Consider the following 276,588-nt stretch of genomic DNA (forward strand, 5'->3'; position numbering starts at 1 on the left):
CTCTCGCTTAGACTACTGTAATGTGCTCTACGTTGGGTTACCCTTGAAAACGGTCCGGAAATTACAGCTGGTACAGAACGCGGCAGCACGTTTGATTAAGAATAGCCGTCGCCGTGATCACGTCACTCCGGTGTTAGAAGATCTACACTGGTTACCAGTTGTTTACCGGGCCCAATTCAAGGTGTTGGTATTAACCTTTAAAGCCCTAAACGGTCTCGGCCCAGTTTATCTGAAGGAACACCTCCAGCATCAACAAATATGCCGCCTGACGAGATCAGCCACTCAAGACCTTCTCTCGGTCCCACCAGTGAAAACAGCCAGGCTGGTGCGGACCAGAGAGAGGGCATTTTCAATTGTGGCCCCCACCCTCTGGAACTCTCTCCCTTATGATCTTCGCCATGCCCCCTCCCTGCCAAGTTTTCGCCAAGCCTTGAAAACCTGGCTATTCAGGCAGGCCTACAAGATCCCTGGGGTAGCCTAATTTCATTGGCTATAGCTGTAGGTGGTTTTAGTTTAATTTTATATCAAGGTTCTTGGGTAATATGTGTATTTTATATGTTGTATTTTACTTGATTTTGTACGCCGCCTAGAGTGGCCGTTGACACGGCCAGATAGGCGGCCTAGAAATAAAATTTATTATTTATTATTATTATTATTCTTTCACTCTGATTGGCTCCAATCAGCAGGAAAGGTTGCTGGAGACATAGAGACCCTGCTGGGACGCTGCTCCCCAAAACGTAAGGGATCTAAGCCACCCCTCAGGATCCTGGATAACTACACCCATGATCACATGTTATGATAAATGCATGGAGGTGATTGCTCGAGCCCTACCATTTGAACGGTAGTCCCACAGCAAAAGCCATGTACCAAGTGTCATACAAACCTAATTTGTGGGCTCATGGTCCAATAGGATTTTGTGTATTGATTCAGGCCATGCTTTTCTGTTTTGGATAGAAAATGTCTTCTAGGTTGTGCTCCTGAGCTAGAGTTTAAAAGCAGATCTGCTTCTGACCAGGTTCCTAGACTGAACATCACTTGATGGTTCTTTTATTTTAAAAATATGCCTCAGCATAAAAGTGCCTCAGCAAGCACTTTCTCATGATTGTTAAGCCAGAGCTCAGAGTCTAGTTAGCATGAATTTGCATTATTTTGATACCTAGTTCTATGCTATATAGGGATAGGGCTGTAGCTCAGTGGTAGAGCATCCTTCTTGCATGTAGAAGGTCCCAATTCAATACCCAGCATCCTCAGGTAGAGCTGGGGATGTCCCTTGACTGAAACCCTAGAGAGCCACTGCCAGTCAGTGTAAACAATATTGAGCTTTGTGGACAAATGGGCTGACATATAAGGCAGTTTCCTATGTTCCTAAACCTGTTGTTCTGCTGTCTTCCTGTTTGCTGGATAAGATGTCCAGAGGTATAGCCCCAAGTAGTTCTAATCTAAATATTCTCTATCCCTCCTTTAAATCTTAAAATATTGCTGACATATGCTTTTATGTGTCATAAGTTATTTAAGGCGTACGGTTACCAACCGTACTCTTTTAAGATTACATGTACTCTTTTTTGAGATGGTGCAACAGCATACTCTTACTGTGCACTTATCGAAGCCAAATGTACTCTTTTTTAAATGACAAAATGATGGTAAACCTATGTAAGGGTAGACTGAGAAACACTCAGGAATGAAGGCACAAGGGAGGCACAAACTTCTCTATCCAGAGTAATTACTCATGGGATAATTGCCGTTTTTGCTTGCCTTCTTTTTATTAACCAAAGACAATATTTGGATACATTGACATACAGAGGGACCATATCTCAGCAGTAGACCAAAAGCTTTGCTTGCAAAAGAGCTCATACTCATTCTCTGGCCTTCCCACTTTAAAAGATCTTGGGTAGAATACTTACCTCTGCCTGCCACCTTGGAGAGCTGCTACCAGGATTCATGGGTTCTGTTTTAAGGACTGCTGAGAGACTTCATTTCTTCTCTTCCTATCCTATGCAAGTTAATAATAATGGCCCCCAAGGGCTGAAACAGTTGCACTTAAAGTTTGCAGTGGTGAGTGGGCTTGCGTGTTCCAATGAACCCTGTGAGCGATGCCGTCGGGAGTCATGTACTCCCAGCAGGGTCACCCATGGTGGTAAAAGGACAGTACATTAGCTTGAACAGGGGTGGTAGATCAGGATCTCTCCATAGATCTCTGAGTGATTTTAAAGTAGATTGGCAAGGATTTCTGACTCCTAATTGTTTAACAATGACTCTCCCTGAATTATATCACTGAGATGAAGAAGGGGGCATAATAGAGTGGATTTTTGAGTAGAAGGACTGTAAACTCAATTCAGTTCTGGTGCTCAAAACAAATTCTGGACTCAGAATTCTTTTAATCAATATATGTATGTGTTAGGTCCAAACCCAACACGCGAGCCGTCACTGTCTTTCTCAGCTCGCAAACACCCGGGAAGGTGCGGAGTTGAGAGCAATTATCCACTGCCAGAGGCTATAATAATAATACACACACACAATATTTACATTTGTAAAGGGGACCCAGTACCTTCAAGCAAGATGCTTTTCAGAAGTGGGAACCCCGTTTATTGAAAGAGCAGAGAGTTATATAGGTTCCCCAAAGATAATAAAACTGGGGAGTTTATGCGTCACTACATTCAAGAAAACTGCTAGTCATCGTAATATCAAAACATTAGAAATGGGGTGCTTGAGATAAGAAAGCTCTCAGACATTCAGTTTTCTACTAGACACAGTAACAGTATAGATAGCAGGAAAAGGGGTACTTGGAATAACAAAGAAAGGCACATCTTGGTTTCTTTTCAGCTAGGGGCTTACATAGGTATGCGGCCTTGAGATAAGCAGGCAGTTGGAAGAGAACACAGAGACAGATAATATGGGAGGAATAACTACAGGCAGAGCCATTAAATCAGAAAGATCACTCAAGTTACAACTTTACACTTGTAGGGATATGCGTGTCAAGGCCTATAAGCATATGAATCAAGTACAAGAATGCTTTTGTGATACAACATGGCAACTTTATATGGGCCACTTTACTACTATGCATATAGATACAGGAAGGGAAATGAAATCCAGCTGAAATAGGCTTTTATTAATCAAGAGCCACTGGGAGGTCACAAGTCAGGTCACAGGGAAATAAACCGATATTAAAATCATATCAAGTCCAAATACATTTCCATCCTAACAATCCCTCCTCTCAGCGCTGAGTGAAACCATATTCACTCAGCAAGCTGCACACCCTAGTTTGGTTCCCACAAGGGTCTTAACGCTATTTCCATCAGTGTTGGTTTTGGTCCCTTAAAAACTAAACTCAGAGACCTATTCATGCATATAGACATTAACTGAATAACATTAGGAATACATTGCAAATAACAACATCCAGCAATAAAAAAGACTATTACTATAATCACATAAAACAATATCTCATGCCAGCTAGACCAAATTTCACAAAGCCACCAAGGGCCAGCAGGCATTTGGCGACCCATTAAGCCCAGTAGGAAAAGAGCAAGTCAGTGATCAAAGGAAAATCAAATGCAACAAATGCTACCATCTCAAAAAGTCATGTTACCTTACCCACTGTTTATGTCCCATTCTTCAAAGTTCAATTGCCATTTCCAAGTGGGAATATCACATTTATTAGTCGCACAGACCTCACCCCTTACTAAACCGCTTATCACCAAGCCCCCCTCTACCTCCTTCAAGCTGTAGCAGGAAGCAAAGGAGACGTACTCCTTAAGTAACAAAGGGAATTCCCGCTTATCCATGTGGTGAAGTGTGTGTTCCTTGCTTTGGTTGCCCCTGTCTCCTGTAAAGTCCAGGCCAACGGGGGGTCTCAATATAAGAAGACCCCCTACATATGTATATATATTCCTGCATGCGTGCTTCTAATTGACACTAAAAAAAACTAATGCTATTTCTAACAAACAATGGGATTCCCTGTGGGTGGGGGCATATCCGCCAAGGAATAAGATGACATTTATGCAACAGCGTTTAACTCTGCCCTTGTTTTTCTGTGCACAAAACCTTTGGAACGCATCACCAGCCATGCCATCAGGTGGGGGTATGTGAGAGTTGGGGTGGGAGTTATAGCTCTTGGCCTTGCACTTCCTAGAGTAACATGGGGTTAGCCAAGCCGTACCACTCCCCCCTTTTATGTGAAAGGCAGATGTACACAGATGACCTTTCACATATTAGCAAGCACAGTTCTACCCCCTGGCTCCAATGCTGACTTCCAATAGGTGTAATCGTGCTTTTTAAGATGAATACACACTACAAGGGCCAGTTAGACAAAGGTCAGAAATTTCTGAAAACCCAAAACCACCACAACAGGGTGCAGTATGACATTGAAACCTGCCTTGGCGTTCTTACCCCAACCAAACAGGGAATTTCATCATCTATATGTGAGGGCCTATCCATGATGTGAGTGACTACATGATGATCATGTGTTATCTGAAGTGTAGCTGATACTCCCAAACATGTGCTATTCCACTCCTTATTATGACAGATTGGGGAAATAAACAGATGGGTGCGAAAATAATAATAATGCCATGGGCCAAAATTCCACACTTCACATCTGAAATAGCCAAATTCTGTAAAAAAAAAAAAAAACCTGTTACAAAATCGCTCAGAGGGATTTGAAAAGCAAAAACATCCTAGAAGTAAAACAACCATTACATGTAAATTATGAAAGGAAAATAACAACACCAACGGTCAACACATCCTTAGGACAATGCATAAATAATCACATTCAACATTACAATGGAAATAAAACAAGTATCATGGTCTTGAAATATACTGCAGGCTTGCTCAAAGTTCATCCTCAGAAAACTGGCTGGTCATTTTCAGTAGGAGCTGACATTGAACTGTGTATGATTCGCCAATGCTAGGCAGAAAAACTGGAATCATAATCATTCCCCTCCCCCCGAGTGACTGTGATACAGGTTGTCAGCTTGCACAACCTGGGACATCTAGCCAGAAGAAATATTGGTGGCCACTGCAGGATGATGGCCAAAGTAGACTTGTCACTCTCTGTATTTGGGGAAGAATGAAGCAGGCCTCTTCACTGTTATTGCAGAAATGCTGAAAAATGGCAAAACTAAAAAAGAAAAACTAAAAATAAAACATTCCTGGGGGAAAACGCTTCCTTAGAAAGAAAGACACAAAAAAATAAAATATTTTCATGATCATAGGTGAGACTTCCGAGACAAAAACCAAAGTATTATGTTGCAACTAACAATTTAGCTGCTGTGCACTTTGAACTGAGTGTTCCCATTATTAGTGGAGAGAGAGAGAAAAAAATATAATCAAAGGGATTCAGACAAAGAAAAACACATAACAATACAACACATTCTTAAAATTTTGAGTTTCCTAAGCCTCAGGCCAGGTACAGTTCACTGGAGAGACATGGGAATACTGGAAAAACAAAACAAAAAGAGAGAGAGAGAGAGAGAGAGAGAGCCCTAGAGAGGAAAAATTAAGTTTCTCCTTGCAAGATGCAAATCCATCTGTAGAAGAAAGTTTACAGATATAGGAAAGGAGAAAAGCCGGCAATTGTGATAAGAACGTTTTGTAGCTACCAGACATAAACATTAATAAGGCCTTTGTACAATTCCCAAATTCTTCCCGTTGGTCATGACTTGGCTGAAAAGAATTAACACAGTTAATGAATTCAAATATCACTGGAAGAAATTTTAAACTGAAAGGATTGAGCTAGCTCAAATCATAAAAAAAGTGTTTTTCAGTTGTATACTTAAATATACTTCAGAATCAATTGAAATTAAACTATAACCATTGTTTCAAAAGGACTAGAGAAAGGAGGGGTTGCATTTACTCTCAGCCTTGAATTTCAGAGAGTTGGCATTAACTCATTCGTTTGCTGTCTCTTCTTCAGTTAACATTTGTCAATAAAACATTACTTAAAACCTTTCAAACCTTTGCTTTCTGCAAAAATAAGATAAGCAGGAAAACAGTCACTTTTTCCAGTCCCTCAACTCAGCTCTCCAGCCTCTTCTACGCACCTTCTTCACAGCATACTATATTCCAACACACTTAGTAACCTTACCGTCCCCTTCCCTGTAATGGGCACATGGGGCTTTCTTTAGGAAATACCTAGCTTTTGCACTTTTTATTCTTCATAATTCCCTGGTCTTTAATTCTATCCATCTTTTATGCATGCTCTTGCCTTCAACTACCTTACCTAAATCACCTTGGCAAACCTATGCCCATGCATCAGACCGCAAAAATCAACACAAAGCAATCATTTTTAATTCCAAGCTACTGTAGAATAAAAAATCAGCCCACTGTGTAAACAGAGTGGAGAAAACAACTTTAAGAAACTTGAAAAAGAAGGGAGCTCCCAAGGAAATAAAATATTAGGTGAAAACGTTCCTCTGTTACACGGTAGTTGTGGTCAACTGGCAAGGACTGAGATAAGAAGGATATAAAACATTACATCAGGAAGGAAGATACACACAAGTAATTTGTAGCAGCAAATTGAATCCTAAAACCATACACCCAAACGGGTAAGGTGTGGGATAAGTAAAATAAAGGAAAAATTCTCAGCATGAATCAAAATAACAAAGCCATCTGCCTCAGCTGTACTGACAAGGACATAGGATCTCTCAATAGATAACCTTCTTCCCCTCAGGTGATGCTCCAAAGTGAGACCCCAACCCCAAGATCTAAGCCTCCTCTTATGGAGGAAAATTCCCTCCCAACCGGAGACAACTATTAAATATAATCAAATCTTGCACAGAAAAATACAGAGAGAGAGAGAGAGACAATTTAAAGTTGCATTCATAAATTACCAAAACATACTTATGCTCTAAATTAGACAGTAGAAAACTTCTTAATTTCTTAACACTATACCAGAATAACAAAAAGGAGCTCCAAAAGATTTTTTTAAAAAATTAAAAGATAAACAAAAACAAATGAGCAAAAACTAAATATTTCAAAACTATACCTCCTTTTCAAAGTGCCAAAAGGAGAACAGAGGAAATTCCCCTCTATTCCCATGCAAAAACAAAACAAGCATTGTTAATGTATAAACATTTAGCAAACAAGACAGACAAATAAAAAACCCTTAATAATCTAGATTCATATCAAGTAAGGAGGAAGGGAAGAAGGGGTTATAATTTTTTTTTTTGACACACACATACACGGAAAACAGACTGCAGCCTTGAAAACAAACCCAGTACAGGAACAAAAAGAAAAGAAACCCTGACATTCTAAAAAGAATCGCTTAGTTCAAATCCTATACTCTCTTTAAAAAAAAATGCTAAGAACTACTAAAAGAACAGATGGGCAGCGCAGCTGATCCAAGCAGCTAAAAGAGGAAAAAATAAAATCAACATGATTTAAAAACGACAGTAATGGAAGGAAAGTTCCCTTGAAAACAAACCCACAGAAAAACTTTCATACATAAACTCAAAAAAAAGCTACACACATACAACCTCACACTTGGGTACCCAACTCATACACATTTCATTTATGCAAATCATTCCTAATACCGTTCTTACATTCTTACTTCCCGGGAAAACACAAGCCTTACACACCTGGGAGCCTGACAGCCGACTCCGTTCCTTCGGATTCCATTCCGCCCACATCCTGTGCTCAAACACCATCTTCCTTCTCTTTTCTTTCTATTTTTCTCTTTTTCTCGCAAGCGCATGACCATTTCCCCTGAGGCCCCCTCCTTTCCTTCCTTCCCTCCAGACTCATCTTCTGAATCTGAGGAAAAATCCCTCTGCCGCGGCTGAGGAGCTCCACCTCTGGGGTTGCTAGGTGGAGCCGGGGCAGAAGGAATAATGGAACGCCTTTAAATCATTCCTTTCCCTGATTTTCATCAGTAAAATAACTAGGAGGGGGGTTCCTCACTGGTCGAAGATCTCATTATCATTACAGTAAATCCCTTCCATTTCTGTTCTCCGGTTTTCCACAGGAGCCAGAAATCCATTTAATCTGGGTGGTTAACCTTAACCCGCCTCCTAACTCCCCGTAACGGAGCGAGTTCAAAGGAACCACCTCTCGGCCACCTCTCACCCGGGGCCGAAACTGCAGTTGTCCGCAGCCATATTTCCACGCAGAGCTCAATCATCTGTTTCATCTTTTCATTCCTTCCAGTAATGGCAACTCCTTCTCTTCCCAGAGTTTGCACATTACTCCCAAGGGGCCATCCTTTACCGGTACGCTCCCTTTTTTACCCATAGCATCTGGCAGAGATCTCCTCAACTGTGCTTTATCCCTGCACTGCCAATCAACCCGCTTTCCTCGACAACCGAGAAAACTCTCTCGTGGCGCCTGTTGTCAAAATAAAGGGGTGCAATGGCAATACAGGGGTCCACACAAGGGATCCCGGACAAGCCCCCAATTTGTTAGGTCCAAACCCAACACACGAGCCGTCACTGTCTTTCTCAGCTTGCAAACATCCGGGAAGGTGCAGAGTTGAGAGCAATTATCCACTGCCAGAGGCTATAATAATAATACACACACACAATATTTACATTTGTAAAGGGGACCCAGTACCTTCAAGCAAGATGCTTTTCAGAAGTGGGCACCCCGTTTATTGAAAGAGCAGAGAGTTATATAGGTTCCCCAAAGATAATAAAACTGGGGAGTTTATGCGTCACTACGTTCAAGAAAACTGCTAGTCATCGTAATATCAAAACATTAGAAATGGGGTGCTTGAGATAAGAAAGCTCTCAGACATTCAGTTTTCTACTAGACACAGTAACAGTATAGATAGCAGGAAAAGGGGTACTTGGAATAACAAAGAAAGGCACATCTTGGTTTCTTTTCAGCTAGGGGCTTACATAGGTATGCGGCCTTGAGATAAGCAGACAGTTGGAAGAGAACACAGAGACAGATAATATGGGAGGAATAACTACAGGCAGAGCCATTAAATCAGAAAGATCACTCAAGTTACAACTTTACACTTGTAGGGATATGCGTGTCAAGGCCTATAAGCATATGAATCAAGTACAAGAATGCTTTTGTGATACAACATGGCAACTTTATATGGGCCACTTTACTACTATGCATATAGATACAGGAAGGGAAATGAAATCCAGCTGAAATAGGCTTTTATTAATCAAGAGCCACTGGGAGGTCACAAGTCAGGTCACAGGGAAATAAACCGATATTAAAATCATATCAAGTCCAAATACATTTCCATCCTAACATATGTCTTTTGCATCTGGCTCTTGGTGGATCTCTGATTCTAGTATAAAACAAAGTAGAACCTGCAGCCCTGAAGGCTGCCCACCTGTATTAGAAAATTTGCTTGGCATTTCACTGCTTTTGGTGTCTTGTATGAATCTAGATATGATACTGGCCATCAAGTCCATTTTCAACCTCTGTCAGCACAATCCTATGCATGTCTACTCAGAAGTAACTGCCATTCAGTTTCAAGGGGCTTACTCCCATATAAGAGTCTATCTATCTATTTCCCACCCTTCCTCCAATATAGAATTGCAACCTCAGAAATGCATCTCTTGTTTTATTTACTGAGAACAAAGTACATTGGTACATGTAATCTGCATTCCACTAAAAGTATGCATGTCTATATCCATTCCTAAAGACTGCAAAGAGAACTAAGGCAGTAGCAAATACAGTGGCTGATGCTGTTGCTTCCTGTTGTAAAAATCCAATCACACCGCAATCCAATCACACCGCAATCCAATCACACTGTCACCTAGCAGGAAATTGAGGTTGAAACAAAAGAAACAAAAATTAATCTCAAATGACTGGTATGCAAAAGGAATGTGGGCGGTTTAGCCAGTGGGCGGTTCACGGCTAGAGGCGTTTTTTTAATATACTCTTGTAGTTTTGCATTTTAAACTGTATAAAAAGTCTTTGTTCTTTCTCCCCTGGGCTGACTGAACTCAGCCCTTTGTTGCTGATATATCTGATTGTGCTGCTATGCAATAGCTTAGATAAATAAAATCTTTTGAACTTGTTACTGTATCAGGTCATTCTTTCTTGCATTCATTCCCGCCTGGAAAGAACCTCCTTGGTTCAAGGTATTTTTGCAACATTTCCTATTTCTCTTTTAAAGGCTAAAGATTCCCATTACAATTTGATAAAATCTAAATGTCTAAACCAGCAAACAATAATAATAATAATAATAAATTTAATTTTTGAGTCGCCTATCTGGCCGAAACCACTCTAGGCGACGTACAACATTAAATTCAACAATACATAATAATATAATACATAATAAAATACAGCGCAGTCAACAATAACCATTTTAAAAAGCGGCAGTACAGGGCCATCAATAGACAATTTTAAAACAATATAAAGAAATTAGCCCACCCCGGGGACCCCAAAGGCCTGTCCAAAGAGCCATGTTTTTAAGGCTCGGCGAAATGTATCTAGGGAAGGGGCATGGCGAAGATCGAATGGGAGGGAGTTCCAGAGAGTGGGGGCCGCCACTGAGAATGCCCTCTCTCTAGTCCCCACCAACCTAGCTGTTTTCATTGGTGGGACGGAGAGAAGGCCCTGTGTGGCTGATCTGGTTGGGCGGCTTAGTTGGTGGTACTGGAGGTGCTCCTTCAGGTAAACTGGGCCGAGACTGTATAGGGATTTAAAGGTTAAGACCAACACCTTGAATTGGGCCCGGAAAACAACTGGAAGCCAATGTAGATGAAATAACACCGGCGTGATGTGATCACGGCGGCAGCTGTTTGTAAGCAGGCGTGCCGCCGCATTCTGCACCAGTTGTAGTTTCCGGACCGTTTTCAAGGGTAACCCCACGTAGAGCGCATTGCAGTAGTCTAAACGAGAGGTAACGACATCTCTATGATGCTTGACTGATCAGAGATGAGGAGATGGCACTTGGAATGATCCAAGAAAGCACTCATGAAAACTATTCTGCCTTTAGCAGGATTTCATGCAAACATAGTTGCTTCCTCCACCCCTGAAACAAGCTGTACTTGGACACAGTCCGTGTTGGACAGCCCACTACCCCTTTAGGTAATTGGTTCCATTGTCTTATGGCTCTAACAGTTAGGAAGTACTATTAATTCAAGCTCCAAATATTGATGCTGTGGACATCCAACAGTGAAGACATGCTGGTTATCAGGACAATAATCCTAATTAAAATGAAAGTTTTACAAAGCTGCTGGTTTTTATTTGCTTGTTAGAATTAAAAGTGTGGAACATTTAAAGTTCATAGTCACATACAGACACCATTAAATGTTTACGGTGCTGTTCCAGCTAAAAGTAAGCTTATATAAGCAATCAGTTCCAGAGTTTCAGTGTACTTTACTCTCTCCTGCTGAAATCAATTGGACTGGAAAGCATTTAAGTTTGATTGGATCATGCCCTTAACTTTACTTTAAAGTGAGAAAAACATATTTGCTTAGCCGGTATGGTCCTGTATCCATTTCAAAGCATTCTAGGGCCTCATTGGAACCAATTCATTGAGCTCATCCAAATAAGCCCGATGTCTCTTTATTGAAAGTGTTAGAACTGATACCTTTTGTTACTCACTAGTGAATATGTCAGATGTACAAAAGTAACAGTCTGACATCAGGAATCCAACTTGTAGAATAACCAACTTTTATATAGACAGGCAGAGCAGGGGCAGCCTGTCCATATAGGTGAACTAGGTGTTTACAGAGGGTGCCAAGTTAAGGGGGGGTGTGCCAAATTCAAAGGAAAAAAATACAAATTTTAAAAAAGACACATAAAATAACAAATATGTCATTATCTCAATCCTGTGTAGCACTAAAGAGATTACTCTGTCTTCGCAAACATTTCTACTTGCCTGACGGAGCAGTCTCCCCTCTCCTCCTTCCTTGTGTGTTGTGGGGCTGATTTGGGGGTCACAAGGGGGGAGCCATGTTCCACTAGTGGGAATCCTTGCAATGTCTCCTGCTAGTGGGGAAGTTAGTTGACTCTGTCATTATTTCAAGTCCCATGCACTTACAGAAGGAATATGAATCATAATTAAATAAAAAAGGTGATCCATAAAATATAAGTAACCAGGGGCTTTGGGGGAGCAGGACTCACATATGCAAGGGGCCTCGCACATGAAGGGAGCCACATGATTGTTGGCATTGCTGCATTGTTGCCAACTGTTTTCTTTCAGATTCCTACTAACCTGAGCACCATAAACCTACTGGAAAAAAACACAAAACAAACTCTACTGGTGGTAGTGTCCTTTTGTTATGACAGCATGGTTATGACAGCAGGATGGTTGTAGCCACAGACAGGGCCAATAGTAGCAACCCAGCCCAATCATAGTCAGATTTTTAAAAATTATTATATTTATATCTTGCCTTTTTTCCTCCAAGGAAACCAAGGCAGCTTACAAAATCCTCCTCCTCTCCATTTTATCTTCATAACAACCTGTGAGGTAGGTTAGGCTGAGAGTCAGTGACTGGCCCAAAGTCAGCCAGAGAGCTTCATGGCCAAGCAGGGACTAGAACCTGGATTTCCCCAGTCCAACGCTCTAAACACTACACATACTGACCCCATTTACACTACAGGCCCAGAGTCCTCAATGCAGAGCCTAAAGGCACCAGTATGCTCACAGAGACCTACCAGAGTGCCCTCCGGGGTCTCTGTTCCCTTCATTGCATAATTATAAATTATCATAGAATCATAGAATAGTAGAGTTGGAAGGGGCCTATAAGGCCTTCAAGTTCAACCCTCTGCTCAATGCTGGAATCCAAATCAAAGCATTCCTGACAGATGGCTGTCCAGCTGCCTCTTGAATGCCTCCAGTGTCGGACAGCCCACTACCTCTTTAGGTAATTGGTTCCATTGTCTTATGGCTCTAACAGTTAGGAAGTTTTTCCTGATGTCCAGTCGAAATCTGGCTTCCTATAATGGCCACCAAGTTTTCTTCTCACTGACAGTTTTCTTAGGCCCTCATATGCCTCATCTCAGCCTTTTAATAGGAGTCTTCGGCAAGTTACTTGTCTTTAGGAGTTCTGTAAAATGAATGTTTTGTTTGCAGTATTGCAATTGTTTTGTTTGCAGTATTGGGATTGTTCACACCACCATGGCAGCCATTTTGTGACTGGCCCTACCATGCCTATGGCAGCCCTTTTGTCTCAGTGTCCATGGCACTTTCTCAAAATACATAGGTATCCAATTTTTGCTTTTACTATTTTTAAGGCATATATAGAATTCAACTATCCACCCACCCTGAGAGTAAGTCACTCTCTCTGTAAATGTATGCCTTTAAGATAAAAGGTTGATTAATACTGAAGTGGTAAAGAAGTTTGTTTGGAAAAGAAACTCACAGTTTTCCAAAAACATTTATAGCTCTATAGATTCTTTTAACTTTGCCAGCTTTTGCAGGTAATGGGGAAAGTAGCTTCCCAACATTAAAATTGATAAAAACATATCTGTATTCCACAGTGGTATAAGAGAGACTTGTTGGACTTGCCACAGTGTCAGTAGAACATGAAATACTGTAGCTGGAAAACTGGATCTAAAAAAAAATGACTGAATTTTCAAAACTTAAAGCAAAAAAAGACTTATTTTAAGAGCATAGAGTGTTTTTGATTTGGAGTATTTTGTAATTACAAGTTAAAGGTCATTGAAGAGTTTTCTTAGTTCTTTCTATATTGGATGTGGTAGCAATGGCAGTTAAAGCAGATTAGCATAATGGATGATTTTGGATTTGTAATAATAAAAATTATAATTAACATTTTAATGCATTTTTATTTGTAATCAGTGAAATATAATCTAGCTGTTGTGTACAAATCTATTCTGAAAATTTAGTCTCTCCATTTTATCTGATCTCAGAAACATTGGTTGGACAAACGGATGGATGAACAAACCAAATAATTATGCTTCTGTTTAAATAAACACACTTAAAAACTATTAAACAGAATATAGGGGCAAAATGTCTCCCAGTTTACCCTCAACCTAGATCTGCCCTTGGGGTTTGGGAAAGGGGGGTACCAATTGCATGGTTTGCCTAGGGAACCAGTTGCTGACAGCTAGTCCAGGGCCGCCCCTGGGGCAGAGCAATTCTAAACCAACACCCCAGCCATCATATCAGGAAAGGTAGGATTGCATTCTTAGATCCTGTCATATTCCTTTTAATTTGTACCAAAAAATTATCTGTCAAGATACACAAGGTGTTGTGCTACATTATCACATCAGTTAGATCTTGTATGTGAAATATTAGAGGCTGGTGGAAAACCTAAATATGTCTGAATGGGGGCAGGGAGTGCATGAATATACTGTTTTATCAACATTAATTCACCATGTAAAACCGGAGTAGGAAGATCATGCTGTAATACTTTTTAAAGAAACTGGAAACTTTTTATTTTTAACTGGAGAACAAGTGTATTGTTACGTGCACCCCGATCTCTGAGCAGTGTGAGACTTCCAGGGGTTCCAGCACTTTCCCAGCACATATCCTTGGAATGAATGTCAGTGGAGACTGTCGCATCTTTCTGATATATGGTTTTACTTACATATATATACAACCTGAGAATAAGATGGAGGGGTTCACAACATTAACAGTCCAACAGAACTTGCTTCTCCATCAGGCTTCTAGGGAGGCACCTGAAAGCCATGGCCAAGGTAATCAGGAGTTTTGGAGTGCGTTTTCAGCAATATGCTGATGATACGCAACTCTACTTCTCCTTTTCATCTTCCTCAGGTGAGGCTGTCAATGTACTGAACCGCTGCCTGGCCGCGATAATGGACTGGATGAGAGCTAATAAACTGAAACTCAATCCTGACAAGACTGAGATGCTGTTGGTGGGGGGGCACTCTGCCCAGATGGTTGATGTCAGACCTGCCCTGGATGGGGTTACACTCCCCCTAAAGGAGCAGGTACGTAGTTTGGGGGACTTCTTAGATCCGCTCCTGTCACTTGAGGGTCAAGTAGCCTTGGTGGCACGGAATGCGTTCTACCAGCTTCGGCTGGTAGCCCAACTACGACCCTATCTGGACAGGGAAAACCTCGCCTCAGTTATTCACGCTCTGGTAACCTCTAGATTGGATTACTGTAATGCACTCTACGTAGGGTTACCTTTGAAGACGATTCAGAAACTTCAGCTAGTGCAGAATGTTGCGGCCAGAGTTCTTACTGGGACGAAGAAATTCGACCATATAACACCTATTCTGGCCCAACTGCACTGGCTACCAATATGTTTCCGGGCCAGATTCAAAGTGTTGGTTCTTACCTATAAAGCCCTTAATGGCATCGGACCACAATATCTGATGGAACGCCTCTCTCGCTATGTACCTACCCGTTCACTGCGCTCGCCGTCTAAGGCCCTTCTCCGGGTCCCAACTCATAGGGAGGCCCGGAGAACAGCAACTAGATCTAGGGCCTTTTCGGTGGTGGCCCCCGAATTATGGAATGCCCTCCCAGATGAGATACGCCTGGCGCCTTCTTTGTTATCTTTTCAGCGCCAGGTAAAAACCAACCTCTTTGCCCAGGCATTTTAAGCTTAAATTTAATTTTAATTTTAAACTTAATTGTAATTGTAATTTTTATTTTAATTTTGTATTCTAATTCTGTTCTTAAATATGTTTTATAATCCACACTTGTTCGTATTTTAATTGTGGTTTTATCATGTGTACACCGCCCTGAGAGCTTGTTGCTATAGGGCAGTTTAGAAATGCAATTAATAAATAAATAAAATTCAGACACAGAGAGCAAGCAAACGTCTCTGTTTGTCTTCAGTTTCCCAGCTTTTCCTCGGATTGACTCTATATACACACAGAAACTACTGGCTAGAACAGCAGGTTTCTCTGTTACAACTGCATCTTTTACAGGCACAGGATTATAGACTGGGAGGGGACTCACAGTTATTATGCAGACCAGCCACACAATCCTATAACAGTATAATTATCTGTAAATTCTGAATGTATATTTGATTTATTATGAACTTTTCTAATATTTTAGTATTTATGTTCATGTGTATTAACTATTTTTGTTTTAGTATTTTGTATATTTGTAAAGTGATAAATATAAGTAAAATGAAATTAAATAATGAACTTTGTGAACCTCTAACAAAAAAAATAAAATAATATTTTTTAAAAAAATCACCCTGGTATTAGTGCTCTTGAAATTTGTAAGGTGTTGATTATATAATCCAATGGCCCTCCAGTCATCTGGATGCTCCCCTGGGCTGTTGCAAAAAATAACCTTGTCAGAAGTAGCAACAGAGACTTCTTCAGATGCCAAGTGAGCCTGAATGACTGTACCTGCTAATTCCCCTCCACAAAGAGAAATGAAAGGGCCAGTAGCTCCCATTAGCAGGGTAAAGACTACTAAGAATGATGATTATTGACTGCCTCTCGCAGTTTGTCTGCAGTGTACACACACCGCAGTGCCAAGATCAATAGAAGTAAGAGACAGACTATTTCATTGCATGTAATTAAAAAAAACCTCACTGCCCCACCTGACAGCTCAGCATCAGCTCAGTCCCATGGGATGATGGGTACCCTGATCTGGAGAGGTATTTTAGCACTTGCTGAAGTTCCATACACTGACGGCTGTCTGCTAGGGTTGCTGTCTAGCCAGGAATGGAGTGGGATGCCACTGGCTGTGTGGGCAGGCTGTACCTCTACCATCCTGCTCTACTAGCTGTAATGACTCCTTCTCCCTCTGCCTGTGTGTATCTCAAAACCCTTTCAAGATAAATATACAAAATATGCTAGCCATTTAGTTCAGCATCCTGTTTTCAACAGCAGCCAGCCAGATGTTCTGGAGCTGTATGAGCAAAGTAAGGGAGTTCCCTTTGTTGCTTATTTCTAGGCAGCATCTGGTACTCAAGGCACAGTGTCTCTGGGATCTGGGGGATAGGGGACCTGGTGCCCTCCAGATGTTGTTGGACTACAACACCCATCATCCCTGACCATTGGCTGTGCTGGCTGGGGCTGATGGGATTTGGAGTCCAGCCACATCCAAAAGGCCACAGGTTCCCCATATCTGACGCAGAGATTCCATTTAGCTAGCTATCATGGCTAATGCCCGCTGATGAGCTATCTTCCAGGTCTATTTTGAATCTCTTTATCTCTCTCATACACACAATCACACACACTCACACACATGCATGAGTAAAGGAAGCTTGGGCTCTGCAAGCATCAGCTGCTCCTAGCAATCCAACACCTCACAATTTTGCCCTGAGAAGCCTGCAGAAGAAAGAAACAGCTTGGTGACAGCTCACCATCCGGTTCCAGTGGTGGCCCCTCCCTCCCTCCCTCCTCTCATAGTCATTACAGGGGCTTCTGTATTTTATCCTGAAGGGAGAGTGAGAAGAAGCAGTTAGGTTACTTCTTGTAAACCAGGCAGTGGGAACCTTTGGCCCTCCAGAGGTTGTTGGGCTACTACTCCCATCAGCCCCAGCCGGCATGGCCACTGGTCAGGGATGATGGCAGTTGCAGTACAACCACCCCTGGAGGACCACGGGTTCCCCATCCCTGTTCTAAACAAACACTTGTCTTTTCCATTGTACTGTAATATTTTTTTAAAGAAAACCAGAGCTTATTGTTGTAATAATCTTATGTAAACCACTTTGTGAGATCTCTTTGAAAAGTGGTATACAAATCCCTTAAATCAGCCTTCTCCAACTTGGTGCCCTCCAGATGTTTTGGTCTACCACTCCCATCCTCCCCAGGCAGAATGAGCTGACTGGGGTGAATGGGAGTTGTAGCCCAAAACATCTGGAGGGCACCAGGTTGGAGAAGGCTGCCTTAAATAAAGACATTAACTGATTCAAATGCATAAAGGAGTAAGCAATCTCCAACAGCCCAACATTCTGCCAGTTAAGGGTTAGTGTTTGCCCTGTGCTGCAGCCTTGCCAAGTTCATGTCCTCAGTTTTAACTGTTAGGTATTTTAAAAGCCCCATTTACCAGACCATTCTCATAATCAGAGTACCAGTAGCGTAGTGGCAAATTCAGAAATGCAGGGTTCCTTCATGATAGTCACAGCCACCACCACCCATCCTTTTTTTTCCTTCTGGGTTGAGAATGAGACCCTTGTTAACGTTGTCTACCACCACAACAGACACCCCTACGAGTCAATAAGCATGAAATGGGGTGTTAGCTACTGAGGAGAGTCTTCTCAGTGGCTGAGTTGCCTCCTTTCGCTCTGATTGGCTCCAATCAGTAGGAAAGGACAAGGAAGCACATTAGAAGACTCTTCTCAGTGGCCATCAGTGCTGATTGGCTCGTAGGATGCTAGAGACCCTGCTGGGACCCTGCTCCCCAAAACTCCCCAAAACATAAAGGGTCTAAGACCCCCCCAAGACCCCAGATGACTACATCCCTGTAGAAAACTAGGGCAAGAGGAGCTTAACTATTCCAGGGTGCAATTCATCCCTCAGAGAGAGAAAGAGAGAGAGAGATCTCAACTCAAACTTATCATTGTGGTGCTTTGGGCTAGGTTTCTAGCAAATTTCACTTTTCTAGCTAGTGTGAGAATAGTTTAAGTATCCTTAAAATTGTTACTCATGGCTTTGAAGAAGACATAAGATTTTCCTTTTCCTATTTCCCTTCTGCATAGTTCCCCAGCCAGCCAGTCTTCTTGTCCATTCAGTTTTTTCTACACAGGCAGGAGCTGACCGCAGAATATGAAAGATTACACAAAATTTGGGTCATTAATCAGCAGAGATTGTATGAGCTAATCATGAATTTTAAAGTGCAGTATTTCAAGGTTAGGAAACTAGCAACAGGAGCTAGAGATGGCAGCAAGCATTTAGGAAATGGCTGGTACCCAAAAGATGTAAATGACTTTGGATGCAACCAAACAAAGACCACAGTAGCTGGTCTGGGTTCTGAGTGAATTTGGCTGGGGTGGAAGTTTAGAGAATTTGACCAGAGGTCAAAGCCACTTAGATGCTGGTAACAGTGCCTCTTGAGTTCTTGGAAACTGTCATCAAGTACTTGTAAGACCCATATGCAAATATCAGTATTCTCTTGTGTACAAAATATCCTTGTAACAAACATACATAGTAAATAGATTTTTCTGTCTCCAGTGTTGGTATCAATTTAATGCCTAAACCTACTATATATACCAAGCTACTAGGAGATGCTGAAAGCATTCTGAGGTAGCCGTGGGAAAGGAACTCTGAGTTAGTGGGGAGTTCCATGAGTCCTAAAATATAAGAATTAAAGAAGGACAAATGTCTAAATGTGTGTTTATACAAAGTGAGATTGAAGGAACTGTTTCCCCAGAGTTGGTAACGGTGAAGGAAACCATTTCTCTATAGTGTCTTCAATGAGATTAAGTTCTTTCTTTTGCATCTCCCTTTGATTTAGGGCTCTTTTTGCACAGTGTACACCCCCAAAGCCATTCCACATCCATAGCACCCTTAGCAATTCTTCAATGAGCTGCTCTGTTTTCCCATTGGTTTACAACTAGAATTGCTAGATGTGTCACCCCTGGCCACTGGAGGCTTGGGAACCATTTTCATATTTATGATCATATGACGACTTCAGCAGCAAGCTATGATTTGCACATCTGAATGGTCCATCACAGATGTAATGCCACCAATATAACAAATCAAATGCAAAGTTGTTCAATTGATCAAGCATTACTTATTTATTTACTGCTTACCCACTAGAGTGGCTTCTAAGTGGTATTCATTCATTGGTGATCACTTGTGACCAAGTAAGATTATCTTCCAAGATAAGGTCTTTAACGGTGAGTCTGTGACTGTGGAGGCCAATCCTAGATCCACAAAGCCTCCCACAGTGAGGACATAGGTTTCCAGATGGAAGACAATCGCGATGAGGATTTGCTTGATGTGCCTTCTGCTTTGCTCGTTTGTCTCTTTCACCCTGTACTCCTGCTTCAAAGTACATAGCACCTTTGATAATAGCCGACCTCCTCATGGGCCAAAACTTCCCAGTTCTCGATGCTCATGTTACATTTTTTTAGATTACCTTTAGGAACATCTTTAAACCTCTTTTGCTGTCCACCGATATTCTGTTTTCCATCCTTAAGTCGGGAGTAAAGTAGCTGCTTTGGAAGACGTTGATCAGGCATTCAAACAACATGGCCAGTCCAGTGAAGTTGATGTTGAAGGATCATTGTTTCAACAGTGGTGGTCTTTGCTTCTTCCAAAATGCTAACATTAGTCTGTCTATCTTCCCAAGTAATTTGCAGAATTTTCCAGAAGCAGGGTTGGTGGAATCTTTCAAGAAATTGGGAGTGACATTTATAAATGGTCCATGTTTCACAGGCATACAGTAAGCTCGTAGTACAATGGCTTTGTAAATAAGCATTTTGGTCTTCCTGCAATTATCCTGATCCTCGAACACTCTATGCTGGATTCGGGAGAATGTGGCACTCGCAGAGCTCAGACAATGTTGCATTTTTACAGGCATGTAGCAAGCATGACATCAATTATAAAATCCATACATAATTAAAATACACAATAAAACAATTCCATCAAAACATTAATAACACCCATATTTGAAACATACAATAAAACATGCCAATTAAAAGCAGGAACAAGTTCAGGGAATGCTTGCCTAAATAGGTGTGACTTCAAGAGCAGACGGAATTCCAATATGTATAGGAGTTCTTGTATTTAGCAGGGAGACCATTCGACAACACTAGTACCACCAGCGAAAAAGCCTGTCTCCATGTTACCACAAGCTGATAATGATCAGACCCTGGAAAAAATATTCAGGTTCCATTTTCTGATCGTAATGTCCTTACTAAGCACTGGAGGGAAAGATTGCTTTTCGGGTAACCTGGTCCAAAGCTATTTAGGGTTTTATATGTAAATAGCAGGACCTATCTTTAAACTTTAAAGTTGACAATGAGGACATTGAACTTGTCAAGGATTATCAATACCTTGGCACAGTCAATAACCAAAATGGAGACAATAGTCAAGAAATCAAAAGAAGGCTGGGACTGGGGAGAGCAGCTATGAGAGAACTAGAAAAGGTCCTCAAATGCAAAGATGTATCACTGAACACTAAAGTCTGGATCATTCAGACCATGGCATTCCTGATCTCTATGTATGGATGTGAAAGTTGGACAGTGAAAAAAGTGGATAAGAGCAAAATCAACTCATTTGAAATGTGGTGTAGGAGGACAGTCAGAACAAATTAAACCAGAACTGTCACTAGAAGCTAAAATGATGAAACTGAGGTTATCATACTTTGGGCACATAACGAGAAGACATGATTCACTAGAAAAGACAATACTGCTGGGAAAAACAGAAGGGAGTAGAAAAAGAGGAAGGCCAAACAAGAGATGGATTGATTCCATAAAGGAAGCCACAGACCTGGACTTGCAAGATCTGAACAGGGCGGTTCATGACAGATGCTCTTGGAGGCCACTGATTCATAGGGTCGCCATAAGTCGTAATCGACTTGAAGTCACATAACAACAACAAAAAAGCAGGACTTTAAAACTGGTTTGGTAGCTAACATGCAGCTAGTGCAGATCCCTTAGTACTGATGTGATAGCCCAATATCACTCACCACTTGGGCTGCAGCGTTCTGCATCCATGGCAGCCTCTGCACCAGTTACAAGGGAAGACCCACATATGCAGCAATCAAGTGTACAGCAATCAAATATACGCGTGCAGGTGTCAACCAGCCCTTGGAATTAAATTTCTGCTGGATGTGTACTGGAGTGGACTACATTGTTGTTGAAGTTGATCTGGAAGGACACAAAATGCTAACACAGCCATTACCTGCTCCCTGAAGGGTTTTGTTTTTTGGGGGGGCTATCGCTCAATGTTAGAGCACATCATTTGCATGCAAAAATTCCCAAGTTGAATCACTGGCATCTCCAGGTAGGAGTGGAAAAGACTGCTATCTGAAACCCTGGAGAACTGCTGCCAGTCAGTGCAGACAATATGGACCTCGATGGACGAATGGGCTGCCTCAATATAGAATAGTTTTCTATATTTCTGTGAATGGGCTGAAATTCATGCTGCCATACCTAAGATGGCAATGTGGGAGCCACTCACAGACTCATGAGCCCATGTCTCCTCTCATGAGAAATTTCAGAGAGAATCATTCTATGTCAAGGAAGAGCGTATTGTGTGGTGGATCTTAGGGAGCCTGAATAATAATAATAATAATAAAATTTTATTTTTAGGCTGCCTATCTGGCTGAGTGAACAGCCACTCTAGGCGGCATACATAATTAATTTTAAAATACAGTTATAAAATACACATATAAATACAATTATAACATATTCAGTTTACCCCCATCTGTACACTATAAAACTAAAATTAACTAGGGGTTCTATATGCCCGCTGAAATAGCCATGTTTTTAGTCCTTTACGGAAACCTACCAAGGAAGGGACATGGCGTAGATCGTATGGCAGAGAGTTCCAGAGGGTGGGGGCCACAACCGAGAATGCCCTCTCTCTGGTCCGCACCAGTCTAGCTGTTTTAACTGGTGGGACCGAGAGAAGGTCTTGGGAGGCTGATCTCGTCAGGTGGCATACTTGGTGATGCTGGAGGTGCTCCTTTAGATACACTGGACCGAAACCGTGTAGGGCTTTAAAGGTTAGTACCAACACCTTGAATTGGGTTCGGTAAACAACTGGTAACCAGTGTAGATCTTCAAGTACCGGGGTGATGTGATCCCTCCGGCAGCTATTCGTAATCAACCGTGCCGCCGCGTTCTGTACCAGCTGTAATTTCCGGACCGTCTTCAAGGGTAGCCCCACGTAGAGCGCATTACAGTAGTCTAAGCAAGAGGAGACCAGTGCATGCACTACCCGCGGGAGCAGATGAGCCGGAAGATAGGGTCGCAACCTCTGTATCAGATGCAATTGATACCAAGCTGCCCGGCTCACTGCTGATACCTGAGCCTCCATGGACAGCTGGGAGTCAAGAATGACCCCGAGGCTGCGAACCTGGTCCTTCAGGGGCAAACTAACCCCATTCAGCACCAGGTCAATATCTCCTAATCTTCTCTTGTCTCCCACAAGCAGTACCTCGGTCTTGTCGGGGTTCAGTTTCAGCCTGTTGCCTCCCATCCATTCACTTACGGACTTCAGGCACTTGGAAATGGTCTCCACAGCCAACTCCGGTGAGGACTTAAATGAGAGATAGAGCTGAGTGTCATCCGCATATTGGTGGCACTGCAACCCAAATCTCCTGATGATGGCCCCCAGCGGCTTTACATAGATATTAAATAGCATGGGAGAGAGGATAGAGCCCTGTGGCACACCACAATTAAGAGGCCAAGGGTCTGAAACCTCCTCCCCCACTGCTACTCGTTGGTGCCTATCAGAGAGATAGGATCGAAACCACTGTAGCACAGTGCCCCCAATTCCCAATCTCTCCAGGCGATCCAAAAGGATACCGTGGTCGACAGTATCAAAAGCCGCAGAGATCCAGGAGGACGAGGAATGAGTATTCACCCCTATCCAACGCCCTCCTCAAATCATCCACCAGGGCAACCAAGGCTGTTTCAGTTCCATGTCCAGTCCTGAAGCCTGAAAAGATGTGTTTTAAAATGTCTGCTTTAACGTAATATGCAAAATAAAACTCTGTTTATTATAGCCCAGCTAAGAGATACTGACTGCATTGCTCAAGTTATGAAACAGAGCTGACATCTCTGAATCCCTGGTGTTATTATTTGTAGTCACAATTGTGCTATTTAATGAAGTACTCTTCAGCATTGGCTAATAGCATTATACAAATACTTCGTATTTATGTTTTTGATTATGATAATGAAAACTCTGTTTCATTACAGTAGTGCAGGGCAAGAACATACTGCCTTAAGATTACAGTCACACTGTAATTATATTACGCTGCCATTTGAGAATTGATCCTTGTCCTTCTGTTTCTACAAAGTATCAATGGACTTACACCCTCTTCGTATGATATATGGAGAACGTGATTGCAGTCAAAAATGGATGCCATGCTTTGGAGGGGGCCAGGCGCCACATGGCTGCTGCAACACATATAACTGGTTAACTGCATATATTGGATAAACCCTTAGTATCAGTAGATATGAACAGTGCCTTTTCACTACTTTAAGGCCTGTAATGGGACAGCCCAGATAATGGCTTAAAATATGCATATAATGTGCTGAAATCATTTACCTAAGCTTATAATGGTTTAGCTTGTAGTTTAGTATGGCATAATAGAGCATAGAGGGAAATGTTCTCTTTTGAAAATGGGCTTCTCCAACCCTCCCTTCTGGACAAAGCATTGTTTTCGTATAAAGCAGAGTACGGTACAAGATAAAATGTCTGGGCAGATAGCCAATGTGTTATATTAAATATCAACATAAAGTTAGAGGAAGCTCATTATATGGAGTGGCTGGTACTTGCAGATAGGGCAAAGCAGACTTTCCAGGGAGTTGAGAATGGAAGTCCCACCAGGAGCATCTGGTTAATGACCTGATGGACTGCCTGATGAGATTGCATAGAGGGAAAATAGAAAGCAACAAAGCAAGGAGGCAGCTAGTGCCACTTCTAACAGGCAGTAGCTGATAAGGCCATGGGAACATGCCTTCCCTTAGATAAAAAAGTGTATAAAAAGCCAGATTGTATAGCACTCATTACCCCTCAGCTTTGATGGAGTGTGGGGTCCAAGAAAGCAGGAGAACCATCCATCTATTCCATCCATGACATCTGGTGGGTGATGTATCATGACATGTATTTCCATGTAGTTTGTAACTTTGGCTCTGTGATATGACTTAGAGTTTAACTCAGTCCTTCATCTATTGTAACTTGTTTTAACTAAGATGTGCATTCAGAGTCTTATATTTTGATATTAAATGGAGATCCAGCAACTTTTTTCATGCTGATATATATTTCTGTTTTTCTGCTTCTGCAATGATGGCTTAAGGCCACCTAGAATGCATTTTATTAGTTGTAGTGTACAAGATATGAATAAATAGCATATATTATAAAGACCGTTCTGCTGTCTGAAGTTTGATTCCCAAACAGAAAATTTCTGGTACTTCCCAAGACTCAAGAATTCTTGAGTAGGGTCTCCTCTATTCTCCACCTACACAAGATGACTACTGTTTATAACCTGCGAGCTTAGGTGAACTAATATTCAATGTACAAGGACTGTATGTAGATACAGAGGATGGGAGAAAGCAAGAACCCTAGACCCTGTGCATTCACTGGCAAGGGGTCTGGCCTTGTCAAAATCAGGCCCTTATATCATGCTTTCCCTAAAAAATAGTCTTCTGGTAGTTCACTGCAGTAATGCACAGTATAAATCCAACCAAATTATAATAACAATAAACCACACTAATAAGAGCAGGCTAAAATCAGCAGCTAAAACAAAAAATGTAAAGGGCCCCAGACATTAATTAAAAGTACAAGAGAACAGGAAAGAGGATACCTGGCGCCTAAAATATAGCAAAGGCTGTGTCAGGCCAACCTGTCTTGGAAAAGAGTTCCATAATTTGGACAACGCCAAAGAAAAGTTCCTCTCCCCAGCCCAAAGCTGGCCACTTAAGCATCACCAAAAAAAAGAGGAAATGCATCACCAACCAATAAGATCTCAATTTGCATAAAATTTGCATATACTAAGTTAATTTATAAATATTATCATTTAAATACAAATCAATCTCACTATAGTAGGAAAGACTATGACCAAGTGATCTATGTGCCTGCTCGGTCTGCTGTCCAGGCACTAAATGTTGATAGGCAACCTCAAGGCCCCTGCTCTCATTTCATATGCTGCTTTATCAAACTGGACTTGGATGGGACAGCCCTTCAAAAAGAGGACTTCTTCAAATAGAAGATTGTCCTCTGGGAAACCTTCAAACAGAGGACTGTACTCTGAAATGTACAGCACATGGCCACCATACCCAACTCACCCACCTAACCTCCAAAGGCAGGAGAAGGACCTCTCAATAAGATCTTAATTGGCAGGCAATTCCATGTGAGATAAAATGGTCCATCAGATATCCCTGGTCCTTTGGGGCTTTGAATTTAGATTTAGAGATATAGTAATGGGACACGTTTCTACAACCAGAGAACAGCACATCAGATAAGCTTATTTAACCATTAAGAGGAGAGCTGTTATTTACTTCCCATAGAAATAGCTCTGCCATTTTTTGGACTTCCCGGAAGGATTGCTCCGCATGTGGCTGCCTCTGAGATGAGCTCTGTCTCAGAGGAAGCTTTTTTCAGTTTAAAATCAGTCAAAAGGGAACTTTGACTGGTATAAATATTCTCCCAGGCAAGGGTGAACCGAAGATTATCCACAGAAACTTCGTTGGGCTGTCGGTGGCTGGAATTGATCAGGAATTCCCTGGGAAAAGAAGGCATACCTAGCAGCCGAGGACGGAGTTAGGACTTCCAGCAAGCTGGGCTGAAAAAAAAGTGAGACGTTTTTTCTTTTAAACAATCCACAACGGGCGAGCTTTCTTCTGTCTAATCTTATCATTTGGCTTAAATTACTACAGTAAAAGAGATTTGTTTAAGAATCAGCAATCAAGATACCTGGGTGAGTTACACTTCTCTCTTTTATACAAGGAATTAAGGAGGAGGAAAGAAAATTTAAAAAGCTTATCTTATTTTTTATGGCAAAAAGCTGGCCTGAATTTGGAAACTATAAAGATTAAAACGGATGAGGGGCAACTTACCCGAAGAGAAAATCTGATTTAGATGATTATTTGATTGATATATGTCTGGGACTACTTTTTCTTGGACTACTTTCTTTAGACGAATCTGCTGTTCGTGTATGTTACTAATTGTTCAGCGCTGTGAACCAAATTTGTTTTGCATTCTTGGACGTGCGGGAGATAAGAACTGTGCTGGCCAGATGATGTCAACAGGTCTGGAATATTAACTCCCTTATTGCTGGAAAAAGAAGCAAATTACTCTTTGCTTGGGAATTGTGGCTATATTGGAAATTTGAAAGGTTTTTTCTTCGGCGTTAAGAATGACAATCAAAGAAGTGGCAGAGACCCTGGATGTACCCCTGGAAGGGTTTTCCCCTCTGGATATGTTTCAGAAGATAATGGATGAGATTAAGATAACGAAACAAGAACTGGGACAGAGTAGACAAGAGATAGCAACTGAATTTGGTAAAGTGAAACAGGAGCTGAAAGAAATAAAGGATTATATGAGAAAAGAAGCAGATGGACAAGCAATAGAAGATGAAAAAGAAATTAAAGGGAAGGAGCAAATTCTGGAGATTGGATCAGATATATCAAATGTGGAATTGGAAAAAGATTTGGACTTTATGGCAAAAATTAAAGGGAGGATGCAAGTCCTGGAGATTGGAACAGATATATCATGTGTGGAACTGGAAAAATATTTGGAGTTTGTGGATCCTGGAGATAAAGATTACTGTTTGGAATTCGGCGTTGTCCCTGGAGAAATTGATGAAGATATCAGAGATAAAGCTATCAATGTTTCGATGGAATTTCTGGACTGGAATGATTTGATGGAACTTGAAAAAGAGAAAATTTATAGAATTAATTCCAGATATGTGACAATGGAAAAACTCTCAAGAGATGTGCTAGTGCATTTCGTAAAAAAGAGGAACAGAGATATGACTTTACAACAATATTTCAGCAACACATTCAGAATTGATGGCAAGGAAATATTTGTGATGAAGGAAATTCCCATCAGACTCTTACTATATGACTATGACAGCAAGATTATTATGGGTGCAAGGATGGAAGTTGGAAGATGGAATTAACACAGATAATGGAAAAATGGCTATTGAAATTACTGGACCTAGCAGACTTGATGAGATGGATTAATTTGACATGTTTATTTGGAGAAAAATCGATGGATATATTTCTCAAGGAGTGGAAACCTCTCTTTGACTTTTTGCGGAAAGAATAAAGTGATGTTAATGAGATTTGATGATTAATTAAGATAACTACTGGAGGAAAGTGATTATTAGACCTATAACTGATCTGCGACAAATCGGAAGTCAACATTTTATTTTATTGTTTAATTTGTTTCTTTTTTGTTTTGTTTTGTGTTTGAAAATTTGAATAAAATTAATGGAAAAAAAAGAAATAGCTCTGCCATTTTTTACATGATCAGCAGGACTCAAATGAGCACATATTTACCAGTGGCGGCATTTTGCTGGACATGGGGCTTCTATGAGCAGGAAAAAGAAAGGGAAGAGAAGAGAGGTGGGGAAAAGAAAGAGGTCCTTCAGATTAAAAAAAAGGGCAAGCAATTCAGTAACAATAGAGGGAAATGCTGGATCGTCTCCTGCCACGTCTCCTGCACGTCCTTTGGAACCTATTCAGCCATGGCTAAATGGCTAAATAATAATTATAACTGAAAAGGCTAAAAGGAAGCACAGCTGCCCTATCTTGCCATGCTAGAATAGCTTGTCTCCCATTTTTGCACAGCTAAGGGAGCCGTTTGGAGAAATTTACATTCGCTTTGGGTTCCACATTTATTTATTTAGAACATCCGCCGGCTCATTCACAGCATGCATGGAGTAATTCAAAATAAATTTTTGAAAATGCTGGAATGTTTCATGTTCAGAGCAGGGTTGAGCAGACAGTGGCTAGAAGAGCCAACCAAAAAAAGATGCACTGCCATTCTTTGCAGCATGCCACTGAGGAGGAAGACAAGTGGCTTTGCCAATGTTTTAGGGCCAAGGCCTATGGGAGTGGCAAGTGGAGAGTGAAAGCTCAGGCATTGCAGTGAGGAATAGGAAGGAAGAAGGAGCATGTGGCCCTTGGAGAGAGACAGAAAGAGGAACGTGCGTGCTTTTTATTATTACCATCTGGAAAAGGCCATAAAGTAAACCCTGTTTTCACCACTCTCTGCAATCACCTTGTTTTCATTTCCAGTGAACAGGAAAAGCTGGGAAATACTTTCCAAATATAAAGCCCTTGCAAGCATCAAGGCTATTTATTTGTATACAAAATCCATATTGCATTATTAGATAAAGCCACTGAATTCATTTAGCTGCATTCAGCTGAGGCAACAGGAGCCAAGATGGAACAACCTGCTGTGAAATCAACCTGGGCACTCTCAGGGCATTTATCAGAGTAATTGTTCCCATTGCTGGCAAGTGAATCAGTAACACAACCAGGAAGCTGTGACATTTCATTTGCACATTGGGAGTTTTAATAAACAAAACCTGTGGCTTTAAAGAAACCTGCATTGACCAAATTTGTTCTTGATTCAAACACCACATCTACACTGGAGAATTTTATAAGCCACATTTTATTTTATATTTATTTTATAAGCAACATTTCTGTCGATTCTAATATGAAGTCTAGAACAAAGCTGACTCAGATTAGTTCTAAGCTTTGTGCATTTCTATTCAGGTCTTTGCTGCTTTAATACCAACAGGAAGTGGGTAATGCAAGTGTCTGCACTTACTGCAGCATCACAGATGATTTTGATAGGCCATCTGTTTCTAGTTTGCCTGGCCTCCTTATTCTGATTCTATACATTTCAGTTTGACTCGGAGAAAGAGAATACTGCAAACTCTCTGATTTTCCCCTCCATCCCCACATTTGACATATCTAATTGCCTGTATGATATTTTAACTGGGGCTGTCTCATTATCACCATATCAGGTTTGTGCTGTGGTCACTTTTCTGTGACCACCATAGCAGATCTTTTGTCACTGGTCATTCCTTGTCATACTTCAGTCCTTTCTCCAAACTCCACTACGAAAACCATTCATCTCTCTTTCACTCTCTCATATCCCCTAGACCAGCCTTTCTCAATCTGGTGCCCTCCAGATGTTTTGGATGACAACTCGTAACAGCCTCAGCCATCACAGTGCTGGCTAAAGGGGATAGTCCAAAACATCTGGAGCATACTAGGTTGGGGAAGGCTGCCCCAAATCCATATAATGTCCCATCTCAAATCCCTCCATGGGCTTGGATCCTAAGATATGTTAACTTAATAAAATTCATGGAAGGGAAGTTTCCCATCCACTCCTTCTCTTGGGTCTCCCAAAGAGCCTCTCTGGAGGATGAGAGCACCCTGGGATTGGGCATGGGGAGCTGCTGCTCCAGCCTGCCAGAGAGGCTTTTTCAGGGGACACAGAATCAAGCCCCACATGTGGCCTCTCAAGAGATCACTGGTGGTCGACTTGCGTATCCTCCAGATGTTTTTGGACTCCACCTTGTGGCCAGTGGTCAAGGACTGCGGGAGGTGCAATCCAGCAACATCTGCAGGGTACCACGTTGGCTACTTCCGAGATAGTAACTTAGGAGGGAGTGCTCCATGGACTACCTAATTGTCACACAATCCAGGTTGCCCTGTGCAATCAGCCACACCTCTCCCCATGCTTATTTGCTTAATGGCCTAAGCCTGCTAACTATTGCCCCAGCAGACCTTATTATCCAGCCCCTGGCCACCATCATCACTCTATGTCTGATGAATGTTTGGCTCATTCATCAAGGCAGCAGTTACCAGGCTGCCCGTGAGCTCTGAGGGGCCTGTCTCTTATTCTGGGTCAGGCCCAAGAGTACAGAAAGTGGACACTTTGCAGACCCTCGCCTGAGCACTGAAAACAGTGAAATTCCATTGCTGTCCTCCCCGTCAGAGTTCTACCCTAAGGCCAGCTGAGATGAGTGAAGAACTGGGAGATGGGGGTGGAAGTTACACGGCAATACAGCAGAAGCTTTCCTTGAACAGCATCAGAGCTGAAGCAGGTTCTGAAACAAAAGACACATGAATGGCATTGTCAGCAATCATGCCTCAGCAGGACATCTGGGCTTGTGGGAATTGCACATATCAGACAGAAGAGTAGCAGGTGTTCACCCCCTTGCTGGGCATCCCCATGTTGGGCATGGCTTCACCTATTACATGGCTGTCTAGCTGCTTGCAAAGACACCAGGGCCCATGGGGACAAAAAAGCTGACAACCCCACAGCGGAGAACTGGAATCACACTGCTGGTCTTGCTAAACTCCTCATTTTGTGGTCTGCATGATGCTGAGAGTGGGGGGCACTTGTCCTGTCCACCTATTGGAGCACTGCTTGTAGAAAGGCAAGGAGAATAATGATGATTGGTCAGCAGCTATAGCATGTGGTCTTTGGACCCAGGAGGATAACAACTGTTTGTAAGCAAGTGACTGAGTGAGAGTTCAGTTAAGATAATCTAAAGGAGCCATTACAATCCAAAGTACCAAACCAAATTAGATATACACAAGAAGATTGCACGCAAATCCAGTTGTATAGTCTAATTTTCATTAATTGCACAATTTATTTCAATAAAGGATGTTGTGGTTGCAATATCTGTGTTTATAGTACGAGATTCTATTCTGAAATTATGAGGTTATAGGTCATGTGTGGGGAACCTTTGGCCTCCAGGGCTCCTGCTGGGAGGAAGGGTGGGATATAAATCAAATAATAAATAAATAAATAAATAAATAAAACTCCCATCAGCCCCAACAAGCATGGCCAATGGCCATGAATGATAGTTGTAGTTCAGCAAACCTCTGGTGGGCCAAAGGATGCCCACACTTGCTATAGAAATTATCCTTAATGGGTCACTATGTAGTCTCTAGGAAGCAAGACTTACACTCAGTACCACCCAACAAGGAGCATCACCAGTTAAAAACCCTCCCCTCATATGATGTATAGTACTAATTTCTATGTTTACATTTTATTTTCATATATTTATATCCCACCTTTCTTCTGTCATGGAACCCATGGCAGCATACATGTGGTTCCCAGAAAATCTCCCCCTACGGCACAGACCAGACCTAGATCTACTTAGCTCCAGCAAGGCGATGGCATCATGTGCTTTTTCGGCATACATATTTGATAGATCTAAGTCTAAATGATTTGATCTTAACAGCCTCTCATAATTTTTACACTGACTCAGACTGAACTTCATTAGCAAAATTATTGCTTTAAAGTACATAGCAAGAGCACAGAGTGACCTCGTAAAGACTAGTGTTATTGCCATTTGTGAGGCACTATTTCTAACATGTAACAACCAACAGGTCAGAGAGATGAGGAGGGAATCTTTCTATAGCATCAAGTGAATAATGTTTCTGATAGTCTTGGAAGTTGATAGCAACCACAGTAGTATTATGCTATGAAGAAGACTTTAACTGTGACCCAAAATTTTAAAAAGCCAAGGTGACCCTGTTTGATACCTCAAGCCCTTTCACAAAACTACAAGTCTCAAACTTTCTGGTACGCTGTGAAATGGAAATCAGTTTCAAACTGGGATACAGTACCCGTTTCTGGAGCTGCATGTGCAGACCCATGTGACTGCAAACTCTACATGACTAACAGCATGGTAAACAAGAAGGTCACAAAGAAGCAAGAAAGCTTTTCAGTTTGCATAAGTTCTTCATTCGATTGAATAGACCTACATAGCTCACAGCAATTTTTGTCTGGAAGACTCTTTCGGTGCTTTCCTCTAGGTTGCTAGTGATGGCAGTGATAAGGGGATGTGGCTATACAAGAAGCTGCTGTATTTAGTCTGACCAATGGTCTATCCAACTGCTAGCCTAATACTCTTTCCTTCTACTGAGAGCAATTCTGCAGCACCTCTCAGGCTTTCCAACCCCAATTGGCTGAGATTATGTAAATGAAAAAGCCGAAGATTTAAACCTGGAACCTTCTACTTGCACACAGGAGTTCTGCCACTGCAGTGACTTTGGGCTCATCCACGTAGGCTGTATTGGGGTCTACTCACACATACAAGTAGCCTTTTCCTCGTGTGTTCATGTAGAGAGATACATGTGACCCTATGGGGAAATGCTTGTGAGAGCTAGAGGGCTATATGGAGAGAGCTGCAGCCCTGCCTATGATTGCAGCTGCACTCTTCTAGTCACTATAATTATTCACTACATTTATGAGTCGCTCTATAACATATACTCTGTGGGCGGTGAACAAATTAGTTATCCAATGTTGTGGGGTAAAAACCTACCCCAGAAGCAGTTTTCATTGTGTAATTTACACATAAGTAGACCCCTTGCTGGATCGTCACCTTGCAGTGGTGAGTGGGCTTGCGTGTTCCAATGAACCCTGTCAGCGATGCCATCGGGAGTCATGTACTCCCAGCAGGGTCACCCTTGGCAGTAAGGTCAAGGGAGAGGAACCAGACAAAGAACGATCCAAGAAAGTCCTCAATGGCAGAACAGGCGGAGGATAACAATGTGTACGTTACAACGGCTGTGAAGGTAGATGAAGGCTGCAGCACATAAAAGACTTGCAATTGTCATGGTATCCATGCCATTGGATCAAAGCCTTTTTCTGTCAAGATTGTGTGTTGATCGTCATGCACCAATCTCCCCACATAAAACAATTTCACGCACAGGCGTCATCCAACCAAACCAAACCAAACCAAAAGTCCCATGGCGATTGGCGAATGGCAACAGGGCAGGACTGTGAAACCCGGAACCCCTAGTCATGGACCGGCACATAGGTGGTGGATACAGACTCAGTCGTCCTGGATCAAGGACCGAGGCAGTTGAGTAGTTCGGCAGCTGTATCCACAACTGAGCAGTCCTATTCAGGATCCACTCTGCTCACCCCATATGGGGAGGGGGCTAGAAAAGGTGCCCTAAACATAGTCTGCCTCATCTCTCTCCCTGACTGGATCACCGCATCCAGTGGGGTCACCACTTAGCGGTCGCAAAAGACAAATGAACTTTGGAACGTGGAATATATGGACATTGCTGGACAATACAGATAGCAGGACTGCCATCATCGCGAGGGAGTTGAGATGTTTTAATATTGACATAGTAGCACTCCAAGAAACTCGAAGAGCAGGAGAGGGACAATTGAAGGAAGAAAAAGGAGGTTACACCTTCTTCTGGAAAGGACTGCCTGAACAAGAACGATGAATACATGGAGTAGGCTTTGCTATTAAAAATGATCTTGTGAAGCTCTTGTCAGAAGTTCCTAATGACATTAATGAACGACTTTCAAGTCTCTGATTAAAACTCAACAAAAACCAGCAGGCAACTATTCTAAGCGCTTATGCACCAACATTAGATGCTGATGAAGACATCAAGGAAAATTTTTATACCCAGCTGGACACCATCTTATCAGAGATACCTAAGGAGGATAAAATTATCCTCCTGGGTGATTTCAATGCAAGAGTTGGGCGTGATTTTGATTTATGGCCAGAAACCATTGGGACAAAAGGAGTTGGCAATAGCAACCTGAATGGAATTCTACTTCTGACTAAATGTGCAGAGCATAGTCTTGTTATCACAAACACACTCTTTCGCCAGAAAGATAAATTTAAAACATCATGGAAGCACCCTCGGTCGAAGCACTAGCATCTCCTGGATTACGTAATTGTCCGTGCCAGAGATCGTCGTGATGTACTCCTCACCAGAGCCATGACGAGTGCCGATGACTGCTGGACAGATCACCGATTAATTCAATCCACTATGGCCATTAATATTGTTCCTCAACGTAGGCTCCAAGGAAGAAAACCAAGCCTTAAAATGAACATCCATGCCCTTCAAGATCCTATTAAACGAGCTTGCTTTCAAACAACTCTCAAGAAACATCCACCTACAGAACTTCCTGAAAATGTTGAGGAACACTGGATTAAACTGAAGACTTCCATTACTGCAGCATGTGAACAAACTATTGGATGCCAAACTAAGAAACATCAGGACTGGTTTGATGAGAATGATAGTGAGATGGAACATATCATTGACAAGAAAAGGAAAGCCTTCCGGATATAGCAAAAAGATATTAACTGTGCAGCTAAGAAAGAAATCTATGCCAGTGCAAAGGCTGAGGTCCAAAGAAGAACTAGAGAACTTAAGAATACCTGGTGGATAAAGAAAGCTCAAGAAATCCAGCATTTTGCAGATGCTCATGATGCACAGGACTTTTTTAATGCCACAAAGGCCATTTACGGTCCAACAAATTATGGTACAAATCCCTTACGTTCAATAGATGGTACCAAACTCCTAAAGGACAAAGAGTCTATTGAACTGCGTTGGAAAGAGCATTACCACGACCTCCTTAATCGTAACTCTATTGTGGCTGATGAGGTCTTCTCACAAATCCCACAACAACAAATTAGAGATGAGCTTGCAGTATCCCATAATTTGGATGAAGTCAGTAAAGCCATTAATCAAATGAAGAATAACAAAAGCTAGTGGACCTGATGGGATTCCTGCTGAAGTCTTTAAAGAAGGTGGGCCTGAACTTACACATCAACTCCATAAGCTCATCGAAAAAATCTGGATGAGGGAGGAGATCCCGGAAGACTTTAGGGATGCCATAATTATCACTCTTTTCAAGAAGGGTGATAGAACAGATTGTGGGAACTACCGAGACATCTCTCTTCTAGCTACCACAGGTAAAATCCTTGCAAGCATCCTCACAAATCGCCTCTTACCTATCTCAGAAGACACTGAATCCCAAAATGGTTTTCGCCCTTCCAGGGGGACAGTGGACATGATCTTCACTGCACAACAGCTTCAAGAAAAATGCAGGGAGCAAAACCGACCTCTGTATATGGTGTTTATTGATCTGACTAAGGCCTTTGATACTGTAAATTGAACTGCTCTCTGGACCATCCTTCTGAAAATTGGATGCCCTGATAAATTTGTGAATATTTTGCGACTCCTCCATGACAACACGACGGCAACAATTTTGGATAACAATGGCTCTGAGAGTGATCCATTCAAAGTGGGATCAGGCATCAAACAGAGATGTGTCATTGCTCCAACCTTATTTGCTATTTTCATCACCATGATTCTACACCTTGTTGAGGGGAAACTTCCCACTGGCGTGGAAATCACATATCGAACAGCTGGAAAGCTTTTTAATCTCAGTAGGCTGAAAGCAAAAAGTAAGGTAATTACAACCCGTCATAGAACTTCAATATGCCAATGATAATGTAGTCCCTGCACATTCAGAGGAAGATCTTCAAACTATCCAAAATGTCTTTGCAGAAGCATATGAAAAGCTTGGCCTCTCGCTTAACATCAAAAAACCCAAAGTGCTTCATCAGCAAGTGCGAACCAATCCCTCTGTAGCACCATCAATCCAGCTTAATGGTGCGACGCTGGAGAATATCGATCACTTTTCTTATATTGGCAGCCATCTCTCTGTAAAAGCTGACATCGACACTGAAATTCAGCATCGTCTGAGCTCTGCAAGTGCCGCATTCTCCCGAATGAAGCGTAGAGTGTTCAAGGATCGGGATATTCACAGGGAGACCAAAATGCTTATTTACAAAGCCGTTGTACTACCGACCTTACTGTACGCCTGTGAAACATGGATCATCTATAAACACCACTCCCAACTTCTTGACAGATTCCACCAACACTGCCTCTGGAAAATTCTGCAAATTACTTGGGAAAATAGGCGGACTAATGTTAGCATATTGGAAGAAGCAAAGACCACCAGTGTTGAAACAATGATCCTCCAGCATCAACTTCGCTGGACTGGCCATGTTGTTCGAATGCCTGATCACCGTCTTCCAAAGCAGCTACTTTACTCCCAACTTAAGGATAGAAAACGGAATATCGGTGGACAGCAAAAGAGGTTTAAAGATGTTCTCAAAGCTAATCTTAAAAAAGGTAACATAAGCATCAAGAACTGGGAAGCCTTGGCCCATGAGCATCCCAATTGGAGGTCGGCCATTAAGGTGCTATGGACTTTGAAGAAGCACGAGTACAGGACGAAAGGGACAAACAAGCTAAGCAGAAGGCATGTCAAGCAAATGCTCATCGTGACCATCTTCCATCTGGAAACCTATGTCCTCACTCTGGGAGGCTGTGTGGATCCAGAATTGGTCTCCACAGTCACTTACAGACCCACCATTAAAGACCTTATCTTGGAACACAATCTTACTCTGTCACAACTGATCGCCAATGAGTCCTACTGGGTAGTCTTTCTAGGACCTTGTCAGAAATTATCACCTGTACAACACAGGGAGGAGGAGAACATGCCACCCTGAGCAACTTGGAGGAAAGGTGGCATATAAATGTAATAAAAAATAAATAACCATGGCTATCTCTGTGTCCACACACAGGGATCACACAGACAGAATGTGTGGTTTCACATTCATGTTACTTTAGGAATGTGTCTGAATATAGGACCTGATGTGGAGATGCCAGCCACTTGCATTTATGAATATGGGACACATAGATCCTTAGAATATAGTTCAGATGCACATTTTCTTCCCACAATGTACTTAATGTTTGAGGCATCCTATCCTAACAGTTTTCTCCTCCTAGAATCATGCCTAACCAAAAAGCCAGCAACAGCAGAATTGGGTCCTGCAGAAACAAGCACCAATGTAATGTTCAATATGTAGCCCATCACAATTAGTAACCTAGCAGCTGCATACTGAATCACCTGAAATTTCTGACCAGGCTTCAAAAGCAGCACCACAAACATTGCAATAACAATCACCAGGATAGTACCAGGATCACTGCAACCAGATTAGCCCAGTATGACTACTGTGGCTAGTATTGACTCTCCAGGGTCTAATCCTTTTAACTGGAGATTCTGGGGATGTTGAGCTTGGACCCTCAGCATGTGAGCAATAGGTTCTACCACTGACCTAATCAGAGCTTGGAAAAGTTACTTTTTGGAACTACAACTCCCATCAGCCCAATCCAGTGGCCATGCTGGCTGGGGCTGATGGGAGTAGTAGTTCAAAAAAGTAACTTTTCCAAGCTCTGGACCTAATGCCCCTCCCTTATGGTCCCTACTAGCCTGTCTGGTCATGACTGACATGAAAAGAATCGCTGGAATGCCAACAACATGGGCATCTACAGGGAGGTGAGGGGGCAATTGTCCTACCCCAGATCAGTTGCTGCCCTGGGCTCCTGCTGGTAGGAAGGGCAGGATATAAATCAAATAATAAATAAATAAATTCCCATCTTTCTTTACTTTTTAAAAGGAAAGTCTCTAGCCCTTGTAGAACCCAGGATATGAGGCAAAATGTGCAGGTACTAATTTACTCATTAATCTTGTGAGAAACTAGACTGTTCCCACCTTTCACCATTTTCCACCAATGAATGAAATCATAGCAATGGCTGAAACATAGGAAAACAGATCTAACCAATTAAAGCAAAGAAAAGCTTAGAGTAACACTTTGAATGAACGTTATTTTAAGCCTTCCATTCTGCTCTTCTCTCATAAAGCAATCTGTCCCATACAAAACAATATACGATTCACTAATAAGCAAAAAAACCTTGCGGTTTAAGAATGTACTTATAGCCAACAGATATTTCTATCAGACTCTAAAAAGCAGGGAAATTGGGCAGCTATAGTGAATGCACCAGGGGACCAGGGGACCTGACCTCCTCTCTGAGATATTGGACTGCCCTACAAATTGGTCAAAATGCAAAGACAATTTGGGTTGGTCTTTCACAGTCCAATCCACTTGCTGTGTAGCTTGGAAGAATTTGGTAACTTACCACAGGGGATGGGGAGGGGAGCAGGCAGGAGGTGAGGAGGGTAGGTTTGATCATTTGCATGTTTATTGAGTTCAGTGAGATTTACTCCCGTACAATCATGCTTAGGATAGGTAAAACTGACAATGGGGAGGGAGTCCTGGAGTGGGCAGGGGAGGAGGAAGAAGGAAGGGGGGAGGAAAGGAAGAAGGCAGGAGGGAGAGGGGAAAGGCAGGTCTGATCATTTGCATGCTTATTGAGTTCAGTGGGATTTATTCCTGTGCAATCATGGCTAGGATAGGTAAAACTGACCATGGGGGAGGAGGTGGGGGAGGAGAGAGTAGAGGGAAGAAGGGAGGGAGAGGGCAGCAGGAGTGGGAGGTGGAAGGGATTGGAAGGGGAGTGGTGAAGGAAGGAGGAGGGAAGGAGCAAAAGGGAGGTGATGGGAGGGAGGAGGAGGAGGGGGAGGTTCGATCATTTACATGTTTATTGAGTTCAATCAATTTACTCCCATGCAATCATGCTTAGGATAGATAAAACTGACCATGGGGAAGGAAGAGAGGGAGGACAGAGGGGAGGTGAAGGAGGGAATTGGAAGGGGATGGGGAAGGCAGGGGCAGGAAGGAGGGGATAGGGAGGAGGGCAGGGCAGGTTTGCTCATTTGCATGCTTTTTGAGTTCAGTGGGATTTACTCCTGTGCAATCATGCTTAGGATAGGCGAAACTGACCTGGGGGAGGGGCAGGGAGGGGAGGAAGATGGCAGGAAGAGGAGGGGGAGGGAGGAAGGGGAGGGGATTGGATGGGTGAGCACTGGACAGAGGGGAAGCCCCTTTCCTTTCCAAAAGAACATTGTGAACAGTATTATTCTTTTTCAGCATTCCTCCCACCTTTTTATTCTACAGCAGGCACATGTAGCCTCCCACACAAATTTAAATCAAAGCTGTCCCTGGCCACATCCACACCAGACTGTTATTTCACTTTAGGCAGTTATAGCCTCTCCCAAAGAATCCTGGGAAGTGTAATTAGTGAAGGATGCTGAAAGTTGCTAGATGTCCTGTTCCACACACAAAACCTCAATCAGAGCAGCTGTTAAACCACTCTAGCCATGGAGCTCTGCCAGAGGAATAGGAGTCTCCTCTCAGCACCCTTCACAAAGTACACTTCCCAGGATTTTAGGGGGGAAGTCATGACTATCTAAAGTGAAATAAATGTCTGGTGTGGGTGTGGCCCTGATTAGGCAAGCCCAGCAGCTGTGAGTCTGGCTTTTAGAACACTGATAGTTGGTTCTTACTGAGCATGCCCAGCCTTATCACTGAGTTCAATGATAAATTTCTTAAATTAATTAAAAATCAGCCAGGCATTTTTTAAACTTTTAAACTGCAGAAGATGAAGCTCAGAGTATAGGGCAAGGTCAGTAATAGGATTACAGGTACTCTGTGAACATGGCTGATTTTTAATGAATTTCAACCAATTATGAGAACTCTGACAGAAGTCCAAAAAGGGTGGTTTTTTTCTTTTTACACTTTGAACTCTCCATTCTCTCTGCCCGTTTTGTGTATCATCATGAAAACTTAGAGGGTTGGTTAAGCAAGCGTTTCTGAGTTCAGGACTCTGTTTTGTAAGGTTTTGTTTTGAAATGAGCTTATGGGAAGGATCAGAATGGCATGGGGGAGTATTTTCAATTTAGCATTGTGGAATGCAAAAAATCCATGCTGACTATACTATACAGCCACTCTTGTGGCTGTATAATAACATTTTCAATTCCCTGTGTAGGTTCTTAGTTCAATATTGACAGCCAACAAATGCACATTTTTTTCTTCTGAATCTGTAGTCTTTCTCAATCCCTTGGTAACAAATAGACCTAAGAGAACATAGCAAGAGCCAATATTATGTGTAAACTGCCTACATACAATGGCATTGTACTTTCTAATCTCTCATGGGCAAAGTAAAAGAGCTGTTTTGGCTTCCTGCATTCAAGTTCACTGTGAAATTTGTTATGATTTCCTTGGAATCTAAAAGTGCTCAGGGAGCAGTACTAATGTACTACCTATATTAATAAGCAGCAACATAAAAGGGGGTTAGTGGCTGAGCTCCCTAAACTCAGTATATATCTGTGTACATTTTGTTTTTGAATATATTTGTACACATGAGCTGTCAGCATATATTCTGTTACGGACAGATTCTCACATTGATCTGTGCTTTCACCCCCACTGATCTCACTTGGTGACTAAGGTGTTACCCATCACACAAGTATAGATGGAGGAACATAGTCTTTAATGATCTGAGCTTTGAAACATTTTATCTTTTGAAGGAAATTTTCTCTTTCAACTCAAGCCTGCAGAAAGCTACAAAATTCCTAATAAATGTTTTAAGTCAGGTTTTCTCCCCTCCCCTCCCCACCCACCCAATTTAGAGGCAGGAGCCTTTGAAATGCAGGAAAGAGAACCTTGCCTGTTTGCTGGTTATTTTGTAATCTTGCTTTAAAGCTGTTTGCAGATAAGGAATTTTCTAAGAGTATACTTTGAATTACCTCCAAGTTGGAGCCTATATTAGCCACATTGTACATTACAAAAATAAAGCATGGATCAGTAACTGGTTTAACTTTATGGATCAGTAACTGGTCAAACAGTAAGACAAGGAATAAATGCACAGTTCATTGTTTTACAGTGTACCCTGACACAGAATGACTACATATATGTTCCAGTCATGACAAAGAAGCAGAATTTCTACATACCCTAAATGCCTGTGCCTAGAACAGCTGGTCATGGAACTGACTAGTGGGATGGCGACCCTGGACTTAACATTAAGTGGCAACCAAGGACCTGGTGCAAAATGTGTGGTCAAACTGATTGGAAGCAGTGACTATAATGCTATTAAATTTAACATATATGTAAATTGCCAATTGCCAAGAAAATCCAACATGGTCTCATTTTACTTCAAAAGAAGAAATGTCCCAAAAATGTGCGGATTGGTAAAAAGAAAGTTGAAAAACAAAGAGGGTGAAATCACTCCAAAATGCTTGAGAGTTGTTTAAAAACATAATAACAGAAGCTCAACTGGAGTGTATGTCACAGATCAGGAAATGTACTGACATGGCCAAAAGGATGCCAGCGTGGTTAACAAGCACAGTCAAAGAAGCTATCAGAGGCAAGAAGGCTTCCTTCTGAAAACAAGTCTTGTCCAAATGAGGAAAATAAAATGGAACACAAGCTCTGGAAAATAAATGCAAGAAGACAATAAGGGATGCTAAAAAAGAATTTAAGGAGCACATTCTTAAAAACATAAAAACCAACAACAAAAAATTATTTAAACACATTCAAAGCAGGAGATCGTCTAGGGAGGTGACTGGACCCTTGGATGACAAGAGAATCAAAGGTGTGCTAAAGCAGGATAATGAGACTGCAGAGAAGCTAAATTTATTCATTCAATTTGTATGCTGCTTTTCCACACAAATGTGCCCAAAGTGGCTCACAACACAAAAGAAAAAAATGTGTATCAATATAACATTACAATAACAGTCCCAACGACTATTCAAACACAATATAACAATCCAAACAAAGAATTCATTTTGATAACCTAAATGTTATAACATTTAAAATACATTATAAACTACACTATCAGAACATATGAAACAAAGTCAGACGTGAAAAACATCTCAGGTACAGTGAAATATCAATAAAAATATAAGCAGCAGACAGTTCTTCAAAAATGCCAAACGCTGGACACAGCTACCAGATTTCTTCAAGCTTGAAGTAAAATGTTTTCTCTCCTCCCTTGGTGTAAAGGCTGGTGTTATCGGGCAGAGAGGGAGGGTTCCAGGAGATATTTCTTGGGGAGGTGGTATACCAGCACATCTCTTCTGTTTCCTTCTGGTTCATAGCACACTTGGGCCATTCTATTTCCAGGTGGAGCCATTGCAAGTTGTCTAATTCCTTTCACTTTGGAGCAATGGCCGAGGAGTCTCGTGGCAGCAACAAGAGACTCCTTGATATATTGGGGGGGGGGAAGGATAAAAAAATCAGGAGCAAGCTTCACAGTAGCCACAGAAATATTATTTTGAGCATATTGCTTGGGACATGTCTGCATGGGGGCACAACATGGCTCCATCCAGTTACCTGTAGCTTAAAAAACATTCTTAGTAATGGAGCAGGTCTTCCACAACACTGAAAAGCCAACCCTATCCAATTTCAATGCTGCTATTTTATTATCTGCTTTGCTATGAAAAAAAATTCAGGTGCAGGTGTGTCACACACACCATAGGTGCTGTAGGACCTATTATACTCAGCGTTAAATTTGGAGTCCCAGGTTTCTGCAGTGGCCAGGAGTGCTTTTGCACAATTAAGATTAGTGCGCCAACTGCACCCGTTCCTTGAGCCGTCTGACCTGGCCACGGTGACACATGCCTTAGTTACATCTCGTTTAGATTACTGTAACGCGCTCTATGTGGGGCTGCCTCTGAAGACTGTTCGGAAACTTCAGTTGGTACAACGTGCTGCAGCCAGAATGCTAACTGGGGCTGGTTACAGGGACCATACTACCCCCCTGTTAAAAAAGCTCCACTGGTTGCCAGTCTGTTTCCGGACACAATTCAAAGTGCTGGTGTTGACCTATAAAGCCCTATACGGCTTAGGTCCAGGCTATTTATCAGACCGTATCTCCCTGTATGAGCCTGCCCGGGCCCTGAGATCCTCAGCAGAGGCCCTTCTCTCAATACCCACATCTTCTCAAGTACGACTAGTGGGGACGCGTGAGAGGGCCTTCTCGGTGGCTGCCCCTAGGCTTTGGAATTCCCTTCCTAGGGAGGTAAGAATGACCCCCTCCTTGGAGTCCTTCCGCCAACAAGCAAAGACCTTCCTATTCCAACAAGCCTTTGGAATTAAAGGCTAAGGATAGGGCGTGAAGGGTGCTGCATTGCTAATGTCTATTATATTATTTTTAAACTAGTTTGAACTCTTTTAGCTATACGTGTGTATGGTTTTAATACTGGAAATAGTTTAATCTTATTTTAATGTAGACTTTGTATGTTTTTAATTATATGTATTTTTTATCTGGAAGCCGCCATAAGTTCCAGTTTTGGGAAAATGGCGGGGTATAAATAAAGATAATAATAATAATAATAATAATAATAATAATAATAATAATAATAATAATAATAATAATAATAATAATACTGCTGATAAATCCTGCTCCACTGTTAGGAGGAGGAGGATTCTAGTGCAGCTGTCACACACATCCCACAGCTACCACAGAACGTATAAATGTGGGTAAGCAGTGGCAGCTGCCCAATGATGCACTGTGGTTGCACAATCCCACCATTCCTGCTTTGTGATTTGTGTGCATGCTCACTGAAGTGAACCAGACAGCAGGGTGGGTAATATAGAAAAAAGAACAAATACAAAATAAGCACATTTAGTCCTGCTCTGCCCACTTGTGTGGACAGGATACTTGTGGGCCAAGGAAGTGATAAGTGTCTCTTTGCGAGAGGGAGTGGTCCCTGGCTGTCTGAAAGAAGCAGCGGTGAGACCACTCCTGAAAAAACCTTCCTTGGACCCAGAGGACTTTAACAGCTATAGACCAGTGGCAAATGTTCCATTCTTGGGCAAGATCTTGGAACGAGTGGTTGCTGACCAGCTATTGGATGAAACCGATTATCTAGATCCATTTCAATCGGGCTTCAGGCCTGGTTTTGGCACTGAGACTGCCTTGGTCGCCCTGTTTGATGACCTATGTCGGGAGAGAGACAGAGGGAGTGTAACTCTGTTGATCCTCCTTGATCTCTCAGCGGCTTTTGATACCATCGACCATGGTATCCTTCTGGAGAGGCTTGCGGAGTTGGGTGTTGGAGGCACTGCTTGGCAGTGGTTCCGCTCCTACTTGGCGGGCCGTCTCCAGAAGATAATACTTGGGGAACATTGTTCGACACCGTGGGCTCTCCAATATGGGGTCCCGCAGGGTTCGGTTTTGTCTCCCATGCTTTTTAACATCTATATGAAGCTGTTGGGTGCGGTCATGCGGAGTTTTGGAGTGTGTTGTCATCAGTACGCTGATGACACGCAGCTCTACTTCTCCTTTTCATCTTCTTCAGGTGAGGCGGTCGATGTGCTGAACCGTTGCCTGGACGCGACAATGGACTGGATGAGAACTAACAAGCTGAGACTCAATCCTGATAAGACTGAGATGCTGCTGGTGCATGGTTTCTCTGGTCAGACGGTGGATACATAACCTGTCCTGGACGGGGTTACACTCCCCCTGAAGGAGCAGGTTCGTAGTCTGGGAGTCGTTTTAGACTCTTCCCTGTCACTTGAGGCTCATGTAGCCTCGGTGGCACGGAATGCGTTCTACCAACTTCGGTTGGTAGCCCAGCTACGTCCCTATCTGAGTAAGGAGGACCTTACATCAGTGGTACATGCTCTGGTAACCTCACGTTTGGATTACTGTAACGCACTCTACGTAGGGCTACCTCTGAAGACGGTTCGGAAGCTACAGCTAGTGCAAAATGCGGCGGCCAGACTGCTAACAAGAACCAAGCGGTCTGAGCATATAACACCTGTTCTGGCCCGCCTGCACTGGCTTCCAATATGCTTCCGGGCTAGATTCAAAGTGTTGGTACTAACCTATAAAGCCTTATACAGCACAGGACCATGATATCTGCTGGAACGCCTCTCCCGATACGAACCGGCTCGTACACTACGGTCTACTACGAAGGACCTCCTCCGGGTCCCGACCCACAGGGAGGCCCGGAGGGTAGTAACAAGATCAAGGGCCTTCTCAGTGGTGGCCCCCGAATTGTGGAACAGTCTCCCCGAGGAGGTACGCTTGGCGCCAACACTATTATCCTTTCGGCACCAAGTTAAGACCTTTCTCTTCTCTGAGGCATTTTAATTTAAGTTAATTAAGTAAATGTTGTAATTTCATTTTAGATGGTTTTAATGTTTTTGTTATATCAGATCCTGTAATTTTATTGTATATGTTTTTATGTTCACCGCCCAGAGAGCTGCTTGCTAGTCGGGCGGTATATAAGTTTAATAATAAAAAATAAATGTAAATACATAAAATTCAGAAAGGTGTGGAAGGAGCTGTGCTATCCTGGATTCCGATTAAAGTGGAATGAGAAGGAAACCAGCAGGCTTCCTGTGAAAAGTGCCCTAGGTTGCTTGCACATGCCCTCTGCTCTTGGCATGCCACACTTGGGGTTATGTATGTTATAATGGGAAAATGTGTGAATGATCCTGCCATGGGGTGGGGGTGCTGGAGCTGCTGATTGTCAGTTTGGCTCCTGACAGCCCTATGCTTCAAAGCAAGGCCAACATACGATACTTTGTGTCAGAGGCAAGCAGGAAAGGGTGCCTCCACTATCCCACCCTCCAGCCCCCAGGAAAGGTTCATAGCACCTGCGGACCAGTTATTTTGGCACCTGAAGCAGAAAATCTCCCAAGCACCTTTCCTTCTTCCTTGCAATAAAAATACAGTAATACTAGCCAACAATTTGCTGCCTTCCCATGACACCAAAACTCAGCTGCCTAAGGAGCCCCTGCCTCATTCTGCCTAATGGTAGGGCCATATTACACCCTATTACCACCATTCTCAGTTTTCACACTTATGTCCATCTTGGATTGCAATCACCCATGAATTAAAAGGGTAGTAATGGAACCCCATCCTTTAACAGACACGGGGATTCACCTCGGTTATGTGTGAGATCTATCAGAGGTCTACTCTGAATGTATTTCAGTAATTAAGTCTTGAATACACCTTTACATGCGTTCAACCTTTGTCATGTTGACACCCCAAATCGGGGGTGGGGAATCTTTGTCGCTCTTAATGTTGCTAAACTACATCTGCCATCAACGCCAGCCACTAGTGAGGGCTGATGGGAGTTTCAGTCTAACATCTGGAGCGCAAAAAGTTCCCCACCCCAACCTAAATAAATCACCTCATCTTAACACTTTTCCCCACTTTTCTATGAATCAGCTATTCTTAAGAAGGAAACAGAAAATCTATTACAACTATCCAACGAAAACCAAAGCAGGCTGCCAAAGCGATTTGTCTTCCTTTCTGCTCAAAGCCAGCTCTTAGCGCCTTAGGGCTTGACTCCAGACTTGCCTTTTTACTAATGCCTGCATCAAAACTCAGCGGAAAAACCTATTCATTATTTATTCCTTCATTTCGCTTCTTAGTGAACCCAACTTTCTCCTAAGCGACTGGAACCTAAAGATGTCGATGACAAACGTCCTGTCTCGAGAGTGCAAACGAATGACCCACGGTGAGACGGAGAGTGCCTTTGATGAGCCATCCCTCCAGGCTCCAGAGGCAAAAGGCGCTTGGCTCAAAGAGCCTTCACCCTCTCCCTCTGGAAAAACGTCAGCATTTTCGGACGGTCAAGAGTGCCAAGCTGGGCTCACGAGCACCTTTGCTTTTTTGGGGGGTGGGGGAGATCTCCCTTTAAAGTGATCTGAGCTCTTGCATATACAGCTTGGCTTGGCGGGGCCTTTCAGCGTTGATCCTTCCCCAGGAGGGAAAATGCCCCGTTGATCTCCCTTCCCACTCGAATCAGCGGCTCCGCTCTTCCCTTCCCACCCTATTAAAGTTGCCTATTCCACTCCACCCCCTTCCCAATCCCGTCGCTCAGCCTCGGGATTTCCCAGGCAGCCGGCAGCAACGAAAAGGCTGGTGCGAGACGAAAGTGTGGCTCTCGTCTCCGACGCCCTGTCCCTCCACACTCTACCCCGCGTCCTCCCCCTGTATCTTCCCGATACATCTGCTTATTCACCAAGGGATGGCTCGTCCGGCGCACCGGTCTGCGTGAGCGAGCGAGCGAGCAGCGCGCTTTCGCAATTCGCCGCCTTGCTCTTCCTCAGCGGCTGGAAGAAAACAATGGTCTGGAGCCCGCCGCCGCTACTACCAACGTATAGATAATGCGCTAGCCTCCCTGCCGGGCGCCAGGCGACTATTTTTAGAATCCCCGGCAATCCCCCCCCCATCTTCCCTCCCTTTGCAAAGCTTGGAGTGGCAGCGCCGTGTCGGGAAAGGGAGCCAAGGAGGCACTGCTGCGATCCCGCTCCCCGCCCTTTTCCTCCTCCCGTGGCGGAGCGACCCGTGTGGCCGGCACAGCAGAAGCCCTTCCACGCTACTAAGCTCCCAGGTTGGTACGGCTCTTTGTGTTGTTGTTGTCGTCTTCTTGCTCGTCCCTTCTCCTCCTCCGCTCTCCCTCTGGCCCGCTCAGGCCCAACAGCTCTGCCCAGGAAAGAGCGGGCGAGCGAGAGAAAAGCGTGCCTCTTTAACCCCCTCGGGGCTGGGCGTGTCCCCCGCCGCTGCCGCTTCCTTCCTTTCAGCCGCCGCTGCAGTTTCCCGATCGCCGACTCTGGCTGGGGATCAGAAATGGTGGGCAAGCGGGGAGAAAAGGTTGGGATGCGGGTGCAAAGGGTGACTGTCCCAGCCAACCAGGCGCCCGCCCGCGTCCCCCAGGCTGCTTTTCCTAGCTGTGCTCTCCGGCAATCGCAGGAAAGGGCCTAGTAGCCTCGTCGGGGTAGCCCGATCTCTTTCTCTCTCACTCACTCTTTCGCTTCTTCCTTGCCACGAGCCAGCCATCCCCTTCTGTTCTTGCCTGTGATGTGTGCAATGGGGAAAGAGCTCCGGGCTGCTTTCCCCGTTTAGGTTGAACCAGGCACGCCAACCTCGAGTCATGGAGGCTTCTACAAGCCTCCCATTTCCTCTCTCTTCCCCTCCCAGCTCCTATTAATAGCGGGAGTGCTTTTGTCTCTTCTCTTGCATCCGTTAATTATTCCCGTGACTGGGATGTGGTAGGGAGCCGAGAAGGAGAGCTAAAAAAGAAGAAAAAGAAGCGCGCGGCGGGGAGAGGGGGAAGCAGCTACCCAATCTCTTCTTATATAATCAGGGTAATAAAGGAAGAACCCCAGGGCGGGCTAGCAGCAGCTTAGTGGGTGTGGGGGGGGATGATGCGGGATTCCTTCCTCACACAGACACGCGCACTGTTTCCCCCAGTTCCAGCCGGCTCTATGGTGGGCCTCTTGTGGCAAATCCAAAGTCAACGTTTGGGGCCTTTCAGGAAAATCTTAAGGGATGCTTTCTGCACCCTCACACCCCAGAATCAAATTAGGAAAGTCTGTAAAAGGGAAATAGGGGTTTGAATACATATAGAGGCCTCTGGGGTTGAATGTTGGAGGGGATCTGGGGGCCCAAGCCCCCTGGAAACATTAAAATTGCACAGGAATTCTGTTTTGGTTATCAAATATGTGCATCGGGGCTATGCATGTGCTGCAACAGATGGCTTGTATCTGAACAGGACTGGTGCTATGCACAGTACTGCTGTGGTTAGTGCTCCAAATTTAGTTGTGTCATGCAATCCATCCCTGTCTAGTGTACAATTTGTGTTGGACTGGTGTATATTGGATGCACACAGGACCTGAGCAAAGCCACAGCTACAAACAGCTCTGGGTGTCTCAAATCTCATTTGTGAGGCAGAAACTTTCTTTTGCGTGTGTGTAACATGTTTTTTTTAAAATGTTATAATTATGTTGTATTTTAATACTGTATCTTGATGTATTTTTTGTTTTGCATATGATTCACTTTTGTTTTTTGTTTTACTTTTGCACATTGTTTTGAAAGATTTATTATGTTAAGATGTGGAAACATTATTTTTAGCAATAATGTACTGAACTTGTATTTTTATATAATATATATATATTAAGATATGTAAACTGCTTAGAGATTTTTTGAAATATAAACAGTATACAAGGTAAATAAAGGATGACCCATAGGCAAGAGATGGGATTGGGCCAATTTCACTTTTTCACCATACCAGTGTCAAAACAATGGTACATGTGTAAAGCAAAGATTAAAATACTGTTCTTTTTTTGGTTAATGACAATAAAATGGGAAGTAATCTGGTGAGGGGAAACTGAAGAACAGCAGCAATTTTCTCCTTTTCCCCCAAAGAGGTTTGGAAGGATGGAGTGGTTAGTTCAACCTAGTATAGAGGGATTGTGATCATTCTCTATTTGTTAATCCATAATAAATTAAACCAATTTATTTAGGATTGCAAAAATCTATGTAAAAAACATGCACCGAAGGGGGGGATCTTCTTTCCCCCCGTGTTTGAATCACCCTGGTTTGTGAACAGAATGCACCTTTAGCCAGGTCGGATGTGGCACAGCTGTGTGTTGGGTTTCAGATATGACCTTGTGGCAAAGGATCACTTTTTCCATTTCCAGAGTGTGATTACCCACTTATCATAGTAGTTGTTGAGGCTTGTTTTCAATAGTGCTTCGCATCATTTGTTGCACATTCAGCATTTTGCATATAGGATTGGAGGGAGGAGGAAATCCTATGGTGATGAAGCTTATAATTCTAGAATACTTCCAAATAGTTCAGATTCCTCTATTCTCTGCTATTGTCCATAAGGATAAAAGGCCTTTGGCTTGACCTGACTTTCTCTACTTGCTTTTTCCAACACTATGGCCAACTTCTGCTCATCCATTTGGGTGAGAAGGCAGCAACAAAGGGAGGAAGAAGAAAGGAAGGAAAGCTGCAGTTGATGACGTGAGAAGAGCAAACTATATTCTTAGAGTGGTTTAACAATCAATCCCTCTTTTAATAGAAGTTGTTACAAATACATTAAAAACTGCAGATGACAAGTACAGCCTTTAAGGAGACTTTCTCCTTTTCTTTCACATTGGAGGCAATGCCTCTTCTAAAACTCTACAACACATCTCTGCATTGAAAAACAAAGAAAGTATGTTTCTTGCTTCAGAGCTATTGTTCTACCTACTTGCAAATTTAATCTGAGCTAAGATTTTTTTTTTAATTGCGTGATAACCTTACTTGATAAGCTTCCAAAGAATCCTAGCATTTCTTGGAACAAAGTTTTAAAAGCCAGTGCTTTTGTTCTTAAACGAACAATGACATTTCCCCAAGGTTTGTAGGATATGATAAAGCTTCTGCTTAGAGAAAAGGGGGGCGTCAGAAAAATGTTTCCTGAAATCACTGTCCGCTAGCCCTTCTTCAGGTGTTAGAGCAGGGTCTATACCCTCCACATGTTATTGGGCCCCAGCTCCCATCATCCCCAGCCAACATGACCAATGATCAGGGATGATGAGAGTTAAGAGTCCAGTAGCATCCCTGTGCTGGAGAGCTTGCTTCATGACCATTGTGCCATTTCTGGGATACTAGTGGCACCAGTATTAATTGTTCAGAAGAAGCCAGAGACATCATAGTGCGTACATAGTGCATGTAAAAATGGAACTTTGAAACTTCTTTGAATGCAGCTGGGTGTTTGTTTCTTTGATTGCTGTGTGCACCAGCATTAGTACTGAAATCATCAAAGCCAGACATAGCTATTAACACCTTGGAGAGGTAGATGAGAAATTGAGTTCACACTTTCACTCTTCCTAATGTTTATTTGGAGCAGTTTGCACTCAACCTAACTAAACAGGCCCAACAGGATTTCACAGATTTTTTTTTACATGAGAAAAGAAGACAGATTGTCAGATCTTTATTGTTTTGGTTGCATTACAGTAGCACATAGAATCCCCTGTGAGCTGAGCAGTGAACCTGCATAGCAAGAGAGGCAAGTGCATCTTGCCCTGAACAGCCCTGAGAGCTGAATATAAGCAAGACTCTGATCATTGTTTGGAGAGACACAGCATATCAGTGATAGAAAAATGCAGATCTCTTGATTCTCTGATCAATGTTCTCTATTCACTGACTAGCCTATGTATATTTTAATTTTTTAGTAAGAAACATTGAACCATATGCAATAAAATCTTAGGACAGAATCCAGCTAAAGGTAAGCATTTTTATGTACAGTGATCTCAATGAGAGAGAATTATGTGTGTGCTTACCTTCTCCCATTGCCATCAGTGAAACTTCGACTTACTTGAGAGTAATTCTTAGTGAATTCAGTGGGATTTGCTTCTGAGTTTACATGTATAAGTTTTCACTGTTAACTACTTATCGTTGGCTGGATCAGAGATGGGCAGAAGGTAGATTTGGTTCTTTTGGTAGCTCTGGATAATTTCCAGCAGATCTTTCTGACTCTTGATTTCTTAACAACAGCAACAACAAAATAACCCTGCCCACAAATTGTATTGCTGATGTTATGAAAGCTGGGGTGGGGGAGGGTAACTTACAGTGGGGTTTTGTGTGGAAGGACTAAATTCAATTCAGTTCTGGTACTCAAAACAAATTCCTGGGCTCAGAATTCTTTAATTCTATCTGCACATCTTTTGCACAAACTCTGATTGGTGGGTCTTGGGGCTCCACTAAGAAACAAAGTAGTTCCTACAGACTTGAAGTCTGTCCATCTCTGAGCTGGATCATGCCCTTATTTATGCATTTCCCTCAGCTGTATTATCACAGTAAAAATACTGAATTGCAAAAATGTAATTTATGATAGTTTTTGTACTAAATATTCCAAAATTCAATGACCGTTACCCATACCAATTCCTTCCCTTATGCTGATTAAAAATGTACTCTCTCTTCAGCAGTACAAAAATGACTCCAAAATTAAGGGAGATTGGACAGACTTAATAGGGTTTGGTGTTTTTATTTGTTTCTACCCAGAATTATTTTGGTTGTAACTAACACATTTTCAAGGATAATTTGCCTTAGATTTTGACTGAATCCCTCAGAAAATTCAACAAAATAACAGATTCCAGCATAGTTTATATTCAGCTTTTCTATGGAATAAAGGGAATTTGCATTTGGAAGGGAAAATTTCCAACATACAAAAAGAATGTAAAATAGTAATACAGTTATGATACATTCCTTCCTAATTGATTTTTCCTCCTGTATACTTTTTAGAGCTTTTAGACGCTGAGAATTCTTGCAAAACATTTAGCTCTAATTTGCTACACAAGCTCATTCAGTCCTTCAGGTTACTTTTTATAACTAAAATTCCTCTGTTGTCTTTGGCTGAAATCTTCTAGCTTTAATCTGTGGAGCAGTCAACTAAAATTTTACTTGAGTAATCAGTGAGTGCCAGTTTTAGTTGATGAGCAAAAGTGCTTAAACTTGCTTCAAGGCTGAGAAGCAAGTTGAAACTATTGTTTATCATTTGAGGCAATTTTGATTTTGGTATGTTACTGAAGTAAGACAGTGAGAGGGGAAATATCAAGATGGCCTATCCTAACAGTGAACAGAAGTTTTATCCATTAAATTCTGTTAGTATTATACTCTTCTTTTAGGCTCTAATCCAAGGTCCTCTTACCTCTTGGAGTAAGCTGAACTGAACTCAGTCAGATATGCTTTCTTCTGAGTGGGCATGTATAGGATTGCACTGTTACTTATCTCAAAGAGGCATCTATACTGAAGTTTGGGTAATAAGCTAATTTATTTTATATTTAACTACTTAAGAATGTAGGTGATTAATCAAAATCTTTAATTGATTTTCAGCTGGGGGGATTTAAAACATGGAGTTGTGTCTGGGCTTTTTTATGTGTGTCCAGTTTTTCCAATGTACAGCAGTTTCTGGGAGGCTCAAGGAGCTTGCAATGTTTAATCCCTTGTGGACAACCGAGTGTCGTTCCTGGCAAAGAGGCTTGGGAGACAGGTCGCATCTTTCTGTTGCTGCTAACTACACAGTCTCTCTGGCCTTCTGCAGGAAAAAGTGGAGAAAGTAGCAATGAAGGCTTATTTAGCTGCTAAACCTATCGCCCTGACTGGCACTGTAATGTCGTCTCTTGCCTGTGGGACTTGCAGCAACTCTTTCTGATGTTTTTTAAAAATCCCACCTCCTGTCCGTTAAAACAACAGATGCTCCAAATAAGCTTTTTGTGTGTGTGTCTCCCTCTAATCCCTTGAGCTGTTTGTCTGTCTTCAGTTTGCTGAACCTTCCCTCCATCTCCCTTTCAGAGAAGATGGCTTGTTTCTGTATGAAGAATGAACTTGCAAGGAAAAGCCTGTTCAACCTTATTGTAGTGCCAGCCTACTTTGGTTATAGAGAAGGTCCAGTTTCCTTCTGGCAAGTGCTATTTATATTAAACTACACATTTTACACTTGGAGAGTTTGTGTTGTGAAGAGCAGTGATCAGGGAGCCATGACATCATACCTAAGCAGTGAAGACAAGGAGAATCCAAGTTGGTCCCACAACTTTCCCATTTATTAGGGTTGGGGCTGATTCATTCATATGTATGTTGCTCACTTGAGGGCTGCAGCCTAGATGGAGTGATGAGTTACTAGATATGAATGAATAATCACAGATGAAACCTTACAGACAACTCCAACATCTCACTTGAGCCAGTTCAGACATTCAACTGTGGGCTGTTCCCATGCATGTGCAGGGCTTCTCCTGTGCTCACAACCTGGCTGGAATCATGTAAATATTCCAGTTATATGAACTGGTGCCTTTACATTGGGGCCAGACATGCATCCGCTACGATTAGCGCGATTGTGACCATTTTTTTTTCTTAGAAGGTTCTGTGTCTGTCCAGCAGATAAAATCCCACAGTTACACAATGGAACCTGACCCATGAGGTATAGGTGGATTTGGAGTTTCTGCCTAGTTGTGTTTCTGTGTAGATGGTTTGCTGAATCCAGTGCTTGGCACCTGGCTAAAATAGTCTCCAATAATTGTCTTTCAAGGTCAAAACAATGGTACAGGTAGCCAAAATAGCTGCAGATAGTGGCTAGAATGAGGCGCATGAGAAGAAATGTATAAGTCACTGGAGTCATTGAATGATCCATTTTCTGTCATTCACTCACAGCTTCTGCCAAGAAGAGGAACATCTTGATAATGAGATCGTATTCCCTGACCAATTTGGCTTGATGCCATTACTGGATTGACTCTCTCTCTTAAAAGAAAAAAGAAAAATCTAATACACTGTGAAAGCCAGTTTTATTCTTTACTGCCACAACACCCCAAAGCAAATAATTCCACAGATTAAACTCTGTCAAAAAGCTATCCTCCAAAAAGATGTAGCAACAAAGAAGATGGTATAGCTCCTTGCAGCTCCATAGTCTTGCAGAATCATGAGGTTGAATAGCATGGGAAAGTCTGCCCAACTAAGATAGGGCCACTTTCACATCTTGTCCCTTTGGGGGCTTTTCTTTTTCGCTGTCGGTTGTTCTGATTTTTCTCTGGCAAATTGTTGTTGCATATGTTTGCAATCTCAAGGCGCTGGCTCATTTAAAGTGGGCCTTATCAACACCTAAAAATGCTCCTGTCCTTAGGTAGGTATTGATGCAGTGATTTGAATTAATGGACCTGAGCCAGCCAGAGTGGAGCACTTTTAGGTCCCAGATTTTAAACTTGATGACACAACAAGGATTCATTTTGGCTAGATCATATCCTAAATGTTTCCTGGAATGGTCTGGGTCTCAAATCTGACCTGACAGTATCTCTTTTCCAGATATATCCAGATGCTCCTCATGTCCATGAATGGCCTGTAAATAATATTCACTAATAGGCAAAAAACCTTGTGGTTTAAGAAAGTACCTATAGCCCACAGATATTTCTATCAAACTTTAAAAAGCAGGGAAAATTGGGCAGCTATAGTGAATGCACCAGGGGAGCAGGAGACCTGACCTCCTCTCTGAGATATTGTACTGTCCTACAAATTTGTCAAAATGCAAACACAATTTGGGTTGGTACCTGCCATCTCCAAAGATGGAGAATTATTTTTTGGTATGTTTGTTGGTGTTCTTCTTAGTTTGTTTCTTTCCTGTGTTACTACTGTTTCTACAGAGAATCTACTTAGAAAATTATGTTTCTATCATTATTCATCCTAGAAATCTGTGTCAAATTTATTTTTATTAATTTCAAAGCCTTTTGATTGGTCAATATCATATGATGGTGAAGACAACCTTTTGTGTTTCAAACTGGAAGTTATGTTCTATTTCTATTTTGGGTGCATTAACAGTTGAATCTGAAACTGCAGTTTGATGTAAAATCAGACTGATTACAATATGTTGCTACTTCAGTAATGACTCTAGCTGTTGGAAAAAACAAACTTGGCCTGCCCAAGATGCATGTTTTCAGCCTGCTATGCTTAAACCACTCCACTTAAGGAAAGGTGGGCATGGTCAATTAAAAACATAGAGCACACCTAACATTTTGTTAGAATATATTTCACCTCCCACTGTTTTATCTTGTGCAAATTGAGACACTCCTGATGTCCACTGGAGACTATTCTGCGGAATAGTCAGTGTCATTATTCCACAATTATTTTTGGAAGGGGGAGGGGAGGGCAGGTTTGATGATTTGCATGCTTATAGAGTTCAGTGGTGTTTACTCCCATGCAATCATGCTTAAGATAGGTAAAACTGACCATGGGGAGGAGGAAGGGGAGGGGGATTCCTGCATTGTGCAGGGGGTTGGATTTAATGGCCTTGTAGGCCCCTTCCAACTCTACTATTATATGATTCTATGAGTAGGGGGAAGGGGAAGGAGGGGATGGGGAGGGAGGGTCAAGAAGTATGGGATAGGAGGGAGAAGGGGTGGTTTGATCATTTGCATACGTTTTATTTATTTATTAATTTATTGTTTGATTTATATCCCGCCCTTCCTCCCAGCAGGAGCCCACTACTTGAACTACTTTTTGAGTTCAGTGGGATTTATTTCTGTGCAGTCATGTTTGAAAATGGAAATGGACTGCCTTCAAGTTGATCCCGACTTATGGCGACTCTATGAATAGTGAGCTTCATGGCTGTATGTGGATTCGAACCCTGCTCTCCCAGGTCATAGTCCAACACTGACCTGGGGGAGGGGCAGGGAGGGTAGGAGGAGAGGGAGGAGATTGGGTGGGTGGGCACTGAGCAGAGGGGAAGCCCCTTTCCTTTCCAAAAGGAAAACATTGTGAACATTATAATTGCTTTTCAGGTTCCCCCCACCGTTTTATTCTACAGCAGGCACATGTAGCCTCCCACACAAATTTAAACCAAAGCTGTCCCTGGCCACATCCACACCAGGCCTTTATGTCACTTTGGACAGTCATGGCTTCTCTCAAAGAATCCTGGGAAGTGTAGTTAGTGAAGGGTGCTAAGAGTTGCTAGGAGACGCCCTGTTTCCCTCACAGACCTTCAGTCAGAGTGGCTGACTGTTAAACCAGTCTGGCCACTGGAGCTCTGTCAGTGGAATAGGAGTCTCCTCTCAGCACTCTTCACAAACTACACTTCCCAGGATACTCTGGGGGAAGCCATGACTGTCTAAAGTGAAATCAAAGTCTGGCGTGGGTGTGGCCCCCTGATTAGGCAAGCCCAGCAGCTGCGAGTCTGGTTATTAGAACACTGACAGTTGGTTCTTACTGAGCATGCCTGGCACTATCATTGAGTTCAAGCCAAAATTAATTAAATTAATTAAAAATCAGCCAGGCATTTTTAAAAATCTTTTAAACTGCAAAAGATGAAGGTCAGAGTATGGGGCAAGGTCAGTAATAGGATTATAGGTACTCTGTGAACATGGCTGATTTTTAATGAATTTGAACAGATTATGAGAACTCTGACAGAAAAAAAGTCCAAAAGGGATCTGGGTTTTTCCCTCTCTTTTTAGAATTTGAACTCTCCATTCTCTCTGACTGTTTTGTGTATCACCATGAAAGTTTACAGGGTTGTTAAGCAAGCGTTTCTGAGTTCAGGACTATAAGTTTTGTAAGGTTTTGTTTTGAAATGAGTTTATGGGAAGCATCAGAATGGCATGGGGGGTATTTTCAATTTAACATTGCGGAATGTGAAAAATCCACGCTGGCTATAGTATACAGCCACTCTCATGGCTGTATAATATTGATATATTGTGGATTATTTTTGTTGTTGACGATATTTGTAATAGGATGAAGGGGACAGTGGTCCATGAAAGCTTACACCGTAATAAATGTGTTAGTTTCTTAGGCAGCACCAGACTGTCATGATGTACACAACTGATACTGATATCCGTAGGACTTGCACCATGTTATGGTGTTGGTGTTTTCCAACTGTGCATGCATCAGAGATCAGCATTTTTGTAACTCAGTGGTCGATTTAGAGTATTTATGAGCACTACACTGAACCATATAGTGGGACCCCACTAACGATTCATATGAAACAATTCTCATCAGACACTCAGAAAGGTAGCCCAACATCACCCAATGAGTTTCATGGCTGATTGGGTATTTGATACTGCGTCTTTTAACCTACTAACCCACCCTTTCTTCCCCACTTACCATCTTAACTCTCATCTTAATCCCAGAGACAGGCAATTTGGCAGAGTATCTCTTCTAGGCAGAGTTCATCAGCAGGGTTGGAAGAGCAGTGCAGGAATTCGGACAAGGAACAGGACCTTGGACAGCTCCAAGGGGAACCAGACAGAATGCAAGCTGATACAAGCATCCAATCAGAGCAGGTTCAGCAAAAATCTGGAGCTCACTGAAGGTGGATAAAGATGGGCACGCAGTTCACATGGTGAGCACCACACACATCTGGGGAAGCTTCCTGTGGAGGTGGGAAGAGCAATCTGGATTAGGACCAGGGGGGGGCAAAAAATTAAATCTCTCCTCCTTCCCCACCCCCCCAGTGGTTGCTATTTAGCAAACAAAAACAAAGCAATGCAAGGGCTAGTCGTGTGCGTAGCACCACATCTGGTTTGGCCCATAGGTGATACTGAATACAGAACAAGATCCTGTGAGTAGATCAGTAGCACACAGCTAAGTACATCATGCTGTTTGGTAAAAGTTGGTTTGAACTGAGGACTGATTTGAACTACTGGCAAAGATTTGAACTACTGACATAATACATCAGCGTTGGGAGTGGTAAGCACCATAAAGCAGGAAGCAGAAATACATGTTTGTAAACATGCGGTATGGAACTTCTGCTTCACACTTTATTATGCTTTGATTTTTATACATGTTAGAATGCATTTGCATATGCAAATGAAATATCTACTTCTTTCTCCCCCTTTAGAGGCATGACAAAACCACTTCATGATGCAAAGGGGCAAGGTCAAATCCTCCCTCTGTCTTTACACAACGAAAAAAAATCATCTGACAGACTTCCCTTTGCTGTAAGACTGAAGCTGTGGTGGGCTCCTGAATACTGCTGGCAACGTTGCTGCTTTTTTTGTATGGAATTTATGTTGGCTTGTTTTAATATCATGCTTTTAAACTGATTTTAATTTTTTGTATTTGTGCCCTGGGACCTGTGGATGAAGGGCAGTCTATAAATATGGCACGTAAATAAATGTTTTACTGGAACAATGAAGTGGCTTCCCCCCCCCCAAATTGAAGTTAACTGTAGTCTTTTTTTTTTTTTTTTTTTCAATAATTTTTATTCAGATTTTCATAAAACATACAAGACAAAATCATAAAACATTCAAAGACAAAAAACAAAATCAAAAATAGTTAAACAAAAAGAAAAAAAAAAACAAAAATAAAAAATAAAGAGTAAAATATTGACTTCCCATTTGTCAAAGATCAAATCAGTTATAAGTCTATAATATATAACAATCCTGTCTCTTAAGTCATATTATAAAATCACTTTCCTCCAGTAGTTATCTTACTTAATCATCAAATCTCATAAACATTACTTTATTCTTTCCACAAAAAGTCAAAGAGAGGTTTCAATTCTTTAAGAAATATATCTATCAATTTTTTTTTTCCAGATAAGCATATCGATTAATCCATCTCATTACTAATTATGATAATCTTATTGTCATAACCATAGTCAAAATAAACATTTCAATTAATCCATCACATCAGAATCTGTTAGGTTCAATAATTTCAGTAGCCATTGTTCTATTATCTCTATTAGTTCCATTTTCCATCTTCCATCTTCAGTAATCTTGTTAAGTCCAGTAATTTCAATATCCAATCTTCCATTATCAGTATTCCATAATAATCTTGCTGTCAAAGCCATAGTCATATAGTAAGAGTCTGATGGGGATTACCTCTATCCCAAATATTTTCTTGCCATCCATTCTGAATAGGTTGCTGAAATACTGCTGTAAAATCATATCTCTGTTCTTTTTTTCAAAATACACTGGGTCATCTCTTAAAAGTTTTTCCATTGTCACATGGCTGCAGATAATTCCATAGATTTTCTCTATATTGGGCTCCATCACATCATTCCAGTCCAGAAGATTATCCATGCCATTGATAACTTTATCTCTAGAATCTTCATTCATTTCTTCAGAGATAACATTGAGTTCCAAACAATAGATTTTATTTCTAAAGTCCATAGACTCCAAATCTTGTTCCTGTTCCACGTTGGTTCCAATCTCCGGGATCTCCTCTCTCACAGGGACCCCTATTCCAGTCTCCAGGGTCGCCTCTCTCACAGGGACCCCTGTTCCAATCTCCGGGGTCTCCTCTCTCACAGGGACCCCTTCCAGGGTCACCTCTCTCACAGGGACCCTTATATCTTTAATCTCCTGCTTCATTTTACTCAATTCAATTTTCATTATCTCAATCTCATCCATTATTTTCTGAAACATAGTTATTTCCAGATTTTCAGCCACTTTCTTAATTGCCATTTTAAAAGAAAAATATAGGAAAACCACTTCTTATTTCAGCAACAATTGGGTTAATACTCCAAACTTGGTGACATCACAGTATAAACAGAGCAGACAGCCTTATCTCTCCAATAGTTAAGTAAACAAAATGCAGTTCCCAGGATCGAAACAATTAATGGCAATCGTCAAGAAACAGATTCGTCAAAATAAAATAGACCAAAAAGAGAGTAGTCTCAAAACAGTATAATATTTTTCAAAATAAAAATCTGGAATAGAAATCCCTCTTCTGTGTATATCTTTAGAATGCAAATCCAGGACAGCTTTTTGCAACAAAAACAGAGATAAGCTATTAATTAGTGCGTAGCAGAGAGAAGTTATGGCTCCCCAGTGAGATGTCAAAAACTGATCAATCTGGCAAATCTCTTTTAAACAGCAACAATTTAAGTCAAGTAAAAGAAAAATATAGAAAGAAGGGTGCTTGCCTGTTAGTGCGTTCTCTCTTAGAAGATAAGGTGAACGTTCGCTTTATCAGATAGAGCTTGCTGTTAAAAATCCATCCCACCTTCGTCGGCTGGACCTCGTCCCATAAATTAATGAGATCTGGTCGTCCCAACAAAAATAGGCTTTGAGGTTAATCTCTTCGTTTCTCCCTACCCGGGAGAAGTTTAATCAGTCAAAAAAAAAAGAAAAAACTGACTGATATATCTGAATAAGCTTCTTTTGAGGCAGGAGCCCGTCTCAAAAGCAGGCACAGGCTAAGTCACCCTTCCCGGAAGTCGTTAACTGTAGTCTTTTTAAAGCACTTAAAAAAAAAAGCCCCAGGATAACATGACTCACAAAATTGTTGTTGTTGTTGTCATATGCCTTCAAGTCGATTACGGCATGGCAACCCTATGAATCTTTTTTGGATATATTCATAGGGTTTTCATGGTAAGAGGTATTCAGAGGTGGTATACCATTGTCTTCCTCTAAACACAGAGAGGTGCTGCTGTTAGCACAGGGGTAGAGTTTTGAGTTAGATGCCTTTTCTGACTTTCAGATGTTTCCAGTTTTTCAGAGGATAATTAGGCGTCTGCATTCTAGTAGCTGTTTTTGGTGTGTACTGCTGTACATAATGTGAGTGAGAGGCCACTATGGAAGCACATACGTACAATTGTCTCTCCAGGGTCAAGCACAGTGCTAAATCTCTGGACACAGTGCTAAGTCTCTCACCCTTACAATGTCACAAACCAGCTCCCCAGAATAGTTTTTTCAGCATTTTTCTATGAGTTAAATATTTATTTATTTATTTTTTAAAAACTCCAAAATAGGTGGCTAGTACACCTGAAACCAACCACTGGATCAGTGTTGAAACTGTTGGTATAAATGTGCTTCCTAGGCATCTTAGTTGGCCACTGTGGGACAGCATGTTGGACTAGATAGCCCTTTGGTCTGAACCATCAAGGCTCTTCTTATGGTATCTTCAGCTGTTGTTTCATAGCAAAGGCAGGTGAAAGCCAGGCTGTACATGGGAGCGGGAAAATCATGGAAACCCTTTTTTGAGAGATAGCTGTGCGCATCCTTAAGGAACTTCAGTATCTTAGTGATAGTACTCCCTGGAAAAGCTTCAGAATATAGGGTGCAGTTTAATTTTTCTGCTGGAGGTTAATTTTTACCATTTTTGCTCAGAAAAAAATAATTATGAAACATCTGGATTTCCCCCCATGTGTTTTTTTAATTGGTTGGATGTGTTTGCTTCAAGATACACTGCTTTGCTAAACACGAATACAACATCAGCTTCCCTAAGCTGCTACTATGGTTTATACTTGGGGTTGTCTAGATAAGAGTTCAGCAACAGCTGAAGACATCCTTGTTTGCCTAGGCATTTATACGAGAATTGCTGTGTCATTGTTTAATTTCTTTGTTGTGAATAATTTTTCTTCCTCTTCTGTTTTAACGTGGATTAAGCATTTTATTTTAACGTAACCAACTGTGTGATTGCTTTGGCAATGAAGAGTGGATAAGGAATATTATAAAATATAAATATAATAAAATCTTAGTCCTGTGTCCACCAATGGAAATAGAATGGCAACTCTGGATCCAGCCCAGTGTATACACTATACACTTGACATCCTAAGAATTATACCTTTAATTTAAAAAGAAAGTATGACTAGGTCTCATCACATAGGGAATTTCCTTATAGCAGCTCAAACCAGTCAGCCATCACTTCCAGTGTTGTCTACTCTGACTGGCAAAGCTCTCCAGAATTTCAGGCAGGGATATTTCTGTCATCATTTTAATTGGTCGCCCTGATGGATGACCTTTATCGGGAGAAAGACAGGGGGAGTGCGACACTTTTATTCTTACTTGATCTCTTGGCGGCTTTCTATACCATTGACCATGGTATACTTCTGGGCCACCTTGGTGAGATGGGTATGGGAGGCACTGTTTTACAGTGGTTCTGATCCTATCTCCAGAGTTGTTTTCAGACAATAGCATTGGGTGATTGTCTTTAGCCCCCTGGCAGTTGTGTTGTGGGGTGCCACAGGGTACCATCTTGTACTCCATGCTGTTTAACATCTATATGAAGCCCTTGGGAGCAGTTATCAGGAGATTTGGGCGAGGTGTCAGCAGTATGCTGACAATGCCCAGCTCTATTTCTCTGTAATATCTGAATCAGGAGAGGTCATGCAAGCCCTGGACCGGTGCCTGGACTTGGTGGTGGGCTGGATGAGGGCCAATAAACTGACTCCGAATCCTAGCAAAATGGAGATGCTGTGGGTTGGTGGTTCCCAACATCAGATAATAGGTCAGTTGCTTGCTTTGGATAGAGTCGTACTCCCTCTGAAAGAGCAGGTCCGTAGTCTGGGGGTGCTCTGGATCCATCTTTGTTGCTAGAGGCCTAGGTGACCTCAGTGGCTAGGAGTGCCTTTTACCAGCTTTGGCTGGTAAGACAGCTGCAACCGTTTCTGGACCAAGATAGCCTGACCTCTGTTGTCCATGCACTGGTAACCTCCAAGGCTGGCTTACTGTAATGTGCTGTATGTGGGTCTACCCTTGAGGTTGATCCGGAAGCTGCAGCTGGTGCAAAATGCGGTGGCGAGATTGCTCACTGGGGCATGGTATTGCCAACATGTCACCCTGCTGCTGAAAGAATTGCACTGGCTACCTATTAGCTACTGGGCTAAGTTCAGGGTTTTAGTTTTGGTGTTCAAAGCCCTGTACAGCTTGGGATCAGGATACCTGAAAGACCGTCTTAGCCCTTATATACCCAGTCGATCACTGCGCTCTGCAGGTGAGGGCCTCCTGTAGATACCATCTTATAAGGAAGTCCATTCCGCACAACATAGGAAACAGACTTTTAATGTAGTGGCACTTACGCTTTGGAATTCCCTTCCCTTAAATAATAGACAGGCGCCATCTCTGTTATCTCTTCGGCGCCTGCTGAAGTCCTTCCTCTTTCAACAAACTTTTTAAGTAGAGCTCTTATCCCAGTCTGCGTCTGTGTTGGAATTGCTTTTTAATATGCTTTTAATACTTCTTTTTTAAAAAATAGATGTTTTTAAAGCTTTTAAAATGTTTTTAAAGATGTTTTGTTTTAATACATTTTTAATGGTTGGTTTGTTTTAATGTATTTTAAAGTCTGTTTTTCTGATGTTAAAGTATTTTTAGTGCTTTTGTTTGCTGCCCTGGGGTCCTACTGGGAGAAAGGGTGGGATATACATGTAATAGATAAATAATAATAAAATAAATAAATTGGAAATATCAGGGATTTATCCTTAGAGCTTCTGTTTACAAAGCTTGAACTCTACCACTCCACCAACTGTAGAAAAAAACATGGGCAATGTTTCCCACTAAGGGCTCATAAAACAGGTGCCTAGACAAGCTTTCTATAATATTCAGAACATTTGTATTATGTTTAGCTCAGATTTTTTAAATCAAATTCCCTTTACGCTCCCAAGTTTTGTAGCTAGAATAAATTAGAGAAAGTTAATACATTCATGCAAAGGAATAGGCTGTTATGAACAAGAGCCATAAGGGTCTCACACTCAGGGTTCTACCAGTTTTATAAATGCTGGTTTCTTTCAGAGTAATGGGACCAGTTCTAGTCATTTTCCTCTGGCCCTTTTCCCTCTCCTACGTGTGTGTTCAGTGCTATCAAAGCAACAACACTGATCATTAGTTTGGGGGTGGAGGAGATCCTTGCCTGCAGCATCTCGAGGGCAGTGTCCAGTGTGCAACATCTTTCACTTTTGAGAACAGGGCTCTCATGTTGACTCGGGAGAGATGGAATCTTGCCAGACAAGAGTTTGTGGGGTAGGAATGGAGCCAGTATGATGTCGCCACTGCTCCCATGAAGTGTTGGGGCAGCTCAACTTTCATGTTGAAGGCAAAATCAATACTGAACGCATTTGGACATTCCAAGAATTCTGAAAATTGTTGTTCAATGAGACAGAAAATGTGTGGGTTTTTTTTAACCAAAAATGGAGATCTCAAACAAAAATAGAAATAACTATTAAAACTAATCAGGAATGAACTTGATTTACCTTTCCATGACCCATAAGCATACCCATCTGTGTGAGTAATCTGTTAGAGTGGCTGGGACAGGAGTCTAGGGATGATCCATCTGACAGGAGGAAATTGGAATGTAGCTTGCTTATAATGAGATGCCGATTAACCCTTAGGGGGAAAGCTTGGAACCAGAAACAAAAGGCACAAACAAACCCTGGACTGTAAAAACGAGGAGGAAAAAAGAGATGATTGTCTGGAGAGCAAAGTACACATGTTTAGATCACCTAGATGGTTTTGTTCTTCATTTCAAATTAGCCAGGATAGGAGGAGTCCAAATTGGGTCAGAGTAGTAGTGATGGAGGAGGGAAGGTGTATCTGTGTTTTCCCTTGCAAGGCAAACAAGCAGATGCAGGGAGCATATTAGACTAGGAAAATGGCATGAGGGGAAAGGGCTAAATATCCCCACCCAGCCAGCACTGCTGGTCCAATCAAATGTGGAATTTGCCACAGCTGCTGGGTTAAAATAAAAACGTGTGTCCAGAGATTGAATTGTGGATCTCTCGCATAATGTGCCATTTAGCCCTTAAGAGATGCTGAGCCAAAAATGCTGGAGAGGGAAGAGCATTTGGAGAATAATGACCTGCTGTCCTAAGGGAGTCATTGCTAATCAGGAGTGCATACAGTGTGGTTCCTGATCTTCTGCTGTGCCTGGTGCCTCTTTCCTCACAGTGGAAGTTATGGCTCCTAGATTTAAGCTACAGCCTGTTGTGACTGCTGCTGTAGTATAGAGGATGGTTCTGCCACCTTAGATGCACTGAGGAAGGCCAGGAGTGACCCCCAAAAGAAGAGGAGTGCAAGTCGGAGCTCTCCTTATCTTGTCCTCTTCATCTATATGCCTTTCTAGGGTGTGTGCTGCCTTTGACATGCAGTGTCTGGCTGAGGAACACTTGCGTTAGTTACCTGAAGGAGCACCTGTCTGGAGAGAGAGAAAAAGGTGGGTACATTTCTCTTCTGCTCCCATGTTGATGGTGATGATGATGATTTAAGTTATGAATCGCCTTTTACATGTGTCTCAAGGTGATTTACAAATATACCATAAACACAGCCAAAATGGTTTCTTAAATAGTGCAAAACCAACTAAAGATAGGTTTAAAAACAACACAGAATGAACACCTAAGGCAGATCATGTCAATCCTCTGCTATTATGGCTTTTGGTATGGAAGAGAGAGCATTTTCACCAGCGCTTTCATTGTCCTGTAGAGGGGGTATACTGTCCAGATGCTTAAGCAGCAGATATTGCCTGCAAACAAATACCAGGTGTGAAGATTGCATGTCACCACTCCTGCCAAGTTGGGACAGCATGTAACACACCTTTTGTCTTAAGCTTTGGCACTACCCTTCTGTTTGGTTTAGCTCTTCTGGGAAAGGGAATCCCAAAAGCTGCAAGTTTTATATCTGCATTTGAAATACTGTATTTGGAATTATTCTTGTTATATTTTAGTGGTCCTCTGTTTTTTCCCCACTTTGTAACTTACATGTTTTCAAGTTGGTGCCATGATACTATTCTACTGAATGCTGGCAGTGACTGACCAGGAATGAGACCTTAAGGGTCATAGTGGAAGCTCAGTGAAGAACCAGTGTGCGGCAGCTGTGAAAAAGGTGAATTTCATGTTGGGGATCATTAGTAGTTAGTAAGATTGAAAATATAACTACCAATACAATAATGGCAATATAAAAATCTATGATGCTGCCAATATCATAAGGCTGTTGTTTGTATCTATGGTGTAACTGCACTTTGTAATACTGTGTACAATTCTGGTTATCTCACCGCAAAAAGGATAATGTAGAGCTGGAAACAGTTCAGAGAAGGGCAACCATAACGATCAGGGGCTGGAGCAACTGCCTTATGAGGAAAGTGGAAACATTTGGGGCTTTTTAGTTCCACTTGCTTGGAAAAATATTAAAAGAATGATAAAGAATTGAAACATCCAAAGTTTTTTCAGCAAATAAGTCATCTTATTTGCTGACATTAGTGGCTAGCTTAAGTGGGCCTTTTAAAAAAAAGCATGTTTAATGTAATGTGTAGATTGACCCAAAGTTGCATACACTCGCCCTCTGGGGATGGACTGCATCACTTCTGCACAGTTTCTATTCTGGCACACTGTTGCTGCCAAATTAATATTAAACAGCAGTACAGAGAGTGCTTGTCTGCTTGTTAGCTGAGAACTGTCACCATATCATTAGCTTACATATTCCAAGGAAGAGGTACATGAAAGATAATGCTTCAGTCTGTCACAGTAAGCCAGGGGTGGGGAACCTTTTTGGCTCCACCCCATGGGCCAGCTTTGACAGCTTATGGTGTCATGATCACTGGGTCCCCAAATCCTGAGAACCAGCTCTTGCAGGCAAACAGCAGTTGCCAACGTATTAGGGTGAGAAACCAACCCTGCAAGGTGGAACATTTCCACCACTCCTTATGTCCAACAGTTTGAACCAGGGACTCCCAAACCATAAAATAAATGAAAATCTCTGAGATTCCAAAGAAAGCAAGAGCTAAAGACCAGACTCTCTGCTGCCTGGAGCCCCAAGCACACAGGTTATCAGTAGCAATTAGCCAAGTTTGGCCAGGTGCTGGATTTAGTACCAGGGCTTAATTTGAAAGAACACACACCAGTAAATAGGAAGTGGCTTTATTAAAAAATAATTAAGAACAGCAGCATAAAAAGAACCAGAACACAAATAAAACATGCAGTTAGAAAACACCATTGAGAGTAATACAGTTGGGAATTAGAAAACAAGAAAGACAACTGTTCCTAACTCTAATACGTAGTAGCAGAATATAGGAGCATTGACCCCACCAGAGAGAAAGGAGCTCATCTCCCAAGGTGCTGCAAAGTGTGAGGAAGTATGTGGGGCATCAGGACAGAGAAAAAGGCTAGTTTTATAGTAAAACGGGATAGCAACCAAGGTGAAGCCTGAGAGTCAGTTAGAAAGCTTCTAGGGAAGAACAGTCCAGTTCTTTTCCTCTGCCATAGCCTATGTGTGTTCCCACAGTTGCTAGCCATCCCAGTTAGTAGCCCCAGCTTTGGCTTTGAAGCACCATGTTGTCTAGATAATGCAGATGCCTCCAGCGTGAGATAATTTGTCTTCTAATGTCAGTCAGTCAGTCAGTCAGTCAAACTTTATTGCCTAGCCGTAGGCCTTAGCAATTACAATTTTAAAAAACAGAAACAGTCTGCATTAGCACAGCATTAAAACAACTTTAAAACAGGAACCATATGTCCCTTAGCCATATACAGTGGATGTAGTACACCGATAAATAACCATAATCCCCCTAAGATTTGTTTAGTACTTCTGAGACAAACTTAGCCTGTAACTTTTGTGCTGCAAGGGCAAAGAGGGCCACCCTGTGTGTAACAGAGTAGTCCTGGTCTGATAAAAGATAAATGATATTATCTTGCGGTGAGCTCAACCGTACCAGCAAGGTATCAAGAAATTTGGCTCTGGGATGAGAGTATAGAGGGCACTCTAGCAGATAGTGAGATAGATCTTCAATCACGTCTGCACCACAAATACACACACGTTAATCCCAGGGAATCTGGCTATATCGGCCTGATAAGACAGCATTGTTTGGAATCTTAGGGCAGTGAATGCATACCTAAGGTTAGGTGGAATATAATAGGCCAAATAATTTGCTCTCAGATGATCCATTTTTATTACAACAAACCACCTTGAGAATTTGGAGTTGTTGATAGCCAATCGATCAGTCCAGTTGCTGTGTTGAAAGATTGCTTCCTTTAATTTACCTCGGTTCGATACAATTGCGTTTGAGGATGTTATGTGGTAAAGGTGATATAAGCTTGATATTCTGGCACTCCAGCCAGTATCCCTTGCAGCCATATCATGGCATAGTTTAGTAGGAGTGTTCTTTATAGATTCCCAAAAATTAAACAGGGCATAGTGGACACGAGCACTGAGTTGAGGGAGACCAAGCTCTGCTCGAAGAAAGGCCGCCGGAGTTCTCCGGGGCAGGCGCAAAAGTTTTCTCATGAAACTATTTTGAATTGCCTCTAGACTGGGCATATTGGAGCTTTCCCAACCCCATACTGGTGCCCCATATAAAATCTGGGAGAGAACTTTATTTATGTAAATTTTTAAGGCAGGGAGGACTAGATTGCCTCCAGCTGTTCTATAAAAACTCAAAATAGCCCCACAAGATCTTAGTGCTGAGAGTTTAATATAATTTATATGTGTTTTCCAGGAAAGATTGTCCTGGAAATAGATACCCAGGTACTTAAAAGCGCGGCATTGCTCAATTGGGTGGCCGTCCATGGACCAAGGGAAGTTCTTGGGCCTCTTACCAAAGACCATGACTTTGGTTTTAGAATAGTTAATCATGAGGTTTTCTTTTGCGCAGTATTTACTGCAGTTCTTAAGTAGTCTCCTCAAACCAATTTGCGTAATGGATAATAGAATCATGTCGTCAGCATACAAAAGTATCGACACTTTCCTATTTCCAAAGGCAGGGGGGAAGTATTCAGGGCCCGCCAGTTCGGAAGTTATTTCGTTAAGATAGAAATTGAAAAGAAAAGGGGCCAATAGACAGCCCTGCTTTACTCCCTTACTGATGGCTATGGGATCTGTAAGTGAGCCAGTGGGCCCCACCCTAACTCTAGCAGTGTTGTCAGAATATAGTTCTCTGATAAGAAAGAGAAGCCGCTTATCTATATTGGTTTTGGCTAACTTGGCCCACAGCCTTGCTCTATCTATAGAGTCAAAAGCCGCAGCCAGATCCACGAAAGCAGCATAAAGATGTTTCGTGGGGCCGTGGATACTTTTCCTTGCAATGTCATAAAGAGTCAGGCAGTGGTCCATAGTGCTCTGGCCTTTACGGAAACCAGCTTGTTCCGGGGAGATAACCTGGTTAGTGGTTTCCCACTCTTGAACTTTAGTTAGCAGGTATTTGTCTTCTAATGAGAACAGGCTTCTTCCCAGCAACAAGACAAGATCTTTACCCACAAGTCTGCAGGACAGAGCCATTTTCTTAGGTCAAGAAACCTGTTTTCTTGATAGATGGGGCAACCCACTTGCCAGTCACATGATGTCAGTCATGATGTCCTGCCGTCCTGTCATAATCCCTTGTGTGGGGTTCCACAGTGGAAGGGGTGTTGGCAGCCCTGTGCTTTGCAAGCCATCCCGTGCTAAACCTTTCACCTCCAACACTGGAAATTGAAAGGGAGAGTGCAAAAAGACTTGCAAAGTTTGCCCTGCATTGATCCTTTCATCTCCGACATACTGGGTCAGGGCCAGGGCCAGGCATGCCGGGGCCCTTGGGCACCAGCCTGCTCCGGGTCCTGGTATCCGCGCGCATGTCTAACCTACCTACCTTTCCCTTGAAGTGAATGCTGCCCGTGCTGTGTGCGCATGCCTGCCATCAACCAAGATGGCGGCTGAGGTTTCCCTAAGGGGCTGATGCCTCCACTGCTATCTTGGTTGATGGCATGTATGTGTGCCTCTGGCGCCGGCCCTGTACTGAGTAGGTGATACTGGGATACATGGACCAGGGGTCTGACTCTGTATAATGTAGCCTCATGTTTGTATTCCAGTGCTTAAGTGGTGGGGTTCAGAGCCCTGCATGGTTCCTTGCCTCTCCGCAGGATTAACCAATGCAGAACAAACAATAGCCACATTCACACCATACATTTATTCCTCTATTTTCCACTTTAAATAGCCATGGCTTCCCCCAAAGAATCCTGGGAAGTGTTTATGAAGGGTGCTGAGGGTGATTAGGAGACTCATATTCCCCTGACAGAGCTCCAATGGCTTTTCCAATAGTTTAATAGTCAGCCCTTCTTCCCAGAGAACTCAGGGAATTGTAGCTCTTTGAGGGGGAAGGGGTCTCCTGACAACTCTCAGCACCCTTCACAAACTACTCTCAGTCTAACCTACCTCACAGGGTTGTTGTGAGGAGAAAATGGAGGAGAATCACGTATGCCACCTTGAGCTCTTTGGGGAAAAATGTGGAATATAAATGTAACAAATAAATAAATAAACTCTCAGCACCTTTCACAAACTACACTTCCCAGGATTCTTTGGGGGAAGCCATGACTGTTTAAAGTGGAATAATAGTGGAAGAAATGTATGGTGTGAACGTGGTCGATGCAAGTCAATATTTACCAATAGGCAAAAAAACTTACCTGTAGCCAACAGCTATTTCTATCAAACTTTAAAAAGCAGGGAAATTGGGCAGCTATAGTGAATGCACCAGGGGAGCAGGAGATCTCCTCTCTGAGATATTGGACTGCCCTACAAATTTGTAAAAATGCAAACATAATTTGGGTTGATCTTTCAGAGTCCAATCCACTTGCTGTGTAGCTTGGAAGAATTTGGTAACGTGCCTCTGAGCATATGGTGAGTGGTGGCAACACTCACAAAATAGTCTCCAATAATTCTCTTTCAAGGTCAAAACAATGGTACAGGTAGCCAAAATAGCTGCAGACAGTGGCTAGAACGAGGCACATGAGAAGAAATGTATAAGTCACTGGAGTCATTATTGAATGATCCATTTTCTGTCATTCACTCACAGCTTCTGCCAAGAAGAGGAACATCTTGATAATGAGATCGTATTCCCTGACCAATTTGGCTTGATGCCATTACTGGATTGACTCTCTCTCTTTAAAAAAAAAAAGAAAAATCTAATACACTGTGAAAGCCAGTTTTATTCTTTACAACACCCCAAAGCAAATAATTCCACAGATTAAACTCTGTCAAAAAGCTATCCTCCAAAAAGATGTAGCAACAAAGAAGATGGTATAGCTCCTTGCAGCTCCATAGTCTTGCAGAATCATGAGGTTGAATAGCATGGGAAAGTCTGCCCAACTAAGATAGGGCCACTTTCACATCTTGTCCCTTTGGGGGCTTTTCTTTTTCGCTGTCGGTTCTGATTTTTCTCTGGCAAATTGTTGTTGCATATGTTTGTGGGCAATCTCAAGACGCTGGCTCATTTAAAGTGGGCCTTAGCAACACCTAAAAATGCTCCTGTCCTTAGGTTAGGTATTGATGCAGTGATTTGAATTAATGGACCTGAGCCAGCCAGAGTGGAGCACTTTTAGGTCCCAGATTTTAAACTTGATGACACAACAAGGATTCATTTTGGCTAGATCATATCCTAAATGTTTCCTGGAATGGTCTGGGTCTCAAATCTGACCTGACAGTATCTCTTTTCCAGATATATCCAGATGCTCCTCATGTCCATGAATGGCCTGTAATAATATTCACTAATAGGCAAAAAACCTTGTGGTTTAAGAAAGTACCTATAGCCCACAGATATTTCTATCAAACTTTAAAAAGCAGGGAAAATTGGGCAGCTATAGTGAATGCACCAGGGGAGCAGGAGACCTGACCTCCTCTCTGAGATATTGTACTGTCCTACAAATTTGTCAAAATGCAAACACAATTTGGGTTGGTACCTGCCATCTCCAAAGATGGAGAATTATTTTTTGGTATGTTTGTTGGTGTTCTTCTTAGTTTGTTTCTTTCCTGTGTTACTAATGTTTCTACAGAGAATTTAATCTAGAAAATATTATTTCCCTCATTATTCATCCTAGAAATCTGTGTCAAATTTATTTTTATTAATTTCAAAGCCTTTTGATTGGTCAATATCATATGATGGTGAAGATTGCCTTTTATGTTTCAAACTGGAAGTTATGTTCTATTTCTATTTTGGGTGCATTAACAGTTGAATCTGAAACTGCAGTTTGATGTAAAATTTGACTGATTACAATATGTTGCTACTTCAGTAATGACTCTAGCTGTTGGAAAAAACAAACTTGGCCTGCCCAAGATGCATGTTTTCAGCCTGCTATGCTTAAACCACTCCACTTAAGGAAAGGTGGGCATGGTCAATTAAAAACATAGAGCATACCTAGAATTTTGCTAAAATATATTTTACCTCCCACTGTTTTATCTTGTGCAAACTGAGATACTACTCATGTCCATTGGAAACTTATTCTGTAGAATAGTCAGTGCCATAATTCCACAATTATTTTGCTTATTTTTTAGTGTTGCATAGTGTTGCTGTACTTCACATATTCACAGAAGCAAAAGAAAATGATTTACTATCAGAAACTTCACTAAAATTGCAAAGTAAATCAAGCATTTAAAGTGACTATCTGAACTATATCAACTGTCTTAATATTGTTGCTTCCTCCCTGCTAAAACAAGATCAACACAGCACATGCCTTGCTTGTGTTGCTTGCACTAATTGCAGGTGTTGCCACCACTCACCATATGCTCAGAGGCACATGTTACCAAACTCTTCCAAGCTACACAGGAAGTAAACCGCAAGGTTCTTTGCCTGCTAGTGAATTTCTCTTTGGGATCCTGTGCAAGTTTCCTGGGAATGGATTGATCATTTGTATGCTTATTGAGTTCAGTGGGATTTACTCCCCTACAGTCATGCTTAGGATAGGTGAAACTGACCACAGGGGATAGGGGAGGAGGAAGGGCAGAGGGGAAGAGGGGGATGGGAACAGGCAGGAGGGGGAGGGATAAGGAGGGCAGGTTTGATCATTTGCATGCTTATTGAGTTCAGTGGGATTTACTCCTGTGAAATCATGCTTAGGATAGGTAAAACTGAGCATTGGACGAGAGGGAGGGCAGGCTGAAGAAGGGAGGGGAGGAGGAAGAGAGAGGAGAGGAGAAAGGCAAGTCTGATCATTTGCATGCTTATTGAGTTCAATGGGATTTACAGTTGGTTCTTACTGAGCATGCCTAGCCTTATCATGAGCTCCAATGCTAAATTTCTTAAATTAATTAAAAAACAGCCAGGCATTTTTTAAACTTTTAAACAGCAGAAGATAAAGGTCAGAGTATGAGGCAAGGTCGGTAACAGGATTATAGGTACTCTGTGAACATGTCTGGTTTTTAATTAATTTCAACAAATTATGAGAACTCTGACAGAAAAAAATCCAATAGGGGTCTGTTTTTTTCTCTCTCTTTGTACAACTTGAATTCTCAGTTCTCTCTGACTGTATGTGCATCACCATGAAAATTGAGAGGGTTGTTAAGCAAGCGTTTCTGGGTTCAGGACTATAGGTTTTGTTTTGAAATGAGCTTATGGGAAGCATCAGAATGGATATGGGGGGGGTATTTTCAATTTAGCATTGCGGAATGCGAGAAATCCTTGCTGGCTATAGTATACAGCCACTCTTGTATCTGCATAATACCCAAACGTGTAATTTGCAGAGACTACAACATTCAGTTTATCGTGTGTGGAATTTGCATCCTTGGCCATGCCAGGGAATTTGTCACTTCTGTCTCTGACCAGAGATGCTACAGATTTAACACAAGACGTTCTATATTGAAACCATATGCGCTGTCAATGCATCAATGCAGAAATACTGAAACACGGAAAAATTAAAATGGTGCCATTTATTGGTTCTGTACTTTCTCCCATAGGATAGTGTGGCAGAGTTGGTTGGTTTTCTTCAAAGCCTGTTACTGGCACTCTTTGTGCTTAATTCAGTAGGTCTTTGAAGCCTCTCTAGATTGCTGCAGGGGAAAGATTGCTTGCTTTAGTTTGGGGTCTCCTGAGTGTTTCCTTCGTATGCCAGGGATAGGGAACTAAGTGGCACCTGGTGTTCTCCTCACAGTTCCTTTTAACCAACTCCTCCTCCACAGTGGATTGTGCATTGCATTTCCTTGCCATAAATATTTATGGGCTGGGCTCACCATAAGTGTGCATTTATATACGATATTAGGGATGTAAATCTTTATAAAGGCCTCTGTGCAAGGATAGGCCAAAGGCAGCTATGGCACTGGTGATAACATTGAGGCAGAATAGGGCTGTTTAGTGGAAAATGGAATTTAGGTCCATTTGCAGGGAGTGGGAAGAGAGAACACAGACGAATAGTGAGAGAAGTCTTAAATCTTCTAAAAGAAGCTACCCTCCCCGCTGCAAATGGAAACCTTCAGTGTTGATTTGGGGGGGGGAAGAGGCGTTCAGAGACTCCCATCTCCAGTGCAGCAAAAACTCAGCCAGGAGGGGTGTGGTATGCATGTTTAATTATGCACGGCACTGAGAGCTGGGGCTTTGTTCGCTCTGTATGAGCGATAAGAGGAAAGAGTTTCCCCTTTCGGTAATTAGAACTGGTGAGCAGCGTGCCATTCCGGTCTCCTTGGAAGGATTCACAGGTCACTGGACATATGTCTGACTAAAACAGGTTTTGGTTATAAGTAGCTTCCAATGGTGTAACAAATAGCAAAGAGGAGTGAAGCCTTTCACCCAAACCCCATGGTCTGCTACTCCAGAAGCTTGTGTTTTCCTTCCTGCTGGGCCTCCATCACACTTCCTTTTACTCTTGCCCTTCTTGTGTCAAGTACTGACACTATTGTTGGGGTTGTGCTTCCCACACTCTGGTTGGAAATACTCCTCCCCCATTGCTGCTAACCGCAGGGGCCCCTTGCCTCCCCTTTGAGGAAAGAGGCCTAGAAATTGATGCATGTGGGACAGTCTTCCCTCTCCCTCACTGTGAAAGTTGCCGTGGGAGAGAATCTTCCCCTTTCTTCTTCTTCTTCATGGTCTCTGTGCAAACACACACGTGGGATTTTATGCATGTACAGAGTATTCTTTCAGTAAAGACTGTAGCTCAGTGGTTGTTGAAGCAGCAAATATAGCAAGTCAAGCAGTTATGCTCTACTCGAAGCAACACCAAAACAAGTGGGCTGGCACAGGAGAGTGCCAAACCTATAGATAAGAATCTGTGAGACAGATTTGACCCACAGGCTTCTAGATCCTGGCCATGCTTCTGTGCCTCTATGCCAGGGGTGGGGAAGCTCTGGCTCTCCCAATGTTCCTGCACTCCAGCTCCCATCAGCTCCAGCCAGCATAGCCAGTGGTCAGGTATGATGGGAGTTGGAGTCCAGCAACATCTGGGAGGCCACAGGCTTCCCATCCCTGCTCTATATTCTCATGTAAATAGTTGCCTTACACCAGGTGTGGCTATTTGTCCATGTAGCCCAATATTTGTTTTAACCTGCCTCACCTCCCTGGGGACATGCATGCCTTGACTCAAGCATGTTTTTTTAGTGCTGTGACCCCAGTTATCTGGGATTCTCTTCCCTTGGATGTCAAACACTGTTATGTTTTCAGCCAGTAGGGGGTCAGTGGGGTGGGGAAGGTGGGGGCAGTGTTGCATGCCTGCCTTCTGGATGCCAAGGAGAGTTACTGCTGTTTATCAAGCAGCGTGAGAAGCGAGGCAGAACCATTCTGACGATCCTGCCACTGCATGCCCATGCCCATGCCCATACCACACCTCGCTCCCTAAGCCTCACCTCTCTCCCTCTCAGTAAGCAGCAGTGACCCTCTGCGTCCGGAAGCCAGGTATGCAAGGCTGCCCTTCTTTTTTGGCCTTTGTTGAAATCTTTTCTTTCCTCCCAAGCCTTCCCAAATTTGTCTCTTGTGTTTCTGCAGCTTTCATTCTTGTCGGTTTCTACGTTGAGTACTTGCTTTATTATCTGTATTACGTATTTTATATTCTGTTTCTGTGCTTTTTACATTTTTATATTTCATTGTCGGGTGGAGTTTGTTTTCATTGAGGATTGTAACCTGCTTTGTAGAGGAAGTTCCTCAAAACTTGGAGTGCAATTTTGAAAATAAAATAAACAGACAGCAGCTCTCTGGAGTCTTCATCAAGGATCTTTCTCATGACAAACCGCTTTAGATCCTTTTAACTGGAGATGGCAGGGATTGAGCTTCAAGCCTTCGGCATGGAAAGCATGTATTCCATCACTGAGTTGCCACTTACAGAGCTCCTGAGGCTCCTCTGTCCTTCTGACACTTTCTGCATGATGTACCTTTCTCAGATTTACTTTATTTATAATAGGATTTGTGTGCCCCTTTTCACATGGCATGCCAAAGCAGCACGTAGCATGCAACGTGAATATTCAGCCCTCCAAACACTGTACTTGAGAGTAAGAAGATATACTGATAACTTAATTGCCATGACCCAGCAGACATGCCCATTTAAGCCATTGATTTCAGAGTTTTTAAACATGCCTAATTCTATCTGTGCTGGATTGTGGACACTGTTTCAATTCATGTTTCCCAGCAGTACAGGAGTAAGATCTTAGGTGGGGAATGTTGGCTATTTGAAGGTTCCTGCTCAACTGGTTTTCTTACCATTGACTTATGAAAACAAAGGTTGCAATCCTAAACCTGCTTACCAGAAAATAACTCCCATTGATCTTAATAATGGGATTTACCCCTGAGAAAACATGTAAGTTTCCAGTGATTACAGGTTTGCACTGTGAGTAACCAGTTATAATACTAGATAGATAGATATTAAAGGTAGCAGGTTATCTTGACTATGCACACATTCACTTCAGTGAAGGAAGGTACCTTTGTGTATGCAGCGAAGCTTTTATATGTTCAGAGCTATCCCCTTCATCAAGTGAATGGAGAAGTCCTTATAGGTGAAGGAATTCTATATGTCCATCAGATTATTTATGTCAGGGCCATTAGCAAAGATATAGACCACCTTTCTTTCAGGAGATAGCTCCAAATTAAATTCCATGTTTTTAAAATATTGACGGAAATAACTAATTGCATTGATTTTAAGATGTTTAGCTGAGCTGGATGTAATGCATGCATCTCATTATGCAAGCACTGTTTTTATGGTACCTCTATGTGCCCCAAGTGCATTATAGCTTCTGCATAATAGTCCTGCAACAGTCTCATAATACAATATGGTGGGATGTACAATGTACAGTTCTGCTACTGTACATCCCTGTGCAGCCTTAAGAGAAGGGAATATTTACTTATTTTTGACAGCAAAATTGTTTAAGCTTTTACAACTGGAGAAAAATAAAAGGGAGAGGTTCTCTGAGTCAGTTCTGAGGAGATGTCAGTGACAACTGAAGTGACAGCACCACCACAGCTCTCTGCAAATTGTCATTTTTATTTGCACAGAAGAGATAGAATCTTGCATTAATTTATGGCTTCCATGTTAAACTGTACATACGGAGCAATTTTTGTGTATGTGCAAGTTGGCTGATGGCATGCCGTTGACTAATAGCACAGTCCTATGCATGTCTACTCAGATATAAGTCCCACTGTGTTCAATTAGCCTTGTAGGTAAGTTTGCATAGAATTACAGTCTCAGGCTGTAAGCTTATGTGCACTTATCTGGGAATCATCTCCATTGAACTCAGTGGGACTTACATCTGAGCAGGCATGCATAGGATTGTGCTTTATGTTGCCAAAGTAACTATTTCTTCACACCATAAGTTAGGCCACCAACCTAAGAAAGCTTTAAAATGAGATTTGATAGATTCACGGAAGACAAGGCTTTCAGTGGCTACAATTTATTATTTCAAATTTATAGCCTTCCCTTCCATCATGAAGGGAGCCCAGGTCAGGTCACAATAATAAAATTACATAAAAACAATTTAAAACAACACTCTTAACATATCGCAGACAGCAATTCAGCAGTTTAAAAGCTTCATAAAAGTATTAGGTGATATTCAATGAAATAATTGTGCTAGTGCAAGAATTAGCAGTACCACAATGGGGCTTTCTCTTCTTCCTTCCCCCCATGCATGCCCCATACCTTCCCCAAATCTGCTCCAGAGATTTGGGGGACAACCCAGAACAAATACGGGGGGCACGGGAGGGGAGGTGGAGAACCAGTGACTTAGTGGTACATTGAATACAACTCATTGTCCAAAAGCCTGGACAAATTAAAAAAAAGTTTGATGTGTTTCCTGAATGTGGGTAAAGAGGGCAACTGCCTGATTTCCCTTGACAGGAAGTTCAACAGCTGGGGTGCCACCATGGAGATGCCCTGTCTCAGGTCCCTATTTTATAGCCTGCATCTTACTGATTGGACCATGAGCGGAATCTCCCCCCCCCTGCAGATTTCAGGTTGAACATACTAATCTGAGGGCTGTATGTTATCTCCCATATCAGAGACAGCATGCCTCTGAATACTGGTTGCTGGAGAACAACAGTAACGGAGCACTTTGTTGGGCTTCCCATCTGCAGTCTAGTTGGCCATTGTGAGAAACAGGATGCTGGACTAGGTAGATCTTTGGTTTGATCCCACATGGCTCTTCTTAATTCTTTTGTTCAAGTAGTCATAACATCTGATTTAAAGCAGGGATGGGAAACCTAAGGGCCAAAGGCGACCCTCCAGCCCTCTGGTCCTTGTAACTCTCCCTAGGCTGTACCCTTGCCCAGCCACACACCCTCTCTGCAGGCCACATCCCTTACCAGCCCTGCTTTGCACCTTTCTCAAGTGTTTTTGCCTGGCTGGAATGTGTCCTTGAACACTGACAAGTCTTCTTTGGCTAGATGGCGGATAGAGAGGGATATTTGAGTGTGTGTAGAAACTAACCTACAGTACAAAAGTAAAATTCACATTTGTTGCTCTTCCCACTTTTGCCTCTGGCCCTGCCCACCACTGGCATGTAGTCCTCAGAAGGCTGCCCAAGAAGGAATGTGGCCCTTGGGCTGAAAAAGGTCCCCCACCCCAGATGTAATGCTTAATCAGGTTTACAGTTTCACCTCAGGAACAGTGAATTTAAACTGACTTAACAGTGATGTAGTGGCAAATTGCAGGTACTCTTTATGACAACCCAGTAGCCACACCTCTGCTGAGACGATTCAACAAAAATGGACTGTTGACCAATGCACATATTATGAGCTAAATAGGGTAAATGGACCCACTAATGCAAGGATCTTTGACTGCGCAAAAGAACTTCCTTTCCCCCGGCTCTCCTGAGGGTTTGCCCAGTCCTCTGGAGCAGATTTGAAGGGGTGTGAGGGGAGAGTAGAGGGAGGGCAAGTTCTTCCGCTAGCGGATCACTGTAGGTGAATACTGCCTTTTGGCTTCAATATCAAGCTAGCCACGCACGCATACACACACACACACACACGCTCGCCCGTCCGTCCATCTCCTCCTCGCTGAACATCCAATTTGAGGAAGAGTTCTGAGCTTTGAAATTTTGTTTGGTCATAATAACACAATTTTGGGATTTTTCAAAATGAAAGTGGGAGCTTAACCTTCAGCCACGCATGCTAATGTAATGTACCTCTGCTCTGCTTAGCTTATTTGGTGAGTTTCTCTCTGAGAAAAGCATATTTATTTGGCATCCAGGGGACTGGCAAACAGCGCCCCAGGAGATGATGTCATCAGTGCCCACACTTTGTACCTGCTGCTAGATAAGCAGGAGCCAGCCTTCCATCATGTCCCCAATGTCTAAAAGCAGCCGCTTCTATCTGAACAAGTCTGTGATCTCTTGGAGAGACACTAAAGGATGGGGGTCTCTTTGCTGCTGATCAGCATCTTTTTTGGGGGGAAAGGTTAGCTATCTACTGGAACTGTCGTGCAGAACAGCACGTAGTTCTGAAATACTTTTTAATTTAGAAGGTCAAAAATATGGTCATATCAGGGAAAGTTGTGGAGCTTATCACTAGCCAAGTTGAAAGCAGTATTCATTAGGGGCCTGTGACAGTTTCACAACCACATACTGTACAGCAGCTGTAAGAGAAATGGATGTACGCTATCTGCAGGTAGAAGAAATTCATTTTTCCAAGTGACGAAATATTGGTTTGAGTGCTGGGGAAGCATATTTGCTTCACAATAAAAGGACAGCCTTGAGGGAAGACAAGCAGACACTGTGATATAAATGAGAAACAACCATAATTTATATATATATAATGAATGTACATGGCAGCCCTTGGCCGAGTAAAAGAAGCACAAATGGCAGATCCCTGCCCTGAGGAGCTTACACTGTAAATGTATATGTTGCAGGTGTTAGGTGGGGAGACAGCAAATGGAAGGGGAGGGTGAAGCACAGGTAAGAGGGATAGATATGTACAGATGCAGCTCTGTGTATTTTTAGGTTTCTTTTCAGGTGGAGATCCTAGCTACATATTTATTGCACAAAAAAATAAGAGATTGATCATGCTGACAGACCTATAGAGGGCTAAGGGTTTCTTAAAATGAAATTTCTGTTCTTGGGGAAAAATGGCTAAGGGCAGAAGACTGCTTAGTTTTCATTGTTCAGGTCTTCAGGCGAACGCTGAAGTGAAGGCCCAAGTAGGAGTGATTGGTTGGAAGGATTGTCTGGTGACAGCCGCACACAGGCAGAGCAGGCAGTAGAGCAGGGATGGAGAAACCTGTGAAGAAATTTGTGTAGCAAATTAACATGCCCACTTTTTTCATTTTTTGTCTGTTGAAGAGGGCAACCAGGCAAAGACTTTAAAATTTTGCCCCATGGGTACTACAACACCTAAGGCCATTCTAGGGCTCTGTCAGATGACCTGATTACTTAGCATTCATCTTGATATTTTTGTGGGGAGGTAAGATGTTATATCAAAGTAAACGTTATCCCACACTTTGTACTGCGTTTCCCCATCACTTTCCTTAGCACAAAAAAGTCAGATCTTTTGGGGAAGTGGGTTTGTTTCGCAACCTGAATTTCATGGTTTGTCACTGAATCCCACCCCAAAATAATGACAGTCTAGAAGCACCCCTACTATTGCGGAGGGTCATTTGTTTTTAAACTACTGCATCTTCATTCTCCCAAATATGACATTCCCAAGCTGTTGCTCCACAGGGTGAACGTTCTGCACCAGTTTAGCCCCTGTCAATTTGGCACCAACACAAAATTCGTGGAGTTTAAAAATTAAACAGAGACAAAGGACTGTGCTTTGCTAGCTTAATATTTAAACCTGCAGTCGCCAGGCCTGATTCTGCTCCCATCTGCCTTTGGCATCAGCAGCACTCTTTTGGAAGCACCACCAGGATCCACTCCCATCCCGAATGTGTTGATCCCTGCACAGCTTGCCCTGAAGTTATACTGCATAGACTGCTACTCAGATAAAATTCCTGTTCAGCCGTGTTTCCCAACAGCCTCATTCCCCAGCTGTGCACTGCCCTTGGAGGCTTTAAAAGTACAATTTCACCAATCACTAAGTGATTTTCCAGAGGTGATTGTTATTTTTTACACCACTTCTAACTTTTTTTAAGCAATCCAGAGATGTGGAACAGTAAGACTGAAGCCTTTTAGAACTGCAGCCATTAGAATGTTCCCACCATACGAGCAATTCATCAGAGAACTAACTTAGCAACGGAGGCTGTGGTTTTTCTATCAGTGGAAGTTTTTAATAATAGATCATAGGATTTCTGGGGGGGGGGGAAATGGATATAATTAATCCAGTCTTAATGTTCAAGGGGGCTGCCCACTGAATGGCCTTGTAGGATTCTAACCATCTTGTTTATTTGCATATTTATGAGTTTTCAGCATACTTGGTAGAGGAGTTCTTTTAAAAAAACAAGTAAATTATTGCCATAGGGTGCTACTGTGTACCATTTAGCCATCTAGCCTAGTATTAATCATTCAGTTGATATGGCCTGATAACATGGACAAAATGCTTGTGACAATGCTACCAGGAACATGTCCTCTTAACCCATGTCTATCTTGGTGTCGGTCTCTGCTGACCGAGTTGAAATAGTTTATAGCTACATTAAGGTAATTAGACAATAACAGCCAGCGACTGGGCTGTAAATCTCTCAGGCTTCATTTGAGGAGAAGAGGCCAGTAACTACAGCAAGTTTAAATACCAGATGGGAAGAGCTGAGAGAGTGTAGAACAGACGAGTCCTTGGGAGTCCAAAGTCAAGGTACCAGAGATCCAATCATAAGAACATAAGAAGAGCCTGCTGGATCAGGCCAGTGGCCCATCTAGTCCAGCATCCTGTTCTCACAGTGGCCAACCAGGTGCCTGGGGGAAGCCCACAAGCAGGACCCGAGTACAAGAACACTCTCCCCTCCTGAGGCTTCCGGCAACTGGTTTTCAGAAGCATGCTGCCTCTGACTAGGATGGCAGAGCACAGCCATCATGGCTAGTAGCCATTGATAGCTCTGTCCTCCATGAATTTGTCTAATCTTCTTTTAAAGCCATCCAAGCTGGTGGCCATTACTGCATCTTGTGGGAGCAAATTCCGTAGTTTAACTATGCGCTGAGTAAAGAAGTACTTCCTTTTGTCTGTCCTGAATCTTCCAACATTCAGCTTCTTTGAATGTCCACGAGTTCTAGTATTATGAGAGAGGGAGAAGAACTTTTCTCTATCCACTTTCTCAATGCCATGCATAATTTTATACACTTCTATCATGTCTCCTCTGACCCGCCTTTTCTCTCAACTAAAAAGCCCCAAATGCTGCAACCTTTCCTCGTAAGGGAGTCGCTCCATCCCCTTGATCATTCTGGTTGCCCTCTTCTGCCTTGGACAATCAGGTGGGGCAAGGTCGAAGGCACGGGATCACAAGCGGGGCTGGTGACAATCTGACATGAAGGTCCGAAGTTGTTTCCAGCAAGAGCCCAAGCCACTCATGGCCTTTCAGCTTAGCGTCTGAGGCCAGGTGTTTGCAATCAGCCTTCCCTCTTTTGAATGTTTGTTGTTCTTTCCGGGAAGGGTGACTTAGCCTGTGCCTGCTTTTGAGACGGGCTCCTGCCTCAAAAGAAGCTTATTCAGATATATCAGTCAGGTTTTTTTTTTTTTTGACTGATTAAACTTCTCCCGGGTAGGGAGAAACGAAGAGATTAACCTCAAAGCCTATTTTTGTTGGGACGACCAGATCTCATTAATTTATGGGACGAGGTCCAGCCGACGAAGGTGGGACGGATTTTCAACAACAAGCTCTATCTGATAAAGCGAACGTTCATCTTATCTTCTAAGAGAGAACGCACTAACAGGCAAGCACCCTTCTTTCTATATTTTTCTTTTACTTGACTTAAATTGTTGCTGTTTAAAAGAGATTTGCCAGATTGATCGGTTTTTGACATCTCACTGGGGAGCCATAACTTCTCTCTGCTACTCACTAATTAATAGCTTATCTCTGTTTTTGTTGCAAAAAGCTGTCCTGGATTTGCATTCTAAAGATATACACAGAAGAGGGATTTCTATTCCAGATTTTTATTTTGAAGAATATTATATTGTCTGAGACTACTCTCTTTTTGGTCTATTTTATTTTGACGAATCTGTTTCCTGACGACCGCCATTAATTGTTTCGATCCTGGGAACTGCATTTTGTTTACTTAAGCATGGAGAGATAAGGCTGTCTGCTCTGTTTATACTGTGATGTCACCAAGTTTGGAGTATTAACCCAATTGTTGCTGAAATAAGAAGTGGTTTTCCTATATTTTTCTTTTAAAATGGCAATTAAGAAAGTGGCTGAGAATCTGGAAATAACTATGTTTCAGAAAATAATGGATGAGATTGAGATAACGAAACAAAACCTGCGACAGGGTTGTAAGGAGCTGAAAATTGAATTGAGTAAAATGAAGCAGGAGATTAAAGATATAGGGGTCCCTGTGAGAGAGGTGACCCTGGAAGGGGTCCCTGTGAGAGAGGAGACCCCGGAGATTGGAACAAACGTGGAACAGGAAAAAGATTTGGAGTCTATGGAATTTAGAAACAAAATCTATTGTTTGGAGACACAGGAGATTAAAGACATAGGGGTCCTTGTGAGAGAGGAGACCCTGGAGACTGGAACAGGGGTCCCTGTGAGAGAGGAGACCCTGGAGACTGGAACAGGGGTCCCTGTGAGAGAGGAGATCCCGGAGATTGGAACAAACGTGGAACAGGAACAAGATTTGGAGTCTATGGACTTTAGAAATAAAATCTATTGTTTGGAACTCAATGTTATCTCTGAAGAAATTAATGAAGATTCTAGAGATAAAGTTATCAATGGCATGGATAATCTTCTGGACTGGAATGATGTGATGGAGCCCAATATAGAGAAAATCTATGGAATTAACTGCAGCCATGTGACAATGGAAAAACTTTTAAGAGATGACCCAGTGTATTTTGAAAAAAAGAACAGAGATATGATTTTACAGCAGTATTTCAGCAACCTATTCAGAATGGATGGCAAGAAAATATTTGGGATAGAGGTAATTCCCATCAGACTCTTACTATATGACTATGGCTTTGACAGCAAGATTATTATGGAATACTGATAATGGAAGATTGGATATTGAAATTACTGGACTTAACAAGACTACTGAAGATGGAAGATGGAAAATGGAACTAATAGGGATAATAGAACAATGGCTACTGAAATTACTGAACCTAACAGATTCTGATGTGATGGATTAATTGAAATGTTTATTTTGACTATGGTTATGACAATAAGATTATCATAATTAGTAATGAGATGGATTAATCGATATGCTTATCTGGAAAAAAAAATTGATAGATATATTTCTTAAAGAATTGAAACCTCTCTTTGACTTTTTGTGGAAAGAATAAAGTAATGTTTATGAGATTTGATGATTAAGTAAGATAACTATTGGAGGAAAGTGATTTCATAATATGACTTAAGAGACAGGATTGTTATATATTATAGACTTATAACTGATTTGATCTTTGACAAATGGGAAGTCAATATTTTACTCTTTATTTTTATTTTTGTTTTTTTTTTCTTTTTTTTTTTTTGTTTAACTATTTTTGATTTTGTTTTTTGTCTTTGAATGTTTTATGATTTCGTCTTGTATGTTTTATGAAAATCTGAATAAAAATTATTGAAAAAAAAAAAAAAAAGAATGTTTGTTGTTCTTAAATCGGCCGACTGCCTCCATTGTTCCCACACCCATTGGCGTCTCCTCTCTGCTGGGGTTAGAGTAGTTTCCTAGTCACTTTCTGAATCTGACAGGAATGGCTCCAGCAGAGTCCTACTCCTTGTCTGAGACCGAAGGGTCTTGAGCTGCTTCTCTGCTCGTCCCCCTGAGTCTGAGGTCTCCCATTCCCCTCTGTTGAGTCCTCTTGAGAGGGGCATGACACTTGGCTTATGAAAGCTTGCCGAATGGGGTATGACCAAGTGGATCCAGGGTGTGGTCAATGTGTCTTTGTGGGAGGGAGTGGTCCCAGCCACCCTGAAAGAGGCAGTGATACAACCACTCCAGAAAAAGCCCACCCTGGACCCATTGGTTTGTGATAACTACCGCCCTGTCGCAAATACCTCCTTTTTAGGGAAGATGATCAAGAGGGTTTTGGCGCAGCAATTGCAAGTACTCTTGGATGAGATGGATTATCTTGACCCATTCCCATCCGGTTACTGGCCTGGTTATGGGACTGAATCAGCCTTGTTCTCCCTGATGGATGACCTTTATCAGAACAAGGACAGGAGGAGTGCGACCTTGTTATTCATACTTGATCCCTTTGCGGCTTTTTTGTTTGTTTGTTTGTTTGTTAGTTTTATAAATTTTATATGTATATAAAAACATAAACAAGGCCGTTCCAGGGTGTTACATTACCATGGCCAAAGGAGAAGGAAAATGCATTGTGCCATCCATATGTCTCGTACAGAAGCAGGTAATGATGTACAGATCTCAGTATCAGTAGAATATGAGATAAATTCCCACCATGTTGTTTAGAAGTACCCTAATTCCTCGGTTCCTCTAGATACCCGTAATCATTTCTCCATGATTGCCAGATTCCATAGATTTTTATACCAGAAAGGTAAGTGGAGGTTTTCCATCTTTGTGCAATGGAGAGCTGAGCTGCAGCCAACATCCATGTAAGCAGTTCTTTTGCATGAAACTTTGTCATCTGGGGGTCCCATTGGTTCAACAGAGTCAGTTGTGAGGTAATTGAGCTATTTGTTTGGAATATTTTGGAAATTTCTTGATATACTTCCATCCAGAAATAGTGTACAGGAGGACACTCCCACCAAAGGTGTAAGAATGTTCCCCAGACACGTGCATAGGCGCATGATGCAATCTGTGTATCATCTTCCTCTTTGTGGCTTTTGATACTATTGACCATGGTATCCTGAGCTGCCTTGCTGAGATGGTATGGGAGGCACTCTTTTACAGTGGTTCAGATTCTACCTCCAGGGTTGTTTTCAGAGAATAGCATTGGGAGATTGTCTTTTGGCCCCCTGCCACAGACGACCACCTTGTCCTCAGTGCTGTTTAACATCTTGGGAGTGGTTATCAGGAGATTTGGGGCAAGGTGTCACCAGTACATGGATGATGCCAAGCTCTATTTTTCTGTAACATCTGAACTGGGAGAAGCCATGCAAGCCCTGGAATGGTGCCTGGACTCAATGGTGGGCTGGATGAGGGTCAGTAAACTGACTCTGAATCCTAGCAAGACAGAAGTGCTATGGGTTGGTGGCTCTCGAGTTCAGATAATTGGTCAGTTGCTTGCTTTGGATGGGGTCGTACTCCCTCTGAAAGAGCAGGTCTGTAGTCTGGGGGTGCTCCTGGATCCATGTTTGTCACTAGAGGCCCAGGTGACCTCAGTGGCTAGGAGTGTCTTTTACCAGCTTCGAATGGAAAGACAGCTGTGGCCGTTTCTGGGCTGGGATAGCCTGACCAGTGTTGTCCATGCACTGGTAACCTCCAGGCTGGATTACTGTAATGCGCTCTTTGTGGGGCTGCCCTTGAGGTTGATCTGGAACCTACAGCTGGTGCAAAATGTGGTGACGCGACTGCTGACTGGGGCAGAGTATTGCCGGCATGTCACCCCACTGCTGAAAGAATTGCACTGGCTGCCCATTAGCTATCAGGCCAAGTTCAGGGTTCTGGTTTTGGTGTTCAAAGTTCTATACAGCTGGGACCAGGATTCCTCAAAGATTGTCTTATATACCCAGTCACTCACTGCTTTCTGCAGGTAGGGGCCTCCTGCAGATACCATCATATCAGGAAGTCCGTTCCACACAACATAGGAAGCGGACTTTTAGTGTTGTGGCACCTATTCTTTGGAATTCCCTCCCCTTATATGTTAAACAGGCACCATCTCTGTTATCTTTCAGTGCCTACTGAAGACCTTCTTCTTTCAACAAGCCTTTTAAGTAGAGACCTTATCCTAGTCTGCATTTGGATGTTTTTAAAGTTTTTTGAAAGATGGTTTTTATTTTGTTTCAATATATTTTAAAGACTGATTTTAAGATGTTTTAGAGTGTTTTTAGTGTTTGCTGCCCTGGGCTCCTTCTGGGAGGAAGGGCAGAATATAAATCTAACAGTCAATCAATCAATCAATCAATCAATCAATCACTACTCTAACTGGCAGGTGCTCTCTGGCAGAGGGCTATCCCATCACCTGAACATTCTAACTGTAGACACCAGGGTTGAACCTAACCCCCCAATTCTTCTCCTAAGCTATGACTGCTTCTCAGCGCTCTGATCCTTTGAGCATAGAAAAGGAAAATATGGGAGATTAGGATGGTATTTCAATAGTCATGTTAGTGCAAGGATTTGTGCTTGCACAACAGAACTTCCCATCTCTCCTCTCCCTAAGTGCACCCTCCCCAAATCTGTTCCAGGTGGTTGGGGGAACCAACAACAGATTTAGGGGGTGCACAGGGGGAGGAGAGAGGGGGAAAGTTCCATTGTGCAAGTGTAAGTCCTTGCACTAATGGAATGAGTGACTTAGCGCTACTTTGGATCCAAGCTGTAAATTGCACCCAAGTGTTCTTAGGATCATGCAGGCCATTTTGAAAATTATTTGCAGGCACATAGGCTGCAGTGAACACATCAGCTGCCCTGCCTGTCAGGGTTTCACCACTCCTAGAATTGCAGAGTTGAAAGGGACTTCAAAGGTCATCTAGTTCAACTGCTGGCAATTCACAAAACCCAGTCCTACAGCATTCCTGATAGGCAGCCATCCAGACTCTGCTTAGAAACCTCTAATGGAGAACCCACCACCTTCCGAGGAAGTCTGTTCCACCATCCTTAAAAGTCCATTCACTTCAGATCAGTGTACACAAGGAATTGTGTTCCAGAGGCATGGATTTCTAAGAACAAAAGAGCACTGTGAACTTTAGACTGCAGTCCTGTGCACACGTACTGGGGGACTTGCCATTAAGCACAGTGGGACTGACCTCTCAGTAGGCAGGCATGCGATCATAAACTTCATGGGGTTTTCAGTTTCAGGCAAACCCCATGGTTTTACCAATTGCCTACTACCCACACAATTGTGGCCAGGTTGAATGAGAAATGTTAAGATTTGCCTGAGGAAAGGAGGGCAGGATAGGGCACAGGATTTCCATGAGAATCAGTGTACATAGTGAAGGTTCTCTTGCAAGAGTAGGTTTGTAGCTTTGCAGCATCATGCACATATAATCTTTTCTGATCAGCTACTTTAGACAGGTTGTTACATTTCAGCCTGTTGCCTTATGCTTTGTGGCCTAGGATCATCTGCATTTATATTTAGTCTAGGATTAAAAAAAAAACCCGCTTCAGTTTCAGAGAAGAGTTGAGGCACTTACAAATTCACCCATGCACCAAAAAGCATGAACATGGAAAGTTAGGGCACTCGCCTTAACTTCTGTATCTTGTAAACAGTAAGCACATTCTGCAGTCTCACATATTATGCTCCCTCTTTTATTATTATTTGTATATTTTGCCCAGTAATTCAAATAGTGCAGTAGGGTGGCCTCATATGATGCATGCCATTGCTGTTATAGCTCTTGGGGATTTGGGAGGGGCGGTGACTAAAGCTGCAAAAGAGTGCCTTACAACAACCCTGAAAGGTAGGTCACACCATTCCATTAACTGGGGAACCGTTTGGTTATGTGGAAGAGTTGCCTGTGCAGTTTTGATGCCATCCAAAACAGCCCGTGTGAAGGCATTTCTGCTGCAAAGGGTATGATTTTTTTTTAGAAAAACCTCTCAGCTGCTTTGGATGATATTAGATGAAAAGCTGCTGACTGTTTTTCATTGTAACAGACACTGTCGTCACTGATTCTGTGCAGGTGATGTGTCTTGGAAGCAAGATTAAGATACAACCCCCCCTCGCCATGTATTATTTTTGTGGCCTCTTAGACTTTTCGATTGAGCTTTTCTTGCTGGTCAGTTTTGCACATAAACACACCCTCCAGAAAGAGGCAGTTCTGGCCCCATCTTTTTTCCAGCCCAGTCCAGCATTCCTTTGCCAGTCGCAGCAGCTGGAAGAAAGTGTTTACCCAAGAAAAATGACCCATGCACCTCTCAGCTGCCACAGAGCTTCCAAAATACCCAGGGACAGGCAACTATGACTAATGGGCTCCACAGGCATCTGGCAGGCACTGTGTCTTCTCCAAACATACCTCAGGCCTGGCTCTAGCTGTGAAGTCACTCCAGAAAATCTCTGTTAGAGTCAATTATGCTGCCACTGCTGCTTCCCCACTCCGTTTCTCTCCGTGTGCTTCTCATGAATCACCTGCTAAGACTGAAACAGCTGCTGGAAGAATCTTGATCAGTACCCTAATCTGGAATCAAACTGGCAGTTGTGCCTAACATTCTAGTCTTGGTTGTGCAGCCTCAGTCCAATAGCTTCCTCAGGAACGGGAAAACATCCTCTTCCCCACTTCCTTTTTCTGAGCATGAATCAGCCAAACATTGTCGAGACTCTGTCTAAAGCAACAATTGACAAACAATGTCTGCATGTGAATGGCACTTTGGGGAACACGTACATCGGTAACGGGAGTCTGGCATTGGAAGCCAGCTCAAAATGCTGCCATCTGTTGCTGCTCTTTTCCAGAAAGACTGCTTTGTCCAGGCTGCACAGTCCTGTCAACAATTTACAGCACGCTAGACTTACTCTAGATAGGAAGTGGGTTGAACGATCATAATGTGCACATCTAGAAACTGCTATCAGACACAGAATTTAGCAACCTGAGAGCCAATTCACACTTTACCCCAAAGTGGTGAAAGAGAGAGCACAAATGCTTTGGACATCCTCTATCCCTCTTCTGAGTCTCTTGTGAAGGAGATGCTCATGCATCATACCCCACAACTGGCCAAATGCTCCTGTATAAGTATTTTCCCAAGGATATTTTCTGCTTTGATGAGACCGGAAGTGTGTGTAGAGGATATATGCAAGTCACAAGACACATTTTCTATACATGCCTCTTAGTAATGTGAAACGCCTTTTTTCTTTTCTTTTTTTTAAATCATCTTTCCAGAGAAAATTGCTATGGGGTGGCTTTTAACACTTGAATACCAATAGTCTATCCCAGGGGTCACCACGCTGGTGCCTTCCAGATGTTGTTGGATGCCAACCATTCTCCCTGACCATTGACCATGCCGGTTGGGGCTGATGGGAATTGTAGTCCAACAACAATTGGAGGTACTTAACATTTGGTTTTACAAGATTTCATCTTGCTGCCACAATTTATCTGCTATCAACCAAAGCATTAGACCCAGGAGAAGGGCATTTCTGGAATTCCACCACTGTCAAAAAGGTTGAGCTGCTATAGTTATTGATACATATTTCATTTAGCTCGTCCTATCCTTTGTATTAAATCAAGAGTACTATCTTATGGAGGGGTTGAAAGGAAGGCTAGATTTTCTGAACATCAAGAGCAAATTAAACGATTAAACATACTATTTTGGAAAATAGAGCACACTTCCAAGTATATAAAATGCACAGAAAATAGACACACACTTTACCCATTTCATTCTGGAGGAGTTTAAATGCTCCTATCTTCTTTGAAAAGAGCAGGGTATAGGATGGGGAGGCAGATGACTACTCTGCCCCAGATATATTAAGGTCTCGTTAAGAATAGCTGCTGTAGGTTTCCCACAAGGGCAGCCATTACAGCAGAGGTTGCCAGCCTTTTTGGACCAGAGGGCACATTTCAAATATTGAGAGAATACTGGGGGCACCAGTCACAAAATGGCTGCCATGGGGGCATGCCATAATGCAAAAGTAGAGAGTAGTCATGGTGAAGCTCTTCCCATAGTTGTATTTCCATACTAGAAAAAGTTTGACCTGTTGAATTTCTGCCTACCATATAGACAGGCAGAAATACCAGCATACAGCTGTTAAAGTTGCAAGAACTCTGTTTTCCCCCCAGTGCCAACCTTAAACCAAAGCCTAGGCTGCCATCCTGAAAGTAAGCCCCATTAAGCATAAAGAGATGATGAGTCCCCGGTCTTTAGTTCCTGCAAAGCAGGACCAGAGCTTGGAAGATTACTTTTAAAAAGTAATCAGTTACAGTTACATGGCCCCAAAAGTAGTAATTAGTGTTACAATTACAATTGCTCTGAGAGTAACTGATACTTTTTCCCAAAGGTAATCACTACAGTTACATTTCAGTTGCTTTTTTAAAAAACGCCTACAAGGTGCTGGCCTTGGCTGCTGCACATCTAAGTAGCCTAAAACAACATTAAAAACAAATGAACACATACAGAGGTAGTAGAATAATTCTTTTTATCCATGATAGCAATGGTGGTCTCTCCGCTGGTAAGAGAGGTGGAGAGGGAGGCAGAGGCCACTACTCAGATCTTTGCACGTCAAACCAAGTGCAACCCCACCCTGCACTCAGCCAGCAAGCATAATCTCTCTCACTTAACCACCTCCCAGACCCTGCCCTGCCACCAACTAAGGGACACTCACCCAAGCAAACATTTTCCCCTGAGATGCAAAAAAGTTAAAATACTGCAAATGCAGCACAGTAGCCAGAGACACTTTGTGTGCCAAGTGCAAACACAGTATTCACACACACACACACACACATATGTTGTTATCTTTCACCTCCACAGTTCTTTATCTCCATTCTGCTGCTGCCTCCTTCTCCTCCTTTATCCATGTTCTTGATCTCTGGCTCCTTTTCCCCTCCACTCCATTTTTTAAAACAATTCTTTTCTCCACTCCACCCCATCTCACTCTCCATTTCCTCCTTTGTCGCCTCTTACCCACCCACAGACTATTATGATAATGAAAGTTAAAGAGGAAAGCACAAAAGCAGGACTACAGCTGAACGTCAAGAAGACTAAAATAATAACAACAAAAGATTTATGTAACTTAAAGTTGACAATGAGGACATTGAACTTGTCAAGGATTATCAATACCTCGGCACAGTCCTTAACCAAAAGGGAGACAATAGTTAAGAAATTAGAAGAAGGCTAGGATGGGGGTGGGCAGCTATAAGAGAACTACAAGAGGTCCTCAAATGCAAAGATGTATCACTAAACACTAAAGTCAGGATCATTCAGACCATGGTATTCCCGATCTCTGTGTATGGATGTGAAAGTTGGACAGCGAAAAAGGCGGATAAGAGAAAAATCAACTCATTTGAAATGTGGTGTTGGAGGAGAGCTTTGCAGGTACCATGGACTGCGAAAAAGACAAATAATTGGGTGTTAGAATAAATTAAACCAGAGCCATCATTCTGCTGGGAGGAAGGGTGGGATGTAGATAAAAAAATAAAATCATTAGAAGCTAAAATGATGAAACTGAAGTTATCATACTTTGAACACATAATGAGAAGACATGATTCACTAGAAAAGACAATAATGCTGGGAAAAACAGAAGGGAGTAGAAAAAGAAGACCAAAGAGATGGATTGATTCCATAAAGGAAGCCACAGACCTGAACTTACAAGATCTGAACAGGGTGATTTATAACAGATGTTATTGGAAGTCACTGATTCATAGGGTCACCATGTCGTAGTTGACTTGAAGGCACATAACAACAACAACATATGTGCTGTTGTTCATGCATAGGCACTCCTTCCTATCCTAGTCCATTCCATTCTGTCTCATAGTTTGAAAACTTTCAAAAGCAAAATGCCACATTAAAATTCAAAAATAAAAACTATCAAATACAGATTTTAAATAGGGATGGGAGATAAATTCGTGCAGTTTGCATTTTAAAGCAAACCTACCTAATCTGCACTCCTCGAATCAATAAGCAAACAGAAACACAGCTATTCTTCAGAAATTAGTATTTCTCTAAATTTTGTGATGCGGTTCTCCAACCAAAAAGTGTGCACAAATATGCATAGATTAGCAAAGATAATGAGCAAAACTACATTATATTAAAGGAAAATGATTGTAAAAATGTGTGTAAGGAGAAAAGTGCACAAAAATGTATATGCATTCACAAATTAATGTGGAAATGGAGTGGACTGAAGGCTGGAAAATGAGAGAAGCTGAAACATTCATTCTTCCCTAGGTCCAAGTGCTGACTTTCCATTTCAAAATCACACGCACACATACAGAGGTAACAGCTACTCCAAGTGACTAAAAGCCTGGTGGCTGTTTGTGTGGATATTCCAAATGTGGCCACAAGTGCCCCTGAGAGTGAGGATATGCCATCCTCCCAGGAACTGATATGCCATCTTTTTGAAAGACTCAGCCCCTCTTTTCTCTAGAAATAAAGCCCTGCTTAAATGATCATCATTTTTTAAGGAGTAAATATTTTGGTATTCAATGCTGAAAAAAGCATCCTTATAAGCATGGCAGTTTTTTAGAAAGAGTTAAAATCTGATAGAAAAAGTAAATACCATTCTGCCTGACATAGATGGTACAGTCTTCAAAGACTGGCAAACATCTACAATGAAGTTATGAACCTATGTTATGTTATGAAGTTATGTTACTTCTTGAGGGGGTGATAGCTGGTAATGTACTGGGGTTCTTAAAAGTTATTGGGTTGTCTCAAATGCTGTTCATCAACATGTCAAGCAGCAACCAAAGCCTGGTGTAAAGCTGTGCATCTGCATTCTAAAGGCAGAATTTCCAAAAAGGAGCTATACCACCAGAGCACATGCATGCCAGCTATTCACTGAATACTTGGCAATCCAAGCTGCATCAAAGAGACTAACTGATCTCAAGCCAATATTTGGCATATATTTTGGAAAGAAATGCATACATTAAGATAAATAATGGTGCCATATAATGGCTCAAATGGACAAAAAGAAGTGAACAACTTCATACAAAGCATAATTCACTTGCAGGGCATTGCCATAAAATTTGATGAAGGCCACTAGCTTATTTGCCTTTTTTGAAAGGATTAGATAAATGCATGAAGTCTGTTGGCCATGATAGCTAAGTACATAAAGTGTCAAACACCATGTGCACTTGGAATACCTCATGTACATTAATATTTCATTTAACTGTGGTGTCCTGGGAAATATTCAATAGATTTGGGTTGTTGCAGGGGCCAAAACAGACATGATGCAGGAGATCTGCAAGTAGTTTTCCCCCACTTAAAAGCAACTACGTTTGTACAATTTGTATTGGAGCAGCAACCAGTGGTGTAGTAGTAAATTTTGAAGTACAGGAGTTCATCACAACAGCCCCTATAGTTGCGCCTGCAAGGAGAATCCAAAAATACAGGCAACTGTGTTATACATGCACACACAACAGCAGGAGGAGGAGGAAGGAAGTGTGGTTTAACCCTTTGCCCCATACCATTAAATCACCCCTGAAGCTCCAGTGAGCATCTCAGTGAAACAAAATACAGGCATGATAGCAGTACTTTTTTTTTTTTTTTTTGCACAGGTTGGGTTTATAGCGATTTCAGGGGCAACAGCTCTGGAAAACAGCAAATAGGGGAACTGCTATCTCCCCTCTCCAACACCATTGCTCCAGTCAACCTTACAACTCCTTCCTCCCCCCTGGCTACTTTGAAGTATTTCTGAGGTCTATTTCAGCCTTAAGAATTATTATGAGACAAATATCACACTGATCTAGAACACCATGAAGTGTTGTAAAGAATTTTTAGACAATTGGAGCACTGTTTTACATGCTTGTGTAATGCTGCTGGTGAACACACATTTCAAATCTGGATGTGCAATTCTGAACTTTATGTGTATGGCTAATTTCAGCCATGAAGGAGGAGCAAATGTGCACTATTGCACCTATGCAATTTGCTTCAGGTTTTGGTCTGGCTTGATATCTAGCATAGCATATTGCTTAGTGATAGAAGTCAGAACTCCACCAAGGTTAGCTGGAAGTTGCTGTGACTACATTTACCTCCACGATTAGAGTAAGAGGGCACCTCCAGGCATGAAGGGGAGGGGTGACAGTTTAGTTTTAATTTAGTTTATAGTTTATTTATATACCACTTTTTGGCTAAAAGGCCCCCAAAGTGGTGAACAACATATTAAAACAGATTACCAAAAAAAAAAAACTACATAAGAAATAACCAGTAAAAAATATACAGTAAAAATACAATGCATCAAAAATAGTGCAAATACAAGAACAATGCAACAAGAACAAAGTAAAACAAAATTGCAACAAAAATGTTTTCAAAAGATCCACACAGTGGGGCATTTGCTTTACTGACAATACAGCCCCAGGTATTTTATGTGCTTAACATAAATTATTTTTGTAAACTCATAAAAGGACACTTATTAGCAAATCACACAGACCTGCGGTAATGGGATGAAATCCTCTTGTTCCAAATAGTTACAGTTTGGTTTTGCTAAAAGGCAAATGAATTTTGATGCATCATCATTTTGATGCAGACAGGCATGAGGGGGGAGGGGGCAGCAGGCGTGAGGGGGTGACAGGCGGCAGGAGGGAGGAGTCGGGAGGGGGGGCCGTGGCAGGACGAGCAGAGGGCACACACACACCCCATGTCACTCACCTCAGCTCTTCACCTCCATTCTACTGCTGCCTTCTCCTACTTCATCCTTGCCCTCCGTCACAGTCTGGCTCTCCACTTCCTCGTGCCCCCTAACACAGAGCACAAGGGAAGACTGAAGACCTTCTTCTTTCAACAAGCCTTTTAAGTTGAGACCTTATCCCAGTCTGCGTCTGTGTTAGAATTGCTTTTTAAGATGTTTTTAAAGCTTTTTTAAAAAAATATTTTTAACGATGTTTTGTTTTAATATGTTTTTAACAATGTTTTGTTTTACTATATTTTAAAGTGTTTTATGATGTTTTAAAACATTTTAGTGCTTTTGTTTGCTGCCCTGGGCTCCTGCTGGGAGGAAGGGTGGGATATAAATCTAATAAATAAATAAAGTCCAAACAACTCACTTATCAATCACAGCTCGACTTCACTCATTGGCTAATAACACTGACAGGCAAGAGCAGTCAGGCTGGCTCGTTTCACATAAATTGCTTAGAAGGGTACCTACACATTTTGCTCCATAGCTTTCTTTCTAGGGGGCTACAGACTTACTTTAAAAAAAAAAAAAGCAAGCTCATACTCTGGGCTACCTGCTCAGGGCACCACTGAAGGCCTTCACAGGTGCCATGGCACTCATGGGCAGTGAGCGAGTGACTCCTGCATTACATGTTTGCAGTCAGTAAAAAAGGAATAACTTAATCTTCCCTAGTGTTTTGTGAGGAATTGGTTTGAAAATTGCAGATATGAGAGAAGTGACTGTGTGTGACAATCTTGTCAAATTGCAGTCTGATAGATCAAAGTACTTTTGTGCTAGGCACCTTTAAAGTTGTTTTGTGGGGGCTGGGGACTAAAAGGGACTTGATTTCCAGGTAAATATTCCTTCTCTTACAAACTTTGCCTCTGACAAGCCACAGTCATGATGGAATGCTCCTTCTGCTGTCTTCCCACTCCATGTTTGCTCTCCCTTCACCAGTCTGCCCACTTTGAAATTGTTCCTTATATGCTTTTAGCAGACACCTGTCTGCAGCATTTTTTTTAAATGTCGATCAACAAGGCACCAAAAAGGGCTTCAAAGGGTCCCTGCTTCACATTGTACCACCTTGTACAGATCTCATTTTGTCACTGACAGTTTCCAAATCCCTCTGAGGCACCCCACTTCAATTTGGGACTAGTCACTTAGTAGCCGTGGGGTTAAGATGCTGAAGGGGTACTTTGCTAGAAATACAGTAAGCTGCCTATTAACCTCTGTGTGTGGAGCTGCAGACTTCCTGCTCTTCTCATAGATTTTGCAGAGCAGGTTGTTTTCCTCTGGGCAGTGCACACATTAGCAGCTGTCTCTGCTGAACAAGGTGTTTGCCTGAGCAAACAGGAACACTGTGAGCAGGTGGTTAAACATTTCTATACCACTTTGTAAAATGTGTCTTTCTTTTGTTTGACTGGTTTTACCACATAAACAGACGCTATCCGTTTCTTTCATTACAAATAAACATGTTACTTAAAATCAAATTAAGCAAGAAAATAAGTCAGTGAGCAGTTAATGAAAGCAATAGGGTGATATCCATTTGCGCCCGTCCACTAGCAGAATAGACTTCCACTCATAGAATGGGACTTTTCCTTCATTTTCTGTCCCGTGCAGACACTCACACACCCAACAGATTGCTTCAGAGGTTTGTGGAATCCTCTGGAGCAGATTTTCGGGGGGTGGCAAGTGGGGCTGCAGGGGGTGAGGAGATGGAAGGGAAAGTCTGCTTGCACAATCACCCAGAGACTGTAAAATTACCCTATCAATATGCATGAGATTTGTTGCTTTGTCCAAAGCATCTAGAGAGACCTACTGGGGCTATTGAGAAACAAAAAGAAGACACTGGCATCTTCGGGGAACCCCAAAGTTTTGCAGAAGTAGAAAAAAACTTTAGAGGGCAAAAGCCTAAGGAAGCAACCCCCCCCCCAAAAAAAAACAGCCCAGTGAGCTGAGCATGCTCAGTGGTCACAAAAAGCTGAGTGTTATCTGTGGGGAAGAAAATGGAAATCTGGGGACAAAAAGGGTAATGATACAGAGTATCCTGAAAGAAGGTATGACTGGCTGGAACACTGAACAGGTGCATGCCATGCTTGTTTGCACATCCCACTTATAATTAATAGACTAAGCATTTAAAGTCCAGACAATCTGCTTAATATATTATTCATACTATAGCTCCAGTCTGAAGCAATGTCATAGGTTACAAATGATATGGAAGAAGTGAATGAAAAACTACTCCTGGTAGTAGTAGTGGTGGTAGTAGTAGTAGTAGTAGTAGCAGCAGATGTTTATAGTTCAGGGGTGGGAAATCTTGGCTCCCCTCACCCTGCTGTCCAGCTGTGGCAGGTGGGCAGGGCCATCCACCTGTCAATCATCTGATGTTTTGATGATATCAGATGACTGGTGGCGGTTACACTCAGTTGTCATGGGGAGGGGTCTGCTTCACCCGCACATGCCCTGCAGGAAATGCACTGGCAAAACAGCACCTAGAAGCATCAGCTGATTTACCAGCGTGCGTGGGTTTGGAGAGGTGGCCTCATGGGCCAAATTAAACCTCCCTGGTGGTCCAGATTGGCCTGTAGGCTAGAAGTTCCCCACCCCTGGTACAGTTGCTACATCATCAGTGATGTACTTTACAGAATAAGGAGGGGGGGAAGCTTCTGCACTGATGTGTTTAAAATATACATTTCAACATTCCAAAGGGGGAGGGTGGAAGAGAGAGGCGAAGGTGTCAGGGAGATGAATATTCACAGAGGCAATTGCCCATATTTAAGTTGCAACTTTGTTAGCTGTGAGTCTCTGGGAATACTGCTTTTTTGGGCAACTACCCATCTCTGCCTGGGCTGGAGAGGTGGAGAACTGCCAACTAAACAAGACCGCAGTCTAAGATAGTTGCTGAAGGTCCGTGCCAAAAGCATCACCCATTTGGTGCCTGCTTGGGAGATCTCTGAGATGTTGGAATATTGGAGTTTAAGTATAACTGCAGATAGCTGCAAGAAAGTGAATTTTATTTATTGTATTTGTATACTGCCCCATAGCCAAAGCTCTCTGGGCAGTTTACAGTAACTAAAAACATTAAAAACAAATATACAAATTTAAAACAAATCTTTTAAATGTTTTAAATTGAATTTTGAAAGAGAGTTTTTTTAATGGTAGCTGAAATATTTGAGGAGTGGTGCTTCCTTTAGTGATGTATTTGGTTTTTAGTTTTATGCTTTACACATTTGACTTCACAGAAATATGTACACACAACTCTAATGTGGAGCCAGCTTTTTAAAAGTAAGACTGGGCAAAAGGGATTCTCTCTTCTCCTGGATGAGGGACAAAAGAAGTGTATTGATTGCAAACTCTGTTGTTGGATCTCTGCTTTTCTCTCTTTTATGCTGCACATTGTGTTTTGTATTTTCATTGCCGTGCACATTGTGCATTTTTGTGTATTTGCTGTATTTTGAAAATTGCAAAGTTGAGGCCACCTAGTAGATGAAATGCAGTGGCTTTTAAAAACAAAAGAAAATACTTTGCATGCAATATGTAATTAGTCCTTGGATTTCATTGCCCTGAAGGCCAGGTCCCAGAGGAAAGATCCCCTCAAGACCTACTTCTTTCTTGCATAATTCATGTACAGCAACTGTTGCTAGTCACCACTAGAAGCAAGGTATTGGCACTGATCTAGTTCTACCCCAAGAGTTCTTAGATTTTGCTGATGTCTGACTTCTCATTTGTCAATGTCAATGTAACGTGGATGAGACAATTCAGTAACCTGATATGTCTGTCGTGTTTAAAATTATAAGGGTCTGGTGATGCCTAGTGAGTAATGGACAAAGGGCTTGGAGACACTATCTGTTTCTCCAGCATTTATCCTAAAGTAATTAGCTTTACCATATTGTTGGAGGTATCTGTTCTACTGTTATCCTAGAACAGGGACAGCCGTGTGTTTGTGTGTTTCTATCTGTCTTTTAAGGGTTTCACTGTTTTCCAGAAGACCAGGGCCCAGATGTATACAGACACCTTCCCCACCCCGTGACAAGCTGGATTTTATTATAAAGTTGGTGCCACCTGACAGTAGGGAGTTATAGAGCACATGCATTCAAGTATACTATTACATGCCCATAAGTGCATGTTCATATTATAGACATGTTTCATACAAAACAGAAAAGAAAAACATATTTTTTAAAAAATAAAGTCTGCTTCTTGTTATCTAAAACACATGTTCTTTTTCTTAAACATAAAAATATGGGCTCACTTTTCACTGTACCTTGATTAAAATTTAGTAGAGCTATCCCAGGTCAGATGATATTGCCTTGGAAGCTGGATTGAGTCAACAGGCTGCTTGTTGGCCATCCCTGTTATCAGCGATGTACTTGTCCAGGGTCTTGGGGGGTCTTAGTCCCCCTACTTTTGGGGGGAGCAGGATCCCAGCAGGGTCCTTATGTCTCCAGCATCCTACAAACTAATCAGCATGAAAAGGGAGTGTGTTAGTCAGTGAGAAGAGTCTTCTAACATGCTTCCTTGTCCTTTCCTCCTGGCTAGAGCGGATCAGAGTGAAAGGAGGGGAGTCAGCCATTTAGAAGACTCTTTTCAGTAGCTAACACTCCCCCCTTTCATGCTGATTGGCTCCTAGAGACGTCTGTTGTTGTGGGAGAAGGCATTAGCAAGGATCTCATTCTCAACCCAGGAGCAAAAAAGGATGTGTGTGGCTGTGATTATCACGAAGGGACCCTGTACTTCTGAATTTGCCACTATACTACTGCCTGTTGTAGAGGTAGGCTGAATTTCTGCATATCTTAGTGGTCATGTTTGTGCTCCAAAATAAGTTTTTGAATACAGTTCTGAGCACAGGTTATGTCAGCATGCTAGCATAATACTTTTAGCAGAGATTCAGAAGAAAAGATTCTCGGATCTATAATCCCTGTTCCAGAGTAACATCTAATTAGGCTGTCGATGACACATGAAGGGGTGATGCTACCCTCTCTTTTCTGTAAAACACTCTCTGAGCTACATAGATATAAATGCTTAAGGTCATTACTGGATTTCATTTCTGCAGTACCATTCTGCTAATGCAATTGTTCTGGGTATTTTCTCCCCTGGATTGATATTTGAAGCAGCTCCAATTTGGGTGCACAAATAGAAGCAATTGGGTTTCTTTGTTCCCTATGTCTGTCTCCTCTTACTGTATTGGTTAATCTGAAATACTGTAGCTGTGTAGAAGGCAGTTTGCTGTTTGTGCTACTAGTAGGCAACAAAACGTTAACAAAAAATAGGGAGCCAGAGAAATTTAAGGAATGCAGTGGCGATTCTTAGCGCAGCTCCTAATTGCTGGTTCGGCTTTCCTTTTCTTGTCGAGAAGGCAAGATTGCAGATTGCATTGATGGGGTTTTAAACTGTGTGTGTGGGGAGGTGCTGTTTGCTCAAGTGAAGGGAGGAATTGAGGCTAATCGGTTGCTTGTACATGCACTGGGGAGAGAGTGTTGAGCCTTCCATCCCCAGCTCTTGTGAAACACTGGTTTTGAAAAGTATACAAAAAGGATGGAGTGATTCTTTTTGGAGTTAGTATGGAGGGAAGTTAATCTGGAGGATGCAGATCTGTAGAAATGGGGTTGTTTCCATGCTATTCTGTTCCCCAAACGTGACCAATTCCAAATTCTCATATTCCGCAGAGAGCAAAACGCCTTCCCGTTCACTTGGCTTACCAATAAATCAGTATTGTTGTTTTGTGACCCTTTTGCCAGTATTGCCCAAGGAGCATATTAAGATCATATAGCCCTTTCCATCCAAACATCAGGCTGTGCAAAAGCCCACAGGCCTCATCTCAATGCAGTCCTCACAATTCAGGAGCTTGCTTTAGATGACAGCCCAGTAATTAGCATCAGAAAAGCGCCTGTCTTCTCAAGGATTCCCATCAGGGGAGTTACTACCCTCCTGGGCCTCTTTGCCTAGTGGAGTGCTTTGTTGTTCCAAAATAAGTCTCACTATTGATGTGTCATCCATGCGAATGAGTGCCAGGTGTAAGGCAGGGCACATGAGAATGCTTATTTAAAGATGTGCACACCTGCAGGTGATATCTGGGCCTCTGTGCGGTGTCAGAAGGTAGAGAGGAAAGAGGAGTTGGAGTGCTTGTATATCCTCACAAACCCATACTTTCGAAAAAGGGGGAATTTTCTCTGCTTGGGCTTTCCAGTGAATGGACCCATCTGCCATGTGCTCCATTTTTCAGCACAGGTGATATACAGGAATAGACATGTTGTGCAAAACCAAAGCATAAAATGACACAGCTTCCCCCTCAAGTCTTGATGACAGGCCTAGGAGACAATCCCTACAGGAGCCTTCATTTCCTCCCCTGGTTTGAAGGAGCAGCTCCTTCTCTCATTTCCGTATACACTTTTGAGCCTGGCCCTGAGAAGAACTATTTTGAAACCCATCTCAGCCACCTGGGGCTTGATACCATCCACTGTAAACTCAGTGCTTCTGGGTGAAGGGATTCCCATAGGGCAAAACATTGACCTCTGCTCTTCCTCTTCCCCTTGGTGCACAAGCAAGCAGGCATGTAGCACGCCAGTCCATTACAGGGAACAGGAAGCTGGTGTTTGCTTCTCCTATCCCTGGCCTGCCTCTGCTGCTCATCCAAAGATCCTGTGCTCAGAGTTTGCACCCCTTGACGAAGCAGAAGAGGGAAAGCTGGTCGAGGATATGGGAAGTATGTCCAAGCCTCCCATTCCCCATAACAGTTCTGTGGTCAGAGACACGCACATCAAGTGGGTGTCAGGAGCTTGTGGGATCTGTGTGCAGCTGCCCTATGTGGTGAGCCACTGAATGGCAGGTGGAAACTTTATTATTATTATTTATTAGATTTATTCATCACTTGTTACCTGAAGGTCTCCAAGCAACTTACAACAATGTTAAAAAGAAATATATGATAGTATCAAACAAAACAATAAAACAACCACAGGAAACTTGGGCTAATAATGAATAGCATCATTTCAGTCTATCAGATGCCTGGCGAAAAAAGTCAATCTTTACCTGGCGCCAAAAAGATGTCAATAAAGGCACCAGGAAGACCTCACTGAGGAACGTATTCCACAGATGGGGAGCCACAACCAAAAAGGCCCTCTCCCTTGTCACCACCCTCCAAGCTTCCCTCAGTGAACTACTCAGTGAAGTACTACATTCAGGCCCTGGATTGACTCCACCCACTCAGGCTGGCCATTGCATCCTCCTAGACAGAAGTATAAGGCCGCACCCACACCATACATTTAAAGTTCATGGCTTCCCCAGAAGAATCCTTGGAACTGTAATTTGCCCCTTATAGAGTTGCAATTCTCAGTATCCTTAACAAATTACAGCTTCTACGATGCTTTGGGGTGGGGGTGCTTTAAATGTATGGTGTGTTCACAGTCCTAAAATTCATTAAACTTGATAACTGCTGATGTGGACTGTAACAAGTAGAGGAAAGAGCATGAAACAATAAAAAAATATTATGCCTTCATAATAAAAATTCTGGAACAGCTTCCATAAGATGCTTTGGGGCTGTCAGTCAATTAAAGCTTTCTTAGTCAATTATTTTTCCTGCTTCTAATCACTTAATCAGTAAATTAAGCAACTAAATATCAGTCTTACTGCATCTCAGTGCCAGTGACATTTTGAGGATACTTAATGCAGATAGTATTGGGCCCTCTTGGCTAATAGAGAAAAGACAAATCAGTTCTTTCTCAGAAAATCATTGTAATCATAGGACGCAATCTGCTAGAAACTTCTCTTTTGTGTACCTGACCAGAAATTACTCAAAAGCAGGGGTCCACAAATTGGGCTGACCTTGACAACCAGTCTAAAATGGTTTGCTGCCAAGAGCCTGAACCCTTCCCTTTGGTGCAATCCTACGTATGTCTGTTCAGAAGTAAGTCCAATAGTGTTCAATGAGCCTTACTCCAAGGCAGAGCTTGGAAAAGTTACTTTTTTGAACTACAACTCCCATCAGCCCCAGCCAGCATGGCCACTGGATTGGGCTGATGGGAGTTGTAGTTCAAAAAAAGTAACTTTTCGAAGCTCTGCTCAAAGGTAACTGCAATTCTATGTACATCATGAAGCACCTCTGCCAACCACCAGCAAAAAAACCAGCTGCAGTTTTCTTTACAGCTTGGAGCTGGAGGTGTGAGCATGGATCTCTACCCCACCCCTCTCTAAACTCCCAAATTAGGAAAAAGTGTGGGGCTCCCTTATCAGCTGCAGTAGGAGGCAATGAAAGACTTACCGTGACTTACCTGAGGGAGCACCTGGAGATGTTAGTGATTTAGTTATTTAAAACAATATTGTTAAAAAAAACACCAAGGCAGTGAACAACATAAAATAATCAATAAAATTACATCATTAAAAACAAATTGTGATAACAAACAAGTGAATCAAATTAATCATCAACGTAACTGGATCACCTTTCAAGGAAAACTTGGGTGAACAAATGTGTTTTAAGCAGGTGGCTAAGCTGCAGGCAGCTGCCTGATATTTTCTGGGATTGAGCCTGATGCTCTGCCTAAACTATGCCCCTACCCATGGATTGAGCAAGATTCTGGAAGGCTCCTAAGGGGTATAATTATGCACAGCTTTCATACTATGTTCTCGTTCCTGTTCTGATATATTGTGCTTATGTACTGAATCGCAGGATGCATGTAGACTGTTGGATGCAACTTTCAGAGGAAGTAGGTTCAATTCAAACTTCACATGCTCAATCTGTAATGGGAGATTACAATCCTAAACCAGTTTACTAGGGAGAAAGCCACACTGAATTCAGTGGAACTTGCTGCTGAGGAAAAAATGCATCGGTCTATACTGTAAAATACTTGGTAGATTACTGTGTTGAATAATATGTCTTTGGCGTACTTTTAAGACACTTGAAATGAGACTGCAGGAAACCACACAAGCCTTGCTACTTAGGTTGAAAAGTGATGTAAAATTCTGAACATCAATTACAGCAGGTTCTTCACAGTGGTGCGAATCCAGCTTCCCAACTTGATTTGCACACGTATATGCCTTGTGCTTCAGGCTGTCTTTTTTTTTTATGATATCATATATGTATACACATACATGTTCATCCTTCCAATTATCAAAAAGAAAGAAAATAGCAAACACACACAAACACACAAATTGTAAATCTCTTTGGTACTGAGGAGGAGGTAACTGTAGCTCAGTGGTAGTATATCTGCCTTGCATGCAGAAAGTCCCAGGTTCAATCCCTGATGTTGTCCTATTAGGACTAGAAATGCCCCCTGCCTGAAAACCTGAAGAGGCATTGCCAGTCAGAGTAGATGATACTATGCTAGATGGACCAATGAATGGTCTGACTTGGTATAAGGCAGCCTCCTACATAATCATATGGGCTTTAACCAGCAGGTGCCTGCCATTCCCAGATTTTCTCTGACAAGCTGGAAACTTACAGAGCCATTTGTTTTCACCAAGGCTTGCTGCAACCAAAATAAAGTCCCATCTGTTCAAAGTATAGCATATGTCTTCATCCTGGGCCTTCTAACATTTTACACAGGCTCCTACATGTTTAAATATTTTCCTGTGTACAAGGCTTGGTTTGTGCTGCTGGCAGTAACAATGATAGTATCCTTTCGTAAGTGTAAGGAATATGATTCGTCATTCTGAAACTTTTTAGACTAAAGATGGATGAATCAGTTGATTTCTGCTCCATGTCACTTTCACAATTGTTTTCTCATAAGTCCTCTATATGCACAAAATGTCACATTTCAAATATGTCTTCTCAAAATATACATTCCTAAACATATTTTCTCACAAAATGCCTTTTGATAAATAACTTGAGCCAAAAACTGTCAGAACATTTGGGAAGTCCAAAAGCCAGTGGATAACAAATGGTACAGTCATATATATATCTGCTCCAAGATAAGTCCCATGGAGTTCAGTGAGGATCACTCCCAGGTAGTTGTGCACAGGACAACAGCCTAAATTTAGATGATCCATACATTTGTCCAAGAGGTGTGGATGTCAGTTAATATAAGAATTCACAAAGATAGAGCTCCTCAAACATCCCTATATGAGACAAGCCTCTCTTTAAATTATTCTTTTTTCCAGTGAGTCATTTCTCCTTTAAAGATTGTCTCTGCTCCAAGTTTAATTTCACAGTATACCATTCACACAGGTCCTGCCCACACACACTTAAAATGTTCACCTGTTTGCCCTAAACACCACCAGAAACAAATTCATCCACCAGCTTCCAATTGGCCAAGTGTGCTGGCTTTTTCTGTAGGAGATACACTGATTTCTTGCCAGTTTCAGGACTAAACCAGCAGGAAATGCCTGCACATTGCCTTCTAGGGCTACTGTAAAAAAAAATTCAGTATCTCAGCATGCCTACCATTTTCATGCTGCAGTCAAACACCTTCCAAGGAGCTGTTTCCTCATTTAGCTGTTGCTTGCTATGTGCCATTGTAACTGCCTGCCCAACAGAGCAAGGCAAGGGAGATCTTAGCACTTCCAGCTATATAACATATCTATGCACAAGACTTACTGGGCATCTGTTAGTCATGAGTATGGATGTTCAATCTCCTAAAACATCTATGATTAGCATGACTGAAGCCGACAACTGGCCATACATTTAGCAGTTGTTGATATACCGTTCAAGAATATATAAGAGTGAAGAAATGGTGACTGTTCCCAATAAAAAGGAAGCATTTAGGCTGATATAATTGTTAAGCAAAATAATGTGGTAGTGCCATTCTGGGACTGTTTTCATTTCAGATGATAGGTGAAGAGGGATCATGTTTTGTGAATACACCCTTTTATTAGATTTCTTCTATGTCCAATATGTATCCTTTCTTTTCTTCTGCAACACACTTCCTCCCCACATACTGTCATCTCCATCTGAAGATCCACCTTTTCATCCCTGATCATTTCCTCCTTCACTCCCACCCCTTTTGTGTCACACGCTGCTTGGAATTTTTTCCCCTTTTTTCCTTAAAGATGATATTGTTGGAATATGCTACTAGGGACATTTCTACTTTCCTGGAATCCATATAACATTTCAAGTTGCACACACACACCCCTCCACACACACACAAAGGATTGAATGGGGGAGATGATTGTTCAGCATGGCAAGTCTAGCCATTTCTCCATGATCACGTGGAAGGAAGTTAAGATGTACAAAGCTGTCTATGATTTCCTTGGGGCAGAAGATTCACACATATTTCCTAACATAATGTAAAAAAGAAGCAGAATGGTATAGTCCTGCACTCCACCATTTCCCAACCACTACGATTACCAACGCCAAAGAAAAGATGTTGTTGCCTGATAGTACTCTTAAAAATATTCATGTGCCTCTCAGTCTGTCATTCCAAGCACACACTTTCTACATGCCTTTGTCAATATAGGATCTCATTTGTATGCTCAAAGCCTCAAACCCCAGGTAGCCTTAATCAAACCAAGACTTAATTGCTTGCACAAATTCCCAATAGGGAAAACTGGAGGAAGCAAATCAACCACACATGATGACAGATGTTAGTCACAAAGCTTAATGCGCTGTGAAAAGCACTCAGACGATGCAGGGGTGAGGAGAGAATGATGGCAAATATAGAACAGAGCACCATCCACTAAAGATCACTTAACTGTGCCTTAGTGCAATCTGGGAGCTAGGCTTTGTATGGCTAATAGGAACGCTGTTTGAGCTAGGAAAGTCCTGTTAGGTCACAACCCAGGGAGCCCTCTTATCTCCTTAACATGCAGCCAAAACCAGGAGTGCAGTCTCAGTTTCTTCCACCTCACTCCAACTTCAGACCCATTTTCCACCACCCACTTCCCCTTCCCATGAAACAAAATAAGACCTCTACTTGCCTCAGCAGGCAAAAGACACAAGAACAAGTGAGAAGACCAGGCAGCAGCAAGACGGGAAACCACAGCTGCCTCCTCTTTAGCAGCTGTGGGCTGTTAAAGAAACAGGAGGGTTCTGCTCTGTTGGTGTTTGTACCAATTTGGCTGAAGCCCTGTGCCCATTCGGAGTAAATAAAACCAGTAACTCCTGCTGCTGTGAGCCAAAATAGGCAGCAGCCCAGTGTAAGGAAGAGAGTTTTGATAAAATAGAAAACATCCTATGATGGGCCTGTATATTCTTTCCCCATCGTTGAGGCAAGAGAGGAGCTCTGGGCATTTGAAGCTGTTGATGGTAAATGAGAGACTGCCGTGTTCCCAGAATTCACACTGTAAATCCAGCAGAACTACTGGAGTAGAGTAGTTATTCCCATGCTTAAATATTTAAAGTGATGCTGCCCAAATTATCATTTTTTCTTTTCCTTTTAATTTTTTATATTAAACATTTTCAGCATATATACAATAAACTAAACCTCAAGAACTTGCTATTCTTGAGCTTCTTTCACTCGCTCGCCTTCTTGTTAGAGTGAAAAAGTGGGCAGGGTTCCTGCACCTTTAATAATTGAATAGAAGAGGGAATTTCAGCAGGAGGAGGTTGTTATGCTGAAATTCCTTCTCCTGCACAGTTATTAAAGATGACGTAGCCCTGTCTTCTTTCTTTCTTCCACTTATTTTGACAATTTATCGCTTAAATCTAAACAGATCTCTAAGCAGTTTACAACATAGGTTAAAGCATCTTTAAGAAAAGACAAACAAAAAATATACCCCCCCAAAATCCGCATAAAACCATACAGCATTGCCTTTGGCATCAAAAGAAGCATTACACATGAAAATCAGCCACAAAAGTACAAGGAAAATCCCACATTATAAAACATAGTAAACAGCTAAACAAATTATCCTCTGAACATCAGGAAATTAAATATTACAAATGAAAATCAACCAAAAAGTATAAATTCTACATTTATAAGCAACATGACTGACAACTAGGCAAAAGAAAATTAATGGACACACAAGGCGGTTATATTGCAGATTAAACGAAGGTATGGATGGGCTCTGTGTCAAATAAAAGTGGTAGAATGTTATCAGTGAGGGCCCTGTGGGAAAATTACACAGATACGAGACAGACAGACAGACACATAGATAAATAAATAGAGGCAGATAGAAAATAGTGAGTGCAAGAAGTAGGGTAGCCAAGAGTTTGAGTATATTGGTTTAGAGTGAGTATATGGTCACATCTACACCATATGCTTAAAGCACTCTTATACCACTTTAATGGTCATGGCTTCCCCCAAAGAATCCTGGATCTGCTGACCTCACAGACCTACCATTGTCAGCGCCCCTAACAAACTACAGCTCCCAGAATTCTCCATGACTTTTAAAGTAGTATAAGAGTGCTTTAAATGTATGGTGTGACCACATTGACGTGAGTGTGTTGATCATGCAAGGGAACTGAATGGAATGTATTTTTAGCTGTAGTTAATGTAAATGTACTGCCTTCAAGTTGATTCCAACTTATGGCGACCCTATGAATAGGGTTTTCGTGGTCGTAGTGACTCATCCCTGACAGCTCAGTGATGCTGGGAATTTAATTGGATTGGTTTGTTCAACTATATGGTTCATTGGGCATATGGTGATTGGGAAGAGTGAGTTGATTTTTCTTTTGCCTAGTTGTCAGTCATGTTGCTTGTAAATGTAGAATTTATACTTTTTGGTTGATTTTCATTTGTAATATTAGTAATATTTAATTTCCTGATGTTATTTTCTTTCTTGCAACGTTGTAATGGGAAAAACCACAAGGTGAAATTCTCCCTTCCCCCTGCACAACTTTTAAAGATACAGAAGACCTCTTGGTGGCAACAGAATCTTAGTGGATACAGAATCATTCTCAGGCCCTGAGCCTGGCAACCCTAATACGACGTTCCCCGCCCTTTCGGTCTTTCTCTTAGTTAAATCCGCACTTCCCCTACCCTACTATAAACTGATTATTTTTTCTCTCCTGATTATTAACCACTCCAGCCTCTGCAGTGAGGACATCTTTCCACACTTTTTTGTATTACAGGCGGATGATACTAGATCCCATCCTCTGTCCACGCATCCCTCTTCTTTCCTACAGTTCATTCTTGCTTCTGGTACTGAACCAGGGCACTTCCTCTTTCCGGCTTCTGTAGCTGTATCACATTGCTTTTTTTTTTTTAAACTATTTTGTAATCAAACATAATATCAAATGTTTAATGAATACTATTTCCACTTAAAACCTATTTTGTGATATTACACAAACAATTCATTAAAAACACAGAGTTTAAAGGAGGAGGTTTTTAACTGAGTTTCCTTGGGCTGATAGGGGGAATAGGTGGAGAATAGCAAGCTCTAGTACTGTAATGTGGCATTGATCTTGCAGCCAATCCAGCAGCGGGCAATGCCTCTCTTTCCCTGCTCAACAGCTGATGGGGATGGGAGGGGGAGCCAGACAGACTAAAGAGCCAAAAATCAGGAAACCAGAAGGGGAAATCAGCTTCTCTCCCTCCAGGCAGATCTCTCTCTCTCTGTCTCTCTCTGTCTCTCTCTCTCTCTCTCTCTCTCCCTCTGTGTGTATGTGCGCGTGCACACGCACACCTACACACACCCTGTAAGCAGGGCCAGATTATCCATTAGGCTTAGCAGGCTGAAGCCTTGGGGGCCTGTGCATAAACTAAAAAAAATTATCGCAGGACAAGAGCTTCCGAACCGCCTGCCATCCCCCCGCTTCACTTACCTTTTTCTCCGTTGTTTTTTGCGGGTTGCCATCATCAAGATGGCAGCTGAGGTTTCCCTAAGGGGCTGAAGCCTCTGCCACCATCTTGGTTGATGGCACGCATGCGTTTAGCACGCATGCGTTCTACACGCGCAGAAAGGTAGGGAGAAGGGGCCCCCAAACACCAATCAGCCTAGGGGCCCTCCTCAGCTTAATCTGGCCCTGGCTGTAAATTGTGTTATTTTCCTCCAAGCCTGAAACTGACTAATCTGGATCCTCCTTTTGCTAATTTGAAACTGAATGAGAGATGATCTCTTGCTTTCTCCCATGGCAATTAGTGGAGGATCTAATAAGATTTGGAAGAAGAGGAGTTTTGGTGGTGCCTGGGGCAGAAGGAAAGCCCTTTCAAAACAGTAACAGCAGGAGTGGGAAACAACAGAACATGGAAAGGAATTTGCCTCCCAGTTTGACAAATGCAATGGAATCCAGAGTAACCAGTGGCTCCCATCCTTAGTATGCACTGTGTTATATGTAACAGCCCAGACATTTATTTTGTTTGCACTTGGGGGCCTTTAACTTTGCCCTTGTGCATATCCACAAACCTGCACATGCATGGGAATTTTAAAATATTGCTGCTTTATTTGCCGCCCTGGGCTCCTGCTGGGAGAAAGGGTGGGATACAAATTAAATAAATAAATAAATAAAAAAGATGCACATTTCTGTGCTCTTCTGAAAAAGCACACAAAAAGCAAATGACTGTTATGGAGCAATCACTGAAAAGGAGTGAACTTAGGGACGTGACCAATGCTAAAGCGATTTAGACCAAAAAAAAGCGCCAACACATATGGATGTTTGAAAATTGGGTTTTCACAATATAAATCTGACCACAAACAGGATACATATGGATCTTGACACCACCAACTGAAAATGAAAAATGTGGATTTTGTAGTTAGGTATGGATGGGCCCATAGAATCTTCCATTCTTTACTCTGCTCATGTTGAGTCATCCATTATGCCTGGAGTGCCTTCCCAGAAAACTTCCAATTTCTTCTCAGGATCCAGCCTTTTCACCTTGCTTTTCTCTAACTTTATTCGCAGGGATTAAGCCTTAATGCTGGTTTGAGTTTTGTGGCCTTGGCAGAGCTTCCAGGCCCCAGTCCAGATGAGTTTCTGGTAGAAGCAGTGAGGCAACAGAAAAACAATTTTTCAAAATGGTTGGAATTGGTGATCTATGCAAAATTGTATCCTTTGGATGCAATTCTGATTCCTTCCTCATCCCTGTATACTTTTCAGTGGCTCCTCTAAATTCAAAGGCTGCCACAGTGTGCTCTGGATTTATTTGCAAGGCTTGCCTGTCCAGCAGATCGTTTATTAGAATCACCATCTTTCCCAGAAGAAAGAAAAAATTGCAACTGCTGATTTGCCAGTTGCATGTACTGGTATATTTAAATTCACTAATGGGCAAAAGAAAACCCTTGTGGTTTAAGAACATACCTAAAGCCAACAGATATTTCTATCAAACTTTAAAAAGCAGGGAAATTGGGCAGCTATAGTGAATGCACCAGGGGAGCAGGAGACCGGACCTCCTCTCTGAGATATTGTACTGCCCTACAAATTTGTAAAAATGCAAACACAATTTCCGTGCTTTTTAAAGTTTGACAGAAATATCTGTTGCTATAGGTACATTCTTAAACTGCAAGGTTTTTTGCCTTTAGTGAATTTCTGTGCTTTTTAATTCATAAGGTAAGGAATGGGATCCTGTGCTGAGAATGGTTTGCTGAGAATGGATTAATCATTTGCATGCTTATTGAGTTCAGTGGGATTTACTCCCCTGCAATAATGCTTAGGATAGGGGAAACTGACCACAGGGGGATGGGGAGGGGAGGAGGAGGAAGGACAGAGGGGAGGAGGGGGATGGAAGCAGGCAGGAGGGGAAGGGGAGAGGGAGGGCAGGTTTTATCATTCACATCTTTATTGAGTTCAGTGGGATTTACTCCTGAGCAATCATGCTTAGGATAGGTAAAACTGACCAGGGGGGAAGGAGGAGAAGAGGGAGGGACGGAGGGAGGGAGGGAGGGAAGGAGGGAGGGAGGGAAGGCTGGAGTGGGCAGGGGAGGAGGAAGAAGGGAGGAGGAAGGGAGAGGAGAGGGGAAGTAGCAGGTCTGATCATTTGCATGCTTATTGAGTTCAATGGGATTTACCCTTGTGCAATCATGCTGAAGATAGGTAAAACTGATCATGGGGAGGGATGGGGAAGGAGCGGGAGGGGAAGGAGGGGATTGGAAGGGAATAGGGGAGGTGGAGGGAGGGGCAAAGGAAGGGGAGGGAAGGAGCAAGGGGGAGGAGGGGAGGGCAGATTTGATCATTTGCATGCTTTTTGAGTTCAATGGGATTTACTCCTGTGCAGTCATGCTTAGGATAGATGAAACCGATCTGGGGGAGGGGCAGGGAGGGGGGAGGAGGGCAGGAAGGGAGAGGAGAGGGGGGAAGAGATTGGATGGGTGAGCACTGGGGAGAGGGGAAGCCTCTATCCAAAAGGAAAATATTGTGAACAGTATCATTGTTTTTCAACTTTTCCCCCACCTTTTTATTCTACAGCAGGCAGATGTAGTCTCCCACCCAAATTTAAACCAAAGTTGTCACTGATCACATTCACATCAGACCTTTATTCCACTTTAGACAGCCATGGCTTCTCCCAAAGAATCTTGGGAAGTGTAGTTAGTGAAGGGTGCTGAAAGTTGCTAGGAGATGCTCTGTTCCCCTCACAGAGCTACAATCAGAGCAGCTGACTGTTAAACCATCCTGGCCACTGGAGCTCTGTCAGGGGAATAGGAGTCTTCTCTCAGCTTCCTTTACAAACTACGCTTCCCAGGATTCTTTGGGGGAAGCCCTGACTGTCTCATGTGAAATAAAGGTATGATGTGGGTGTGGGCCCCCTGATTAGCCAAGCCAAGCAGATGTGCGTCTGGCTTTTAAAATGGTTCTTACTGAGCATGCCTAACGTTACGATAGACTTCAATGCTAAATTTTTAAAATTAATTAAAAATCAGCCAGGCATTTTTTTTAACTTTTACACTGCAGAATATGAAGCTCAGAATATGGGGCAACGTCAGTAATAGTATTACAGGTACTCTATGAGCATGGCTGATTTTTAATTAATTTCAACAAATTCTGAGAACTCTGACAGAAAGAAGTCCAAAAGGGCTCTGTTTTTTTTCTCTCTTTTTACACTTTGAACTGTCGATTCTCTCTTACTGTTTTGTGTATCACCATGAAAATGTAGAGGGTTGTTAAGCAAGTGTTTCTGAGTTCAGGACTATAAGTTCTGTAAGGTTTTGTTTTGAAATGAGCTTATGAGAAGCATCAGAATGGCATGGGGGTATTTTCAATTTAACATTGCAGAATGTGAAAAATCCATGCTGGCTATAGTATACAGTCACTCTACTGGCTGTATAATTGTGTATAAGTAAATTAAATATAAATAAATCAAGGGATAGAATTCCAGAAATGTGGTGCCACCACACATTTCTAGTGTCTGCTTTTGGACACATATTGAGAAGATTCACTAGAAGAGACAATAATCCATGCTGACTCTTGTGGCTGTATAATATATACACGCTTAATTACTCATTGTTTAGCATGTAGGCTGACCCAACAGAAGTAAGTAAGTTTGAGACTCACCTATGCATGACCATCCTTAGAGACAACTTTTGTGTTAGCTGCGGCAATAGCAATGGATTGTATTGCACAATTAACTTTTGCTTGTGCAATGGAATTGCCCCTTTCTCTCCCCTGCAGTCCCCCCATGCACCTTCTAAATGTGGTCCAGAGGGTTGGGGGACGCACCGGAGAAGATGTTGAGGGCACACAGTAGATGAGAAGTAGGGAAAGTCCCGTTGTTTGAACAGAATTCCACTCACACTGTGTTGAATGCAACCCAATTATTGTAAAACTGCATATAAAAAACCACACAAGAGTCTGCAGGATTTCTGCCTCTAAACAAACTTGGAAAATGGCAATTGAAAAAGCATGTGGTGTCTGTTCACTGAACCAAAAATCAATTTTAGGGTGTGTTCAGTGAAGTGCTGGTGGCGAATGATCCAACTCCATATGACTCATTAAACTGCCACTTTTACTTTGAAAAAATCCCAGGAACCTTTGTTATAACCAAACAAAACGCCAAAATAGCATGCTTTTGAGTTCACTAAGACTGTTCTATCAAGACAACCAGTATGGTGTGGTAGTTAGAATGTTGGACTGGGACCTGGTTGACCAGGGTCCAAATCCCTACCCTGCCATGAAGCTCACTGGGTGAGCTTAAGCCAGTCGCTGTCTCTGTGCCTAACCTCCCTCATAGGATTGTTGTAAGGATAAAATTGGGAGGGGGAGAACAATGTTTGTGTGCCACTTTGAGCTGCTTGGGCTGGTATAACACAGTGGGGAGGAGAGCCTGGCAGGGAGTCCAGAGTCTGTGAGTTCAAGTCCCCGCTCGTGTCTCTTGGGTGTCAAGGGCCAGCTAAAGATCACCCCCACAGTGAGTGGCTCAGGGGTTACATGCCCTGCCACCTGTGCAGCCGTGGGCAAGCTGCATAGTCCCAAGGAGCCCAGTTGCCCCCCAGCTGGCAGTTGCGGACAAGGAAGGGGCTGGCTTGTGCAGCTGTGGCAAGCTGAGCAGGCCCTAGCCAGCTGGGGAGGACTAGCCTCAGAGGGAGGCAATGGTAAACCCCCTCTGAATACCGCTTACCATGAAATCCCTATTCATAGGGTAGCCATAAGTTGGGATTGACTTGAAGGCAGTCCATTTCCATTTGAGCTCCTTGTAGCAGCCTTTCCCAACCTTTGGGTCCCCAGATGTTGCTGAACTATAACTCCCATCAGCCCCAGCCAGCATGGCCAATAGTCAAAAATTATGGGAGCTGTTGTCCAGCAACATCTGTAGACTCAAAAGTTGGGAAAGGCTTCCTTGGATTAAAGGTGGGATATGAATGCAATAACAAATAAAATCAGGCTGGATGGTTAAGCAGTGCAGGAGGGGGTGAGAAAAACCTGGCTTGGTAATGAAGTCATAACATCTGAATTGGTAAAAAGCACATTTTGATACTCTTAAGAGGCTATGGGGATTGTCATGAACAACACCTGCACTTGAGAATTTACCGCTACCCCGCTTGACGTAACTGAACCAGGAATAAATTAACCAAGGATGTGATTTATCCAGCTGAGCACCTGATGTGATTCAATTCATTTGGAGCAACTGAAATCGCATGTATTTGGTCCACTATCAGCTTTACCACCACTACAATCAAAGTTCCACAACCTCTTTAAAATCAACAGTAAATTTCCAAAGAGCTACATACAACATTATGTTAGGTTATTATCTCCACTCAATAAGTAGGTAGCATGAAGTACGTGATCAGAGCAATCCTATAGTCCTGCCACACCAGTGGCCAGCTTCCAGCAGCTTAATATTAGTGTAGCGCAGTCAGGATCTTACACACTGCAAGTGGAAATACAAGAAGAGAATGACAGCAATGCAAACACCATTGCCCTTGGCAGAGATGGTTAATAGTTCCAAGACTTCAATTTGCAGTGAAGGCGGTGCAGCCTTGAATACTCACAGGAATACCAACACTCACTGAACAGATCACACTATGAAAGGTAGAGCCTGAATTGGATAGACCCTGGCATTGTTTGAGTAAAAGGACAGAGAGGAGACTCCATTGTAGCCTGCTTTTGTGATGGAGATTATGTAAACAAAAGACAGTGAAAGATGAAAGTCAGTGATTGCTTCACAAGAGGGAGAGGGGGAAGAGAGGCGCAGGCCTCGTGCATGGCTAGGTACTGAGATTAGCTTCCTGTAATGATTCCCTCCTACAGTAAGCAATGTATGCATACAGAGCACAAAGGTTATTTGAAGAGCAAGGGCACTGCTGTCACACCGTTCATTTTTCAAGCATTTATGCAAACTGAAGGATCAAGTGGCACAGACTTCCATTTACTAATCTTTGGCAACCAGAATGATACTTCATAAAAGGACCTCAGGATGCCTATCGGTGTGCAAACAGAAAATGGTGTGCCCCCTTGCTAAATGTACACTCTTCTTCAGGGCCCTCTTTTTCTAAAAACTTGCAGTTGATATATAACTCCCCCCGGAAATTGCATTGCCCTTTCTAGTGCCACTTCTGAGAGTAGCATTCACACATTGCAAATTACAGGGGAGGGGAGAGAGAGAGAGAGAGTACAAATGACTCTCCGTTTCTGTTTCTGTCCTTTCTTTTCTGGTGTGCAAAGTGGAATGTGCATATGTTCTGCCCCATCCCCCCAAATATGGTGGGTTGCATAAGCTTCCAGATATGGAGACACCACAGTGGGAACCTGAGGACTGTGTGCACTTCAGACATGCAATGAAGGTATGAGAAGAGTCTTTTCACTTTTCCATAATGTACAAAACTGGCTGGAGCCTAAGCTCTTGTGTAGACTATTTATTTATCTGGCAGGGGTTCAGAATCTGAATCTGAGTTTATGAATTTCAAGCATGGTTCTTCTTGATGAGTTTTAAAGCAATAAAGTTAAGTGCTTACTTTCCAGATTCAACATTTTTACCCATTTGAAAGTAAGGGAGAAAAAACCCAAATCCCAAAGTACAATCAACTGGAAATGTTAGGAGGGGAAATCAAATTATAATATACATTAAACATTTGCAAGTAAGTTTGAATTAAAAGAATTGACTTGAGATACTTTCCCTCAAATTGGTGTTGACTCTACTTAATGCACTAGTTAAAAGCAACGCAATTAATGAAAACTTTTTAATGAATGTGCCTTTAATCATTCTGTCTTTTTGTTCCTCAGTTTTTGACATCCCCAATTCCCAACAGAGTGTAGAGTATAAATAGATGAGACACTTAACTACCATTGCAGTGTGGACTGTGTGACACCTTAGGCAAATGCAGTCAGAGATTTCCCCCCCGCCCAGCTCTCTTAAAATGCTATGTGAATTCTAGTTCTTCTCTAACTGCCATATCATGCACTAAGTGCCTAGCATGCACACAGTGCCTTCCTACCACTGTGTTTTGTGCAACACAGATACTTCCAAAACTAGGATTGTGGTAAATTCTGAACTGCAGGAGCTACTAGCCATGATGGTTATGCTTGGTCTCCATAGTCAGAGGCGGTATGCTTCCGAATACCAGTTCCTGGAAACGGCAGGAGGGGAGAGTGCTCTTGTGCTCAGGTCATACTTGCGGGCATTCCATGGGCATCTGGTTGGCCACTGTGAGAACAGGATGCTAGACCAGATGGGCCATTGGCCTGATCCAGCAGGCTCTTCTTATGTTCTTAAGTTCTTTGTGACAAGCTCCATAGTCACGCCCCTATAGCCTTCTAAGACTGTACTACAAAAATGATTTTTTCCACCAGTGCAAACACTTTGGCTTCAATACCAATACAGCTTTTTTCCCCTCACTTCGCCTCTCCCATTTTGCTTAACATCCAGTCTGATAAAGAGTTCTGGTCAACTCAAAAGCTTGCTTGCTATTTTGTGCCATTTTGGTTGGCCATAAGAAAGGGACTTTGGAATGTTCCAAAACAAAAGTGACAGGTTTTAGCCATGCACACTAATCTAACTTATCTCTGCTTATTTCATTTTATGGGTTTCTCAGGAGGGGAGTTCATTTATTTGGCATGCAGAGGATTGGCAATTAGTGTCCCAAGAGATGACAACATCATCCCTGCTGTGAAATAAGTGGCAGCACTTCATCCCTGCCTCTCCCTGCTCTACTATATCACTTTTCAAAACAGATATTTGCACCCTTGGCAAACAAAACATGTGGGGAAAGCATACTTGATCTGCTGCTACTTACACCAGCGAGGTAAGCTAGATGTTTGAAAGAAAGGAAGCAGCTGCAGTTCACTCAGGCCAGAGAAGGAGTACTTTGAGAAAGCCATCCCATAAATATCACATATGTCAAACCCTCAGTAAAATGGGTCTCGGATTTAGAAATGAAACGTCCCTTACCTTTCATCACATGGAGAATGAGAAACATCTGGAGGGAAGAGAACAGAACTGAAGGATGATTTCAGATAAGAGCAGAATTTTTGTAATTCTCTGGGGCTGCCTTGCATTTTAAGTTTGCCTGTCCAGAGGGAATTTGTGGTACAGCCGCACGCAACATATAATACAATCTTGATGCCCCATCCACATCTACTGTAGTCCCCAGTGAGGTGTCCAGTGCAGTGTCTGCTGCAACTTCTTGGGATCAGTTTCAGTTAATGCACACCGATGATGTGGACAAGGTGCTTGCGACGATGTGGCCAGCAATGTGTCCTGTCAACCCTTGCCCTTCTTGGCTTATTAAAGCTTACTGAGGATGTTTGACCAAGTGGATCCAGGGTGTGGTCAACATGTCATTGCAGGAGGGAGTGGTTCCAGTTATCCTGAAAGAAGTGGTGATCTGATCGCTCCTGAAAAATCCCACCCTGGACCCTTTGGTTTGTGACAACTACCACTTGGTCGCAAATACCCCCTTAGGGAAGGTGATTGAGAGAGTTGTAGCTCAGCAATTGCAAGTACTCTTGGATGAAACAGATTATCTTGACCCATTCCAGTCTAGGTTCAGGCCTGGTTATGGGATTGATTTGGCCTTGGTTGCCCAGATGGATGACTTTTATCGGGAGAAGGACAGGGGGAGTGCGACCCTGTTATTCTTACTTGGCAGCTTTTACTCTCGGCAGCTTTTGATACCATTGACCATGGTATCCTTCTGGGCCGACTTGGTGAGATGGGTATCGGAGGCACTGTTTTACATTGGTTCCGATCCTATCTCCAGGGTTACTTTCAGAGAATAGCATTGGGTGATCATCTTTCGGCCCCCTGGCAGTTGTGCTGTGAGGTGCTGCAGGGTACCATCTTGTCTCCCATGCTGTTTAACATCTATATGAAGCCCTTGGGACCAGTCATCAGGAGATTTGGGGCAGGGTGTCAGCAGTACTCTGATGATACCCAGCTCTATTTAACATTTGAATTGGAGAGCCATGCAAGCCCTGGACCGGTGCCTGGACTCAGTGGTAGGCTAGATGAGGGCCAATAAACTGAGTCTGAATCCCAGCAAGACGGAGGTGCTATGGTTCCTGAGCTTGGTGGTTGGTGGTTCCCGAGCTCAGATAATTGGTCATTTACCTGCTTTGGATGGAGTCATACTCGCTCTGAAAGATCAGGTTCATAGTCTTGGGGTGCTCCTGGATCCATCTTTGTCACTAGAGACCCAGGTAACCTCAGTGGCTAGGAGTGCCTTTTACCAGCTTCAGCTGCTAAGACAGCTACAGCCATTTCTGGTCCGGGATAGCCTGACCACTGTTATCCATGCACTGGTAACCTCCAGGCTGGATTACTACAATGCGCTGTATGTGGGGCTACACTTGAGGTTGGTCCAGAAGCTGTAGCTGGTGCAAAATGCGGTGGCGAGACTGCTCACTAGGGCAGGATATCAACGCATGTCACCCTGATGCTGAAAGAATTGCACTGGCTGCCTATTAGCTACCAGGCTAAGGTCAAGGTTCTGGTTTTGGTGTTCAAAGCCCTATACAACTTGGGACCAGGATACCTGAAAGTTTGTCTTACAACTTATATACCCAGCCGATCACTGCGCTCTGCATGTGAGGACCTCCTGCAGATAACATCTTATTAGGAGGTCCGTTCCACACAATATAGGAAGTGGATCTTTAGTGTTGTGGCACTGACTCTTTGAAATTCCCTTCCCTTAAATGTTAGACAGGCTTCATCTCTGTTATCTTTATGGCGCCTACTGAAGTCCTTCCTCTTTCAAGAACCTTTTAAATAGAGACCTTATCCCAGTCTGCATCTGTGTTGGGATTGATTTTTAAGATGTTTTAAAGCTGTTTTTTTAAATATGTTTTGTTTTAATATATTTTAAAGTCTGTTGTTATGATATTTTAGAGTGTTTTTAGTGTTTTTGTTTGCCGCCCTGGGCTCCTAGTGCGAGGAAGGGCAGAATATAAATTTAATAAATAAATAAATAATAAAATGTTCTATTTTTCTTCTGTCCTCATTAGTGTTCTTGCTTCTGATGTGCTTGGGTGGTTTTGTGGTGGTGGTTGTTTATGTAGAAATTACAATTGTAGAAAGTAATAGCCAAACATTTTCTGGCCTTGTTCTATGCAATCACAGGCCATAAGAAATGTAGATTTGTATTTGCTGTCAACCTTCCTTTTATCAAGTAAATGAACTCAGAGGACAATCACCCATCACTGACCCATCAGTTTCTTGGAAGTGTAGAAATTAGACTTTGAGGTCGACATAGTAATTTAATTTTTCGTTCATTTTTCTACTTCTCTGACCATGGGAAATGGTCAGCATTGGCTCAGGAATCTATGTGGTTTGGGAGGTTATCTTCTTTTTCCAACCATAGGCCATATTTATAAGTCAATGATAGGGAAAAACCAGGAGAAAGGAATCGGATTGAAATTTGAGTTTTGCTCTTGGAATTGTCTTTTAGCTATCTTAGTCATGGCAGAGACTGTTGTTGGGCTTCATAATGTAACTTGCAGATGCACAATTCAGAGCTGCTATCTAACCCAAATCTTGGAAACCAGAGAACAGAGACAGTTGCCAAAAAGATAGTCCACTGGGATTTTGCAAAAGATTCAGGATATAATATGGATCTTTGCCTGATCCAGCAAGATGCATCTGATGTTCTTAAGCTAAAAGTGCATACTCAGGACTAACACTGATTGAAAAATGGAAATGGACTGCCTTCAAGTCGATTCCAACTTATGGCGACCCTATAAATAGGGTTTTCATGGTAAGCGGTATTCAGAGGGGGTTTACCATTGCCTTCCTCTGAGGCCCAAGGTCACCCAGGGAGCTTCATGGCTGTGTGGGGATTCGAACCCTGGTCTCCTAGGTCATAGTCCAACACCTTAACCACTACACCACACTGGCACAGATTAGTTATGCCTTAACTGTTAAAAGAGTTCTTTGGTATGCATTCTTGATTTAAAATGCAAAACGCAGTGGTGGGCCAGAGGGATTCTAGTTAAAAATATATATAACTACATATGACTGAAGTTAGGCCATATTGCTACAGAATATAGAATTTCTGGAAACAAAGTCAGACTATTCTCTTATGGCCCACATGTTTCCTTTATAATTTTTGCCCTAATTAAACATCTGCAAATCTCTGGTTTTTGTTTTTTATTATTATTTTTTTTTTAAAAAAAAACTTTCTCTGCCAGTGCAATCCTATGTAGTTTTCCTCAGAAGCAAGTCCCACTTAGTCTAATAAGAATTACCCCCACATTCTTGTGCATAGAATTGCAAACCTGAAAGACCAGTTGTGTGTATATTTTAAATGGGTTTCCTAGTGTGCTTTATATGCATGATGCTTTAATGTATCCCTAGATACACTATGAGAGGTAATGCTCAGCTAACATTAGTGCTAATATATCACTTAACTAGTTAAGTTGGGAGGGAAAACTCATTCCAGGGAGGTTATGATCAATCCTGCAGCCCACTTCCAGTTAAGAGATTTTACATCTGTGATTAAGAGGATTTACATCTGCATCAACCCTTAGCATTCACATTTCCAGTCTGATGCACACAAAAAACTGAGTAAATCTGAAAAGCCACTGCAATCTTCTGTAACTTAACTTTTCTTTCTACCATTTTATCTTCCAATAGGTTAACTGGCTGACAAGTAAATTCCCTCCCAAGAGAAAGTCATGGCATACTTGAACCGCAGTTTGCACGGCATGCAGGGAACCTTTATTGTGCTTTCCCAGTTCCAGCATTTCTGGCAAATACAAAGATCTGGGATTAGTGTAGCAGCCTGAGCTTGTTAGTGCCAATGGAGGCTTCCATTACAAATAGCAGCTTCAGGGCAAGGGTGGCCACTTATGCATCAAGGAAAGAGGAAATCCATCAACCAAAAAGGGGATATAGATTAACACAACATTTGTATATACTAATGTATATGTATAGATGTAAATTTCCAATCTGATGCACAAAAAATGCAAATAATGGGTTCTGTTCCACTAGGTCCTACTCAGAGTAGACCCATCTAAATTAATGAACCTAAGTTAGTCATGCCTATTAACTTCAGTGGATCTACTGTGAGTAGAGCTAGTTTTTAATACCACCCAAAAACTATAATTTAAACAGACATGAAGGCTGTGACCAGGTGACCTATGTGCCTGCTCAGTTTGCTATCCAGCTGCTAACTGTTGACGGGCAACTTCAAGGCCCCTCCTGCTCTCCTATCTTATGGTTCTCTGACTTCGACCAGAGACCTTAAAACAGTGGTACATTTTGACAGCCCATCAAATAGAGGATTGTACTTTGTAACGTAGGATACATGACTACCCTACTGACGGCAGCGATTTTCATTGGGACTGTGGTCCGTGGCAGGGGGATGACTCACCCTCCCAGTCTCCTGCAGTCCTGACCCACAGCTGTTTCTTTACATTTTTAAAAATGTGCAAGTCATGTCTAGCATGTCCCCAAGAGAAGCATGTCCCCGAAAGAAACATTGACTTACATGTCTGCACAAAGAACCACTCTTAAGCCTGTTGTTTTTCCTTTTGAGTAGTTCCTCAGCTACCCTCCACCACACGCTAGCAATACCCAGTCAGCTGTCATGCTCTCTAATCAGTGCTATAAGGGTTTGGCTTAAGCAACAGCACTTGAGATGCAGGCCAACAAGATCATCTAGACGCTGATGGCTGTTGTGTTTATTCTGCTCTGCCTTTTTGCCAGTTTGTTTTTTGTTTAAGAGGCTGAATTACACATTTTAAGCAAGTGTCTCCCTGAAACCCAATTACCTCCAGAAGGCAACCTGATAAAAAGCAGCATAAGTGACTGTGTGAAAATCTCCTTGCGTAGCAACCTAAGGGAAACTAACACAACGAAAGCTTCTTAAAATTGAGTTAACCAACTTTAATCCTTTTGAAAGATGAGGAGCTTTGATAATTATTTTCTGCAGAGGTTGGCAATGGAGGGGCATAAATAAATACATGCCCTGCACTAATGGGTTTGGACTGACCTATAAGGTTACCAATTCCTCAGGCTTTAATTATTTTCTGTTATGCTCCACTTCCTACTTTACCCATCTACCCCAGGGGAAAACCAGCTGGAGAAGTATGCTGCGAACCCAAAAGATTGTACACAGTCATGAAGAACACCTTGTGGGATTTGGGAAAGGCAAAAGAACATTGATGAAACCAAGTGCTTCTTGAGAGCAGCAGCTATGAACCAACCGGTCATGACAGCCATAGGAGAGAGCCAGGAGATTACTGGTTCTGTTATCTGAATGACACAGTGGGCAAGTAGCATTGTCTAGTATTTTATTTGACTGGGGAGAATTAAAATGGAATGGCTCCTTCAAAATAAAAAAAATGCTGGAAAGCATTCTGCTACAGTATTTAATTCTCTTGCTCAATTTAGTTTGTCATTTTTATTAGTAGTGATCTCAGTGGTGCAATCAGGCAAGACTGGGGCAGATATCCAGAGCCCCACTCAGCAGGAGGGGTCCCAAATGCAGCAGGGCTGGCTTACCACGTTGTGAAGTAGGTGAAGTGATACACAATGACCATCTAAAGAGGGGGCACCTGTCAATCCAGAATCTATAATTACCTACACACATCACTGTTCCACCTACCTACAGCATATTCTTAAGAATATAAGATGAGCCTGCTGGATCTGGCCAAAGTCTAGGACTAGAGACTTACTTTTCTCTGTTTTTCAAATGAAAGGACCTGGCACAGCAGTTATCTCCTCACCCATCCCTTGGCAACCCTGACTGTGAAGAAATATGTGAACAAATACACACCATTCTAATCTATATCATTTTTTAGAAAGCTGCACTCCCAATAAGTTAGCAATCCAGCAACTGGAAGAAAGGGTATTCCACCCTTCTTCTTCACACAGTACTCCATATGTATGGTGTGAATAATACTAAACTATGGAATGTGCTCCAGCAAGAGGTATTGATGGCCACCAATTCGGATGGCTTTAAAAGAGGATTAGACAAATTCATGGAGGAGGCTACCAGCGGCTATTATGCTTTGCCTCCATGGTTGGACACAGTATGCTTCTGAACCACAGCAGGGGACAGTGCTCTGCTTGTGGGCTTCCCATGGGCATCTGGTTGCCCACTGTGAGAACAGGATGCTGGAGTAGATGGGCCACTGGCCTGATCCTGCAGGGCTCTTGTTATGCTCTTATGGAGGAAGACTTGAGGCTTCTCAGCTTGGCCTTGCAACTACAAGGGGTTATGAACACGTCATAAAAATTATAAGATCCAGCAGTTCATCTTCAGTTTAAATCTGCAATTGCACTGAGCTTCCAATGTGCTCTTAAGCTCATTGAAATTGTGGGGACATTTCTCACCCCAGCTTGAACCCTGGATCTGAAGACAGTGAGCAGGAAATTCTGTCTGACCTTGCACTACATTTCACAGAATAGTGGGAGGTCAGGAATAAGACCCTTCTCCTTTGCAGACAGTGAGGGCCCTGGTGCCTACAAATGTTTGGTTGGCCAACCAAAATTTGTTGATTGCTGCTTATTCCATTGCCTCTGGATTTTGAAATCTCAGCAGGAATTGTCCATATACTTTCAAGCACATCTTCATGCCATAAAGGCTAGAAACTTGCTTTAAAAGGAATGAAAATCTACATCCAATAGCACACCCTATTCATCCATACATATACATATCCCTGACTATCATCCCCAATACTGGGGTGAGGTGAACATGCCCACTCCCTTGCCAGCAATGTAACACAGTTGAAAGAGAGAGTAATTACAAGGATTTCTATAAAGAGATGAGAAGGTGAAAGAAACTTTAGTACAGGGCATCCACATGACAAAAAAGGAAAGTGGAGAAGGAAGATTGGTGAAAGGGCCAACAGCTCAGGCCTACTGCTTAGGAACAGAAAGAATAGGTGACTTACTCTGCAGATGGCAAGAAATGAGAAATAGAAAGATATGGTTGGCATAGTGGCTAATTAAACTCCGAGCATGGCAGAGGTGGGTCTGGATTGTGACTGCAAGCAGAGCCCCAAGGCTGCGGGAGCAGAGACTGACGCAACATACAGCCAAACAGCATACAAGTCATGCATTCCTATAGAATGAAACTATCATGGCAGCTGGCCAAAGGGATTGCACTGTTGATAATTTTTGCTATTATGCTAGGCAGCTTTGAACTGGCTGTCATGTATCAGTGGTGGTGTTTCCTGTGAGGGCCTGTCCATACAAAGTATTTTAAAGGCCTTGCTCTGTAAATGGCAAATCCTTCCATTGTCACACAACTTGGCTTTCTTTCTTCCTCTCCAGGGATAGCTAAGCTGTGTCTCACTAGATGTTGCTGGACTTCAGCTCTCATCGTCCCTGGCTATTGACTATGCTGATGGGGGATGATGGGAGTTTGGATCCAGCAACATCTGGAGGGCCAGGGGCTCCCCTACCCTACACATGGCATACTGTGCTCTAATGAACCCAAACTCTGTGGCACAGCCCAGAACTATGGTAGCAAGAAGAAGCAATGTTTGCTAAACTGGATTTTAAATACAGAGTGTTTCTCAAGAAGCGCAGACATTGTCTGCGAGAAAAAGCTTCCTGATCTCTTTGCAACCCAGCCTGAAAGGAGCTGTCCAATTATTTTTAAAGACAGCAAAGAAGGCAATGAGCTTTCCACTTCCAGCACAGCATATTCGCTGGTGTTTTCCCTAAACAGGCCAATGCAGCCAAATGCAATAAATGGAGCTGAGAGTAGGAAGGAAGAACTTTGCACCGCCTAGGATTCCCCTCCCCAATAGCTGGCAGGGCTCCTGGTCTCCTCCAGCTCCACGCCCAGCACTGAACAAGTACTCCTTTTATCATGATATCAATTGTACGCTTGTTCCAGGAACATGTAGGCTGTGCTGTACTATATCTCAGCATGAAGGGTCAGTGGATGGAGAGATGTCTAATTATCCATCCTGCAAACATCACTGTGTTCCCCTCAGATTAGGAGAAAAATGATCTATCATTGCTGGCTAACCACACTTGCCAAGGGCCTGGGAGTAAGGCAGCCTTTCCCTTAAATATCATTTGGGTACTGTCAAGGAAGCAGAATCTGGCACTTGAGAGCCTGTACTGTAGCTTTTCTCATGAATCTAACGGCAATTTTGCAATTCAAACAGTGTTTAAATTCTGTTAAAAGAAATATCCAAAATCTGTAATTGGTATTGATTATGCAGCTCAATCAAGTTGATTTCAGTTCATTTATTCCAATCTGAATGAATCAGGTTTATTGCAGACCCCTGCTTACACTATAGTCAATATCTTGAGCAGAGACTAGATACAAGACCCCCTCACTGCTCATCCTGAGAAAAGCCTTCCTACACTCTCACCCCAAACAAATACTTCTGTCTTTGTAATGTTACCAATAGCCAGGTATGAAATTGAAATGCAGGTCGAAGAGATCCTGGAAGCTGGCACACCAAATGTACAGTGTATATCTCAGACTCGCATCTAACTGCTTCACTCTATCTTGAATTGCACTTGTGATACCTAATGGTTAAGTTGAGTGTTGTTGAAGTGATGTTATGGAATGTTCATAAACATTCAGATGACTGAGGGAATAACACTATCAACAACAAAAAATGTATAGTCTACCTTCTGTGAGTAGGGATAGTTCCTAGTTTCTCTGTGCTAATAACTTCATACAAGCTCTGAGGAAAGAGGAGCTGTGTGGGGCAGGCTAAAGACTGAAAAGTCTACTGAGAGAAGGTCCCAGAAGCTAAGGAACCTAAGGGGGACAGAGCTCAGAAGCAGTGTGTCCAAGGGGAAAGGGCACAGTTAGGAGTGAAGTGAAACTAAGAGTTAAACGTGAAAAAGAGACGTGAGGAAAAGGATTTGGGATTGTGGACTAGACAGTCAAAGATGCATGGTCTGCCAGACGTAGACTCAGAGAGCTTCTGTGCCTTTTAAGAACCACATGTTGAGAAAAGCTGGCCGCTATTTTGTTGTTGTTGTTGTTGTTATTACCTGCCCTTCACCAGCAGGTCCCAGGGTGGGTTACAACAGTTTAAAATGCAATGTTAAAAGCAATTAAAACAGATTGCAATTACAAGAATAAGGAGGGTCCTGAAAACATACACCTCAAGTGCCAAAGGCAGAAAACTGCACCGGGAAGATGCCAGACACATCTCTGTGGGGAGAGAATTCCACAACTTGCAGCTGCCGCAGAGAAAGCTCTCTCCTGGCCCGCCATCCCCCAAACTTCTGAGGGCAGCAGAACTACCAAGAAGGCCCCTCTGCTGATTTTAACACCTGAGAGAGTCTGTAGGAAAGGAGGCAGTCTCTCAGAAATTTGGGGCCTAAGTCATTTAGGGCTTTAAACATTAGCTTGAGCACCTTAGACTGGGTCTGGAAATAAACTGACAACCAATGCAACGGTTTTAGAACAGGGATTATATGAATTCTAAAAGCAACCCCAGGCAGTAATTTTGGACCAGCTGAAGTTTCTGAATGATCTTCAAGGGCAGCCCCATATAGAGGACATTGCAACAATCAGTCTGGAAGTTACCACAGCATGGACTACTGTGGCCAAGTCATCTCTATCCAGAAGGGGCCATAGCTGGCAAACCAGCTGGAACTGGAAATAGGCACTCCTAGCCACCAAAGCCACCTGGGCCTCAAGTGACAACACTGGATCCAGGAGTCCTCCCAGGCTACAAACCTGCTCCTTCCAGGAGAGTGCAACCCCATCTATGACAGGCCATTTTCCCACCTCCTGGACTCGAGAACTTGGAACACATAACACGGCTCTTCTTTCAGGATTCAGTTTCACTGTGGCGTTGTGACCTGGCAATTCTATGGATGAAGAACAGTGCAGTCGGGTACATAATTTCACATACTGATTGCCAGTTCATGGACTTCAGGCTTCTAGTATTACAAAATTGCATCTTCTGTCCTAGACTTCAACTTAATTGACCTTTTGATATGCTGGAGCAACTTGGTTACAGTAGCATCCAGCTGTCCAGAGGTACCATATTGCTACACGTCTAAAATATTCAGTCTGGGGAGTTGTTTTCTTGGGGGAAGGAATAACCAGAGCTAGTTATTTTGGAGTTATGAGCATAATCCACTTCTAGGTGCTCATAGGTGAGGTTCTTAGAACATAAGAAGAGCTCTGATGAATCTGACCAAGGGGCTATCTAGTCCAGCAATGTGTTCTCACAGTGGCCAACCAGATGCCCGTGGGAAGCCTGCAAGCAAGACATGAGTGTAATGCCCTCCCTTGCTTGTGATCCCCAGAAACTGGTATTCAGAAGTATACTGCTTCTGACACTGAAGACAGTACATAGCCTTCATGACTAGTAGCCATTGATCCCTGTCATCCATGAATTTGTATAATCCCCTTTTAAAGCCAAAGAACCTATTCACCACCACAAGTTGTTCACACACACATACTTCTGAAATCGTTGTTGCTGCTGGTGGTGGTGGTAACAACTGTTTTAAAGGCGAGTGCTCCCTGCTGTCTGATTCGCCACAGGAGCACTCAAGCAGCCTATTACAATTTGCTTCAATCCCCCCCCCAAAAAAACCCTGGCAAACACCAGCATAGTTATCCCCTCCCATTCAGCAATGCCCCATCATTTTGTAATGCTTCTTTTTAAATTTTGTTTTGAGCCATGCACTCCCCCTTCCCAGCCCTAGACCATTCATCTGCTCTGCTTGAAAAACAACAGAGCAATGGCCAAGTGACCCTCCGTGACATTGCTATTCCTCTCCCCCTGGAGCAAGACTGTTCCCACCCCCAGTTGTTTAGGAGGCAATTCCCTCTTGCATGGAACACAAGAGTGAAAAATGCCCCTGTGTTTCAGTCTCTGGTTTGTGCTCTCAGATATGTATTTTTAATTTATCCGTTATTTGTTTATTTGATTCATTTATAGACTGCTTTTCATTCAATTAGGTGGTTAGGTACAATAACAAAGCAATACAAACACTGTCCGTAGAGCCATTAACCACTAACCATTAGGCAAAACCAGATGTTTACGACTGCTTATGTCAACACAGGTGACAAAAAAAAAAATACAGGTGGCCCATCCAAACCATCAATGTTGCCCCTAGACGTGGGTGAATAGGTGCACCTTGAGTTGGTGATAAAAATTCAACAATGAGTCAGAGCAGTTTTTCCTGGCCTTCCACAGAGTGCTTCAAAACATCCTCACACAGAGCATAGAGAATGCTCTGTGGCTCCCCTTTTTACCTTTTATTTTAAAGTCACTGCTTCTCAATATCTGTGGCAAGATTACCTTCTTGCAGGGGAATTATTTTCAAGATTTTGTAGCTCTTCAGCCTGTGCTGCACTGCCTAATGCATGGCACTCTAAAAAAGGTATGTAGCCAGCCTGCCTTCATGATACTAGGTTACTGGTGTGAAGGACCACGCAGTGACTGGGGTCAGATGCCTAAGAAAACTCCTGCTGGATCAGACCAGAGGCCTAGCTAGTCCAGCATCCTGTTTCCTATGGTGACCAGCTATATATCTAGAAAACCCACAAGCAGGACAGGAGGGCAATAGTCCTCTCTGCTCTTGCTTTCCAGAGGCTGGCATTCAGAGGTGTGTTGTGTGTGTCACACATGCACTAGCAGCACTCTGACTTGGTTATATTGGTGCTGCTAGTAATAGTGGGACCATGATATAGCAGACATGGGATGACAAATCACCTAATGAGCTGAGGCAATGAAAGATTTAAGAAACCAGCTCAGGGAACAAAAGAGGCATGTGTCAGGCAATGATCGATGGGCTCTTTAATTCTACCCGGCTGTCATACTTATCTGTAATGAATTTCTACTCAGCTGTATTATTTTTAATACAATGGGAAGTAAAGACTCCCTTCCCTCCTTGATGATGCTTGCAGAGCTGGAACTTAAAGTTCCTTCAGCTCCACCACAGCCATTTTGGAAGGAAGGGCCACCAACCATGTTTACCCAGCACCTCAAAACGATCCTTAAGTCACATGGTTTCTTCTGGCTAGCATATCTTCTCTCTTTGTAAAACTTCATCTTGCTGGTCTTTCTCTGATGCTTCCAGGTGCCAGCCAAGAATATTAGGGCCATGATTCTCCAGTGGCAGAGTGAGATTTCCTCTTGGGTTGCCACAACCTCAGTAGTGGATCACCAGGGCACCTGCTGTATATTTTTGGCAGTGGTGCACACAAGACTTATAGGCAGGTATCTTAGACTGGTGTCATCCTGTGGAATTATTAATTGACTGCTGGGGCTAACAAGTAGCCTTTGAAGAAAGCTAAAGTGCTACTGGCATGCCCTTCAGAGAAAATTGTGAGGAGCACAGGCACAGTGGGTGGGAGATCAGAACTGGAACTACAGTGCAGTATTGTGCATTATTAAGATAAGGCTAGACTACCATATAAAGATAAAAGTTGCATCATTGTCCCACCCATTTTTTCCTCTGGCCCCACCACCATTGGCATGTGGCCCCACAGAAGGTTGCCCAGGAGGGCGTATAGTCCTCAGTGTGAAAAAAGGTCCTCACTCCTAAACTGCCATATCAAACAGCTCTCCTGACTTGGATGGCACTCTTTGACCTGAGTAGTCATTCTTTACATTTTGTCAGAGAGCTTTAAAAAAAAGCTATCCATGTTGAGAATGGCATGAACTGTTGCCTAAAAAGAAACATCTTCCCAAGAACCCAAGAAGCTGAAAACAGAATGTTTGAGCTGCTCCTTCCTTAGTGGTCCAGAGCGCATGTCACTTGCCATCGCCACCTTCTCTTCAGTAGCTTGCCCTGAGCCCCTCCTCTCCCACATCCTGACTTGCAAGATCAGCAAACATCTTAGAGCTTCCCTTTCTGTCCTCCTTTTCCTTCTTGTCCATTTGCCAATCTTTGGTGTGATGCCAATCTCTCATGCTGCCAACATGGAGCGCATGGAGCTGGGTGCTCTGACCCGCCATGCAGCCCAGTCTTGCGCTGCACTCTCTGAAATAATTGGGAATTCATTAACCTGTGTAATGCATTGAAAACAGGTAATCCATAAGTAATGATCACGGGGGAAGGCAAGGGAGGCAGCAGCAAACTGTGTTTCTTAATCTCAGGATTAAAAACTTTGCAAATGTTGTGGGGGAGGGGGAGGATGGCTCATTGAACAAGCTGTGCCCAACTCTAATCAGGGGAAATGTAACTTTCATGTTCTTTTTGAGGACGGAGGCAGCTTCCAGGGCTGGAACCTCAGTGAATGATATTTCAGTCAGTGATGTTGCCTGAGGGTATCTCATTTAATATTTGCAGCTCTGCTGCATCTTGTATTTGATCTTGGCACAAAGGGCAGGGCCAAGAGGTTTCTTGAGTTCAAAACTTGCAATCAGAGTGGGATTTAAAACCTGCCCAGAAGCTACCATCGCAATGCCTAGCATTGCTAGATGTGTCAGTTGTGAGGGTACGCGCACACACACACATATTTTGTTCACCCTCAGTGTTGGGTAACCTGACATTTGCAAGTGGACAGTTACTGATTTTGTTGCATTACTGTCAACCTGCAATAAATCTGTACAGACAAGAAATGTGAGCATAACTGGGTAGCTTGCAGCTGAATTCTTTTGAAAGCCCAAATCTTTGGCAAGCCATTGTCTTTTGTGAGCCAAAAGAAGGGAGACACTGGAGAGCAGTCTTCGCCTTTGAAAACAAACCTGCCAGTTCCTTGGAGTTCCATCCGTAAACCAAATACAATGTTTCTGTTCTACCTTGCAGGTTCATCTATAAGTAGATGCGTTAAAGGACATGAGTTCTTGCCTGCCAGAGGAGGAATTTAACTGTCCAAACACTAAATAGTTTTAAAAATCAATTTTCAACTCGTAAAGTCTTTGTAACACTAGATCTGTGAGTTAGCTCTGTCCCTACTTTAACTATGGGCCTGTCTCCAAATGCTCCTGCATTTCCCAAGGCAGCTTAGAGAGAAGGCTAAGGACCAGCTCCACAGAGGGAAGTGCACCCAACTGTTCTCCAATCATTTTATGTAGTTCCCATCCTTGAAACGGCAGCTAAAAGTTCCACAGAAGGCTCTGGCAATATCTCGCTGGTGCTGTCCTGTTTGTAAGGCATCCTTTGCAGATAAAATAGCCTCCACGTGCAGATTACAAGCAAGCCTTAATAGTTCTTTTCTTCTCATTGGCATTCCATAATCCATCATTTGGACACAAAAGGCCTGATAGTCCTTGTACACCTCAAGGTCATGTGCCCAGCTCTTGGAAGTACAGCGTCACCCTTCACAACTGCATAATTTCCCCCTTTTTCATCCATCCATCTATCTATCCAGCTGTCAGGCCTGTTCAGTGGCTGCCTTTTCCTCTCCTTTCCTCCATTAGCCTTCTCTGCCCAGACACTGGGAAAGGAATGAGGATGTTTGATTTCATTTCACATTCAGGAGACTACCTGACCCTACCTGGCCATTCACTTCAAAGGACTGGAGGCAGGGACCACTAGAGAAGGGAAGGGAAGTCTGCAACGATAAGATGTGTGGAGGGTACTGTTGTACTGAGTGCTCTAAACTTGACATTCCGATGTGTTCCTCACTTTACCCACCCTTATCTGAACACCTACTTGTTCTAGCATCCCATGCCATACCCTACCTACCTTTTCAAAAGTCTCAGTCTATGCTCTGTTTTTCAAGTGTGGACCTGGAAATGACCTCAGTTCAGCTCACTCAGGGTTCAGATACCTGCTACTTTCCCAGTGACATCTGGAAGTGTGAGGGGGGAGAGAGACTTTGACGGGAACTAGCTATTTACAGTACTGACAAGTAGGTGGCAGATCATCCTGGCACAAATTCCTCACTTGCTGCCCCCTTGCTCTCACAGAAACATAGGAAGCTGCCTTTAACTGAGTCAAGGCCATTGGTCCATCTGGCTCAGCATTGTCTGCTCTGACTGGCAGTGACTCTCCAAGGTTTCAGATAAGAAATGCTGGGGACTGAAAATGGGGTCTTCAACATGCAAAGCAGATGCTCTACCACTGAGCTATGGCCCTTTCCCATCTACAGTCTGCTTATCAAGTCAGGACCCAGTGCACCATGCCCTTCCTTCCCCCCAACAACAGCTGGGTTAAAGGTAAATCACCAAACCAGGAACATTCTTTAGAAAACTGTGTCAGCTGAGGATCCTGCTCATGAAATGCATGCAAGCCTCATAAGACAGGCCAGATAGGGCGTGAGGGTGGTGGACCCCATGATGCTTATACATAATGCTTACACACAGCTTGCGAATTACTCTGGCCATGTTTAAAGTGCCTGTACAGAGCTCCTCTCCCTCACTGCTTTTCACTGTGGGCCCCAGTCCCATAAACTGTCATTTCAGTTTACTCGCCAGCAAACTAATCCTCTTACTAACCAGAGGCCAAAAGTTTTCAAATAAAGTAGCAAATAATGGAGTGTTCCCAACAGCAAACTCCACAGGCTCTTTCATTTTCCTCCATTCTTGGTACATTCATGTTGCACATCAGAACATATGTTTTCTCAGCTCTCTACCATAAACCACCTTTTCAAAGTTATTGAAAATTAAGGATTGAGAAAGGGAAAGTAAGTGTGCATTTTCATTTAGAAACAATTCTGTCTTCAGATGTAAATAAACAATTATAGTTTCATTTGGGATCTTTCAGAATGGAAACATTCTTTCATTTCACCTCACCCCACCAAACCTGTTCATTTTCACTTACTGAAGAAAATAACATGAAATAAAAACCACGGGAAGGACATTATCTGCATTGAAAATCTAGGTTTTTCATTTTGAGTACTCTCTGGGTAGGGAAACCCAGAGGTTTTATTAACATTCCAACATAAGCAAAAAGAAAGCTTTCTTTGAAAAGTAATTATATCAAGAGCCATACATGCAAACACCACCCCCATATTGCATATTATTTTTGACTGGGGACAGGATGCTGTGTAGTGAACAAAAGACTTCACATTAACATTTCCTAGTGACCAATCCTGATGCTGAGACAAGGGTTTTTAACTTAATTGTTTTACAGCCCCCTGCTAAACACAGGCTTCTTGATTGAATCCCACACATAAACATTTAATTCTCATTCATACATCCACATGCATGCACAGAGAGACACAACGTTCATGATCCCAGGCTATTGCCTGAAGGCACATGAGGCCACCACCTTGCTGAAGCTAAGCAGGTCTGGGTCTGGTCAGTGCCTGGATGGGTGACTGCCTGGGAACCACATGTATGCTGCCTTGGGTTCCATGGTGAAAGAAAGGCAGGGTATAAATGTAACAAATAATTAATAAATAAATGTGTATTAGCATGCAGTTAGCTTATCAGACCACAAAACGTCCATTACATTGAAAGCAACTTCACACATTACAAAATCCCTACATTTGGGGGACGGGCAATTCCATACCTATGTAAATCGCTGGATATACACAGGATATAAGCTACATGACAATCCTGTGTGTACCCAGCAATATATGTAACATACTGATTGCAATACAAAAACATATTCCATGTAAGGACTTTACAACACATGAAGTGGCCTGTAATTCTTTTTCTTGTGACACACACAAACACCCACATGCACCAGTCCCTGCCTCTTTGTTAGGCTGCATTTCCCTGCTTACACACTAGTGACAATGGTGGTCCAGATTGGCTGTTCGGCTGCAGCATCAGAGGCAGCTGCTTTAATCTGAAAGAATTAAAATACCACTTGTGACTTTTGTTCTGACGATATATCACAAATGTTTGGCCTGTGAGATGTCTTCTTCCCAGCTCCCTCAGACCCAGAGCTTGCCATCCGTTTCCACTTTCCTCCTGAGTTGTACAGTCTCCTGTTCATCACCTAGTCATGAGCTGATGTGACGTAGTGGCTAAGATACGGAATTACAGACCAGCAGGTCCCTTGTTGAATCTGTAAGGTGCCTGGGATGGGGCTCCTCTTAAAGCAGCACTTCCAGCTATCAGGTTCTAGCATCTTATTTCCTACACCAAGGAGAAGGCTGCTACATACTGAATCAGACCATTGCTCCATCTAGCTCAGTACTGTCAATACTGACTGGTAGCGGCTCTACAGGGATTCAGACAGGATATTCCCAGCCCTACCTGAAGATACTGGGAGTTGAATCTGGGAACTTTTACATGCAAAGCAGATGCTCTGCCACTCAGCTATGACCCTTGAGTAAAAAACCTCTGGTTACACTCCTACTTTAACCCCTCTGATTTTTTGTTTGCCTCCTTGGGAATTCAGCATCATGACCATCGTGTCCTGGCTATGCACCTGCTTCTGGCCTCTTGGACTTTGATCAGCTTTCTCTGGAACTTGATCTTGCCTGACTGTTTTGGATCACACTTCCATCTCCTTCCTGTGATTGACAGTCTGAAGCAGACCCTCCTGAGACCCAGCAGAATCTCACCTCTGGCATGTACTCACTAGGTGGCCATGGGCAAGACACTTTCTCAGCCCTCTGTCTGCAGGATACGGATAATTATACAGATCTGATTTCAGGATTCTTTTAAGCATTATGACATAAATGTGTGGGAGGTTATCTGAATGCTCATAAATGCTGAGCATAATGCCCTTAAATGCTAAACATAGTGCTGGTGATGACAATTTTACCTCACCATTTCTACTCTGCCAAAAATGAGTGCTTGTCTGTGGCACGTGCCTCTTAACGACTGTGGAGTGCAGTGATGGGAATGAGAAAAGAGGATCCATGAGACAATTGCCTCATATCGCACATCTAGGCTGACCCTTGGATTTACAGGAATCTGAACCTTCCTTTTACTTTGATTCTTCTCTGTAAACTGACGAGACGTAATGCTGCAGGAGTGGATGGGGATAATCTGTTGAGAAGAAAATGTCAGGGCTGATTTACCTTGAATTAATAACCCTCCTTCAGCATCTGCAAAGAGCAGATGCCTCTGGGAGATTGCTAACTTGAAATGACCATGCATGCTGACCAGGGAATGGAAACGCTTTCCTGGTCAAGGTACTATATTTAAATAGAATAGGTCAATGTGCACACACCCACACACATCAATGCCACCTTTTGCATGTGACCTTGGCATTGTAAAAGAAGTATGAGTTACTTCCTATTCCAAAGCATGAATCCCTCATGAGGAGAAGGTACCTAAAATAATCCAAGGTTCCACCCTTTACCACAGGGATAGGGAACCGGTGGTCCTCCAGGTGTTATTGGACTACAGCTCCCATCATCTCTGACCATTGGCTAGGCTGTCTGGGATTGATGGGAGTTACTCCTGCAAGCAAAGACATGGTTGATAGGTGCAAGGCTGCCTTACCATCCGTCTTGCATACCAAATGAAATGGTTGTGATCGTCAAGATCTAGGGATCCGAAGCACTGTGGATCTCACAAGGAGTGCAATTATCAGGCCCCTATGCTGCAAAAAAACACAAAAAACCCTGTCCCACTACCACCTTTTGCCCTGGCTGGCAGGCCTTTGCATGTGGTGGCAAATGCTCTGCTCTGTGCCTTCCTGCCCCCTGTTAAGACTGCTCTTCCCTGCCACATACCCTTATGTGCCAGCCTCTGGGCACAGTATACTTTGTGGGAAATTATGACCTTAACCCAAATCTTTCTACCCACGCTTGTAGCAATGAAGCTGTGATGTGTCCATTGTTAGGGAACCTAACTTCTGTCCAGCTGTTCTGCCCACCTGCAGTTCTGTTCAGTTGTCCTCAGTTGTCCTCTATACACACACAACCCCAGAAGGGACCATCTATTGATAGAAACACCAATGCACACAAAACCATGCATGTTCAAAAAGCCCACAATATCCATGTGCTTGGGTGCACCCAATGGACTATGGACCAATGCACACATAGACCACAATGAATCTGGGCCTTGTGTATGTACAAGACTGAGAAAGCAGGATGAGCCCTACCATCCCCTGACTTTAACCTCCTGGGCTGAGGTCCAGTGGCTAATAACTATATACTTCTTCCACCTTCTCGTTCCTTTTCCCCCATGCAGGTAGGGAAGGTGATAGGAGAGTATGAAACACATCAATTGTCAACCCTTCCATGATGATTTGAAGCAGGGAAGAAAAGCAGGAATTCCTGCTTGAGAGCTTAGCTAGATTGGTTTCTTCCGTGCTGCACTTCCACAGATCCCAGATGCCTGAAGTTCTATGGTTCCTACTCATTTTCCTGATGTCAGATCCATCTCTGAAATTAGTTCAGTACAATTTCACATGTGTACTTAATGAAGCCAGTGAAAGATGTTCCCCCCTAGTAAGCTTGAGGCTCCAATAACTTGAATATTAAATAATACATATTTGCCACTGGCCTTCCCTGAGCAGAGTTAATCTGATTTGAGAGAACTTTTTTTTTTAATATCCTGGAGTTAGATTAATTAGGCACTATCCATGTTCCTCTTCTGGGCTCTAATTAGATTGGCCATGACCCTTTTTCATTATATCAATAGCTTCACTTCTTTGCTTTAATTTAAGTCAAAGGGAACCAAAACCATTGATTTCCTATCTACCCTCATAGGCCATAATAAAATATTGCTGGAATCGGAGACCTTTGCAGGGATTTCTTCCAGGGCATCAGCCTCAGAGGAGTGACATGGCTTTGGTACCTATTTGAAAAGCTGCTTTCTCCAATAAGCTAGCTGTGGTGCCATGTCATAGGAGGCAATCTATAGCCCTCTTGATATGTTCCTCATGTGCAGGGCAAGGAGCCAGGCTGCCCTTTTAGTGCCGCCCGCATGTTGCATCTTTTTAACCAAGTATTGCATGCAGTTGGGTGAGCAGAAAGCCCAACGTGTGAGCTGCTGCTCACAAGTAGTGGCCCTATGCAGTTGGGACACCCAAAGTATCAGAGGCCACACAATGGGCTCTCTGCACACACAGCTGTGGTCCCAGGCAAAGGTCTGAAGGCACATGAGGCTATCACCTTGCTGAAGCTAATCAGGTCTGGGTCTGGTCAGTGCCTGGATAGGAGACTGCCTGGGAACTACATGTATGTCGCCTTGGGTTCCATGGTGAAAGCACGGCAGGATACAAATTGGATGGATGGATGGATGGATGGATGGATATTGTTATCATCATCATCATCATTATTAATTTAAAATGTCTATTGTACTCTTCCTCCCAGGAAGGAGTCCAGGGCAACAGACATAAAAAATGTAGTTATTAGGAGGGGGGTTGATATGACATCAGGACAGGGCTAAAAGCTTTGCCCGCTCCTTGCTCTACACCAGGGGAGAGGAGCCATTTTGGACCAGTGGGCCAGATCCAAAAGTGGCCACTGCTCCACCAGCCAATTTTGACAGGTGGGTCCACTTGGGCCTGTCCAGCTCTCAGTCCACTGGAAGGCGGCACAGCTTGCTTACAGTGCATATATGAATGGCATGTCTTTTCTCTATAAGATTCCTCATAGCCTCCTGTGACTGCACTACCTGAATGGCTCCCACATGTGCGTCTGTTTATTGCCAGTGATGGGTCTTTCTTTTCTCCTGTCTGGAGCACTGGGATAGGTTACAGGGTCATCCCAAGGAATTTTACTGCCTGAGGTAGAAAATCCAAATAGTCACCCCCTCCCTCTCACTAATTAACATGGAGCTCAATCCATCAAGAAGTTCTCCTGCACAAGCCTCATTAAATTGGGGGAGGGGACACTTACTGTGTTCGTATGTACTTCCTATTCATATCAGTCAGTCTTCTCTATTTATTTATATGCATTTATACTGAGGAGCTCAAGGTGGCATGCATTGTTCTCCTGGAATTCACTGCCATAAAATATGGTAATACCTATTGGCTTACATGACTTTAAAAGGGAGATTAGACAAATTCTTTGATGATAGGTCTGTAGCTGCTTGCCATAATAGCTAAATGGAAACTTCATGTTCAGTGGCAGCATACCTCAGAATACTAGTTGCTAGGGAGTGACAGCAGGAGAGGGGCTATTGCCTTTTTGGTTCCAAGAGACAATTGCTCAGCCACTATGCAAAGCAGAATGCTGAACTACATGGACTCTTAATTTAATCCAGCAGGGCTTATACTTTATCCATATTTTATCTGTTATCCAAGATATTTTATCCTAGAGGTTTTCTACAATTGGGGATGGGGAACCTTTGGCCCTGCAGATGTTGTTGGACTACAGCTTCCATCTTCTCTGATGTTTGCTGACTCGGACTGATGGGAGTTGGAAACCAACAGCATCTGGAGGGCCACAGGTTAGCCACCCCTGCTTTACATGTATGGACAAAGTCCCTCTGTTTAAATGAATGGGGAAGCTTGCCAATCTTTCTTTCATCAGGAGTATTGTACTAGTTTTCTAAAAAGATTTGCACTGTGGGGAACTGGACATTCAGTGTTCTTGAAATTGTTTTCCTGAGAGTTGATAGTCTTATAGAAAATCTGCACAATAACCCTGATTTTAAAAAATAAAAACCCCAGTATGTCTTTTTAGTTAATTACCATGTTAGCTGATGAATAGCTTTTTTAATGAAAGTAGTTTTTGTGCACCTTGAATCCAATTCTCCTGATTTCCAAAATACCTTATCACTTCTGCACATTCAGGCGGGCCAGGGAAACAAAATATCCACATATTCAGTCTTTCCCCCTCCGCCCCAAATTCTCTGTGCAACAAGAAGCCCCATTTCTGAGATGCCCACCCTAAAATAAAGTGGTTTTCAAACTATATCATAAAAGCCATTATCTGTGTTAGTAGAAGATCCATAGACCAGAAATGAGAAATTAAAAGACTGAATCAGTCACTGTAGCCCATCTAGCTCAATCTTCTGTGACAGTCACCAGCACTTAAAGAGACTCTAAAGAAGGTGACAGGAATATTCCATCTCAGGGTGGGGGGAGTCTCTTCTAAAGGTGATTTAAATCTGAAGAAAGGAATAATGTACTGATTTCATTTCAGTTCCATTGTATTCCCATGTTCGTCATGGACCACATACTGATTTGTAGAGCCCTGTAAGAAGCCACATGCAGGCTCTCATGCACACCATGGGACAATGTCTTGATTGTTCACCGACACCCTGGAGGCTCCCACCCCTATGCACCACATCACAAGTCATGTTTTATATTCCAGAGGATTAACTAACCCTCTTGCAAAGCACATTGAGTAGAGGGTAGGGGATAGGCTGCAGGCCACACAAATCAGAAACAAGCTTCATTGCATTCTTACCCAATAGATATCTCTGGATCTGGATCTGGATTCATTTCACTTTGCACCAAATCCATATACCCAAGATGGTGTTCTTGCTGGCCATCCCACAGCTGTGAAACTTCTGTCTCCTGGAAATTCATCAGCATCTGAGCTTGGAGTGTTTTCAAGGAGTTATACAAGACCTTCATATCTAAACTGGCCTTTTTAATGGCCAGATGTAAGCAGATGCTTGGTTTTTTTCCCTTTTTTATATCCTGTGTTTTCCCTGCATGTTCTGCCAGTTTCATCATGATAAACTGTTATCAGCCATGAATAAATGAATGAAGAAAAGTTTTACACCTTTGTCTATTATAGTAATAGATGGTATTGTATTCCTTCCTTCTTTGCTTCTTCCTAAAATGTTGTCTTTAGTCACATTATAAAGCAGTGAGTTCCACCAGCCAATGGCATTTCACAAACATTTCCTTTTGAGACCTCTCAATTTTATTACTCCTTTTATTGCTGTTCATCATCAGCAAGTTTACTGAATTTATTTAGCCACCCATCAATAAATATTCCTTGAATGTCTTACAAACAAAACAATGCCAAAATTATTATTATTCTTCTGTTGCAAGAACAATAGCTCTCTGCTTCATGTTTCTTGTCTACCATTCATTAGTTTTTTGATTTGTATCATAGTACCTATCTTATTTATTTCCTCTGTAAGGGAAGCAATCTCTTTTATTTTCAGCTCCTCTTTATATTAGACTTTCTCTAGGCCCTTAATCATTTTCATCATTTTGCTCTGAGACCCCTCCAGTTTTTCAATATCCTCTCTGAGGTGGCTAACACTGAAAGAATCTCATATATGTCTAGCCTCACTTATGGTGATGTTTTTCTATGAGTCGTCTAATATACTGTACTGGTTAAGATTGTAGTTCTTGCACACACAAACAATATGCCCCATCTTAAGAGCCCCTTTAATGCAGTTTCATTCCAAACAACCTATCTTTGGGGGGGATTCTTTGCTATCTTGAGTCCATCTCACTACTGTTCTTTCAAAATAATTTAACCAAGTATACCTCTCCTTTTCTGCTATGGGTGAATTTCTCCTAGTAATCAAGAAAACATAAGCCTCCTGTGTTTTCTGCTATGTACTTTAACTACAGATACCTTTCAACCAGCAAACAGATTATTCCACGTATCCTTGTGGGCTTTGTAACAGTTGCAAGACAGCATTTTCAGAGAAAGAGGGGGAGTGGTGTGTGGGTATATTTAGGTACTGTATGGATATTTACAAATAACTTTTTCATAAAGGCTATTCAAAGGGTTTTGATTTTGAAAACCAGTCTCTTGATTCAGCACCCTGGACAGTGCTATTCAGCATTCTCATTGACTTGTGGCTTCTCTCCCTAAACTGCAGTTCAGTAGATCTGATGCAATGATAACTCTGAACCAAAGGACAGATCTGGGGAAGGTAGTGAGGATAGATTTATCTTCACTTGCATCCTGGTTGCCTTTCCACTTTCTTATGGATGGCAAAGGAATTGCATCTACTACAGGTATCTGCCAGTGCTTGATGAACAATTCAGAAATGTTATCTCATCAAAGGATGCAGTTTGCATTGATTTTTAATTCTTCTTCTTTATAAAGGGCATCCCTTTTAAATATCTGCCTAACAACTCTGGGCACATTTGTGAACCAGGCTGTGGTCAGTTGCCATAAACTAGTGGAGGGGATACAGTTATTAATCTTCATGCTGATCTCCCAATTTACAAGACCGTCCAAGGCTTGCTATGCTCAGAACCCCAAATAAATCAGGTACATTCCAGGCAGAATGTGTATTCCAGCAGCATCACACAGAAGAGACCTGTAAGTGGCTTTTGTAATGTCCATTTATTCAAGGGCAATTTTTCTTGGTTTTTTTTTTAAGAACGAACACATGGAGGAGGGGTTTGCCTTTGATTCTGTTAGGATCTCTTCAAAGGCCTCCCTGTATTGCTTTTTAATGTAACCTAGTCTGTGCTCATTGCTTTTTCAGAACCATCTGAGTCTATCAAACAGAGAGGGTTGGGAGCCAATTCTTGGAACCAACAATCTGAAAAACAAATCAGCTTTTACGGGAGTCTTCCAAGGACAACTACAGCTTGCAGTGGCCCAGCTGGGTTCTGGAGTTGCACTGAAATTTAAAATTCTACTATGTGCAAAAATTTCCTTGATGCCTTGCTAAGAAAATTGATAGAGCATAGCCTCTTGTTTACAGATTTAATGGGATAACTTCTCCTCAGTCAGACCAGTACTCTGCCCAGACTAAGGACCATGACTCGTAGCAGCCTGCTGGGTCTCCAATTAATGCCAAATGTCGGATTGGATTTGCATCTTTATAACTACTATTGGAAAGCATATGCACTACCAGTGAGTTATGGATCACTCAACCCTCCTTACTTTCTTTTTGATGCAAGGGTCCTTATTCCTTTTCAGGTTTGCTTCCTATTGGACCTGTTAAGTTGTTAAACTGTCAAACTAACCTGTAGTTGCTGAAGCATCTAACTTTTTAGAAAGTTGTCTATTCTAGCTTTGGAAGCCTGGATAAGAATCCTTCCATTCCCCAGCAGATGTTTCTTGTACTTAATCACCCTTAGAGTTGGTGTGCAGATGCTTGTACATCACTTGATTTCACATTATTTGATGATGGCAGCTGAATTTGTGAATGAACTGCACTGAAAGGCATTACTCTTGAGTGACAGTGAGTGACACTGAAGTCCCATCAATAGTGTTAGATCAGTGATGCTACTTCACATGTGTAATAATTTGCCGCTTCCCCTGATGAACATGCATGTGTTGTTATAGCAGTGTGAGTCTAATTGCTAATATATGTTTGCCCAGCTTAGTTTCAATCTACTGTATTTCTATTCCTTCCTCTGCTGGTTAAGGAAAAGCCTGCATGGTAGCATCCCATGCAGTCTGTTCAACACTTTATTGCTAAAGTGGAAGTGTGGGAACAGTCTATCTCCCAATAAGGAAAGTACCAAGATGGACGAGAGTTTCCACAACATCTTTCCATGTAGCCAGTATCACTCACAATATCCCCACATCCACAGTCTGACATGTTAAACTGGTGAATCACCACAGTGGATGTTTAATTTTCAGGCAATGGATTGAACGAAGTCATCTAAGTTTCAGCAAACCACACCCCTTAAGAACATCCCTTGGCTTGTCCACCAAGCCCTTCATAGGATGGTTCCTCTTTTCCATAAACTATATTTTTGATTCAAAAAATAGACCAAGCAAACTCAATAGAGCTGTGCAAGGTGTCATTTGCAGACCACTCTGGGATTTTGTACTTTAGAAGAACAGATAATATCTAGGAAAGATCCTCTCAACCTTATATACAGGTTTTGTGTTTCCATTTTCTTATTAAATAGGCCTGTGGTCCACAGTCAAAAATTAAGGTTGTCCTTCACATATATACACAAGAACCTCTTCCTGGCTCTACCATTGGTACCAACATTATTGGAATATATGGAGAACAAGGGGCACCTACTCCTACCAAAGGACAGTAGGTGACATACCCCTTCCTGTTTCCCATGCTGCTGTTAGTTTCCCTCAAGAATCCCTTTTGACACAGATCCTGGTGTTGTCTTTTAGAGTAAATGGGCAAGGCTGACACAGCCCATGGAGATACCACTTGAGTAAACAAGAGTTACAGTGTGGCCAGATTAAGAAGTGTCCTAAAGGAATTGCTAGGAAGTCTTTATAGAGAGGTGGACTGCTGAAGTGAAATGTGTGACTGCTGAAGCAAAGCATGTTTGACTCTGTGAGCTACCTGCATGAGGGGCTTAATAGTAAGCCCGTTGCTGAATTTTAAATGAATAAATTTGCATTTGGACCTGAGATTTCCCACTTTTGATCTGACTATATGACAGGACTGACTACTGCAGTTAACACTTGCATGGAATTCCACTCCCTCCCTCCTTGCTTGCCTGTTAGCACAATCACAGCACCATCTTCCTTTGTACTGAATACAAAAAAAAACAGGAAATGCTTTATCAACCTGTCCTCCTCCTGCCCCATTTCAGCTCAGCTGTGTAGCTTATTTTGCACTATTTAACATTTCCTCCCCCACCCCAGCCCATTGAGGTGTCTGAGGATGCGACAGTGCCACAATGAAGTCCAACAGAAAACTAATTGTGTATACTGAAAGCAATCACTTTAATGCCTTTCACAATGTTTATTGGAAATGTCAGAATGCTCCAGTAGGCTTAAAAGAACATGTAAAAGGTCCCCAAGGGCTCCTTTGAGTCCAGAGCTTAATTTGGAGCCAGCAGGGCTGTTTGCACTGTTTGCATTGTGTGGTTGATCCTTCCTGCCTCCCTGCAATCTCCTGCGCGCAAGAGAGTGCAGATATTACCACGGAGAGGTCGGAAGTACTCATGTTGGGTTCTATGTGAGGTTATCCGTCTCAAACAATGCTGGCCAGATTACATTTCCAAGAGCTATTTGCCAACAACAAAATACCTTGGTTTAGTAAAAAGAGTCTAAAAGGCCATGTGATTGCACTCTAAAAATACATAAAAGGGGGGTTATAGTAGGGGGGAAAGATAAATTTTGTTTGAAAATGGTTTTGGGTACAGGAAGTACAATAAAAATGGCTGGAGATTAGAAAAAAAGTTTTCCTATACCACTCTTCTGTCCAAATGTTTTCTTCTCTCGAGAGTGTGAGCTATTCTTTGAGTCAGGTTGTCTTTTGAAAGAAAGAAAGAAAGAAAGAAAGAAAGAAAGAAAGAAAGAAAGAAAGAAAGAAAGAAAGAAAGAAAGAAAGAAAGAAAGAATCTATAAATGTGTTCGTTCACCAAAAAGTGGGAGCTCTTTTGTATGGGGTTCAGAAGTAGTTGTGTGCATACAGTATCAGGGAAGGAAAATGGTGTCACTTTCTACTGATGCCTCTTGGTCTGTTAAGTGAATAGGTGGAAATGAGTTGGTGAAGCATGATTTTTAAACAAAAAAAACTTTTTAAAACTCTGATGGTAGAGGAAGAGCAGTGGAATAAAAGCTGGGATGAGGGGCATTGTACAGATGAGTACCTGTTTAATAACTGTAATCGTAAAGAATCTAAATGGGCAGATCAAAAGATACACTGCAAACAGCAACTGCAGCTACAGCCTTATAGAAGTCCTTGTAGAAGTCCAGGGTCTCTCTTTAGAACAATCGTGGAAGTAAAGAGCCATTTCCTTTTTTACTATTTTGTTCTAGTGCCTCAGTTGTTCAGGAAGACTTACTTTCTTTTTGAAAAGTGTCTCTCTACCTATGGAGTATCAAAAACTAGAGGTGTTGGACCTTGTGCCAAAACAAAAATGTCCCTTCAGCCAACTTGGTGGTAGTTGATTGTCCTGTTTAGGGTTCCTCAAAGAAAACTGGCTAGTGACCCTGGAGATGTTCAGGAAGGGGGGGATTTTTGTGTGCTTTGTTTGAGAAGATTGCCTTTCCTTGTAATATCTGAAATGTTGGTCTCATGTGCTCAAATCTTCTAGATCTTTGTGTTCTGCAGGTGCCTATACAGTGATTCACATTGTTTGCTGTTGATAGAGTTGCTGGTTTGTGGAGTATCGTGCCTTAGAGCACAATGTGTAGCTTGCTTTCAGTCCTATTATCCTGATTATGAAGGCTACCAATGGCCACTATCATCTGGTACTATTATGCCAGAGAGCTGCCACATTAGTCAGCAATCATATGGAAACTGCAACACTGCTAAGGAGATTTACAAGCTTTGCCCCACAGAGGCAAGCCTTGGTGACTCTCTTAAAGAGGCCACAATGTTTACATCAGCCCTAAGCAACTCAAAAGAGGCAAAAATCTTTTTACCCATGCATTTTTGCCTGAAATCAGCTCTGTAGTTTTATCATTATATTATGAACTTGTATTTGTGTGTCAGGATCCTGCCCAACCAAGACACCAGGAAGACCTCCACTGAGGAAGAGATGTAGGATCCCACAGAGAACCCCAGTAGAATTGGGGACTTGAAAGAAGTCGTTATAGTCCTAGGGCAGCCCAAACGACCTAGTTTCTTAGACATCTCACCTGAGTCTCCCAGACAACCTCTTGGACCACATCCTCCAGTTCTCCCCTTCACTTCCAGACATCAAGAGCAAAGGCAGTTGTGGAGCCAGAGGGAAGCCCAGGATCCAGTGTAGCGGTGCTCATTTGGCTGCCAGGAAGCTTTATCACCAGCATTTTCCTTGGAAGGAAGGGTCTGCTCAGGAAGAGGATGAAGTCAGAGAACAATGACCTAACTGATGACCAGGAAGGGGAAGATTCTGACATTGAGGATAGAGAAGCCTCTCAGTCTCTCTGGGCCCCCAGCTAGGATAACAGGTCCCTACCAAGTTCTTTGCTCAGAGTCCCCCTACAACTCTCTTGCTGAGCTCCTGAGCTATCACTGGTGCTGGCCATGGATGCTATGTCTGTCTGATACAATTTTGGTATAATCAGATTGAATTGTTTCCAATATGATTTAAGTAAATTTTGTTATAATCAGAGTGAATTGTTTTTAGTGTTCATGTTCATGATGTGAACCCAATAAGCATGGAATCTAGCACCACTCAACCTCCCTTCTATGTTATATAATGCAAGGGAGAGCAGATTTCAGGCCTGTAAGATCTCCTTTTTTATTTAGAACCCTGTGGCCTACCAGTGTCCTGGCCAAGCCCATTGGAATCAAACTCACTGGTGTATTTTGCTCCAGTATGTTTAATGAGAAACTTCAGTTTAGAGAACTTCATGGATCAGCTTACAGGTCACACAAGATTCTACTTCTCTACACAGCATAACTAGGCATGACTACTCAAAGCTAAGATGCTTTCGCACACTCCCCGACAACCCTTAAATAGGTTCAGGCAGGCTCTTTCTACTTGTGTAAGGAAGGTGTCACAGAACAGGAATGTGTGCCCACCTGAGAGCTCCTCCTAGTTGAAAAAGTGGGGGCCAGCTGAGCCTACCGGCACAGTTGTCTACAAGTCTAGGGTAGTGGCGGCAGTGGCACCTCATCTCTGCTATCTTTTTGGCGCCTTTTGAAGACTTTCCTCTTTCAACAAGTCTTTTAAATTGAGACCTATCCCAGTCTGCGTCTGTGTTAGAATTGCTTTTTAATATGTTTTTTTAATAATATGTTTTAAACCCTTTTTTAAAAGATGTTTTTAAAGGGTTTGAATCCCCACATAGCCAGGAAGCTCACTGGGTGACTTTGGGCCAGTCATTGCCTCTCAGCCTCATGAAAACCCTGTTCATAGGGTCGCCATAAGTTGGAATCGACCTGAAGGCAGTACATTTACATTTAAGGTCTGTTTTTATGATGTTTTAAAGTGTTTTTAGCGTTTCTGTTTGCCGCCCTGGGCTCCTGCTGGGAGGAAGAGCCGGATATAATAATAATAATAATAATAATAATAATAATAATAATAATAATAATAATAATAATATTACCAAGAGATCTACAAGTAGATCCCAATCATCCTTCTGCCCAACCCCACTATGTCAGTTTTGGAGTCCAGATTTCTCAGCACAAGAACAGTGGCTGCTCTCCATGCATTATTTGAAGCTACACCAGTGGCAGTGTAGAGTTTAAATATAGGATGCTGGCAGCTGAACAACCAGGCATGTGCTTGTTGAATATGGACTTTCTATGAAGCTATTCAAACTGATGTGAGAAATTTGCCTGATAAGAGCTAGGCACAAGCTAACCCAATTGTACAAAGAATACTTACGTTAAAAAGAGATGGTAAAGTGATGATCAGACTTCACCTCCAACAGCAAAGCTTGTTGACATTAAGCAATACCGTGTTTGCAGGAGGCATCTGTAGGGGAGAGAATCAGTTTGAACAAACAAGAATGTTGTTTTGTATGCTAGGACACTGATACAAGGTCCCAGGCTGTGTTTGGATGACCAAGAATTTCAAATAAGTAACATTTGGTTAACTGGATTTCTACTGTAGCAGTATCTAAGGCCGGTCTTTGAAGTTGCCCAGTCAAGCCCAATAAGCATGATCAAGAGTATTTTGTTCTGCTCACTAAAAGTGTTTGATTTATAGTGAAACAGGAAGAAAAGGGTGTAGCACATAATTACCAGGCAGAACTGAGTAGCCTGCCACAGCCCAGATCCATAGGGAATAGCATTGGTCTATTGATCTTCTGTCCCTGAACTCTGTCGATTAATTAACAGACCCAGGTACAATTATTGTACTCTCATTAAAACAGATGAAGTGATTTTTGGTGTCCACTAAGGAGAGGATGGAGAACCTCATGCTCTGAGCAACTGACAGGGCAGGATCAAAAGCAGGAGACCCCCTCCCTATTTCTTCACACAGTTTGAACTGACACATATTACTCCTGTGATCAATTAGGTTTTAATACCCACTAGTCAGCGTCGATAAACCGCAAGGCTGTGGGCCTCAGCTCCCGTCTGCAATGGGAATATAACTCTGAACTTTTGCCAGCCTGTGCCTTGCCCTAAGGGTACCTTAATGAGGAAGAGAAGGCCCTTACTTTTGGGTTATTCATTAAGGTTTTTGTTGTTTTCTCTTGATCTAACACCAAAAAAGCAAATGAGGCTTATGTACCAGATTGGTGGATGCTGGATCAGGCTAGGGAAGCGTTGCGTTCTGACTTGCTGTCATAGCGGATTTGTCTCTCTCAGCTCACAAGGAAACTTGGCACGAAGTCTGCTTCCACCTGCAAGTGTCTTTGGATCCGTTTTGCTTTGTTTCGCTCTCTGGGCGACAGATTTCAAGCCAAGTTTCTGACTGCAGACCAACTATCTTCCACCCCTGTTGATCTAAATTCTTCTCCCTTGTATCATGCTGGAACAAGGGACAAAAGCAGTCACCCTCTGTGTGCCATGAAATCAAATTTGTGGTGACTAGCACTTTTTGCACTGCCAGTGCAGATATTTTGGGAGAAGTGGAAAATTACTCAGTGGATTTAGGTGAATTCCATATCTTGTCTGCATAATTGGGGTCCTCAACCCTTGAGCAGCATTAAGGAGGGACAGTGTAGGGTGCAATGGTGGCATGAGTGAGTAAGGCCCCACTCTTCTCCCCCTTGCAATTCTTGCTCCATGTTTTTGAATGCCAAATAGGGCCTAGGCTATTTTACACACCACACTTTTTTTACAGATGCAGGCAAAACATTCTGTAGCTCTGTAGGTTGTTCTAAATTCCTTGTGCCGAAGGTAGCCAACATGGTGCCCTCCAGTTGTTGTGAGCGACACCTCCCTTCAGCCTCAGCCAACATGATCAATGATCAGGGATGGTTGGGAGTTGTTTTCCACAACAGGTGGAGGGCAGCTTGTTGACTGCCCTAGCCTCATGCGATGAGGAAGAATAAGCACAAGCACACTAGTTCCACACACCCTATGGCCATTGCCCTCCACAGAAAGCTATTGGAGGGATACCTTTCAGAGTTCTCAATCATGCAGGAAGCAGGCTGCCCACTTGAGAAGTTATCCCCCCAGCGTATGAAGGGTGATGTGGAGGACAGAAGTCTCCACTCTCCCTCATTATGTAAGGGCTTGGAATGCTTGAAGAAGGCTTATATCTACCAGTAGAAACTGTAAAATGTGGAGGCAGCACCTGTGTTTCTGGCTACGTGTGTATTTGGCCGGACTGGTTGCAGCTTCCTATCAAGTATACATGTCACAGCAACCAAATGTTTGTCACTGCATCATATGTAAAAAGTCAACTGAGGAGAAAAGAAGCTTTTCGCTCTCTTGGGCGCTTCTGCTGGAAAAGCTGCTGAAAACTTGAATGTGTGTAAACAACTTTGCCTGCTGTAAGATCCCAGTTCTGGTGAATGCTTTTGGGTGAGCAGTGGCACCTGGCGCCAGCCCCACAGGTGGCTCAAGTGCTGCTATTGGCACTCTGGTCTTGGCAGCTGTCCGTGCTTTTGTCATGGCACTGCCATTCGTGCATTTGAATGGCAATCTGGCCAGATCTACGCATGCTGCAGAATGAGGCTGAGGAAGCCTGAGGTGGTATTATTAGAGACTGTATAATTTCAAACCATGCAGATGAGTCATGTCATTACTCAGAGCTTCTCCATTTTAAAAATCTTCCTGAAAGTAGAGAGTTAGTACATTATGGAGAGAGGTTTTGGCTCAACCCACTTCTTGATGGGCTAGTTTTCTACTTGCAGGCTATTTATTTAATGAAAAGGAATATTCAAAAATGTGATTTTCTCCCACCCATAATCTGGAGTAGTATAGCAGGTTTGTTACATAAGGCCTCTAACCACTTATTCCCATTTTATTTCACTGCATGTGTCAGTGTAGCCTCTAACCAAACTTCCACCATTGACCCCCTTGCGTGGCATCTTTATGGCCCTCAGGAGCTGCAGGAGCTGGTGCATCCATGGGGAGGATGCTGTGAAGCTAGGCAGAGATAGCTGGATCTGTTCCACTTACCAAGATTAGGATTGCATTTAAACTGAGGTGGGTTAAGATAGTGCTTGTGTTGCTGCAACTACAGATGATCTGCAAAAGCTGGGGTGGGGTTAGAGCAGCAATTCTTGAGGTCAGGCATGCAAGTACATGTGCACCTAGTTTGGCACATGCCAACATAGTGGACCATACATGTGTGCCAAAGTGGCACTGAGTGGGACTCCAGTAGAGCCAGGCTAGTTAGCAGGATGCTTAGGAGCATTGGAAGCTGCCTTCTACCAAGTCAGGTCATTGGTCCAGCCAACTCAATTTTATCTTCCCTGACTGGCAGTAGGCGAGAGAGATAGAAGGGGAAGGAGAGGCACAGTGGAGTGAAATGGCTTGCCTGATTAAATCAGTGACTAAATGTGGGATATGTCAGGATTGTGTGCTTTGGATCTACCATCCTGAATGTCTGAATAGGAATTACGTTTGAAATGCTAAATGTAAGTGAGACCTTAGAATAGCATTTGCCACCCGGCGCCCTCCAGATGTGTTGGACTACAGCGCCCATCAGCCCCCGCCAGCACAGCCATGGAGGGCACCGGATTGGCAAAGGCTGCCTTGGAAACTGGAGTGATGTTCTTCACTTTGACTGCAGCAGTAACACTCACCATTTATGCCACCAGGATGTGCGGTACTAAAAAGCTCCTCCGAGTTGGTGGGTTTTTTTGTGATTTTTTTTTTTTAAGAGATGATTTAATAGGAGCCAACATGCATTTGGTTGCTTGAATGTTTGCCTTCATGACACAACACGGTGAGCTTCTGACTCTTCAGGGTTGCGTTCTTTTCCCTGTGCATCATTCAGATCAGGTTCTCGCTTCTGGGCACGGCGAAGCACTGCAAACACAGCCCTTCATCAAATAGCAACCATTAGCGCTGGGGCACAGAGACTGTTTATCAGGCCTTTTAATAATTCCTGGAGCGACCCCTCGTCTCCCCCCCCCCCATTAATCACCATTAGGTCTCTTATAGGCAAGCACAGATTATTGAGAGGTACCAAAGGGCTGGCTGCTCAGCAGGAGGCTAATGGGCTCCAATGATTTGAAGCATTGCTCCTAGCCCTGGCTGCTGAGGCAGACCGTGTGCCTTTGGAGATCTATAATATCTGCACAGACTTCCACTTTCCCCCTCCTGCCTCCTTTCACACTGTGTCCTTTTACCCTTGTCTCCCTAGCACCTCTTTTTTACAACATAACCAGGAGAGAGTCAGACGTCCCCTGCCTCACCAACAGGACTGTTTCATTCATACAGATTTCCCTGATAGTCAGCTTGCTTTGTGGAAGAGCTGAGCCCCAGATTCCCACTGCTTTCCCAATGGCATTGTTCATGTGTGATAAAGAGCAAAGTACCATGTTTGCCGTCCTCTGTTGGGAATGGCCTCTCCTTTATGTTTGTTAGAGAGATGGTTAGAAGCTAGGAGCAGAAGCCATAAGCACAACTGTGTGTACTGCTTGCCAAGGTAGCCCCAGTCTCGTCGTGCCAGGAAAAATAAACTCTGGACCTAGTGCAAACCAAGCTGATTTCCAAAATGTACCCTATTTTGTACAATTTGTTTGGCTTCTGCTAGTCATGAGGAAAGGAACGGCTTCAGCCCTACAGATCTTACTCAGCTGCACCTATGATTCCACCCAGCATCACTCACACACTTTTCAAGCCTGTTTTTCTTTGGATCAATAAGGGCTAGAAACTTGATTCCAGGAAGTAATAACCTCAATAGAGCTGTGCACAGCCTCCCTATCCACCCTGTGGCCCCAATCTATGAGCCCCAGGGAGGGCCAATCTGCCCTGCCCTGAAGAGGGGACCACCTACCCCATCCTGGTTCCATCCTCAGAGCTATTTGGGGGGCAGGGCTAAGGGGTTTTTTTTAATGAAAAATATGGTTGGGCCAAGAAGGAAACAGTACGTCTCCCCCCCCCCAGCTGATAGCAGGTGGGTGCAACCAGCAGCACTGCATAGGATGGAATCCTCCCACTTATCAGCTAATAAGCAAGAGAGTTCCCTGATGCAAAGAAGCCAAACTCGAAGGGAATTTGGTGTGCAGGACTTGGGGAGGCCTGGGGGGGGGAGGAGGAAAGGTCAGGCAGGAAAGGCATCTACCTTCTCCTGCGAAGAGGTGCCTCCTTTTCCACTTTCCCTCTTCGTTCCCATGCATGCCTGCCTGTCCTTTCTTCCCAATGCCCTGCTCCCTGATAGCCCTGGCTCTGGGCCACCATACCCAACTTGTAGAGATCCAGGACTATCTCATCCCAAAGAGGCCCAATTTGACTTTGGCCTCAGCTGAATCCAGAGCACAGCCCTTATCCCCAAGCATCTGGATTTCACGCCCAGTATCACACTTTGCCCTTTTTCCTGCAGCTGCACAGAACTGAAGAATACATCCAGCTTTGGCTGTATAAAGTAAGGACACCAGCGCTGCCCGTGGAGTGTTTGGCCAAAAGAACCCAAAAGTTTATCTTTAGAGAAAATCAGGAATGAAACCCCTGGGGAATGGAAGAGTAGAAGCTCCATATTCTGCCTCCATTTTTGCATGCACACAATATTTTGCTCAAATAAATATGACCCACATAGCCATGGGCAGCAAGTCCACAGAGGCAAAGACATCACAACCAGACTTCTAACACAGCTCACCTTCTCTCTGGAGCACCCCCCAGAAGCCCAGCCCTGAAGAGAGGTCATCATTTCCTGACCTTGGCTTTGGCCCTTTTCCCCAGTCTTGGCCTCTCTGTGGTTTTGTTTCTCTTACTCCAAGGGTGGCAGCCAGTTTGTACCCTCCAGCTGTTCTGAACTACAAATCCCATCAGACCTGATTATTGGCCTTGTTAGTTGGGGATGATGTGACTTGTAGTCCAAAACCTCTGGAGGGCATGATGTTAACTACCCCTCTCTTACTGTCATTCATTCCCACACATGCACCTACTTATCCCGTCCTCGAGGCGAATGTGTCTTTATCTCCTGCCTGGGGTCAAATTAGGACACTGGCACGCACAGAGGTGGTTCTAATCCATCTGTTCCAATATCACATTTGTGGGGATGAGGAGTGGGATTCTCTTACTTTAAAAGTTAAGAAGCACATGAGAGAAGCGCTGAAGCTTCCTCCCTCCCACACTTTCCCTCCCCTCAAGCCGGTGCTCAAAGCACCAGATGATGCCTCTGGAGCCAGGAAGAAAAAAAAGCGCTTGGAACAAGAGACCAGGGGGAGGTGAGGCAAAAGAAGGAGGAAGATTCCTGGCCTCACTCCCTCATGCTCCTTTTCCTGAGACATCTGCTTCCCCAACCACTGGTTTATATGTGAGCCTTATTAGGGATGAGCCCATTACATTTAGCTTTTCTCTTTGGTTACAAATGGAAGCACCCTTAACTAGGGAGTGGGGAGTAGAATGGGGATGGAGAAGCTCTGGCCCTCCAGATGTTGCTGGACTACAGCCCCTATCCTCTCTGCCCATTGGCCAATGCTGGCTGGAGCTGATGGGAGTTGCAGTCCAACGACGTCTGGAAGGCCCCAAGCTCCCCATCCCTGGAGTGGTATTTTCAAATGGCAGATCCCTTAACTCAGACCCAGCTGACCTGAACTGTAGCTTTGACTTACTGAAGGTTGTCATGTTATTCCTCCCTCCAATCTCCATGCCCAGTAGCACAAGAAGTTGTCCCTCTGGATTCTGAGGTCCTCACAGTATTTATATATCAGAAGGGGGGGAGAGGAAGAGTGTGTCAAGTCCTCCAGCCCTTGGTTGCGAGTTTTTCAATGTGATAACTCTCTCATAAGTCAGGCTGAGTCAGAAGACTGTCCCAAGTAGAGTGTCAACATCAGAACACGCAATGGCTCTCTCAGCTGTTTTCGGGATAATGGAAGGAAATAAATTCTCCCCCAAGCCCATGATGACCACGCTGGAAGGGAAAGAGATCACTATGTACCTCTCTGAAAGGACAGAGATTCTAATTCTCCAAAGGATCCTGAGTTCAGCAGTTGTTCTGGGAGGAGTCCTGAGGATAAATAACAGAGAGAAGGTGGCCTTGGCAGGCAACTGCACTCAGGCTGCCAGGCTAGGCTGGCATGCAGTTGCCTCATTTCAGCTGCTAATTGTCATCAAGGCGAACCATTAACAGCGCAGAAGAGGATGGACACAACAATCCAGAGAACTTGCAAGCAAAGGGGGAAACGGGAAGTCAGAAGCAGAGCAGGCAGCTCAGGTGGGGATAATTCATCTCTGTTGCCTGGATGTGAGAGATGGAGAGCCCTTGCAGTAAGGCATGTAATGGGTGAGTTGTGGGCCTAATGAAGCTAAAAGGGAGTCACAGGAGGATGAAGAAAGATCCAAATAATGTGTCTGTCTCATTCCCAGTAGGGCAGGGGTGGGGAACCTGTAGCCCTCCAGATATTGCTGGGCTACAACTCTCCTGGTCCCTGAGCATTGGCTGTGCTGGCTGGTGATTGACAGGAGCTGCAGTCTGACAACATCTGGAGGGCTACAATACCCCATCACTACAATCTCTTTCTCTCTCTTTCAAACTCCTTCTCTGGGATAAGATTCCCTGGCAACTCACTTTACCCCTGTCCACCCCTCGGCTGCACATCCTTCTTCAGTTGCTCATCCTTTTAGGATTTACATATTCCAAAAACAAACTTTTGCAGTCTTGTGTGTTGTTTATCTCCTGCTTTACTGGCTGCAAGCATATTTGCATGCATGCGTGCACACAGATGTAGATGTGCTGCGAGGAATACAAAGCCCCAGCCACACAAAGAAGCACAAAGACAGCCCAGCATACACCTGTAATCCCGCCAAGGCAGGTGGCCTTGAGGAACAAACCAATCGCACAGCCCAGGCCCTTCTCCAGCTGGCTCGCTCTCACCTCCTTGGTGCAAAGCCAATAGTCCTGGCTTTCTCATCCATTTTGCCTGCTGATTCAAATGGAAAACCAGAGACAGTACATAACCAGCAGCAGCAGAAGAGAGGGGAGATAGAAATAGTCTGCTTTTGCAAATGGCAGGTGCAGTGTAGGAAAGTTTCCACTGCTGCAGGCCCTAATTGGTTCACAGTTACCGCTTGGATATTGCTCAAGATATAGTGATGCAGAGGGCAAAGGTACACCTATCCTAGTTAAAATGTAGTGGAGTTTAAAGTAGCGTAACACATGCACTAGAATGAAGGGCCAGATGCAAGTTTGGGGGTTGCATTCTTTTTTTTTTACCAGCTCTACACCCACCACGGAAACCTGGAGCCTCAGTTTTACACGAGAGGGTAAATGCTTTCCCACTTAACATATGCTGAGGCATAATGTAAACAAGCACATTTACTCAAGTACAAAGAAAGGAATGGAAAGGGTGTTTAAGAATGGGACCAAAGTTACCAGGAAATACTATTTTCCGTTGCCTGCGGATCCTGCTTGCCACACCGCCTACATTCATGTGGCCCTAACTTGACATTTGGAACAAATTCAATTTTGATTTTACATCCTATGCAAGCCCCCCTGCCACTAACCCATGCAGTCTAAACAGACCTGTGCCTTGGAAGCACATTGAGGTGGAACAAGGAAGTGTCACCATCTGCCCCCAAAATGGGGATTGATATCTGAAAGGTGTCAGCAGCCGTGTTGATACTGAATTGTCACACACCACGGCAATCCTGATTTAAGCAGTGCGGTATATACCTCATCCTTCATGGAAGAGCTATAGCTCCTGGTGATGCTTCTAAAGGTGAATGAATGAATGAATGAAACTTTATTTTTACCCCGCCCTTTTTCCAAACTGGAACTCAGGCCGTCTTACAAATAAAACTACATGTAGTTAAAAACATACAAAAGTATATAATTAAGATACAATTAAACTATATGCAACCTTAAAACCATTAATCAGGCACTTAAATACTAAAAAACAATTTAAAATAATACAAATAACAGCATAAAACAATAAACAAACCTTGTAGAACCCAATCCTAAACACCTTCTATCTCAAAAGCCTGTCGGAATAAAGTCTTTACTTGCCGACGGAAGGATGGCAAGGAGGGGGCCATTCGTGCCTCCCTAGGAAGGGAGTTCTAGAACCTAGGAGCAGCCACCGAGAAGGCCCTATCTCGCGTCCCCACCAATCGTGCTTGCGAAGGGAGAGAAGGGCCTCTCCTGAAGATCTCAGGGCCTAGGCAGGCTCATATAGGGAGATATGGTCTGACAAATAGCCTGGACCTAGGCCGTAAAGGTGGATTTACATGTCCATACCACATGCTGATGATCACATCAGAAGAGCGTCACTTGTATGTGCTCTTAGGAAAATAAGAAGCTCCCTTATACCAGACTGTCCATCTAACCTAGTATTATCTACTTTGAATGGCAGCAGCTTTCTAGCAACTGAAGGCAGAGGTCTGTCGCCTGCTACCTGATCCTTTTAACTGAAGGTGTCATGGATTGAATCTGGCAACCTCTGCCTGCAAAATGTGTGCTCTACCACTGAGCTATGTTTCTTCCCCTAATAAGAATATAAGAGCTCTGCTGGATCAAACCAAAAGTCTACCCACCCCAGCATTTTATTCCCACAGTGGCCAACACGATGCCTACAGGAAGCCCACAAGCAGGACATGAGCACAGTAGCACTCTCCTGCTCATGTTCCCATGCAACTGGTATTATTCAGAGGCATGCTGCTCTGATACTAGAGATAAAATACCCATCATTGCTTGTAGCCATTGATAGCCTTATCCTCCATTAATTTGTATGATTCCCTTTTAAAGCTGTCCAAGTTGCCGGCTGCATCTTGTGGTTGTAAATTCCATTGTTTAGCTGTGCACTGTGTTTGCTCTGAAATTTCCAACATTTATTGGATGACCCTGGTTTCTAGAATTATGAAAGGTAGAAAAGGCATCTTCCTATCCATTTTGTTAACCTTTATTATTTTTATTTCAATATATATAAAATACCATACATAATTGTTTTCACATATCAACATATCAAAGGTCATTTCACCATATCCTATCATATAAAATGTCACATTCTAAAATATTTTAAATAGATATAGACATTTAATTATAAATCTACAGTTTCCTCTTAAAGATTTGTTGAATATGTAAAATCATTAACCCCTACAAAACAAGCCAAGATCTTATTCATATATATCTCAATCGCTTTTCCAAATAATTTTAAAAATCCAGAGAAGTACACAAACCACTTTAAGCTGCTCTGTACAATTACTTGTCTATATCTCTCTTAATAACCTGTAAGCATTTATGTCTTGCGTCCTTTCATTCCAGTAAGTTGTAAATTTCTCCCTATCCCCTTCTCCACACCATGCATAATTTTATACATCTCTGTCATACAGCCTTTTCCCTACCCTTTTCTCAGTTAAAAAGGCACAAACATTGTTACCTTTCCTCATAGGGGAATAGCTCCTATCCCTTGATCATTATCGCTGTCCTTTTCTGTTTCTTGTCCTGCTCTACCATATCTTTTTTGAGGTGTGGTTTTGCTTGTACCATGATAAAAAAGCTCCATATTAGTCATTAAAGTTCCAGATGACTGAGCTATCTGTAGTGTATTGGGTCAGTGTTATTATGACTGTGATTGTTTGAGTATGTCTTTGCTGTGTTGTTCTGCCAGTGATTATTTAGGGCTGCCTGGAAAACACATTCAGGCATGCCCCTGTGGGTTTTTCTTCCTGTTCTTCGTATTCTGGAATGTTCAGTAAAGAAAATGCTGGCAGCAGAAAACTCTTTGACTCCTGTGTCTTTTTGGCTAAAGGGCAACAGGAGGACTTAACATTGACTATGAGGATAAAAACATTAAAGCTGTAGGCCTAACTCTGGAGAGAGAGAGAGAGAGAGAGAGAGACTTGGTCATAGTGAGTAAAGAAAAGAAAAAACCAAGGCCACAACAGGATGGCTTGCTGTATTGGAAAGCTTGATATCTTTGATTGTGCAACAGATGATTGGACACTATACACAGAGAGGATTGAACAGTATTTTGAAGCAAATGAGATTGCTGCTGAAAAAGAGTGCCAGCTTTACAGAGCTTTTTGGGAGGCAAAGCATACCGTTTACTGAGAAGCTTGACTGCTCCACAAAAACCTTCACTATGCAGCTTTGCAGAATTGGTGGAAATAATGCAGGAGCATTTGGCACCAATACCATTACTGATTGCAGAGTATTTCAGATTCCATAAATGAAACCAGAAAGAGGGAGAGTTCATTGTAACATATGTAGCTGAACTTAAAAAATTATCTGAGCATTGCCAATTTGGTGAGGGGCTAAATGATGCATTGAGAGACCGGCTGGTCTATGGAATTCTGAAAGAAAGCATTCAGAAAAGACTCTTAACAGAGGCAGAGAGCAACTGAAATTGCTATGTGTATGGAAACTGCTGCCAAAGGTGCAATAGAGTTGCAGTCAGGAGTGAAAGCAAACATGAACAAGCTTGCAATAATGGGTAAACAGAGGACAGCAGGTTCAAATGAACTGTGCTATCATTGTGGCAACGGTTCACACACCAGCTCAATGCAGATTTAGAATTGAAATGTGCAGAAAATGCAATAACATGGGACATATTCAGAGAGTCTGTTGCTCAGGTAAAAGGCAACCATTTGCTAATGACAGAGACAAATATAATCGATCAAGCCACCACTTTTAAGAAGGTGCAGAAGTGCATGCTGTAGAGGAAGAACCTAATAATGGAGGTGAAACAGGGCTAGCTAGCCTGGAAATCTATAATATAAAGGGTGGAATAAGACAAGCAATAAGGCTTACACCAGAAGTGAATGGCAAAACAATATCAATGGAACTGGACACTGGTTTGGCTGTATCAGTTATATCACAGCATGAATTTGAGCAGCATTTCAGACATCCTCAACTAAAGGCTTCAGAACTACAGTTGCAAACATATACTGGAGAAAAGATAATTCCCATTGGAATGACACCTGTAACCGTGAGATATAATAACCAACAAAAGTTAATGGACATATATTCTGAAAACAGGTGGACCAGCACTCTGGGGTCATGATTGGCTGAGGAAGCTGCAGCTGGATTGGAGTGCCATCAACAGTCTGCACACCATGCTCCCCATGTTGGAGTTGACTGAAAGTAAGCTCAAAAAGGTGTTGGATGATGCTGCACCTGTGTTCCAAGGTGGCATTGGCACACTAAGGCACATCAAAGGTAAAATAGCATTACAGGAGGATGCCACACAAAAGGTTCACAAGGCCCATCCAGTTCCATATGCTATACGCCAAAAGGTGGAAACTGAGCTGGTTTGCAGGAAGCTGAGGGAATTCTTTCAAAAGGTGATTGGAGCCCATGGGCTACACCCCATAGCAAAAAAGACTGGCGCTGTCAGAATATGTGGTGATTTTAAAGTTACCATTAATCCAGTATTACACTCTGAGCAGTATTCATTGCCCAGAATTAAGGACATTTTTGCTAACCTAGCTGGGGGACAATGTTTCAGCAAAGTAGACCTAGTAGAGACGTATTTACAAATAGAGATGGAAGATGATTCTAAGATATTTCTCATCATAAATACACACAAAGGGCTATATTGCTATAACAGACTTGTTTTTGGAATAGCATCAGCACCAGCTCTTTGGCAGAGCCATGGATCAGGTGCTACAAGGATGTCCAGTTACTCAGTGCTATATAGATGACATCATTGTCTCCAGAGAGAATGATGAGATGCATCTACAAAAACTCAAGATAGCTCTACAGAGATTGGCAGACTACAGACTCAGAGCATGATGTAACAAATGTGAGTTTTTAAACCTAGCATTACATACTGTGGTCACACTATTGATGCGCAAGGCCTACACAAGTGTGCAGACAAAATCCAAGCAGTCGTAAATGCTCCAAGGCCAAAAGATGTGTCCCAGCTTCAATCCTTCTTAGGATTCATTAATTATTATAACAGATTCCTGCCAAACCTAGCTTCTGTGCTATACCCCTTGAATACCTTGTTACAAGTGGGGAGAACATGGCAGTGGATGAAACAGTATGAACAAGTTTTCTTTTTCTTTTTTTACAATAATTTTTATTCAAATTTTCATAAAACATACAAAACAAAATCATAAAACATTCAAAGACAAAAAACTAAACAAAACAAAAATGATTAAACAAAAAAATAAAATGTTGACTTCCCATTTGTCGCAGATCAAATCAGTTATAGGTCTACAATATATAACAATCCTGTCTCTTAAATTATATTATAAAATCACTTTCCTCCAGTAGTTATCTTAATTAATCATCAAATCTCATAAACATTACTTTATTCTTTCCACAAAAAGTCAAAGAGAGGTTTCAATTCTTTAAGAAATATATCTATCAATTTTTCTCCAAATAAACATGTCGATTAATCCATCTCGTTAATAATAATAATAATCTTATTGTCATAACCATAGTCCAAATAAACATATCGATTAATCCATCTCATCAAAATCTGTTAGGTCCAATAATTTCAATAGCCATTATTCCATTATCCATATTAATTCCATCTTCCATCTTCAATAGTCCTGTTAAGTCCAGTAATTTCAGTGTCCAATCTTCCATTATCAGTATTCCATAATAATCTTGCTGTCATAGCCATAGTCATATAATAAGAGTCTGATGGGAATTTCCTCTATCCCAAATATTTTCTTGCCATCAATTCTGAATAAGTTGCTGAAATATTGTTGTAAAGTCATATCTCTATTCTTCTTTTTTACAAAATGCACTGGCTCATCTCTTGAGAGTTTTTCCATTGTCACATGGCTGCAGTTAATTCCATAAATTTTCTCTATATCAAGCTCCATCACGTCATTCCAGTCCAGAAGATTATCCAAGCCATTGATAACTTTATCTCTAATATCTTCATTAATTTCTTCAGAGATAACGTTAAATTCCAAACAGTAGATTTTATTTCTAATATCCATAAACTCCAGATCTTTTTCCAATTCCACATTTGTTCCAATCTCCAGGGCTTGTATCTTCCCTTTATTTTTTCTTTTCTCATCTCTGATCTCATTCTCCTCTCTCACAGGATCCCCTATTTCTTTAAGCTCCTGCGTCATTTTGCTCAGTTCAATTTTCAGCTCCTTACTGCCCTGTCGCAGGGTTTGTTTCGTTATCTCAATCTCATCCATTATTTTCTGAAACATAATTACTTCCAGATTCTCAGCCACTTTCTTGATTGCCATTTTTAAAACCACGAAAACAAAACAAAACAAAAATAAAGAAGAACCACTTCTTATTTCAGCAACAATTGGGTTAATATTCCAGGCTTGATGACATCACAGTATAAACAGAGCAGCCTGCCTTATCTCTCTATGTTCAAGAATACAAAACAAATTTAGTTCCCAGCATCAAAACAGTTAGTGGCGTCGTGAAGAAGCAGATTTGTCAAAATAAAATAGACCAAAAAGAGAATAGTCCCAGACAATATAATGTTCCTCGGAATAGAAATCCCTCTTCTGTTTATATCTTTAGAATGCACTTCCAGGACAGCTTTTTGCAATAGAAACAGAGATAAGCTGTTAATTTCGTGAATAACAGAGAAGAGTTATAGCTCACCCAGAAGTTCTTTAAAGCTGATTCATTTGACAAATCTCTTTTTGCTGCAACAATTTAAACCAAGTAAAAAAAATAATAGAAAGAAGGGTGCTTGCCTGTTAGTCCGTTTTCTCTTTGAAGAAAAGATAAACGTATCGCATTAATCAGATAGAGCTTGTTCGGAAGTCCGACCGGCATTGCTGGCTGGACCTTTTCTCATAAATTAATGAAATCCAGTCCTCCCAACAAAAACAGGCTTTTGAGGTTGATCTCTACGTTTCTCCCTGCCCGGGAGAAATTTCATCAGTCAAAAAAAAAATGTTCTGACTGATTTATATCTGAATAAGCTTCTTTTGAGGCAGGAGCCCGTCTCAAAAGCAGGCACAAGCGAAGTCACCCTTCCAGGAAGTCAGTATGAACAAGTTTTCAAGGAAGCGAAGAAAATTGTGACATCAGATACTGTGCTCACGCACTGTAACCCACACATACCAGTGAAACTATGTGATGCTTCGCTATATGGCATTGGTGCAGTTATATCACATGTCATGGATGATGGCAGCAAATGTCCAATAGCTTTTGCATCACGTTCACTTATAGTTGCAGAGAGAAATTGCGCACGGAGGGACAGGGAATCACTGAGTTTGGTTTGGGGGGTGAAATGTTTCAATCAGTACCTATATGAGAGTTTACCCTCATCACTGACCACCAGCCACTACTGTCCATCTTCAATCCACAAAAAGGGATTCTGCTGCCTGAATACAGCAATGGGCATTGTTTCTGGGAGGGCACCAATACAGAATATAATTTAAGAGGACGCACAGTCAGTCAAATGCAGATGGATTGTCTCATTTACCTCAAAAGGTTGAAAAATCTGAGGAATATGCATCAGATGGAGATTATTTTGACATGTGTTCTTTCACGGACATTGAGAGTCTTCCCATTACAGCAGAGATGATACAAAGATACCCAACACAAGTCTACACAGCAACCCAAAATGGCTGGAATGAACAGCAGAAATCTCAGCTCATGGAGTTCTGTCACTGCCGTGAGGAACTTGCACTTGACAGTGGCTGTATTCTGTGGGGACTAAGGGTCATAATTCCATCCAAGCTAAGAGCTCAAGTGTTGGAGGAGCTACATGTCGGACATATAGGAGTAGTAAAGATGAAGGCATTAGCCTGTAGTTTTGTTTGGTAGCCAGGAATAGACCAACAAATCAAACAGCTTGCAATGAATTGTTCGGGTTGTCAGCATGTCCAAAATATGCCAAAAACAGCCCCACTTCAACCATGGGAATGGCCTGCCTTGCCCTGACAGTGAATTCACATAGACTTTGCAGGACCATTTCTGGGCACAACCTTTTTAGTTGTGGTGGATGCATATTCTAAGTGGCCAGAAGTGTTTACAATGACTTCAACAATGACCATGCATACCATAGAGCAGCCTTTCCCAACCAGTGTGCCTCCAGATGTTGTTGAACCACAACTCCCATCAGCCTCAGCCAACATTGCCAATGGTCAGGAAAGATGGGAATTATGGTCCAACAACTTCTGGAGGCACACTGGTTGGGAAAGGCTGCCATAGAGGTATTGCGAGATGTCTTTGCAAGAACAGGTGTTCCTGAACATCTGGCGAATGACAATGGACCGCAATTTGTAGCTGAACAGTTTCAGGCATTCCTGAAAAAGAATGGAATTAGACACATAACATCAGCACCGTATCATCCAGCTACAAACGGATTGGCTGAAAGGTTTGTTCAAAGCTTTAAAAATGCTTTGCGAGCAATGTTGGGGGAAAACATCACACTGAACCAAAAGCTTGCAAATTTTCTGTTTGCATACTGCAATGCTGTACATACAACAACAAATCAAGCACCTGCAATGTTGTTCCTTGGTCGTACTTTGCATTCAAGGTTGGATCTTCTCAAGCCCAATTTGAGAAGAAGTGTTCAGGACAAACAACTGAAACAAGTTGAGCAATCTTCTCATGAAGAAGCATGACACTTCTCAATAGAACAACCTGTTCTAGCGAGGGACTACAGAGGAGAACAGAAGTGGGTATCTGGGACAATCAAAGAAAGGACTGGACCACTCTTTTATACGATATTGCTCCCAACAACATTTGGAGATGACACATTGACCAGTTGAGGAAATTGGGTACAGAATGAAGAGGTAGCACCAGACATGACTGGAGTTACAACTGCAACTTCTGAGTTGCCACCATCAACACCTGCCCTCAAAGAAGACATTCCACCAGTGGTTGCTCCACAGTCACAAGTACCACCAGACACATTAAGTGTTTCTGCCTGTGATGACAGGCGCTATCCCACTCAAATAAGAAAGCCACCACAGCACCTAAATTTTTAGAGATAATATGGGTTTATATCCAGCGGGGAGGAGTGTAGTATATTGGGTCAGTGTTATTATGACTGTGATTGAGTATGTCTTTAATCTATTGTTCTGCCAGAGATTATTTAGGGCTGCCTGGAAAACACATTCAGACATGCCCCCTGTGGGTTTTTCTTCCTGTTCTTTCTTCTTGTTCTGGAATGTTTGGTAAAAAAAAATGCTGTCAGCAGAAAACTCCTTGACTCCTGTGTCTTTTTGGCTAAAGGGCAGCAGGAGCTTGACAGCTACAGGTGTTATAAGAAACACATAAGGTGTGGGAATGGCAGTTTAACTAGGACCATTCCATTTGAAATCAGGAGTGACTAGGCTACATTCATGCAGTATGTATGAGCACTTAACTCTACACTCATCCTCATGATGAGTGAACTAGATGGAACTATGGTCTGACTCGGTATAAGACAGGTTCCTATGTTCCATGTTCAGCCTAACATGGTCAGAAGTCCCCTGCAGGCCTTCCTGTTCAGCATGGGAACATTTGAGGTGGAGTGGGCATACTTGGCAGGCACAGAGATGTTGGGCTGTGGCCAGTGTCCATGCTTCCATCTCCCTCCCCAGTCTTCGCCCTCGCATGTTCTTTTCAAATACCCAGAGTGTGATGGATTCCTAGGTATGGGCTATTCTGTATATATATAGATATGGTATGTGACAGCAATTGGACAGGATAGCCTTTGTTTCCATCCCATTCCATTAGACTGTGCTTGTCCTTTGCACATTTATTTTTCCATTATAAAGGACACATGAGTTTAAAGCTTTGTTCTGAAAAGCAGTCCTTGGGGAGTGCTGAAAAGAGCCTGTTCTGCTGTTGGACTTCATGGTGCTGCCCGGCTATGGCTTCACCTGGCCAGCCTTGCTTCTTAGTCCCTGAACCTTTCAGGATTAGATTATTAATGAGCTTTGGACAATAGCGTGAAGGGGAAGGAAGCAATTAGCATGAGAGCAGGAGAGAAATATTTGCTACACAAGAGAATAAAAGGCCTGTAATTTCCCACCCAACATGCAGCAGAAGAGGGAGAACAACAATAATTATCATAATAAAAAGCACCCACCCGGCAGCCTTTCCATGACAAAAGGAGCTCATGCTGGGCAGATCTCCCCCTGAGCACTGGGATGGGGTGGAGGAAGAAAGTATTGTGAAAGGTGGTGCTGAAATTTCTCCATGGCTTCATTCATTTGGCTCCATGATTCTAGTTCCATACCACAAGAGTGAGGATTTCACTTGCTAGATGGAGGTGCAGAGAGGGAAAGTCTCAGAAGGGAGAGAAGTAGGATGAAGAGATGAAAGAACATGATCATAAATGGCCTGGAGATAGGGGTGAGCAGTGAGGTGGCCAAATTGCCTGATGATGCTAAATTGTTCAGGGTCGTAAAAAGAAAAAGGGATTGCAGAGAGCTGGAGAAAGGAGCTCCCCAAACTGGGTAAATGGGTATTAAAATGCAAATGCGATTAAATGTAAGTAAATGTAAAGTGATGCATGGAGGGAGGGGATTGTAACTTCACATAAACACTCATGGGGTCTGAACTGGTAGTGACTGACCAGAATGACCTTGAGGTCATAGTGAATAGCTTGATGAAGATGCCCATCCAATGTGCAGCAGCTGTGGAAGAGGCCATTTCTATGTTCAGGATTATTAGGAAAGAGATTGAAAATAAAACTGCCAATATCATAATGCTATTATTCAAATCTATGGTAAAACCACACTTGGAATTCTGTATACAGTTCTGCTCGCTAGACCTCAAGAAGGGTATTGTAGAGCTGGAAAATGCTCAGAAAGGGTAACCAAAATGATCAGGGGGGTGGAGCAACTCCCCTATGAGGAAAGGTTATAATATTTATTGCATTTTAGTTGGGAAGAAAGATGGCTAAGGGGGTCATCCAGTGAAGCTGAGTGTGGGAAGATTCGGGACAGCTATAAGGAAATACTTCTTCACAGAGCACATAGTTAAACTATGGGATCTGCCTTTTCACAGCTGCTACAGTAATGGTAACCAACTTGGATGGCTTTAAAAGGACATTCAACGAATTCATAGCTCTTAGCTATGATGGCTGTGTACTACCTCCAGTACTGGAGACAGCATGCCTCAGTACCAGTCGCTGAGAAGCACAAGTGAGAAGAGGGCTGTTGTGCATATGTCCTGCTGGTGTGCTTCCCATAGGTATCTGGTTGGCCATTTTGGTCATTGTGGGTACAGGATGCTGAAGAAGAGGGACCTTTGATCTTTGGCCTGATCCAGTAGGGCTCTTTTAATGTTCAAGTACAGGCGACAGGTTACACAGAAGTATTAACAGATACCACTACAGCGCCTTTGAGCTATATTTGGCATCCACTGAAGGCTCCCAATCATCATCAAGAGCATCCCTTTCTGTATGTGGAATGTCATAAAGCCAAAATGTATGTTACAAGGCAAACCAGAGATTGGATTTTCCAACTTTAAAACATACAAACTAAAATGTGGCCATGGAGGACTACCAGTCTCTTTAGAGCAAGAGTGGCTAACCTTTTTCAGCCTGAGGGCTGCATTTGCTGTTAGCCAACTTTCCAAGGGCCACAAGCCAGTGGGCCAGAGAGCATTGCCATCCCACACTCATTCTCCTTTGCACACAGAGAGCAATTGCACACACACACACACTCACCAGATACATACATACAGACCACAGACACACATACCTCTTTCTCACACCGTGCATCTCTCTCTCTCTCTCTCTCTCTCTCTCTCTCTCTCTCTCTCTCTCTCTGTCTCTCACTCACTCACTCACTCACTCACTCACTCACTCACTCACACACACACACACATACAAAAGTTTGGAGAATTGAGGAGAGGGCATGTTGGCACGTTTAACCGTTAAAAGGACAGCTGTTTGTGGTCATTTTCCAAATCTACTCCCTCCCCCTCAGGCTGCTGTTTCCCTGGGGAACAACAGATCCCCATGAGGCAAACAGCAGCAGTCTGGATGGAGGAGTTTTGATTGGAAAATGCACAAAGGAAGAAGACCCCAAAGGAGAGAAAGTTAAAAACCCTTTCTCCCACCACTTCTCTGAAGAAATTGCTGTGTGCTTGCGTGCATATGCACAGACACATATACATGCTGCGTTACAGTCTTTTTTTTAAAAAAAAGTAAAGAAAGCCAATTATGGATCTTCCATGTAACACGTAATTTGGCCTATAGTTGTCTGACTGTGAAGTTACAAAATAACCCAGAGTTGAGGGCTGGTGTGAGAACAGTGGCACAGCAGCGAGTGATGCATGCAGGCACCCACATTGCTCTTGCAAAAGCTTGCCAGCCCTGCCAAAACTGTGTTTTCTCCATTCATAGCATGTTCCCCTTATTAAGTTGATGATTGCTGGGTTGTTTGGTGGTTTAGGTGGTGGGACTTTTGTTCTCAAAATGCAGTGCTTTTTGTTCCCTCGTTTGATTGGCCTGGCAGAGGAAGATGACGCAGCCCCTTTGCCTGGCCCAAGGAGTGCAGCAACCATCAGATTTTGTCTTTGTGGTGCTGGAGAGAGTCCAGAAGGCACACTGTAAACACCCTACTAAGGAGCTCGGGGCCCCATTCATTAACAAGGTTACTTCTGGTGCTGCCAGACAGCTGTTCCTGATATCAGGCAAGCACTGGCAGGCAAATTAGAGCCAGGAGGATTGGTGAGCAGGACTGGGCAGCTGGGAAAGGACAGAGGGGTGGGGCTGACACCCCCAGCAATGCCTAATCCACAGACCACACACTGCACTTCAGCAATTAGCTGTTATATTCCCCTGCTGGCTTGGCAGCCAGGATTAATTCAGCATCTGAATTTAGTCAATTGTATATTATTTGTTGTGTTTCTAATGAAACTGCTGCACAGGGCAAATGCTGATGGTTTCACAAGGGCTTCAACGGCAGCATTTATGGATGCACAGCCCAGAGGAAGCAGCAGACTGTGACTCTGGAGAAGTAAAGCCTTCGCACCTTAGCAACACTTTTCTCCACTCAGGGAGAAAATCCCCATTCAGAATGTGGTTCATGGCAAATCTGCATGATTTGTGCCCCCTTTCTCTTTGTGATGTAAAGCAGCGGCATTCAGATTTTCTGCTATGCTAAGATAATTTGTTCCTCCCCCCCAAGCCCAGGCAGCTTTTTGGAACAGGCAGTGTATAAACTTCCGCATGGGGAACAAGAGCAGTAGCTGTTGTCTTCTTGCCTTGATAACTGTCTGGCTCCAAGATGCAGTAAACCAGTGGTTAAACATTCATGAACTACTTGCGTCATTATAAGAAGTCATTCCTAAAGAGAAATACTGTGAGGACTGCTGCTGCCTGATCACCTCCTTCTGAACTCTTTGGGTCACACGGCAATATCTTAAAGTGACAGTGTCCCTTCTGGAAAGATGGATCAGCTTTCCAAGGGCCTGTTCTTGTTCAGACATGGACCTACAACCCTGAGATGTTCAAGCTGGAAGGATTCAAGCATTTTCAAATGCTAGACTCTGAGGAGCTTTTTGCCTAAAAGAGGGGTGAGGAACCTCAGGCCCAGAGGCTGGATGTGTTCCTCTAGGCCTCTCTACCTGGCCCCCTAGGACTCTCCCTAGGCCAGACCTCTCCAGGCCACCCCCCTCACCAGCTCTGTGCTGCATCTTCTGGAGTGCTTTCGCCTGGCTGGAATGCATCCTTGAACTATAATCACGCCTCTTCCTTGCCTGGATGAAGAGAAAGGTCTGTGTGTATATTTGATATCTGTGTATAGAAAGAAATTCTGATATTTGCCTGGCTGGAATATACTCTATAGTACAAAGGCAAGAGTCACATCTTTTTCATAGAATCATAGAATAGTAGAGCTGGAAGGGGCCTATAAGGCCATCAAGTCCAACCCCCTGCTCAATGCAGGAATCCAAATCAAAGCATTCCCCACAGATGGCTGTCCAGCTGCCTCTTGAATGCCTCCAGTGTCGGAGAGCCTACTACCTCTCTAGTAATTGGTTCCATTGTTGTATGGCTCTAACAGTTAGGAAGTTTTTCCTGATGTCCAGTCGAAATCTGGCTTCCTGCAACTTGAGCCCATTATTCCGTGTCCTGCACTCTGGGACAATCGAGAAGAGATCCCGGCCCTCCTCTATGTGACAACCTTTCATGTACTTGAAGAGTGCATGCTATTGCCTCTGACCCTGCCCACCACTGGCCTGTGGCCCGTGGTGAGATTGCCCACAAAGGAATGTGGCCCTCAGGCTGAAATAGAGGTTCCCCACCTCTGGCCTGAAAAGGATCTGGAGATTTTCATAATAAAGTTCTAAAAACCACGTGTTGCAGTGTGGTTTGCATAAAGAAGTTATATTGGGGGTCAAGCTTTGCATAAATCACTGTGTGACATTCTCTTCACCATAGACACACAGCACGAAGAGTTTGCATTAGAATAGCCCATTTAGCCCAGTATCCCCAAAACATTCTTTTCAGTGAAAACAGCCCTCAGTATCAGTTTAAGATTAATGCACCTGTCCTTTTGCAGATTTGAAAGCCAAAACAGACTGACTCAGAACTTTGCCGTGATATTAACAGAAGAAGGGGAAGCAGTAGCGGCTGCTTTCTTCCTGCTGCATCCTGAGCAGAATGGGAATGAAGGGTTAAAGTAGATGTGACAGAGCAGAGCAGCCATACGTCTGGTCCATGTTGGGCTGTGTGTAGTTGTGTTTAAAAGCAGCACCACAGCAGCAGAGTAACAGCAGATGTTGAAATGCAAGTGTGCCAGCGTGTGCGTGCGTTTGCTTAAGAAAGCAGTCTTTTACCCTGCATCAGCATCACTGAGAATGGAGACTTAGTAAAATAAGAAAAGCTACTTTATTTATAGAAATACATAGTAGATAGAAAGGCAAACCTAGTTCTAACTAACTAGCTAAGTTGGAGGCATAACGCCCAGGTGTAGGAGTTAGCCTCATGCTTGGAGAGACCAGAGACAAAGGGATGTCTCCTCTCTCCCAGACAGTTGGAGGACAAAGGAGTGGAAAGGGCAGAAGGAGGAGGGGCAAGTAAGCTTCCCTAAAGAGGTATCAGTCAAGCGACAGAAGGAAGTCAGTCAGAGCATCACAGGTAAAAGGTAAACAAGCCTATCTATCTGGAGGACCCTAGCTCTATCTCCCTTCTGGAACACAAACAAAAGAACGAAACAGGAGTTGCTCTTTCCCCACTTCCAACAGTCCATTCCCGTGTCAATTGACTTACTCTGCCTTTACCTCCCCATAGTGTGTCATGGTAGGTGCTTTTCTTCCAGTCTTGCTCTGATCCCAGAAGTGAACTGGACTAGGAAGGAAAGTGTTTGCAGTGAAAGAGCTTAAAGAGTTAGCTCACTTTGCTTGCATGCACCTTTTGTTGTGAAAATTAGGACCCCTAACCCCTGCTTTAAACTTAAATGGGTCAGCCACAGGAACAACAAACATGGCTGCCCCTTCATGTCTAGTTTGACCTTCAGATTATCTGGAATTATTCCCATTGGAATTGTCCTTGCGGATTTGAGCCTGCCTCAGTGGCTCTACTTCACAGTTCTGACTGGATATGAGAGGAGGACATCTCCATGGATATTCCCAGACCTCTCCATGGCTTTTGACACTATTTGCCATCAGATTCTTCTGTGATGCCTGTGGGAGCTGAAATATATCTAAAGGATTTTACAGGCTCAGCAGGACTCTACAGTTTCAATGGGTGCAAACGTAGCATAAGCCAGTCCTGAGTTTTGCAATCCACAGCCTATTTCTTCTTAATGTTGCTTCCTGCCCTGCCCCAGTTGTCTTCAACCCAGTCCTCAACTCATCCAAGGTCACATTTCCCTGCACAACAGCTCAGCTGGGGCCTGTTCCTGGGACAGAGAAAGGAGAAGGCATTTAAGATATAAGGAAAAAGAAATCTAGAGAGATTTTTGCCAACAGCCCTAATATGTCTGGGAAGCTGACAGAGCTGGTAATTGCAAGATCATTCCTCCACTTGTCCCTGTGATTAGCTTCTTTCTCTGCTATTTCTGTTCCATTAAGTGTGTGCAAAATGGAAAGCCTCCTCTTCCTCCCTTCCTCCTCTCCCTTTCTCTCTGTCCCCCTCCCAAAGTTGCTTTCATTGCCTCTGAGCACTAACTGTTCTAACACTGATTCACTAGTTTAGCAAGACTGTAGCCTTTGTTAGACTGACGCTTTGTGACAGTTCAGCCTTATAGCCAGAGACTGAGATTGTGAAATGGTCAAAGCACCCTTGGATAATATGCAGTGCTGAGCCCCCTTCCCTAGTTTTAACAGTCCCCCTTCGTGAGCAATCCTCACCTTGAATGCTTTGAGTCTTCAGCCATGCCCGTTGGGATCAGTGTTTACATTGCCTGCTGCCATGTGCACCAGTCATTCAGCAAAATGCTCCAGCAGCAATAGTATTGTTGGCTAAAGGTACAGAACTGAGATATTAACAGGCCTGAGGTTATAGCACTGTCTAATGGAGTTTCTTTTCTCATCTCCCTCTTGCTTGCCCTAGAAAAATAAATGACATCACTAGCTCCTTCCCTCTTGTTCCAAAGTAGCCCATTCCCCATACCATAATTTCTCAAAGAAACCAGGCAGATAGTTGGCTAACTAATTATTTGCTGTTGTAGCCTGTTCAATAATGTAAAGGAAAACAGGTCTGTCTTAGGACAGATTTTGAAGTCTGTTGTGGATCTGTGGGAAAGACCTTTTTTGTGAAGACCATGTGATGGTACTGTAACATTAGTTGGTACCTTGAAGTTGGTACATTAGAGAGCTCCAGCATGATTATCACAAATGCTTATACTTGGCAAAAATAGGCAACCATTTGCTAAGGATGGCAATGAAATTGATTGGTCCTTAGACGCATTAGTCTTCACTAATTCTGCATGTGTAGATGTTAATGTGAAATCTGGTAATATAGATCCTTGTGAGTCTCATTGGTTTTGTTTTAAAAAATCAAAGCAAACTTCTAGCACTCATGACTGTGGGAATATAGTTGAAAATAACACAAGCTCTCTCTCTCTCATACACACACATAGAGAGAGCCTCTAGGCATATTTCCACACACACACACACATGCTTTTCTTCCATCCACTACAATATATATAAACATTAAAATATGTCAAAATTTAAATCTAGTATGTGAGGAAAAAACCATGCAAATCCTCCAGCTTTATATAGATCAAGGATGGGGAACCTCTGACCTGTGGGCCAAATTGAGCCCACCAGGCCACCCAGTTTGGCCTGTGAGGCTGTTTTCTCCAGACTACACCCACCTGTCACTCACCTAATGTCATATGACATCAGGCATGGAACACATGAAACCATGGCTGCAAAGGAACCATTGAGATCTTAGCGTGTTCTTCTGACAATTCCTTTGCAAGCCCAGTTTGCATTCAGTGTTGCACCGAATGCAAGTCATGCTGCTTTCAACCAGGAGAGGATCTACTTGATGTCATAGGACATCAGGTGATTGACAGGTGGGCAGCCCCACCCATCTGTCAGATATGGTCCATCAGAAGGTTGACTACAATGTGATCTGACCCTCCAGCCAAAAATAGTTCCCCACCCCTCATACAGATCATGCAGATGTGCAGCACAATCGACTTCCGGGAAGGGTGACTTAGCCTGTGCCTGCTTTTGAGACGGGCTCCTGCCTCAAAAGAAGCTTATTCAGATATATCAGTCAGATTTTTTCTTTTTTTGACTGATTAAACTTCTCCCGGGTAGGGAGAAACGAAGAGATTAACCTCAAAGCCTATTTTTGTTGGGACGACCAGATCTCATTAATTTATGGGACGAGGTCCAGCCGACGAAGGTGGGACGGATTTTTAACAACAAGCTCTATCTGGAAAAGCGAACGTTCATCTTATCTTCTAAGAGAGAACGCACTAACAGGCAAGCACCCTTCTTTCTATATTTTTCTTTTACTTGACTTAAATTGTTGCTGTTTAAAAGAGATTTGCCAGATTGATCGGTTTTTGACATCTCACTGGGGAGCCATAACTTCTCTCTGCTACTCACTAATTAATAGCTTATCTCTGTTTTTGTTGCAAAAAGCTGTCCTGGATTTGCATTCTAAAGATATACACAGAAGAGGGATTTCTATTCCAGATTTTTATTTTGAAGAATATTATATTGTCTGAGACTACTCTCTTTTTGGTCTATTTTATTTTGACGAATCTGTTTTCTGACGACCGCCATTAATTGTTTCGATCCTGGGAACTGCATTTTGTTTACTTAAGCATGGAGAGATAAGGCTGTCTGCTCTGTTTATACTGTGATGTCACCAAGTTTGGAGTATTAACCCAATTGTTGCTGAAATAAGAAGTGGTTTTCCTATATTTTTCTTTTAAAATGGCAATTAAGAAAGTGGCTGAGAAGCTGGAAATAACTATGTTTCAGAAAATAATGGATGAGATTGAGATAACGAAACAAAACCTGCGACAGGGTTGTAAGGAGCTGAAAATTGAATTGAGTAAAATGAAGCAGGAGATTAAAGATATAGGGGTCCCTGTGAGAGAGGTGACCCTGGAAGGGGTCCCTGTGAGAGAGGAGACCCCGGAGATTGGAACAAACGTGGAACAAGAAAAAGATTTGGAGTCTATGGACTTTAGAAACAAAATTTATTGTTTGGAGACACAGGAGATTAAAGACATAGGGGTCCTTGTGAGAGAGGAGACCCTGGAGACTGGAACAGGGGTCCCTGTGAGAGAGGAGACCCTGGAGACTGGAACAGGGGTCCCTGTGAGAGAGGAGATCCCGGAGATTGGAACAAACGTGGAACAGGAACAAGATTTGGAGTCTATGGACTTTAGAAATAAAATCTATTGTTTGGAACTCAATGTTATCTCTGAAGAAATTAATGAAGATTCTAGAGATAAAGTTATCAATGGCATGGATAATCTTCTGGACTGGAATGATGTGATGGAGCCCAATATAGAGAAAATCTATGGAATTAACTGCAGCCATGTGACAATGGAAAAACTTTCAAGAGATGACCCAGTGTATTTTGAAAAAAAGAACAGAGATATGATTTTACAGCAGTATTTCAGCAACCTATTCAGAATGGATGGCAAGAAAATATCTGGGATAGAGGTAATTCCCATCAGACTCTTACTATATGACTATGGCTTTGACAGCAAGATTATTATGGAATACTGATAATGGAAGATTGGATACTGAAATTACTGGACTTAACAAGACTACTGAAGATGGAAGATGGAAAATGGAACTAATAGGGATAATAGAATAATGGCTACTGAAATTACTGAACCTAACAGATTCTGATGTGATGGATTAATTGAAATGTTTATTTTGACTATGGTTATGACAACAAGATTATCATAATTAGTATTGAGATGGATTAATCGATATGCTTATCTGGAAAAAAAAAATTTGATAGATATATTTCTTAAAGAATTGAAACCTCTCTTTGACTTTTTGTGGAAAGAATAAAGTAATGTTTATGAGATTTGATGATTAAGTAAGATAACTACTGGAGGAAAGTGATTTTATAATATGACTTAAGAGACAGGATTGTTATATATTATAGACTTATAACTGATTTGATCTTTGACAAATGGGAAGTCAATATTTTACTCTTTATTTTTTATTTTTGTTTTTTTTTTTCTTTTTTTCTTTTTGTTTAACTATTTTTGATTTTGTTTTTTGTCTTTGAATGTTTTATGATTTTGTCTTGTATGTTTTATGAAAATCTGAATAAAAATTATTGAAAAAAAAAAAAAAGATGTGCAGCACAATCAGATACATATTTACTGAACAGTAAGTCTCACTATGTTCAGTGGGGATTACTTTCCCATAACTGGTTAGGATTGCAGCGGTAGAGCTTTATTTCTGTGCAGAATTAATGCTTTCTTGATGCAGAAATGGATGGTGACAGATGGGGTCGGGTTGGCAGAGAGTATACTAACCAGATATAAGTTCAATCAATTTCCTTTATTTGCATATAGCCATAGGCCGTTGCATCATAAAAATAACAGAATAAAAACAATCAGACATGATTTGGCACAAAGGATTACAAGAAAACGTTTTAAAATCAGAAGACTTAAAACTTGAGTACGTCACCAAGTTGGTTTCATAGGGAGTTTATGTACGCTGCTCTAAGCTTTTTAGCAGCGAAAGCAAAATTAGCCACTGCAATTGTGACCTGCTTGTTATTGTCCATTAATAACTCTATTACTAATTTTGCATTGGGAGACCCCCTGGTGGAACTCAAACAAGAAGATAAAAATTTTTCTCTGGGGTGCTGATATAAGGGACATAAAAGCATATAATGGGCTAAATCTTCAGGGACTTTACAACCAAAAATACAGAGGCGTTCAGCGATCGGGGTGCCCTTATATCTGCCCTCTAGAATAGCTGAGGGCATGGTTTGAAACCGCAATTCTGTAAAGGCTCTGCGCAACTGAGCACAGGTCAAACTGGTAAGATAAGCGGCCGGGGCGTGGTTAAGTTTAATTTGAGGGAACCAGAGGGAAAAAGAGGCTGCCACAATTGATGCTCTATCTTGATAGGCATCATGATTAAAGATCCAATTGTGTAACTCAGATGGATTAAAGTTTGAGAATTTGTCTAGGGTGAGGTCATAGGTTGTTAGTAATTCAGTAAATTTTGAGGCCCACCCTCCCACACTCTGTGAATCATGCCAACAAAGTTTTGTGAGGGGAGAGTCACCCGTGGAAGATGTTCTTTTCCAATATCGTAGGAAAGCTAAATCAATCCGAGCTGACAGAGAGGGTAGACCAAGTTCCGCTCTTATATGGGCTGATGGGGTACTTCTGGGGAGGCCCATTATTTGTTTCAAGAATGTATTTTGGAGGACTTCAAGGCTAGCTTTTTCTGAGTGACCCCAGAGCTCTGAACCATATAGGATTTTAGGGAGGACCAGATATAAGTTACCTGGAGCCCACTGTGCAAAATGAATGGATTGGAAGCCAGCACTGTCTTGGTGGGGGTGTTAGCATTCTGCAGAGTCAAATATTAAAGGTATGTCAGTGTCAGGTATGTTCCAGAATTTACTGGAAACACCTCCTTCTTCTCATCCCAGGTGGTGTCCCTACTCAGAGCTCCATTTCCAGGCTTTGTAGCATTGAAGTATTAATTTTCCCACTGTGTATGAATTCCATGCCAAGTCCAGGGAGATATCATATTGTGCCTTTGCTTTTCAAATGAGCTGGCAAGCTGGGATATCTGCCCATGAGTCAGTCTGCTTGGGAGTAAGTGCCTTGAAAGGCTGGAGTGCTCTCTCCCAAGTAGGAAACTTAACCAAGTACCACATTTCCCCTTAGTTATGTTGTATCCCTCACCGTTCCTCACCTGAACCTTATGCAGGTATACTGCAGGTGTGCAAGGAGCAATACAGGGACAAAGAGGAGCAATGAGGAGGCAAACTAAAAAGAAGCAAAATGAAAAGTGACAGCATGCAATTTTCAGACACCCCCTAGTTAGCAAGGTATCTGTCCCATTATTCCTTTTTGGAAGATGTAAGTAGAAATGCAAGGAATCATTATGTCAAGGCAGAAGGCTGGGTCTGGAAACCATCTCCCTTCCATGAAAGAGAAGTGGTTTCCCTGCTGTGTAAAGCATTGAAGTGATTTGGTTTTGTTATATATATTTTAATTTTGAAGGTGCCATGAGTTTCTTGGTAAGAGCTGCCTTGAGCCCTGTGGGGAGTAGGTGGGATATAAATTGTATGAATAAAGGAGTGGATGATGAATAACAGCCAAGATCCAAGGAAACGTGAAAAGTCGTATGAACCCAAAGGGGGCTTTTGGCTTGTTTTTCTTTAGTAGGAGTCCGCTATGCTGTACAGCAAACTGGTTGTGAAACTGGAGGAAGTTTCAAAGGCAGCTTGTGATATATGAGAGTCACCTATGCAAAGTGGGAAAAGTTCAAAGTTGTGCTAGGTGAGCACAAGCCATTTGCATGAGCCTAGGCAGCTCTTTGGATCTAGACCATATTTAAGAGGCAGCTTGAACCAGCAGCTTTTTGGGGAATCAGAGGAAAACCCATTGGGAAAAAGTACATGGGCATACTCCTGACCCACCTTTTAGCACAATTCACAAATGCTCTTGTGCTCTTTGGACAAACGCAGTGCTAATGGGGAAAGTCAAAAAACTATCACTCAGTTGCACCCACTCACTCCTGACACTCAGAGAACTTCCTCTTAGGGAGTTAGAGATGGAGGATCACTTTGCTGAACAAAGGGAATCCTGAGGCACAGTGACATGTTGGTACATAAACTCCCATAGCATACTCAGTTCATGTGTACAATATATACACAAAATGCACATATACACTGCCCAGTTATACACAGCATGCATACACACCTACTACTGCTACATTAATATAGCACCATAAGTGTGCATTGTACTTTAGATTCTTAAAGTATACCACTACTGCATTGACAACTGCTACTAGACTGTGCAATTCCCTTCCCATAGAGGTGCGTCTAGCACCCTTATTATATAATTTCCATTATCTACTGAAGACACAGCTCTTTACCCTCAGGTGGCCTTTAACACCTGAGATACAAGTTTTCAGGACCCACCATATCCCTGTGATTGTAATTTGTTTTTAACTGTTTTTAATATTGAATTTTAAATTGTTGTAACCTGCCCTGGGACCTCAGGGTGAAGGGCGGGTAAGAAATCAAATAAATAAATATAATAGTAATGCCACTATATCCTTCATGTAATGCTGCAAATTAATAAACACTTCATTGTAAAGCACTAAACTTTGTCTATTCAATTAATCAATCACTTAAGTGAGTAGATTTTAACTGTACTTGAATCAGAGGTGTCTCCTGGAAAAAGCAGCTGTTGTAAGCAATTTATGTATATTGCTTAGAATCAGACAGTGAATTTAAGACTATTTCCAAGTGACACATGATTTTTCTGTGTTTGTCTTAGCTAGAGATGTGAAGGCCTGGGGGAAAAACCAGAGAATTTCAGGGGGGTGGAAGGGTCTTTTCCATTTTCCCCCTAAGCCGTTTGTTTGTTTGTTTGTGAAAAATTGGAAATTTTTGGATTATGACATATTTTCTTTTAGAATGATGAATAAAATGTTTAAGACAAGGTATTTGTATATTTACTCCCCCAAAATTATTTCAAAAACCAAATAACAAGAAGGCTTCTTAGTAAGACTATGTACAGTATCAGGTCATTACAATATCTGTACACTAAGAGTACCACTCTCAAATGCAAGAGCAAGATGCATTTCTTCCTCTAGGAGGTGCTGCCATTGACACAAGAGAAGGAAGAAGGATTCAGTGCCTTATTTTTCTGTGGGCTTCCTCTTGTTGGTGAATCTGGTTCTGTCCTCTTGACTAGGCCTCAAAGGACTGGGAGTGGGACAAAGAAGCAGAAAATAATAGAGAAAATGAGACTGATTAAATTTCACGTAGTATTGATTGAGTCTTGGTTTCCCCACCCGCTCTTTTTCTCAGTGCTTTCTATGGAACTGAATACTTAATGTCTGCGTGACACTAGAGAAGACTGGACAAGACACAACCATTTTCATAATATTTAATAATTTTCTTTGTTTTACTTTTTTCAGGATTGGCTGGATGTTTTATTGCTTGTGTGTTTGCCACCCTGGGCTCCTTTGGGAGGAAGGGTGGGATATAAATTCAATAAACAAATTAATAAATATAATGTTGGTGGTTTCTTCTGTTTTTACTGTTTGTTCCTGATTCCCACAAACTGGCAAAACCAAAGAGCTGCTAGGTTCTTACATTGCAGCAGCCTGTAGTTCAATTTGTACCAAAAAATGTAATTTTAATATGTTATTGTCTGAATAAACTCTACTTTTAATATACCAAACATGATCATTTTATAAGTAAACAAAGTTATAATACATTTTATGTTCCTAAGGTAACAAAATGACTTTCAATCTGAATCAATTGCATATTTCTCCATTTTCTCCAAAATTTATGTTTTTTCCTAAGGAAAAACTAAGGAAAAAAACTTATTCCCATGGCTTCAAAATTTCTAGAAATTTTACATCTCTAGTCTTAGTATCAGAGGGAGGCAATGGTAAACCCCCTCTGAATACCGCTTACCACAAAAACCCTATTCATAGAGTAGCCATAACTCGGGATCGGCTTGAAGGCAGTCCATTTCCATTAATTCAGTCTTGATATGTTAAGATCTGGCATTTACAAATGCCCATTGAAAATGAATGGCATGATCTAACCTTTCCAGCATGTACACAACTTGTGCATGTGGGATAGGATCTCATATAGCATAATGGAGCCCTTTCCTCACCCTCTCCCTCAGCCAACAACATGCCCACCCACTACTTCCACTTGGAGGACCTTCCCCACCTCCCATATATGGAGTCAAAAGCTCTGCTGCTCCCTAGGTCTTCAGTAGGGTAGGAGAAGGGCTGCTAGGTCTACATAGAGGATACCTGATATTCCTATTGGGAAAGCTGTCGCATTGGAAAACCTGCCTCTCCTCTTGACAGTGAGTGGCCTACATGCCAAATAGGGACACAGGAGGATAAAACATCTTTCTGTGCACAGCATTTCATCTGCCATATACAGGATTCTGTTCTCTCGTTCTCTCTCTCTCCCTCCCTCTCTCTCTCTCTCTCTCTCTCTCTCTCTCTCTCTCTCTCACACACACACACACACACACACACACACACACACACACACACACACGAGTGATGATAATTTGCCAGAAGTATAAAAATCACATGTATATACCCACAAATAATCAGGGATACATTCAAATATAAACAGGTACTTGCATAATCATGCACTCTCACAAGGACACATGCTCTTATAAGGAAATAGCAAGAGACCTGCACTGTGCACATCTTCCAATGTACATCCATGCTCCTATATTTGTATACAAGCTCAAATGATATGATTACACATGACTATTCACAAAAAAATGCATGCAGTAAAGTAGTTGCTAAGTCTTTGAGGTAATCTCCTGGCCTTGGCAGATGCATTCACTAGGATTTTAAATTTTTGTTGTAGTGAAATGCAAATTAAATGACATGTGGGAACACAGCAGGTCAATATATAAACATCATTCCCACTTTATCAACAGATTTGCTTTCTTTGACATTTTAATTCCTTCTTCATTTTTTAAGATCCCCACACCAAGCATTGTCATTAGCTTTACTGATTAGCTTTCACTGTCTAAGGCGGGGTCATGGATCATTAAAAGTGTCTGAAATATGGGCCTTCCAGCAAGTTGTTAGTTCCGCTAGTAAATAAAAATTAAAGCTTGGGAATATCCAGTATAAATCATTGTAAAGTACAGAACAATCATATTTCATCACAGTGACTCAGTGGTGTGTCTGCTGGGAGGATGATGGGTTTTAAATATTTTTTAAAATGGCATGTATATAACATTTTCTGCACAATCAGTTGGGATATAAATTTCAGGGGGAAAGCATAGGACCAGGGAAGAAAGGCAAACCAACAGAGGCTGGTATAAGGGCTAATTAATTCATGTGTTTTTGTTTGTAAATTGGGATGTGGCCACTCTCTATAACAGAAATGTCAAAATCAAATATTAATGGGAAGCTACACAACTCATCAAAATTGGGGGGGGGGACAGAATAATTGTCTAAATCCTGCATCATCATCGTTATCTTTGATTTATTTATATTTGGTGCAAAAGAATGGAGGGTGAAACAAGAACCACAATAGCCAGGATTCTGCTGCCATATAAGACTGTGCTTGATGGTGCTTTTGTACTAACATAACTGAATTAATTGATATAGTTCACTTGGCTCAGCTCATAGACAGGAAGAGATGATAATCTATGGATTAATAGTCAGAGGGGGCAGAGCCAGAAAGGTGTGCCATGGAGGGGGGAATCCAAGAATTGTGTCCTTTTTTGACTAAATGTAACACTGATGCTCAGAGTTTGGGAAATAATCTTCTGGTTGTAAGATACTGTTCCCATAACAGAACAACCAGCTTTGAGAGTTAGTATATCAAGAATGCAAGGACAAGGCATGAGGGCAGTGGGAGAATGTTTCCCATTCAATGTGACATTTAAGGGGTATTCTCCACAACTTTGTCATGGACACCCAGTGACTGCACCCATCCACAAAGAGTTTTTCATAGCACCTCTTTTGCAAGAGCACTTCATTCTATGGAAAGCATCAGGGGTGGCAACCTTTGATAGTGACCATGTGGAAAGAACAGCAAGAAGAGGGATGCTCATTGGATGGGACAGTGAGAAGAGGTGGTGGGACCACAAACAAGAGGATGCAACTTTGAGCATTTAAAAACTGCCTTTGTTCAGAGGCCATAGCTTCTCACATTGTGTTCTGTGTAGATATGTCATAAGCAGTATGGATACCACATGAGAGGGTTTAAAAAAATAATAATAATAACAAAATCCAGAAACCTCTAGCAAAGTAAATTTTATTTTGTGCCTGCTTAACAGTCAAGGGACCTGGAACTGTTGTTTCAGATCTCACCCTGTGTGTGGTAGACAAATGTTTATGCTAAGTACAGTGTTTCAGATAAAAGCCACTATCAAACTGATGGGCCTCTCTCTCTAGGGTTTCTGGATATGCAGAGCAAGCCTGTCTCAACCTATCTATACTAGGCCTTCTGAAATTTGTTACAGTTCAGAATTGAAAAATGAAATGGACTTCCTTCAAGTCAATCCCAACTTATGGCTACCCTATGCATAGGGTTTTCATGGTAAGCGGTATTGAGGGGGTTTACCATTGCCTCCCTCTGAGGCTAGTCCTCCCCAGCTGGCTAAGGCCTGCTCAGCTTGCCACAGCTGCACAAACCAGCCCCTTCCTTGTCTGCAACTGCCAGCTGGGGGGCAACTGGGCTCATAGAATCATAGAATAGTAGAGTTGGAAGGGGCCTATAAGGCCATCAAGTCCAACCCCCTGCTCAATGCAGGAATCCAAATCAAAGCATTCCCGACAGATGGCTGTCCAGCTGCCTCTTGAATGTCTCCAGCTCCTTGGGACTATGCAGCTTGCCCACGGCTGCACAGGTGGCAGGGCACATAACCCTGAGCCACTCACTGTGCGGGTGATCTTTAGCTGGCCCTTGACACCCAGGAGACACGAGCGGGGATTTGAACTCACAGACTCTGGACTCCCAAGCCAGGCTCTCCTCCCCACTGTGTTATACCAGCTGTTAGTTCAGAATTAGGTGGCTTAAAATATAAATGGCCTGTTGATCATAAGGCACAACATATTTGACTGTGTGGACAGCACACATGAAGTGCACATGATGTTTGCTTCAATCCCGTTCCACACCCGGTACTTACCGGGCGAAGGGGCGAGTTTGCAGCCGCAGCTGAAGCCTGGGCCACCATCTTGGGTTGGCGTGCGCACGCAGCACGCCAGTGTGCTGATGTGCCACGCAGCAGGGGGGCGGGGCAGCTGTAGGCCATTTAAGGCCGCTCCGCCAGTTCCCGCCCTCCTTTGAATTTCGGCGGCACCCGCCCGACCCTCCCTCAGCTGCAGTGTGATTCATTTGGTCGCTACGGGGCCGACTAGGAATTTTTGGCCTGCCTGCCTCGCTTTGCTGGCAGGTTTCTTTTGCCTACTCCGCACTGTGGTTGGGGGAAGGGTCAAGGGTTAGCACAGTTGCCTCTGGGTTTAATAGGCTGATTGGGCTGTGTTAGCTTTAATATGCCAATGGCCACTTGTCTAAGAAGTGCAGGGAAAGGTTAAAGGGAAAGGGCAGCTAGGTGACACCTTTAGGCACCTTTGGGGGTGACAGGCGGTCCGGTAGCCTGCAGCTCAGGGTTACACAGCCCGGGGGCAGAATACGGGCCGCCTTTGGGGCCAACGTGCCTCATCCTCTCAGAGTTTCAGGGCTCCAGGGGGCGGTGACACAGGTTGGACCCCCTACACATCTTCAGGGTGTGGCCACAGCTGGGGTCTGCCACAGGGCAGCCCCAGGCTCAGGCAGGGTTTGGTCGCCCCATAGCTGCAAGCAGGCTTTGCCTAGAGCACTAGAAGGCCCTCGCATTCAATTCCCCTTCTGCAGGTTCATTATTTAATTTGATTCTGTTCAATAAAGAGGCCCATGATTTAACCCAATGAATGGTGTCCGTGTGTTTATTTCAGCAATAGGCCGCAAATAAATGTAGTCCAAAACAAAGCCTCATTCACGGAAAAACATCTTCCTCATTTAGCCTTGGGAGTTCAAGGCCTTTTGAGGGCATCAAGTATTGTAGATGACACACGGGGTCATCTTCTGGCAGGAAATTTTATGTCAAAATGGTGGTAGCTAAACAAGTGATTAAAAATTCCAGAGCATGTCCACCATTACATCCTTTCCTAAGGATAAAGTTGCCTTTGGAGCTGAGAAAGGGCCATGTAACTCAGTGGTAGAGCATCTCATTTGCATGCAGAAGGTCCCAGGTTCCATCTCTGAGTACGGCTGAGAGCGATCCCTGGAGATGCTACCAGTCAGTGTGGACAAGAATGAGCTAGATGGACCAATGGTCTGATTTGGTATAAGGCAGTTTTCTATGTTCTTAAGATGAGATCATTCTAAGGCTTCTGTAGGAGATTTCCGTGCATCCCAGTACGGCCAGATGCCTTGTTAACCTTTTAAGAAGAGAGAATAAATAACCCTGCAATTAAAAAATGGTCTGAAATTACTTATATAGCACTTCCCATGGTGAAGTGTTCTGCATTTGTCTTCTTATAATAACCCTATTATAATGTGAGCAGTTATTACTATTCTCATTTTTACAGACAGGAAACGGAGATTGAAGGATAATAGCATGTCCAGGTCCACCCGTCCCGTGAACCCTGTTGAACTGGGTCTGAGTCCAATTTCCAGATTCAAAACCAGCATCAAGAGGACCTCACTGGCTTCCCATTTTAACGACCCAGATTGCACCCTGAATTTAAATGTCCAGGCTGCACTCTTTCCTGTTTTGAAAGTTATGTCTTGCTTGGTAGCTGAAATCTAGGGATTCAAGGCGATAGAATACCCAGCACGAAATCGTTTCTTTTCATTGTAGTTTCCCCACCCCACCCCCTCTTTCTACCAGATTTATTTCAGTGTAAATGAGATCCAAAGGAGCTCTCTGTTTTTCTTTAAAATCATCATCAAGCTTCCCAAATCTAGCTAGGTAGGGTTCTTCCCCTCCAACGTTTTTCCTTCCGGGAGTCCTTTCTCTGTTCAAAGCCATTTTTGCGCTCAGCGCTTACCGTTTGTAAAAGGGCCAGGGGTCCCCCTGGCACTGTTGTCCCTCAAACAGTTGGATGCTATCAACTCCCTCACTGTCATCCGGTAGAGAAGAAAAACTGGCGATCCTCCGCCAGAAGGGGCCCCGCCACCTGTCCCCTCCCTTCTCCGTGCCTAATTGCCGGAGCCCTCGGGGCTGCGTACAGAAACCACCCAGGACGAGGTAGGCGCTGCTTTTGCTCCTCGCATTGGAGCGTGATTAATATTAGTCAGGCAGATGGGTGGAGATGACAGGAATAATGAAGTAGCTCATTTGGGCACACTGCTTGGAAAGTCAAGAGCCGCAATGCATTTGTGCTGAGAAAGTTGGGGGTGGGGTGGGGAGAAGTAGGAAAGCCCTGCTTTGGAGAGACATTGGCGAAAAAGGGGAGGGGGAGAAAGAGAGAGGTTGGTTCCCAGCCAGAGGAGGCAGAGAAGGTTCAGCCTGTAGGAACCTGAGCGCGAGCCGGCCCACTTCGCCAAGGAGCGCGAGGAGAGACGGGGAGGCGCGTCAGGGTTTGAGAGGAGTGATTGGAGAGGTACCGCCGTCAGGCTGCGGGAAGAGAGGGGAGGCGGGCTCTGCGCGCAGGACTTGCGAGAGCAGCACCTTCCCGCCTCTGACCACGGGCGTTTGGAGCGCCGCGGGTGAGTGAGTTTCTCTGGGAGGGGCAAGTGGCGTGGTGCTGAAGGGACGGCTCCCTGGGCGTGGAGGGGAAAGGGGGAGCCCGCCGGGCTAAGGAGGTGGCACTGCGAGGTTTGGGGGAGTCTTAGGGAAGTCAGTCGAGCCTCGCCAGGGGCCCGGAGGGGGGACATGCTTCTCTCAACTGCCTCCACCTGCGCGCAAAAAAGGGAGGATGGGATCTGTGAGGGTGCAGTAAGGGGCATTGCCCTACTAGGTCTCCTCGCCCTTCTTTGTTCTCCTGTTAGAAAGAGTAGGGAGTGGGGGGGGTTCTAGGGAGCCGTCCCTCTCTCCCCATCAGTCTCCGCTGCATTTCGGAACTCTGCCCGGAATCACGCCCTGCGTGAACTGGGGAGTTTCGGGAGAGAGCTGTCCAAGTGCTGATTCGCCCTCTCTGTGCTTTGCCCGCGGAGCGCCGGATCGAGGGAGCAGCGGGAGGTTGCGATCTCCGCCCGCTGCCCAGCACTGAATGTCCGAGCGGAGCCGCTGGCGTCCGGCTGCCTCCTGCTCTGCATGTTAATAACTGGGCAGCGCGGGTGGTGGCTGGATAATGTGAGGCGCGAGTAGAAGATCGGGGCAGCTGCACGTTATTCGCTGCCCAGTCGAAGTGAGAGGAATGGACCCAGGGAAGGGGATTAATTTGGGAGGGAAGGGGTGCCATGTGCAGTCAACTCAGATGTAAGCTAAGTCACATACACACATGCGTTGTGCCAGAGACACAAACACGCACATGGTTATCCAGGCACGGCAGACACCAGACCCATCTCAAGGAAATGCGAAGGAGCCCCACAGGTGATCTCCTACACGCCCACACCACGTCAGCTCCCATGATCCCTCGAAGCCCCTCGGAGCCCATGGTCTGCCTCCGGCAATTGACCCACGGGCTTCGTGCGCCTCTCTCTCAGCGCTACCGGTAGTTGCCAGCCAGCCAGGAAGGGAACGGGGACCAAACCAAGGACTTGCCCGCTTCCACGTTAAACAAATCCACCGGGGATTATCGCCTGCACTAAACGGTAATCCGGAGGGCTCCTCGTTGCGACAAGTGCCCGTTCATTCTCTGTCCCTGCCCGGAAGATCTTTGTTTGCAATGTAGCCCCCCAGCTCCAGCAGTTTCGTGGGCCATGAGAAGCCCACGTTCAAGGGCTCTGTCGCGGTTCTAGAGCATGGAGCATCCGTGTGTGCTCTTGGCTTCCCTCCTACACACCGCAGCCCAGAGAACAGATTGGCATCTGGTGTGGTCGGTTTATTAGGGCCCCAGTGTGATGTCTTTTGGCAACATGTGTGTGTGTGTGTGTGTGTGTGTGAGAGAGAGAGAGAGAGAGAGAGAGAGAGAGAGAGAGAGAGAGACTTGAGGTTCACAACCATGCTGCATTAATGTGTTTGCCAAGAGCCCATTGCCTTGGCCTCACCAGAACAGTGTGTGGACTCCCGCAGGTTGGCAAAGCGCATCTCAGCACCCTGACATGGTCCATTAGTCCCTTCCCCCCCCCCCAGTCGGACAGGCTTCCAGAGGCAGAATTTCACCCTTCAGCCACCCGAGTTCCACTGGTGGGACTGAAGCAACTTAGATTTTCAGGTCCCGGACACCATGCAAAAAACCTGTTGTTGCCATCCTTGACTGCTGCCACCTCTCTGACTGCACCAGCTGCCCAACAACTCCATCATCCGTTGTAGTCGGGGCACTCTCCATGCCCTTAACTTGGCTTAGGTCCTTTCCTCTCCTTTCCTGCAGCTGGGGCTCCTTGGCTAGCAGTTGGCACAGCAGCATCTCAGCTCTGATCCCCTCTTCTGGATCTTTAGAAAGTCAACCGAGGGCTGGGGGCAGCAGAGGAGGCGAGGGCAGGACAAACCCACCAGGCACCATTTGTTTATTGCCGGGTAAGGAGGGCTGATGTTGCTCCTGGCCAAGTACACCAGGTCCTAGCATTAAACACCCCTGAAGGCAAAGCATATTCTAAACAGCAAAGGAAGCCTTTTGCATGCACCAACACATGCCCTTGTATGCACACTGTGTATTTCAGGCACAAGCAGGCTTTACAAACACTTGGCAACCCAGGATCCATAGCAATCAATTTAAACCCAGGTTCCTAGATCTAATCCATTTAGACTCATATGGTTTTAATTCCAGGAAATTAAAAGTGTGTGAAATGTGTTTACACACACACACACAGAGGGGGGGGGCAAATTTCACACATGACACTTAAAGAATCTTTGAGGCTTTTTCTTCCCCCCATTTTCGTCTTTTGCAAAATAAAAGGATGTAAGCAACACTTATGAAAATCATATATGACTCACAATATCAAGCAGAATACCCTGTACAAAAGTATCCCCAGATCATATATCTCCAGTCTTCCGCACTCTCTCTGGGCTGCTTGTTCCTTTTTATTTCACCCTTTATCCCCCAGCACACATAATCCTCTGCATAATTTCCTTGGAAAAAAAGAAACATCTTACAAATGCACATCTGATGAAGACATGATTCTTCAACCATTTCAACTCCCCTTTCTTTCACATAAAGATATCGTTGTATACAGTTCATGTATGTGTGCAATCAATGACATCATATGGACAGCTGCCACACAACATATGTGTAATGTAACATATATGCATATAGTCCCATGGAGCATGAATCATACATCGCTTTCACAATGCTGCACACCTCAGTGACACACATCTTGTGTTGAGTGAACACCTAAACTGGACTGAGATATAACTCCTTTGTTTTGTTGTGTTGTGTTTTTCATTCTCCCACGCATGCTTCCTCACATGCCACATTTTACAGGAGTTATTCAGCTGATGTTTTTATAGAATGCTGCATACATCTTTTTGCTATTCACTCTGAAGTGTCATGCACCACTCTTAGAATACTCTATAGATGTGTATCTCATTAGGTACTGCTGCTGTTTAACGGTTATCAGGCACCACTTGACATCTAGGTGCTCTGTACCCACAGAAGATCTCTGATAGGATTCATGTATGACTTGTAACATTCTGGCTGCCCACAGTTAATTTTGGAGTGTGGGGGAAAGGTACTGGAGCTTGAGCCTATTGGTATATATACAGTATGTTCTGGTATACAGAGAGCCAGTGTGGCGTAGTGGTTAGATTGTTGGACTACGACCTGGGAGACCAGGGTTCAAATCCCCATACAGCCATGAAGCTCACTGGGTGACCTTGGGCCAGTCACTGCCTCTCAGCCTCAGAGGAAGGCAACAGTAAACCCCCTCTGAATACCATGTCCCATGAAAACCCTATTCATAGGGTTGCCATAAGTCGGAATCAACTTGAAGGCAGTTCATTTCCATTTTCCTGGTATAGAAGCTCTTCCCGCATAAACCTGGAGATGCAGATGGACGCTGTAGTCATTTAGATCCACTTGGGATGTGATAGCAAATGCTGACACCATCAGCTCTTCATGCTCCCACATTAGTTTTTCATATATCCACTTGCTGTAACATTGTAAGTGGTTTTCAGTTATGGGTAAATGCATTCTGTGCATGCCCAGAGGCATTCTCTCCCTAATTACTTTACATCTTCTAGAGCTTGAGCTCTAACATTGAAAACGGGTTTTGGGCTGGGCCTAGTGAGTCCAGACTTGAACTAAACATTGTACCTCTGTCTCCATCCCTCACCCACCTCATTTCCCTCTCTCTCTCTCTCTCTCTCTCTCTCTCTCTCTCACACACACACACACACACACACACACACAAACACACACCCCATATCCTTTATTAGGTATATCCACTATACACAATGTATTCTTTCTCTGTTATACATCCTGATTGTCACACGTTATGCACCACTTACCTGCATGCCATGTGTATTTTTATGTGTGTATTTTTTTTCACATACCACTTCCTCCATACATTGATTAATACACATTATGGTTCCATCACACCTGGCCATATGCTTGTCTTCTAAGCTGTAAATAAAACATGTTTATTTAATACAGGCTCATCCTAGATCATACAGTGAGAGCCACAAACACTAATCACAGTTTGGTTGGTGAATCTTTCCAAAAGGGAAGGGTAATGTATGTAGTTGATTACATTTTTGTTTCACTTAAATCCTTCTGTCAAGAGGACCAGGCTGACAATGATCACCACTTATTAGTGGCTGAAATGGTATAGCACAGTGGGGAGGAGAGCCTGGCTGGGAGTCCAGAGTCTGAGTTCAGATCCCCACTTGTGTCTCCTGGGTGTCAAGGGCCAGCTAAAGATCACCCCCACAGTGAGTGGCTCAGGGGTTACGTGCTCTGCCACCTGTGCAGCCGTGGGCAAGCTGCATAGTCCCAAGGAGCCCAGTTTTTCCCCAGCTGGCAGTTGCAGACAAGGAAGGGGCTGGCTTGTGCAGCTGTGGCAAGCTGAGCAGGCCCTAGCCAGCTGGGGAGGACTAGCCTCAGAGGGAGGCAATGGTAAACCCCCTCTGAATACCGCTTACCATGAAATCCCTATTCATAGGGTAACCATAAGTCAGGATCGACTTGAAGGCAGTCCATTTCCATTTTAGGGTACATAAGGAAGAATAAACAGTTCTGTGTTCTGTACCCTGTACAGGGTCCTTGTATTGGGGAAAGATGTATTAGATGGACAACATCTGTGGCAGCTGAAATAAGACAAATTCTAAGGAACCAGTCAATGATGCATTTAAAAGATGAACTGACAAGTAATGTGGCTGGTCCTGTTTCTAGACGGAGCCTGTGCCCAGGTCCAGGTGGGTCAAGAATTCATTTTCCTCTTCTATCCATCCTGCTAATGAGAGCAATAAATATGGAACCCACCCAGTTGCAAGACACTGCCTTAAGGAGATTGCATGTCATGGTGGTTGAACAGACTTGCTCTTTTTATTTTTGAAAATTCTACTAGTTGGTTTACCAAATTAACATTTCTTTGTGTTGTTTTAACATTTATAGTGTAGCGTAGTACTTATTGTCCTTCTCCTTTGTAACTTTTCACTTGCCATGCATTTGGTGCGGTGCAGTGTAAGGTATGACTGTGCCAAGCAACCCCAGATCTACCTATAGTGGAAATCCAAATCTAGATGGTTTTCAGGTTGTGTCTCTTTCTAGAGTGCTGAGATAGAAGATTCCTTAAGAAGTCTGGGCAGGTGCTGAAGGATGGCACCACTGGTGGTTCCTTTAAGATTAAAGATTAAACCCAGACCACTCTGTGGCTGGTTTCCAAATGGAACCTCTCCCTCCACCCATGTTAATGTCTTGTGCAGAATGACTAGATGGTGCTTCTCACTCTTTTGAACCCAACTTTGTTGGGCTCCTGGGCTCCTCGAATGTCATAGGCGCATAGAATCATAGAATTTTAGAAATAAAAGCAATCTGGGAGGTCATCTAGTCCAATCCCAAAGGTATTTCAAAATGTCCCGGATTTCCAGTTTTTGAAAGGTAATTTCACATAGCCATTGTGCATGTAGTGACAGAAAGAAATCCCCCTGAGATAGTTCAAATATTGGTTGTCTGCCCAGGGTGAACTCCCCCTGTACAGACACCAATACTCATACACTTCTTTTTTTTATGCCACTGAAAACTTCTTAACAAGAATATGTGGTGGGATGTTAAATGCATAGTCCCGTGCATGGCAGTACCTTCACACTGCATGAAAGCAGGGAGAAAGGGTAGTGAGCAATCTTGTGATGATCTCCGCCCATCACCGTTTGCCTGATGGTCATGCGGATTGAACCTCAGCCTGTTCCATCAAATTCACTTTCATGCACTCCCCAAGTTCCCATTTTTTTAGTGGCATCGTGATGGCCTTCACCCCAGCATGGGCAGACACACAGTGAGGAAAGCTTTCGAGACAGTGGATCCACTTTAAACAGAGGATGGGAATAAGAGTGTCTCTTTCTCCACAGAATGTGGAGGAGGAAGAGAGCTTGCTGTGCTGGAGAGAATCGATGTGGGAGAAACTGGGGGTGTGTATGTCTATATGTGTCCATTTTCTGGGAGAAAGTCTCAGCATATGGCTTTTGGTAGATTCCGTGTGGGTGGGTGAAAGAGAGGCAACTGCATTGTTGGGAAAGAATATATATTTGAGGCAGCAAGTGCAGTTATTAGAAGCAGAGCCCTGGTGGTCTGTTCATGACAGTGAGGATGTGTGTGTGTGGGGGGGAACTGTTTTTGGGATATACTATATACACTATAGAGAGAGTGTATATTTGATGCAGGCAGTGTGTTTATATATATATTTTAAATCTGAAGGCTTTTTCACACATGTTTTTCAATGTTACTACCTCCCTGTTGGAAAGACCATGAATACATCATCACTTCCAAAGTGTAGCACAGTATTTTTCCATAACTATCTGATCTGGGAAACGGATGTACACAGTTTCCTCCCTCCATACTTGTAGCAAAGTTAATGCTTACATCCCACTTCACAAAATATATTATTATTTCAATTTCTTACCTGCCCTTCACCATAAGGTCCCAGGGCAGGTTACAGCTGTATAAACATGCAATATTCAAATTACAGCCACGAGAATAGGGTGGGTCCTAAAAATATATTTCTCGGGGGTCAAAGGCCAGGACAAAGAGGTGTGTCTTCAACAAACTACATAATGAAGGGGCCAGATACACCTCTAGGGGAGGGAATTCCACAGCTTAGGGATTGCCACAGAGAATGCCCTCTCCAGGGCCACCACCACCCTGAACTTTCCAGGGCAGTGGAACTACCAAGGAGGTCCCTCTGCTGATCTTAACACCTCCAAGGATCTGCTCTAGAGTTTACTATATTACTCTATATTGTCAGGGAGGGGGGTTCCTGAGGGCCTAACTAGATGGGATGTTAAACTCATCTTTGCATTCCCAGCAGATGTGGAAAGAGAATTAACCCTTTACCCCTACTGAAGTCCCAAGGAAAATCTCTCCTCTGGAGATGTTTTTTATTTAAGTGGAAATCCCCCATGGACACCAACAAAAGCTTTCCTCGCAAAGCATATACTAGCTTCAGAAGGGATTTTCTTCCCCAAGACTGCAGTAGGGGAGGAAAGGGTTAAAAATCCTCCTGCACCTGTGCAGTCTTGATCATTCTCAACCCCACCCAGCCAGCTGGTGCCATATGCATTTTTTTAAACCTGCATGTTAAATGCATTTCATGACATCATGTCTAGTCTGGCCAGTTGGCGCAAGACATATTGCTGCCTGAGGTGAAAGACAAGATGGCTTCCTCAACGTCATTTCATGTACAGAAGCTGATTGGGCTGGCAGCTGAATCTTATTTCAATACTGGCAATGGGATAATGTCATCCACCGCAACTGAGCACTGCTGGCTAGTTCTGAGGGTTCAAGCCAGGCCATGTAGCACACACAGCTCTGTGCTCCAAAGGAAGGGTACAGGAACAGCCAGGGGGCTTTATCCAGTGGCCCCAGCACTTGCTACCTGAAGCAGTCACCTCCCTGTGCCTAATGGTAAGGCTGGCCCTCAGTTTGGCCCAGAGTATGTGACTATCTCCTAATCACTTCTTTGTGGGAGTCTCTAAAGTCATGTGAAGTGTGTGTGTGGGGAGAGAGTGAGTTCGTGCTAGAGCAATGTATTAAGCAGAGCGATGCAAGTGAGGAACTCAGGAGTGCTGATTTCTGGACTTCCGGGAAGGGTGACTTAGCCTGTGCCTGCTTTTGAGACGGGCTCCTGCCTCAAAAGAAGCTTATTCAGATATATCAGTCAGTTTTTTCTTTTTTTTTTGACTGATTAAACTTCTCCCGGGTAGGGAGAAACGAAGAGATTAACCTCAAAGCCTATTTTTGTTGGGACGACCAGATCTCATTAATTTATGGGACGAGGTCCAGCCGACGAAGGTGGGACGGATTTTCAACAGCAAGCTCTATCTGGTAAAGCGAACGTTCATCTTATCTTCTAAGAGAGAACGCACTAACAGGCAAGCACCCTTCTTTCTATATTTTTCTTTTACTTGACTTAAATTGTTGCTGTTTAAAAGAGATTTGCCAGATTGATCGGTTTTTGACATCTCACTGGGGAGCCATAACTTCTCTCTGCTACGCACTAATTAATAGCTTATCTCTGTTTTTGTTGCAAAAAGCTGTCCTGGATTTGCATTCTAAAGATATACACAGAAGAGGGATTTCTATTCCAGATTTTTATTTTGAAGAATATTATATTGTCTGAGACTACTCTCTTTTTGGTCTATTTTATTTTGACGAATCTGTTTTCTGACGACTGCCATTAATTGTTTCGATCCTGGGAACTGCATTTTGTTTACTTAACTATGGAGAGATAAGGCTGTCTGCTCTGTTTATACTGTGATGTCACCAAGTTTGGAGTATTAACCCAATTGTTGCTGAAATAAGAAGTGGTTTTCCTATATTTTTCTTTTAAAATGGCAATTAAGAAAGTGGCTGAGAATCTGGAAATAACTATGTTTCAGAAAATAATGGATGAGATTGAGATAACGAAACAAAACCTGCGACAGGGTTGTAAGGAGTTGAAAATTGAATTGAGTAAAATGACGCAGGAGATTAAAGATATAGGGGTCCCTGTGAGAGAGGTGACCCTGGAAGGGGTCCCTGTGAGAGAGGAGACCCCGGAGATTGGAACAAACGTGGAACAGGAAAAAGATTTGGAGTCTATGGACTTTAGAAATAAAATCTATTGTTTGGAGACACAGGAGATTAAAGACATAGGGGTCCTTGTGAGAGAGGAGACCCTGGAGACTGGAACAGGGGTCCCTGTGAGAGAGGAGACCCTGGAGACTGGAACAGGGGTCCCTGTGAGAGAGGAGACCCCGGAGATTGGAACAAACGTGGAACAGGAAAAAGATTTGGAGTCTATGGACTTTAGAAATAAAATCTATTGTTTGGAACTCAATGTTATCTCTGAAGAAATTAATGAAGATTCTAGAGATAAAGTTATCAACGGCATGGATAATCTTCTGGACTGGAATGACGTGATGGAGCCCAATATAGAGAAAATCTATGGAATTAACTGCAGCCATGTGACAATGGAAAAACTTTCAAGAGATGACCCAGTGTATTTTGAAAAAAAGAACAGAGATATGATTTTACAGCAGTATTTCAGCAACCTATTCAGAATGGATGGCAAGAAAATATTTGGGAGAGAGGTAATTCCCATCAGACTCTTACTATATGACTATGGCTTTGACAGCAAGATTATTATGGAATACTGATAATGGAAGATTGGATACTGAAATTACTGGACTTAACAAGACTACTGAAGATGGAAGATGGAAAATGGAACTAATAGGGATAATAGAACAATGGCTACTGAAATTACTGAACCTAACAGATTCTGATGTGATGGATTAATTGAAATGTTTATTTTGACTATGGTTATGACAATAAGATTATCATAATTAGTAATGAGATGGATTAATCGATATGCTTATCTGGAAAAAAAAATTGATAGATATATTTCTTAAAGAATTGAAACCTCTCTTTGACTTTTTGTGGAAAGAATAAAGTAATGTTTATGAGATTTGATGATTAAGTAAGATAACTATTGGAGGAAAGTGATTTTATAATATGACTTAAGAGACAGGATTGTTATATATTATAGACTTATAACTGATCTGATCTTTGACAAATGGGAAGTCAATATTTTACTCTTTATTTTTTATTTTTATTTTTATTTTTTATTTTTTTTTGTTTAACTATTTTTGATTTTGTTTTTTGTCTTTGAATGTTTTATGATTTCGTCTTGTATGTTTTATGAAAATTTGAATAAAAATTATTGAAAAAAAAAAAAAGGAGTGCTGATTTCTGAATATGTCTGTGACAGCCAGAGAGAAGTGGAAGATCTTTGCCCTGGGGCCAGAGAGATTGGCATTCTTGTCAGGTCTGCACAGGGCTACGCTGTCACCAACCTACCCAAGGTGCAAGCTGCTGGCTCCGCAGATGGGGCTCCATATGGCACTTTGTTGGGAGGTTGTGTGCTTGTTTATTTGTTGAAAATCGGTATCATACCATTCTGCTGTATCGATCTGAAATGTTACTTCTGCTTGAGCCCAAGCAGTCAAGGTGCTCATTGCATGGTGGGGGTGAAGGTGTTCCTGGGATATTTTTCAGTATTGCATGACCCATTTTTTTTATCATGATGATCAGCCATTGTATCTCAGTTCCTACGCCTTCCTGTGTATATGTAACTTTTGCCTTCTCATTTTACTTCATTCACATGATGAAGTATCAGCAGGGAAAGCAAGCTGGGTTCACGGTGGAGGGATGGCACTCTCCCTGGGCAATCTGGGCTAAAAGCCCATTTTCAGCAGTAGGCTCACCAGGGAGCCTTTTGCAAGTTGTTCTCTCCTAGCCTCCATTTCCCATTTGTATAAGATACAACAGTTGTGCGGAGAATTGTAAAGTGCTTTGACACTAAAAGCAATACAGAGGATGGTGATGACAGTGGTGAAGAAAAAGACTCTTGCCTTAGAAATTGCAGGGCAAACGAAATAAGTGTCACCTCTAAAAAGTCTCAAGGCCTATTGTCTTCACGCTATAAGAAAAAGGCTACTTTTGTTATCCAGTCTGGGTGGGGTTGCCTTATCAGGGATCGTGTTGGGATCGTGTTAAAGGCGTGGAAACTAGTTTCTTTAGATCTCTTGGCTGAAATGTTTTTCTTACTTCTTGTATATATATATATATATATATGAACATAATTGTGATTAACCAAACATAGCTTTTTATTGTATTAACAAAACATTTCAGCTTCTGCCTTCATCAGCTGCTGACATACAAATGCTGTTACCAAGGTGGCAGTTATAGAGCTTTGAGGATGGAATGCTCAGAGGGGCTTCATTTGCAGAAGCTAAGTAGTGCTGGTACTGTCCTCCAGGTTCAGGCCATGTGTCCAGAGAGTAAATCCAAAAGTTCTCCCTTTTGGTCAATGCTGCTGGATCTGCTGGCATCTCTATCGCTCTAATGGAAAAGTCCAACAGGCTGTGACCCTCGATGTTAAAATGCTTTGCAACTGGTTGCTCCACTTTTTTTGTCAAAATTGCCGACTTGTGGTTCCTGAAGCACGTGCGTAGGTCAGTTGTGGTCTTTCCTACGTATTGGATATGCCATCCTGGTCTTTTGCACTCAATGATGTAAACTATATTGCAGGACCTGCAGATTATGTTCTGTTTGATGTAATATGTCCTGCCTGTCCTAGCGCTTGTAAAAGTGGCTGTCTCCCTGAGGTACACACAGGTGATACAGCATTTGGAGTGACAAGGATGAGACCCTGGATTGTTGATAGGTGGCTTAAGCACAGCTCTCACCAACAGTCTGCGCAAATTAGGAGGTTGGTGAAATGCTATAACAGGAGGCCTGCTGATGGCTCTAGTAAGATGTTCAGAGTTTGCCAGCAATGGGTAGCTCTCCCTGATTGCTCAGTGATAGGAGATGCTGGATGGAAATCTACCACAAATGGAATCCGTTGCTCTCTGCTCTTTGACACCTCAGTATGATGGAGGAGGTTTTCTCTGGACAGAATGGAGGCTCGATGGATGTTGCAATTGATAATATGTGGAGAATATCCTCTTAGAAGAAGGTGTTCTTTAAGTTCACTGATCCTTCTCTGGTATTTATCTTCAGTGTTGCAAATAAGTTTGATTCTCAGAGCTAAGCTATACACAATGTTCTTATTTATATGCCTAGGATGGCAGGATTTCCAGTTTAAATAGGTGTGGGCATCAGTGGGTTTGCTGTAGAGATCAGTGGTTATTTTGTTGTTTTCAATGGTGAGAAGGACATCCAGAAAAGGGATGTGCGGATAGTCATTTGTACTATTAAGTATAAACTTAATAGAGGGATGGATAGAGTTGATGTAATTTTTAAATTGTTCCAAACTCTCTTTACCATTTGTCCAGACCATAAAGATGTCGTCAATGTATCGCCACCATATAAGTGGTTTGTTGATGGCCTTTTTGAGGATCTCCTGTTGCAGTTTACCCATAAAGAGATTCGCATATGATGGAGCCATATATATATTGGGGGGGGGGTACCTTGTTTCTCCCATGAGGCCAGACAGTTTGTAATTTAGCTAAACTGCCTGATGTTCAATCATGTTTCTTTTTTTAAAACTCTAAGCTGAACCAAATGCACATTGACTGGTGTGTCCAAGCACTGCCTTTGAGGGTGGTAGGTTACGGGTCTCTGACTGCAATAAACATTCTGATTCTGATTCTGAGGGTGGTATGTAATATTGGGACAGCTGAACCTGCAAGAAAGTTCTGAGCAACTCAAAATCTCATGTTTCCTACATTTTAAATATTAGTCCAAAGTTGCCCCTAAATGTCCTGTGTTTTTCGCTTCTAGAACACATTATTAATTGCTTTAATGTTTTGAATTTGAATCAATTTCTCTTTTCTTGGAAGTCACAAGATGGAAACACTACTAATTGTGATGGGGGGGTTGTATCCAGCCAGATGGTCTGTAGGCTAGAAGCACCATCACCCAATTTTATTCTGCATTGGTGGGCAGTTGGCATGGATGAGCTCATCAGCCTTTTTCATCTCCAGTGACTGTGATTCCGCTGCTTATTATTATTCCTAGCATTTGTTGTTTTTTACTTGATGGGAATTTTCCAACAGGCCTCGTTTTCCAAGCCTCATTTGCCCAGATATAGACTTGCATCCCTCACACTGTGCATGCTTTACAGTGGAAAAAACATTCCACCTTTCAGATCTCTTCCTTCCTGCTTGTATTGGAATTAATTTCTCCGAACAGAGTGATGTCCCCCCCAGTAAAGCTGTGATTTTAAAATAAATTCAGCTGCAATTGCACAATTGCCAAAGTGTTTCACCCAGAGTAAAGTCATTTATATCAGCAAGACAACTCCAAAATTAAGGGGCTTGGCTTGAGGACTATAGCTTAATAATGACTACCTTAATGTTAACTTGGACTACATGAAGAGATCCTCCCTCCCAGGTGTTGCCACATCCCTCTCAAAAGGAAGGGCTGTAGCTCAATAGTAGAGTATCTGCCCTGCATGCAAAAGGTCCCAGATTCAGTCCCCAGCATCTCCAGATATGTTGCCTGTCTGAACCCCTGGAGACCCCCTGCCAGTCAGTGTAGACAATACTGAGCTAGATGGACCAATGGCCCTGGTGTAAGGCAGCTTTCTATGTTTCTGTATTCCTAGATGATTTTCATCCTCTTTGATCTGATTCTATATCAAAGCATAAAATCAGAGATCAAGAGGAGAGAGGAGCCAATGAGCTACAGTACAAATGTTGCTTCTGCAAGTGGACTTTGAAAGTCCTGTAGGGAGAAGTGAGCTGGGATTAAGTGCAAAGCAGAGAAACGCCTCTCATCCTGCTAAAAAGTCATTATCTTCTGTGACCTGGACCACAGCAGTGTTCTCTGCCTTGCCAAAATGAACTTAATTATTGAGAAACAACAGTGGCTAATATATGTGAGGCAGGACAGGATCAATCAAGTGGAGATGCTACATGATTAGGTGACAGCCAGAAAAATCATACGCACATACACAATTCCCAAGTGTGATCTTTGGAGACAGTTTCCTATTTTCTTTTTCAGAGGCATTTGCACATGGTTACTGATGCAGATACCTCACCCCAGCACACCCCAGCAATTACAGGCCTAGACAGGTTGGAGTGACTTGCCAGCACAACATCACAGACATATGTGCGTAGTTACTGCAGCAACCCATGTCTGATCGTATGACAAGCTGGGGAAAATACCCCAGCAATTCCATGCTTTTCATGATTAGGGTAAATGAGCCAGGTTAAGCTCTGCTACATCAGTTTCTTCCATGATCAGGCCAGTATTTGTTAGTATGGAGCTGCACTAGTTTTGGAGTAACATAGAACTTTTCATCATTCTTGCCTGACGAAGCTTTCTCCAACTGGAATTGAAGCTGTTACAGTCAAATACATCTACATTGTATCTCCTGCTGCTTAAAGCAGCTGTCATTTTGCTGGGAATGAAAATGCAGCTCCAAGAGCTGAGCGGCATGCTAGTTTTGACTATCCATTTGACGTCTCTGTGTTCTTCTGGAGTTGCCACTCTATAGCAATATCATTGGAGTCAGCCTGATGGATGCAGTCACTGAATCATGCAGGGGCCATGAAATTACAAAAGATCATCAAACTAATCCAACAGTTTGACCAGTGAGGCACTCAACAATGTGTTGGGGACAGTGCCCTTGTCTACTACAAATCAGAGGCAGGTAATGTGTTTATTTAACTATATAGAACTACTTTGCAGCAGTCACTGAGGTCTAAGAATTAGGATTGGTTGTGTTTAAAGTGCCCCTGAAGAAGATCCTAATCTGAAATGTATTGCGCTCAATAACATACGTTGCTATGCACCTTGATTTTCTCTATATTTCACGGGTGTGGTCATATATAGATTGGCTTACAAGCTTCCTGATTCTTTTATATAATAATAAGTAGGGGATTATTTGGAGTACAACAGATCCTTCTTTAGGATTTAAGATTCCACTGCATGACCTACTGAGACTCACACTCCTATAATTCTGTGATTGTAGGAATGCACCTCCCTCGCCCCATCTTCATCCTCCTAAACTGAGTGCACAGGTTGAGAAAAGATTCTATGTTGCTTCAAGAAATCTTCACAGAGCAAACTCTTGAGAAGGGAAGGAGCTGGGTCTCTATTTCTTTTTAAATTCCCTTGTGTATGACTCATTGCCATAATAGCAGAGCATGCTTTGGCTCATCACCAAAATCCTTGTTCACATCCAATCATCCCAAGATGCATTACACATTGGCAGCTGTTTCCAGGCTTCTCAGGATCATATCCTCAAAGGTGTATTCCTAGAACGAGCTGATCATTGGCAGTCTGTCTCTGGGAAAGGGCCAGTGGGAAAGGCTGTGGAAAGAAACTCTTGCATTTGCTTACTAAAGTAGCCTCACTGGTATAATGTAGTTGCACCAAGATCCTGCCTCCTCCCAGCCTTCAAGAGTAAAGACCCAATCAATGAGCTCCTCAGAGGAAGGGCAGCATGTAAGTGTAATACATATCAAAGAATAATAGAACTGGAGGAGGCCTTGTGGGCCATCTAGTTCAGCCTCCTGACTGATGTAGAAAATCCAGAGCTAAATCAATCGCAACAGATGGCTGCCTCAACCTCTGTTTGAAAACCCCCAGTGAGGGAGAGTCCAACACCCCTCTAGACAATTTGTTCCATTGTCAAACTGCTCTTATCATCAAGATTTTTTTCCTAACGATCAATCAAAATCTGACCATATAACAAGCAGACCATACAAAAACCATGAAGTGTTGCACTTTTGTCAACAATCACCAGAGTGGTCATAAAATGTGCAAGTACCAATGGAGTTTATTGTTGAGGACTAAGTGCACAAGCATTGCCTACTTTAGCACTTTCCAGCCTTTTATCCAGCATAAGTTTAAGTCTTCCTGGAGGACCTGATCTTGCAGCTTAATGCATCTCATTCTCTAGAGAGTGTTCCTGATGAATGTTCCCATTGCGAGTTTAATATCCCCATGGCTCCTAACCATAAGACGCTGAGCTAAAGAGTGAAGAAGTCACTCAATAGACATACTGTTGATGGGGTTTAAATGGAGCAGGGTAAGTATGTTATGTGTAGATGGGGATGCTTTCATACCTCAGAGTTGTGGTCAGTGATTGGTGACAGAAGGAATTCTTAAAACGATTGGGGATTATGCAGGACTTCCTATCAAAAGCTGAGACTGATCATGACAGGAAGGAAGACATTGACATCCAGTTCACAATTGCACTGTAAAATTAATTACTATGTGTGACACGTATAGCACGTAAGATCCTTTCAAAGATGAATCTCCTTCATCTTCCCATGCACAGCCGCAGTGTCAAACCAGTCACTATTATTCCCATTTTACAGATGAAGAATAGATTCTGAGGGCTAGTGATCTGCCCAGGAATTTAAACTAATGTCTATTTTGGCTACCTAAATACCTGCCACTATCAGGTTTAAGAAACCCAGGTAAGGATCAGGCATCAAAGATAATATGCAATGCACATCTTTCTCAATTTTAAAACAAAAAAAATATTTTCTCCTCTGGCACCTTGTCCAATTTGTCTTTAAGTTGTTGCTAATGACATATGTCCAAGACATTTTAGATGAAGACTGGCTATGTTTTTGTGGAGCAACAACAATTAAGTGACTCCTGAGCAGAGCTTGGAAAAGTTACTTTTTTGAACTGCAACTCCCATCAGCCCCAGCCAGCATGGCCAGCGGATTGGGCTGATGGGAGTTGTAGTTCAAAAATGTAACTTTTCCAAGCTCTGCTCCTGAGACCTTAAATATTATCAAATGAATGATGGCATATAAGTCTTTGTAGGCAAGAGCTGAGCTGAGCAATGCCAGGTATACAAATCACTTGTGAAGTGCTTGTGTAAATATACTCACAGAGTATATTTCCCAGGGTTTTAGGAAGGAAGCCATGACTGTTTAAAGTGGTATAATATTGCTTTAAATGTATACTGCACATGGAGCCTTAGCTGAATACAACCCTTGAATACAAATGGAACAAATATTTGTATCCTGCCTTTTCCTCTAAAGGGGCACGCGCATTGAGGTTTATCGTGCACATTTTCCTCCAGCAGCTCCCCAGGAGAAACTCCAAAGCTGCATTTTATGAGTTATCATGCATAGGTTGCACTTGTCCTTGGTAGACTCCTATAGAATCTGATCTGATCTTTGTAAAATAACAGTGCTTTGTTTTAAATTCAGGCTGAATTGTAGCACTTGAAAGAGGCCATAACTCAACAACAGAGCACTTGCTTTGCAAACAGAAGCTCCCAGGTTGAGTTACTGGCATCTCTGCTTAAGGCAAGATGGAGAACCTCGGGTCCAGGGGCCAAATGCAGCCCTCCAGTGCTTGGCACTCTCCATAAGCCAGGCCCCTCCCTAGGTCATGACCAATCTCTCCATGACCCATCAGTTGCCCATGCTCTCCTCAGGTGCTTTTAATTGGGTAAAATATGCCCTTGGACTGTAATAATGCCTCTTGGTTGCCTAGATGGAGAAGTATGTGTATGTGTCTGTAGAAGCTTCTGGGGTTTGTGTGGCTGAAATGCAGCCTAGTTTGCAAAGATAAGAGTCGCATCCATTGCCCCACTCACTTTGGCATCTGGCCTCACCCACCCCTGGCATGTGGCCCCCAAAAGGTTGACCACATGGCCCTTGGCCTGAAAAAAATTGCGCTGGTGGGGCAGGCAGCAGAAAGGTCAGTGCCGTGCGAACACACCAGCAGAGCCAACCCACATTCCTGCCAGTGTGTTTGTACCATGTCAACCTCCCCTTCGGCTCACCCCCGCCTTTCCTCTTTCTGGTAAGCAACAGCTACTCACCCGCCAGGAAGCTACCATAGTGGCTCCACTCCACCAGGTGAACCGCTTCTGTTCCTCACACCTAGAGCTGTGAAGGGCCGGGGTGAAATGGAAAAATGGGAGGGGGTCCAGGTTTTTTCCCCAAAACGTTCATCTTTTTCTGAAAATTTGGGGGGAATTGTGGGAAATTGATTTTCCCCCAAGTTTTTTCTGGGCCTTCACATGCCTGACTTAAGAGGTCCCTCCCAACTATACGTCCTAGGGCACTGTTGCTTAGAAAGGGCATCGCAACAAGGCTGGGGCGAGGAAGAGGCAGATGGTGCACGTGGGTCCTTTTCTTCCTTTGCATCATTTCCAGCTGCAGTAGAAATTGACATTCCTCCAGCAATAGTAGTTTTCATTCTTCTGGTTTGGGCCTATTTGGGTCACACAAGGCAGTAGCAATGAGGCAATAGGTAACCTTTGCTTATTGGCACCACCTGCTCTTTTGTACTTGTACTGTGCTAGAGGAATCAGTGGTAGAGAATGAGCCAGTGCAGCCAGGTATAGGGTACAGAAATAGGGTTTGATTGTGGTACAAGAGTATTACTATTAGCTTTAGAAGTTTCCAAAGCATTTTGATTGTGTTTGAGGGAATCTGGAGGGGGGGGTGCTGCCTTTTTAAAAGCAGAGGTGCTACATCTGAGGCTTGCGTGGGAGCCCCACTATCTACTCAATTCTCCATGTGAGCGGTCAGGCTGCAGTTACTCAGTGGTGAGGAGAAAGCACTCTCTGCATGTTCAGAGGAGCCTTTCCTTGCTCATATGATACTGCTTTGGGTCTGTTTCTTTAAAGGAGAGTCATGGCCTCAGCTTTGAGGTGATAGTGCTAAATGGGTCCACTTAAAGGAAGGTCGCTTGGGCTATGACACCAGCCTCAAGAAGAGCCTTAAGACATTGTTTGATACAGAGTCAGACCGCTGGTCCATTTAGCTCAGTGTCGTTAACTGACCGGCAGTGTCTCTCCAGGGTTTCCAACAGGAGTGTTTTCCAGTCCTTCCTAGAAATGCCGGGATTGAACCTGGGACATTCTGTATGCAAAGCATGTGCTATGGCGCTTCACCAAAGATTAATAGGCCCAGCAAGGGTGGGAAGGCCCTTGGCTCACTGGCAGAGTCCATGCTGTGCCTGCAAAAGGTCCCAGGTTCAATCCCTGGCATCTCGAGGTTTGGCTGAGGAAAAACTGCTGTCTGAAACCCTGGAAAGCTGCTGCCAATCAGTGTCAACAACTCTGGGCTAGTTAGACCAACGGTCCGATTCATTATAAGGCAGCTTCCTGTTTCTATGTACCTACGGCACTAGTGAGAATGAATATATGCCAAGAGCTGTAATTCTATGCTATTATTACATGGAAGTAAGTACCATGAAATTGCACCTAAGCAAGCATGCATAGTCTTTGGCTAGTTTGCATATCTGGAAGCTGACGCCTTCTGAAACCACTTCCACGTATATGTATCCAGCCAGGGGCAGGGGAGAGATGCTAGTACAGTACAGAAGATATTTTCGCAGTACAACATGCATGCATCCTCATATACAAGTGTGGATCTGCAAATATCGAAATGGAGAAGGGGAACCAGACACGTGTTAGGGCTTGTAATCTTATTGAGTGGTGTTTAACCTCACTTTTGATCTGATGAGTAAGAGAAAAAAAGTAAGCTGGAAGAGGGAGTAGCATATGTAGGAAGCAACGTATGCAGAAGCTGGAGACTCCTGATCTGTGGCAGCGGCTTGATTGCTGAGCTCCAGCAATCCTGCTACCCGGATCCCGTAGCTCCTCTTGCATCAAGTAGAATCTTCTGATTATGAACCCAGCAGGAGTTGTCTGCAAACTGTGAACCAGCTTAAAACTTGGCTGTGGAAGGACTATGAGCTATGAAGCACTGGTTTGCTATTCAACCTTTGGGGTTTTGTTTTTAAGGATACGGTTTTAAGTGAAAGTGTTTTTAAAGGGAAATGTGCAAAGAAACAAAGAAGTAGTGTATTGTCATCTGCCTGAGTCTGTAATAAAATGCTTTAACATTGCCTTCCCCTCCCTTTAGCTAGTAAATTTACATATGCAGCTATTTTAAAAGACTACTATGTGGGTGGGATATTTCCAATGGCATGTGCAACTATATTAGGAACTGCACTAAGCAAAGCCTTCTAGCTGTAAAAAGTGTTCACCAGTTTAACCTAGGATGTCATTCTTGAAGGTTTTAATAGGAGGTTGGACAAGGATCTGTCCAAGATGCACTAAGTATGGGATATCCTGTCTGGGGCCATAGGGTGAGCTAGCTGACCTAGTTGTGTATTCCAAAACTCCCCATGCCCTGCAGCCCCATTAAAACAAATTGGAATTTGGCCATTGACTTCAGTAGGATGTGGATTCCTTCCAGCTCTAGAGTCAGTCATTACTTGGCTCAGGCAGAAATTAATTTCTAAAGCAAGATATGTCAGAGCCCAAGTGTTTCTGGGTGTCACATCGTTTGACCTGGGAGCCTTTGCCTTTATTCTAGACGTGTGCAGGTTCATTGAGGTTACTCAGTGATGAAGGAACATGAGTTTAGGATTGCATATGCTTTGGCTGTATGTGCATTAGTTTTCTTGTCACATTGCTTTTTTCCCTTTTACGTCCTTTGCTGATCTGTTACAAGTATTGTGCATTTGCTTTTTTCCCTCTCTCCTGAAACTATAAGCACCAGTTTTTATTTTTCCTAAAACATTGCTGGCCTATGGCCATACTACCCTGTACATGCATCTTGTCTGATCTTGGAAGCTAAGCAGGGTCAGGCCTGGTAAGTACTTGGATGGGAGACCACCTGGGAATACTGGGTGCTGTAGGCTTAGAGCAGCCTTTCCCAACCAGTGTGCCTCTAGATGTTGTTGGACCACAACTCCCATCAGCCTCAGCCAGCATTGCCAATGGTCAGGAAAGATGGGAGTTGTGGTCCAACAACATCTGGAGGCACACTGGTTGGGAAAGGCTGGCTTAGAGGAAGGCAATGGCAAACCACCTCTGAATACCTCTTACCATGAAAACCCTATGAATATATCCAAAAAAAGATTCCTAGGGTCACCATAAGTCATAATTGACTTGAAGGCATATAACGACGACAACAAGACATTGCTGAATTCACACAACTGTACCTATTTGACCTCCAATAATATAGGTGCAGCACACCAAAAAAATGTGCTCCAAAAGAGGGGGACTCTTAAGATTGGATTATGAAATACCCATGTTCTGTGGATAGGCATGAAGTGATTGGCTTATAAAATCCATTGCCATGATAGAGTGGTGGCCACTGGCTTAGTTGGCTTTAAACAGGATTAGATGAATCTGCGGGGGACAGCTCTGTCAATGGCTGCTCTAGCCCTGATAGCTAAGGATGGAACTTACTTGACACTGTCATTTTATATGCTAGTAATTCAGGATGGTAGATTCAGACCAAATTAAAGAAAATTAGTTATCTACACAATGCACAATACGTTAAGGTATGAGCTATTAATTTATTAATTTTAACCATACAATGCACAACTAACATTCACTACCACTAAGTATAGTGATAGCACCTGACTTTAAAATAGTTCTAAAAAGGGATTCATTAGATACATTTATGGAGAGTACATCAATGGCTTTTAACCTTAATAGATAAATGGTAGAATGCCTCTGAATGCCAGGTTTTTTGGGGGGAGGGGAACAAGTGTGAAGGCTGCTGTTGTTGTCATGCCCTCTTTGTTGACCACTGTAGGCAACATGATGCTCCGTTAAATAGATACATAATCTCATCCAGTACTGCTTTCATTATGCATTCTGATGCCATTTTTCCTCCATGCAGGCAGCCTTCAAAGCAGCTTACAATGAATAATAACTACAAACAGTAAACAATATCATCAAAGACTTGCATTAAAACTACAAAACATTGGGATAAACACCCACCACCCATTACGCAATAGTCTGAGGACCCCACCACCCTTGCTACATTTGCACTTTTTTTATACAAATGTCAATTTCGTGTAGATACTATGTGGACTTCTGGAGGGCTTATATTGTTTGACTGTAGATGGAGGTGCCAATGCTGTTGTATTTTCAGTGTCAGCTGACAATATATATTCTTATTGTGTGTGTGTATTTTCTGTCTTTTTTGTTTTTTCTTTGTTTTTTCGCTTTTCTTTGTTAAATTTCATACTTTATAACGAACTAAATATATAAAATTACAAAACATCTATGAGGTCCCATGTTTAGAGGCCTCTATGCACCTCTGATTACTGGATTCTGAGAACGAACAGCAGATCTAGCTAATTCCATCAGTCTCTGCTTGTGAGCTTTCCAAGAGTTTCTGGCCAGTTACTGTTGGTGATAGAAAGCTGAGCTACAGGGACCTGTGGCCAAAAACTACATCCAATTCACTAATAGGCAAAAAAAATCCTTGCAGTTTAAGAACGTACCTATAGCCAACAGCTATGTCTATCAAACTTTAAAATGCAGGGACATTGGGCAGCTATAGTGAATGCACCAGGGGAGCAGGAGACCTGACCTCCTCTCTGAGATATTGGACTGCCCTACAAATTTATCAAAATGCAAACACAATTTGAGTTGGTCTTTCACAGTCCAATCCACTTGCTTGGAAGAATTTGGTAACGCGCGTCTGAGCATATGGTGAGTAGTGGCAACACCTGCCATCTCCAAAGATGGAGAATTACATTTTTGTATGTTTGTTGGTGTTCTTCTTACTTTGCTTCTTTCCTGTGTTACTACTGTTTCTACAGAGAATCTACTTAGAAAATTATGTTTCTATCATTATTCATCCTAGAAATCTGTGTCAAAAGTATTTTTATTAATTTCAAAGCCTTTTTATTGGTCAATGTCATATGATGGTGAAGACAACCTTTTGTGTTTCAAACTGGAAGTTATGTTCTATTTCTATTTTGGGTGCATTAACAGTTGAATCTGAAACTGCAGTTTGATGTAAAATCAGACTGATTACAATATATTACTACTTAAGCAGTAATTCTAGCTGTTGGAGGAAACAAACTTGGCCTGCCCAAGATGCATGTTTTCAGCCTGCTATGCTGGGAAAAAGAGGACTAGAAAAAGAGGAAGGCCAAACAAGAGATGGATTGATTCCATAAAGGAAGCCACAGACCTGAACTTGCAAGATCTGAACAGGGTGGTTCACGACAGATGCTGTTGGAGATCACTAGTCGACTTGAATGCACATAACAACAAACAACAATGCTTAAACCACTCCACTTAAGGAAAGGTGGGCATGGTCAATTAAAAACAGAGCACACATAGAATTTTGCTAAAATATATTTCACCTCCCACTATTTTATCTTATGCAAACCGAGACACTCCTCATGTCCATTGGAGACTGTTCTGCAAATAATCAGTATCATTATTTCACAATTATTTCTGGAGTGTTTTTAGTGTAAATGTTGCAAAGTGTTGCTGTACATATATTCACAGAAACAGTAGCAAAAGAAAATGATTTACTGTAGGAATCTTCACTAAAATTGCAAAGTAAATCAAACATATTTAAAGTGTCTATCTGAACTGTATCAACTGTCTTAATATTGTTGCTACCTCCTTGCTAAAACAAGCACAGCACCTATCTTGTTTTTGTTATTTGGGCTGATTGCAGGTGTTGCCACCACTCACCATATGCTTAGAGGCCCATTACCAAATTCTTCCAAGCTACACAGGAAGTGGATTGGACTGTGAAAGACCAACCCAAATTGCATTTGCATTTTGACAAATTTGTAGGGCAGTGCAATATCTCAGAGAGGAGGTCAGATCTCCAGCTCCCCTGGTGCATTCACTATAGCTGCCCAATTTCCCTGCTTTTTAAAGTTTGTTAGAAATATCTGTTGGCTATAGATACATTCTTAAACCACAAGGTTTTTTGCCTATTAGTGAATTTCTCTGCTTTTTAAACTGGGAGGTAAGAAATGGGATCATGTACAAGTTTGCTGACAATGGATTGATCATTTCCATGCTTATTGAGTTCAGTGGGAGTAGGGGGAGGGGAGGAGCAGGGCAATTTTGATCATTTGCATGCTTACTGAGTTCAGGGGGATTTACTCCCATCCAGATGCTTAGGATAAGTAAAACTGATCATGGGGGGAGGAGAAGAGGGAGAGAGGGCTGGAGTGGGCAGGGGAGGAGGAAGAAAGAAGGGGGGAGGGGAAAGGCAGGTCCGATCATTTCATTCAATGGGAGTAGGAGGATGGGAGCAGGTGGGAGGGGAGGAGGAAGGCAGGTCTGATCATTTGCATGCTTATTGAGTTCAATGGGATTTACTCCTATGGAATCATGCTTAGAACAGATAAAACTGATAATGGAGGAGGGGGAAGGGACAGGAGAGGGAAGGAGGAAGGGAGCAAAAGAAGGGGAGAGGGCAAAAGGGAGGGGATAAGAGGGAGGAGGCGGGGAGGACAGGTTTGACCATTTGCATGCTTTTTCAGTGGGATTTACCCCTGTACAGTCATGCTTAGGATAGGTGAAACTGACCTGGGGAAGGGGCAGGGAGGGGAGGAGGGGGAAGAGGGAGAGAAGGGGAGGGCAGGGAAGAGATTGGGTGGGTGGGCACTGGGCAGAGGGGAAGCCTCTTTCCTTAACAAAAGGAAGACATTGTGAACAGTATCTTCTTTTTCAGCATTTCCCCCACCTTTTTATTCTACAGCAGGCACATGTAGTCTCCCAACCAAATCTAAACCAAAGCTGTCCCTGGCCACATCCACACCAGACCTTGACTTCATCCATAGAATCCTTTAGACAGTCATGACTTCATCCATAGAATCCTGGGAAGTGTAGTTTCTGAAGAGTGCTGAGAGTTGCTAGAAGAGGCCCTATTCTCCTCACAGAGCTACAATCCCCAGAAGAGAGGCTGACTGTTAAACCACTCTGGCCACTGAAGCTCTGTCAGGGGAATAGGTGTCTCCTAACAACTCTCAGCATCCTTCATAAACTACACTTCCCAGGATTCTTTGGGGGAAGCCATGACTGTCTAAAGTGAAATAAATCTCTGGTGTGGGTGTGACCATCTGATTAGCCAAGCCAAACAGCTGTGAGTCTGGCTTTTAGAACACTGATGGGTCTTACTGAGCATGCCCGACACTATAATAGACTTCAATGTTAAAGTTCTTAAATTAATTAAAAATTAGCCTGGCATTTTTTTAACTTCTAAACTGCAGAAGATGAAGGTCAGAGTATGGGACACAGCCAGAAATAGGATTACAGGTGCTCTGTGAACATGGCTGATTTTTAATTAATTTCAACAAATTATGAGCCCACTGACAGAAGAAAGTCCAACAGGGGTCTGGATTTTTTTCTCTTGTTTTGCACTTTGAACTCTCTGACTGTTTTGTGTATTGCCACGAAAACTTAGAGGGTTGTTAAGCAATTGTTTCTGAGTTCAGGACTATAAGTCTTGTAAGGTTTTGTTTTGAAATGAGCTTATGGGAAGCAGCAGAATGGCATGGGACTATTTTTAATTTAACATTGCAGAATGTGAAAAATCCATGCTGGCTATAGTACACAGCCACTCTTGTGGCTGTATAATGCACACTTACCTGGGAGTAAGTTGCATTGAACCCAATGGAGCTTACATCTGAGCAGACATGTATTGGATTACAACCTAAATCATGTTCTTAATGTTTCAGTTTTAACACACAAATCAAACTAACTGTGGCCTTGGTTGTTGTTTTGGGGGTTTTCTTGTTGTTATTTGGTTGCTTTTGCTGTTTTTTATAGAAATACAGGATTAAAAATAGTTAAAGTGTTATAAAAAGAAAGCTAAGTCTAGTATAGAATTTGTGTCACTGAATTGTAATGTAATTCCCCCTCCCCTTAGTATCAATAATGTGTTCTCCATTGGGCTGAGCCTCAACATGCAAACCAAAGGGACCTCATTGGCAGTGGCCTGGCTGGGATTGTTTTACTCTGACCCTTTGTAAGTCCTACTCACCTGATCTTTTCCCTTCCCTTCCAGGTAGCACCTGACCCAAAGACTTCCACTAGCAACACTGGATGAAAATTCTACCATTGCCTAGAGCTCACTAACTCCATTGGCAATATGGATTTTGTGATGAAGCAGGCCCTGGGGGGTAAGTCTTACCTTCCTACTCACAGCATTCATTCTTAGTCCTATTCCATTGTGTTCTTGCTACTAAACTTTTGCCTGGAGACAGATTATTGAGTGCTCCCCCTCCCCAATAGGTGAATGTGATTCACATGGGAGATCACTGCTCAGCATTTTTACATATATTCATCCCACTTTTGCTTCTGGTGAACAGGTTTTGCAGGCTTGTTTATTGTTTCAAAAGCTTGCAAAACTTATTTGTGTCCTGACACGACAACAGGTGCACTTACTTATCCATAAGGAAGTGATACTTTAATAAGGTAGCTTTAAGGGTATAGACTCGGAAGCATGGAAGAGCTTGATACTGTCCAGGAGCTCTTACAAGGTGAAGAGTTAGCAGGAATGTGCCCGGTCTTGGCGCAAAGGCCAGGGTTCTCCAGTCCAAGATCAGAAATGAGAATTCCAAGACTCCAGAGGAGCTTGGAAGTTGTTCCAATAAGTGTCCCTTCCTGCCCACCAAGCTTTTAAGCAGTGACAAAAATGTCCAGTTACGGACGAGAATCCCTCTCCCTGAGATTGTTCCTGGCCTGAAGGCAGGGGCTTCTCTGATGCGCCACCTCTCCCTGGGAGAAATCACTGGGCACACCTCCTCCTCTGAACTCTCTCGCTCTATCACAGCAGGCTGTGCACCTGAGCCTTGCTTGTCCTCCACCGATGGTCAGGGGCAGCCCCTGTGTCTCCCGCCTTGTCAGGTTCCGGCGCATCCAGGGCAGAGGGGACGCTTCATCAAGTGGGCTCTGCTGCATAGTCTCATCTCCCCCTCTTCCCCTTCCAAGTTCTCATCCTCAAGTGCCTCCCACTTCTGATCTGAATCTGAGGGCTCAGAGCAGAGTGTGACAATTTGACCAGGAGAAACAATGGGACACAAGAACACGGGCAGTACGCAATGAACTTTTTACACTAGCACAAGGATGTGTGCTAGTGCAAGGAGATTTCCCCTCGCATGCTCCCATGATGTCCTCACATCTGTTGGGAGGGTTGGGAAAAAGCCCAGGGCAGATTTAGGGGGCACGGGGGGGGCAGAACATTCCATCACACAAGGAAAAATCCTTGCACTGACGGAACGTTTGCCTCCGCCCTACATTGAACACAACCCCATGTGTGTGCATCAGGGGTGGGGAGCCTCTGCCCAGGGCACAAATGTACAGCCCTCTCTTTCTGGCCCTCTGTATTTTTCCCAGGCCACACCCCTCACTGGCCCTGCTTTGCCTACAAATATTTTTGCCTGGCCGAAATGTATCCTTGGATTTTGATAACACCTCTTGCTTGTCTGGATAGAGGACAGAGGTGTGTGTGTGTGTGTAGAATATGTGTGTAGAAACTAGTACTGCATAAAGGTAAAATTTACACTTGTTGCTCCACCCACCAAACCCAAACAGAAAAGTCCACATAGAAGATTTTTTTCTGCCTACCTCAGAAAACACTGAGTAAAATTATTAGCTCCAAACTAAGCAAGAGTCACAGTTGGAGGTCACGGTTTATGATGGGCCCTTTCGGCCTTCATTAACCCCTGGATTGATGTGCTAGATCGATCAGATGTCACTAAATGCTAATCTAAAAGTCATGTTGAACTAAGCTTCACCATTGTGGTTTGGCAATTGATCAGTCAAAAATATATCATGTTTTCTGGTCAAATACTTCAAGTAATAATCAGGTCTCTCATGAAGAAAAAGGCTTGATGCCACTTTAAAAAACACTATAAATAGTTCATTACTAAGCAATGTTATTAGGGAACAATGCAGCCAGTTGACAAGATTTGCCCAATTAACTGATAGAGGATCCAGCCATACTCACTACCATTACCACTTCATAGTGCAAGGGTTGCCAATTTTTTTGGACCAGAGGGCATAGTTCTAATTTTGAGAGAATGCTGAGGGCACCCAAAATGGCTGCTGTGGAGATGTGAAGCTTTCCCCATAATTGTATTTCCATGCTTGACCAGTTGAATTTCTGTCTGCCATGTTAAAAGCACAAGAATCTTGCTTTCCTCCAATGCCAACACTAAACCAAAGCCTACACTGCCATCCATTCCCCCCTTGCCTCAAAGTAAGCTCCATTAATCACAAAAAGACTTACTTCTGAGTAGACATTCATACATTGTACTGTAAGTTAACTACAGGCATACCCCGCTTTAACGTACGCAATGGGAATGGAGAGTGTACTTTAAGTGAAAATGTACTTAAAGTGAAGCAATTATCTTCACTTGTACTGCACGCAATCACCACTAGATGGCAGTGGCGTCATGCCAATAAAGTGTCCGTTATTGCGAAGCGCGCGTACTTTAAGCGGGGTATGGTGGAGTATGGAGCATGTACTTTGTAGCGAGGCTACTTTAAGTGAAGCTACTTTAAGCGGGGTATGCCTTATACAGTGAATTAGTAATGAATCCCTGGTCTTTAGCTCCTGCAAAGCAGAAAACATACCTAAGCTTCTTTGCAAAGTTTTCCCGTTTCCTGTTTGGGGGTAGGGGGATTCTTTAATATTCACCCACTCTTATTGTATATTTGCATAAAATAATCTCTGCCTGATCTCAGACAAACCCAGCACAGGGAAGATGCATCTTGGTTGCTAAGAACAAAGAAGGGCAAATTATGAAAATTCCATGGACTAGGACAAGGAAGACAGAAGCAGAACAAGTGTACTAAAAGGGAGGGCAAAACAACAGCTCTTCAGGACCTCAGGGACTCCTGTTGCTTGGTGTCCAAACAGCTCACTTTTGTGAATTGCAGCTCTGACTTCACTCATCAGCCAATGACAGGCAGGAGCAGCCGAGCTGGCTCATTTCGCATAAATCGCTTAGAGGGATACCTGCACATTTTGCTCCATAACTTTCTTTCTAGGAGGGCAAGAGACTTATTTTAAATAAATAAATAAAAGCTCAGAGTCTGTGCTACCCTCTGGAGGCACCATTGAGGGCCTTCGCAGGTGCCGTGATACCCGCAATTGACAGGTTGGCAACCCCTGTCATAGTGCATCAGGTTTATCCTGGGCTAAGGTTTCCTGTGTTAGTCCAGAAAAGCACTATATCTGTGCTGTACCCCATTTCCAGTAAACTCTCTCAGCGCTGAGCAGAGAGTTGGACTGGATGACCTTCAAGGTCCCTCCCAATTCTAGAATTACAGGATTCTGTCTATGATTCTATATCGGCACTGAAAAGCTATGCTGAACGTGGGTGCCTTAAGTTATGCCAAATAGTTTAGGCATACTGAGAGTGCATGCATGAGAGCTGGATTATGCTAGAGGTCCCTTTTAGCTCTGCAATCTTTACTGCGTGGACATCAGATCAAATGGGGCGAGCAGCAATTCTGTTTGTGCAGAGATTTATGATTCGCAGCTTTCTAAAGAAGGAGCGGCAACTGCTCCTATTTTGTGCATTCTCAAATACTTAATGTTTACCAAGCTCTTGACAGGAAACTTTGCTAAGAATAGCTAAGGAGTCCACTGTCTGGACACCCAGAGGCTGCTAGCAGCCCTTATTCAGACAAGGCCCTTAGATGGATGGCTGAGAGAGCAGCCTAAATACCTTTTCTCCATGCCTCTTCTCCCGTCTCTCAGGCACCGGCACCATTCCCTTCTAGACAATCAACCAGTCAGGCAGCTGGCAGCCTCATTTCTGCGCTTGCCACTCCCATTGCTGCAACCTGTCCTCTTTTTGCTGACCTCTGCTGTCAGAAAGAGCACACCAGATCTCACTCCACCTCCACTGTATTTCTTTGTGCAAAAGAAGAAAAAAGCAACAGGCACATCACAAGGGAGGGACATTTTCTCAGCTCACAGCCCAAATACATGCCACCTTTCACTCCCAAGACCCTCCGTGGCGCAGAGTGGTAACCAGCGGTAACGCAGCCGAAGCTCTGCTCACGGCTGGAGTTCGATTCCAACGGAAGGAGGAAGTCAAATCTCCGGTAAAAGGGGTCGAGGTCCACTCAGCCTTCCATCCATCCGTGGTCAGTAAAATGAGTACCCGGCATTTGCTGGGGGGTAAAGAAAGGCCGGGGAAGGAACTGGCAATCCCACCCCATATATACGGTCTGCCGCAAGACGTCACCCTAAGAGTCGGAAACGACTCGCACTACAAGTGCGGGGACACCTTTACCTTTCTTTCACTCACTAACTTTTTGTTTGGCCTATTTCTTGTGCCTTCCAGAAAACGTCCCTGCTGCCACAGCCTAGCTCATTAGGCCAGATTCTAACTCTAGAGGAACAAACCCAGAACTCAAGTGTGACCCAACAACAACAAAAAGCTCTATCCCCACATACACACACACCCTGACTAGAGGGAATGCAATCAGATCCTTAGAAGTATAACCTGCAACAAAATGTTGCAGTGTGGAGTACTTCTGTTTGGTTTTCTGGCCACTCTGTTCCTTTCCACATACAACCAGTTTTCCTTTCCCCACACCCCACTCTGCTCAAGAGTAAATCAGCATTCTGTGCCCTCTGAGTATGCTCAGCCCTCATTGGTTTAGAATATTTTTTCTACATATGTTTTCCTCTCTTTTGGGGTACTTCTGCAAACATTGTGGTACTTCCAAGACTGCTGATATCTCCTTCTTGTGCATGAATGGTGCTATTTTGGCCACATAAAGATCCCTCTTTAGAGAATATTTGCCTTTAGCAGATGTATGGTGATATCCTTGAGTATTCTGGCTCCTGGAACTCCTTCCATATTCTTGGGAGCTCCTTTTTATCCAGGATGGCTTCAGTGAAGCTCTAGGGAGACAACATCATCTTTTCTGTCACTTCTGCAAAGCATATGGATTGTAAACATTTCCCCAAAATAGCAAGCCTCAGGCTACAGATGGCATAAGAGATAAGGAGGGCATAACTAACCCTACTCACAAGCCAGAAGTAGTGACAATGTCCAGTTCATTTCCTGTGGTGGCAGAATAATATGCTGAAGCTAGGGAAATTCCCCTTTTTCAAACTGCAAGAACTTTTATGATATTTTTTGGGAGCAGTTCAGTGGGACTTAATCCCATGTAAGTATGTACAGGATTGCAACCAAAATCTCTAAAGTGCCATGTGTTAAGGCTCAAAGCTGCTCTAAAGCCACACTCAGATCTAAGCTGCTTCTCCATCATTCCAAATGTGTGGAACTTGGTTGTAGCCCCTCAGAAGTAAAAAAGCACCCTGCACCTGCTCAGTGGCATTGTCTTCAATTCTTACTGTTTTTTAACAAGGGGCATGAGAGCTACACTCTGGTCAACTCTGGCTCAAATGGACACTGTCCATCATAGAGTGGGGTGCGTCAAATCATTATTGTAGCTTGTCTTTTCATTTATCTCACCATCCCCTCTGGGACTCTCCTGTGTTGGAATCTTTGCTGTTATCTTTTGCTTCCTCCTCTGGGTGCAGAACAAATGCATCAAAGGTTGGCATGGTCAGGCACCGCCCATGACCCCAGAGCTCAGAAGGGCCCATCACCACCCATGCTGCCCCCACCAGAACTCTTGCACAGCACTGCTGCTGTCCCTGCCACTGCATTGGGGACCTCACCTGGTGCTGCTACACACTGCCATCCCCACCCCAACATATCCTTAACTGGTGGCAGCAGCACTTTGGAGTGGGAGCTAAACCAGCACTTGGCTCCAAATTGTGATAGCCAGATGCCCTCTTAGAGTACCCAAAATTCAGTGCTCAATGCTGACATTGAGCATTGCATTTTGGGCACTCTGAGATGTAAGAAAGCCACCACCGATTAAAATGCTGCCACCACTCACCTTACTGCCCGCCAGGTAGGCACCTCCAGGCCGTGGCAGAGGAACAGAGAAACTGGCAGTGGTAGCACCTGCTGCAGTGGCAACAGGAGAGCAATAGGGACCTAATGGGGGCAGCAGGGCCCCTCAGTGACACCATGTCAATGGCCCATGAAAGTCTGGCACCGTGCTGAATGGCCATCTGGATCTAGCAGAGAGCCCAGCCCCGCACTCCCCTGGGCATGTCCTGTGATGGAACTGTGTTTGCTTTCTTGTTCATGCCCTTGCAGCCAACCAGACACTGTGCCAGTACAGTCGGTTTCCAATTTGTATTTCGGAGCGAGTCTAGAAAAGATACCGCCTGCCAATACAGCCTTCCTTCGCCTCCCCACTACAAGTGACCAAGACACAATATAACCCACCACCAGCCAGAGCTGCTTTCACCCAGAGCACTCAGACATGGCTGGATCGTGCCCAGGTCCCAGTCCCTTGCCCTACGCACCTCCGCTGAGATCCTGCTGGCACCGCAACCAGCAACTCTACTGCTTCTGGCTGCATGAAGGGCCTGGCTGGTTTGGGCAAAGTGACGATGAGTCACAGAAGCAAAGAAGCAGGGAGATGGAGCTCAGGAAGATGAAAGGCCCTGAAGTCTCCTGGGGGCCTGGGGAGCCAAGACTGGTTTGTAACTCTAAATTGCTGACAAACTGCAATGGGAAATGTTGCTGCCTAGCTCTCAGCTGAGCTGCTCAGCGAGGCACAGCACATGCCAAGCTCACTGCTCCATTGCACAGATGCACATAGGCTTGGCGAAGGAGAGCAGCTCCTCCACATAGTAGAGAATGCTCATAGCATGTGGTTCATGGGACATATGCTGTGTGCCCTGTGAATCACATGCTATGGACCTGCTGCTTCAGAAAGGGCTTGTAAGTAAGGCTGGGACTGGGATGTCCACAGCCAACATCTGCTTGAGAACAACTGGCTCACAAAACAGTTCAACAGCCATATTTAATCTGTATTAAAAATGTTCTCGCTCTGTCTTTAGAACCCAGAAGAGCTGGTTCTGTCAATACTAAGGGTGAGGCAAGGACATCCTTAGATTATAGATTTGGGGCACCATTTCCCAGCAGGCAGGGGATTTTTTTTACCCACAGAGAAAAGCACTCGTGTATCTAGTCCCAGGCTATGGTCTGAAGGCAGAGGAGGCCAGCACCCTTCTGAAGCTAAGCAGGGTGAGGTCTGGTCAGTGCCTGGATGGGAGACTGCCTGGGAACCATATGTAAGCCATCTTGGGTTTCTATCAGGAAAAGAAAGGCGGAGTATGAATGTAATAAATAAATAAATAATAAATCTATTGATAATTTGGAATACTGTGTAAACCATGACAAGAATCATTGGCTAGTGCTTGTGGCATCACTGATGACAAGAGTTACAATCCAGACATGGGATTTTTCCAAGAGGGGTCCATATGTAAATGCTCCATATAAATAAAGAAACGCTAGTTTCTCACAAAATGCATGACAAGAATACTGCCTGCACATTTTGCCACATATCTCAGGTCCTATAAATATTGGAAGCTTACTTTTTAAAGAAATGAAAGCTGGGAATCTGGGGATCATGGTTTATCTGGCGGAGCAACTGCCTCCTTGCCCCCCCCCACAGATGCCCATGATTCCAGCCTGCACCACTTTGTGACTTTACAAACAGTTCATTCATGATTTATTCAGTTCTTAGAAGCTAAGTGTCCCCACTGTATCATTTCAGGAGCAGTACTCATACAGATTTTTTAAATTGCGGGGGGCAGGGGGGAGAGAAGGAGAAACACTAAACAAAGTATTGCTCTCTGTATGGTGACCCCACAACATTTTGTGTTCCCTTTCCCTTTTTTACTATAGTACTGGAGTTCATAGCTTCGCCTTTAAAAATGCAATAAGTGTCCATGTAGCCCCCTTTTGGCTTTTGCTACAGAATGACAATCATCCCTGCATCAAAGGCTATATCTCCGGGAATGGGTTACTGCTTGTACAGTGCTGTGTTCCAGCTAGCTAGCACTCTTTTACAGTAGTACAGCTTTGCTGAGGAGGGAAGCATCTGGGATTTCTCCTCCATCTGAGAGGACCCTTAGTATAGGCTAGTTACATCTGAGCTCCCTCTAGAGATCTGCCAGAGAAAATGTGCTGATAGCTGTTCAATTAGCCAACATACAAGTCTCAGAGAATGAAAGGACATTTCTTGTCACGAGCCCACCTCTTTAAGATAAATGCAATCGTTACTACTTCTCAGACTATGTCTTATATCCATGTACTTATTGCACCCCTAGAAGGAAGTACCTTGAAATGCTGCACTAAAGGACTGCTCACCTTTTTCAGCTTTTACCCTGGCATCATATCTCATACTGTTGAGAGGCGAGGCAGGCAGTTAGCGGCAAAAGACAAAACAAGACTCCCCAGTTTCAGAGATGGAGCCATTCTCCACTAGATCTGCACACCCCACAGAGTGCTGTTCTCTCTTCTCAGTCACCGCCGGGCATTAGCAGAGGTCTTGAACTGGGAGCTGACAAGTGTTGTGAAGGGCAGCTTAGAACTTGCTCCCTGCAGGCTTTGCTACTGATGCAAAACTAACTCTTGCTGTGACCCAGCACTGAGCAGATCATTGGTCAGGTAGGCCACCATCCCCAAACTGCTGAATTTTCAATCTTCCGCTGACAGCCTTTGGGAAGAGTGCTGGGCCTTGGGCACTGGTTAAGCAGAGACATCTCATCTGGGAGCAGGAGCTGTCAGGTCTCTGGGCCTGAGATTATCTAATAAATTTCAGCTGCTTTACAAAGCAGATGGAGAGAGTGGTGGCTCCTTTGCTAGCTCAATCCCTCTCTCCTCCCTTTCCCTTCAACCGGGACATTCAGAACTCCCAAGAAGAGATGTCTTTCTTTAACCCATTATCTCCTCCCCATCTTTTGTTTCTGCATTTAAATGTCTAATCTTTAGAAAGAGGGATTGAAGATAAGACAGACTGTAAGGCACGCGGCTGAACTTGGACAAGGGGACCATAGTGACAACTGGACTGCAGCCACTAACATGTTATGTGGCTGCACACCTTCTCCCTGATGAGTAGAGTGTAGGGTGAAACACAGGACAAACTGTATTTATGGCAGTCGAGAGCTAAAAGGACATATTAACGTTGTAGCAGTTCATATACTGTTCCAAGCTGGAGCCCATAGGGGGCAACTGGCCAAGCACAGCAAGAATCCAGGAGAAGCGTCAGGTGGTCAGGACCGTGGACAGCTCACTGCAGCAGCAGGTGGCAAGCCAAGCCGAACCACACTACAGCATGCTTAGTGTTTTTTCCAGCAAGACTCTGGAGCCAACTATGAGCTTAAGGCCCAAACTACATTACTTGCACTACTGGGAAGCACAACAGGGTTTTAATTAATAATTACAATGATGATGATGATAAGTACAGGGGGGCAAGTTTCATCATCTTAGCATGTGGGGAAGGGAGTTTTAGCCCTTTCCTCCCCAGCAGTGAACCTGATGACAACCATCCCCATGCTGCCATTAGCCTTAGGAATAAAGCTCCTATGTTGCTCAGCACTGGGCCACAGCAATACTCCCCACAAACTGCAGTCCCAATGAAAACCGTCCCTATGCCTATTAATTATTTAAAAACCCTGGTGCGCTTCCAAGTGATGCATTTAGCATTGTGTGTAATTTGCCCTAAGTAGCTCTGCAGCCATCTCAGGCTCCACTTTCTCAGGGGAAAAACACTTCAGCTTAAACAACCTGTGCCCTGTTCTGAAAGCAATGTTCTAATGGAGTTGGAAAACCTTGGGCTGTCCCTGAATATGCCAGGATAGTGGAGGGAGGTCCTCCCAAGCTGCAGGCAGCTCTGGAATTTTGAAAAAAAATTATTGCATAAAAATATACATTTAACAATCCACCGTTCTTCCTTCATGGAACCCAAGGCAATGTATGTGTGTTTCCCAGGCGGTCTCCCATGTAGGCACTGACCAGACCCAGACTTGCTTAGCTTCAGCAAGGTGGTGGCCTCATGTGCCTTCAGACCATATACTGCCATGAGTTAGAGGAGGAGGACCGGGGTACCTGCTCTGGCAGAGAGAATGGAGGCATCACCAACCCATGCAGAGCTCCCCATCCATGAGAATCTTTGGTAGGTTAAAGATCCCACTGTCTAGATTTTCTGGTCCCTCCTCTGATAGCAGGGAGGGGTCTGTCCTTGAGGTAACATGAATTGATATACTACAATGGCTCTACTGGGGCTGTACTTACATTACTGGAATAAAACAGTTGCATATTATGTACTTGAATCCTACACTCTCCTGGTAATATTTGGATGTCTGAAAGAGGGAGTGGTGGATCACACTGGAGGTTTCCACATCAGCTCCTCCTGCAGCCACCCTAGGAACTGTGGGAATGATGTGGGAATTTCCCGTGTGATCTTCCATTCCCAAGTGTTCTCAAATGATTATGACAATCCACTCTGGCTACAGAAAAATGAGTCCAAGAATTCCCATTGGATACCAACGCAGGTAGTCTGGATCCCCAAGTGGGTTGTGCTTACGATATGTCCCATCCCAAACTTCATTAGTCATTTGGGGGGAAGGTATTTCCAATTAAATTATCCTGAACACCTTCAGACTTACCATCTGTTGAGACCTGAAATTGTTTTCTCTACACCCAGAGATTGCACACCCAGCTCATATGAAGGGGAGCCTCCCCTTCATTTTGAGGTTCATGTGAGTGAGGCAGTGCCCATGCAATGTGAGAGCATGGCTGTAGGGGAAACAGCTAAAAAGGGAGAAGCTGTGCTGAGCCTGTCGTTGTTGTTGTTAAAAAAATCACTTGCAGGGGCCACCAAGGATATGGGTAAAATGCTGGGAGGCGAAGAGGAAAAGGACCCTGATGCCCAGAAGAAGGAAGAAGAGCGACAAGAAGCCCTGCGTCAGCAAGAGGAAGAGCGCAAGGCAAAGCATGCCCGCATGGAGGCTGAACGGGAAAAGGTCCGACAGCAAATCCGGGATAAGGTGGGTAACTAATCTGCTGGCTTTCAAGGAATGGCCGTGTAATTTAGTTAGAGCATTGTTCCACATCCTTTAGCCAAATAGGCTCTCAGAGGGGGTTACAAAACTCCATTCTAACATAGTCCCTGCTCTCAGGCTCACAATCTGAATAGTCATGACACGCAAGGAAAAACGAACGGGAAGGAGGAGGAAAAAGCATACTCAATCACCAGCTCTTAATGTTAACACTTCTTCAAATTTCAGCCTGTGTCAGCGGTGGTTCTGGCAGTAGTGGCTCATCAGGTGGGGTGGAGCCATTCCACTAGCTTCCTGGCAGGTGGGCTGCTGTTGTTTCTCAGGAGAGAGGTGCAAGGCAGCTGGGGGTTGACATGAAGCAAAGGCACCAGTGGAGCCAATCTCCGCTGTCTCTCTCTTGGTAAGCTACAGTGACCCACCTGCTCTATCGTGGCTCTACTCCGCATGGCGAGTCACCTCTCACTCTCTTGGACATGATAAGGAGCCGTCTTTCCCTGAAGATATCCTCCCCCACACCCCGCCCCAGATCAGATCCAGGAGCAGAGGTATGCTTTGACGATTGATTAAGTGAGGGCAGGGGGGACTGAGCTGAGGGAAGAGTGCTATTTTCCATATTATTTACTTTCACATTCTCTACAGGGTAGGATAAATAGGTATTCACAAAGCTCCCACATAATTGTGGCTGGGCAAGTTGAGACTCCTGCCTAGAGTCTGTGGTTGTATGGTTGGCATGCTGCAGTTCTTCTGCCAAGGCGCACTCACCTGCCCTCATAGCATCCCCGATCAGGGGATCCGTTGGGCAGTATGGACCTAAGGACCAATCTAAACAAATTCCATTTTCTTCTATCGGCCTCACGTCCAAGAGGTCCTAGAGAGCTGCTGGTTGGGAACCCAAGAGTTAATTAAAATAGCTCAAGCCTGCCACTTTAATTCTGCTGATCCTGTTGATGCGACGCAATAGATTACGTTCAGCTTTCCGTGGCCTTTATCATTAACAGGTTTTAAAGTTCAGAATATAAATATAAGGGTAAATTCCAATTCTCTTGCCAACTGGGAACAACTTGGGGCAAACTTACGGGCCAGCCCACACTCAGTCAGGATAATACAAAGATGATAAAAGAGCGTAAATAGCCAAAACAAATAGGGACTCTACTGCAGTTAGCGGGGTTTGCTTATCAAAAAGCACTCTGTTCAGGAACATCAAAGCTTGGGAGTCTTTTACATTCTTGGGCTCATCGCCAGACAGATATGAGCTTTTTAAGCATCAACTGGGTAGCTGGGGCAAGGATAATATAAAGGGTAAGGTTGTTTCTTACGATCAAACTGAGGAGCTCCAAAGGTACGTCTTGTTAGGTGGCCATCTTCCCCCCCAGCCGAGCAGAGGTAGTGACTACGCCCAGGCCAGGAGGACAGGCAAGGCAGCTCCTGCCACACAGTTCTTCCCTCAGATAGCTGCCATGACGGCAGAATCCTCACAGGAGGGGGCTTGATGGAGTTCTCCTCCTCCCTCCCCAACAACAGTGGTGTCTCTGGCTGTTTTGCCCTTGATCTTGCATGAGGGGAACAGTTGGAAGAAATGACAAGGGTAGGACAGCACGGAGACTGAACCTATAGGGAATCTAGGAAGATGCTATTGGCAGTGTCAGTCTAAGATATCTGGAAATATGATGAACCTGGCTTATATTGGCCTTGATTGCTAAGGCTTAGCCAGCCTGGCATTTTTGCCTTCCATTTTCAAAAGCCATTTTGGAGAGTCACTCAAACTAGTCTGCCTTATTTGGTATGTGTATTGTTTACCCATCACCTAGACCACAAAATCTAGCCCTCCCCACTTTCTATCCTAGCCAATCACCTTTAAATATCTAAAAGTATTAAGAGAACTCTGATAGGTTATATAAATTTCTTGAAAAAAGAAAATATTTGAATCACATGGACAATTGGAAACCTCTCCTATGCTGGATTTTCCTGACTGGTTTTTCACAAACTGTAATTCTTTTCATTGCATGGTACCAAATGGTCCACGACAGAAGGGGTGGCTAGTCCAATTCTGAAGGATTTCCTTGTTAAAGGGTATGATGAGTGGTTATTTTGCTGATCTCCTTTGGGTTGTGCAGAGCTTCTTTTGCAATATGGTACATTATTCCCGTGTTCCTTTTTCTTTGGTTTTCTAACATGGAGGTTGCCTATCTGCCTTCCAGGTCTTTGAAAACAAAAGGCTTTGGAAATGAACTTTGACTCTTAGAACCTTGTCACCTGCACAAGTACAGATCTTATATCCAAGGGGTAAATTAACTTACAGAATTCATTGCTTTTATGTTTTGAATTACGAGTTAAGCTGTTTGCCTAAGAATAAATCTATTTTTATTGACTGCACTCTACACTCCCTCTGGATTTGAACCATCTGTACCTGCCTATGTGCTTACATTTTTGTTGTTGTTGTTCTGTTGTACTCTACTGGTAAATTGGTATTTTGGTTTTCTAGGAGAAACTGAGGCAGCTCCAAATGCCTAAAGAGCTAAAAGTGGAGTAGCATGATCCATATGGAATCATGGAAATGATGGCTACCATTTTGGTGATTTTTTTTTTTACTTTTAAACAGGGAAATACGTGCGCATACACAACTAGGAGACTGGTTGTTGTTTTTAAAACAAACAACCATCATCCCTAAGTATCCCACAACATCCATGCACAGGGACTTGCTTCTCCTCTCTTTTCCCATTCCTTTCAAGTACATTGGAACATAAGAATCTGCCCTATACTGACTCAGGTCTTGCTCCATCTGGCTCAGCATTGTTCACACTGACTGGCAGCAGCTGTCCAAGGTTCCAGATTGGGTTCTCTCCCAGCCCTACCAGAAGATGCCTGAGATTGAACTTGGGGCCTTCTGCATGCAAAGCAGATGCTCTACCACTGAGCTAAGGCCCTTGCCCATGTTTCATATTGTTTCATACATGCTCATATGCATGTCATAGAGCAGAAATGGGGGGACTGTGGCCCTCCAGACATTGTTTGACTACAGCTCCCATCAGCACTGACCATTAGCTGTGCAGACTAGGATTTATGGGAATTGAATCCAACAAAATCTGGAAGGGCACAAGTTCCCCATCCCTGCTATATGGATTAGCAGGCACTCAGCCATGCAGCTGTGCTCCTGTTTTAGCTTTTTTGGAATAAGAGAAAGGTTACCAATGACTATCATTGCCTGGCTTCATCACTCACAAAGCGCACCCTTCTCATGGAACAGGGTAACTGACCAGCATGAGCTGGAGCAGGTCGCAGCAGATGGGAATATCCTATAACTGACTGCACAGTGGCCCCTACAGGTCCAGCACCTTGAAAATTACCCACAGTATCTTGACTGGAAGAGTTCAATATATATCCCAGTTCCAAAGAAAGGGGATCCCAGGGAATGCAGCAGTTATCGAACTATTGCCTTTAATATCCCATGCAAGTAAAGTAATGCTCAAGATTCTACAACAAAGGGTCTTACCATATATGGAGCAAGAAATGCTAGATGTCCAAGCTGGATTTAGAAAAGGAAGGTACCAGAGATCATAATGCATACGTTGGATAATGGAACGGACCAAGGAATTTCAGAAGAAAATCTCCCTGTGCTTTATAGATTACAGCAAAGCCTTTGATTGTGTAGATCATGCGAAACTATGGAATGCTTTAAAAGAAATGGGGGTGCCACAGCATCTGATTTTCCTGATGCGCAACCTATACTCTGGACAAGAGGCTACTGTAAGGACAGAATATGGAGAAACTGATTGGTTCTGAGTCGGAAAGGGTGTGAGACAGGGGTATATTTAGGGTGCTATATGTTAAATCTATACGCAGATCATATGGAAAGCGGGATTGGACCAAGATGAAGGAGGTGTGAAAATTGGAGGGGTGAAAATTGGAGTATGGTATCATCTGCATATCTTAAATAATTTTTAAATTATTCAAAATAATTTAAGATATACAAACGATACCATACTGCTAGCAGAAACCTGTAATGATCTGAAACAAAGGCTGATGAAAGTTAAAGCGGAAAGCACAAAAGCAGGACTACAGCTGAACGTCAAGAAGACTAAAGTAATGACAACAGAAGATTTATGTATCTTTAAAGTTGACAATCAGGACATGGAGCTTGTCAAGGGTTATCAATACCTTGGCACAGTCATTAACCAAAATGGAGACAAAAGTTAAGAAATTAGAAGAAGGCAAGGACTGGGGAGGGCAGCTATGAGAGAACCAGAAAAGGTCCTCAAATGCAAAGATGTATCACTGAACACTAATGTCAGGATCATTCAGACCATGGTATTCCCAATCTCTATGTATGGATGTGAAAGTTGGACAGTGAAAAATGTGGGTAAGGGCAAAATCAACTCATTTGAAATGTGGTGTTGGAGGAGAGCTTTGTAGATACCATGGACCATGAAGAAGACAAATAATTGGGTGTTAGAACAAACTAAACCAGAACTATCATTTGAAGCTAAAATGATGAAACTATCATACTTTGGACACATAATGAAAAGACACGATTCACTAGAAAGACAATAATGCTGGGCAAAACAGAAGGGAGTAGAAAAAGAGGAAGACCAAACAAGAGATGGATTAATTCCATAAAGGAAGACACAGACCTGAACTTAGAAGAGCTGAACAGAGTGGTTTAAAACAAATGCTACTGGAGGTCTGATTCATCGGGTCACCATAAGTCCTAATCGACTTGAAGGCACATAACAACAACAAAATCTTGTAAGCAGAATAATAACCCTGTCTACCAAGACTTAAGCCTCCGTTCCCTGTCCTTCTTCAAGAAGGAAAAAGTGGGTTAAAATGATTAGTGGCTGTTTACACAAATCTTATCTGGGTCTCAGTGGAGCATCCCAAAACTCCTCAGTGCATGGTTGCCTCCTTGCAAAAAGGCATCTTCCCCTTTCTGCTTATTGAGTCGGTCACTGGAGGTGGAGGGGTGAACTTTGGCATGCTACAAAATTACCGTCTTCTTCCATCTATGAAATGGCCATCTGTCATTGTCAATCCTCAAATGTATTATAGCAGGTCATCATTGGGCTTTTGATGCTGTGGGAAAAGAGACTCCCTGCTATTGACAGCAGCTATTAATTCAGTAGCTTTAGTGCTGCTTCAACCTTTCTCCCCCCCCCAAAAAAAACAACTCAGTGCCCATCCATTATCACCTTCACAGTGTTGTTGTTTTCTAGAAAAGCTTTGAATTTCTCCCTCCTGATCTCTGTGGTGATCCCAAGAGCCTGCACCTGCGGAAGTAGCAGCCTGTTAAGCAGAGACCATGTTAGCGCAGGCACGGGCCTCAAAGACTGCTCTCCCCCAGGACCTCACATACACACTGATGAATGATTCTTCTCTCATTTCTCCATTTGCACTGCAGACGAGAGGAGAATCATTCATGAGTTTGCGGTGTGTGGTCCCAGAGGAAAGAGCAGCCTTCGGAGCCAGCAAAGAGCCTCTGCAGCCTGCTCTACACTCTGCATGACTGCTTTGCCCCTTTTCTCTTTTCCTTTTTTTTTTTTTTGTCCTAGCCATTGCCCTGATCCCGATTATTTGTCTTCTGGGAAGGAAGGGAGAGAATGGGTGATTGAAGATAAACTGAGGACCAACATCTATCCGCTGATTGGGAACTGGTGACCAAGATACATCAGAAATGTGGACTGAAGATGATCAGGACACAAAAGCAAACTATCAACTGTGTGTCATGGAACTGATTTAGAACAGCAAAGGGGTGCTTGTTGATTAGCATGTTAGAAGGACCAACTCCTAATTTCTTGGTGAACCAAGACCCAAATCCAGAAGGATGAGCAGGAAAACTCAGCGCTCCCTAGCAGATCTGTGCCCTGCTTTTCAGAAGCTAGCTCATACAATACCCCCTTACCAGACACTGGATGGCTGACAGCTGAACATTTGAATAGATCAGAGCTTGGAAAAGTTACTTTTTTTAAACTACAACTCCCATCAGCCCCAGCCAGCATGGCCACTGGACTGGGCTGATGGGAGTTGTAGTTCAAAAAAGTAACTTTTCCAAGCTCTGGAATAGATTCAACTGAAAAGCATTGTATTTGAGGTGCTCGAAATATGTACCTATGATGGGCCATTTAGACATGCCAGGCTGTTGTTTTTTGTGTTTTTTTGACGGTGTGAGATTAAAAATTCTTTATTTTACAATTTTACAAAGCAGCTTTACATGAAGCACAAAGCTGATCCATTTACTTTTTAATATGTGTGTGTGTGTGTTTATAAACATAATAGGACCATTCCCACTCCAAAAAGTCATTTCTTGCCATGTATCAAACTCACCTGTGCACATTGTGCTTAACCCAGAAAGTCTGCAGACATACCAGTTATTACTTGATGCAGTCCCATAGAGATGAACACACATGTGAATGGCAGCCCTTGGAAGCACATATGCAAGATCTTGATCTCCACACTCTGTCAATATGTCCACCTTCTCCTCCTGAACTGCACTCTCAGCACAGGCAGGAGATTGCATAATCGGAAAGCTGAACTAGAAAGGAGGGGAATCATCTGCATTGGCAGAATGTGTAAACATTAAAAGGCACCTAATTGCCCCTTCACTCTAGAAACTGCACTAGGGGAAAACACTACAAAGCTGGCTTCGTGTGCAATGTAAGACTTGAACCTCTGTAAAAAACTTTGTAAGTTAAATGGTTAAATGGTTAATTTCTGGTCTTCAGAGTCAATATGTTCATATTTACAAATTATGGACTAGATCCTAAGGACTCAAAATCAGATAGGTGAAGAATGAGGGAAACCAGACACAAAGGAAAACAAGGCTCCTATCTCTCGTGAAGGCAGATGGGGACATTTTAGCAGGTGCTAACCCTTCAATGCAAACTACACCTGTCCCTCTTTTAGAAAGGCAAACGTAGTTCTAACCAACTAACTAAGTTGGAGGCGTAACGCCCAGGTGTGGGAGTCAGCCCCATGCTAGGAGAGAGAGCAGAGACAAAGGGGTGTCTCCTCTCTCCCAGACAGTCTGAGGAGGAAGAAGTGGGAAGGGCAGAAGGAGGAGGGGCAGGTAAGCTTCCCTAAAGAGGTATCAGTCTAGCGACAGAAGGAAGTCAGTCAGAGCATCACAGGTAAAGGTAAACAAGCCTATCCATCTGGAGGACCCTAGCTCTATCTCCCTTCTGGAACACAAACAAAAGAACAAAACAGGAGTTGCTCTTGCCCCACTTCCAACAGGTAATACATAGCCATCATGACTAGTAGCCATTGATAACCTTATTCTCCATGAATGTGTCTATTCAAGCTATCCAAGGTGGAGGCCATCACCACCTCTTGTGGGAGCCAGTGCTATAGTTGAACTGCACACTCCGTGTGAAGAAGTACTTCCTTTTGTCTCTTCTGAATCAGCGATGGCTGGTGCCCATTGGGGCTGATGGGGAGAGAGCTGGGAGGCCAACAGTAGCTGGAGCCAGAGCCAACGACAGGAGGGGCTAACAAATTCTGATTTTGTCCAACCTGTTGAGTTCTATAAAGGCAACCCTGAGACTAAGAGGATGCTGATAGCCACAGCCATCCCCTGGACTGCTTGTAAGAAAGAAGGCAGGCATGTGGGAGCTGGCTGGGGGCAGAGTCCAACTCAGGTTCGTGGGGCAGTACCCCATTCGCCCTAATGGGCCATCCTCTCCTGTGCTGAATCTCCCCCCATTCAGCTTCATTGGATGACCTTATGAGAGAGGGAGAAAAATGTCTCCGTCCACTTTCTCCAAACCGTGCATGATTTTATACTCCTCTATCATGTCCCCTCCCCCCCCCCACTAGTCTTTTCTCTGAGCTAAATGGCTCCAAACTTATGATACATGTTGCAAGATTAACATCTATGCTGGGATGGCTTGGGTGGGGGGGGGAGGCGCTGACAGCCTGATTGGAAGGAACCTTTCCAAAGGTGTCTCTTTACTGTCCGTATCTCTCTCTGTCAATCACTGCCTCATTTCTGGCTCTCACTGTCTCCAGGATATTAGAGGGGGCAATGCGTGGGTCTCTATTGCCCACACTATAAGTGGAAGTATTACAGCCTTGCGTTCATTATCTGCAATCTTCAATATCCTTCTGCCGAGGCAGATATTGCAGCAGTAGGCGCTGCGTATGCCCGGCCCACAGTATCTTGCTAGCAGGGGCAGATGGGAAGTGCAGATCCCAGCCTTGTGCAAATGAACATGTGGAGCAGCGCTTCTCTTTTAGCTCATCCATTTAGCGCATTCAGCAGGCCCAGCTTTTCTGCAGCTCCAGCCTTCCTCAGTGGGGCTCACGCCTGTAATCAGAATGCGTGGGGGAGGGCTGCCATACAGCCCCGCAGGACCCTGAAACCCCATAGTATATAACCAGACAGGGCTGTTCCAGAGCAAGCCAACTCAACCACTGGTCGGCAACCTGTTCTTTCCTCTGGGACGAGTTAAAGGCCTTATGCAAATTCAAAAGAGAGTGACAGACTGGCAGGATAGTGACTCAATCTTTCTGCTTGTGCCTTTTCGCTACCCGCGTGCTTTTCAAGGGCAATAATGCCACCCTCGGCACAGCCCCAGATCCATTTATGCCACCTCCAGAGATGCACCTCCAGAGGTGCTTTGTCCTTGGCCTTCGGAGAAAGGCATTTGCCAGAGACAAGGAGAGAAGGTGAGCGTAGAGGACGGCCTCGTGTGGGCTCCCCTGGGTGCTACTCTGAGCAGGTACAGGTGTCATTTATGCCCCAGGAGTGTAGGAAGGGTTACGAAAGAGGGGCTAGAGGACCACAAGGCATCCTTTTTGCAGCCCCTCTTGTATGTGCTGACCGCAGAGAAAAGAAGGAAAGACCCCCCCACAGACAGCCCTTTGCCACACACAGACAGACAATCCTGCATTGAGTTAATATGACTGGGAATGTGAGTAAGTGGTAATGAAGGCAGGGTGTGGTGGGTACTTTGCTTATGGTTTATGAGGGCCCCCCCAATATTCCTATCCATCATATCCCATAATGTCAGGTTGCAGAACCTCAGGCCCTGGGGGACAAATGTGGCCCTCCAAGCCTCTGTATCTGGCCCTTGGATCTCTCCCCAGGCGACATTCCTCACTGGCCCTACTTTGTATCCAGACTTTATGTGCCTGCCTTTATGGTGTCTTTGAACTTTAATCATGCCTCTTGCTGGTCTGGACGGAGGTTAAAAAGGGGTGCATGAGTATTTACAGAAACTAGCCTACTGTGCAATGGTAATATTTACATTCATTGCTCTGGCCCCATCCATCACTTCCATGTGACCCTCAGGAGGTTGTCCAGAAGGAGTGCAGCCCTCGGGCTGGAAAGGGTCCCCCACCACCACCATAATAATGTGTTTCGAGTTCCTCCTAGTCCCTGGCCTCATCTTTGGTGATGGTTTCCTTTCAGATTGCAGCTGGCTGTAGGAGCGTAGGAAGCTGCCTTATACCGCGTCAGACCAATGGTCCATTTGCTCAGTATTGTCTGCACTGGCTGGCAGCAGCTCTCTGGGGTTTCAGGCAGGGGTCCCTCCCTGCCCTACCCAGAGATGCTGGGAATTGTACCTTGGACCTTCTGCATGCAAGGCAGATGCTCTACAACCGAGCTGCGGCCCCTTCCCCTACCAATTAGGTAGGACGGGGCAGCCTCTAGTATTGCCATCTCTCTCCTGTTGTTTTTGCTTATTGGGACTAAAGCTTATTGCACAGAGACCAGCCTGAAACAGAACAAAGAATGACTCATGGGGACATTTGTGGGTGCAATTATGGACCGGCAATGCAAGCATGTTTATCCAGCAGATCCAGTGAAATCAGTGCATTTAATAATTAGTCCCAATAAGCAAAACAAAAGGAGAGAGGTGGCAATACCATTAACTTCAGTGGGTCTACTTTGAATTGGACTAGCATTGGAGATAAGCCTAAGAAACAGCTGCCTTTTACCCTGTAAATTAAAAAAGGAAAAAATAGGCAAATGGACTTTTACCAAAACCCAAATGGCACAAAATTCCTTCATGCCTGTCTCTGACAGCTTCCTGGTCTCTCCCATGCAGTACGGCCTGAAGAAGAAAGAGGAGAAAGAGGCAGAGGAGAAGGCAGCCCTGGAACAGCCATGCGAGGGGAGCCTGACGCGCCCCAAGAAAGCCATCCCGGCAGGCTGTGGGGACGATGAAGAGGAGGACGAGGAGAGCATCCTCGACACGGTGCTCAAGTACCTGCCAAGTCCACTGCAGGACATGTTCAAGAAGTAAAAGCCACGCCAGCCCCCTGCCTCACCCACAGCCCCCTGGCACTGCCTGTACAGCGCTTCGGTGGGGTGGGGGGGTTCCATTTCTTTTTGACTTCATTTGATTTTTTTTCTCTTTGGGTTTTGTTCCAAGGGGACCCCATGCATATCCTTGTGCCATAGGGCCCCTGCCAATTCACCACCCAGCCGCCCGGCCCTTTGTCCCCGGGAGAAGCACCCCAGGCCCAGGACGTGCTCCCCCTCCTTGCACCATCAGACCAAAGGCCACTCTCACCTGCTGTGCTCCCTAGAGCCACAGGCTGGCCACTGCCGGGAGCCTGCCTCCCCTTTCCCCTACCCCTGCCCCTGCCCCATCCCTGTGGCGGAGCTGGCGTTCTCTTGTGCCAAAGTGCCAGCTGGCTTGACACAGGAGAGGGGAACTGGGCACCCGGGTGAGGTACTGGGACCAAATTCACTGATGAAACCTCATGGGGTACTGGAGAAGGGCTCGGGGAGGGAGCCAGGGCTCTGCACAATGCCATGCCCTAGGCACATTCCTGAGCCCCACGCCGACTGCCTGCTGGGGAGGGACTGTGTGCCCATTTCCCTCCACGCCACTCTTCCTGCCAGCTCCTTGGGGGCAAAGCCAGCCCTTGCACATTCTATCTCTAACCAAGGGAGCGACCAATGGGAGCCTCCCCCTGCCCCTCATCCTAACTTCCAAGGGCTGTTGGCCTACACGATTGTTTGTCACATGCTTGGGGGAGGAGGAGCTTGTTTCTGGAAGGAATCAAGAACTCACATCACACTCATGTGGAGACATATATGTGCACCAGGAATTTTGAGGAAAAAGTTGTCCCCCTGCACTTCCCTTTCACATGCACACATTCACAAGAACACGTGTAGAGACATCTTCCACGACCCCACTAGGGCTGGTCAAGAGTCCAAAGGGTCCAAGTTCACCGTTCAGCTCTTCCTCAGGATCCATGGGGTAAACTTTGGGTTCCAAGAACACTTGGCTCCCTGACGGATGCGAAGAACGGGGATAGGGGGTTCACCCCAGTTGCTCAGCCATCTTTATTTGGTCCACGTCATTCTTTTACTTTCAAGCTGCCCTGGTTTTTTATCCCAAAGTGCCCTGAAGCTGGGACAACTACAGTCTGCAGAGTAAGAAGACCCAAATTAAGAGGTTACCCTTCTTCCGATTCTGCTCCACCAACTGCTGTTTTGTGGAGAGTGGCATAACCAGAGCCTGATTTGAGGAGCAGGAGACTGAAATGGATAAAGGGTGTTTCTAGACAGGGGCTTAATATTGTAAATGGGTCATTCAGGTATCATAAATGAGTCATTGGCAGTAGATTTACCCATTTTCCCAGAAAGGGTAAATCTGGATTAAATGGGGGGGGGGAATACAGGCTAGCATTTTAATGCCAATGATGTTGCGAAAAATGTGCATGCGTGAGGAGCCCACCCATCCCACAATAAACACCCATTCTAAAGCACTCAAAACTCAAAAAGGAATGGGGGCCATATACACTCAGCACCTGGTGGATGAGGTAAGAGATCCTTTTTCCAACCTGGAGACAGCTAGCTGCATTGACACGGATGGGGAACCAGAGGGGCATCACCTTCCTTGAAGGGGGCTGATCCAGGAGCCCTGGGACAGAAACGGATAACATGATATTGTGGGAGCAGCACGTATGTGCAGCCAAGCCCCAGCTGACAGTCCAGTCTTTCAGGATGAGGAGCCTCAGGGCTATTCTGAGGCCAAGAGCTCCGCATCAAACCCAATAAGCCCATTGCTGTGGGAATCTTGGCCCTCGGGATCCTGCTACAGGTGCAGGGCAGCACAGACTCAGACACAAATCTGGCCTACCCTGCTCTTACTCCCATGACATAACTATCTCTTTCCTTTTCATGCTGCCCCAGTTTTCTCCTTAACTGAAGAGATGCCAAGGAGTGAGGAACCACCACCCTCTCCCCACAAACATGCACACTAATTCATAGCAGGGGCAGAGGAGGAGGTACTATATAGCCTGTTTGGAAAACTATCCTCTTCCACCTCTGCAGCTCAATCCTGCCCATGGGGGTAGTGATCTCCGGATTCCCACCACCCTGCAACACATACCCAGTGACTCTGTTTTGCTGTGCTATTGTTGCATTCACTCCCCGCCTGCTAACCCCATCCTGTCTCCAGAGCCACAAGATTAAGCAAAAAGGGATGACTAGGAGATAAGGGGGGATGGGGGAAAGTCTCACTGCTGGTTAGTCGGGCCCCCGCCAAACGCCAACGGTCCTTGGCCACTGCTGAAAACAAAGGCAAGGGCCAGCCTTCCTTGAGGAAGTTCCATGATTCTCATTCTTCTGTTTGGGAAGGAAGGTCCTGATTGTTCTCCCAAGGTTCCCTGGTGCCCCCGGGGGCTTTTGCTTTTGTGTTGGGGTTGAGTTTGAATTTCAGAGATATCTCCCTGCATCCAGTGTCCTTCCTTCCTTCCCTAATAGTTAAAGCCATATCAGTTAGACTGCAATACTATCAACATTAAAAACTCTGCGGGCTGCGCTCTCTCTCATCTTGTACAAAGGAGCGTCCCGGGGGGGCTCCACCCGCCCCTTGCCCGCTTGTCTGTGTCTCCGGCCACCCGCCATGTGGCCCATGCGTGTTTTTCCATTGGTGTCTCTGTAACAGGGTAAATCACCCCAACGCCTGCCATCTGTCTTATTGTCTCTGCTAGTCACTCACAAGATGGTCACCGTATGGCCCCATGGAGCTCAGGTCTTGGAAGGGCAGAGGGGCCTCAGGCAGAGGAGAGAGAAAGGACCAGGCTGGAGGTGGTGAAGGGGGCAGCCCATTAAGCACCTTATTTGTCCAGAAGGCATTTTTGCCCATGGCTGGCCATTGTTTGTGCAATCATCTCTCACCAGACAAAGAGTGTGACTGCGGTGTGGAATGACTGACCACTGGAAGTTCCTTTCTGGTTGCTGGCAGGTGAGCTCTGTGACAAAGTGGCACTTTTTTGCCTAAGCTCACACATGTCCATTGTCTACTACTCGATCCTCTGGGCTGAATGTTGAAAATTGCAATAAGTCCACTTCTCACATGGGGCAAAGGGCTGACGCTGAAGCCAGCAGCCCACCTTCAGGGTTGGGTTGCTGATGCTCTCCGTTTATTTATGTTTTTTACCACTACAACAACCAGTTGGTGACCGGATCCCACAAATTGGGCTTGTGGCAAGGATACCAGTGAACCCCTGGATCCCACTGGCCACAATGCTTCTGCTGGCCTGTGACCTATCCAAGGCAAGAGTTAAAGACTGAGTCCAAGGATATCAGAGGGACATGGGATGGCAGCGCCCACAGCAGGAGAGAAGGATTAAACCTGGTGCCACCATGGGGGAATCTCTGTGGTGCCACTGTGGGCCCCTTCTCAAGTTAGCTTTGTGATGTGGGAACCTCAGCTGCTTCCTGCGCCACTAAGAGAACATCAGAGACCAACCACATGAGACAAGCTGAGGCTGCAGCTCCTTCCCACACCAAAAATGAAAATAAAAAGGCAATGCTAATGTGGGGAGGAGCCATTGTGTAGGCTTCTCCTATATGATCTTAGGCTTCTGCGATGGTCTCTGCGGCACTGGAAAGCACTGCACTGTAGCATTCCCAGGCCACCACCAAGGTGGCCTGAATGAAACCCCTTGTCTAGTACTTCATCATAACCACTTTTAGTTAGAGAAGCTGCTGCTTCCAATCTGAAGTGTACATGCACTTCAGTGTGTATGTATATGTGTGTGTGACTGGGTGTGAGTGTAAGAGAGAGAGAAAAGATATAGCTTGTGTACTAGTGAGTTTGAGCCAGCCTCCCTCCACCATCAAATGCATAAGGCAAATTTTGCCACTTCCTAGAACCCTTAACTCCCTTTTTTTCTTACATATTTTAAAACCTAGAACCACACATAAGAGTCACAGTTTATATTAATGCGTGCCTGCTGAACTGTGGAGGGGGTAGGAAGGAGCATTGACTGTTTCTTTATGAGGCGGTGCGTATCTCTGTGAGCATGTGGATGTGTGAGAATGAGAGCCAGGAGGTGTGCTTGAGTCTCTCTGTTTGCCAGTGCATCCATTCCAGCCTGTCCAAGTGTGCATTCCATTTCTTTTTGAATTGTTTCCAGAGCAGGACATCCTTCAGGGGCTCCACGTGGGCACAGAAGAATTGATCCCAGTCACCAGTCACCCCTGACCCGGCCAACAGCATTGCCAGAGGGGGTGCTGCATCATGCCCACATGCATGCATTTCCCTTTGTCTGCTTGTCTGTCACTGCTGTGTATGGGGGAGCCCTCCTGCCTTGTGTATTTACCCCCCCCCGGATTGTGTTACCCATCCTGCTTTGCTTGTGCCATCTGCCTTCTACAGTCATTGTGTCTGACTGGCTAGTAGTACTCATCCCACCTGCACTGTGAGGGGCATCGAACACAGCAATGCGGCCAAGTGTGCTGAATGGGATCGCCAATGGAAAGATCCAGCACGAGCTGAGCACCTTGTGGGCCCTTCAGGTTAAAGCTGCTGGAGGATCTCTGTCTCCCATCAGACAGCTGAACACCCTAGGCTATGGAGTGCACCACTTCTGAGCCATTGCCCTTGCACCCGTCAGCCTTTCGTTTAACCTGGGGGACAAGCAGGGAGCTGGCAGTTCCCCTTTTCCTTTCCTCGGTGGGGTGGAGGGTGCAGGCAAAGGAGTCAGTGAAGATTCAAGAGGCTCCATCCATCCTATGGTGACCATCCTGCTCTAACTAGTCTTTGAAGAAATAATAAAATTAAGAAATTTGTACATTGCCCTGCGTCAAGTGTCTCTGGCAGCACAATTGGGAGAAGGGATTGAAATAGCAGCAGCAGTAGGCAGAATTAAGGTGGGCACTGCAGCAGCAGAACTTCTCGGAAGGGTTGTGCGACTGCCTCCAGTGCTCAGATTACAAGGGAGCCTGGACTCTATTCTGCCTTTTATAACAGCCTCCTTAGCTGCTGCTTTTAAAAGGCTGGTGGAGGCATGATTTGACTAAAACTGGGGGCTAGTGCCAACTGGGACTGGTAGGGCAGAAGCAGGGAGACCAAAAGTAGGGGAAGTCATAGAAGAAGGTGAAGACAGACAAAACCACCCCCTGATTGGTTGTCAGAAGTCAGACAGCTTGGGGACTAGCTGAGGGCAGACTGAGGTTGGTGGGACAGTGAGCCAGTCACCCTAATAGACCAGTCTCTATTGACTGGGATGTGGGGAGAGTCTGAGAAATGGGGCTTGTGGATTTCATATTGGTCCCCTTACCTTTTTTACACACACACACACAACACTTCTCGCATACTTCGAGTACTAGCTGCCTCCCTCTTTGCAGAGAATAGCTAGGGAAAAAGGGAAGGAATTCTGATGGAACTGCTACTTCCCATGCTGTAGGCCAGGAATGGAGCACCGGTGGCCCTCCCAGATATTGCTGGACTACAGCACCCATATTCCCTTACTGTTGGCCATGCTGGCTGAGGCTGATGAGATTTGGGAGTCCCACAACATCAGGAGGGCCACAAATCCCCCTCCCCTGCTGTGGGCCCAAATCATTCATGTTATGAGAAAGTATACTTACTGTGCCTTCTCCAAGGTCACACCCACACCATACATTTCAAGCACATGGCTTCACCCAAAGAATTTGGGGAGTGTAGCTTGTTAAGGGTGCTAGGAATTGGAGCTCTGTGAGGGGCAAACTACAGTTCCCAGGATTCTTTGGGGAAAGCCATGTGCTTTAAATGTATGATGTGGATCTGATCCCACTAGCCTCTCCTCACTCATTACAGAGATAGATGAGTGGGGAGGGCATATACTTGAGCACCCAGCAGTTCAAGAGGTCGTTCATTACAAGTGTTGATACTTTCATCACCACCACCTTACTTTAATCTCAGTGCTGAGGAACTGCAGTATTCTCTCTTAAACCTTTCCTTCAGCCCTAAGGAATGCTGGGGTGGGGGGCAGCATGGGGGTGAGAGAGTTTTAGCCATGTTACCAACTGCCTTCAACAAGTGTGACAGTGATTTCGTTCTCTTCTTTCCCAGGGTTTCACTGGAAAGGGGTGTGGCTCAAGAGAACAATCTCATAGGCCCACCAGATGATAACTAGCCATCCCCTGTGTTAGAATGTTATTGCTGTACATGGGTCACATGTCAGGCAGGAGGAGCGGCGGCTGTGCTCTTAGCACATTTTAAAACTAGGACCAGGCCCCGACCTTTGGATCAGAATGGCCATGTTCTCTGTGCTGGTGAGCAAAGAATTTTAGAGCCAACATTCCTGGCAAGTGTAGTGCATTTGGGTCTGACAGAGCAAGCTAGAAGCAAGCCACTCTTGCTCTTTGGGCCAGACCCCTGCTGGGTGCTAGGGTGCTGGCCACATGGTAACAGATGACAGAAAGTATAGCCATTCTACGGTTATATCATCAGAGGTACTTAAGTGATAAACGCAAGGCATGGAGCCCCAAACCTCCCTGTTTGTTGCAGCTGGGTGACCTTGGGCAAGTTGCTTCCTCCTTGCGTGCCTCAGTTCTCCCTCTGTAAGCAGGGTAAGAGTTATCCCTGCTGCAAGTGAGTACATGTAAGACTAGAATGACTTTGGGACTTGTGAAATCAATGTACAGTTGATCCTTCATTTGGCACATAGCATAAGCCTAACAGAAGCTTGGAAGATGAACACCTACCAAATGTAAGAGCTGTTGCAATTATTCATGGTTGTGTTCGCTCTTTAAGGATTTGGTCCCAGATATATGTATCCACCGGGCATTAGCACAATCACCTCCAATAACTGACTAATACATCTATCGTGGATGACAATTCCAGGACTCTTCACAGAACTAGTCATAAAGATTTAAGTGTGAAACATTTCACAGGCTAGTTTGAAGGCTGCTTCTCCCTTTCTTTACTTTAAACAGGCTCTATCTTGGCAACTTACAAGGCCCAGTTTATTTTTCTGTAATTCTATCTGCCCAGAAAGCTGGATTTTTGCAAGCAAACTACCACTTCTCTAATAGATAGCAGGGTTTGTTTGTCTTAAAAAAAACCCACCCCCTGGAAATTAAGGGTCCACCTTCTTCCCCTCTTTCATGGACTCCTCTTACTGCTTACTTTGTGCTGCTTCCCAAAGCAGAGGGACCCACAGGAAAGCTGTGGCATTAAGGTTAGAACAATTGTCCATTTTTTCCCTAGTCACATAGGCTAGGTGGCCCTTGCTGCTTGTTCCAGACATATATGCAGCGCTAGAGCCTTAATCATGTTATGCTGTAAGAGGTGCCTGCACTTTGGCATCACATTGACTATGCTCTTCCAATAAAGGAGGGCCAAGATTTCTCTTGACACCACTGCTCTCTCTGAATTTGAGGTTTACATTTGGCAATTCAAGGGAAGAGGGTGAAGACTGTGCAACTGAAACATAAGCTGCCTTATTCTGAGTCAGACCACTGGTCCATCTAGTTTAATATTGCAGCGTTCTGGGATTTTAGATAGCAATTTTTCCCAGCCCTGCCTAGAGATATGAGGGAGTGAACCTGGGTCCTTTTGCTCGCAGAACATGTGCTCTGCTATTGTGAATGTTACAGGCATATTTATATCATAGGGGAGCCTGTGGTCCTCTAGGTGTTGTTGGACTCCAACTCTCATCAGCTCCAGCCAGCATGACCAATGGTTAGGGAAGCTAGAAGTTGTTGTCCAAAAACATCTGGAAAGCCGCAGTTTCCCCATCCCTGCAGCTATTTAATAATCATGCTTCCTCTTCAGGGAACTCTGGCAAGTGTAGTTCTATTTGGGCAACAATGGGGACCTCTTAATAGAATTCTCAGAACCCTCATCAAACTAAGCTACAACAATTAGGCATAAAACCAATGTACGGTGGTAGCATAAATGTGCCATGAAATGTAAGAAACTGGGACAGGAATATGTTACATGGAAATGCAAATTCTGCCATCCAAATATGTAATGCAAAGTCAAACCATAATTCTGCTGGACAGGTTGCCTGACCTCAGTTTGAACACTTTGCCCGGGATTAGGGTGGGAGAGGGAGAGGGAGAGGGAGCAACTGGGGGATAGGCAGAGGGCCAGGGTGAGGAGACAGATGTCTGCTGAACACTGGAGGAGTTAATGATTCATTACAGTTTCCGCTTCCAACCCCCTTGACTCATGTATATTAATGTGCTTGATTCATGTCAGGCTAGAGGCGGCCATTGAGTCCCGGGACATGCTTGAGCCACCTGCTTTATTGTGGCTGTTGGGTCCTAGCACTTTGCATTCTGCAGCAGCAAACATTTTCTACTGAAATAAGCCTCAGTACAAGCTACAGTTCCTCCCTCTCCCCCTCCACTTCATGGTAATGTGCTTGCAGCGTGGCCTGGCTTCTTCCCTTACCCACCCATCTACCTATGTTTGGGCACTGCTTTTTCTGACCCCAGGAGGCTCTCTGCTAGCTCTCCTTCCAGGCCAGGGATTTTGGATATGCAGAACCATTTGAATCCAAAAACTGAAGGGTTTTTTTGTGTAAGACAACTAATACCCACTTACGGAAATAACACAAGAATTCAGGGTCAGTGGTGGCAGAGCGTTCTGCATAGCTGGTGAGAGGGTGAATTTGTTCTGCTCTGATCTTGCTGTTGTTGCCCCAGACCGTGGTGGCTTGCCCTGTAAAGCAGCGTACCAGCCACATGCTCCCCCCACCCCCCACTTACTGTGGCAGCAAAAACAAAAGTAACCAATCGGGGAGAAGCCTTTCTGTCTCCGTTTATATAGATGGCTACAGCATTGCCGTTGGGGACTATGGGTCTTGGCAAGAGGAGAGCACAGAAGAGGGAAGTCCAGTGTAACCAGGGGTGGCAGGCCTGCTGCCTCTCGGGACTAGTGGGGAAGAAGGCAGGGAGGTCCACAGTAGGTGGAGCCAGAGCCAAGTACAGGAGGAACCAACTCATTTTGTCCCCATCCTCTGCTGAGTTTAAAAGGGATGACACTGAAACTAAGGAGGAAGATGCTAACCGGCAGTTCTGCCCCCTGGACTGGTTGTAAGTAGGAAGGCAGGTGGGGGGGGCTGGCTAAGGGCAGACTGAGGTAGGTGGGGCCTAGTAGACAAACGTCCATTAAGTGTAACTCTGCTAGGGATGAGAGCAGGCCTTCATGGGGGCCACTGCTGTCCAAGGTAAGAGGGAGAAATTGATTAAGACTGTGGCAGCTTATTTCCTCCAAGATGCTTTTCTGAGGTGAGGCCTTATTGTGCTGTTGTGAAAGAAACAGGAGGAGGCTATGGAGTCAGTCTCTCCCCCCCCCCAAGTCCTCCCATCCTGTCAGGTAACATGCAGTCCTTCTAAATATTCCTTTCTGCCTCATTCATTCCCCTAGCTTTCAGCCACACTGTATCGGGGTTTTGCCTAGAAGGGATGGGGAACCTTTTCCAGCCTCAGTGCCATATTCCTTTCTAGGCAACTTTTGGAGGGCCACATGCCAGTGCCGGGTGGAGCCAGAGACAACAGTGGGTGGAGCAGCAAATGTACATTTTACCTTTGAACAGTAAACTCATTTTGGTGTGCATTCACACACTCCCCTCTATCCTCCATCGCGGCAAGCAAGAGACGATATCAGAATTCAAGGGCACATTCAGGCCAGGCAAAAAAAACCTCCAGGTTTTGAGGAAGGGCCTATGAGGGGGGTGTCCTGTGGGGAGTTCTGAAGACTAAATAGAGGACCTGGACAGCCACATTCAGCCCACAAACCTAAGAATCCTCACCATGCTTGTAGAGTATAGATTACATCCCTGCTCTCCTTCCCCAAGCTAGTCTTTCCAGAGACAGCTCTATCCCCAAACAAGAGAACTCAGATGGGAGGGTAGAATTTTGAGATTCTACAACACTGCATGCCAGCCTAGAAGTCGGGTGCAGTTTTGCCTCTGCTAATTAAGGGTTTTTTCACACGAATCTTAAAGCAACTCTGACTTCAGCCAAGTTTGGAAGCAGTTCTACTTTCTTTGCTTTCCTGGACTGGAGGACAAAAGCTGTTTTTCCCCAGGAAGAGCACCTGCTGGTCCATAACAGGAGTACAGCCCACGCCTTGTGGAACTCTTCTAAACAGACCGTAATTGGATGAACTGTGGGATGGAAATGTTTGATTTTTCTTTCTTTTTTGAGTTTTTCCTTTATGTTGGTGATTATATGTATCTCACATTGAAAAATCAGTTTTCCAATATTGATTTTTAACAGTTTATAAGTATTTTCACTATATGACCTATGAGAGAATCTCCAAATTCCCATCAACATGCAGATTCCATCAACATGCAGAATAATATGTTTTAGGAAGCTGATCTATGTTCGTATCAACAGTTCAACTTCAGTAACCCCTCAACATGCTGGAATGCCTAATATCATTGAAAGTATTAAAAGGGTGAAGGGTAAAACACTCCTGTTTGAAGAGGACAAAAGTACACTTACTCTGGCCTACACCATTTATTTCTGTGAACGTAATCAACGAATGCATACCTTGCTTGCAGAAGGTTCCAGGTTCCAAATAAAGCATATCCAATTTAAGGGCTGTCAAAGACTTCTGCCTGAGATGTTGGACAGATACTGCCCATCAGAGTAAACAATACTGGGCTGGATGGACCAGTGGTCTCAGTCTAAGGTGTGTTTCCTGTGTTCATAAGTCAGGGGTGGCAAACCTGTCCCCTCTCCAGATGTTGATTCCAACCCCCATCGGTCTTAGCCAACATAGTCAATGGGCAAGGCTAATGGGAATTCCCCACTCCTGCTCTAATGGTAACACCTTCCACTTTAAAAGGGCCACAACACTAAAAGCCCTATTATTGGTGAACACAAGACAAATAATAGCTCCTGGCATCACCAGGAAGTCCACTGCCAAAGAATGCCGTGCGCCTTTCCTGAGCCCCAAATCCTTTGAAAGGAACTGTGCTCTTGTGCATAAAGAAAGCTGTGACTAACTCAGAAGTTTGTCCTCATGAATAATGCCTACAAGAGCACCTAGGAGCCCCGTCTGCCTGGCCTCATCAGAACACAGCAAAGGAAAAGCCGACCATGGCTGAGGCATTGGCAGGAGACGGAGGCAGAAATGCAGGGTGTCAGAAGCTTACCAGGAAGCTCCCTTAGCCTTATGTTTGTCTGCCAGATTCCTGAGGGCAGCGCTATCGGCTGGCAGAAGACAATGGGAGCTGATTGCTGTGAGAACTAAGGCGGCAGTTAGAGCCAGAGAGGATAATAGCAGCTCTTTGGGCTGGAGGGCTCAGCCCTGCTTGAAATAGAATTAAGTAATGGCTATGATTAGTGCCATGGAGAGGAATGGAAGACATGCTGCCTGCTGAGAATACTGGCAGGCCCCTGGACTGAGCTGGAACTGCAACAGCCCTGCAGCTCGCTATAGATATACCACCACCCAGTCTCTTCTGCCTTGCCACCCCTCTATTGCCTCTCCTGTGCCAGCCAGTATCCTTATTCCGTGTGGAAAAACCCATTAGCTGAGGTGGCTTTTGAAAAAGATTAGACACATTTGTAGAAGATCATTTTATCAATAACAATTAATGATGATAATAAAATGGAACCTTCAGGTTCAGGGACAATGTACCTCTCGGGTTGCCAGTTGCTGAGGGACAATGCACAGGAGAGGACAGTTGCTTTCATGCTCAGCTTGTAAACTCCCCAAAGCATCTGACCGGCTGCCGTTGAAAACAGGATCTGCTGGACTACCCTTCAGCTAATTTAGCAGGGCTGTTGTCATGTTCTTATTGCTGCGTGCCATTGATAACAGCCATCCTTAAGTCTTAAATCTGCCTCTGCTTTCTGGCCCTCTCATCTGAATTTGCTCCTGGGGAAACCAGATAAAAAGGAAGTCTCATCCATATAGTCCTTACTAGCAGCCCTGCTCACTCCCAATTCTCCATTTCCTCTGGTCTCATTCTTAGAACTGACAGCCAGTGGCCCTGATGCTTTGTCTAATTAAATCTGCCCTTAGTAAGTGACTGCAGAGTGCTTTCCATGCAAGCAAGTTTACTATCATCCATAATTTTTATGGGTGCCTTTGTCTAGATCCCTGGCTACACTGATGGGGCTATTAAAGCCAACCAGCCACTCATGGCATTCAGCCACCAAATATTTAGAAACTACCCCCCTCTCTGAAATGCTGGTTTCTGCTAGTAGTACGGTATCATCTGCATATCTTAAATTATTGATATTTCTCCCTCCAATTTTCACACCTCCTTCATCTTGATCCAATCCTGCTTTCCATATGATATGTTCTGTGTATAGATTAAATAAATAGGGTAATAAAATACACCCGTCTCACACCCTTTCCAATGGGGAACCAATCAGTTTCTCCATATTCTGTCCTTACAGTAGCCTCTTGTCCAGTGTATAGGTTGCGCATCAGGACAATCAGATGCTGTGGTGTCGGTGCGTGCGTATAGATATCATACAAGTAAGAAATTCTGGTGTCGAATAGATCCAGTGAATAAGCCAGGCCAGGCAAGTTTCTTGTAAGAGTCTTTACTGACAAAATACAAAACACAGTTCTCTCACTCCAAACGACTTTCCCCCACACCAGAGCTTCTGCGAGAGCAGCTTCTTATCTTCCAGGTTGCCCTTGCCAACCACCTGCTGGCCTTGAGGAACCTGGCAACCCCTCTTGCTCTGTTTAACCCGTTTATTGCAGGTTTCATTCTCCTCCGAACAAACCTCTGTCTGTGAGTCACATAGATTGCACTACTGACCAACAGCCCTCACCTGGGACTCACAGATCACAAACTACATTTATCTTCATTTATACAATACAATTCCAATACATATATATATACATACCTTTTTTTAGTTGTTTCCCTTTACAGTCTCTATTTCCATTTCAGGTTTGTTTCTTTATTCGTACAAGTTTTACAGCATTTTGTTCACTTTTATTTGATAACACTCATTTATATTTCATTCTTCAATACAGTATTTCCACATGAGATCCATTGTTTCTTTGTCTATTGGACCTTCTTTTTCCCATTCTACAGGATATTCATCTGTCTCATCATTCTTTTGTGTAACGTTAAATGTAAATCTATGAGGTGGTTTTCCTTTTGTTTTTCTTTCTGACCGTCTAACAGTATCTATTTCCATTTCTTCATCACTCTCAATTTTACTTGGTCCTGCACCTGTGTCTGCACTTGTTCCTGCACTAGTACCTGGCTCCTCTTTATCTTGCATTGCCATGTCTTCACTCCTCAGTCTTTTCACAGTACGTTTGCCACTTTGAATTAAGTCAGTCAATGTGGTTCTTAATGGTATTTGATGCCCAAAAGGAACATCTGCTGCTTCCTGCTTGCTTGCATCATCAAGTATTACTGTTTGACTGTCTCTCCAAGGTTTATCTATTACCTTTATGCTTCTACTTAACACTAATTGTTGTTTCTCAGGCAACCAAATTCTATAATATGAATTCTGAAATCCCAAAATACGACCTGCTTGAGCTCTTGAGGCCAATTTACCATGCCTTTTCTGCTTTGAAACATGCACCCAGCATTTTGCTCCAAAACGCTCTATGTGTTTTACACTGGGTTTTCTTCCTGTCAGTTTCTCATATGGAGACATGCCTATTACTCTGTGCAGAAGACGGTTCTGAATGTAAGCAGTGTACAGAATATATTCACCCCAATAGGTGTTATTCAAGTCTGCATTAGCCAGCATGGCTCTCATTGAATCCTGCAGCGACCGGTTCCTCCTCTCTGCAGTTCCATTGGAGGATGGTGAGAAAGGAGCAGTGAGACTTTGAATTATTCCTTTCTTTTCTAAATATGTTTTAAACGAATTACTGGTAAATTCTCCTCCTTGATCTGATTTGATATTTTTGATAACAACCCCATATTGTGTCTCTGTCCTCTGTATAAATGCCTTTAATTTATCTTCTGCTTCACTTTTCTTTTTCAACAAGAATACATGTGTAAATCTGGAAAAATCATCTACAATCACTAAATAAAATCTTGCCCCACCTTTTGAGCACTGGAAAGGTCCAGCCAAATCCACATGTATGAGCTGATAGGGTTTAGTGGTAGTACTTTCACAGCTCTTATTGACAGGAGTCACAGTCATTTTTGTTTTATAGCATACCTCACATTCATCCACATGCTCACAATGTGTTAGTTCCAAATCTTGACTATGCTTTGGAGTATTTTTCACTTTCTCAAAATGTGTGTGCCCTAATTTTCTGTGCCATTCATGTATACAGTTTTCGTGTATGTTTTTATTTACTCCTATCCAGGCACACGTGGGTTTATCAAGCTTACTCTCTACTATAAACATTTGGTTCTGTAATTTCCCTTGCATACAGATTTCACCATCTTTTCTCACAAAACATCTATTCCCTTCAAATGTAATTTTACAACCTATTTGAGCTAGTTTTCTCACCGATAGTATGTTATATTTTAAACCAGAAACTAATAACACATCTGTCAATATAGTTCTCAAATTACTTAACCTGAGCGTGCCTCTTGCAATTGCGTCCTGAGTCGATACTTCAGCCAGATAAATCTTCTCTTGCACTGGCTTTGATGTGTAAAATAAACTAGAGTCTGTGATCAGGCAATTAGATGCCCCGCTGTCTAACAGCCATTTAGAGTTAATTAGTTTATTGTCCTCCTTAGTAATAAAGTTCACGCTTGGTTTCCGATGTCCAAAGTCCCTGTTACTTCTCTTCTTACTTAAACAATGTCTCTGTATATGTCCCCGGGACCCACAAAAATAACATATTTTATTCTCTTGCCTGTTCCTTTGATATTGTTGTTGTTGTACAGCCTCAGTCTCCTTTAACTCAGTCCTCTTACTCTCTTGTCTCCTATTCCATTCTTGTTGAAGTTTCTGTTCTACAAAGTCCAGAGATAAAGTTCCGTCTGGTAAAGTCTCCAAACTAGAGACCAGTACATCCCATTTTCGATCAAATGAAGATAACAGTATATAGACCATCTGAATGCCACAATGATGTACTCCTCTATCTTGAAGTTCAGCAAATAATCTACGAAATTCAGCCAGATGCTCTGTCATAGTCACTTCATCTGTAAAACGCATCTGATAAAGCTTCCGCGCTAAACACAGCCGGCTCCCTGCGGTTTGCTGCACATGAGTGGCCCTTAGCTTCTCCCACATTTGATTAGCTGTCGGCTCATTACTCACCAGCAACAGTTGAGAATCAGACAGCCCCAGAGTAATAAAAGCCTTCGCTTTCTCGTCTTTCTTCGTCCACGCTGCTGAAGGAGCTGCTGGAGGGGGGTTTTCTACGACATCATTCAAATCTTCTTTAATCAGAACTGCTGTCATTCTCCATTTCCAGCTGGAGTAGTTTACAGCATTCAGTCTCTCCATCGGCATCCCGGATGACAGGTTTACAGCCATGTTGTCCACTCTTTACTTGCCTCTTTCTTGCACTTTCTTTTCTCTGCAACAACGGCACGTAAACGACTCTTGAACCCCTTACTTTGTATGATAAGCTGGGCCCATAACCCCTGTCGGTGCATGCGTATAGATATCATACAAGTAAGAAATTCTGGTGTCGAATAGATCCAGTGAATAAGCCAGGCCAGGCAAGTTTCTTGTAAGAGTCTTTACTGACAAAATACAAAACACAGTTCTCTCACTCCAAACGACTTTCCCCCACACCAGAGCTTCTGCGAGAGCAGCTTCTTATCTTCCAGGTTGCCCTTGCCAACCACCTGCTGGCCTTGAGGAACCTGGCAACCCCTCTTGCTCTGTTTAACCCGTTTATTGCAGGTTTCATTCTCCTCCGAACAAACCTCTGTCTGTGAGTCACATAGATTGCACTACTGACCAACATGTGGCACCCCCATTTCTTTTAAAGCATTCCATAGTTTTTCATGATCTACACAGTCAAAGGCTTTGCTGTAATCTATAAAGCACAGGGTAATTTTCTTCTGAAATTCCTTGGTCCATTCCATTATCCAACGTATGTTTGTGATATGATTTCTGGTGCTTCTTCCCTTTCTAAATCCAGCTTGGACGTCTGGCATTTCTCGCTCCATGTATGGTAAGAGCCTTTGTTGTAGAATCTTGAGCATTACTTTACTTGCATGGGATATTAAGGCAATAGTTCGATAATTACTGCATTCCTTGGGATCCCCTTTCTTTGGAATTGGGATGTATATGGAACGCTTCCAGTCTGTGGGCCTGTATTAGAAGGGTTTTATTTGCAGCTTCTGTCAAGACTAAAATGTGAGAACTGAAAACCATAATAATGAATCTGCAAATGGAGGTTTCTATTTTATCTTATCCCTCTAGTTTGTTTGTTTTACTTATGCCACCATACAATAAAGGCAATGAAGCTTAGGGATGCTATATAACAGCAGTATAAGGAATTGATCCATACTGAGCTATACTGGCTACAAGGTGATACCAAGATTGAAACCAGGACCTTATACAATTTATTCACTTAGTGTATGTATGTCGTGCTGGACACAGGCGAGACCAAGGCCTGCATAGTTTCAACAAGGTGGCTGCATCATCTGCCTGAGTTCTGGTTCCTCCTCCTGAGGGACCACAGGACACCACAGATGAAAAAAATATATATCATGCAACAGCATAAAGCTATGCCTGCCAGTATGCTCCAGGTTTTCTAGCATCAGACTTTAAAAGCACCACACAATCCTATTGAAACTCACCTTATTTATTTAAAGTGGGTTTTTTAACCCCACTCAGCTTTGCAAGGTCAGTAGTAAGACAGTCCCTGCTCTCAGGCTTAAAATCTAAAAGACATGACCCAGCAGGCGGGAGGGGGAGGGATGGAGGGGGAGGAAAAAACAAGAAAACCCGGCCACTAGTTCTTAAAATTACAGTTCTAATAATCATCTGGGATGGAAACAGTTCAATAACCTGAACACAGTTGTCACTAGGTGAATTGAGGCAAAGCCAGAGGCAGCTGGTCTCTCAACAGAGGTAGACCAACAGAGGTCTCTCAACAGAGGCTTTTGACAAGGGAGAGGAAGATCTGCTGTTCAGACTTGATGAATGCAACCAAGACGGTATTTTTAATCATATTGGAAGTAAAATCCAATGGAAAGTAAGTAGGTAGGCAGAAGTTTTATGGAGAACTGGCATCTAGGCCATATTGTGGCATACTCTAGACCAGCCTTTCCCAACCAGTGTGCCTCCAGATGTTGTTGGACCACAATTCCCATCTTTCCTGACCATTGGCAATGCTGGCTGAGGCTGATGGGAGTTGTGGTCCAACAACATCTGGAGGCACACTGGTTGGGAAAGGCTGCTCTAGACAGAAGATGGTTCAAGCAGAGGATGATTCAACTCATGTGCAAAACTGTTTTCATGCTGAAATAGTATAACAGTCAGGATCCAGAAAGGTCGATGCTGCACACACAAGCATTTCTGCACTTACCTGGGAAAGGGAGGCCTTCAGCACCTCCCTTTTGGGAGGGGGCTGCCATGAGAAGGGAGAGTTGAAAGCCCCCATGCAAAGGATGGTTGGACCCCAGAACGTTTTATTCAAAGGACAGTCTCAATTTACAATGTAATCCCAACCATGTCTACTCAAAACTAAGTCCTACTGAATTTAATGGAGCTTATTCCTAGGTAAGTGGGGTTAGGATTGCAGAGTTACTGTTTTTACATTTTGCTGTTTAGAACATTCAGTGTACATTATCCAATATCCTAGCAAACCTTACAAAAAGCATATAAGGTAGGTAGCATTATCTTCATATTGCAAACGGGGTGCTGAGCCTGAGGTCGTAAACACACTAGTCATCAGATCAAAGCATCTCCATAAGCCACACCTGGAAGGGGAATGGGTTGATCTGCTGATCAGTTGCGAAATATCTTTGAATCTGATTTTTTTCACAAAAAATACACTCAAACTGCGCCCACCAGGTTTTACAGTAAAAAGGGGTGGGGTATGACTAGCGTTGTGCGCCCATTTCCAGAAGAGAGGTGGAGATGCACTGGAACTGGCAGACAGTGGATTGGCTAATAGTATGTGATAGGTCCATGGCAGAGGAGACATTTAGATATTTATTTCTCCAAATCCTCAGGCATTCCCCCCCATTACAGTCTTGCACGTGACTTGTCTTGATTTCTGCTCTTTTTATTTTCTTTATTTGGATCATCACACCCCTGCTTTTTAATAGATGTTTTGCTACCCACAGTTTGAAATGGACTGTGACAAACTGAACCAAGAATGGAAATAACCAGAGGGTTAGATGCAAAACTGTTATAAAGCATATGATTCTGTGAATAATTCATGATAAATTTTGTGAAATATATGTAGAATTATGAAAAATTACCACCATAATGGTACCATTGCATATTGACATTGATACAGAGGCTCAGAGGAAAGATTAATCAAAATGCAATCATTATGGGAACAAGGAGAATTGGTGGATTTCTGAGTCATTTCACAATGGGCCAGAGGGTGAAATCAAACACTCTAATGAGATATTTTGGATGAGGGAAGCCTACTGAAAGGGGGTGGGTAGTGTAGTTCATGGGGAGAATACATGCTTTGCATGCAGAAGGTCCCAGGTTCAGCCCCTGGCATCTTAATTTAAAAGGATCAGGTAGTAGATAATGTGAAATACCCTTCTCTGCGAAGGCCCTGGAGGAAGTGTCACTCAGTCAGAGGGGAGAATGCTGGTCAAAAAAGACAAATAATCAGGCCTGGTATAAGGCCATTTCCTATGTCTACATGGCATAGGTCTAATAGGTTAAAAAAACCACTCGGATTATTCTGAATATTTTATGTACGTTTTTTCTATGTTCCCCAATAACCAACTTCTCTGGGAGACTTATAACAAGATAAACATTCAAATAATAAAAGGTAGTTGTGTTGGCCCATAAAAAAAAATCACAGTGCAATTAAGGCAATCAAAATGTACAAAATAGCATGCAATATTTCAGCTTCTCCAGAACTGTTCATCAGGCTAGATGATAAGCAAAGCAGGGCAAGGCACTGGGTGGTGGTGTAGCCATCTGTGTTTTAACATCACAGGAGTGGGCAACTCAAGCCCGGGGCCCAAATGTAGCTCCCAAGCCTCTCTATCTGGCCCTTCAGGACTCCCCCCAAGCCGCACCCCTTCACTCCAGGCAACACCCCTCAACAGGCCTGCTCTGCATTCACAAGTGTTTTTGCCTGGCTGAAATGTGTCCTTGAATTCTGATAAAGCCTTTTGCTTATGTTTATGGGAATAGATATGGGGGGGGGGGTTGAGTGCATGTAGAAACTAGCCTACAGTATAAAGGTAACATTACATTCATTGCTCCATTAACTTTAGCCTCCAGCCCCACCCACCACTGCCATGTGGCCCTCAGAAGGATGCCCAGAAGAGAATGCAGCTCTTGAGCTGAAACAGGTGCCCTACCCCTGGCATATAGCAAGGGTCCTAAGATGAAGACTGGGATGAGAAAGCAGCCATTCAAAAGAGATTTTGTTAGGAGGCATGTTTCCAAATCACACACAAAGTAAAGGCATTTGTGCGGGCCCACAAGAAACCAAACAAAACCTCATTTGAATGTCTGCTGCTTCCTTCCACTCTCTATCTTCTCTTACCAGATGCAGACACAAATGATTACACCACTCACAATTTTTTCCCTTTAACATTTAGCCTAAAGAAGGGTTCTGGAGAACTCAAAAGCATGCACAAGAAAAATGTTTTTTAAAAAGTTATAGATTAAAAGTGGAATAGGGTTACCAGGCTCAGGGCCTGAGACTGATCCTGTATCTTTAGGAGAAGAGAAAGTCAGCCAAGTGCAGGTGTTCTTGCAACCCTGTAATGGGAAAAACCACAAGATGGGATTCTTCCTTCCCCCTGCACAACTTTTAAAGATACAGAAGACCTCTTGGTTGCCAGGCCCGGCCTCCAAGAGGTCTTCTGTATCTTTAAAAGTGGTGCAGGGGGAAGAGAGAATTCCACCTTGTGGTTTTTCCTATTACAGGGTTGCAAAAACACCTGCACTTGGCTGACTTTCTCTTCTCCTGTAGATAGAGGATCAGTCTCAGGCCCTGAACCTGGGATCCCTAAAGTGGAAGAATATATAATGCAGCACATTCTTCTTCAACCTTGGGTCAGACTACAACTCCCATCATCCTTAGCCATTGGCTAAGCTTGCTGGGGTTGATGGGAGTTGTAGTCTGACAACATCTGAGGACCCAAGGTTGAAGAACACTGAGCAGCATTAAAATTCCAGTAACAGGGAATAAAAACAATAGTGCAATCTTGCATCTAATCAAGTGGATTTTAGCCTACAAAATACGTCTCTCCAACCTGCCAATGAAAATTTCAACCTGCCAATGAAAATCTAATACAGTAGGGCCCCTCTTTACGGCGCTTTGCTTTACAGTACTTCACTAATGTGGCGGTCTCAATTAGACACAATTAGACTAAAGCCCCACTCATACGGTGCTTGTTCCGCTTTTATGGCGATTTTTGGGCGTTGCATGCCATTCTGTTCAATGAATTCAGCTTTTCAGCGGTTTTTGCTTTTCAGCGGGGGTCCAGAACGTAACCCGCCCTATGAGTGGGGCCCTACTGTAACTTAGATAAGACTTGTTAGAGTACATCAATTTCTACAATGTCTAATACTTACTTATCCATTGCAGTGGACATAGCGTGACAATATCTACCTCAGGCAATTTTTTGAAGTAACAAAGAGATTTTGTAACAATACAAGTGTAGTTTTGAATGTTTTGATTAAAAATATCAAGCATAATTAAGTCTTCAGTCCTCTGCCACCAATTTGAAAATTTTCCTCAATTTGGCTTCCATATCTTTGAGCAAATGGATAAACCCACCATATGCAGAAAAAAGCCCAGCGTGTTCACTTGTACATAGCCAACATTTAAACAAACACATTTTTAAGATCTTATTAAATCTTACTAGTATAATATGCCACTCAAACATTTTATACTGAGCTTCCCTTAAAGAACATAATGAAATATCCCACCCCTACAGCTCTTACTCCAGTTGTCTTTGGAACATCCATGCTTTCCCATCCATTTCTTCCCATGCCCCAAAAGCTACATTACTTCACATCTGAAACTCATCTTCTGTAATAGTTTTTACACATTCCATTTCTAAACATTGCAATTTATAAACTGTTTCTGTTGGTTACTACAATATGGTGCTCCCAACTTTCCAACGATGCAGTTCTGTGTATACTTGTTTGGGAGTCAGTTGAACTTACTTCAAACTAAACTTGTTCAGGCTAACACTGTAAGGGTAGCAATATCAGTAACTAACCCACCATTAGAAACCCTGATCCCAGCAGATGAGAAATCTTTAATTCTATCTGCATGAATTTGTTTTATCCCACTGATGTAAGAGCAGTAATCCAAAGTTGTATTATTAATTGATTGATTTCATTTATATCCCACCTTTTCTCCAAGGAGCTCAAGGTGACATACATGGTTCTCCCCCTCATTTAATCATATTAGCAAGATATGCAAACTGGTAAACTCACCTAGCCAGAGCGGGGATGGGGGAGAAACTCAATTCAGTTTGCATTTAGAGGCAAACCTACCTAGTTCACACTTCCAAAGCAATATGCAAACCAAACCTCCAGCCATCCTTTGAAATTCACCCTTCTCCAAATTTTGCAATGCAGTTCTCCAGCCAACATGTACAAAAATACATATACAAGGATAAAGAGTGTGTGTGTACTAGTGAAAAGAACATGCAAAAATGCATTATATTGGGCAAAAGTGCTTTGCAAAAATGTTTATATTGGGCAAAATTGCATACAAAAAATCATATTAGGAGAAATTTGCACTAAAATCCTGATGAATTTTCATAAGAACTTTTTCACCAAAATTTTTAAAAACTTTGATTAGAAAAATGAGAAACCTAAATTGCCAGATTCACCCATCCCTAGCCAGGAGACATTACATAGATCAACTGAATGATATTATGTTATTTGGACACAAGATAGTAACAGGCAGTACTAAATCGAGCACCAAGGTATCTCTGTCTAGTCTCAGCCAAGAACTTGGGGAAGGTGCTGCACTTTTTAAATCAGGGGTGGCAAACTTGAGGCCCTTTAAATGTTGGACTAAAAGTTGCATCATCACTGATTACTGGCCTCAAACAACTTCTGGAGAGCCAGAAGTTTTCCACCACTGCTTTTAGCACAGCTCCTCATCTTGAACTCTCATGTGTCCACCTAGCCTGGTCTGCCAAGACTGATTTTGATCTATGCTCCTCTCCCTGCAGTTCTAGACTCATTGGAAGAATTTAACTTGCATGCAACTATACACTCTTTGCAAATCAACTAATTAAGTATTTTAGTGTCCCCATGAACAAGGTGTCTAGTGGATTCCCCCATTCCCTGCAAAGATCCATCCCCCTTCCAGAAACGTGCTGGGTACTAGGACTGTGGGAGTTTTCGACAGGCTACAGCATTGGCATCTTCATAATTCATGGACTACAGCCGTTTGATCTCAGCACTCTGCAGTGACTCCTGACAGATGTCACTAATGTAGCAAGTGGCCTGCCAGGGAACATAGGTGCAATATGAAGAATGAGTTTTAATTTGCTTAACAATGCAATTGATCAAACACCTTAATAAAAATCTCTGCAAGGGCTGCTGCATGGAATGCCTAAAACTGCAGCAAGCAAATGCTCACCTGCATATGCTGATGCATGCACACACATTTGCTTATAGACCTTGCAAATCTCACATGCACAAACACACACATGTATTGAGAGAGGAACATAATCTAAAGGAAGACTGTAGTCTATTGCAAGGGTAGGGGCTTGTCTCTTTTACTCCTTACCACACCAACTGTATTACAGGCAATTAGGGCTGTGCCACCGGTTCATCTAAATATCAAGGTGAGGCAGAAGTGGGGGCCTTCTGAAGCAAACAGTCTCTCCCCACCACCCAGCTCTTCAGAGGTATTGAGTTTTTTTAAAACCTGCAATCTAAGCCAGACAGCCAGTCTTCAAAATGTAACCACCACCATAAAAAGGAAATGCCAGAGTAGGGAGATGGGGAAGGGAGCTGGAGTTTGTTCATTGAGAGGTTTATCTTCTAATCTAGATCGAGAATGTCTCCCAACACTTTCCAACACTCGTTGTGGGGACGAGTGTTGATGCTGTTGTTGTTATGTGCCTTCAAGTCGATTACGACTTATGGTGACCCTATGAATCAGTGACCTCCAATAGCTCTGTCGTGAACCACCCTGTTCAGATCTTGTAAGTTCAGGTCTGTGGCTTCCTTTATGGAATCAATCCATCTCTTGTTTGGCCTTCCTCTTTTTCTACTCCCTTCTGTTTTTCTCAGCATTATTGTCTAGTGAATCATGTCTTCTCATGATGTGTCCAAAGTTTCATCATTTTAGCTTCTAGTGATACTTCTGGTTTAATTTGTTCTAACACCCAATTATTTGTCTTTTTCGCAGTCCATGGTATGCACAAAGCTCTCCTCCAACACATTTCAAATGAGTTGATTTTTCTCTTATCCGCTTTTTTCACTGTCCAACTTTCACATCCATATATAGAGATCAGGAATGCCATGATCCTGACTTTAGTGTTCACTCTTTGCATTTCAGGACCTTTTCTAATTCTCTCATAACAACCCTCCCCAGTCCTAGCCTTCTTCTGATTTCTTGACTATTGCCTCTGTTTTGGTTAATGACTGTGCCAAGGTATTGATAATCCTTGACAAGTTCAATGTCCTCATCATCAACTTTAAAGTTACATAAATCTTCTGTTGTCATTACTTTACTCTTCTTGACATTCAGCTGTAGTCCTGCTTTTGTGCTTTCCCCTATAACATTCATCAGCATTTGTTTCAAATCATTACTGGTTTCTGCTAAGAGTATGGTATCATCTGCATATCTTGAATTATGAATGTTTCTCCCTCCAATTTTCACACCTTCATCTTGGTCCAATTCTGCTTTCCGTATATGTTCTGTGTATAGATTAAACAAATAAGGTAATAAAATATACCCGTCTCACACTCTTTTCGATGGGGAACCAATCGGTTTCTCCAAATTCTATCCTTATAGTAGCCTCTTGTCCAGTGTATAGGTTGCGCATCAGGACTATCAGATGCTGTGGCACCCCCATTTCTTTTAAAGCATTCCATAGTTTTTCATGATCTACACAGTCAAAGGCTTTGCTGTAATCTATAAAGCACAGGGTGATTTTCTTCTGAAATTCCTTGGTCCATTCCATTATCCAACATATGTTTGTAGTATAATCGCTGGTGCCTCTTCCCTTTCTAAATCCAGCTTGGACATCTAGCATTTTTCATTCCATATATAGTAAGAGCCTTTGTTGTAGAATCTTGAGCATTACTTTACTTGCATGGGACATTAAGGCAATAGTTCGATAATTACTGCATTCTCTGGGATCCCCTTTCTTTGGAATTGGGATGTATATTGAACGCTTCCAGTCTGTGGGTCATTGTTTAGTTTTCCATATTTATCGACAAATGTTTATCAAAATTTGGACAGATTCAGTCTCAGTAGCTTGTAGCAAGTCTATTGATATGCTATCTGTTCCTGGTGATCTGTTTCTTCCAAGTATTTTAAGAGCAGCTTTCACCTCACATTCTAAAATTTCTGGTTCTTCATCATACGGTTCTTCCATGAATGAATCTGTCATCCTGGCATCTCTTTTATAGAGTTCTTCAGTGTATTGCTTCCAGCATCCTTTTATTTCATCTCGGTCAGTCAGTGTGTTCCCCTTTTAATTCTTCAACATCCCTACTCTTGGTTTGAATTTCCCTTTAATTTCTCTAATCTTTTGGAATAGGGCTCCTGTTCTACCCTTTTTGTTGTCCTCTTTTATTACAATACAATAACCATTGTAATAGTTCTCTTTGTCCCTAGGTACTAGTCGCTGTGCGTTGATGCTATAAAACCTTTTTTCCAGTGCCTTTAGCTAGTTCTCTGAACATTGCAAAGAGTTTGTTGGTGGTGTTTTGATTCAGCATATCTCTTATTTATCCTTAACCCAGCCTTTCTATTTGTTTCTCTCAGTTCTTTCATCCTTCCCAGTTCCTTCTTCATTATACACAGAAAAGTGTTTGTCTTTTGCCTGTGTTTTAAGTTACCTATACTACAGTAGGGCCCCGCTTTTCGGTGTTCTGCTAATATGGCGGCTTTCAATTAGAGTAAGGCCCCACTCAGATGGCACTTGTTCCGCTTTTATGGCACTTTTCGGGCATCGGGCACCATTTTATTGATGGAGTTCTGCATTTCAGCGGGTTTCGCTTTTAGGCGGAGGTCTGGAATGTAACCCGCTGTATGAGTGGGGCCCTACTGTATTAGTTCTCAGCTATAATAGTGCCCAGCCCTACATTTTGGCTACAGTGTTTTACTAGTTATGGCATTTTGAAAAAAGTATGTTATTTTTTGTTGAAAAACAGAAAAACTCCTGGATCCAGCTGTCTGAAATTTTGCAGGGTTAATCCTTTTTTAGGGGCCTTCTATGTCTGCCGGTTTCATGAACCTATATAAACAAAAAATGAAGTTGTACTTTTGAAATTATTTGGGGGGGGGGACTTTAAAGGTCACTAGCCCAGAAACGCCTTGATCTACTTGTCTAAAATTTGGCAAGTATAATTCCCTCTTGGGGGACTACTATTACTGCAAGTTCCAGCCCCTATGTGGAAAAGAAAAAGTATGGCCATTGTGGTTTTCCAATCCAAGTCAATGGGAGAACCAAAGCTTCAGTTTTTCCAATATTGCTTCAGACTCCAAAGAGGGGGGGGGCTCATACAGCCCTAGCACTTATGATGGCTGAAGTTATGATAGAAGAGGGGTAAGCAACGAGGAGTCTCCAGATACTCCAATCCTGGTTTTTCAAAAGGAGAATGACAGGTTGACAATTAATCCAGACAGAGCACAACAAAAATGTAACGTTTAGTTGAGTGGAGATGGCAGCCCAAAACCATTATGCTAACCCTCATGGGATAACAATGATATGTACCGCCCCAGGACAACAGGCAATATAGCTGGCAAAACCTGGATCTTGCCAGGCATGGAATCAGAATTTATTTGGGACCTAAAAATCGAGCAGGTTTCTGTAATCAGATGACACAGGTGCAGTCTGGAGCTAGCTTCTCTATAGGTTTCACTGAATTCAGTGGGAGTTCTGAGTAAAGTCCCACAGGATTAGATAGAAAGAGAAATAAGGATGTCCACAAATACCCGGGTTTTAATCAAGCTGAAGAAAAAGCTGCCAGAATTATCAGTCTTCTACTACTTATGGGCCAGATTGCCCTCTAGTGGAAATAATATGCCAAAACAGGCATCATAAAGCCGGGAGAGCTTGAGTGAAGATGCCCGCAAATTTGCAGACTGAAGAAGGTACTAATACAAAGATATATATTTCTTTTCATAATTCCAGGATTGAGATCTGGAAATACTTGTTTACCATTAACACCAGCATTAATAGCATATTTCTGCCCTTCATCAAAAACAACTGAAGGCAGTTTTCAATAGAAAACAAAGTACACAAGTCAAACCTGTACATTAGGCGTACCATTCTTTGGGTCTTTGTACACACCATATAGCTAGTGATGAGACAGAACAGGGTTGAAGTAGAAATAAGCTTCGCTGTAGTCTGAGAGCAATAAAGTTTGGAGAAGTTTCATCATGCTTACAGAAAGGGAAGGTTACACACAAAAGTAAATATTGACATAGGGAAGAATCTTGATAAACACCCCCCCCCCTAAAAAAAGCCAAGGTTGTTTGGCTGTCATCATTTGTCCATTACAGTTGGCACAGAATGGCATCATAATTGTGTCTGTCCCATGCAAAAATAACCCATCCCTTCCTTGATGGTGGAAAGTCCAAGCAACAACAACACTCTATATTCCAAGAGTGTCATGAAATGCCACCAACAAGTACTGGGGAAAGAGAAGCAGCAACTGGGAGATCAAAACAATATTAACAATTAAAATAATATGCACTAGACAAGTGGGACCTCAACAAAACACTACAACGTGGAGGACTCCTGTTTGGGGTTCCAACAAACTAGCCCTGCCCTCCTTAAGGATCCTCCATTTGATTCAGCATTTCAGGTCCACTAAGCATAATCAGTCTTCATTGGGCTGTTTTGGGAATTTTCTTTCCCTTGCGGGTTTCTTCTAAGGATTTTTTTTGTACTGGTGCAAGCACAGCGAGAACTCCCATCCACCTATACCTCCCTTTTGTGCACAGATAGTGTTAATTTGACTATATTAGTGTGGACGTTCTTCATTGAAGATCGGAAATATAATAGGATGACAATCCCTTACTATGTCAGCCAGCTTATTTTTATAAAGTACTGGAGGGTCCTACCAAAATCATGCTGCCTCTGGATATCTCAAACGTACACATGAATGAGAGAAAGAAATTGATGGAAGGAAAAGACATCTTAAAATGTTCTAGTATTTTAAGAGACAGGGAACCTGTGGTCATTCAGATGTTGTTGGAATCCCAACTTCCAGCATGAGCCAGCATGGCCAATGGTCAGGGAAGTTGTAGTCCAACAACTTCTGGAGGACCACAGGTTCCCCATCCCCCTTGTATTTGCAGGAATCTTTTTGCGGAGGCAAAAATACTATATTTAGTGAACATTTTCTTGAATAGCATCACTGCAGTTTTCAGGAACTGCTTCCAAAACGTACACCCATTCATTAAGCACTCTGAATTGACTTTAGTTATCCTCAGTGACACCAACACATAGTCAGGACAATCTAACTGGATACATTATGTTATTACATCAAGTTCCTATGCGAACCCTGCCTGGCTGGGATTATCCCTGAATATTGCAGGAAGAAAGCCTTAACCAGGAAAAAGTGCTTCAGCATCAGCAGCTAGGGGTGATTATGGCAAGAAAGAAGTTAACATTTTCACACTTAAAATAACCTTTCAGTAATAATTTCCACACGTCTACCCTCAGCTTGTGAAAGCCAGTGTGGTATAGTGGTTAAAGTGCTGGACTACGACCTGGGAGATCAGGGTTCAAATCCCCACACAGGCATGAAGCTCACTGGGTAACCTTGGGCCAGTGACTGTCTCTCAACCTCAGAGGGAGGCAATGGTAAATCCCACCCTGAATACTGCTTACCATGAAAACCCTATTCATAGGGTTGCCATAAGTCGGGATCGACTTGAAGGCACTCCATTTCCATTTTACCCTCAGCTTAGTGCATTTCAGTTTGAAAATTTTAAAAATTCCAGGCTATTCAGCAGAGTCCTACCTACTTATCCATAAAAAACAGTCTTACATATCCATAAAAAAAGCAAATTCCATCCTAGGGATCACTAGGAAAGGAATTGAAATGAAAACTGCTGAAATCATAATGCTGTTCTGTGGTGCAACAGCATTTGGAGTAATGCATGCAGTTCTGGCTACCTTGCCTCAAAATAGATACTGCAGGGCTGGAAAAGGTTCAGAAAAGAGCAACCACAATGACCAAGGGGATGGAGTGACTCCCCTGCGAGGAAAGGTTGCAGCATTTGGGGCTTTTTAGTTTAAAGAAAAGGCAAGTAAGAGGTGACATGATAGAAGTATAAAAAATTATGCATGGCATAGAGAAACTAGACAGAAGTTTTTGTCCCTCTCTAACACTATACCTTGTGGACATCCAATGGAGCTGAATGCTGAAAGATTCTGGACAGACAAAAGAAAGTACTTCTTCATGCAGTGCATAGTTAAACTACGGCATTCACTCCCACAGCAGAGTGATGGCTACCCACTTGGTGGCTTTAAAAGAGGATTACACAAACATATGGACGATAAGCCTACCAATGGCTACTAGCCATGATGGCTATGATCTGCCTCAACTGTCAGAGGCAGTATGCTGCTGAATACCAACTGCAGGAAACCACAGGAGGGGAGAGTGCTCTTATGCATGCTTGCAGGTCCTGCCTGCAGGCCTCCCATGGGCAACTGGTTGGCCTCTGTGATAAGAGGATGTTGGACTAGATGTGCCATTGGCCTGATCCAGCAAACTCTTATGTTCTTATGTTGTTCCTCAGCGAGAAAAGATTAGAGAGACGCACTTGGTATTCTTAGAATTGCATTATTTTTACATCCTTTCGTTGGCAGCTTAATATATTGGCTTTTTTGAACTACAGTACACAGCAGTTTTATGTATTTATTAGTGAAACAAAATTATCCAAAGTACAAAAACAAGTTCATACAAAAAATAATCCTATTCCCCATCCCACACATACCATGGGTTGTATTCAATAAAATCCTAGTCAGAGTAGGCCCATCTAAATTAATGAATCAAAGTTAGCCACATATATTAACTTCAATGGGTCTACTCTCAGTCAGACTAGCCTTGAATACCACCCACTCCCTCCAAAAGAGGTGAAACAAGCATTCCTCCAAAGGTAAAGGAGGGTTCCAAATGTGACAACAGGAAGACCACGTATCCCCCCGAGTCTTTCCATTGTTAAGGGAGACACAAGGACACAACAATTACACAGTTCTCCCAGATTTGCAGGAAGGCTTTGCCTATTACATCCCAAGAGAAACTAAAGAGCAGGGATTATTTTGCTCATGGAAGGCACAGCATATAGACACTCAAATACACTGGCAGCTGTAGCTTTCTCTTTGCAATTAAAAAAAATTAATGGCCTAGAAATTGGAAGGGAATTTAGTAGGGAATTTAGTCAGCCAGCCTCTGTGCCTGCTTGAATGGTTGGGCATTTTACAAAAGCAGGCTTTCTGTGCAAGGGAATACCAAGCCGTGGTACTACTCCTACTGTAGAAATGGCAGCAGACCCAACAAAGAAGCAAAGCACACATGGCTTATGAACGAACATCCTATCCTGGCTCAGAACCCCAGGTCCCAAAACAGTCTCAGAAGACTTCTCTTAGGAGTCATTGGGAAGACCAAAGAGCTTCACAGTGCCAGCTTCTCTGCTGCTGTCGTATTTGCCGTCTTTATCATCGCAGGCAAAGGCCAACAGGGGCCGCTTTGGATGCCATGCCACAGTGAACGTTGGGGACTCGCACTGCACTTCCCACAACTTCTCCCCTAAAGGACAAAGACAGAATTAGCCCAAGAACCAAGACAGCTGAACCTCTGACACCCTGTCTTTGGCTCATCTATAAAAAAATGCAGAATAATCAGTCCCATTGAAGAATTTCACAACACGACTTCCGGGAAGGGTGACTTCGCTTGTGCCTGCTTTTGGGACGGGCTCCCGCCTCAAAAGAAGCTTATTCAGATATAAATCAGTCAGAACATTTTTTTTTTGACTGATGAAATTTCTCCCGGGCAGGGAGAAACGTAGAGATCAACCTCAAAAGCCTGTTTTTGTTGGGAGGACTGGATTTCATTAATTTATGAGATAAGGTCCAGCCAACAATGCCGGACGGACTTCCTAACAAGCTCTATCTGTTTAAGCGATACGTTTATCTTTTCTTTAAAGAGAGAACGGACTAACAGGCAAGCACCCTTCTTTCTGTTATTTTTTTTACTTGGTTTAAATTGTTGCAGCAAAAGGAGATTTGTCAGATTGATCGGCTTTGGACAACTTCTGGGTGAGATATAGCTCTTCTCTGTTATTCACGAAATTAACAGCTTATCTCTGTTTCTGTCGCAAAAAGCTGTCCTGGAAGTGCATTCTAAAGATAATAAACAGAAGAGGGATTTCTATTCCTGATTTCTATTCCAAGGAATATTATATTGTCTGGGACTATTCTCTTTTTGGTCTATTTTATTTTGACGAATCTGCTTCTTCACGACGCCACTAACTGTTTTGATGCTGGGAACTAAATTTGTTTTGCATTCTTGAACATAGAGAGATAAGGCAGGTTGCTCTGTTTATACTGTGATGTCATCAAGCCTGGAATATTAACCCAATTGTTGCTGAAATAAGAAGTGGTTCTTCTTTATTTTTGTTTTGCTTTGTTTTCGTGGTTTTAAAAATGGCAATCAAGAAAGTGGCTGAGAATCTGGAAGTAACTATGTTTCAGAAAATAATGGATGAGATTGAGATAACGAAACAAACCCTGCGACAGGGTAGTAAGGAGCTGAAAATTGAACTGAGCAAAATGACGCAGGAGCTTAAAGAAATAGGGGATCCTGTGAGAGAGGAGGATGAGATCAGAGATGAGAAAAGAAAAAATAAAGGGAAGATACAAGCCCTGGAGATTGGAACAAATGTGGAATTGGAAAAAGATCTGGAGTTTATGGACTTTAGAAATAAAATCTACTGTTTGGAATTTAACGTTATCTCTGAAGAAATTAATGAAGATATTAGAGATAAAGTTATCAATGGCTTGGATAATCTTCTGGACTGGAATGATGTGATGGAGCTTGATATAGAGAAAATCTATGGAATTAACTGCAGCCATGTGACAACAGAAAAACTCTTAAGAGATGAGCCAGTGCATTTTGTAAAAAAGAAGAACACAGATATGACTTTACAACAGTATTTCAGCAACTTATTTAGAATGGATGGCAAGAAAATATTTGGGATAGAGGAAATTCCCATCAGACTCTTATTATATGACTATGGCTACAACAGCAAGATTATTATGGAATACTGATAATGGAAGATTGGACACTGAAATTACTGGACTTAACAGGACTATTGAAGATGGAAGATGGAACTAATAGGGATAATGGAATAATGGCTATTGAAATTATTGGACCTAACAGATTCTGATGAGATGGATTAATCGAAATGTTTATTTGGACTATGGTTATGACAATAAGATTATTATAATTATTAACAAGATGGATTAATTGACATGTTTATTAGGAGAAAAATTGATAGATATATTTCTTAAAGAATTGAAACCTCTCTTTGACTTTTTGTGGAAAGAATAAAGTAATGTTTATGACATTTGATGATTAATTAAGATAACTACTGGAGGAAAGTGATTTTATAATATGATTTAAGAGACAGGATTGTTATATATTGTAGACCTATAACTGATTTGATATGTGACAAATGGGAAGTCAACATTTTATCTTTTTTTGTTTAATCATTTTTGTTTTGTTTTGTTTTTTGTCTTTGAATGTTTTATGATTTTGTTTTCTATGTTTTATGAAAATTTGAATAAAAATTATTGTAAAAAAAAAAAAAAAGAATTTCACAACACATTCCTTTCACATAAAATTACAAGTGCAATTCAAAGCCAAAAGTTCTCAACCCACGAGAATATAGGAGGGATTTTTTAAAATGCCTTTTGTCCATAAATTACAGAAACTATTGCTTTGACAACAAAAGGGGGAGTGGGAAAAGAATAAATCTTAATAGTTATCATAGTTACCAGCTTCAACCCTCCCAAAAAATGCCACCATGCAGCAATTAGACTTGAAAAAAGACTAATGGAGCCAATAGGAGGCTTTTTCCAAGCCTAATTGCTACAAGGATTGGATGTGGGGCAAGGGGGCCAGATGGGAAGGTCCATGGCCTGTCAGTTCCCCACCCGACTTCAGACAGTACCTTCCCTGCAGCCCACCCCTGGATTCTCCCAAACCAGAAACACAAGGCTTTAGGTTTAGGATGGGACCAAAAACATCTAGTGTACCTCCAGTAGATGACTGAAAAAGTATAATATATATTGTGAATGTTTACTCAGAACCAACACTATGTTTACTTGAGTTTTTTCTTGGTAAGTGTTTTTAGTATGGCTATGACTTTTTTGACAGATAGTGGTAACAGCAGAACTTACCTGTTTCTACCTCTGCAATGTCAATGAAGTGATCTTCAGATGCTGAAGCCAGCATCTTCCCATCATGGCTAAAACTCAATGTCCTCACAGGCCAGTCAAGCCTGAAAAACAGGAGCAAATGGCAGGAGGAGAGAAATGCCTCTGGAAAGCACTAAAACCGTGCACAAAGCCAACAGCCTCCCACTTTTTTTCTTCCTAGCATCAGAGAGAAAATACTGCTATTGCCTATGGCAGTTCCATTTAGGTATCATGCCTAACAGTTGTTGATAAAGATGTCCTCCACTGATTAGTCTAATCACCTTTTAACGCTATCTAAGCCAGAAGCCACGCTCTTTGACTTTTTCTGTACCTACTGCCAGCCAACTGGGTTACCCAGAGTTCTATTATTACAAAAGGCAGAAAGTTTTCTCCTCTATTCTAGCGCTACACTGCTTATTTTATGTTACTTATAAGCTATTAAATGTTCTTGATCTCAAGTCACACACCCCTTAACTTCCTTTTCAAAACAAAATTCATAGATCAACCATGACCCCCAAAATTTCTTCCAATACTAACATCCAGTTCAGACCACATCAGTGTACAAGTGGTTAAGATTTATTAGCCCAATCTACACTTATGTACATAGGCAGATAAGATATAGACCTTTTAGCATCCCCAAGGTTGAAAAGAGCATTCAGATCACCAGTCAAGACAACTTACCTAGAAAAGCATCGCACACACACCAGCTCATCCACATCCCAGAGGCTAACCAGTGCATCAGCACTTCCTGTAGCAAAATACTTGCCCGTTGGGTCGAATTTGATACAGATGCAGTTTGAAGGATGGGCATTAATTGACTGGATGGGCTTCAGCTCTGGATAGCTATAGTAAGTTAAAGAAATCAAGTTGTGGTGAGGCTGAGGAAAAAGCAATCCTTTTACAAGTTATGTAACATCTAGAAATGTCTTCTTACTGGTCACCAAATGCAAGACTGAACCTGCTAGTATAATAGAAGCCCCAAAAGTTTCACAATTTAAATAGGCTTTGTAGCAGTTTTAAGCCGCTAAATAATGACAACATGGATGACAGAGTTTATTTGTAATCTAGCTACAGAATTCCCTAGAGTAGAACAGGAATATAGCATTGTTTTAAAAATATTCAAATGATAGATATAGAGGTGGAATTTTTTCTCATTGTCATTTTTTCCTGACACGCCATCAGTCAGGAAATGGGAAGGCACAAAACTGCTTCTGTTGCACTGACATGAATATGGGGATAAAGCAGGGGTGAGGAACATTTGGCCCTCCTGGTGTTGCTGAACTACAACTCCCATCAGCACCAGCAAATATGGCCAGGGATGATGGGTGTTGCAGTTCATCAGCAGTTTCCCACCCCTGCGATAAAGCTGTAGAGTTGTGCTAACTGAAGAAATATATGAGCAGGGACACATGATGACATCAGGGAAGAGTTCATATTTCTCCTAGCAACTGCTTGTGTCTTTATGATAGGTAACCCCGATCCATGAGCCTAGCTTTCTCCAAGCTATTCCCACCTGCCCCACACCCCACAAAGACCTTGCCCCACCCACTACCTAGACCAAAGACAAGACACCGAACTCACTTGCTGCCCTTCCTAGTAAAGGCCATGCTGAGGGTACCTGAGGATGTTGATGCAACCGTTGCCATTGGTGAGGAAAAACATGTTGTTGTCATTGTTCCAAGAGATCTCATTCACCTCAAACTTGAACTGTTCCTCGGCTTTAGACCGGTGCGTCTTGGCATCAATGAAGGTGACCACATCATCCTTGTTCCCTACTGCAATAGTCTGTCCATCAGGGCTCCAACAAATGTTAATATTCTCCCCTGTAAAAGGCAGGAAGGGTAAACTGAACCTACAGAACTAGTAAGGCAACACACAGACTTCTGCATTTTTAAGCCAATGACTTCTAACAAGATCAAATATACACAGCTCTATATAATATGCAATACAGCTACACTCCCTATATTCTTTTCATCAGAGATAGGGAGACTGTGGGCCTCCAGGTATTGTTGGTCTCCAACTCCCACCAAGTCCCAGCTAGCTCAAGATAGCCACATCATCAACATCTTAAAATCTTATTCCCCCTCCCCACCCCTCCAAGTGGCTTCTAGTGATTTTGGTGGTTCATAAAATGCTACCTATAATCTGATGAAAATGGAAATGGACTGCCTTCAACTCGATTCCGACTTATAGTGACCCTATGAATAGGGTTTTCATGGTAAGTAATATTCACGGGGGTTTACCATTGCCTCCCTCTGAGGCTGAGAGGCAAAGACTGGCCCAAGGACACCCAGTGAGCTTCATGGCTGTGTGGGGATTCGAACCCTGGTCTCTCAGGTCATAGTCCAACATCTTAACCACTACACCACACTAATACCTCCAATTAATGCTTTTGAAATACAGCCACAGTAAAATTACATTTTAGTCTCAGCCCAGCCCACGGGGGAGAAAGATGGACCTGGATCATAGGAAAGACAGAGTGTCCATGTGGTCAAAATTGCCAGTGGAGAGAGACTGTCTCTCAGGATCATCTTGCTCCATTTCTAGTATTTGGCCCTCTTAGAAGCAACAAACACTTCCCCCAGAAAAAGCACACAGAACAGCCTTACTTCACTGAATATTAGCATCACCTACCCTTGGTATTCACTGTGGCAATGCACTTAGTGGTGCGGACATCCCATATACGGATGGTTTTGTCTCCAGATGCAGTGACAAATAAATCTGGGTTACTGGGGTGCCAGCACAACTGATCCACGCTGTCTCCATGGCCACGGTAATTATTCTCCTTCACCTAGAGAAAAAGAGTAGTTTTAAACTAATAATACACACACACACCTCAAAAGAAAAAAATATTTTACAAAGACCGTTTGACTTATCATGCATCTATAGTCTGCCTAGCTAGGCTTAATCATAATCTAAGCACCATTATTCAAGCCAAGTGCTGTTTTTCATTCAAACCTCCTTTAGAAATAAAACCTGGGAGGAGTCTTGCCAAGAATAGTTGGCTAAGTAGGCCAGACGCAATATTATTGTTTATTAATTTTAAAGATTTATACCCCATCTTTTGACCTAAAAGTTTTCCAAGGATTATACAATTCAATATACAGCTATGGCAGTGGAACAGCTACAAGATGGGGGTCGGGGAGGAGAGATGGAGAGAGAATGACAATATTAAAGCCTCTTGTCAAGTCTCTGGTGTTCCTAACGCTACTATACTTGGAGGGCTGTGGTGAACTCAGGGGAAACAGCCCCTCTCCAGGAAGCATATTGCCAGGTAACCATCACTAGCTAAGGATTCAGGCATCTCCTCACACAGACCAGATGCAATGTGGCTCCTATGCTAATGGTGAGGAAGACAAGAGAGATGGGGGTAGTGGATGATATTAAAACCTTTGTCCAACTGTCTGGTGCAGTTGTAAGGTTGCACAATGCCCCAGTTTATCACAAGTACTGCAGAAATGCCTAAAGTTTCCTGTCCTGGCAATTCAATTCAAATTATCAGGCACCACTACAAATGACAAGAAAGGCATACACAACAAAACAAAAGTTGATGGGTCCTTAAAGAAAAGGAGAGCATAAGCTGAAATTTTGGCAATCCTTCTATCATTTGGGGAGAGGGCCACCGCTCCTTGATATAGCATCTGCTTCCCAGGTCCAATACCTGGCTACTGTGAGTAGGGCTGGGAGAGACCCCCTACCCCAAACCCTGGAGACCCACTGCCAGCCAGCGTTGACAATATCGAGCAAGATGCCCTAATGGTCTCACTCGGTATAAGGCAGCTTCCTATGCACAGTCTCTAGCTGCTGTTTTAATCGGCCCCTGCTCTTCGTTCCCCCGCGTGTGCCTCTGCCTCGCCTCTTCCTTCATGGGCCCCGCAGTATTAAGGGCGTCCCCAACACCACTGACCAGTCGATCCTTGTCGAGCACGAAGACGCTGGCGGTCTTGTCAAAGGAGCCGGAAGCGAGGCGACGGCCGCAGCAGCTCCAGGCGACCGAATGCACCTTGGCCCCGTGAGCCGGGAACTCGCGGCTGCGCGTGTTGGCCCGGAACAGGTCCTGCATGGCCTGCACGTACGGAGAAAGAGCCATGGCAACTTGGCCGGACCGAACCAAGCGCCGCTCGTCTTAGCAGCATCCCCTTCCGGGTGACAAAGTTCGTTGTTTCCGTTACGTCATCAGACCGGTCCTCTTGCTCTGGAATAAATATGCCGAATGCAAGTAAAGAGCTCCGAGCAGCGCTCGCTCTCTGTTCCAATGCGGAGGGGCAAGCAGGGAGGAAATTTACATGATAGGCGCGGAAAAAACTTCCTTTCGCATTGACCTGTATTCCAAAAGTCTGCTTCATTGGAATTCTGGAAAGCTGAGTGGTTGCTGTATGCGCGAAGGGAAAATTCAGAATTTAACTTGTGAGTTTGTTTTAATTTGTTAAACAAGAGTTTCATAGGAGAAGCGTTTTGCGCTTGTCTCTCTTTAAACCACGCAATGCTATCCTACTGGCAAAAATTTATTTTATTTATTTTATTACATTTTTAGACCGCCCTATAGCAATAAGCTCCCAGGGCGGTGCACAGCATAATAAAACAGGTTAAAATACAAAAACACAATAAAACATAATTAAAAATTTTCAATTTTAAATTCAAATTTTAAAATTTTTAAAATGCCTGGGCGAAGAGATAGGTCTTTACCTGGCGCTGAAAAGATAGCAAAGAAGGCGCCAGGCGTATCTCATCAGGGAGGGCGTTCCATAGTTCGGGGGCCACCACTGAGAAGGCCCTAGCTCTAGTTATCGTTCTCCGTGCCTCCCTATGCGTTGGGACACGGAGAAGGGCCTTCGACGTCGAGCGCAGCGACCGGGTAGGTACATAGCGGGAGAGGCGTTCTGCCAGGTATTGCGGTCCGATGCCGTTAAGGGCTTTATAGGTAAGAACCAACACTTTGAATCTGGCCCGGAAACATATTGGTAGCCAGTGCAGCTGGGCCAGGACAGGTGTTATATGATCAAATTTTTTTGTCCCAGTAAGAACTCTGGCCGCAGCATTCTGCACCAGCTGAAGTTTCCGAACCGTCTTCAGAGGTAACCCTACGTAGAGTGCATTACAGTAGTCCAATCTAGAGGTTACCAGAGCATGGATAACTGTGGCAAGGTTCTCCCTATCCAGATAGGGTCGTAGTTGGGCTACCAGCCGAAGCTGGTAGAACGCATTCCGTGCCACCGAGGCTACTTGAGCCTCCAGTGACAGGAGCGGATCTAATAAGACCCCCAAACTACGGACCTGCTCCTTTAGGGGGAGTGTAACCCCATCTAGGGCAGGTCGGGCATCAACCATCTGGGCAGAGAGCCCTCCCACCAACAGCATCTCAGTCTTGTCAGGATTGAGTCTCAGTTTATTAGCTCTCATCCAGTCCATTATCGCAGCCAGGCAGTGGTTTAGTACATTAACAGCCTCACCTGAAGAAGATGAAAAGGAGAAGTAGAGCTGCGTATCATCAGCATATTGCTGGAAACGCACTCCAAATCTCCTAATGACCTCGCCCAGCGGCTTCATATAGATATTAAAGAGCATGGGGGACAGAACTGAACCCTGTGGGACCCCATATTGGAGTATCCAGGGACTCGAGTAATGCTCCCCAAGCACCAGCTTCTGGAGATGATTCTTGAGGTAGGAGCACAGCCACCGCCAAGCAATGCCTCCAACTCCTAAGTCCGCAAGACGTCCCAGAAGGATACCATGGTTGATGGTATCAAAAGCCGCTGAGAGATCAAGGAGAACCAACAGAGTTACACTCCCTCTGTCTTTCTCCCGACAGAGGTCATCATACAGGGCGGACCAAGGCTGTTTCTGTACCAAATCCCGGCCGAAAGCCCGATTGACATGGATCCAGATAATCGGTTTCATCCAAGAGAGCCTGGAGCTGGTGAGCGACCACACACTCTAAAACCGTGCCCAGGAACGGAACATTTGCTACCGGTCTATAGTTGTCAAGATTTTCAGGGTCCAAGGAGGTTTTCTTTAGGAGCGGTCTCACCACTGCCTGTTTCAGGCAGGGTGGTACCACTCCCTCTCGTAAAGAGGCATTGATCACCTCCTTGGCCCATCCGGCTGTTCCGTTCCTGCTGGCTTTTATTAGCCATGAGGGGCAAGGATCCAGAGCAGAAGTGGTCGCCCGCACCTGTCCAAGCACCTTGTCCACGTCCTCGAGCTGAACCAACTGAAATTCATCCAATAAAACAGGACAGGACTGTGCTCCGGACACCTCATTAGGCTCAACTGCTACAATATTGGAGTCAAGGTCCCGGCGGATGTTTGCGATCTTATCTTGGAAGTGTCTCGCAAACTCATTACAGCAGGCTATTGATGGTATTATTGCGTTCTGAGGACCAGAGTGTAAAAGTCCCCGAACAACCTTATAAAGTTCCGCTGGGCGGTTAGAAGATGACTGAATGGAGGCAGCAAAGTACTGCTTCTTCGCTGCCCTCACCGCCTTCACATAGAGCTTGGTAGAGATCTTCACAAGTGCAAGACCACAGCCGTCGGGAGTTCGTCTCCATTTGCACTCAAGCCGTCTCCTTTCTTGCTTCATCACTCTTAGCTCCGGGGTAAACCACGGAGCCAATTGAGCTCTGCAGAGGAGAGGGCGCACCGGGGCGATCGTGTCAACTGCCCGGGTCATTTCCGTATTCCACAGATTGACCAGGGTTTCAACAGGAGCGTCAGTTTTATCAGCCGGAAAACTCCCCAGAGCCTTCTGAAAACCTTCAGGATTCATTAGTCTCCGGGGGCGGACCATCTTAATAGGTCCTCCACCCTTGCAGAGGGGAGAAAACATTGTGAGCCTACACCTCAATAGGCGATGATCTGTCCATGACAGAGGAATAGATGTAAAATCCCTCACTCCCAGATCACCATCCCCTGCTCCAGTAGCAAAAATTAAGTCTAGAGTGTGCCCCGAAATATGCTAGGGCCAGTAACAAATTGAGACAGCCCCATGGCTGTCATGGAGGCCATGAAGTCCTGAGCCACCCCAGACAAAGCGGTCTCGGCATGAATGTTGAGATCCCCCAATACCATAAATTTGGGGGATCGCAACACCAAACCCGAGACCACCTCCGTCAGCTCAGTTAGGGAGGCTGTTGGGCAGCAGGGTGGACGGTACACCAACAGTATTCCCAGTCTGTCTCGCTGGCCCAACATAATATGGAGACACTCCAGACCATTAGCTACCTGGATAGGGTGCCTAATGAGAGGGATGGAACTTCTATAGACCACAGCGATTCCCCCTCCCCGACCCTCGGATCTACCCAGATGCTGAACCGAGTACCCAGGTGGGCACAGCTGGGAGAGATTAATGCCTCCCAGATCGCTCACCCATGTCTCAGTAATAAACGCCAGATCGGCCGCCTCATCCACAATTAAATCATGGATGAGGGAAGCTTTATTATTTACCGATCTGGCATTAAGCAGCAGCAACTGGAGATCCGAGAGTTGACTGATAGAACTACCAGCAATCCTGTGGATGTGGGGAGAACCGGAACACGGCACAGCCACCAATTGTCTGTGCCGAGTTCCCCTCAACCGGCATGTCCTCCTCACAACGCCATATCTCCCATTACCCGTCACTACGCTAACAGGGGCCCCCTCTGGTCCCCCCTCCCAATACCCTATCCTCCCACCCAGGCACATAATAAAATAAAATTAAAATAAAATAAAATAAAAATACACACACACTCACAACATACAGTCATACAAACATCCACTCATTCCATTCAAGTCTACACAACAACCACAGTCCCGTGCTCCATGCGCACCAACGCAGCTCTCAAACCGTTCTTCTTCCCGGGAAAAGCGCCACCTGGGGCCTGGTCCTGCAAGGTGCCCACGTGCAGAGCAGGAGCCCTGGAGCCTGGTCCTGCAAGGTGCCCACGTGCAGAGCAGGAGCCCAAGAAGGAGAGAGCAGAGATGTTGGTCAAGCAGCAGCAGCAAAGCAGGCAGATGGCTCTCCCTCCCTGGGCAGTGATGGTCCTCTTCCCCTTGCAGGCAGTGGGTCACCCAAGCCCCCTCAGCCAGCCGGCTTATATATCCCCTCCAAAGAAGGGACAGGTGGAACAGTATCAGGCACAGCTGGCTGAGTACCTGGAGCCTGGTCCTGCAAGGTGCCAACGTGCAGAGCAGGAGCCCAAGAAGGAGAGAGCAGAGATGTTATCCAGCAGCAGCAGCAGCAAAGCAGGCAGATGGCTCTCCCTCCCTGGGCAGTGATGGTCCTCCTCCCTTGCAGGCACTGGATCTCCCAAGCCCCCTCAGCCAGCCGGCTTATATATCCCCTCCAGAGAAGGGACAGGTGGAACAGTATCAGGCACAGCTGGCTGAGTACCTGGAGCCTGGTCCTGCAAGGTGCCCACGTGCAGAGCAGGAGCCCAAGAAGGAGAGAGCAGAGATGTTATCCAGCAGCAGCAGCAGCAAAGCAGGCAGATGGCTCTCCCTCCCTGGGCAGTGATGGTCCTCCTCCCTTGTAGGCACTGGATCTCCCAAGCCCCCTCAGCCAGCCGGCTTATATATCCCCTCCAGAGAAGGGACAGGTGGAACAGTATCAGGCACAGCTGGCTGAGTACCTGGAGTCTGGTCCTGCAAGGTGCCCACGTGCAGAGCAGGAGCCCAAGAAGGAGAGAGCAGAGATGTTATCCAGCAGCAGCAGCAAAGCAGGCAGATGGCTCTCCCTCCCTGGGCAGTGATGGTCCTCCTCCCTTGCAGGCACTGGATCTCCCAAGCCCCCTCAGCCAGCCGGCTTATATATCCCCTCCAGAGAAGGGACAGGTGGAACAGTATCAGGCACAGCTGGCTGAGTACCTGGAGCCTGGTCCTGCAAGGTGCCCACATGCAGAGCAGGAGCCCAAGAAGGAGAGAGCAGAGATGTTATCCAGCAGCAGAAGCAGCAAAGCAGGCAGATGGCTCTCCCTCCCTGGGCAGTGATGGTCCTCCTCCCTTGCAGGCACTGGATATGAGGCTTCGCTTCGCTTCCCTCCCCCTTCTTCAGATGACGTGATTTGCCGGTGAGACAGAAAATACAGTAATTGGGTACCGCTGAACAGATCAAACACTCATAGAACCGTAGAGTCCGAAGGGGCCTACCCCCCTGCTCGATGCAAGAATCCAGATTAAAGCGTACCTGACAGGTGGCTGTCCAGCTGCCTCTTGAATGCCTCCAGTGTTGAAGAGCCCACCACCTCCCTAGGTAATTGGTTCCATTGTCATACCGCTGTAACAGTTAGGAAGTTTTTCCTGATGTTCAATCAAATCTGGCTTCCGGTAAGGTAAATTGAGCCCATTATTCCTTGTCCTGCACTCTGGGGTGAACAAGAAGAGATCTTTGCCCTCCTCTGTGTGACAACCTTTCAAATATTTGAAGAGTACTATCACCCATCTCCCCTCAGTCTTCTCTTCTCAAGGCGAAACATGCCCAATTCTTTACGACGCTGAAGTTGGTTCCTAGTTCCCAGTTCCTTATTTGTGTGAAATTTCAGTCACTAACAAAGAAGAAAAGTTGACAGCTACAGCAACGTCAAGCCAAATTTAAAATGCCCCTGAACCCCAAAATAAATAATGGGGTACACTGTATGATATATCGCTGTAATCAGGAGACTCTCGCCGTCAAGACCGACAATAAATTTACACAATCAAAATCATCAGGATTCTGATATCATAAATACATAATGATGTCATAAAATCATAAATCATAAGTAACTGGGGATACACACCCCAAAATCTGCTCTGGGCCAGGACAAATCATATACCTCAGGAAAGGGGAGGGTGTCCCCTACAAGATGCCACTGCGTCCCGCCTGGCCCAGAGCCTCTACTGGGCACCAGGCACTCACGAGGGCATCTATGCAAAATCAAACTGGACAAAAACACGCAGAAAAAAATTAGTAACTGGGGGTACACACCCCAAACTCTGCTCTGGGCCAGGACAAATCATATACCCCAGGAAAGGGGAGGGTGTCCCCTATGAGATGCCACTGCGTCCCGCCTGGTCCACAGCCTCTGCTGGGTAGAGGGCACATGGGAGGGCATCTATCCAAAATCAAACTGGACAAAAACTTACAGGAAAAAATAAGTAACTGGGGGTACATGCCCCAAATTCTGCTCTGGGCCAGGACAAATCATATACCCCCGGAAATGGGAGGGTGTCCCCTACGGGATACCACTGCGTCCCGCCTGGTCCAGAGGTTCTGCTGGGCACCAGACACTCACGAGGGCATCTATGCAAAATCAAACTGGACAAAAATATACAGGAAAAAATAAGTAACTGGGGGTACATGCCCCAAAATTTGCTCTGGGCCAGGACAAATCATATACCCCTGGAAAGGGGAGGGTGTCCCCTACAAGATTCCACTGAGTCCTGTCCGGCCCAGAGCTTCTGCTGGGCACCAGACACTCACGAGGGCATCTATGCAAAATCGAACTGGACAAAAACATGCTGGAAAAAATAAGTAACTGGGGGTACACGCCCCAAAATCTGTTCTGGGCCAGGACAAATCATATACCCCAGGAAACGGGAGGGTGTCCCCTAGGAGATGCCACTGCGTCCCGCCTGGCCCAGAGCCTCTGCTGGGTGCAGGGCACATGGGAGGGCATCTATCCAAAATCAAACTGGACAAAAACTTACAGGAAAAAATAAGTAACTGGGGGTACACGCCCCCAAATCTGCTCTGGGCCAGGACAAATCATATACCCCCGGAAAGGGGAGGGTGTCCCCTACGAGATGCCAATGAGTCCCGTCCGGCCCAGAGCTTCTACTGGGCACCAGACACTCACGAGGGCATCTGTGCAAAATCGAACTGGACAAAAACATGCAGGAAAAAATAAGTAACTGGGGGTACACGCCCCAAAATCTGCTCTGGGCCAGGACAAATCATATACCCCCGGAAAGGGGAGGGTGTCCCCTACGAGATTCCACTGCGTCCCGCCTGGCCCAGAGCCTCTGCTGGGTGCAGGGCACATGGGAGGGCATCTATCCAAAATCAAACTGGACAAAAACTTACAGGAAAAAATAAGTAACTGGGGGTACACGCCCCAAAATCTGCTCTGGGCCAGGACAAATCATATACCCCCGGAAAGGGGAGGGTGTCCCTTATGAGATGCCACTGCGTCCCGCCTGGCCCAGAGCCTCTGCTGGGTGCAGGGTACATGAGAAGGCATCTATCCAAAACCAAAGCAGACAAAAACATACACGAAAAAATAAGTAACTGAGGGTAGATGCCCTCGTGAGTGTCTGGTGCCCAGCAGAAGCTCTGGGCCGGACGGGACTCAGTGGCATCTCGTAGGGGACACCCTCCCCTTTCCGGGGGTATAAGATTTGTCCTGGGCCAGAGCAGATTTTGGGGCGTGTACCCCCAGTTACTTATTTTTTCCTGTAAGTTTTTGTCCAGTTTGATTTTGGATAGATGCCCTCCCATGTGCCCTGCACCCAGCAGAAGCTCTGGGCCGGACGGGACTCAGTGGCATCTCGTAGGGGACACCCTCCCCTTTCCTGGGGTATAAGATTTGTCCTGGCCCAGAACAGATTTTGGGGCGTGTACCCCCAGTTACTTATTTTTTCCTGTATGTTTTTGTCCAGTTCGATTTTGCATAGATGCCCACCCATGTGCCCTGCACCCAGCAGAGGCTCTGGGCCAGGCGGGACGCAGTGGAATCTTGTAGGGGACACCCTCCCCTTTCCGGGGGTATACGATTTGTCCTGGTCCAGAGCAGATTTTGGGGCATGTACCCCCAGTTACTTATTTTTTCCTGTAAGTTTTTGTCCAGTTTGATTTTGGATAGGTGCCCTCCCATGTGCCCTGCACCCAGCAGAGGCTCTGGGCCAGGTGGGACGCAGTGGAATCTTGTAGGGGACACCCTCCCCTTTCCGGGGGTATATGATTTGTCCTGGCCCAGAGCAGATTTTGGGGCGTGTACCCCCAGTTACTTATTTTTTCCTGTAAGT

The 276,588-nt window shown here is 43.5% G+C and overlaps 2 protein-coding genes, 1 long non-coding RNA gene and 1 pseudogene across 5 annotated transcripts; 2 read left to right on the forward strand and 2 right to left on the reverse strand.

Moving 5' to 3' along the window:
* The first annotated feature begins 46,870 nt into the window (after window positions 1–46,870).
* Window positions 46,871–236,688, forward strand: CPLX2 (complexin 2). 3 transcript variants are annotated; one of them, XM_061617517.1, is made up of 6 exons: window positions 46,871–47,388; window positions 50,999–51,051; window positions 65,076–65,165; window positions 210,799–210,913; window positions 221,510–221,685; window positions 231,744–236,688. In XM_061617517.1, the coding sequence occupies exons 4-6, from the start codon at window positions 210,883–210,885 to the stop codon at window positions 231,939–231,941; spliced, it is 405 nt and encodes a 134-aa protein (XP_061473501.1). In that variant the 5' UTR covers window positions 46,871–47,388; window positions 50,999–51,051; window positions 65,076–65,165; window positions 210,799–210,882; the 3' UTR covers window positions 231,942–236,688. The 3 variants fall into 3 exon arrangements, with proteins under 3 accessions (XP_061473501.1, XP_061473502.1, XP_061473503.1); XM_061617518.1 differs by lacking the exon at window positions 65,076–65,165; XM_061617519.1 differs by lacking the exon at window positions 50,999–51,051.
* LOC133382280 (uncharacterized) lies at window positions 79,905–99,990 on the reverse strand. The gene is made up of 3 exons (XR_009761891.1): window positions 99,808–99,990; window positions 95,546–95,634; window positions 79,905–80,354 (listed from the first exon to the last, which is right to left on the reverse strand). It is a non-coding gene; the product is annotated as an uncharacterized LOC133382280 (long non-coding RNA).
* LOC133382525 (5S ribosomal RNA) lies at window positions 205,536–205,651 on the forward strand (annotated as a pseudogene).
* Window positions 236,689–261,032: 24,344 nt separating the features above from the next.
* On the reverse strand, window positions 261,033–268,896 carry THOC3 (THO complex subunit 3). The gene is made up of 6 exons (XM_061617524.1): window positions 268,517–268,896; window positions 267,244–267,400; window positions 266,228–266,432; window positions 265,291–265,452; window positions 264,592–264,692; window positions 261,033–261,937 (listed from the first exon to the last, which is right to left on the reverse strand). The coding sequence occupies exons 1-6, from the start codon at window positions 268,697–268,699 to the stop codon at window positions 261,774–261,776; spliced, it is 972 nt and encodes a 323-aa protein (XP_061473508.1). The 5' UTR covers window positions 268,700–268,896; the 3' UTR covers window positions 261,033–261,773.
* Window positions 268,897–276,588: the final 7,692 nt, after the last annotated feature.

Source organism: Rhineura floridana, chromosome 3 (genome assembly GCF_030035675.1).
Source record: "Rhineura floridana isolate rRhiFlo1 chromosome 3, rRhiFlo1.hap2, whole genome shotgun sequence".
Taxonomy (NCBI): Eukaryota; Metazoa; Chordata; class Lepidosauria; order Squamata; family Rhineuridae; genus Rhineura; species Rhineura floridana.

Bases quoted from the DNA above. Each gene is read 5' to 3' on its own strand.
- CPLX2 (XM_061617517.1), top strand. From the start codon at position 210,883: ATGGATTTTGTGATGAAGCAGGCCCTGGGGG. The intron at 210,914-221,509 runs GTAAGTCTTACC...AATCACTTGCAG, and splicing joins GATGAAGCAGGCCCTGGGGG to GGGCCACCAAGGATATGGGT. The intron at 221,686-231,743 runs GTGGGTAACTAA...TCTCCCATGCAG, and splicing joins GACAGCAAATCCGGGATAAG to TACGGCCTGAAGAAGAAAGA.
- THOC3 (XM_061617524.1), bottom strand. From the start codon at position 268,699: ATGGCTCTTTCTCCGTACGTGCAGGCCATGCAGGACCTGTTCCGGGCC. The intron at 267,401-268,516 runs GTCAGTGGTGTT...CTTTTTCTCTAG, and splicing joins TGCTCGACAAGGATCGACTG to GTGAAGGAGAATAATTACCG. The intron at 264,693-265,290 runs GTAAGTTGTCTT...CCTGTTTTTCAG, and splicing joins TGTGTGCGATGCTTTTCTAG to GCTTGACTGGCCTGTGAGGA.